The sequence below is a fragment of the Scatophagus argus genome, chromosome 20 (assembly GCF_020382885.2).
Source record: "Scatophagus argus isolate fScaArg1 chromosome 20, fScaArg1.pri, whole genome shotgun sequence".
NCBI lineage: Eukaryota > Metazoa > Chordata > Actinopteri > Scatophagidae > Scatophagus > Scatophagus argus.
Window position 1 is genome coordinate 19023861 of NC_058512.1, and position 288358 is coordinate 19312218.

Below are 288358 nucleotides of genomic sequence, written 5' to 3' on the forward strand. Positions count from 1 at the left end.
CCTTGTAATTATCGTAATCACCTTGTCCTGAATTTCTTTTTGTCATCTTAATCCTTCTTCGACATTAGCTTGTTCTTATTTGATCTGTTTAAAAACATTGACCATGCAGCCTGGACCACTGTAACCATTATAATGCACCCTGTTCATTGTACCTGCAACAGAAGGATCATATTGTTTTGACTGACATTTTGCTAAAGGTAACACATAATAATAATAATCAGTTTGTGGTTTAAGTAACTATGTTTTATTGACATTACTAAACATGGGAAAAATGCCTTAAACAGTTCTCTGCTACAAATACAACTATTGAGCTACTCAAGAAAATGCACATTTATTTTTAGTTTAAATGATATTGCTTTTGCTTATAAAAGCCTCTTCTGCAGCAAGTCCTTCACACTATCAAATTAGTCAAATAGTCACAGTGATGAAAAAAAACAAAGTAAAAAGTAAAGAGCAGTTTAAGATGAACACTTCTGAATGTTTGCCCTAAGAAAACATAGTGTCTGTAGTAACACAGGTCACTTTTTAAAAACAATAAATTAAAAAGGTCTAGAAATGAGGATGGGCTCAGCAGCTGTACAATGGGTCTGAGGTGTTTCAACAAGAGCAACTATGACAACAGTTTATTTCCCAGTTCCAGAGATGTGAAGAGGAAACCAGTCTCTCTAAAGGCAACCATGAGATCATAATGTTGTTATAATTAAAGAAAAATATATATCACCTTATTTGAGTGTGTATTATTGGCAGCTACCACTCAGTTTAAACTTTATATTTAGTTTATATTTGCTTCAGTGGGATACACAAGATCAAAATTAAACCATTTAACATTTTTACCGATAATATATGAGGAAAAGATCTGTTTTTCACTGGGGATAGAAGAGGATGTTTTTTCCTTTATGACAGAACAGTGAGTGTGGTGCAAAGAGGCTGCAGCTCTGGGAAACTCTTTGTTTCTCAAGATGCTGTAGACCTGAAAGGGATATTACTCCCACAAATTTCTTAGAATATTTTGCGTATAAATACATTTGGGTTGGAATCTCCACAGGAGGAGGCAGAACTGGCGTTTGTCATCAGAGGAAGTAAGGGGTGGTTGTGCGGGGAGGTATGACACGCTCTGAGTCAGGGACGGCACGGAACAGCTTGGGCTCTCGTCTGTTGACGTCCTTGAAGACCATGATGGATGCAATGTTTCCACAGCGGTAGCAGTAGTTGGGCGCTGACCACACGGTCACTAGCTTCTCGTCAAACATGAACTTGTAGCCTTCATGAACCAGCTGATGTGCACGGCAGATGAGCTTCAAGTTGTTTATGTGAACAAACTGAAACAAAATATGAACGTTAATTTCAAACAACTGATGCTATGGGTCAAAGCATCCCCCTCCTCAATTTTCCACTGATCAGTCGACGACAAAACATACCTCATTTGTAACCTTGGAGCCGAACAGCCAGCCTGCACCTCGTGGACTGATAGCCCAGGTATCCACATCCTCTGGATCTGACCACACAAGATCACAGAAGGCCCCCTTGTGAGGAATCTCCTGGTTTCGCTCAATGGTGCGGATCTGGTCCAAAGTCTTTATGTCGGGTGAAAGACCACCATGGACACACAGGACCTGCTCATCTATCAACTGGGATTAGAGGATAGGAGTAGGATAGATAAGTTTGTTGTCTGTATAAAAATTGGTCAATGATCAGTTTGAAATACGGCAGAGAGTAACGGAATAATAAGGAGCAGCCGCAGTGAGCTGTTAGATAAAGAGCTGCAGACTGTTTGATTTCTTTATAAAAACAAGTTTGTTTTAATGACCTGTAGTATTTAACCAAATTTGCTGTTAGAACCAACCAATGTTGAATTACAACTTTAATGCTAGCTATTTAAATTGACCTTTTTGTTGTTCTCCATTAAAATAATGCTATCCTCTGCCTTGTTTATCATTTTGCCTGAGGAGAAACTGCTGCACTGGTGCTGTGATGGAGGTCCTGTCAGTGTTGAAGTTGCTCATCCTCAAACAGGAAAAAGGGGGACAACCCTTTGTTGAATTCAGTGGAGGTGACAGCTCCCTGGAGTCATGTAACTGAGAATTCATGACATTTCATAAAATTCTGAAGCAGTGGCAGCACTAATTTTGCGGCAGCAGGCTGCCACTGCAAAATAGGTAAAATGAATCTACAAATCCGCAATCTTTGGGAGAGAACTTATTCATGTTTACATATTGTACCTATGGATATATTCATGTTATTAAAAAAGCACAGCATGCAAATGCCATCATGTAAGGAACACGAAAGAACCATGAATGAACTCACAGCTGCCACAGTCAGCATGTCAAACACTTTTGTGCAATACCGCCAGGCATTTGCATTTCCATATTTTGTTTGGCACTCATCTAAAAATAAACAGAACATACATGGCTATGAGATTTGATGAGCTGGTAAAACATTTGCACAAACAGTAACAGTAAAGCACATGTACCTACCATAAAAGCCGTACACTTGTGTTATTTGTCTGCTTTCATGGTTTCCACGTAGAAGTGTGATACGATCCGGCCACTTTGCTTTTAAAGCTAGCAGGTGTGTGAATGTCTCCAAGCTATAATATCCTCTGTCTACAAAATCTCCCTAAAGGAGGAAAAAGAAGACATCATGAGAGACTGACATGAGAGACTCCAAAATGTTTCACAGCCTCCAGAAGTCCAAAAGACAGCTCATTTGTCTTCAGGACACAGTGCATCTCCACATCTGAACAACCTGGGTATAGAATAATTTTAGTAACTTTCTACTTGTTTCCTACAAAGGAACGCTTTGTATACATAGGACTGTCTATACTTTTAGTGTGTCGTGGATGCGTACAGGCATTCTTGAAAAACTCTGTGAGAAGGAATCAGTACTTTGTAGAACTTGTTGAAGGATCCTGGATATTGGTCTTTTGATGGCATTTAATGATGTGTGTAAGTTAGAGCACATCAGTTATAAAGGCTACAGCTCACGCAAACCTTTCGTGCTATGAGTCAAGAATCTTCTAATTATTACTGCTTTCTACGTGTAGACCTACTTAGCTTTTCTTTTGGTTTGTATGTGTGTTACCTGAAAATGCATAAGTATATATTTGATATTTAGCAATAATCCCATTTGGGTAAGCCAAATGTTTGGCATAACAAAAAAAACAAACAAAAAAACCTTATCAGCAATATACACAGATTCATTGCAGTGTCACAGTGTTGATAGCAGGATTGGTAATTACAGGTTAATTTAATATGCAATGCAATAATGATTTTATGATTTTTTTATGTTTACTTATAACCATTATGCAGAAGTCATAATATACAGATATACAGTAGTACAGCAGTATAAGAGAGAGAGCATGACTAACAGTCTCTGCATTATTGCGGCAACTTAGAGAAAAATAGAAAACTTACCATGAAAATGTAATTTGTGTCTGGAACTTGGCCTCCAGTTCTGAAGAGCTCACAAAGATCATAAAACTAGACAAGAACATTAAAAAGAAGTTGTTTTATAAGAAGACGAAATTCAAGTGTTCAAAAGTGCCATAAATGTCCTAAATTTTAAATCGGCTGATGCAATATGGGCACATGTTTTATAGCATAAAAGTTCAGAAAAACTGAAGCCATTTGCTAGTAAAATTTGCTTAGGCTGGCAAAAAGTAGGACTGATTGATCATTATGTTGTGAAAGTCATAGTTATAATAACTTATATTTTTCCAGACTAATATGTACAAATCTGTGAATGTCATTAATAAATGCAAACAAATACAATGTTTTAAAACAGACACTACTTAAGTATGTACAGTTTTAAATTTAGGAAACAACAAAAAGAAATGACTATATTTCAGTAATCTCAGGCTCAAGGATGTCATTTTTACAGGATAAACTTTCGAAATTTAACAACAAATGAGGTTAATCTATCATTCCTGAAGGGTTGGACAAAGAAATCAGTTAGGCCTACCTGACCATGAATATCTCCACAAACAGTAACTGGAGTAGAGACTGGCTGAACATTTGATTCTTCCAGTAGTAAATCACAAACATAATCACATAATCTCTGAAAAATAAACATAACAACATTTAGGTGTCTCAGTCATCCTCTAAAAGTAGGCGTCATAACATCATAACAACAGAACACAGAAAGTTCCCTCGAGAACTATTTTAACCCATGATAATAAAGTAATTTTCACGGTAAAAATTACTATTAGGTCAGGAAAAACTGCCAAACCGAAGTCAAGGAGCTACCAACAATTTACACACCATTCCCCACCAGTTAGTGATGGTTTTCAGTGAGTAACAGAATATTATAACAGAATCTCAAGATTTTATTGGTGAGTACTTGTTTGCCAGATGTTAGCAAAGGATGAAGAAGTTAAACATCAGATTTAGCTCTGTGGCTTTTCTGTATCAGATTCCGGTTTCAAACTTAACAGTATTGCTTCTCTGAAAGCTTAAATGTTTTAGCTGATATCTGAACGCTAAATATTGCAAAATGAGTATTAAACCATATCGGGTAGACTTGCTTAACTGTTAGCTAGTAGCATTAAGCATTATAGCTTCCTCTTTGACTTTTCTGTCCACAATAAGGTTCCCAGTCTATTAGCCGGTGATCGCTACCGTCGGTGACGTTAGCATGATATGCATACACGAAAAATAATTTCTGCTACCTCTGAGCAATAATTAACCCTAGCAGTTTACGTTATTAGCCACGCATGTTGAACAAACTTCCTAACCCGCTGCCGTCACTAATGTGAACAAAAGCGTAGCGCTATGTTCATTTCAGCTTGTTAAACTCACCTTTAGGTCATTTTCCGGCAGGTATTTGCAGTGTCTTGCTATTTCAACGTACTTATCGAGGTCTAAAGGCGCCATTATCAAAACGCTAAAATCAGGGGAGTGCTAAAGCAGTTAACCAGCTAGCAAATTCTTCTTCTTCTTCGCCGTCTTCTTCCTCTTCTTCGTCTGCTTCCTCTTCCTCTTCATGGTTTTTAGAGGTAGATTGCATCCAAAAATTTTTACATTACCGCCCACTACTGGATCGAAAATAAGTCTAAAATAAAATAGAATAAACTAAACTAAACTAAAATAAAATCCCCCATTCACCCCATTCTTTGATAAATGATCTCTCCTACTCACTCTAGGCTCTGAGACTTCCCAGTAAAAAGCCTTACTGGGAGCTTGTGTGATCTACAAACTGTCAGACAGGGTTTCTGAATCAAAATGCAATATAACAAATAGTTTCTCATCTACTGTTACATTATAGCAGTGGAGGGCAAGAAACAGCCAAGGACCTGATTTATCCACTGGGGGGCACCAAATATTATTATTATTAGTAGTAGTATCATTATTGTTGTTGGTAGCAGTAGTAGCAATAGTAGTATTAAACAAATAAAAACATCACCCTGGTATTGGTGCTACAGGAAACTGATGTATAATGTGAACCACACAGCTTCCACCCCAACTGTTTGCACAATTTCAACACAAGACTTTTCCACCACTTTCCAACAGTGGCAACAAAAGACGTGCATCCCTGAAATGTGTTGCTGTCACCAAATTCAGAATAAGCAGATATTAAATAAATGAAGCTGATTAGGTTTAGCATTACAAATACTGTCCTTGTGCTGTTTGTGTTGAGTATTTAAGAAGAAAAATTGGCAAATTATCATATTCTGTTTTTATTTATGTTTTACACAGCATCCCAGCCTTTCAGGAATCTCAGTTGCTTTCAGCGTGAGTCCTGTGTAAATTTGTAAAGCCACGATGTAGCTGGTGCCAACTGAACCTGTCATCAAGCTCCAACGCCACCCACTTATTAGACAGTGTTCTTACTCTGTCTGAGGAGTTTCCGAGCTCAGACATCAAACTGTCAGCTCATGAAGCAATGCATGATAAATTATCTCAGTTATCCAACATGAATCTGTAGCAGCAAGCCACAAATTTCCAACCCTGACAATCTGAAGTCGTCTGACGCAAAGAACCTGAAGTGTGTTTGCCCTTCCACACAGCAGAGCAGCTGGTGCGATTGTACTCGCCTCGCGAACATACGAGAAACGAACTGCACACACAAACAAGCAGACATGTTAGAGACAGATGAGCATTTTTGTTTGAGAGTAAACACATGTAAACAACATCATTTGTCCCAGCGGTTAATCTGTGGAGCAAAATCACAGAGCTGATGTTTGTTGCAGGGAGAATTCAGCGTGATCAGGGAATGCCTCTGTGGTTGAGGAGCACATATGTTTTGACTAAAGTGCTGTGTCATTTGTGGAATTTTTGTTTTTATTTGAAAAAGTTGAGCTGTAGAGAACCGAGACCTCCACCTGTGTTTACAAAGAATCCATTTAATAACCGTTGACAGCAGTTATGTTTGAATGCAATAAAACTGAATCACCTTTTCCGTATCAGCCGTAATCCGAGCTGTGATGGTCTCAGAATAAGGTCAGAGGTTCCACAAAGACACGCCCTGCTATGATACATGTCATCTTTATAGTTAAACGGAACTCATTTTCAGCGACTGTTCGAGCCAAATACATACAGGTAATCAGCATAACATTATCAATTTAACTTACACTTTTTAAGTTTTTCCAAAACACCTTCACTTTAAGTTTATCTGACTTTGAAGTCTCCAATATACTTTTCACACTCCACTTTGAGTCTGTTAAAACGGGAAACCCATATTCTAGCCAATAGCCAGTGTGTAATAAATGACAAATTATTAATTTGAGGTGTAAGCTCAGGGCGATGTAACTATAATTTGCTACAGTGGGATATAAAATTGGCGCTTTATAAGACAAATGTAACTCATTTATTTGGGAGAAACACCAATTGATTGATTTAGTTTTGACTCTTTACTCTCACACATTTTTATCTTAGAACAGATAATAAGACACAAAATGAAATTTAGCACGTAAGAACAAATTCTGCAGTGACAGTCAACATCTTGACAACCACTGCAGCCCTTAAGGTCCCTCGGCCTCCCACCTTGTGACACGACAATCAAAATGAAAGAAAACTAATTAAAATAAATAAATAAGCATGGAAACAAATGCAATGCAAGGGAAATAACACTTAGCAACAGCAATAGCAACATGAGTAGAACCGAAAACTATAATAATGTCACACATCACATCTTTCATACAATAACTGTTTGCCACGCATACATGGCAGCCAGACAAAATTACTCCCCAAATTTGTTAAGTGACTTAATGATAAATGACTGGCAGGCTTTGTAAAATGTACTGACTGCCTTGGGTTGAAACTAACCTTCCCTTCCAGATCCCTTATCCAAAGAGAATGGGTTGGTAACGGCTCATCTTTCCACTCAAAAAGAGGGAAGGTGTTCCAGGGGGTCCATGGGGAAAACAGGAACGATTTATTCACACCATAATTCACAAATAACATGTTTCATACAGTTTCTGTTACGCAGATCTAAAAATGGGGGTCAGTTTAGGAGTCCTTGATGCGAAAAATACCTTAATGCAATGGAAACCAGGCACTTAAACCATCTGGCTGGCATTATGGGAGAAATAGCAGTGTCTTGTGCATGTACCAAGAGCTGCTATATGGCCTAATGGATTCATAACACATTACTAACAAAACCTTCACTGAGGCTCGAGTGCCTGGGTTGAGGTCTGACCACGGACCTCATTCTCTGTCCCCTCATCCTATAAGTAACACCACAATCAGCTGAAGGCTCGTGCCAAGGAGGAAATATTGATATAAAAAGTAGTGCATCATGTTAAGTGACTTGTTAGTGACACGTGCAGATTATTGGCCACCCGTGTAATCACAGAAATGACGTTGCCTGCAGGTGTTTTTCTGTTGTTAAACAACAAATGCAAACATTATGAAATGATTAAACCCACACTTCAGCAGGAGCTTCTTTTATGGCACTCAGTCCCTCCTCTTGGCTATTTCAGATTTATCTTCAGTTGTGTGTGTGTGTGTGTGTGTGTGTGAGGGGGGGGGGGGGGGGGGGGGGGGTTAGTACATTTGGAGAGAAAGGGGTTAAGTCACGTGTGTAGTGCAGTTGAGCACTTGAAAACTCGTAAAAAGTGTCATTTCAAGAGGACAAAGAAATCCCGCGCCGGGCTACAAGTTCACCCTGCTGAGCCTCCTCCTCACTCCTCTTCCTCCCTCCTCTTCCTCTGTCTGCTGTGCCCTCGCTGTTCCTCTATCAGTCCGTGTCTGCACAAGAAGAGCATGCGGGCTGTCGGGTTTTGCGGCAGCATCTTTTCTTTGCACCTTATCCTCTGCGTTCATTCTCTGCCGGTACACGACCGGAGGACTGCCAGCAGGTACAAGCAGCAGGTGAGTCCGAGATGGGTAGAGAGAAGTGTGGTCACGATTAAATAAAAGGTTGGGATCTCACAATGCTAAGGCGATTAGGGACAAAGGTGATACAAAAGACCTGCACGTGGGAATGTATTTAATGTAATGTACAGCCTGGAAAGTCCTGGAAAGCAGCAGTATAGTTCATGACACACTTCCTCTAAAGCTCCTTAAACATTCAGAAGACGCATTGAACTTCTTTAACGCAGTCTTGATGAATGTATGTTATGAAGGATATGAAGTTTGCTCACTGGAAGCTTCAAGTGGTTGATTTACAGGTCAGATAACATGAAACAGCTGGAAATCATCATTAACCCTGGGAAACTCCGTGTTCCAAATGCATTTTCAGTTCATTAGTGGTAGTTATGCACAAGATGTTTATTTATTTATTAATGGGAAAGAATCAAATATTTAATTTTTTGCAGGACAGAAAAACAAAACAAATGCATGCGTCTTGCATATGAAGATATTGTACTTTATGCCCAAATGGGACCCATTTCAGTCAAACTTTTTTTTTTTTTTTTTTTTGCAGCTTGATGGATGTCAGGCCTGCTTTCCGGTGTAGTTATTAACAGCGTGAGAGGGAGTCAGATTAAGCATGCAGAGGCAAGTCATCTGGCAGCTGGAGGAGGTTAAAAACTTGGCGTGTTTGCTGAGTCAGGAGAAAAGGAGAAAACAGCAGATAGCTATAGAGAGAGAGAGACATCAGGCAAACAGATACTCAGCTGAGAAACCCCAGCAAGCCTTTTATTTGTGCATCTTACTGAGCGTCTGCAGAAGATAACCGGCCCTGCCAATGACGCTTGCAACAGTATCAAACATTTGTTTTCATTATATGATCCTTTAGTTGCCAAAAAAAAAAAAAAACGTGTTGACAGATTAATCTCCCAAGAATGCAGTCAAGCCATGACAGCGTGTTGTGTGTGGGCATTAAAACACTTCTTGACTGACAGGGAATGATTTTTGTTTGGTAGACATCAATTTGTTTATCGGCATATAGCAAACCACTTGTGGAAGATAAGCAGATTTACTCAAGTAATGCAGTTCTGCTTCATTTGGGTATTTCCCTCTAAACTCTACTGGAGTAATAGAAAATGGAAATGTTTTACATAAAATTCGATACGCTCTTAACCCAGGCAAGCTGACTGTACTTGAAGACTTGAAGGTAACCGACTGCCTTAGAGGACTGGTGTGTCGGGTTTCATTAATGTATAATCACCTAAGACTAAGAATCGTTGTGTTTTCTTTACCTTGGAATGAGCCTTTTATATCTATAGTCGGAGCAAGTCCTTTTCCATGCAGTTTTCCATGTTCTTCCACAATGTTTCTGCAGTGGTCCAGAACAGTTAAATCAAACAATGGCTCTGGAGAGGGGGTGTATTGTGGCTTTTTAGCGGACTCCATGGGGGATGGTAAGATGAAGGGTGTTCAGTTGGTTCACCACTAAATGTCATTAAAGCCTACCTTTTTCCAAGTGACCAATAACAGAGAAACAAATTTGTCTGAGTGAAACTGACGCCTCAGTTCAGCATTTCTAGTTACAAGGGATAGATTTTCATTTTTAATTTTGAGATCTTTAGCATTCATTTAAGTTGAATATTTAAACTGAGAAAACTGTTGAATAAAGTTAAAATGTTTTGATGCGCCTTGGCTACTTCAGGTGCTTCTTGTCTGGATTCATTTGTCCAGACACATTGTCTCAGGTGTGTTTTTCAGTGGTTTTGGACCACATCTTCTTGAAGGCAGAGGACTCCAACAGGAACTTCTTTGAAGAAATTCTTATCGTTATCCATATTCCTAATAGAGTGTGAGTAACTGGAAAGAAAGGCCATTAGGCTTTTTATACATGCTTAGGCCTTAGTATACATGCTCAGTCAACAGTATGGAATGTTGTTATGCATCTGCATGGTCTACAAAAGTTCAAATTTGTTGAACTTTGCGGGCACAGCCATCGATACTGATCACAAACTACTTTGTCTTCTTCAAGCCTTCTGAATTTCCAGAGCTGTAAATAACAAATTGGGTATACAAAAAAGACTAAACACTAGGAGAAATATCAGTATGGAGAGGTAGTTACCAGGTTTGTTACGAAAACGCCGTTTGACTGAAATTTATTCATCTACTGCTAGCAAGATTAGCATTATAGCCAAGGTGGCGCTGCACTACAGTGTCACTGGAAGTTTTGGAGTGGTAAATATTGCATGTATTTGCACTGTGTATTAATATTGTAACATGAATACCCTTTTAGAGACCAGTTGGTGAACATAGTGGAACATCTAGCAGTTCAAGAGCCAAATATTTCGGTCAGTTTCTGTATATATTAGACTTAAATTCTTCACATGGACAGGAACATAACTGCAGGATGTGTAAATATGCAACTGTTTTCACTACGTTAACTTAACAGGCCGTGGAAAATATTCACAAGTAATAAATCAGTGTTTTGTTTAACTTGTAGTTGTTGTCCCAAAATAGAAGAAAAAAAATTCTTTAGGGTTTAAGTAGGATTTTGAGTATAAGACTTAACTTGAAAGAAGAAATATTTTTAGATGAGTATTATGTATTATGATTTAGGATGTGAAAACTTCTTTGACCGTTGTCGGCAGTAGCTCTTACATGTGTGTTTCATGTGGAAATGTTATGACAGAGCTTCTTAACACTTAGTGAGAGATGTTTATAGTGGAAGCTTAGTTTCTCATTTCCATTCATACAAATCTTGTTTATCCTGCAAACATTTCCTTCACTTGGCATAGTCAGCCAGTTTGTATACCAAACAGCAAATGTCTGCTGATATCTGGGACTTTTAGCCGTTAAATATTTACCCGTGAGTGATTTCTTCCACATTCCACAATGCACACCATTTATCTCAGTTTTGCACTGCTTTTCTTTGCCAAAGGATATCTGTGAGAATCTTATCACATTTGGAGTGTGGTGGTTTCGGGAGTCAGATCAGATTCTGCTCTCATTTTGTTATTGCAAGTGGTAACGTTAGTCATTCTTGTCAGATCAGCATTACACACCCCCTATGTTATACTGCAGACAACCTGATGTCATGACTAAACAGGGAATTTCCAGACATCTGCTCACTGTGCGTGATGTAGCTTTGTGGAGGTCTGAAGAATGGATTTGTGTTTCGGTGTGTGTTTCGGTGTGCATGTACATACCCGCATGCTCACATTTTATTTGCAAGTTTGAGTGACACCAACAAAGACTCCTCAATGTAACAGATGCCACCTATAAGATAAAACAACAATGCTCCCCTTTGTAGACGGGCTCAGCGCTTAATTTGGGTTGAAGATCAGGCATGCCAATTTGGGCGAGATGCTGCAACCACAGAATCCTGTGGTGACATGTTAGCTCCATCTCCAGGATTGCCCCAGCATACACAAAGCTTTGTTTCAATGGCATGTGTGACTTTATTTTTAAAATGAAAACTTGCTTTTTGCCCACACACTTGCCTTAGTTCTGTCACTCACCTTAAATTGAGCTGCATGTCAGCTTAGCTAAGCCTCTGCTTTCAGTTTTCTTGGAGAGGTTAATACGTCTTCAACCCTGGGAGAGCTACCACTGGTTCCATTATTCTGTGTGTTGTGCAACTGTTGTTCAACCACCATGAGTTCGTTTTAGATTGCAGTGAAGATCCCAATCTGAGATGACGATGAAACAATTAGTCAGTTAATCTTTGCAGTCATCTTTCAAGCAAAAATGCCAAAAAACTTCTCAGAGTATATTTGCTGCTTTTCTTTGTCAGAAAAAAATAAGAAATTTGAATATGGGAAGTTATAATTTTTCCTTTTTTTCTGGAAGATGATTCCATAGAAAGGGAGATTGATAACTAAAAGGCTCTGGTTCCCGCTCTTCTTTTGGTGACTCTAGGAACCATAAGTAACTCTGCATCCTATTAGTATTAGTTGCATAATAAGGTACTATGAGCTCTTGATAGTAGCAGTATTAATAATAATAATATCACGAATGAGGAGCACATATAAGGTGAATAATATTGGTCCGAGCACAGAACCTGGGGGACTCCGCAACTAACTTATGTGTGTATGGAGGATTCATCATTAACATGAATGAGCTGAGTTCAATCTGATCAGTAAGACCGAAACCGGCTTAATGCATTTCCTTTAATGTCAATTAAGTGTTCCAAACTATCTAATAAAATATAATGGTCTGTGGTATCAAATGCAGCACTAAGGTCTAACAATATGAGTACAGAGATGAGACTTTTGTTTTATGCAAGTAGAAAGTCATTTGTGGCTGTAACCAGTGCTATCTCTGTGATGTGATGAGCTCCAAAACCAGACTGGAAATCCACAAATAAACTATTATTATTATGTAGAAAGTCGCATAGCTGATTACCGACTGCTTTCTCAATGATCTCGAGAGAAAGGGAGGGTTGGATATCGGTATATAGTTGCCCCAAACCTCTGGATCAAGAGTGTGCTTTTTAAGGAGTGGTTTGATGACAGCTACTTTAAAGGACTGTGGCACATAGCTTGTTATTAGAGACAGATTTATCATATCTAGAAAGGAAGAAGGGACAGAACTTCTTTGACCAGCTTAGTTGAGATGGGCTCTAAGAGACATGTTGTTGATTTAGATGAAGAGATCTTCATCTGATTTTCCCCCTCATTTCAAACTTCACATCCCAAGCTTAGATATGGATGGATGAATATATGTTTGGACTTTTATAAGACATTAGTCGCTGTGGGGATTTTACCAGTCCTTAAGCAGTAAACAACTCTTGTCTATTCTTGACAGTACAAAGAGCAGCTGGACTTGGCCCAGATGGCATACCAAAGAGTTCATTTCAAAGAGTTTGTTATTTTTTTAGGCTGACTCAGGGCCACTGAGGCTTTTGATTGTCAAGTATTTGAACAAATATTACACCATAATTCCTTTACATTACAGCTTTGCTCAAGCATGCAGTTTTTCTCATTGATTGTCTCATTTGCATTAATAAATAAGGCTTTATTTGCACTCTATACTGGGTGGAGGGGACTTACTTGTGTGGTTGAGGTTACATGACTTAAAGCTTAAAGTAACCTTTTGTCAGTAAAGTCAGTTTAATCCTATTTGTTTCACCGTTAGCTTCACAGGACAAAGCAGAAATATTTGAGAGGCTAGTGGTTATTCAGCCTTTTCTAGTCTACATTCATATCTCATAAGTTAATTCTGGGCTCTCTAAGCTCTTTAATACAGTAGCTCAAAGCATTGAAACAGTAGGCAGTCTGACATCACATGAAAACAGTACAAACATGTTGTAAAGAATTCCAACAGAAACGAAAGTCTTCAATTTTCAAACAGTTTATGAATTTGGTTGCCTAATTATTTGTTTCTGTTGACTTTGATGATTACAGACATTTATGTTAATAATGTGAGTTGTAATGCAAGGCAAGGATGTACCAGCCCCATGAAAGTTCTCAGCGAATAATTTCCACCCTCTTTCTAGATCTCAGCCAACAGTAGTGTTTATATTGGTCCAACTTGTTGTCTGCTCAGCCCACTCAGCAACTCTGAAGCTAAGCAGTACCAACAATTATAGGCTAACGGGACAGCTGACCTGGTTAGCTTCAAACAGTCAAATCAGCAAGTGTACAAGGCACCATATGACATACATAAGGTATGTTGTCAGATGCTGACATTCTGAACTGTCGGTCAGCCAAACAAGCAATTTAGAGATGTCATGTTGGGCTAGGAGTGTGCACATCCCTAGTTCTCCCTTGGTGAGTTTGCAGTCTCCTATAATCATTCTGTAGGTGTTACACTTTTTCCAGTCAGCATTTAAATTAAAAAATTCAGTTGTGGAAACAAACCAAATGCTGTTAACTTTGTTAGTGTTCTTTAGTTTTGTAATCATTTTAGAGTAAAGTAAGTAAGTAAAGTTCTAATACAGTACACATGTCTCAGATCACCACATGATCTTTGCTTAAATTACATTACAAACAATGTAAACCAGGATGAAGACAAGTGTCCACTTGAACAACTCCCCCACTCTTGTTTTCAACACATATCCTTTGGGCACTGCAGCCTCCCCTGTCCATTGTGACTTTTACTCACACCTGAACCCTCTTCAGTGCTTTCACCCTCAGCCTCCTTTGCTACATCTTTGCCCTCTGCCCCCACATTTGACCTTTTCTGTGCAAAGGGCAGACCTGCAAGCAGTAAAGCCTGCAGTAATGAATCAAATGGTGATACAGTGTTTTGTAAGACCATCTGTTGTTTAGCCAAATTCCTTCTAGTTATGATGCTGTATTATAACAATTACATTCAACTGAAATCATGATTGCGATCAAAACATCAAAGCTTTGTGCTCTTAGTTGAAAAGCTTGAAATAAATAAGAGAGATCTGGAGGTTGTCCAAAGCAGGCTGTAACCTGGAGAGGACGTGGTCTTTGGTAGAGTTGAATTCATACTAAATGGTATCATCTGTATAAAAGTGGACATTGCAATTTCCATTTGAAAAATCGTTACTAATTATTATTATGCTTTTCTTTGCAGGGATGGCCTCATAACAGCGATAATGTTGGTCTGAAAAGGAGGGGAAAACATGAACAGGACACGCTAAATAATAAGTATCATTTGAAGTCTGTACTAGCATCCAGAAATGACACCACGTTCTGGAAACGTCCTCGATGTGGTGTCCCAGACTATCCCACCTTAATGCAGGTCAGCCTGCCATACTACAACCTGAAGAAGAAGGGGGGCCTGAGTAGACAGCAGCGCAAGAAGCGCTTTGCACTGTTTGGAGGCCGCTGGGAGAAGACTGACCTCACTTACAAGTAAGAGGGAGAGGCACAAATAGGGATTTATACAGCTATTCAGCTGTTTGCCACTACATTTGTCACTGTCTTTGAATCCAGAATACACAGCACTAATTACATTACTAATTTACTTTACATTACTAATTACTAATTGTACATTTATGAAGTAATATAGGGTGTATATATAGAAATATAAGAGCAACTTCTGTTCAAAAGAGATTCTTACGTCACTTATGGCTTATGTTATTTATATTATTTGTAGCTTTGTTAAATGAAAATAAATATTGTTTTGAAGTAAAACTCCCAGCAAAACAGTCAACATGTTAATAGTAAACATGACCAAAACACAGAGAGTATATCTTCATAAACTGAATTATTAATATTGTATTTTATTGTATTTTAGTCAAATTTACACCTACAGTTGTAGTCAAAACCTGGGAGAAGACATTCAGAAGCAACTATTCATGGAATCTTGGTTATAATGTAATAATATTTTTTTCCTTCATTGCATTTCCATTTATGCAGGATTGGTGATAGATTTCCTTAGCTTCTTACTTTTATTCATTTTGGGGATGTTATTTAAAGCATTTTTTCCCTGGGACTATGGCTGAAGATACTGATACATAAAATCAATAGAGGTTATGTATTTAGAAAATGGTCTCTGCTAGAACTAGACCAATTAGTTAAAAAAGTACACTCTGATATATCAGCTGTTATTAGTCTATTTCAAGATGATTTTTCAATTGTTAAATGTCTCAGTATATAATTTAACAAAAGGAAATGTGATCAGTGTCATAATATTTGTCACAAGCCACAAGGCACCTAGTAAACTGTGGAATCATCCTGTAATCATAAGTTTAACTGCTTAATAATTATTATTGTTCTAATTATTGTAGAGACGCTGTTATTCATACTGCAATACTCTTTGTGTGGGTGCCTGTGTGCTTGTGTTAACAGTGTACACAAACTGTTGCTTCATTATAGAGTCTCTTGTGCTGTTAGTTGCTGTAGTTTTACCAGCTGAACATGTAGGCTATCAGAGAGCAGCACAAAGTAGGCAGTAAAAATTCAGGGTTTTTATACTTAATACTGCGGTTTTTATTTGCCTGTGCCAAGTAAGGAAGCACTGATCTCAAGATTAACTATATGAAACTGCGGTTACACTCAAAGCATAAGGTAGAATAAAGTATAGGCACAGCCACTCTCTGTGTCCCTGATGTATTCAGCTCATGGCTTATACAGCTTATACGACACAAGCCAAACACAAGCTTGTCAGAAGTACAAGGACCAATCACAGCTTCCTATTTTCCTTTGACAACCAACAATAGGACAGATGTAGAGTACTAGACCCTAAACACAAATTGTGCTGTGTATTGTGTGAGCAGAGCTTTTTGAGTTCATAAGCAAATTAATAAGCCTTAAACACCTCATCATCTGTACCAGTGTATTCTTTTCCATGTACTGGCGAGCAGCCGTAGCCTAAAGGTTAGTGTGGTTAGTCTGATTGAAAAAAGTGAAACAGCAGTGCTTGACCCTCCATCCTTGTCATCACCGAGGAACCCTTGAGCAAGGCCCTTTACTCCAGCGCAGTGGAGCTGCTCAGTGGCCGGCAGATAAGACTGCTTGTACTGGGCAGCTTCCAGGTGTGAATGTGTGGTAACTGTGTGTGTAACTGTGAGAGTATGATCAGGGTGGTCAGAACACTGCTCTCAGTGAAACTTTGCTGAATAAATAAAGGTTAAAGAAAATATATCCACAAGCATCAGTTTAAATTATGCAGGGGTTATTTTGACTGTGTAGACCTTAATCTTCCTTTCACAGCAGCACGTGCATGCAGTTTGCTGTCTGTGAGGAGTGAGGGGAGTCCTTTCACATTATCACTGATGCTTGCCAGATGTAAAGAGGTTCAGTTTACATTCTGTCTGTTGTGTCTGAGCATGTCCACACAGCTGAACAAAAAGAAAGAGCCCACTCTCAACCCAGGGTCTGTAGCCACAACTTACGCTGAGTGGAGTGACTGCCACTTACGTGGACATCACCTTGTTTTGAAGTCAAGCGCACCTTTTCTACAGCTGAAACACGCTAATGTTTGATGAACTTTCATAAGCTTATTTGAATTGAATGTCCAGCCATTTCATACCCCAAATTATCCAGCATGTATATACAGTATCTACTGCTTCTCTGGTTTTGCAGAGTCTTGGAGTATAAGGAAATAAATACCTTGTTGCTGTTCCTTGGCATTCTCAATCTATCAAGAAAATATATTATTTGCTAGTTTGATTGCTACAAAAACACATGAAGAAAACCCCCACATTTTTTTGTTTCATCCCTTAATCTCCCAGATATATTTAGTTTAAGGGTGATGGCGTAGGATTTTGGCCCAGTTTGGTGGTTTGTTTGTCTGCAGGATTAGGGAAAATCTACTGGCGTGATTTTCATGAAACTTGGCGTGTAACATGGGCTGAGAAGAACCAATTAAATATTTGAGAGTATCTGAATCATGGGGTGGATACTCAAATTATGATTCACTTTACCAGACTGAGCATAGGATTAATTTGTGGTTTGCCCCTTCCACCGTGGCTCGATGAGAGCTAGACAGTGAATGAAGAGATAGAGTGGAGTTAGCGGCAACAAAACAGTGAATCAGAGATATTTAAAAAGCTATTTTCCGATTGTTTCATGGCGGTTGCGTTCTAAAGCACAGATAAACATGCACACACCTCCACACAACCCTGCGGGCATTGCATTGCTTTACGTTTTGTGAATCCACGCAAAGCGACCTGCAGCTTCTTATACATCAACATGTTGCTGAATTATACCTTGCTACTATTTGTTAATGGATTAATAAAATTAATATATATTTTATCACAAAAAAAGTTTCCAGCATGCACTAAAGACCCACACTTACTGTAATTTATATTATTGTAATTAACAATTACAATACCTGCCCCAAGTAAATAGTTTTTTGGAGGGAGTCTGTTTTGCTGCATTTCATTAGTAGTTCCGCTTCCCCTCAGTCACTTATCCTTAGCCCTACATAACAGCATACATTGCGTGTAGGCCACATGGAGAGCAGTTCCATAAACACTTCATTTTTTCAGACAAATTGAACACTTGTGGTGGCGACGGCATTCCTCTGAGAGGGGAAGTCAATGAGGGCAAGCTGAATGACAAATGAAAAGCAGCCCTGGAATGTTAAGGAAATTGAAGTGGTATATTCCAGCAAAATCTAGATAATATACTTAGATCAAAACACTAGAAATGTTGATGGTCTGTAAAACAAGTTGCATAGTGTGATTAGATTTTCACTGTAGCAGAACTTTTACAGTTTGGTTCATATGGACAGCTGTAGTGAGCAACAGAACATTCATCCCTCTACTAAAAAAAGAAATAATGTTATTTCAAACTATAATATCTATGCTACAACTTAGAGTTGGGAGTAGCACACGTAGCTTTTCTACGTTCTCGTTCTGTTTTAAATACTTGAAAGACGTTCTCCTTGCACACCTACTGTTGTGTCTTAACGTGCCGTAAGTTTATGCTTTCAACCACATGCTTTTTCTTCAGGTTCCTTTCTTTCTTGGTGATTAGTCTCATGTGTTAGAAGTTTGTGGAGCAGCTATGTGTCGTCTGTGTAAGAGGTGCAAAGTTTAACAGTACTGATCCACGCGCAGGACTGGGATTTACTCGGTGAACGCTACATGATTAGCTGCATCCATGGTAACAATGTGACAGCAAGTTTGACTACATGCAGGGTTTATTTTTGGCAATACCTCATGTGAATATTTTTGTGTATATGTGTATGTTTTTGTTTTTTTCACTGAAAATATTGTATGACATGATATTGGAAAGTTAACAGTGCATTATGGGAATTCTTAGAAAAGATCTGAATCCTCTGCAGGTATTTAACTTGGTTATAGGATACACTGTTTTTTCATGAATGCTCTCTTTGTGTATGTACATGTGTCCAATAGGATTGTGCGTTTCCCCTGGCAGATGAGTGAGGACAAAGTGCGAGCAGTCCTCCAGGAGGCATTAGGAGTGTGGAGTGCAGTGACTCCTCTGAGGTTCAGAGAGGTCACCGCTGAGAAAGCTGACATCATTATTGACTTCAACAGGTAAGAAAGGATCACCAGTGAGAAGCACAGCACACAGTTTAATATCTCCAGGAGCTATGAACAGTTAAAATCAACAAGTTCTATACTAATGTTGTATAAATAAGACTGCTGTTGGTTTGTTGCTTAAAAGATGGATTATGTGTTATTTTTACAGGTACAATGCGCATTAATCGGTGTCTTTAAGTAAAAAGGCTAGATGTTAGATTAACCATTATCATGTGTGTTTGGTAATAATTTCAAAGAAAAAAAAGGCTAAAACTGCTCGATTCTGAATTAAAGATTTTGTTTCAGATTACATAGAGCTCACCGTGGCCAATAACGTTTTGTACAGCTATCTAGCTATCAGCTAGAAGCTGTGTGTTCACCTTTGTCTATGTACTGCAGTCATCTGAACGCCAGAAAAGCTTCAACTTTAGCTTTTATTCTTAAGTTTGTAAATTTAAATGTGATTTAAAGGATATATCCTGATCAAAGATAACCTGATTTTTTATGGTAGTGCAGGAGGCCAAGAGTTGTTTCCAGAGTTGCTATATCATTAGATAATTCCTTTCTAAGATGCTTAGGACCCAGCACAATAGCTTCAGTTTTGTCTGAGTTTAGAAGCAGAAAGTTGCAACTCATGCCTGAAGTTTAGTTTCATTGATAAGCACAACTGCATGTCATCTGCATAACAATGAAAAATTAAATTATTAGGATTTTTTTTTTCCTGATAATATTAGCCATAGGAAGCCCATCCAAGGTGAATAATATTAGTCCAAGCACAGAACCTTGTGGAATTCTGTGACAAATTTTGGTGTATACAAATTGAGATTGAAATTACTTAATGTAGTACCTTTAATGCCAAAGTGGTAAGTGCCAAGTGTTTCAGTCTGTTTTAATAACACGCGACAGTCAAAGGTGTCAAATTCAGCACTAAAGGCATAACAATACGAGTATGGTGACAAGTCCCTCTTCTTATGGAATTAGGAGGTTATTTGTAACCTTGATGCACTCTAAAACTTGTCTGGAACTCTTCACATGAACCATTGCTGTTTAGAAAGTCACATAGCTGATTGGTGACTGTTTTCACAAGGATATTAGAAATAGAAAAGAAACCCAGGCTTTGGTCAGGTTCCTCTATTAATGTTCTGGAACAGGCTGCTTTGGCATTGTGCAGGGCTCTCCTACATGATTTAGGTATCTTGCTAGCCCAAACCAGAATCCAGTGTGGTGGGAAACTTTTTTCTTTCATGTTTTTGTGATGTATCCTTTAATTTGGGGATTTGAGTGTTACACAGTGGAACTAATCTCTTTTGCTTTGTAGTCTTATTTTTTTAGGGGGGCAACAGAGTCAAGATCAACAAGAAGGAACAAAAGTTCTCTGTTGAGAGAAATAGCATTTCAGTATATTTTCTTTGAAGGTGCTGTTATTTCAATTTATTATATTACTAAAATGATTCAATATACAATATTCTCCAGTAGGCTGTAGTTTCATAAACTCATGTCGTTCCTGAAATATAATACAAAACTATGCATATTCTCTATACAACAAGTTCTCATTGACAGAACAATATACCCACACACAGGAAACGACTGTTCCGTCCCTGCAATCTTCTGTAGATATTCAGATATCCCGCATTCATTGTGTCTAGGAGGAACATCTGATCTGTCTTCTCATGAGGAAAACAGTTTCTGTAACTCTGTATCTGACTGGATCTATGTGCACAGAGAAAAACTCGGAAACATTTACCTGTTTAGACAGATGGCATGAAATTGGCAAGAATAATCACGGACAGCAAAAATGGGAATCAGCTGTGGTTGGTCTTTTTTTTTTTTTTTTCAAATGCAGCAGAATGTAGTTTGTAGAATGTGTTTTTTAACTATTATGTGAATGTGAAAAATTGAATCTATAGACAGTCTAAGTGAGATAAAATGTTAAAGACATGATTATTGCATACATATTGTATCAAAAAAAGAATATCCCAAGTCCTACTTGGCTGTTGTTTTGACTGTGAGGAATTTTGAAACTCAGTATTGAGGAATATGTGTGACCAATTAAAAAAAAACAACTTTAAATATAGACCCTAAGTTGGCACCAGTCTGTGTTTTCCAGATGATCTCTGTAATCAGACCCAGACATAAATGTCTTAGATCCTTTTGTCAGAATGACCCAGGAAAAACTAAACCAGATGTATCCCAGCCAAGCTCAAGTGCAGATTACAAACATAAATGAAGGCAACACAGGCAGGGTTTTTAAAAGTGTGCCTCCAGCTACATTTTTGTCAGCTTAGAGCATTTGGTTTACAACATGTCCATGTCATAACAACTCTCTTGTCTCACTGCATTACATTACAGTTTCATAACTACTCTGCTAAGCTCTTTTTTAGCTTGACTCTCGACTTACTTTCATCGTTCATTTTGTAATGTAACTGGTTTTTGAGACTGAATCTCATATGATTTGACCAAAAAAAAATCAAGATGGGGTGTCCACTTCACTGTGAAATATAATATCCCAAAATATCTCGAAATACTATATTCATGAAAAACCTTGACCTTCTAGTGGCAATAAAGGAAATAACTGGGGATCACCTAAATCAGTAGGATTCGTTCTCTGGGGTTCATGAAGGTGTTAGCATAGCTAAAAATTAAGGAGAAATTAAATCAGTTGTTGACTACCTCATGTTGAGGTAATCAAAATGAACAAATTATATAATGGCAGATTTGCACTATGACAGGGGTGTTAGCAGTTGATATGGCCAACAACCTGTAGACTATAACCAAACTTGAAATAGCTCATGAAATTTCCCCATATGCAGCATTTAAGCAAAATATTGCATTAAAGGCAGTTCAGACAAATACAAAGATGAAGTAAGAAGACATTAAATATCGCAGTCTCTATGATTTGCCTGAAAAGTAGATAACACTTTAAAAAACATGTTATTAAAAAGCTACCATAAAGGCATGCATAGTAAATAGAGGATTTGAATATATTTAAATTCCAGTAAAAGAACTCATTAAAAACGGAGAAATCCTCATTCATGCCTCTGAGAAATAAAACTTCTGAGGATAGAAAATGTGATGCTTCATATCATCCATTTCCTATTCATGCAACAACCAGCATGTTAGCTCTTGTTCATGTAATTTTCAACAAGTATCAAAGATAAGTTTTGCTCTCCTGACTGGAATAATGCCAGCTTAAGAATTCATCATTCACACTTAAAAGAAAGGAAGAAAGTACAGCTGTAACATAGCTCTAGGATGAGAGTAATGTGAACATTATGCAGCTTATCTGATACAATTTTTTATTTATATATTTATAAAGTTATATATAAATACTTAAATATTTATATTGTTTAATTCTCCCACCTGGATTCCCAACATGCTAAGCATACAGAAATAACTTCAAAAGTATGATACTACATTATAGATTGTTGGCATACAATAATGGAAGTGCTTGTGTAGGTACTGGCATGGTGACAACTTACCGTTTGATGGTCCTGGAGGAATCCTTGCCCATGCCTTTTTTCCAAGGACACACAGGGAGGGAGAAGTCCACTTTGACTATGATGAGAATTGGACAGTGGGCAACAATGTGGGTGAGTACATTTGAAATACAGTGGAGGAGTCTTAAATGGTTAAATGGAGTTTTAAATGGCAACACAAAACTGCACCTCATTTGTAACACATTCAAGATCTAATGTTAGTGTTACTTTCCCCTTTATCCTTTGCTGTCCTGTTTAGGCACAGATCTCCTACAAGTGGCAGCTCATGAGTTTGGTCATGTCCTGGGCCTGCAGCATTCTCTGGAGCCTGATGCTGTGATGTGTCCCTTCTACAGTGATTCCTACCCTCTACAGTTGAGCGAGGATGACAAGAGGGGCATCCAGTACCTGTATGGGCCCCCTTTGCATGCACCCCCTGAAATGACCAATGAGATAGATGTTGCAATGGTGAGACAATAGTACTGTAAAAAATATATAATGCAAAATTCAATATTTCTCATGTCATACTGTATATTTTGGGAACTTTGCATCATTAGTCCACAGACAAAAATGTCCCCACTATGTATGTTGTTGTACCTCAGCCGGACGCCTGCAGAACAAACTTTGATGCTGTATCTATGATCAGGGGAGAGCTGTTCTTCTTTAAGTCCCGATATGTTTGGCGTATCCGCGATTGGCAGCTACAGCCTGGCTATCCAGCTTTGGCATCGCGCCACTGGACAGGCATTCCTGATCACATTGATGCTGCATATGAAGACAAATCTGGTAACATCTGGTTCTTCCGAGGTGGGTCATAATTCGCTTTTATTCCATCCATATTCTGCGAAGACATTATTCCGGTTCAGAGCCGATCCCAGCTGCCAGCTGTGGCAGTTTTTAGAGCCACATGTATTAAAAATGAAAATGCATAAAGTTATGAAAAATAAAATTTGTCAGTGCTGAGTTTTTCATTTGGTTTCATCTTGGCTATATTTAAACATTCGTTCAAAGCACCCAAACATTTACGTGTTGCATAGCAGTGAACCAAGGCTGATGCATGCTCCTTGTCTCATCAACAACTCTCTCCCTCTCTGTGACTGTTTTATCTGTCTGGGAACCGGAATTGTTGCACTTGTTGTGACTGACTCGCATGCCAGTCAGCTTGTTTTACTAATGTTAGCACATGTTGTTAACAGGGCACGTCCTGCCTGCATGCTGAACAGGCACAAATCAGGCACAAATACGCAAACGATTACAGCCCTATAAGTTGCCACTCCAATTGGTCCAAAAAAGTAATTGTTAATTAAAATAATATTATCATAAAGTATTACCGTGGAGCTAGGCCAGTTGTAAATGTTTTGTCCTCAATTAGAGCATGGGGAAAAAAATATTGACAGTAGTCCCTGACATGAGGATAAAATTTTGGGTTTTATTTTTGTCTTTTTTATCATGACAGGTGACAGTTACTGGGTGTTTGATGCTGAGAGAAAGATTACAGGACCGGATTCAGTTCGGCAGCTGGGTCTTCCTGTAACAGATATCCAAGCAGCTTTGAAGTGGGAAGAGGACCGCGTTGAGAAAGTCTACCTATTCAAGTCTGCTTCTTACTGGCCCTTCAATGCTCAGAAGAATCGAGTTGATGATGTACACCCTCGTAGCATGCATGAATGGGAAGGAGTGCCCAGCCATATTGATGCAGCCTTTCGGGACAGATATGGTGAGGATTGTGATCTAGAGGTCTTCATGGGTCCAAAATTTCTTGCCCCAGCCCAAAAATATGTAGAAATGTACTATCTGAACCTGAACCTTCTATTATTTGAAAGCAGGAACCTGGAACCATACAGAAGTGAGAAATACCACACCAGAACCAGGCCAAGAAACAGATCCGATCTGCAAAGATTTTTCAGTTGATTGTTATTAAGAAGTTAACGTTGTTGGCTGGGCTGTACTTAGCCCAGGGTTAAAAGCATTCTTACATCTTAAGCTAAGGAACTCGTCACCTATGCATTCTTAGTCCAGGGCTTAGCGTTGGAGAAAGTTGGCTATCCCCAACTTTGGCGTAGACATTATTGGTGCTGTTATAGGGCTAAAAGGCATCAGTGTGGAACTGGGATTCAACAACCAACAGCAGTCACATACCAGTCTTGAATGTAAAGATTAATTGTGTGTTCCAACAGGCATTTAACCCAGGAATAGTAGAAGTGCAGTATGAATTGTAACTTTATTAACTTAGTTTTACCTTGGGTTCACAATGTGTGTTAAAAGGTTTAAGTTATCCCAAGTTCAGCTTTTAGCCCAGGGCTAAGGATAGAATATGCAGTGTGAAAAGCCCTTTTGTTTCTTACTTAATATTTAATTAACATTAGGAGTCTTCTGCACATAATCCTCCTCACCAAGAAAGTTGGTAAAACACATCCAGATTTCCTATCACTGCTCTCTTGCTGATTGTGACACCATGATGTCGAATCCACTAGTTCAACTAGTAACAGTCCAATTGCTGTCATGGTGATGGATGATAAACCCAACCTGTATAGAATCAACTTTACAGTTTTGTTACATCTAACATAATATAGATAGCAATAGGGCAGTCTTGGATCAGCGGTTAGGGTGTCGGACCACCACTGCTCCCCGGGCGCTGCACGCGGTCGCCCACTGCCCCGGGTTTGCTGTGTGTGTGTGCACGTCACTTGGGTGGGTTAAATGCAGAGAACAAATTTCATTGGAGTGAGTTCCCTCCAATGACAAAATATGTCACTTTCATCTTTCATTCTTTAATTAGTTGTCACCTGTGCTCTCCAAGACAAGTCTGATCTCTGCTCTCAGGGTTTCCAAGGGCACAGATCCAAGTGATCAGTGCTGTCTGATCATGGCCAGATCCTCTCAGGTCCCATGGGGGTATTACACATAGTGTTAAACAGATCCTGGACCCACCGTATAGAACGGGACATAATCTGGACTGGACCGATTGTATAAAACATGGATCCGATCCTCTATGGGTCCCATGTTGGGTCCTAGGATGGACCTGTGAAGACCTCTACTGCAATCAGGACAAAGCTACATATTGTCTTTTATCATAGTTTTCTTTGGCTCTTGCTTTGTAGCTGTGAAAAGTCCTGCTGACTGTTGTCTTCTCTCACCCTCTCACAGGCTATGCCAATTTCTTGATTGGGCCACACTACTGGAAGTTTGACCCTGTGGAAATGAAGGTGTTAGAAGGCTACCCCCGTAGCATTGGCATGGATTTCTTTGGCTGCGCTGCCTTTCTGTCACCATAACTTCATACATAACCATCTGTTAACCTTGGGGAGAGTATTTTGTTCATTATTCAGCTTCATTCACCACATTGCGGCTATTTTGGCAATATACTTAAAGCTGATGTATTCCGTTAATATGTCAACAAACTCTTGCCAAAGTCATTGCCTGATACAACCAAATTATTTTTAAAAAAACAATAGATTTGCTTTTGAGTATACATATAAATGGTTTCTAGATTATATGCTGTGAGTCTTAGAATATCTGTTTACTTGCCAGAAATTATTTTAGATGAGAATGCACAACTGGGAGAAGATGGCTGATTAAAATTGTGAAATTTAGTCCTGACAAAGCACCACCCCCAGGGTTTGGTCCTAAAACTCAGCCAAGTTGTTTGAATTTGTCCATGTTTAAAGAGCAACTCCACACTAGCTTTTGGACAAACAGAACTGCTGCACTGACCTCTGTGGATTGAAAGGTTTAAGACTCTAGTGACGCCCTGTAGAACAATGTGAAGTACTGTATTGCAATGGTTGTGTTTTGGAAAGACCCACCAGAAATTGGCAGTAAAAGACAGGATTACCAGCCTGGGTGCAAGTACTTTTTAATATCTGGAGTTAGGAAAAACAAACAAACAAATTAAACAACAACTTTCTTAATAGCAAAGCTAGGTCAACATATTTGAGATTTTGGGGGGGCTACATGCAAATGTGATTATATGACCACACCCAAACTAGATCAAAAAGGCTGGCTTCTCCTATGCATTTCGGGCTGAATACTGAGGATTGACATTGTGATATATTTCAGAAATATCTATTTAGTTTCTATTTCTAATCTATTAAAAAAAAATCTGTTCCTCTTTCTTGGAAAAAATGCCTACACCAGCCTAGGACTGGTGGCTAGTGTTGATGTTTGTTTGTGTATCTGAACACACGGGGCAAACCCCAAAGACTGCACCCGGCACAGAGGTTATGTCCTCAGTCAAGGTGTGTGGCTCACACATCTCCAAGTGGACAAAACCAACTGTCTGTATACTTTCTAGTGGTTAGCAAGCACACACAACATAAAAATAAGGTGACTAGTATTAGTATAGTATAGACATATTGCTTCTCTTTTGGTGACTGGTCTGACCACTGAATGCACAGAGACCATCTGATATCAACCCTGATGCCAACTCCTGTTAAGACAGCGAAACAGGTTGACCTTCAAAATGTCAAAATTTTAGAGTACTGTTCAGCAGTGTTGGGCAGTAATACCTTACAAAAGTTTCCTTTTGAAATGTAATAGGTTTCAAATCACTAGTAATGTAACTTTTCTAATGTAATTTAACTTCTTACATTTGATTACTTATCATTACTCATAAATTAAATTGTTACAAACTAGTCCTTGTAAGCAATGCTACCCTTGAAGCTTTTGCAGATTTGTCCCAGCTGCTATGGTGATCTACACTGTCTGGGAAGATGAAAAAAAGAAGGTAATCTTGCATAGCAAAAAGATGCGTAGTAACAAAATGAATGATGTATTGTAATCGACAGCATTTTTATTAATAACTGTAATTTAATTACATTTTTTGTTCTCAGTAAACGGATTACATTTATTTTGTAATTTAATTACCTAACACTGTTACATGTAGTTTCTTGACAAACATGCCTTCACTAAACCTCCTAACTGCTATCTCAGAAGTGTCACGGAGAGTAAAATTAGAGTAATATACAATTATTTTTCACTGGATATCTGCATGGTATAATAGTTGTGCCTGTTGGCATTTCTGCAACCTACGCTTCAACCTATGGATACACTTAACATCAGTCTCTGTGTAGGTTTTTGTATTTTTTACAGAAGCAATATTCCAGTTGCCTCAGTGCTACCTTGGCACTCACTTCAGCCTGCTTCTTCACTTTTCTTTGATTTTTAGTCACTAGGTTCTCATTCTTGCATGCGCCGGCTCCCACCGCAACAAAGAACCATTTAGCTCTACAGACAGTCTGCACACAAAAAGGGACTGAATTTTGGGAGGCAACAAGAAATTCAGACCAGTCAGGAAATAACTCATTGTTACTGATCCAGGGCAGCATTGTAATATTGTAATTATTCACGGAAACCTTCCAGTTATCTTGGCACCGACTGTGGAAAAGAGTTCTGTTGCTTTTGATTTTTTTGTGCTGTTGGTGACAGGTTTATGTCATAAATGTGACAGAAGAATGACAAGTCAGTATTGAAAATCAACTTTGGTTCAATGTGGTTATACTGATTTCTCTAAATTCATCGCAGCACGTTCAGAATAAATGAAGCAGTGTGTTGCATCTTTGTATATGTAAGGTGCTATTTAATGTTCAGTAGGCAAGGTAAACCAGTACCTCATATATTACACAAATTTAAAAAAAATCTGTTCTTTTCACTATTCAGTGTTCTTTTGTTGGTGCATTTTTATGGAGCCATACAGTAATCTTCATTATCTGTTGAAAAGCTTTGTTTCCTGTCTCTGAATGCCATTATGCTGTCATCCAAAAACACTGAGAGTATCATTCACAGAAATTTGGAGAAATCGGAGAAATAGGACAGAGTTTCATTGTTGTTTGACTTACTGTATATTTTTATGGACATTTGTTCATTTGTATTCAAGGTGTTACTGTTTCTAATCAGTGCAGGACACTGATTATTGCATCAAGACTTGTAAAAATACACTGTGGTTTGTCTACAAACAATAGCAGTCCAACAGAGATTGGACACTGCCAGGTGTTATTTTAAACAGTGTAAGCATATCCTAACAACAATGTTTTATCTATTTTGATGTACTATCAACATATGCTGATCTGTTTGCCTTTATATTAACTTGTTTCAATCAGAATATGTATTCGTGTGAATAAATCTGTATTTTTTTATTGCCAAATATTTTCTTTTCCTGCAAGTTATGTTTCATGGTAGTAATTTTCATTTGAAGCAATGTTGTATTTTTAACACGCAGCCCTGCACTTTTGGCTTCTCACCAACACAGTAAGCAGGTTGTGTCAACAGTAAAACTCCCTCTCACAGGCACACAGTCTTACATACTTCTGTTCACCTCCACAAATCCCTTGAACATACAGTACTGTGCAAAAGTTTTATCAATTTACAAAATTCAAAGTGAGTGAACAAAAGAAAAATCTAAATCAAATCAATATTTAGTGTTACTACCCATCCATCCATTTTCTATACAGCCTATCTGTCAAGGTCATGGGGGGGGGGGGTGGAAGGCGGGGTTCACCCTGGACTGGTCGCCAGTCAATCGCAGGGCCAACACACAAAGACAGACAACCACACACTCTCACACTCACACCTAGGGGCAATTTAGAGTAGCCAATTAACCTAGTTAACCTAATGGGACTGTGGGAGGAAGTTGGAGTACCCAGAGAAAACACACGCAGGCACAGGGAGAACATGCAAACTCCACACAGAAGGGCCCAGACCGGGATTCGAACCTGGAACCCTCTTGCTATGAGGCAACAGTGCTAACCACTGCACCTTTATCTTCAAATCAGCATCAATTCTTATAGGTACACTTGCACAAAGTCAGGGATTTTGTGGGATTATAGTCATCAACCAAGTATACCAAACAGGTGCTAATGATCATTAATTTCACATGTAAGTTGAAACACAGTCATTAACTGAAACAGAAACAGCTGTGTAGGAGGCTTAAAACTGGGTGAGGAACAGCCAAACTCTGCTGCCAAGGTGAGGTTGTGGAAGACTTCATGTCACAGGACATACACCATGACAAGACTGAGCACAGCAACAAGACACAAGGGAGTTATACTCCATTAGGAAGGTCTCTCCCACACAACGATTTCAAAGCAGACTGGGGTTTCAAGATGTGCTGTCCAAGCTCTTTTGAAGAAGCAAAAGCAACGTTGAGGACTGCAGATGCTGTGGTCAGCAGTTTGTTCGCTAGAGAGCAGTACAGTAATGAGTGTCTGCAGGCAACAGTGCAGCATGGTGGAGGTTCCTTGCAAGTCTGGTGTCTCGGTGGTAAGAAATACAGGCAGATACTTATCCATCATGCAATACCATCAGGGAGGTGTATGACTGGCACCAAAATTATTCTGCAGCAGGACAATGACCCCAAACATACAGCCAATGTCATTAAGAACTATCTTCAGCACAAAGAAGTCCTGGAAGTGATAGTATGGTCCCCACAGAGCCCTGATCTAAACACCATCGTGTCTGTCTGGGATTACATGAAGAGACAGAAGGATTTGAGGAAGCCTACATCCACAGAAGATCTGTGGTCAGTTCTCCATGATGTTTGGGACAACCTACCAGCTGAGTTCCTTCAAAAACTTGGTGCAAGTGTGTCTAGAAGAATTGATGCTCTTTAGAAGGCACAGGGTGGTCACACCAAATACTGATTTGATTTTAAATTTCTCTTCTGTTCATTCATTGCATTTGTTAATAGATGAAAATAAACTATGAACGCTTCCATTTTTGAAAGCATTTTTAGTTTACAGAATTTTTTCACACCTGCCTAAAACTTTTGCACAGCGCTGTAGATGCTGTTATTTGCAGCTTGTGGTGAGAACTGTTCAGGATAAATGCCCCGTCTGAACTCTCCCTGACAGGCAGCAGGACTACACGTTTACCCCAAACTGCATTATGTCAAAGTCTTTCATTTTTGGCACCATAAGTCTGACCCTGTGTGTCAGCAGGTTCAACTGCACTTTTGAAAGAAATCAAAATATTCAAATTAAAACACACACACAGCTTGGCAAAGGCATATTTCCAACAAGTTTTCTTTATTGTTATTTTTCATATAAAAAAAAAACAAAAAACAAAAAAAACAAGTCCACTATAAAGGTAAAGCAATTTTACAAAAGAAGAGAACAAAAAGCAACAGTACATACAATAAGATCATTCTCTGGAGTATGTTCAAGTTGAAAATCATTACGTAAAAGATATCATTGGTTCTTGTCAGCTTGTTTTTTTCCCCTCTTGACTACCCAACAACTCTCAGTAAAATAGAGGCTCCAGTCCGCTGACACAAATTCAATGTGAGGCACGGTGCAAACAGAAGTTAACAGTGGGAACAATTATTCCCTCATGCACAGAGAACAGTATGAACTACTTATGTTTGAGCATGCACATGAACACTGGTGCACGTTACTGGTAAGAACTGGTAATCGAGATCAGAATGCGGAGTACGGGCTAAAAATCAAACTTCCTGACTGATCTGGGCCACCGTCTGAAGGGCTGTCTGGACAGCAGTAACATTATCAAGGGGTTGCTGTAGTTTGATTTTACACACGCGCACTGCTTGTTTCAGTCAGGTAAAAAAACCACTAACATCACAGTATGAAGTAGTGTAAATAAACATTTTTTAAAAAGTGACTATGTAAGGTTTATTAAAGCCTCAGCCACCTAAGTCGAAATGTTCAAACCCTACACACAGGGGCTCACTCTGGTCACTCACTGGGGTATTATCCACTAATTAAGATCTGATGACCAAGGCCAGTTTGAATTGTATAGTTAATAAAATATTCAAATTAAACCAAAAAAATGGAAAAATGCCTATGACAACTTCCCAGAGCCCATTTTGACGAGTTCAAATGTCTTGTTTTGTCACATCAAGTCTGAAACACAAATATATTTAGCTTACAATGTTATATGACAAAGAAGAGCAGCAAATCCTCTCATCTGAGAAGCTGGAACAAAAATTTTGTTTGACTTATTTTTTTTTACTATTTTTACTAGCAAGAAAAAAAACAAAAAAACAACAACAGACACTTAGACCAAATTTACACTGAGTCACTTCATGCTACTCTAAATGCACCCAAGAGGCATTTCAGAAGTTGGAATGGTGGTAAATGCATCCATCTCACCAAGCCACTTAATTTATATTTACCCCTCCCACAGTGCAACTCTGTCAGTGTCGGTCTGTGGAAACTCTTAACACATCTACGGTCTGTCTCTTCTGTCCTCATGACAACAGCAGCTAAATCACAGACCTGTGATCTGACCAACAGAAACACATATGTGTGGCTGAGTTTCAATGAAATGTCTTTCATTTCATCTGGATTTAATCCAGATACAAGACACTTGAAATGACAAGTGGAAATGGGGCTTTGACTTGTCATAGTGAGGGAAAAAAAACACAAGTGTCATTAATATTCCTAATATTCCTTCATTCCTTGTCGCTCTGTCTGTCAGGCACTGTTAATGTCATAATGTCATCACCTGCGCTTCTCCATCGCTTTCCAATGTTTTCAGAATGTCTGCTGTGAAAGACAACTAGTGATGTTGATTAAGACTGATATATAAAATTTACAATCATCATATCATGCACATTTGCATATCAACTGTTTTAGATTTAACCATATTAGTGTTATTATAAAAACTATTTCTAGTTTATATCAAGTTTCATGTCTGTCAGGACATAATACTCTGTTAAATTGCAATAAAGCATTTGTGGAACCGAAACAAATCCTGTTCATTACTTTACTGATAATAATAATTGTGTAAGACATATATGATATTTTCTGAGACAACTATCATGCTGTCAAAACCTCAAACTGTTGCAACAATGATCAGAACATTATCTAACCTAGCCTGCTCAATCACAGCTAGTCATTCCAACAGAAATGCCGACCGCGGCAGACAGAGAAAACCTTCTGCAGATGTGATAATGATGTAAAGATTTTCAAATGATTGGTGTAAGAGCTGCCCTGATGATGTTACACTACTGTCCAGATCAGTTTAACAGTGCAAACGCATGGTGTCCATTCACTAACCATTCACATAGATACATCAATCTCAAGTCACTGCCAAGTGTCCTGGCCTGTGTGTGTGTGTAGCAGACATGAGCTAAACCTCCTTCAGTGACAAACGCTAGCTAACAGTGATGCTGGGTTGCCATGACTGCTGTGTTAAAGGCAGAGTGAAACATGATGACCTGTGTTGCAGAGGAATGCCTGGATGTGTGTGTGTTGTGTTGAGTTGGTGAGGTGCCCATGGAGACTGACCATACGTCTGTGAGTGCATCCATGCTCATGGGAAAATGTCCAGATCCTTCATCAATGCTTTAAGGATGACCTGTGTGTGTGTTTAGCTGATCATATCAGAGTAACAGGAGTCTCCAGAGGACACGTCATCTGACGCAGCTTCACGTCTCTTTCTACCAGGAAGGAGCGGTGTTGGCCAGTCGTCTCATACGCCTAGAAACACACGTTTTACTCACATTACTTCAAGAATTCTGTGGAAACTTGGAATGATCTGAGCACTGCTACTGTCAGCATAAACAAGACTAATATAGTTAAACAAGTCAAATAATATATGTAGAGAATGATAGAAAGCTTTGTCCCAATCACCTGGAGCTCAAAGTCATTAAAACTAATGAGCTTGTGGTGGACTACAACGCTTCAAACATGGAGGTTGCTGAAGATGTTTCACACACATCTTCAACCAAGCAGCACAGAAGATAGTCAGCACAATTTCAAGGGTGGACATGCAAAATTAGTGTCACCAGTTCATTATCTGACCAAATGTAAATTATGGTCCCAATCTGCCCTTCTGTTCCTGAGTTATGAAAAACATATTTATAAAAAACATTATGATGTCACAGTGAAGTTGACTTAATCACATAATCTCAACGCATAATTTTATCCTTGTGTGAAATGTTTAGGTTTAGAATTACCATAAGAATTCTTGACTTACAGCTAAAACATGTTTTATGAGGTCACAGTGATCTGTGATCACCAAAATATAATCAGTTCATCTTTTACTCCAACTGGATATTTGTGCCAAATTTGAAGAGGTGTTCCTCATATATATATATATATATATATATATATATATATATATATATATATATACATATATATATAATATAATAAATATAAAAACAACCACCAAAATCCATGTTCTCCTAGCAACGACGTAGCAACACTTAAATGAGAGTGTCTGTATTGTTTAAGATACCCTAAAAATGTGAACCTATCCTTTAATATACTGAGATTTGACCTCTGGTCATCTGTACTGGAACCAAAAGCTCTGTATCTCTGGATTTCTCACCTCACCAGCTTTCAGCAACATGCTTCTCATTTGACTACTATGCCATTTAGCTACAAGAATATCTTATTAATAATCAGGAAATCTGCAGCAGCAGACCAGTATTATGTTTTTCCATGGACATTATGTTTAAAAAAGACTATCCCTCACCAACCAGCAAGATATTGTAACGTCTTTTAAGTGTAATTTTAGCCACAGTTCTATTAAGTGTTGGCCCAACAAACCACAGGCAGCAACAGGTAGCACATACAGTAGATGGATGTTAAATCAATCCGTCCTTTATATATCTAACTGTCTCACCTTGTGTTCCTGTCTTGGTCTCGGATCTTCTTCTCCATTTCAGCATCTGTGAGGGTCTCCAGCAGGGGGCACCACTGGTCTGCATCGCCTGTGTTGCGGATGGCAATCTCTACAGTGGGGAGTGGGTTCTCACTGAGGGCAAATTACAACACCAACAGCCATCAGCCATAAAGCCTTAAATATAGACAGTTAGGGATAAGATGAATCCAGGTCAGACAGTTACCTGAAGGCATAGGTCCTCTGGTGCCAGCTGAGCTGACCACGAATGCTGTAAGCAATAGTGGTGACAAACTCCCCCCCCAAACCCAGCTCAGAGCACAGCTTCAGTGCAAAGGACTCCGGTGAGTTCTCCCTCTCTGACATGTCCCACTCAAACTGGTCCACCAGAGAAATGTTCCCCACGTGGATGTTTAGCTGAGGAATAAGACAAAGATTATATACATTCTCCGTGTTTTTTTTTTTTAGGAACTAGATACTACGATACCTTTGTGCGCGCAACACTACACTTTTCGACAAGACGACAAAGACCTTTGTAAAAAGCACAGTCTAAATGGGCTGGAGACTGCATATCTAACTCTAAAGCTAGATGTAAGGAAATTTTAAAATGTTTCTGTAATTCTTGTAAGAGAATTACAGAAACAAAACCTGTTCTAGTATTTCCCTATAAAGCTACCTGTAAGGAATTCCTTTGGTTCTTCACCCACCTTAATGATGACTCTCTGGTCTGCCTGCTCTTCTAGTATGCTGTCAGTTGGGTAGGACTCAATCTGCTGACGAATGGCTGAGGCAATTGCGGGAACAAAGGCCAGAGGATTCAGATCCAGGTCATCACATAAAATTTCTGCAAACATCTCTGGGGTCATCAGTTTTTCTGAGAGGAGGCAGATTGAGCAGGTTAGACAAAAATATAACATGAAATATCACTGCAGAAAAATTAGACAGGAGACAATGCTGTATATTGTAGATGTTGGCATGCTACCTAGTGCATATATTTACCATTCATGTTCCAAGTGAAGGCATCTCGCAGTTTCTGTCCATCTATCTCCATGTCTAGACGAATGGGAACCAATGCCTCTACCTGTGCTGCATTCTCATGAATCACTGCAGGGTCATGGTCATCAAAGCTGAGCGAGACACAAGGTGCAACAAAGCTCCATGTTGGATATTTATTGCTCACCCAAGCAATCCTTAATTCTCTTCTAGTGTGTTCTATAACACTCTTATTTTTGCTGATGGAAAATCATATTATTATCTACGGTATCTATCTATGCAAGGTGGCATAGTTGGGGGGCTGTTGTTAAGTGGGTGGCACCGGGAGGAGTGAGGGCTCAACTGCACTGAATCAGTTTGGGGGGGGGGGGGGGGGTAACCCCTGTGTTACAGGATGGTGTAAAGTAAGGTTGGAGTTGGAGAAGTCTGGCAGTCCTAGCTGAATTATATTGGACGTGATTTTTTTGCATTATTTACAACAAGACTCCTGTAATCTGTAACACATGTAGGCTGTTTCCTGTTACCTCCTGTATGAGTTTCAATTTCAATTTATTTATATAGCACCTTATACAATCAAAATTGCCTCTAGATGCTTTACAGAGACCCAGAGCCTGAACCCCCGAGCAAGCAGACAGTGGCAAGGAAAAACTCCCTTTTAACAGGAAGAAACCTTGAGCAGGACCCGACTCACAAGGGAGAACTATCATGGGCAGATGTTGATAGAGTTTGTTGATTTGAGCCGTCTTTGATTTTTTTTAAGTTTTATGTTGCTGTCGTTTAGATATGTTTTATTGTCATTGTTCTTATGGAAAATAAGAACATCCAATAACTAAAGTGTAAAGTGTAGGCAACAAATGTACAACAGAAACAGTCACAACAAACTATAATATTCATTCAAATTCATTGCAGGGTTGCTATATTTCATTAAATCTATTTGATATGAGGGCAGGATGCAGAACTTGTGCCATACTGATGCACTTTTTGCTTTCCTTGTAAAAAACAAATGGCTTCCTCACCACAGGGGGAACGTTCTTTTCTTGTCGCGGCCCATTCGGTTGCGGTTGATGGTGGTGGAGCAAGGCACAGCATCCAGATGGTGAGAGCTGTTGGGCAGCGTGGGAACCCACTGACTGCTTCTCTTTGCCTTCTGCTCCCTGTGCAGGAAGGAGAAAAAAACACAAGGTTAAGATGGGTATGGAAGCTACTGAGTGCTGCACTTTCGTTAGGGGATTCCAACAAAAAGATCAAGATAAAGTTCCTATATGGGTTAAGCTACAAAAACACCAGATCCTACATTTCTCATTTCTGTTGCAGTAAAGAAAAAAAAACAACCACAAAAACATCAGCATCTGAAATTACCTGAGGTAAGCTGGGGGCTCTGTGCTGATGGACACCGCCTTGTATTTCTCATCATTACCCTCGAAGATCTCTTCACATTCCGATGCCTTCAGGAGAGTAACACTAGTGGCTACAGATGGGCAATGGGCGAGAAAACAAAGACCCGTATCAGCTTGAGCGGTAAAGCGCATGTGGGCTAATAGTTGTAACTGCTGTTGTCTTATCTCTGCTGCTGGAGGGCTCTCAAATTAGGGATGAATCAATGAAACCAATGAAAACAAAAGATGTGATCTAATGAGTGAAGTAGGAGCACGTCGTGAAGCTGAGTGGGATCACGGGAGTTGTCATCGTCGATGTCGACAACCACCATTACTGATGAAAATTTATCTGTGGTTTCTGAGCTACATCGTTCTTATATGAGTTGATGAGAATACATGAGTTTTAGTCACAGTTCAGTTACGTTCAGTCACATTCGCCGACTTCCTTCCTCACCCTCTGACTCTGCTGGATGTTATAGCCAAAGGCGACATAATGAAATGCACTGAGCTTGAATGAAAAAAAAACTCAACAAAATAAAGAGTTGGGTGGCTTTTAGACATTTTAAGGTGGAAATATTACACATTATATCCTGATTATAACACAAGACGTTACAGTTGTTTTAAAGCCTATTTAATTGTATAAATTTTACTTGAGATAACAATAGGCACACCACTCACCATGTGATGATGCTACAATTTTCTTCCTCTCCTCCACTGAGGCCAGCCTCCTCCATAAAGATGGATATCTTTTATACAGAGAGCCTCTGAACATACGCAAATAGTTTCCAACCTGGAGAGCAGAATGCAGAGCTTTGTGGAAAGAGAAAACTTTTCGTGATCTTTTGGTGTTAGCATTTTATTCGTTAGCGCTAACAGAGAGAGAAAATCATGAAAGCCCCTCTTTCTCATGCAGCAAGGGTCCTCAGCCTTGATTGTTACCACCTGGCAATCTGTCTTACAGAACAATGAAAGCTGGCTACACTGAATTACTATGTGCAGTGTTTTGAAAGATGTAGAATTGCAGTACAATTCTGAAAAATGAAATAACTTAGTGCTGAAGTCTTTTCTGTAGCAGCAACTTTCCTTCTCTTATCCTTGCATGCTTTGCACCCTCTATATCCTGTTTGCTGCTGTAACATTGTAATTTTCCAGTTAAGGGACTAATAAAGGATTATCTTATCTTAACTTTGACAGCAGGTACAAACTTGATTTTAAGTAGACAGGCCAGTTTTACACATGTGGACACTAAGATTGCTCTCTCTCTCCGTCTTCCTAAAACTACTCAAGCTCTGGTAAGATTCAAGAGGAGGGTTCATGAGGATTGTTGTGTTGCTGGAACTGAAATCTTCTCCTGAGGTGAAGTTCTCTTGCAGACTTCATTGAATCTGGATTTTCCTGTATTTTTTTGACATTACATAACCCTTCATTTAGCAGACGCTTTTATCCTAAGCAAGAATAAGTAACAAGAAGTTTCAGTACAATAGAATTAGACTAAAGCAATAAGAGCTAAATTATAATAATAATTAAAGGTCCTTAAGTGGAAAAGCAAGAGTAGAAAGCAGGAGAACATGAGAGAGTGGAGGGGTGTTAGAGGGTTAGGGTTGTTAGGAGAGAAGGTGCAGTTGGAACAGATGAGTTTTCATTCATTTCGCTGCAAAAACCAGACCCTGTCCCTAGACAACCCTCCCAGAGCCTGCTGCACGGAAGCTTCACCACACTTCATGGTACTTTGGTGTATGTCAGACATAGCAAATGAGTTTTAAGGGTCAAAAAACTAAACTTTGGTCTCGACAAACCAAAGAAACTCTTGTTCCCCAGTCTCTTACATGCAATCTGGTCTAGAGAGTCACAAAACGAACACTCACGCAAGCAGTTAGGGATTTACATAAATACTTTACAGTTCACATTGCATGAATAACAAAAGCCCCATGTCCTGGTACTTTACTTTGTCTGGTCTTTGTAAAACAGCCAATTAACTACTTAGTCATAAGTTAAACAGTTAACTAATGGCTGTAGTCATTTTTACTTTTTTTCAAAATAAGACAAAACGTAAAATTGACATGTTAAATTATCAGACGACTGAGGGTGACATTTAACTCGCATATTAAGCACACATTTAAACACAGTATATAATAAGCATATAAGGTCTCTTAATGCTTCAGCACAACTAACGTTATCCTCTAAAAAAAAGTTAGAAGAAAACAGCAAAAGCTGTAGGGTGGGCTGTTATTTCTTTGATATGCAACAGCATATACTGTATATGACTTGTGGGTTGTTGGCCCGACTTTATCCTGTCATATCCCGTTCTGCGATTTTAGTGATTTCTTTGTTTATGAATCCATAAATTGGGCTCGTTAGCATGCTAGCATCAACTAGGCAGAAGAATGGGCAACTGAGGCTATCTTTAGGCAGCATAGCACTGAATGTTACCAAATAAATTGTCACATACCTCTGACCCAACCATGTAAAAGTCCCCATCTTGTTCTAACTGAAATTTCACTGGCTTCTGGCCAAACGTTTTACTCAAAGCCAATTGCATCTTTACGCAGTCGCTAACTAGCTAACTACAAGCAGCCCTCTCTGCTTCAGATGTATTCGCGACCCACGATAAAGATCGGAGATCAGTCGCAAATCGGAATCGGAAACCAGTGTACTGTTAATTAAAACGTTCACATAAGGCTTTTGAATTTAAAAACACTGATCTGAGCATGTCTGCTCCATAGGTTTAAACAAAATAAAGAGAAGACGAAATTAAATGGAAACTAGAACCATTGCTCTCCACGTCCACCTTTGGAAATTACATTGAAGAACAATGCGTGTTTCTTCCCGAATACAGTGAACGTTCCATTGCAAGAATGAGGAAGCCACTCTTCATCCCTCCTCATTCGTTTCTAGGTAGAGGAACAATTTCCAAAGCCCATTATCGCCCCCTCCTGATTGAACGTGAAAGATATGATAGATTTTTTCTTTGTCTGCCAAGATTTTCCAGTATTGCCACCTCAGTGAGAATTAGTCAAAATTTCTTGTAAATTTCAAGCTCTGTATTACAATAACATGTACTGTTTATTTGGATCAAAACACTTGAAAATTTGGGGCTTTAAATTCATTAAACATAGTGCTTACTTTGTTTTCAAAACTGGAGGTAAAACAGCACCCCACCTCACTTATATTAATAGTTTTAGTGGCATATGTGTGCAATAAAAGTCTAGTGTGTGTTGTTAAATCTAGAGACAGCAGTGGTGCATTAAATATATACGTTACCATGTAACGTGCCACATAAAATAATTATGTATTGTCCAAAAAGCGTAGACATAAAATATTCTTGCTAACACAAATTTTTGAGGATATTCATTAAATCTGCCTCTTCATTTTATTAGATCATTACTTTGTATCACAAGGAAAAGTTCTCAGGAATTAGATGTATGAATGTCAACATGATCTTGAAATACAGCCCATTATGTTGATTACAGCTGGGCTTGTTTAACATCACTTCTAAGGGCGTGTGAAAATTAATTTCTATCTGTAACAGTGAAATCCAACTCCATTTGTATAGCACTTAAGATAATTTAAAAAATGTAAAACAGTAGAACACAATACAAAAAAACATCTTTGTTACAGTTCATTACTCATCTCAGCCCACACAACATTTACAGATTATTAGAAGTTCAATTTAATGCCCAAGAAGGGTTTGCTTTGATCCAATGCAAGCATCAATCAACAAATCTTTTCAATCCTTCTCTCAATTTAACATGTGCTGCCACAACTCCAAACTTATTATCTCATCTTATCAGTGAATGTAGGCCAGACATTATTGCCAATTTAAAATCTGTCCCGCAAATGCTGCTAGGCTAGTAAGCCAGTTGACACGATAACATAAAAAATAAATTAAAAAAAAGTATAAATGTGTTCAAAATCAGCCAAATGTATTGTTATGCAAAATAATATGCAACACCTGCAACTGCCTTTTTTTGACAAGTAAATTGTGTGCTGTGATTGTGTATTACCTTGGAATAATGTGATATAAGGCTGTTTATATCAAAAAACTTAAAACTTAACCCAGCTGAACATGGATGAAAAACTGGACTACGAAGGGAAAAAAATGGTAGAGATCTTGATATCTGTATGTTGCAATGCCCTGTTGTGTAAAGGGATGAATTAACAACATCCTGTCAACATACAAATGTTAATATTATGAATCACTTCCTCTAATCATTTTTGGTTTCATGAAGTACTACAGTTCAAAGAGATGAAACCAAAGCATCATTTGCCACACACATTTATTTTTTAAAAAAGTGAAATGAAAAAAAAAATGCACTTGCCATCTGAATAAATTCATTTTGATAATATTTTACTGTTATCATTTTTTTCCTCTCTCTCTCATACAAGAGTTATTGTATGTCAACATTTTTCTCTGAGATGAAGACAAACAGCCTAAAGGCTCACCATCCAAAGTTCCATCCGAAGCTTGCGTTCTGTCAAATAGTCTTAGAGCGACGATCTGGCATCAAGAAGAGTTTCTGAGGATGATTTAAGCCCATATACAAAGACAACAGACGGTTATCTCCAAACCAGTTCTGGTTGTTTGGCATTTTTTCCATCCAGAACCAAACAAACATGTCAAAAACTAAGACCATGTTTGTCCCCTTCATCTCTCTTAGGGAAAGTCATTTGGAAGTGATCTGATCTGGGGCATATTTAACCTCCAAGGCGCTGCCCCTCTCCCCAGGCAAAGCCTCCTGGGCGCTCCTCAGGCAGGGGGTTGTAGTTGGCATCTTCCTCTGCAGTGTCAAACAGCATCTTTCTGCGAGAGAGACGCCGGGAAGGAGGATGAGGGGAATTTCTCATAATAAACACACAGACACACACCAACATGTCTTTATCGTGAATGTTCTTTACCGTGAGTGAAGACGCAATGCTCGCAAAGGCCAAAGAAAACTGTGGGGCACTACCGCAAAAATGTTCGGAACAACAAACCTAACACTTAAAACACCATCACCCAACTGAACGTGCCCAGTTTGAAGAAACTAGCTACAGCTAAAGCTAGCCAGAGCTCGGTGCCAGACACAAGCCAGCAGCTTCTCCTATCTTTCCTGGGTATGAACGGTGGAAAGACCAAAGTAATTATGATGAAAATGATGGAATTCATTTCATGCTCCTGGATGAACGGGGGGGGGGGGGGTGTTAAAGGGGCAACTTATCAACGCAATCAGCAGTAGTAACAGTAGTAATTGCTAACGGTAAGTTTGGCATATTTTCAATGGACCCAATTCGCCTAGCAAATACATGAGAATAATCTATATTATTCTCAATTAATCTAAGAGGCAGGCTAATGTGGAGCTGAAACTCTCACACCCCAAAGTTTAAGTCTACTCTCCCCTACAGGTAAACCATTCATTCCTACTCTTTGGTGTGGTGCATGTCAGTCTTGTTGTATTCCACATAGCTGTCAGAGGACACTAGAGACTCACATGATAGATGGGGTCTTCAGCCACCTTCCACCACCTGGCTGGTTCGGGAAAACGTCCTCCAGAAAGAAGTACACATGACCAACAGCAATACCTCAAAAAAAGGGGGAGGGGGGAACCATTATAACACATGTACTATTGATTCATTCACTCATTCATGTGCTGCAATGAACACATTACCCCCCGTTGGCTAAATACTAAATAATGACTGCAGATGATAGCAGTAGGTAGGTACCTAAAAGATCCACAATGATGGAGTTGCCCAGCAGAAGTGAGAATCCCATCAGCACCCAGGGCAGGAAGGGAGCCTGGAAATTCAGAAGGCCAAAGAAGTTCATGCGAACGTTTGGGTTTCGCCGACTCCACACGTACACCAGCATGATAGTGAAGGCTTGGCCCAGAAAAACCAGGCTCACAAAAGTGCCAAATATCTGAATTCTCGGTTAAGAACATGGCCAATAAATGAAGTCCACTGACTCTGGATACAAGGGACAAACCGGTTAGCGCGCGAACTGAGCGATGCTGCTGCCAAAACTGCTGCTCTTTAATAGGTTCTCACAAACATGCAATTTTTTACTCAGCGGTGGAAAGTAACTAAGTATATTTAGTCAAGTAGAGTACTTTAAGAATGTACTTAACTTGTGTATTTCTTTGATTCAACTTTATACTTTCACTCACTACTCCTCTACAATTATTTGCCAGCTTTGGTTATTAGTTGTTTTTCAGATTACGATTTTACACAATTGATAATATAGCAAGCTTTTAAGATACGCAAGATTAAACAAGTGATTCTCAACCTTTTTGGCCTCCGAGTCTTACAAAAAAAAAAAAGCATTGTATGATCATTGTCACATGATTTCATTTAATTAAATGTGGCAATACTTTCATATTTTAAATATATTTTGCTACTAATATATAGGTTGTATTTTTTATGCATATGCATAACTTATACTTGGAATGCAACATTTTTACATTACCCAATTGAAACTTTTACTGAAGTAAGGAATCTGAATACTTCTTGCATTAGTGGTCTTAGGCCAGTTACATTGTGCTGTTGACAGTAATGAGACTGAAAAGTGGCTGATGGTTGCTGGTCTTGTTCAAGTGGTATATGCTGATTCTGAATTGTAATAATACTATTACAATACTACTGTCCAGTGACATGTACTGACATATAATATGTCACTGCTAAAATGATACTACAGTGTGTGACATGCTGACATATGATGATTCTTACTGACAAACACTGCTGCTGTGGTAACAATCTATGTAAGAAATGGTAAATGGTATACCACTACATTAAATAACGTAGCTAACGCGTTATTGGTCAAACCTTTTTGAGGAATACGTTCACTTTGCTGGGCATACAGGGTTAATATGTAGCCTCAGCTCAGCTCATCTTGCGGCTAAGCTTTGCTGAAGTCTGAAGTTCAATGAAGAAATAAAAAAATATATCAGTAAAATACTAAATTCCTTTGAATATGCTATAAAAGAATGAACATTTTATCTGTATTTAATATTATGGTAAAACCAAAAGGTTGTTAAGCAGAAATTTTTCATTACCTGCTTGTGAAAACGGTCAGAATTTGTGTGGTATTTGTTATTCAGAGGTTTTCCTTGACAAATAATTGAAACACTGTGTATTAGCATGCATACAAAGACACAAATACACAATGTAGCACCCCGTAACTCTCTCACTCAGCTGACTTCACTCAGATAAGCCTCTCCAGAAAAAAAACCAAAACAAAAAAAAACCAAACAAAAACAATTGTGGAAGTCAAATTATTTAAAAAAAAAGATTCACTGTTGACTAAACTGAATCTGGTACAGCAAATTAGCAACTGGTCACTGGTTAATTACCTGTAAGTTAGAATGATTTTTTTTAATGGCACATTCATAAGAAGGATACAGTCATCAGAAGCCCACCAAAGAGGAACATGAAGACGAAGTCAGCCGTGCGTCCCCTGAAAGAGCCCTCCTCTAGCATGCGACAGTATCTGTACCTGAAAGCAAACGGTTAAGAAAGTACACACAGAAATTCTGGACCGTGGACCATTTCACAGATCTTATCACCAACAACTAAATACTACCAAGTCATACGTGGCAATCGTTTACAGTATCTTACAGAACCATTTTAGTGTAAAGTTTCATCCCATCTCTGAAACCACATACAGGTTCCCTTGTGAAAGTGAAAGTATGCAAAATCACTTCACATGCTGGATGAAGCGAGACTTGGAACCGAGAAGGATACAGAAAAATCATATTGAACAGGAAATTGAAGCCAACTGGGCCGAAAAACAGGAAGTTGGTTATTAGTCGCCATACCTAAGGAGAAAAAACACACAGAGAGAGGGAGAGAGAGAGTAGGATAAATAAATCCAGGTAATTTCCTTGATTAAAAAGCAAGCTGCATGCTACCAGTGACTAGAAGTTTTTTTTGTTTTTTTTTCAGTGGTTCAGTGTCAATCCAGCCTGGTGATGTGAGGAAGACCACATTACATATGGATGAATCAGGCTCAGAAAAGTCTATATCAGAAACCTGATTCACTGTGTGAAGAAAAATAAAAACATATGAGAACTTCATCTACTTGATGTTAACCATGATAGAAAAACCTGGTCTGCTATGTTCAGGTGGGTGGTGTATGTCAAAGAACATCCATGATTGCCAGAACCCAAGGTTTCTCCGCAGAACATTGCATTGTAAACCTTTAATACAATTAAACAATTAATTTTATTCAATTCACCTGTCAGTGGTTTTAATGTTGCAGCTGACTGGAGTGTGTATGCTGTAGCAGACCAAAAAAAAATATATATTACAGCTGGATGTTCTGGTTAACTAAATTGGTAACCAAGAATGAAGGTGAGCAGTGGGTCAGATTACCCACCTGGTAATTCCTTAGAATCAAATCCGGATTGAAGTATAGCTGAAATGGTGTGATGATTTCCAGTTGCTGTGAGAGAAAACACAACAAAGATTACACAGATCTTAAAGATGCCAATGATAATAAACATCACAAAATGATCCAGCATTGACAAGCAGAGCATTTTTTTTCACTTTATTTAAACTAGTCATTCTTGGATGATAAATTCCATATATGGAAACAGTTTATCCCACAGCGTACATATGTGGTGTTTTATTTTGAGGCTTGCAAATAAAGTGATTTATCCCACACACACACATAAACAAAGAATATGGCATTTACTTGACACAACAATAACAGTGTATTTGAATGTAAAACTGCATTTATTGTGTTGTTAATTAAGATACATATAACATGCCTATGCATTGTCTTTCAGGCTGTATTTAACTGTCAATAATAATGCAATGCATAATCCTTCCAGGGGCGTTAAAGACTTTGGCTGTATCCTGGGCTGTACCAGGATCTACCTCGTCATACCTTCTTCGCTTCCATGACTGCTGGGAAATAAAGACATGTGTCGTTCATTCATTTGGCCACCTCAGCCAAACCCCTTGGCTGACTGATGATGCATATGTAATAAAAATAATCAAATTGGTTAAAACACGCCGGTTTATCATGGTAGCGACATTATGTTAAATTTTATGAAACAAGTCTGGATTAGTCGGTCTTTGAGAGGACTTTAGCATTCCCTCTACACACAACAGTCTATGGTTAGCTGTTATGTGACAGCAGCAGCAAGACAATCCAGCTGTGTCTTGTCAGCTAACTGCAAACGAAACCAAGTGTGCGCTTACAGCTTTGGCTCCACGGTTAAAATTAAGCCAAGGCATCAGCCACACGTAGCTACGCTTTAAGGTTTTCAGTGACTTGGACAAGTGAATTAAAATTCGGGGTAACCAGGTTGAGACACGTATCCCTCTCACAGGTGCTGTAGCTAAACCATCGACGAGTTGACGGCGTTATGCTATTTAACGTTTTATTAAGCGGCACCAAGCCGTATCCTAGCCAAAACAGTGATTATCTGAGTTTGTCTTACCACTGCAGCAGTTGTGAGGACACAAGCGGTTGTATATGCCCTGGTAACAACAGGAATCTGGAAGTACTCCTGTTGTAGTGTCTGGTAAGCCATTTTGGACAGACTGAAAGCTTCCGGCACTTTCTTGACACGTCATTCCCCAAAGTGGAAAATGTTGCGTTCATGCGCGTAGGACAAATCTGTGTTCACCGCTATTCCTTTAAATCGACATACAGACTTGTTCGGGCATTTCCTGCATTTCAGGGAGAGCTTACGTAGTTGGTTATTTTATTCTTCTTGAATGGAGGTGTTAAAAACATGCCTCTGAAAACACCACAATAAACTATACGTTTATTTTTTGTATCCCAAACGTTTGCCATAATCAACTCAGCTAGGGCTGATTACAAAGATACAAACTAATGTTGAAAAGCGAAATTAAAAAATTAAGTAGACTGACAAATCTTTTCATATTCAGATTACCATGCAAACTGTTAACCAAGTCTGCATATAAAAACACACACTGTCTTTTTGCATAGTGATTCATAGCGATTCTTTGCATAGTGATTGCATAATGTCATGCAAATTGAATATATGCATTAATCTAGTTGTGGTGATTTCCTGGGGAAAAAAGTACAAAATTCTAATAAGTCAAGCTTTATGGATGACTTGTAAGTCTTAGCTAATATCTTTATTACTGATACATTTTTTTTTACTAATGGCCAGTTAAACCATTAATATTACCTTTGGAGTTTCTAGGTTAAGATGTGGTTTATCCTCCAGCAGAACACATTTCTTTTCCTCTCAACTCAGGAAACAGGCATCACTGTAGGCTCAACTTCAGAAAATAATTCAGTGTGCTAACCCTGTAATACTAAAACATGTACATACCTCACTCTGTTTATACATATCATCCATCCATCTTGCTTATAGCCCCCCAGCTCAGCCGCCATGTGTTGTAGTTCTCTCCAGTGAACGAGAGGGTCGTTTCCCTGCACCTTCGGGTTGGGGATAGGTCTCTCACTGTTGTCTAGGCCTATGGGCCAAACAACAGTGCAGGGTACCCGGCTTTCTTAGAGTCCCTGGAAGGTGCTCCGACACCATAGTCCTACTGGGACTTCAATGCCCACGTGGGCGACACCAGTAACACCTGGAGGGGCGTGATTGGGAGGAACGGCCTCCCTGATCTGAACCTGAGCGGTGCTCTGTTGGTCGGACTTCTGTGCTAGTCACGGTTTGTCCGTAACAAACACCATGTCCAGGCATAAGGGTGTCCATCAGTGCACATGGCACCAGGACACCCTAGGCCAGAGGTCAATGATCGACTTTGTGGTTGTGTCATCTGACCTTCGGCTGTATGTTTTGGACTGTAAGGTGAAGAGAGGGGCTGAGCTGTCAACCGATCACCACCTGGTAGGGAGTTGGATCCGCTGGGAGACGAGGAAACCAGACAGACTTGGCAGACAAAAACGTACTGTGAGGGTCTGCTGGGAACGTGAAAGCAGTGCCTGACTAATACTGTTTACAGCTGCTGACTTCGACTGGGGACACTGTCGGACGGTGGAAGGAATACTTCGAGGGTCTCCTCAGTCCTGCATGACATGCCTTCCATCATGGAAGCAGAGGCTGGGGACCCAGAGGCTGATCCATTCATCACCCAAGCTGAAGTCACCGAGACAGTTGGGAAACTCCTCTGTTGCAAAGCACCAGGGGTGGATGAGATCCAAATTCCTTGTATGTGTATGTGTTCAGATTAAAATGTACTAAGCACTCTTAAAATGAATGAAGCTTCTTTCAGCTTCTTGAATGCAAGGATGAATGAATGAAGGATTCTGTTGAATTATTTCATTTTATTTTTAATAATCTAGTCCCAAAAACTTGATTAATAATAATCAGATAAAGCCATAATGAAAATAACCAATAAGTGTAGTGCTATACAAAGTACACACCTTACACACCTTTTCAATGTGGGACCTTTGCTTGTAACAGAATATTTTTACAGTGCGGTATTAGTACGTCTATTTACATAAAAAGCTCTGGGTACTTTCTCCTCCAATATTTCCAAAGAAAATGAAACATAAAACCAAAGCAGGGGACTGTAGCCAGATCACAGCAGATGAAAAATAGGCACAGCAGTGGTATCTTCCAGGAATGATTAAATAACTTTGAGATTACATTAACTTTAGTGGTTATATACTATATATATAATTCCACAAACAACTTTCCTTTATTTTTACTAAAGCACATCCGAAAGGAAGTTATCTACAAAATTAAAACTGGAAATCATGTAGAGCTGTTCATGTTCATAAATAATTTCACAGTCCTGGCATTACAAAAGGACAAAAACAATATCCTGTGTGTCAGCTAAACTAATTCATTTGTAAAATAAAATAAAGACTTTCTTTAAATGTTAGAAAATGGAACTAAAATATATTGCCCTTCCTTTATTCATTTGGCCTTCTTGCTTTCCAGGTGGAAACTGTGTAACATGAAGATGGATGTTCCATCTTTTGCACTCAATGCCAAAATACATAACATTGTGTATCAGAAAAACAGTGAAGTCCTTATATGAAAAAAAATGCCAACAGAAAACCTTGTTTCTGAAGTTAAGGAAATTCAAGAAATTACAAGAGGAATGATTAAAAGAAAGTAAATCTGAAGAAAAAAAATAATTAAAAAAGAATTAAAGATTTACATTTTCTAGAGACCATTTGGACAGCCTGGTTAGGAACCAGTAGCCTAAACGGCAGTCCAGCTCCAGCAGCTACAAGACTGAAATGTTGTTGACACACTGGTGCATCACTATTGATAACCTAATAAGGTCAGGTAGAAAAATCAATAATCAATCTCAGGGGTCAATTTGTAGAACAAATACTTTTATTCCTGATACTTTTAAGGATATGTTGTATACTTGTACATTGTTGAATTTCTAAAGAGACCTCCATTAACACTGAAGCATGAAGCCACTTTGGGAAACCATTTCTCTACATTCTTGTGGCGAATTATTGCGATATACAGTACTGTGAAAAAGTCTTAAGCCACCATTAGATTTGCTGTTTTACCAAAGCTTTTCTGACCATCTGTATTTATTTTTTGGTCTCTTTATTAAGATATAAACAGAAAATACAGGAAATATGTACACAAAATTTTAAAAATAACTGTCTGTGTTTTATCAGCTATTTTTCTTTCCAAATACAATTTTGCTGCATTGTGTGCATGGGATTGTTGTCATGCTGAAAAATAAAATCATTCTTATTCAGCCACTTTGCAGAAGGAATGACATGATGAATTAAATCCAGTCTATGCTTTTCAGCATTCATGATCCCATCAATTTGGACAATCTCGCCAACACTACTGGCAGATATGCTCCACAATGTTTCACTGAAGGCAGCAAGCACTCATTCCTCTATCCCTCTCCAACTCTTTCACATTTTCTCAACCATTTGACCCAAAAATTTCAAACTTGGATTCATCATTCCATAATACTGTTTACCACGGATCTTCATTCCAATCTTTGTGAACTTTAGCATATCTTAGCCTTTTCACTCTGTTCCCCTTCTGAAAAGGTGGTTTCTTGGCCGCTCCCCTGCCACAAAGACAATTCCTGATCAAGCTTCTGCAGACTGCAGGAGGGTCAACTTGGCATCCCGATGAAACTGCCAGATGTTGAGCCGGGTCCTTGCTGGACTTCTTCTGGTCTCTCAATGAAGAAACTCTGAGAAACTTCTCATCAGAATTTGAAAGTTTTCTTGGCCTTCCGGTCCATTTTTTTGTCCTTGACCTCTCCTGATTATAGGATAGATTATATTATTATATTTCTTTAGAGCGGATTGCATACCACATCTTGAGTATCCAGTTTGTTTCCTGATTTCACTTTGAGAGTTGTCTTGATGATGCAAAATTATGATTTTATGTCTGTCAAATTCTGTGATCTTTGGCATTTTAAATGGAATGATGAGATTGAAAGTTGGTCTTATACATATTGGCAAGCTTCTAGTGAGTTAAACTCATACAACAGGAATGTGTAATGCTTGAGCATGTCTTGGACAAACTGTAATAGACCTTTTTCACAGCAGTCATTTTGACATGAATTAGCCCGACAAATGCAGGTGTAAGCAATGACTTTAATTAGGGCAACAACAAATCTAATGGTGGCCTAAGACTATTACACAGTGCTGTATAGTTGAATAACAAAATAAATAATACAAATGACTTGATTAGTATCTTTAATAGCTTTAAATAAGATAAGATAAAATGAACTTTATTGATCCCGCAGTGGGCAAATTTACTTGTCGTGGCAGCTCAAAAAAACAGAAAAAGAGTGCAAAAAGCAAAAAGTGTGCAAAAACAGTTACAAAAAAAGGTATAGAGGTCATAAATTAACAAATTAACAATTTACAAGTACAGTAAACACAGTGCAATATACAGCTATATACAAGTCCTCATAAGGGAGGAAAAGAGGACTAGACCTGATAGCACAAAGAAGGAATACAACCTTGTCTCTCTGACACAAGTTTTATGATATACCTTGTTGTACACGCTGATGTAAGTTTAATAAATAAACTTTTTTATATGTGTCACTAAACATTATAGAGGCTATAGCTTTTTGTAATAGAGGAACTGCTCAGTTGGCAGAGTAATGAAGATGCGCCACAGGGAATGACAGGATGGAGATTCTCGCGATAGCATCACGCGCTCAGTCCACTATGTCAGAGAATTTCTAATGGGAGAGTGCGGCTTCTGTAAAGATGGCGGTCAGCAGCATCCGAGGCCGCCCGACACGGAGCAGTCGGATGCGAGGTGAGACAGATTTCCGCTCACACTGCTTGACCGCACTCTCAGTAAGACTTCAAACATTGAATTAGCGCCAACAGTGAGGTTGTGCGGAGCCGGTCACCAACTGACCTCATTTGATAACTTTGTGTCCGTGCCGACAGGTCGGAATGACAGCGGGGAGGAAAACGTCCCCCTGGATCTTTCTAAAGGTATGTTCGCTGACACATTTAGGACAGCATCAGCACTCAGCAGCACTATGACTGACTTTCTGCTTGGTGTTTTCGGTGCGGCTACATATTATCTGTGGGTGGTGTCATGCTCAAATTAAGTGTAAAATGTTTGACTTAAACTGTCCCCGCATGTTTTGCCTGCGTGTTTACCCAACTCAGTCATCACTGTCAAGTTAGAAAGACTTAGACGTAGTAGCTACTTTCGGTCCAGTCAAAGCTTCATGCCGGCTCATAGACATGTCATGATGTTGGTTTGGTTTGATAGTTGTTTGTTAGTAAGATTAAGAATCACTTTATTGACAGTATATATATTTTTACATACACACACTGAATTCGTCTTCTGCATTTGACCCATCCTTAGTTGAACACACACATGCAACAACCGTCAAATTACATGCAGTGAAACACACACAGGAGCAGTGGGCAGCATCAAGCGCCCGGGGAGCATATTGGGGGTTAAGTGCCTTGCTCAAGGGCACACCAGCCCTTGTTTTTCGCATTAATCACTCCACCACACCCAAATTTTTGTCCTGTCCAGTGGGGGAATCGAACCGGTGACCCTCCGATCATGAGCCGCTTCTCCAGCCTTAAGGCCACGGCCCCCTAGTAAAGAGTAAAGGCTGATACAGATTTAGATTTATGTTAGCTGCAAACAAGAATTTTTTTTTATCATAAAGTGTGCTTCAGTAGTAGGTCTGTTCATAGCTCATGTACATGTGTTAAGGAAATTTGTATTGGATATCATGAATCCAACAGTGGATTTAGAATCAAATAAAATTCAATTAAAATTATTATATATATACACTTATATATACACTACACACTACGTACATGTATACTTACATGAACAGAAAGTAATAATTACATGGTGTATTTTTTTTAGTGCATTTGTTGTGAGCATTGACATGTGTAATGATGGACAGTGCTTCTCCACTTCCTCACACTGTACAAAAGTAAAGCCATGACATTTTACCATCTATTTTTTGCTTCAAATAACTAATTAAAACCGAACTAGTAAGAAAAAAGCGGCCGTACTGCTTTAGCGTGTCGTAGCCCTGCCTCGTCTTACTGATGAGGCCAGCACATGTAGAGATGCCCTGCTCAGAACACATAGAAAAACCTTCTAAACATCAGAGGCAGGTAACTCACACTGATGGCATTAAGTAGCCAAAATATCCTGGATACTAGTGCTGCTGTCATACACTGCTGACTCTCAGCTGAAGTTCAATGCAAACAGAGAGTTAGTTGTTAGAAGGGGACAACAAAGAATCCACCTGATGCGGAAGCTGAACTTTTGTAGTGTTTCCACAAGTATTTTATGTAATTTTTTTTTAAACCATTCTTTTATTTAGAGCTTTTGAACATTTTCCTGTATATGTTAGTTCAATGGACTGTCTGTAAAGAAGAGCTCACTTTGGAATAAACATGTGGTTAAAAATGCATCATTAGTCACCCTGACAATGTTTTCGCCAGAGAATTTACTTCAGTGCCTTCAGGTCGGTGCTTTTACGCACCCCTGAGCAAAACAAATCGCTACTCAAATTCCTTCATTCCTTCTTCTATTAGGCTGCTAAATGCAGGAAGCAAAGAGTAGTAGTTGTTTCTGCCTTTTCTTCTGACCTGTGTATATTTGTATATGGGTATACATGTATATATGTATTGATATATATGTGTATTCGCTGTTTGAGGGCCAGCGTCGAACACTTGTTGTTCAGTGGCTATGTATGAGTTATTTATTTTGATTTTTAAGGTCTTACCACTGTCAAACAGAATTTCCTATTGTGGGATAAATAAGGTTTCTGAATAAAGTTTTCTGAATTTATTTTAATTACACTTAAAATTGCGTGCTGGATAAATCATGAAAGATGTTGCAGTGTTTTATCCAAACATCTAAATTCAGTGAGCCCAGTAACAGATGTGACAGTGTCCTTACTACAGAGACAGTGTCCTTACTATTAAATAAGTAGTAATCTCATCAACAACACTTCACTCTGTGCTGGAAAATTTCACTCAGGCCTGGAATAGAATGGCAAAAATGGAAAGAGAAATGGTGAAGAGTTCAGTGCAAGAGATTGACTTACTTTATTGCTATATTATTGTTATTTTTTACTTACTTGTTCACATCTTCAAATTCAAATCATGGATTAGTCACTGGTATAAGAACAGAAGTTCACAAGAGAAAGTGAGCTGTGGGCTTGTATATGTCAGACAAAAGGAAATAGTCCCTTTGCTGTGGGTACCAGTATTTACCCTTGCTGTGTTTGATGTGGTCATTGTTTCTGTTTGACACCTTTCATTATGGTAATATTTGTTCGAAAAGAATATTTTTCTGTTCACATGAAGAGGTAGTGTTACTGTGGTCTGCGTGTAAAGACCATGTTGCCCTTAACTGATTTCAGATCCTGCCGAGAACCTACGTGAAATTCTTCAAAATGTTGCGGGACAGCAAGGGGTCTCCAACGTGCGCAAACTTGGCCATCTTAACAACTTTGTAAAGGTTTGTAAAAACATGAAAACCAGTACTTCTAAATCACGTGTGGCGTCAATGAAAAGACCATGAGGTCATTGCATTTTAAAGGGTACGTACCCTTGTGAGATTGAATGTGACCAGCCTGCTACATCATATGATATCTTGGATTTTGACTTGATAGTGGAGCTATTGGAATGCTCTTGTATTGTCCAAAGTGGAAAGGTGTCTTCCTGTGGGGAGTAGGAATGTTTTCAGCAAAGTTCATGGAAATCCATTATTTTTCAATAAATTGTTATTGCCAAAGTGTTGCTGAAGGGGAAATGCTGGGCAAAATTCAATCTGGCCAGTTGTTGTTCAGATGCAGTAGTAATAGTGGTATTCTTTGTTTTCTTTAGTACTTAAGTACTGTACTTAAGTACCATAATTGAGTAAGTGTACTATGCTTTGTTAATTTCTGCCACTATACCATATATATTAATTTGGACCAATCAGCAGGTGATCCATCTGACTTTTACACGTGTAGACCATGGTGATGAGTCATATAATCAGTGACTTCACATAGGTAAACATATCTTCATGGCCTGTCCAGAAGTTGTAACCTCATTCTCAGTGGTATTTTTTTCCTCACAGCTTCTCTGCAATGTTGGCCACTCAGAGGAGAAGCTTGGCTTTACATATGAGGAGATAATTATTTGGTGAGCATTTGGACGTGTTGGCTACTGCTTATTCAGTATCTTCTGTTGCAATGATCTTGATGATGAGTCTTCCCCGATTTTCCTCTCCCAAGTCTTCGGTTAGCGTTGTTGAATGATGCCAAGGAAGTACGTGCAGCTGGATTACGGGCTCTGCGTTACCTTATCAGGGACAGCTGTGTACTTGAGAAGATGCTCCGGCTACAGGTGGACTACTTGATTGCGAGGTGAGTAAGGATGACCTGATGTATAGAAGCTATGAGTTTTTCAGTAGTTTTCATGTAATGTACAGTTGCTAAGTGAAAGGATGGCCACGTTATTTTTTTTTAATTGAATTTCACAATTTACATAAATTGCAAGAATACCATCCCCACCCCGTAGTGAACATACCCTACCCCCTGCTGTCACTTAATATTTATACTTGCTCCATTTTGTAGAGGAATGTAATCCATTACATGAATGTCTTTGTGTAATGGATGTATATCAAAGTGTACATAACAAAATCTCTAAATCATATCTAGGTGTGTGTACAGCGCTGAAACTTTCACTTTTTAATTCATGTACATGTGTGGAGGGTTTGTCTGAGAATTACGTTTTTTCATGACCCCCGCAGATAATTGTATCCCTTCCGGAATAATTGGGAAGGGATGACTGAATGCCTCTTGACTAGAAAGGCACATGTTGGTTCTGTTAAAAAAATTCTGAATTGTAGATTCTGGAGATTCTGAGTGAGTGAGTGAATACAGAGTTAACATTGAACATGTTCAGTGATAAATGAATTGGTGTGCTGAAAAGAGCTGGTAAGGAAACAGAGGCACAGAGATGGGTCTCCCTTCTTAACCAGGTAGGACAGTTTTTATCTAAATAGTAATGCGTCCAGTATGACACACAGTGCAAATTAGCTGCACAGTAATAAAATCTGAAAATCAGAAAGGCCATACCTTGATCATATTTTGTTCTTTGCCGATAGTCTTTGTACAAATGGTTCTGTTTTTATTATTTTCAATAAATGAGCTCTCCTAGTCCTTGTGTCTGCTGTCTACTGCATCTGGGTCCGAATGTCATCATTTTGACAAAGGGTTTTGTTGGTCAAGACAAAGAGAAGAGCAGTGGCATTCTGCTTAACAAACCTGTCCTCTTGATTCTCTCCTAGGTGCATAGATATCCAGCAAAGTAACGAAGTTGAAAGAACTCAGGCTCTCAGACTTGCACGCAAGGTGAGATGTGCTTCCAACAAGTACTCTGACCATCTGAAACAAAGCAGGTGCATGAATGCAGTGTATCAAGATTGACTAATACTGTATTTATCACTCTGTTTGTGAAAGTCAAGATTAGAGATCATTATAGAATGTATAGAATGAGCAAATTCCCGTTATAGTTTTGGTTCAGCGCTACCACCACAACTGCTTTTCTGTTATTTAAAAGCAGCATTATTCAGATAGTGAGATGCTTCTACATAGGCAGAGTTACAACGCATGTGTGTGCAGGGATGTGCAGTAGCACTCCTCCTCAGTTTAATGAATCTGAATCAGTGAAACTGATTAAGTGAAGTCGAATAGATTTCTTGCAGTCAACAGATTTGGGGACAGATTTGGTCCATGAGCAGATCCGTTTCCTCAGCAGGAAACAATTTATTTCTTCAACTTGCCGAATTGGCCATTTAAACAGCAATGGGCCATTTGCAGGTGCACCTGAATTTTAAAAGGAATGACAGATGACACTCTGATTTTAATTCATTTAATTCTTGTTAGATCCAAAACACGTCTCTGATTAATTGACACTAAATGCAATGTCTTTGTGCCTTGGCCATTGCTTTGCAGTCGGATTATGTACCTTTTAACTTAGCACTTGAGCACTTTAAATAGGACAGTGTATCTTTGTACTGTAATCGGCTGAATATGACTTGTAAAGGATTTGCAAATTAGGTGACATCGTGGTGCAGTCGGTAGCAATGTCACCTCCCAGCGACAAGGTTCTTGGATCGTACCCTGGCCAAATCCAGGTCTAAGTGGAAACATGTTTTAGCATAACTAAATGATAAAGTGATGACAGTTTATATCCAAAAGGTCAAAGGTCAACATCACTGTGATATCATAATGTTCTGCAAAAACTCTTTTCTGGCCATTGTTTGACATCATGACTTGAACTTGTCTGGTGTTTAGAGGCATACAACCACAAGGCCAAGGCAATAGTTATTTAAGTTTTACGTGGCATCCCAAATCTTTTTGGAATCAGGGTTGTAAATAGTTAAATAAAATAATCTCACACAGTGTTTACAGTTTTCCATTCTGCAGAAGAAGTAGTCTCTGAAAAATCAGCCATGTACTTTGTGGAAACCAACCCACCCATAGTCAACCTCCCAGCCTCATTCGACAAGGGCTGCCCCTCCTCACGAATCCCAGTTTATACCCCAGTTTTACAGACTTCATACATCTCCTTCTGGAGCCATAATTTTATTGTGGTGCCAGAGGAAATGTCAGTGAATCAAAAGGGTTATTAGGATTTATCCCTGGGCACCATGGATATTTATCCCACATGACAGTCCTCAATGGTGTTGTGATATTTCAGTCTCAGGCAAAGTGGTTGCTCGATCAGCCAACATCCCGAGAGCCTCGCCGTTAGCGTGGTGAAAAACTGACTGCGCTGTGTGTTTGTGCTGTTGGTTCATACAGATGATCACTGTGAATGCACTGCTTTTCCCCTCCTCCGTCACCAACTCCCTCATTGCCGTGGGCAACGACGGGCTGCATGAACGAGATCGTATGGTGCGGGCCTGCATTGCCATAGTCTGTGAGCTCAGTGAGTTAAAGCAGCCTGCACACACACACACACACGTACACACTCACACTCTGACGTCAGCAGTGTAACAGTGTTGGCCGAACTCTGTGTGGCTCCTTTATTCTGCAGCCTTGAAGAATCCTGTTGTGGTAGCACAGCGGGGCGGTCTCAGCACCATTCTGAAGAGTGTGACTGACTGTCAGCTGAGTCGCATCAATGAAGCTCTCATCACCACCATCCTGCACCTCCTCAACCACCCTCACACCAGGCAGTACATCCGCTCTGACATTGAACTTGAGGTACTGACACATCTCAAACTGAACGTGTATTGAATTTCCCTCAGGATCAGTAAAGTATCTATCTATCTATCTATCTTTTCCATACAGTACAACAACTCCTGTAGTCTAGTATGTTTGGTGTTATTAATAAAACAAATCGATCTTTCTCAGCAAATCCTGGCCCCTTACACAGATTTTCACTACAAACACACTGGTGACAGAGCAGAGGGGCAGCTCAAGTGAGTTCCACAAAGTCTGTTGAAGCATTTAACATAAACTTGTAGGAATTTTTTTTTCTTTTTTTGTCATTGTTAAATATTTTTTATTTGTTGTCTTCAGGGAGGATAGGGAGGCTCGGTTCATGGCCAGTAAAATGTCTATAGTTGCCTCTTTTCGTTCCTGGTCAGGTAAATAGTGTTATTTATGGTCGTTTTTGTTTAGCCAAAATATCTACACAACAAAGTCTTGTCGAATTATGTGGCACTTAGAAAACATTGTTCTTTCATCTCTAAATTAACCTTCCCATTAAGCTTTTGTTTATAACACGGCAGAATATTTGACTGTGCTGTAAATCTCTGCAGAGTTATGGAGAACGTGTGTGGTGTTTCTCTCGCTAACTCTTGTCCCCTTCATTTTGCAGGCATCATTAACCTCTGCAAGTCAGGCAACTCTGGAATCCAGTCTCTTATTGGCTTACTTTGTATACCAAATATGGAAGTGCGGGTAGGTAATCAGTTTTAACGGTCATATTTTGCGAAAGGACAAGACCTTCATCCACCAGCTAAAGGAGTTCATGCTTCTTTGTAAAAACAGACATTATTGTATAAATCTGTATATGAAACATGAAATGCCTCTTATATCCCTTGAAATTCTTGAATTAAAATTATCATTTCCACCCCAGGAGTTCCAATTGCAAACATTTCAGAGGATTCTCAGGCTTCCCACAGACACCAAATATGTTGATGTCTTTGGAGTTGAATTCTTGCAAAGTTGTATAAAACCAAACCAAGGACAAGACAGAGTATTTCATTTAGTTGTATTTACGGAGCCATAAAAAACGTAGAATCTTAGGCCACATCGTATAGCAGTGTCAAGTGTTCAGGCCACATCATACATACATTTTATTTCATTTTTTGTACACCTGTGTCATGTCTGACCATGCTGAACTCGTCTTTCCCCCACAGAAAGGTTTGCTGGAGGTGTTTTATGATATCTTCCAGCTTGTCATACCTGTAGCAACTGCAGACTTCAATGAAGCACTTAGTAGTGTAGGTGGGTATAGTTGCATCACTCTTTACATGCGTTTGTCTGATATTATAGAAGCTGAACTGAAACTATTACCTGTTTAGACCCCAGCAGGTTTCAGGACAGCTGGAGGTTATCTGATGGATTTGTGGCTTCTGAGGCAAAAACAGTACTCCCATATCGATCATGCTCGAGGTAAATACTGTATCTATTCATTTATAGTATATCATTATGTGTGCTGAAAGATAAGATTTTGTTGAGATTTGAATTGGAATTCTTGTTCTGTTCTAGGCCAGACTTGATGGATAATTACCTTGCTTTGGTCCTTTCTGCCTTCATCAAGAGTGGACTCCTAGAGGTATAACCATTTCATGCATAGAATTCCTTTGTGGTTATATCATCCTGTCAGTATTCACACTGTGTCTGACCTCCACAGGGTCTTGTCGAGGTGATCACAAGCAGCGACGATGCCATGTCCGTACGAGCTACCATCTTGTTGGGAGAACTTCTCCATATGGTACCTCCTTCCTGTACTCCTATTCGTTGATTAGAACACGAGGGTCGTTAGAGTGCTTTTGTGTGTAAATCAGATTTTTCTCACACAGGCCAACACCATTCTCCCTCACAGCCACAGCCACCATCTACACTGCTTGCCCACCCTTATGAACATGGCAGCCTCCTTTGATATTGGTCCAGAGAAGAGACTGTGAGTACCTCAACACAGGCATGCTACAGGTGGGACTGTTTTAGTAAAGGGGATGTAATTTATGCAAAACTAGTGTCTGCCGTTTAAACAATTGCCACTGAAATAGATGCTTTTTGCAGACGAGCAAGTGCTGCAGTTAACTACCTGAAGTGTTTTCATGAGAAGAAGAAGCATGGAGCTAAACCGTACAGTCTCTACTTGGACCACATCCTCCGCACCTCAGGAGCATCGCACTGCTGCCGAGACCAGCACTTTAAACCTCAGAGAGACATTTTCAATGTCAAGGTACACTCATAAACGTCATTTATTCCTGTGGTGTATATTTAGCTGTTTCACTACTCAAACAGGGCTCAGTGTTTTCTACTTAATGGAACTCATGTAAGTAATCAAGAAACCTTCATTTGGGGTTTTTAAGTATGGCATTAGCTACTAAGAATAAATAATGCCAACTGTATTTGTCCTTTAGGAAACTGAGGATACTCTAATGACCTACATGAGAGACAGCCACATCTTCAACCACAAGGAGAACTTAGACTGGAACTGGTCCCTCATTGAAACCATTTTGAAGGTAAAGGTATAAATGATTTGTTTCCATCGTTTACCTGTACCAGAATCAACCCTGCCTAGCTAGGACGATAATTTCTCACTGTTTGGGCTTATCTGCAGTTGCTCCACTTGTATTACTGTGGAATGCAATCTAAGGTGCTTTTAATTGATCTTATCCTTATTAAATCTTACTTATGTTTTTTCCTTGTTCCTAGGGGGCAAATGTTAGTTTACGTAGCAGCAAGGATGAACAAATGCACAAGTAAGTGTTTCTGCCCTCATATGTACTCTCACTTGATTTTCAGCACACTGATAAGGAGCATGTCATGTGCTTTGTTTGCATGCTTGTGTGTTTTTTTTTTCTGTACAGATTTGTGCAAAGGCTGCTTTTCTTCTACAAGCCCAGCAGTAAATTGTATGGAAGCATGGAGCTGGAGCATCCACAGGCCAGACAGCTCACTGTGGTTGGCTGTCAGTTTATAGAGTTCCTCCTGGCATCTGAAGAGGTGAGGGCAAACAGTAACTAGTTACACTGCTTTACATTTATTTGTGTTAGTTTGTGTAGGTGTTTGTTGGATTGTCTTGATGGTATTTATTGCATTGTGGGATGTGTTGGATTCAGTGTTTCTTACCCATGCGGTTTTTGTGGCTTTAGAGATGGAAAATCTGTCTCTACCACTTTGGTCCAGTTTGAAATGGCTCAACAGTGACTTGATGGATTAAAATAAAATTTTGTTTAGACATTAATGGTCCCCAGAGAATCAATCTAACTGACTTAAGTGGTCATCTTATGACTTTTTCTATAGCACTATTATTAGTTTGACATTTTTGGTTCATTGTACGAGGTCTTGACAATTATTGTACAGATTACCATGAAATGTGCCGCAGACATTCATAGTTTCGGGATGAAGTCTAATTTGGTTATCATCAGTTCAAAATAAATTTGTTCAGTACATTGGTGTATAATCAAATACCTGCAAAACTAAGGGCATTCCCATCAGCCTCAGCTGGTCTTTATCTTTAGTGCTTATTACTAAGTCTCACCATGCTAACATGCTAAAGTATGGTGACGAATGGTCAATAATTACGTCTGCTAAACATCAGCATGTTAGCATTGATGTTAAAGTACAGCTGTCCTTAACTTCAGTCAAAGAGAGCTGCTAGCATAGCTCTATGCTAAGGTGGGTGAGGATCAGTGAACAGGGCCCAAAAGCATGACAGTGAACCAGGACTTCTATCTTACTCAAGAACTTTAATATATCAAAAGGAGCAGGAGTCCAAAAACCCACGTAATCAAAACACACTGGGGATGTCTGGTACAAAGCAATGCAACAGGTGACAATATAACAATAATAATGAAAGGAAACAGAGAGTAAGGCTAGACCAGGGGTCGGCAACCCAAAATGTTCAAAGAGCCATATTGAACAAAAAAAACAAAAAACAAATCTGTCTGGAGCCGCAAATAATTAAAAGCCTTATATGAAGGGAACACAGGCTGTAAGTGTATATTAGCTTACCAAAATGACCAATTTGATGAATGAATCCTTCATGTACTCACCATCTGTGAACGGTTTTCCACGCGTTATTACGTTGCAACAAAACTAGCAGCAGAAGTGGAGTTTGGAGATGCAATCCACTTCTTAAATCTATCTTTGCGCTCCTCTAATTTCTCCAAAAGTAAAGCAATCGCACTTTTTCTCTCTCACTCCCAACTGGGTGTTCTGCTGCAAATTTAGCATGCCTTCCCTGGAAATGTCTTTCCAAATTACTCTTTTTGTTATTTGACAACTTCTCATTACAAAGCAAACATGCAGGCAATCGGCAATGAAAGCAGATGATTCGGTCCATTCTTCCTTGAATCCTCTGTTCTCATCAGCTATCTTTCGCTTTTCCCCTTTGGGATCCATGGCCCATGACACACCCGCCGGTTTGTTTACAACAGCCACCTGCGTGGCACCGCGCCACACTGAAACGTGTGTCGCAGGCTGTGACGCACATCGTCGTTGACAGAAATGTTGAAATTTAATATTTATTATAAACATTTTTACAGCATTGGAAAACGTTAAGAATGTTTGTGTCATGTTTGTCCTCCTACAGAAACCATATTAAAACAAAATATATATCCCCCCCTATTTTTTTCCATTTTCATACATTTTTGAAAAAGCTCCAGGGAGCCACTAGGGAGGCGCTGAAGAGCCGCATGCGGCTCCAGAGCCGCGGGTTGCCGACCCCTGGGCTAGACAGTCCTACTGAGGAGTGTGACACTTTAAACTCTTACTCTTGGGATGTACTCAAAAATAACTAGTCTGAATATGAGTTGTCCAACCTAACTGGAAGGCAGAGGTGTACATTCAGTGGGATAAAGTGGCCCCTTTAGGCCTTTGCTGCTTTGATTTTTCACCTCCTGTTTTTTAATGTCTCTTGCGTGTATACACTACTAAATCACTGGAGTAATGTTTTTATATTTTGCAAACTTGAGCAATAAATTAACATGATGACCTGACGTTACTCTTTTTGTCATTATGTTTCACTTTTCAGTTGGGTGTCTGAGAGTCTTTCTAAACTGCTGTCCTTTCCTGTGCGTCTATATCAGAGTTGACTTCTTTACAGTGTTAATCAATCAAATTCAGCACTTACTGTTTGGGTTTGGTTTGATTTTAGTGATTTTAGTTTATAACTGAGATAAAAGTGAAACAGTATTACATACTTGATTTCCATTTACCTGAACATAAAGAAGTTGTCACCTATCTCTCCCCATCCACTTGACTTTGTCTATTAGGAAGGCCAGGCGTACCTGGAAGACCTGGTGAGGGACATTGTCCAGAGTTTGTTTTCTTCTCCTGGACTCAAACCTGACCGCAGTCTGCAGGGCAGTGGGCTGCTAACCACACTCAGCCAGCATTATTTTCTCTTCCTGGGCACAGTGTCAGCCCACCAACATGGTGTGAAGATGCTTGAGAAGTGCAGCTTTTTTCAGTGGTGAGAAGCTATTGGAAAAGTACTTTTTTAGATATGTGTTTTTATGTGCTTATTTCAGGCAGTATGCAGTGTAAATAATATTACTATTATTATTAGTATTATTATCTGGTTGTACCTGTGCATGTAGAGTAGCACCTTGCTAGGACAGATAACTCTTAGATAGACTAAAATTTAATACGGGCATGTGGTACTTTGTGGTATTGAGAGGATGAATCCTGATGACTTTGGTCATTCCCAAACTGTTGTGCTACCACTGTCTGCAGGTTCACTTATTCTAGCAAATATGTATATATAACTTGACTCATTGTAGTCAGGCTCTTAAAACATTCCCATTAACCTCAGCAGGCGAATGGCAGCATTCAAACATGCTAAATTAAGATGATGAGGATTATAGCTGTGAATATTAGCATGCCAATTTTAGCTTTTAGGTGTGGACTCTTGAACTAGACACATTTGGGTCTTATAGCCCACCGCTACAACTTAGATGAATAATCAATGAATAATGAATAATTTCCTTTAATCAGCTGCTCGCTCATGTCTGTTCTGTCAGTTTGTTGAACGTATGTAGTTTGAAGAATCAGGAGCACCTGCTGAAGCTGACGGTCTCCACGCTGGACTACAGTCGAGATGGTTTGGCTCGGGTCATTCTGTCCAAAATCCTCACTGCTGCCACTGATGTAAGAGTCAACACAGCTCTCTTTGGCAGCTTCACCACAGCACCTTCTTGTGTAATCAGAGACGAGCTGATTGATTAGTATTTGTCTGGTGTATGCAGCTATTCCAGTTTTCAACAAACAGTGTTAACCACCACCATGCATTCTTTGCGATATCAACTTTTTGTCAGCTGAGTTAAAAATGTCTTTATAAAAGTACTGGTAAGATGATAAATGAATGTGTATGCTATGCTATGCACAGTAAATAAACACCTTTTGAAGGCCCAGGTATTTGATTTCTTATAATGCTCAGTCTAACAAAGAGCTGGGCTCTTAAAATGTGTTTATTTGTCATGGTATAAAATGCACAGATAAGGAAGATTATTCACTTCTTGCATTGATTTATAATAAGAAAGCATACGCCAATATAATTTAGTGTGTGTATATCTATATTTCTCTCCAGATATATATCTATTTAGTTACCTATCTTATCTTTTTTTGTTTTTATTTAATGATTTATGCACGGGACGACCCTTAACATGCAGGGTTATTAGTCAGGTGAGTAAGGGCCAGCTTTCTTATTCCTAAGTCCTGACAGTTGTGGTGCTATGATACAGTTGATGATTGTGGGTGAGACTTGAGCAGTTGATTAGCGCATACTTTTGCAGATTAGCATTCATGATGGGTTGCGTGGCAGCCCTTTGTCTCTACGCCACCTTTTTCATTTCTACTTGCACACCATTGAATCAGTACGGAATGGAGACTTTTCAATCTGACTTAATACACTAAAGTGTATTAATATAACAAGAGGTAACTCATGTAAAGATGGTTTAAAAAGAGTGAAGTTGTATCAGTAACTTTTCTTTTTTATCTAATAATTTCCTGTCTTGTATGGGTTGAACGTAGACCTGCAGGTTGTACGCCACTAAGCACCTGCGGGTCCTACTGCGCGCCAGCGTGGAGTTCTTCAGTAACTGGGGCATCGAGCTCCTGGTCACTCAACTTCATGACCGCAATAAGAATATTTCCATGGAGGCGCTGGACATCCTAGATGAAGCCTGTGAAGACATGGTGAGAGAGCATACACCACAAACTGATTGAATCATGACCTGTGGGTTTTTAAACCACTGGCACTTAATCAGCCCCCTGCCCTATGTGCTATTCTTCAGACCAACCTACATGCACTGACAGAGATGAAACCTGCTCTCACACACCTGGGGGACAAGGGTGTGCTACTGCTGCTGAGGTAAAATAACTATCTGGCTTTAGCTCCATTTGGACTCAATTTATTTCTCTGGGGCAGGTGGGATGACTTTAACATAACCGACGATGGTCAGTAGTTGTAATCCCATCTGGCGTGTTTATGTGGAAAATGTTTCCTCCTCAGTAATAATTGCAGGCATAATTGCCTGCTGTTTTTTTCCTGTGAACTAGCTGGTCCTCCTGTAATTTAAATTCTGTGTGCAGTGATGCACTTGTGTTTTATAGTGTAAATCTCAGTTGTTTTTTTTTACGACACCATTAAAAGTGTGCTAAAATTAGCTATTAGAAATCCCTATTTTCAACATGGACGTACAGACACTTTGATACTGTTGAAAACTTAAAAATGTGGTGATTCTCTGATAAGTATATTATAATTAAGAACAAGAAAGATTTAAATATTGATCTCACTAAATGACTAAGGTCCCATAGAGGTGAACTGAAATAATTTTTGGCCAAAGAAGAACATTTAAAAAAATCAGTCACCAACTTTCAAAACCCCAAACCAAAACCAAACCGGAAACCTGGACTCGTGGAGACAATTTTAGCATTCATGTTAGCACAGTTACAAACTCAGCCTGCTATCACGTTAAGAACATACATGTATGAAAAGACTTGTGTGTTAGCCTCCACATTTTAGAATTTCTAGCTTCAGCACATTGGTTTTGAGCTTCAGTTGACTGCTGTTGTGCTGTGTGATACCGCTCTGGATCAGTCCTCTGTGCTCCTCTGTGAACAGAGTCTACGTGACGACGGCTTGCTTTGGACTGGACAATATTCACTGCAACCTTACACGTTGATATAGTGGTAACTTTATGAGATAACGAGTTATGAGATATGGATGTAAGCAGCTTGACTGGTTGGCAGAGGCACACAGCTGCCAGTAGTTTTTTTTTGTCTTAATGTAAAGCACTTTGAATTGTTGTTGTTGTAAGGTGCTATACTAATAAACCTTCTCATGTCTGTTTTCACCAGGTTTTTATCTATTCCAAAGGGTTTCTCTTATCTCAGTGAGAGAGGATATATCACTAAGGAAATGGAGAAATGGCAGAAGGTAAGTTTCACCCCCGGTACATCCTTCATTCTGGTTTTTGTTTTTGACATGAACAAACCTTGTTGATGTTCCGTGCTCCTGTGTGTTCCTTCAGGAGTATAACTTGAAGTACGTGGACATGATAGAAGAGCAACTTAATGAGGCCCTCACCACATACCGCAAGCCTGTTAATGGGGACAATTATGTACGCCGCAGCAACCAAAGGTGACTCATCCCGCACTGTTTACTGTATTTAGAACACAGATACAAATATAAAACACAACACGAATATAATGGAGGCACATCACTGACATACAGTATGCTTTGATGCTCCAGTAGCTCCAGTCCTACTCTTTCACCACCATAATAAGGGCTATTATTACGGTTGTTGCTCCTCCGCTCAAGTGACAGTTGTAGCTAGAGGCATCATGTTGTGTGGTTGCCCATCTGTGTGTTTGTAATCCATCCATACAGCCGTCCCATTCTTGTGTTGACTCTTGTTTGAATGTACACAAAAAGACACACGGTGTTAGTTCACCACAAGGTCACGGTTTTGATGATACTGAGCTACAGGTCACTGGTGTTACACCGTGTGATGAACAGTCCAGCAGCATGTTTCTCGCTGGAAAATGTTCACTGGAAAACATTCAGACATGGATGTAAACTGCAAATTTACTAGCTGGCAGAGGCATACAACCGGGAGGTGGTAATTCTTGTTAATTCTAATTGCTGCATTCCGTTTGTCACTTCCGGCTTCGGAAGTTGGAAAACAACTCGGGATATGACTTACAAGTACAAATTGAATGCAGAACCGTGTGATATGGCCACACTGGTCCAGATTGAAATATCCCAGCATCTACTGGAAAGAAGGGGCACTGAATTTTATGCTCCTCAGACGATGACTTCAATGATCCAATGACTGCTCATCTTAAGATAAGATAAGATAAGATAATCCTTTATTAGTCCCAAAATGGGCGGCACGGTGGTGCAGTGGTTAGCACTGTTGCCTCATAGCAAGAGGGTTCTGGGCCCTTCTATGTGGAGTTTGCATGTTCTTCCTGTGCCTGTGTGGGTTTTCTCCGGGTACTCCGGCTTCCTCCCACAATACCAAAAACATGCACATAGTCCCATAACTGGGAAATTACAGTATTACAGCAGCAAACAGGATATAGAGGGTGCAAAGCATGCAAGGATAACTGAAGGATGTGCACTCAAAAAGAATAAATACACAGGAAACCAGTACCTGCAGCTGTACACAGTACAGAAAAGAAAAAGACTATTTACACTAGAGTCCCTCAAGTTATGATTAGTGGATAGATTGATTATCATACAGATTTGTTTCAGGGACTAAGTATGTAAGTACTGATCCTTGTCCTTGTAGTAGTGTTACATCTTGTGCCATCATCTGGTCTAAATGTTACATGCGAGACAAATTTCCATATAGAGTAAAAATCAAAGCATGGCTGAAACTTAATATAACTCATTACCTAATCATTTGTGTGTGTTATGGCAGGTTACAGAGGCCAAATGTTTACCTCCCTGTACACTTGTATGGTCAACTGGTTCATGATAAGACCGGCTGCCAGTTACTTCAAGCCCAAGTAAGTTCATCCGTCTGTTTCACTTCAGCTACAAACTGGAGTTTGACATCCTGGGACATGCGGTTCATAGCTGTGTGCCTTACAGCTGAATATCTGACCCATTAAACATTTGACTCAGCAGGTGACAGCCATTCATTCATGCACACTGCTTGAAGCAGGAATGTGAATTCAAATTATTTATAAATCTGGCAGGAGTCTTGCTGGACCCCTTCAGCAAGACAAGGTGTCATGTCTTTGGGTAAGAGATGAGATGGCAGTGACACCTAAACGCTAATGAAGTGTGACATTATGAAAAATGTGTCTTTGTGAAAGATTTGTGAAATGTTTTTGAAGAAAATGCCATTACAAAATAAAAATTTAAAAGATATTCAATAAAACTATTCATACAGTTAGAATAATAATTAAAAATAACCAGTTGAGTTAATTAAATATTTCTTCAGTTATTTATTTGCTGGGTCATGTGCATAATTTATACATATTTTAATCTAGTTTATTCAACAGAGTGGTGGTTGCTTCTTTCCTTATACTTCTTTCCTGTTCCTTCTGCAGAATGTGGTTCGTGATTTAAGCCACAGTGTTCGATCAGCTGCGCTGGAGAAATGGGAGGGCATCAAAAAGCTGAAAGCAGCACTCTGGGCTTTGGTCAGCATTTGTATTTCTGTAATTATTCAACTGCTGTATTTGGAAAAACATATGCCATTTTAAGAAAATCCATAGCTGATGTTCACTAGTTGTCTTTTCTGCCAGGGAAACATAGGCTCATCAAACTGGGGTCTGAACTTGCTGCTGGAGGACGGGGTGATCACTGATATAGTGTCTCTGGCCCACCACTGTGAGGTTCTGTCCATCAGAGGGTAGGACTAACCTCAGCTCACTTTACAAAACAAAGATGGATTGGACACTCAGACAGCCTTTATTTTGATATAATATTGTTCTAAACACATAGCAAAACACAAATACAGTCTGAGCAGCCACCATAACTACTGTAACAGTAAGATGACCAGCTGATCTCAGAGCAGTGCAGGAGAACTGATGAATTAATGCTATTCAAATTAAAAAAAGGTTTGTGTTTATACGACTGCTGATGAAGAAAGTCTCTCATCTTCCTCAAGCCCCATCAGTCTTTTACACGGTATGGTTATGCCTCCAAAGAGCTGATTACATCTTCTGTGCAGTTGTATTTGGGATATTTTTGTTTTACTTTTATGCAGTGGGAGGAAATGGAGATGCATTGTCCATCTTTTAGTGCATGTCAGTGGTCTGGACAAACATGGATAGAAACTGCAGCTTGACTGGTGCACAGAGGCAAACAATCAAGAGGCGGTGATTCTAGTTCGTTACAAAACTACTCAGATATTTGCCAAAATGCTAGTGCATACAGATATTTGCTTACACAATGTGACACCTTCGCACTTCCAATGCGGAGAAGTAGTAAAAAGACAACATTACACAGAGCAGTCTCCTGTATTTAAAACCACATGAAGTGTATACTTCCTTGTTAAGTCCTGAAATGTCATCAGTGTGAGACATCCGCCTCTGGTGTCTCTGTGGCTTCTCTGCAGGGCGTGTCTGTATGTGCTTGGCCTCATCAGTAAGACAAGGCAGGGCTGCGACACATTGAAGCAGCAGGGCTGGGATGCTGTAAGACATAGCCGCAGTATGCTGTGGCCTGTCGTCCCAGAGGAGTTGGAGACGCAGCCCAGGCTGTCCTCTGTCCACAGTACACTCACACTCACAGAGTCCACGGGCTCCAGGCACACCAGTGAGAGTGACTCTGTACAAATCGGTAAGCCCAAACTCTCCGATAAAGTAAAGGAATGTTTTGATTACTCTTACAACTGCAATGGCTGCTGCTGTGTTATTTACAGGTGGATATATGCTTGATGATGAAAGGGTAGAGGGCGGTGACTTCTCAGAGGAGTCTTCTTTGTACTTTTGCCCCAGAGTGATGAAAGACCGAAGCCCTTTCACCGTGTTGGCCTCTAGCCGCTTCCGCAACCGCCTTCTCAACTCCCTGTCTCTGCCTGGGAAGAGTCTTTCCCACACCCTTTACTCTAAAGGTAGCAATCAAAGTAAAGAAGAAGGGCTGGATGGAAAACAGGGACTTAAATACTCGTTTGTAGCAGCAGATGTGTTCCCTCTTTATAATGGCCACCTGTCTAAAAGCCTTTCTGGTTGTAGAGAGACCTCTTTTGCGGGGGATAAAGCCATAGAGAATGGTGGGAGCATCCCCAGCAGTGGGGAGGGGGAAACGGATGCAGGGTTCAGGACAGTTGAGAACCAGCGGGAACAGTGCAGCTGTGAGCGTTTGGCTGAAGATGGGCGTCCTGGAGGCAGTGGCGCCCAATTTAAAAGCCGCAGCCAGAGCTTTAATACCGACACCACCACCAGCGGCATCAGCTCCATGAGCTCCAGCCCCTCCAGGGAGACCCTGCCCTCCTGCGTAGACACCGACTGTGTCAGCCTGAACACTGTGATAAGTACCCAGACCATACAGAACTTAGTGACACCGAAACACCGCTCTACACCGCTCTCAATTCCCAAGTCCTGCTCTACCTCGCTTGTACCCCCTGGCTCCTCCCACACCTTGCCTCGCCGAGCCCAGTCCCTCAGGTCTCCCTCAGTGACCACCCTGAGCAGCTTAGCTGACTGCCGCCTGTACTCTAGCTCCAGAGATGCTTTGGGATATGCTACCACACTGAAGTGCTCAAGCTCCCACAACGGCTACACAAGTCCTCGTGACGCTCTGGGCTACACCACCCTAAGAAGGCTGCAACACCAACGCATCCAGCCGTCTCTGTCGCACAGTGAGGCCCTGGCCTCCCCAGCCAAGGACATACTCTTTACTGATGCCATCACCATGAATACAGGGAGTCTGGATTCCAGACTCACCTCACAAAGGTACCTGTCATGCGCAAGATGTTGTTCTCTGTACTCTTCTGTAAAAATTTTCCAAGAGAGGTTGGCTACACAAGCTAGATACACACAGACAGGAAGTGCGACTACCCAATAAAACAAGACACTCAAAACACAACAGACAAACACAAACAAAACATGACTAACTTAACTTGTCTGGAGAGACACGTCTGTAAACTGCAACACCACGAGGCTATAATTTTAGTTTAGTTTAAACGGACTGCATATGAAAGGTGGAACATTTTTGGCAAATTATGGCACGACAGGAGGAATGAAAACACACTTTATGTGCCTTTTCCCTGTTGTCTATATGTCTTTAAGATTTCTGAACGCATTGAGCTTTGCATCTCTGGATAAGGACGACTTGCTGAGCCCAATCAACCAAACTACGCTGCAGCGCTCCTCCTCTGTACGCTCCATAGTGTCCAGTGCTACTTGTGGCTCCTCTGATGACTACATGGGCTTGGCTTTGCCTGTCAATATCAACAACATGTTCCAGGTAGGGCTAATCATCTATAAGAATGTGTTTTGTTAACTAAACACCACATCACTATTTTGATTCTCCTCTGAGATATCCTGTAACCTGAATTTAGTGGGACGGGACTCTTGTTGTTGGATTTCCTCAGATTAAAGAAACACCGTATTTCCAAAAGAGGCTGAGCCCGCCTTCTGAGGACTGCTCTGCTAAATTCTTCTCTGGAGACTCTGATGGTGAGATTTTAGAAGGAACAGGGCACGGCATTGTCATATTAACAGCTCATGGTATGTTTGTCAATTGCAGCAGCCACAAATATTATTTAACTTAAATATAGTTTTGATCTCTGTATCTTACGCAGTACAATTCTTACACAGTTTCACATTTTCACACGTGAAGACTGTAACCCTTTTTACATTTGAGCTTTTATGGTCATAGTGCAGATTTTTCATTCACGTTCACATTCATTCACATTAGAATGGCACTGATCTGAATTGATTCACAAATTGATTTTTGTCAATAATAATTACGGTGATGAAAAAAAGAAATACAGGCACATTGCAGCACTGGGACGGTTTACAGCAGTAAAGTAATCTTGGGTGTATGATTGATTTGATGACTAAATACTTGGCTTTGGAAGATGAAAGTGAATGCTTTGTACCTCATCAACTCCAACTCCATATTTGTACTCCAGCACTAACAAACAGGCCAACACACTCTGCAGCAATTCACAAAACTGCAAGAAAATAATTTGGTCCAGAGTCTGTTGGAATTGTGGGTGACAATGAGTTTCGCTGGTAGAAGTGTTGCAGCAAATGGGCAGCATGTGCTGTGTGTGTCCTCAGGTCCCAGTGATGGATGTCGGCCAGCAACGCTTCGTTCTCAGCTCAGTATCACAGAGCTGATGGCAGTGAGCCGGGCAGAACAGCAGCAGATGCTGGGCTCCGAAGAGACGGGTCTTCAAGAACACAGCAATAACAACTGCCTGTACTGTGCTGGACTGTCTGCGCTTGGCGACAACTCTCAAAACAACAACCCAGGTGGGATCTGGTTAAAACTCAACAGTCCAACACACATTGCCATAACATATTTATTTGATGAGCTACCTGCTATTTGATACCATCAAAGGTTTTCTATTGAGTATAGTAGAACTCATTTTCATTCATTTTCCTCTTCAGATCTAACAGAAGTGCCCTCATTATCAGAGTGGTACAGTTTGCCTCCAGGAAACCATGTGGAGGTCATGGTCCAAGCCAAGCTGTCAGGGGTGTCTGGATGCAGTGACACTGTGTCCCAGGGATCTGGGGGTAGTGCTCACAGCACAGAGCTTGTTTTGGGTAGGTGCTCGACAGAGTTGTAATTCACCTTTTACGCTTGAAATTTGTAGCTTGTACTTTATGCTGTCAGCTCATAAATAAGAAAATTAAGGTGGAAATAGATTTTTTTTTTTTACCTTAAACGTATTATTATGAAGTAATATTAGTTCTGTGTTAGTCTTATTTTGCTTTTCTGTCTGCCAGTAGGTAGGATAATAGAAATTCTAGAAAGAAGGCTCAATTTACGGCACAGTGAAAGCATGTCTGTTATTGCACAAACAAAAGAGGAACGGGATTTGTTTTCCCTGGTAGCTGTTCCCAGGTAGAACAGAGTATCTGTGGAAACTCTACCCCTGCAGAAGAAAAAGAACAAGTTGACAGAGGAGGCATAGAAGGCAAAGAGGGGCAGTGGTAGAAACTGAGGTAAAACAAGAATAAATAATAATGGAGTGTTTCCTTGAGAGGGTTCAGAACCGACACTGGGTCAGCATTCTTTCCGCTGGATCAGTATCTAGACGAGTTTCTAGTTCAAATTAAGATTCTTATAGTTGATTCCTGCTCTGGACAGTAGTCACTCTGCTAGTAGTAGCCATAGTTCTGCTAGCTGATATTACCAGCCAGAAACCAGGAGCTGCAACAAAGCCTGAAACAGAAGAAACGGACGTTGATTTAGGGATCTGCCCACCTGTGTACCGAATCTCTGCCTTCCCATGAAAGACCATGAGTGACTTTCGAGCCCTGTTTCTGAGTCGTGCCTTTGGGTCCTATGTTCCTGTGCCTTACCGTGCATAACACCACCTGGCTAAGAAAGGTCATGTTTCCGTCATCTTTTTCCACTGTCAAAGCTTTGACTGGAGGTTTTTAAATGACATCATCTCATTGTATCCTCTTCCTCTACAAGAGTTTAATTGCACCAGCAAGAGCGGTAGCACGAAGAACTGTTTATCTAAATAAGCTTATTCAATTAAATTTAATTATCTTAAAGTGTCACTATCCCTCAACCCTACTGATGATCAAAAATGTTAACATTTTTTTAAAGAAAATGAATATCGATATATTTGATCAGACATACCAATGTATCTGATATATTAATCCAATATATCATCGTCAGATTTTTATAACTCTCAGTTATTAGTATCATTATGGTCCTTAAAAACCCACCATCAAGTTATCATTCTGATTATTTGTTTCTGTAACAAAACCCAGTATTCAGTATGGGGGAAATTATGAAACACCTGTTTAACAAGCACAATTACTGAATCATCAACAGCTGGGATGTTTCTGTAGCCATACGGAGCTCATTGTTATAAATGAGTTGAAAAAATAAAAATCACAAATAGGCTGGGCAATCTGTGTATTTAGCCAGTTATTTCAAAATCAGCTGGGACCCTCTAGTGTATCTTCTCTTCTGGTGGTGTATCTCTTCACCACAGCAGCAGAGGAGAGGATGAATAACAGGACTGTTAAACGGTTATAGCACATATACCAAATACCCAAACTCTCTCTAAGAGGCTCTCTAAGCATTGTAGTTGTATAAGAAAAATAAACTTGTCAATTTAAAAATATATAGGCTATTGATTGTATGTTGTACAACTGGAACCACAGGCAAGTGGAGTTGCATGACTCAGATACAGGAACTTACTCAAAAAGTGTCTTTACTTACCCAAGGAAATCAGTCAAAGATCAGGAAAACATAATCTAGCCAAGGCAAAAGCTAGGCACAGATATTAACATTATTACAAACGTGTTTGTATGTGTTCAGTAACTTTTTCTGTACCAGCACTGTGTTCCAAAAAAGACAAAATCATCTGATTTTATGTGCCCAGGAATTTTAGACAGGTAAGGTACAGGAAGTAAACCAAGCCTCATGAGAACAGACAATATAAAACAGGAAATAACTCAACTAAAACCCCATCCCATGACTTTTTGGCCCAGCCCTGAACTTCCACATCAGCGTATATCTAGTTTCAGATCATTATGTTTTCCTTTTGTACCTTGGCAGGGGTGAAGTCCATCCCGGAGGGTGCACCGGCTGGCAGGGTACTACTGAGGAAGGAGGTGCTTCGTTTGGTCATCAATCTCAGCTCCTCTGTGGGGACCAAAAACCATGAGACCAGCTTGTTAACGTGAGGCTGATCCTGTTAAAGTTAGAGTTCAGTTTTGGCTTTTTTTTCCAGCCTATTCTAATGTGTCAGGTGAATGTGTTTTCTTGGTAGGATCAAGGAGAAGTTTCCCTATGCATTTGATGACATCTGTCTGTATTCAGAGGTGTCCTACCTGTTGGCTCACTGCATGTTCCGCCTCCCCTCACGCCGCTTCATTCAGGAGCTCTTCCAAGATGTGCCATTTATACCAGTAAGGAGAAAATTACTGTGAAGATCCAAAAGATTTCTTGAGCTAATCATGACCCCGATTACCAGAAATCTGAGCAGAGGTTAGCACTGGGGAAAGTGATGTGAAACTGCAGGAAAGACATTTTAGTGGCCTCTGAGGTCTAAAGGTCAGCAGATACAGGTGACATCCTTTACATGATACAATTTCAATTTATTTATATAGCATCTTATACAATCAAAATTGTCTCTAGGTGCTTTACAGAGACCCAGAGCTTGAACCCTCAAGCAAGCAGACAGTGGCAAAGAAAAACTCCCTTTTAACAGGAAGAAACCTTGAGCAGGACCCGGCTCACAAGGGAGAACTATCATGCTGATAGTCCGCCGGGTGAAGGAGGGAAGAAGAGGTAGACAGGACAGAGAGGATGAAAGAGAGAGAGAGAGAAACATACATGCAATAAACATTATACATTACAAAGGACAGACATGACAGGTTGTTATAATTGGAATTCTGAAGACTATGTATTGTATGTATTTGTTTTTAGCTGATATGTTGTTTAAGTTAGTTATATTAGCACTACATAGAAGAACAACATGGGCAGATGTTGACAGTAGACATTGGGTTTGTCAGAGGATGATACGTTTATTGCTCTTTCCTGCTTTTAAATTTAATGACATTGTTTTCTGAATACATAGACAGCTTTGCAGCAGTAACAGCTTCCACTCTTCTGTGAAGGCTTTCCACAAGATTTTGAACTGTTTCTATGGGAATTTTTTGTCCATTCATGCAGATTATCACTGCACTTGTGAGGTCGGGCACTGATGTTGAACGAAAAGAACTGGCTACCAGTTCTGGTTCATCCCAAAGTTGTTCGATGGGGTTGAGGTCTGTGCGGGTCCGTTAAGTTCTTCAACATCAAAGTCATCCAACCATGTCTTTATAGACCTTAGAAAAGGACCTTCCCCAAACTGTTGCCACAAAGTTGGAAGCATAGCATTGTCCAAAATGTCTTGGTATGCTGAAGCATTAAGATTTAACTTCACTGAAAGGAAAAGGCCAAGGCCAACCTCTGAAACACAGCCCCATAAAGACATGAAAAAAACCCAAATAAAAATAATAGTGAAATGACTTTTATTACCTGTTGTCAAGCTGGTCTTATAACATTTAATAATATCTTCATGAGTCCAAATTGTACCACTTTAATTTAAATCAGTAAAACTGTTCATGGTGACACGTCCAAATCCAAGTCCAAATTGTACCACTGTACTGGAGGTCATCGCACAATGATAATGGTCTCATCTCGATTTCAAAACCAGCCCCACACGACAATTTAAGGCCACATCAATCCATAAAGCAAAAGTTTCTTAAAGTATTATGATTAGGCCTGTTGTGACATATTTATGACAGATTATGTTGTCTTGGTTAATGTCAGGGGTAATAACAAAGACACCTCTGTCAACGTCAGCTTTGCATCGCAAGTGACAGCAGTTGAACCTCATCATGAGCTCCAAATGCAGTGACAGATGGCCTTATTCTGGCTCTTCTGATTACTACAGTTGCACTGGGTTATTTAAAGTTCTGTAATTCCAAAAACTTAACTTTAAGTATCTTTTTAGAATTCAGAAATTCAGATAGAATTAAGTGCCCGGTATTGATAAAAACAAAAAAACAAAACTATATTGAAGTTTATTGAATTCAATTTTGGATCTAAAAATCTAAGGCTATTTACAAAAAAGTGGTTGCTGAAATTTGATTGTTGAAATTCAGAGAGCGCACTGTTTTTACACATAAGATTCTGACTTTTATGTGCAAAATTGGTGAAGTCCCCCTTCAAGGGAAACGACTAATTTGTTTATTTATTTTATTTATTTTGTTTCTACTTAATGCTCAGTGGTCAGGGGTGAATTATTTTCTCAACAGCTGACAGCAGAACATTTAAGCAGCTCGAAGTACGAACGTGAAGTCATGACACCTTTGTAGTAGCCAGAGATTTGTCACATGCGGTTTTTCCTAGTACTGATGCAAAGTATCCAATTGACTTGGAAAGATGTGCACTACAGCAAATGTACCCACATGTGGTGACTGACTGCCTTTGTGTTTCTCAGATGTATGAAGAGGCAGAGAGCATCCTATCCGTGTCGCCACACAAGGGTTCAGCTTCACGCTCTGACGCTTGATTCGCCTTATACTCAGCTCTGCGTGTGTGTCAAGTCCCAGCCCATTCACGAACAGTCACTGACGTCTTCGCACACTCGCCTGTTATGATATCCTCTCCGACTGCTGTGTGTGCTCTCCTCACTGACAACCCAGCACAAACGAGTAACAACTTTCAGAATGATCACATTGCAACATTACTCAGAATGATACACCTACATTTGAAGCCGCTGAAGCTATTGTCGGCTTTTCTCTCTCTGCTTTTATATAGCAGTGCTGCTTAAAAGTTTGTGACCTCTTTAGAATTTTCTATATTTCTGCATAAAAATGACTCTAAACGTCAGCGCATATTCGCACGAGTCCCGAAAGCAGAGGAAGAGAACCCCATCAAACGAGACAGAAATATTATACTTGTTTGTTCATTTATTCAAGAAAATTCTGCCACTCGCCGCTCTTTTTAGTCGTTTTTGGTCGTTCATGTGAATCTGGCGGTGAGTCTGATAAACAAAGGAGGGGTGGGGAGCTTGAGTTTGCTGAAAGTCAGGTTTGATTACCTGTAGCCTGAGCACATTAAGTGCTGCACGGTCACCACTGCCATACAGAAGAGTGCAGCGTAAATAATGTTGCAAACTGTTTAATGGTTCCTTTGTGTGATAATGTAATGTCAGGTGAACTAGTTAGCATTAGCTTGCTTAATGGTGTTTCTCAACTCCATTAATAGTGGTGGAACGCACCTCAGTATTGTGCTGAAGTACAAATTTGAGGTAATTTAGTTGAGTTAATCTATTTTCTGTTACTTTTTACATTTCTATTTATCTGACTACTTTAGTTACTGCTTAATTTGCAGATTTCGATTGACGATATGAAAATAAAATCATGAATTCATTTACGATATTATATCAATAAGGCTTTGTTGGTACACAATGAGAAATTCATAAGCCACCTATCAGAATGTACAGCTCATTTACCAGCTACAAAATTAAAGTGGTGAACAAATTAATGGCTCAGTAATTATAATTCCAAGAATATACTCTCTGAAATAGGCTATTCTTTATAATACCTTTACATTTTGGTACTATATATATATATTTTGATGCTAATACTGGTACCTCTACATAAGTAACATTTTCATTGTTGGATTTTTACTAGGAACAGAGTAATACTACTTGGTGCATGCAAAATGCTTATACAGGCGAAGACACTTGTATTAAAGTATGCTAAAACTTATTTGTATATTAAGGCAAGGTGATGTTTTCTTGTTTTATTCTAACCTCAAAGTTCTCCCAAAGGCTTCATTTGGGTATTAAAATCCCTAGAATTCTCTTCTGGTGTATGAACCCCAACTATGCACCATTGTTGCCTTTTTCACTACTGTAGCATTTGCAAGTCTGCATTTGATATAACCTTAAATGTCTCATCATTGTGAGGAAGGACTCTTTTGTGGATGTTGATCGGTCTGACACTTGCACATGATTGGAGGAGCACATGGAGTGAAGTCAGACCATTGTCAGATTTCAACGTCTCTCTCTCTCTGTTTTTTAAAATTCAAGTTATTTTAGCAATCTTTAGCACTTACACTGAAACAAGTCTTTGAGAACTCAGTGCTCTGGTGACCGCTTTTCAAACAAACAGTGAGGAATGAGTTCTCTTGAGAAGGTAGCAGGCACTGTACTCATTCGAGTTTGGCTTTACGTGATAAATATCTGAATGAACTTTCGACATTTATGAACTGAATGTCATTAAAATATATCAAGTAGAACTTTTTAGCGCCAGTACAGGTGTTGTTGTATTGGCAGTAAAAAGGTGCCCCCCCATCATTCGGACACATTTCCTTTCGTCCTGGTTTGTGATGGGCCAGTCACAAGGCTTTCTCTAATATGGATCGGGGTTTGATATGATAATGTTGTTGCGCTGATTGGTTGTAGGTCTAACCAATTGTGTCCAAAGGCATTATGGTCTGTGGCTGCTGATAATGCTGTGCCAGTGTTTATTCATTTCAATTTTTGTCTTCAGTGCCAAACTTTAATCTCACTGTTCTGGGACCATAGATTGGGAGCTGCAAGGATACAGTGAATGGCCTTCATACTATTCCCATTAATCCACAGTATCCTGTGAAATAGTCAGTGTGGACGCTCCTGGTTTTCCCCCCAGAGGCCGCTAGAGGGCATGCAGGAGTAGATATGAACCAGCACAAGGAAACTAGAGCAGAGCGGATTCTACAATACGCAAAAAGCGTGAACCCTGAATTTTTTTTTCTTCAGATCATCTAGGAATGGTCAATACATCAATCAGATAAAAAGTAAGAGTGCAATAAGGTACAATAAAGACAATGTTATAGTTTTCCTTTTATACTGCTTGTGGAGGGAGGTAACTGTCTGACTGCAATAAAATCTGGAGTATTTAAATTAATTGGAGGTGTCAAAAGTCACTAAGAGAGTTAATGTTAACTACACTAATACTACACAATGTTCCCATTTTTCCTTAAGTGCTGCAGAAGCAATAGCTTTCAGCCTGCTGTTAAACCTGAGGTGTTGCTGCTTTCACTGCTACTTTTGCCACTGTGGAAAAATAAAACACGAGTGCATATTCATGGGTGCAAGAATGCCTCAGTACTAATAAGACTTCATGTTTTTGCCATAGTAAGTATAGATTATTTTGCATTGTTATTTTTACTAAGTTCATTCCATGTTGATAAGACAGGTGAACTCCCCCCAAATCCCCCAAATGGGAAAATAAATCACTTTTAACACTGTGTGTCTACCACTGTCACATTTGTGTATAATAACAGTAAGTCATATGGACTACATCTAAGCAAGAAGTACTGTTATTGCACAGTTAATTTTTTTTTCTTTCCTTACTGTAACAACAATGACATTATGATGACCATTTGTGGGCATGTTGCGCCAATATTTATGAAAGAAGCACAACATTGTCATGCACTATATAATTATTGACAATAAAAATGGTAATTGTCCAAACAGAACAACTCTTGTTTTAATTTTAACATCTGCAGTGTATATAATCACAAGGTAATATCATTCACCTTTTTTGTAATGAAGGCCTTATAGATCATACCCTTTTAACGTTTTAATATTTTTAAGACGTAGGGTTAGCTGTGTAATTATGTGGAAAATACGTTTGTTTGTTTCTGTTGTCGTTGTAAATGTTTGTTCTCTACACTCAGTCTTTTTCCTTGAGGAAATTTCAGGAATGTACTGTGAAGAGAATGTGATATACGAGCCGTGAGACAGCTCGTGGAGGCGTCATAGATGCACCTGCGTCTAAAGGACGCTGGCTTAAAGCCGCTCTCTGATTGGCCTTGTTGTTATCAGAGGCGGGAGCACTCTGTGGAGCCAAGCGAACGATTAGGCAATACACCTGGCTGTCAAGATAAGTGTGCCTACCTGTCACTTCCTGCTGTCGATATTTATTCATTTTCACTTCTTTTTTCGACTACAGATAATTTGGCACGTCACTGTCATGTTTGTATGATTTCGTCTAATGTGTCCCGCGCGGTTTGTGGACCCTGCGGATCAAACGTTACGACCTTGGCTTCATGTTCGACTCAAAGGAGGAGTTAACCCCCCTGGACCCTGCTGGCAAAAAACAATTGGGTTTAATTAACCACCGCGTCTGGACACGTTTTAATGTGAACTCCTGTTGTCGTGTTTATTAATACAGCCGCAGCAACAGCAGCGAGGGAATCTGCCTGGTTGAAAGGTAGGCACCATAGAGACGTTAGCTTGATGTTGTGCAGCACTGATACAAACAGCAGCAGCAGCAGCAGCAGCAGCAGGCCTGGCTGGAGATTCAGATGGGCTACAAACACCGTGTCATACGTAGCTGCTGTCGTTACAGGACAGTGCATGCAGACTGATGCCATGATTTAAAGACATGTTCGTTGCTGTGTTTACAGCTTTTTTTTTTGTTCTAGCGCGCTGATGCGTGTATGCTGCAGTTGACGAGAATCTCAGCTGTCAAAACGTGTTTGTGTATTGTATGGTGCAGGGCCGGCTCCAGCATTTATTGGGCCTGAAGCAGAATGTGACCCTCCACCCAAAAGCCCTCAGTAAAGCCTTTTGCAGTATCACAAATAGAAAAATGGAAAAGACAACCACAAAATGATGCCATACAATGTTCTACACTATTATAGCTCACCTTGAAAGATCAAATTAATTATAGATAGTGCAGCAAAAATGATTATAGCTCCCCCATGCACACACACAATAATGTCACCATCCATCACAGTGTTTTACTGTTTCACTGTGGACATTGTCATATGGCAACCCCCGTCCACAACCCAGTAGGCATGTTGTAATATACCAACAGTGACGATAATCGTAATTAGAGAATGAAATGTTGATATTGTGCTAATTGTACACATATTATAATATTGATAATAATAATCCAGCACAGATTTTAGGCCACGTGGATCTTTTCTTTATCTTTTCATTTGGTAACCTTTTCACTGTTACGTGTGATTGTTTTTGTTTTCTTGTCTGCGTTTTTGTATGATTTTTGTTGACTGTTGAGCTGATTGGTGGGGATTACATGAGAGGAAAGAGAAGCACATGTGCTCGTCTTTTGTTTCAGAACTCCACTGGAATTTATTTTAAACATTGTAATTGTAATTCATTCATTAATTCATCAATAAGTCAATCAAAGGAATTACCTTTACCTTGCTGACTATTTCTTCATCACCCATAGCTGAGACTATATAGACAGCAGAGGGAAGTATTAATTCCTCGGCTGCACTGAGCAGCTCCGTAGGCTACTTTACATGAGACGGTTGAGGATTTGAAGGTAGAGATGCAGCTGTAGGAAAAACAACTCTTGTGTACAACAGTTTCTTTTCTGGAGAAATAAGCTGACTTATTTTTGTGCTCCGGATGTGTTGTCTTCAAAGGGCGTCTCAAGGTGATTGGTTTCAAGCCGTTAGAAGCTAGCATTTTCATAATACTCCGCACACTGTGGTCTCTCAAGACAAGAGCGATACATGTGTCAGCAAATTTTCTGGTTGTTGGAAGTTGTGCTTTGACTTGGTGAAGACTCATCCTCTGCTGTACGTCCTCTCTCAAATTTGTCCATGTTATGCTAACGGTGCTCAAGCATGCCTTCATTTGCCTTTCTGCGCTCCCACTGCAATAGCTCCCTGCCTCCCCTAGGGGGTGTGTGAACCCCAGCTGGGGAACCACTGGACTACAGTTGGCCAGGTAACTGGATGGACTGCTAACATCTCCATCTTTAGGCCATGCTGCTAACAGGACAAGAAAAAAGTTAAGTTTAACATTTGATTAACTTTGATCTGAGGGTTAAAACCCGAAAGATTGTCAAGGTGAACTCAGTCTTATCTTGATCTTGTTTCATTTCTGTATTGGAGAATGAAACTAAAAAAGTTACATGGGCCCCTCAAGGGGTTCTACAGTGTTTCATTTGGCAAAAAAAAAAGTCTTGATCACCATGGCATCCTAAGAAAAGGATCTGCCAGGGGGAACTAGTGGGAAGCACCATCTGTTGTTCGCTCATCCATGTGTCAGGCACCACTTATCCACTTTCCTGCAAACTAGCTTGCAAGACTGACATGGGGCTTCAGTATTTTCATATGGTTTAATGTTATTGTCAATTTATTTATTATTTATTAGATGTATCGTAAATGACTGCATGGAATACGTCCAAGTTACAGACTTAGTGTGTGATTTAATTACTCCATCCAAGGTTGCACAAGTCTATTGTTCCTCATGTTTTGTTTGTTACTGTCTACACAAGTAAAAACAAGGGAGACAGCTTAATGTCCAGGACTAAATGCTGCACTCCAACATTTGAAAAAGCTGTCTGAGTGCTTGTCACTGATTCTTGGTTTATTGCTTAGCTTTCTGTAGGAGAAAACCCTTTACGCTTTTAAACGTGAGCTGAGCCACATACAGCACCACAGTGATTTGGAATCTCCGTGGAACTCCTACATGTGGTGTGGGCTGGTATGCACAGAGACGGTATCAGTAGGCTAAAAGTAGAACGTAATTGGAAGCAGTGTTTTGTGGCAAACTGTCTTGACGAACTGTTCATTCGCGTTAAGAGAAGTGTCGTTAAATTTCAAAATGGCCAATATCCAAACCAAAGGAGCTGCAATTTAACGATGAAGGAAAAATGTGTCACAGCATGTGTTTATAAATGAAGCACTGTGGTGCTAAAGAGATACCACAGCCTACAAATGATATTCTCCAGACGTAAATGAACATGCTTGTTTGGTACAGATCATCATCATCGTCTTTATATTTTCTTCAATGAAAAATGAAATGCAAAAATTACCTTTCACACTAAAATTGTTTCTCATATTGAAATTGCAATAAGCAAAACCTGATTGTCTTTGTAATCAAAGTTACCAGAGAAGACAAGGAGGACAAGTTATACAGTGTACACTATGTAGAGTGTATTAGGACACCTGAACGTTACACCATCATCTCCGGGGTGTTTGAGGGGGTTGAGTCGTGGCTTTTTGCGGGCCAGTTGGATTGTTCCGTTCCGGACTTATCCGGCCATGTCTTGATGGACTTTGCTTTGTGCACTGGGGCACAGTCATGTTGGAATAGAAAAAGACCTTCCCCAAACTGTTGCCACAAAGTTGGAAGCATAGTATTGTCCAAAGCGTCTTGGTAAACTGAAACATTAAGATTTCCTTTCACTGATGGTTAAGAGGCCGAGCCCAGCCCCTGAAAAATGGCCTCATACCACACTTATTCAGTAATAAAGGGTGTCTAATAGCATATATGGGAGTTCATAATTGTTAACGTTCACAACCAGCATCTTTTCTTAATTTTTCTTAGACCGAGGTAGCAAAGGCTGGACAGCACATGTGGCACGTGATGTAGGTAGTGTGTGTACCTTTTACAGTGTCATGCACTTAACTGAAAGAATCAGAATTTGGTAAGCAAAAATATTCAAAGGGATTTGACGCTAAGATAGATGAAACAAGACTATGAATAACAAAAGCTATGACAAATGACAGTGATTATTTTGGCGCAGGAATAAACATAAACAAAACGTGCACATTTCACACTCCTGAGTGATTATTGACCCAGTGAACAGACCCCAAAAAGTGGGTCACATTTGTCCAGTGCAGTAATACAATTTGATATTGATTTGAAGTGACTGGGTCACATGACATGGAAGCTATAGGAAAAAAATTTCATTTTCTGTTTAAATATTTCTGTCAAATTAATTAATTACACATCAGCAATCGGTGTGCTACATGAAACCAATTTAGTACCATCATTTTCATTAATACGGGCCAGTCAGTATAAACCAGTGCATCAGGGTGTACTCATGTTTACACACCTACATGGTTCTTGTTCCTTTTAACTTTGCACTATGTCCTTTTTTTTCACTTTCACTTTGAGTCAAGGTTTTAGGTGGCCATCTGTGCGAGATATGATCCCTGAAAATATAAATGCATTTTTAAATATACGTGTGCACTTGTAAAACAGTGCGTTAAACCGTGTATAAAGTAGTGGGTCAAAGTGTCAAATGATGAGCTCAAGAAAGCAACAGTTCAAGAGTTGAACAGTGTTATATGGCCTGAGGTGTGTCTTTGAGTCTGGTCAGGCAGAAGGCAGAACATCCTGTGGGCCTTCTGACTATTGTGTCATCAGCAAACTTTCTGGTGTTGGAGCTGTGTGTGGCCAGTGCTTCAGTGTTGAGAGCAGAGTTTCGGTTATCTGGTAATTAGTGTGTTATTTCTAAAACAATCTGTTGAATTTGGACATATTCACATGTCTGGGGCGAATAATTTCCTTGGGTTCACACCAAACATGAAGCAAGATTTTAGCACAGCCTGTTATTTTGTTTTTTTGTGTTGACACGTCATGAAGGCATGTATTTGATAATGAAATACTATGCTGTCAGTACACAGCAGGCAGTACAAGTCTTCCCAGCTTATTGCTGAGGGTAGAAGGGCAAGATATAATATGCATAAACAGTTCACTACAACCTCCTGCTGTGTCCCAATTCCATAATACATACTAATCGTGTACCAATTGTATACAGTGTACATTAATATTTAAAGTATTCTGTAGAGGTGCACTGATCGGCTGGCCAGGGACTGGAATCAGCCCATTTTCAGCGTGCTTGGCCCAGAGCAGAGCCTTGTTTTTTTTTTTTCTTTATTATTTTCTTTTTATCCATCCATTTTCTATACCTCTTATCCCTCAGGGTCGCAGGGGGCTGGAACCCATCCAAGCTTACTTTGTACAACCTGGACTGGTCACAGGGCTGACACAGTAAGACAGACAGTCACACACACTCTCACACCTAGGGCCATGTCGAGTGTAGCCAGTTAACCTAATGTGCATGTTTTTGGGATTGTGGGAGGAAGTCGGAGTACCCGGAGAAAACCCACGCAGGCACAGGGAGAACATGAAAACTCAGTTGGGTTCATTACAGCTGTGAGTATCTCTTTTAGTTCTTCCTGCATCCCATTATGGGAGAAGAGTATGCAACAAAAGCACGCTCAAAAATCAAGTTTTTAATCAAGTAAAGTCCTACATGCTGACTGTTGATAGTTTTGAGGGTATTTAATTTTGTCACATTTTGATTAGGGACTGATGGAGCTAATCTAAATTTGTTGTAAAAAATAAAAATCTTAGTGTCATAACTTAGATATATAGTGATAGAAGTAGATAAGTACATCTACTCAATTTTACTGCACTTAAGTACAATTTAAATTGATTTGTGTGTCTTTATGCTTAGTCTTTATACACTACATTTTAGGATCAAGTACTGTACTTCACTACATTTATTTGATAACTTTAGTTTGTAGTTACATTGCAGATTATTCATTAATAGGCTTTTTGTCTTACTTGTCATGTGCAACCAATCAGATAGTCTTGTTGGCGGGATATTGAGTGAGACTACAGACAGAAGCTGCCTTTCAAAGTGAAAGATGCTACGTGGTAAATGATTAAATTATGACTACTTGAGAAGAGGTAGGATGGATTCTTCCAAGTCAGATCCCACAGGCTAGGCTGCCTTTTTTTGGAACAGGATAGTCAGTGTGGATCATTGCATCACTGCAACGGTTTTGCCTTAATGCATATTGTGCCATCTGTGTTGCTGTTTGTTTGCTCTTGTCTGGCATTTTTAAAAGAAGAGGAAAATGCGCACTAAGGATTGTGAGTACTTTAGGTGTCCCAAAGATACTCAGAGCCATCCTTGAAAAATGTGAGCACCCGAAGAGAGGATGCCATATCAGACTAGACAATTTTAAAACTAATTTATTTTATCAGCATCTTAACAAAAAAAGAACTATACCTATCCCTAATATCTATCCGTGTTTTCAACACATTGCATGCTCAAATTTATGTAACGAACTGAGGCGATGAATGGGGATAGCTGGTGCAGCTTTTATATTTATTGAATTTTACAATTTCTATCCCCTCACATATACACGCATGTTCAAACATTGTACATTTTTCATAATAATCCAACATAAACATAAACATCCCTCCATTTCCACTAGCCACACCTACAAACCGTGATTCCTGTGTATTATTTCTAGAGTAATATAGGGAACTGCTGGAAGTCAAGTATTGAGTTGAGAGATAAGTAAATTATAAAAAAATAAAGTAAGTAAGTAAACAAGAAAGGCCAAATAGATAAATAAATAGAGGTAAGTGAGTAGAAGGAACCAAGTTAAGACATTCGACGATACAGACTGTAACTGACAGAAACGGACGGAAGAGCAAAACAAAACAAAGATGCAGATACCTCAATTTGCCTTAAGGTTCTCAAAGTATTTTAGGTCCCCACACCTTATAGAACTTCTTGCTTGAGTCGCACACTGAATAGCGGATCTTTTCAAGGTCTAGACAGGACATGAGGTGCCTTAACCACTGAGCGTGTGTGGACTGGGCAGCATCCCTCCACCTTAATAGTATCGCACGCCTAGCCAAAAGCGAGGCAAAAGACAGTGTGCGGCTTTTGATTGGAGTGAGGCGTGTGTCATCCTCACCAGTGGTGCCGAAAAGGGCAATCAGAGGATTAGGTGCAACTCAAGATTGAGAATAAGTGACAAAGTTTGAAAAACATCTCTCCAGTATCTTTCCAGGCTTGGACAAGTCCAAAACGTGAAGAAGCAAGGCCTCATCTTTCTTACATTTGTCACATAAAGGATCAGTGTCTGGGTACATATGAGATAATTTGACTTTAGATATATGAACCCTGTGCACCACCTTAAACTGTAACAGAGAGTGATGTGCACAGAGTGATGCTGAATTCACCAGTCTGAGAATGGAGTCCCATACTTTGTTTGACAGTTGAAAGTTTAAATCCTGCTCCCAAGCAGTTTTAATTTTGTCCAGAGGAGCCTGTTTTATGCCCATCAATTTGTCATAAATGACTGACATCAACCCCCTTGTGCGATGGATGCAAACCAAGTTTTCTTAAAGGAGACACTTATGTTTCCTAGTAACTGTAACACCAAGGTAGACAAATTTATTTTGCACAATCTTAAATGGGAGGCTGGTATATTTTAAAGCCAGTGCCTCCGTATTCACAGGAAAAAGTTCGCTCTTGTGTAAGTTTAGTTTGTATCCTGACACCTGGCCAAATTGAGTGAGTAAGGATAGCATTACAGGTAGAGAGGTGTCTGGATTTGATATAAAAAGTAAAAGTTCATCCGCATACAAAGACACTTATGTTCAGTTCCTTTTCTCAAAATCCATGAAATATCCTTGCAGCTACGAAATGCACCTGCTAGAGTCTCTATTGTCAGGTCGAAAGGTAAAGGGCTTAAAGGTCACCCTTGACGGGTTCCCCTATGAAGATTTAAAGGTTGAGAGCGCTGAGAATTGGTAAGGAGCTTTAGACAGGTTTTCATCTTACTTGTCAAATGGTAGCTTCTGTGTTTCTGTGAATAACTACATCTTCATTGTCTCCTGTTAAGTATGCTTAGCCTCAGGGGTCAGTTTTGAGTTGTTTTATTTTCTTTATACATGCCTCTCCCAGGGCACATTATTCATATGCATTGTGTTTCTTCTCATTTTTATGCTGATGATACGCAGATGTACCTGCCTGTTAGATCCACAGACCTTGGAATGCTTAGCCCACTGAACAAATGCCTTTGCCTTGTAAAAACTGGATGTCAAGCAATTTTCTTTAGCTGAACAAAACAGAAATCATTTTCATTGTGTCCTGTCACATGGCAGAACAAATTCTGCCATCTGCTGGTTATTATTTGAATAACATCAAGTCTGTTTGGCATCTGGTTTGATGACAGCTTAAGTTTTGAGCGGCACACCACAAAGCTTGTGCAGTGTTTTATTTAATGATTTTATTAATACTTAAAAATAAGATCGATCTTAATTTCCAAAGACACAGGCACCCTTTTTTGATCTCATCACACTGGGATTATTTCATCATCCTTTTTACTTGCCTGAACTGAAAATCTATAAATTGATTGCAGACTGCACAGGACTCAACTGCCAGGCTTTTAACCAGAACCAAGAGACAGGATTGCATTACTCCTATTTTAGCTTCTTTACGCTGGCTCACAGTATGTTTTAGAATAGAACAGATGAATAGAATAGATGTTTAAGAAGACTTCAGTGATCACTCTTCTTGGCCTTTCTCCCTGTTATATGTCTGACCTCTAAGTACCATAAGTGTCGGTAAAGATTCTTGAGCAGAGGTCTTTTGTCTGTTCTAGGCCTGGCTGAAAGCTAAATGGGAGAGGGTGTTTGCAGTCAGGGCCTCGAGGCACTGGAATGATCTGCTCGAGGAAATCAGGTCAGCTGAGTCAGTGATCTTTTTTAAATCCCTTTATTCCCTTTCACTATATATATCATTATTATTATTATTATTATTATTATTATTATAAAACTTCCCTGGAATTAGTGTGCATAGTATAAAAATGTAGTACAGTGGTGGTTTGTCCCATTCCATACTACATATGAATTTTATGCAGTATGTACTACACTAATCATCTTGGTATTCTGTTTTAATAGTAGCAAAACTGTTTTGTATGAACAGGAAATTATACAATACCTGCAGAATATTTCCAGTATTCTGATGTGTTCCTGGAGCTTTTTTTTCCAACATCCATGATTAGTTTCAATTATTTCCAGCTGTGAGCAGCCCCTGTTTTTTTTGTGCATTACATCATGGGGCATTGCGTCTGTCAGCAGCACTCTCGAGTGTACGAGTAGTTTACATAGTGATTGGTGTGTATAGTTACATTTGTCTCTCTTCCAGTGTGAGCACACTGTAAACTGAAAACCTGTTAAGAGTGAAGTGGTGCTAAACACGGTGTTGGTCTCCTGCTGTGGCTGGAAGTTTAATATTGGAGTATATTGCCATCTTCTGGTAACATGCATGTGTTAGTATTTAGGCAAATCAGTTCTTAATGGATTATTGATGCATTATTATTGCTTATGTAATAAAATCCAACTTTTTAGAGTAAAAACCAACAATGCTGTCATGTGGGGGTGATCATGGAAATGGTAATGGTTAAATTACTCACAGAAAATTGCCTAAGAACATTTTAAGTTCAGTCAAAGCTACTATGTCTGCACTATGTGTGCGTGTGTGTGTGTGGCCAGGTCTAGCCTTGGTGCAGGGCACCACCCAGTGGTGGTGAAACATATAAAGACAAATAGCAGTAAAATAACAGTGCAGCTGACAGTCTCTGTTGAGGCAGAGTAGATTTCAGGTATTAATCCACCAACATCTTCATAATCAAAAACTGAAACTTTAAGTATTCTTGGGTTACAGTTATCTCTCACAGTGAGCATCTGTAGTGTACATATTGAAATATAGTGAATATAGTGAATATCTCGAATATATCAAATACATTAAATTTCATATTCAAGTACCACTACACCACTGTTGATTATTGCCAGCAATACTGTGATGATATTTGAGCTGATGTTTAATGCTTTTTATGAGCCTCTTATCTGTAGTCCTCTGTGGTTCAGTATTTTTAGTAATTTTTTTCTGCTCCCTAGTTTGCTGTTCTCTTTCCAAATGTATTAATCATGTGTAAAACGAAGCACATCTGGAATATTCCTAATTGATAGAATGGTGCAATAAAGTGGAAGTAATAAACTGTTCACAGTAAATGTCAAATAGAGTGGAAAACTTTGAAGTTAATTAAAGGAAAATATGAAAAAAAATAACCCAAAACAAATCAGAGTTAAAGACTTGTGCCCTCTGTTTCCAGGCATGGATGAGAGGTTATGTGTGTCCCCCAGCTGAAGGCCTCTGTCGCCCTGACCTGTGCATCCCACCAGTCCCTCTGTGAGCATGTATCGCAAGAACGGACTCTCGGATGGCACCAGCATCAATTCAGTCACTTCAGAGGTAAGGAGAAGCTCTTGTAGTGCCCAGTGCTTCTTTGCAGTTATGCTGGGCCTTGTGGATGAAGAAATTAGATGTGCTTGTCAGTAGCTGCTGCTAAACCATGGCTCTTACAACCATAAAGCGAGAGACACGCCATTTAAGGATTAACAAAGTAATGTATGGAACGAAAGTAAATGAAATGTGGCAGAAGAGAAGGATACAGAGCACAGAGGGTGTGCATGTAGGGTGAGAATAGTGTGTGATAAGGTAAGATAATCCTTTATTAATTCCTTAATGGGAAAGTTTTCAGTGTTACAGAGGCAAGGAGGATTGTATGACAGCAAAAATCAAACAACAAGCAAATGAACATAAGAATACCAACAACTGAACTGTAAACAGTGGGCAAAGAGATGGTTAAATGTTAAGCACTTACACACTAGACAACAATTGGGAATTTCATACTAGTTTGCATTGAAAATGGTTGTATTACACAACTTGAATGCAACATAATGCAAGAAATGAAATAGGACTCTAGGGGAGAGACTAACACTGCCACATAGACAAAGAGGGTGCCAGAAAGGGAAGAGGGTCATGCCATTTTACACCAAAATTAGAATATTTCTGCAGGTTTTTAGACACGGGTTAACCTGCTAAAAATAGGAAAATGACTCCTTTCCCATTGCCAGTAGACACGTTTGTCTTTCTGTACTACTTCTGCACTCTTTCTTTCAAACACGGCACGGGCTGAACAATGTTTGAGCGCTGCTTGAAGGGAGACAGATGGAAAGGTATTTATATCTGAGTAACAGAGCTTAGGTTATATAGGCTGGTAAAAACAGGCCCAGGTATTACCAGAAGGCGCTGATGACCATACCATCCAACACTTAACTACCAGATATGGTAACAGAGACTGCTGAATAACAGCAGGGGTCTTCACACTGCAAAGATGAACAAAAGTCCTTCCAAAAGGTCCTTTTTTGGCCATCATACAATTCTGTACAAGTTTAGTATGAACGTATTAAACACATAACAGGGTTTAACAGCTCATGTAAAGGGAAAATTCTGCTGCACATTCTAACCATATCTGTTACAACCACTTTGGAAAGAAGCAGATCTGCACAAATCAGACATTGGGCTATGTATATCGTGATATATTGCAATACTGTAAGCAAGGTATATAATACATACATACATATATATATATATATATATATATACCGTATTTTCACGACTATAAGGCGCATATAAACGTCTTAGATTTTTTTCAAAATGTGCAGCGCGCCCTATCGTCCAGAGCGCCCTATCTGTGTGTGGACGTAGTTGAGAACCATGATGCTGCGGACGTGATAGAGGGGTACGAAAAGGCTTCGTTTACCGTTGTGCTCGGCTGCCATGCTAACGGACAGAAACTGCCGCCGATGGTGATTTTTAAGAGAAAGACTTTGCCTAAAGAGACGTTTCCAGCAGGCGTCATTATTAAGGCAAACGAAAAGGGCTGGATGGACGAGGAAATGATGAAGGATTGGCTGAGGCAGGTGTATGTACGGAGACCGGGTGGTTTTTTCCACACATCACAATCGCTGCTGGTTTGTGATTCCATGCGTGCCCATCTCACCGCCGACGTCAAAAAGCAAGTAAAGCAGATGAACGCTACGCTTGCTGTGATTCCGGGAGGTCTGACGAAGGAACTCCAACCACTGGACATCGGCGTGAACCGGCCGTTCAAAGTGAGGCTGCGAGCGGCGTGGGAGCGGTGGATGACCGAAGGAGACCACAGTTTCACAAAGACTGGAAGGCAGCGCCGGGCGAGTTACGCCACAGTTTGTGACTGGATTGTAGCTGCTTGGGCTAACGTGTCTGCTGGCACTGTTGTTCGAGCTTTTGCTAAAGTCGGCATCATTTCTGGGGAGCCGCACGGCACGGACTCTGACTCTGACAGTGAGGAACGTGAACCTGCCATGTGTGATTTAGCGCAGCTGTTCAATTCCGACACAGAGGATGAGGACTTCAATGGGTTTGAGTGACTGTTACCGGTAATGTGCTTGTTTTAGTGTTGTTGTAATTAATACTTAAATAAAGCACAACCAAACTCAGTTTTGCTCCCGATCTATTTTTAAATATGCACGTGTGTGTTGTCAGGCGGGCGTACGTAGTATATGAATACACACAGGGGCGGACGTGTATATAAAACGTGTATATAAAACCCGCGCCCTATCTTCAGATGCGCCTTATCTGTGTGTTAAATACAATAATTGCACACATAACTGAGACTGCGCCTTTTCGTACGGTGCGCCTTTTCGTCGTGAAAATACGGTACCTATATATATTGACATTGCCATTAACCATACATCCACTGAGATTTTTTTAAAAATGAGTCCCTGGGTCAGTTCATGTCCTCACTCCTCATCCTGTCTCACAGTAAATCTTGCTCCCTCTCAGTTCACCATCACCATCTACAGTAGACTTGATGTGATGACTGTGAACGCATAGTAACACATGGCAGCTCATAGCCAAATGTACACAGGGGTGGTTTGGATATGTGTGTGTTGGTCTCTCTGTGACCCTCTGCAAGGTAAAGTTACCCATAACTCCCCTTCAGTAAAGCTCCGTGGAGACATTTGTCTGGAGGTTGCCCATGTGGACTGGGCCAAACTTCCATGAGTTGCATCTTCTTACTAACATTTAAACATCCTTTTTGCTTAACATTAGGCTTTGTAATTGCCAAATTTAACAAGTCCAGCATTGTATCATATTCAGGAGCAAAATTAGGCTAAAGAACAGCAGGCCAGCACTGCCATAAGTGACAAGAGCAGAAGCCATCAACACCAACTTGTTGCTCAAGTTCTGGTTGTATTGCCATTAGAGGGGCTGCTGTGCTCTTTATCCCCTGTGTTTAAAGTAGCAGCGTAAATAGCCATTCATTTCCTAAGGACTGCACTACAGCTGTGTATCTTAACAGCTAAAGCACTTTACAGTCTGCTTCTTTCACACATTCACACAACACCCTCCCCATGCCAGGTGCTTCTGGAGCAACTTTGGGTTCAGTGTCTTGCCCAAGGACACTTGCAACCTGCTTTACCTCCTAAGCTACAGTGCCCCATAAATGCCTATTGTTCTCTTTTTCCAAATAATGTTTCATAAAAAACTCCTTTCTATTTGGTTTTGTTGATTAAATGCCAGAGCTGAACTTTATTAACCCAACAAGGACAAAAAAAAATAAAAATCAAACATTCAAAACAGATTGAATCAAAGCTAAGTAATCAGGCGAGGGAAAACATCAGAGGTATTTATAACGTATTATGTTAATTTGAAAAGTGCACGGAACAAAAGAACAAAGTGTCTGTTTATACTTCGTGGAATCCTTGATTCACCATAATAATACATGAATCACGTTATGCAAGCCATTTTATTTTTGTTTGATCTTGTATACCCTATTTTAAAATATCTTCACTTCTTACACTGTCTATCATACAGTCGCCTGTATTTATGTAAGTTATTAAAGGTGTGATGTAGATTATTTACATTCAGTGTTTCTTGCCAAAACACATTGTTTGTCTTCTTTGAGGTGTAACAAATATGTTGAATGCATTTCTTTCCTTAAAACATTTGCATAGCTGGTTTTTCTTATCCATATGAATAGTGTGCTTCTTTATCTGTTACCGCCACCTGATTACCACAGGAATAGTGTGAAACAGTTGGCTGGGATGTGTATTGTGACACCCTAAATGCACCTGTGCCTTTGTGTGTCTCTGTGCATGAGAAAAAACAAAATAGGGAACCACAAACTAAAACTCCATAGTGCTAAATGTGGTCAAAAAGGAAACTTTGAATAGACCTAGATTTATTATACACACACAGGCCAGATGAGAGATATTATCCTTCATTGTGTCCTGGGTCGTCTGCCCCAGGGGTCTCCTCCCGGATGGACATGCCCAAAACAACTCCCCATGGAGACGTCCAGGAGGCATCCTAACCAGGTGCCCGATCCGCCTCAGCAGGCTGCTCTCAATGCGAAGGAGTAGCGGCTCTACTGTGAGCCCCTCCCACGTGTTGACCCTATTTTCACTACAATTCTACATCTTTCACTTTCTTATTAGTTGCTTCCCCTGTGACTGATGAAAATTATCAGGTGGGGAGCACAAACTTTTTACAGCTTTTGAAGGACCATGACCTGCTTCGCTAGGTAAAAGAGACTCCTGTAGGTCACATAAATCACTAGGAATTATTCTGTGTTGGTCACAAAGCAACAGTCCATCATTAAGGCCAGGTGGCAACAGTGTAAAAAGACATTTACTGTCTCAATTTTCAATTCAGTTCAGTTTATTTATATAGCGCCAATTCACAACAGAAGTAATCTCATGACACTTTCCAATTAGAGCAGGTCTAGAACAAACTCTTTAATTAAATTGTAATACAGAGAGCCCAACATTCCCCCTTGAGCAAGCACTTGGCGAAAATGGTGAGGAAAAACTGCCTTTTAGAAGGCAGAAACCTTGGAGCAGAACCTGGCTCTAGATGGGCGGCCATCTGCCTTGACCGACTGTCTGTTTACTGTTTTTTTGTTTTTTTGTTTTTTTAGAACAAAGTTTCCACAACTTTAACTTGTGTGTCTCTTCAGGCCAGCAGCAGCTCAGAGTCTCTGGATGGACCTTGCATGGACTACGCCAAGAGCTATGATGCAGTTGTCTTTGATGTGCTGAAGGTGACACCTGAGGAGTTTGCTGTGAGTATGCTTCAAATTTCATTCAGGATTTATGCCGCCTGCAAGCGGGGTGAAGTCTTACCTGAGAGATCCAAGAATACTTCAGTATCAGACCATACACCTGGCAAAGCTTTTACAAATGTTAAATGGAAGGTTAACTGTTGGCTGTCTGAGCCATCAGCATCCTTTTTGAAGAAACTTTATCAGAACAATTATAAGCTACTGTTAGTATTAATACCACACTGTTAAAATACTCCACCACAATCCCTGTGTTCAAAAAAAGGTTATAAGTATTATGAGCTACATTTGCTTACATTTAGAAAATACTCCTTGTGCATTAAAATGTCAGTATTTTCTTGTTATATCTGATGTTTATGAGTACCTTTGAATTTGTACTTAAATACAGCACTTGAGTCTAATGTGCTTTGTTAACTACCAGTACTGGTTGTTGAAAACAGCTACAGTATGACTACTACTATGGGTCTCTAAGGGGAAATTTTAAAAGGTTTACTGCTTGCAGCCCTTCACACTCACTGCTCTCAAATTCAAAACAATAAGATATTTGTGAGTTATATCAACATTTTAGATTCTTGATTCTTTATACTAATCCATAACACTAACAATCCACTGCGCCAATCATATGAATGGTGAATCAAACAGCTCTGATGTGCAGGGAGTATTATGCAGATGACAAATGCACACAGTTTTGCACACTTCTAATGTCAAGTTTAACTGGCCAGTCCGATGTGTGTAAATGTGTGTGTGGTTATTTGTTTTTTTTTAGTGATTTGGTGTCATATTTAGGTGATTTAATAATGAATGAGTATTTCTTACAGTATCTGTTGTCCGCAGCTACTTTATACTGTATGAAAAGCTTCTTACACAGTTCATTAAATCCTATAAAAAAACCACACATGATTTAATAATAATTCATTAATTCATGACAAAATCACCAAAATGGTAGCAGTGATTGTACTGTGTGCTCTGTCTTTGTCTACTGTTTCATAACCTACTGCATATTGAAACAAAATGTGAATTTCCTTCTTGTTATTTCAGAGCCAGATCACCCTGATGGATGCACCAGTCTTCAAAGCGATACAGCCAGAGGTAAAAGAGATTCATGTTGTCAAGTAGTTGGCCTCTCATTTCTACTTAAAAGTTTCCAGCTGCGGTGTAACCCTTTGAACGGCTATTTGGTGGATGAGGTAGTTCATCTTATCTCTTTCTAATATTTTTGTAATGCTGGTGTTTATATATTCTCACCAGGCAGCAGCAGATCTTAGTCAGGACCAGCAATAATCTGCTATTATTAACCAATCTAACACAGCTTGTTATTTATTTATATCTGGTTAGAGGTGCAGTGATCTCTAAGGAAATCAGGAGTGCTTTACAGGGAACCCCTTCTCATGGAATAATTCAATTGCCTTTTTGTTTGAAATACTTCTATTGCTGCCATGATGGCCTTCACAGCTGTTGCCACTCAGCTGAATTCAGACCGACGTTAGAAGATGAACTATCTGCTGGAAACCTTGCTTACCCTGTTAGTCAGTGAAATTGCAGTCAGTGCTCTGCCCTGAAGGATTTCCTTCACACCGCTGGCTTTATGCAATCTAAAATCTTTACAAAAGGGAAGAGAACCAGGCAGAGATGGTAGAGACATTAGGGACTGAGAATTAGAAATTAACTCAAGTAGAAGCCCCCTCAAGCACATGGTGTACATTTCAGTTCACTCATCCAACATGGTCCCCTGAGGTTTGTTCCAAGTATCTACAATTGCAGTTGAGCAGCCATGAACTTTATTTCTCTTGTTTCATTTCTAAGAATGTCAGTGGTGAGTATTCAGTTTATTGCGCCCAACAGTACAAGTTATCTCAACACGTGATGAGAACCTCAGTCAGTAATGTTAATTCCAGCTAGTTCCAGTTTCTTCTTACCGCTGTAGTCATTTTACAAATCAGTGCTAAGCTGCATGTTTTAAGTAACAGACAGTTGCATGGCATACACATTGTTTTATTCACAGTTTGTTTAAGCTCCTAACCCTTTCAGCACAGCCTGAGATTTTCAGCATTTTGGGTCCTATCTTATCTTATTATCCATAGATCTAATAGGTGAGGGTTTAGCTTAACCTTGGTAATTTAAATTTGTTGGCCTCTTTGTGTGTTGTAGTGGCACTGCTCAAATCCCCAGGAGCATAATAAACTGGATATTCTATTTTATAAAAATATAATAATTTTCACATTAGCAAAAGCGCTTTTTATTTCATTTTATTTTCATTTTTATATTGATAACCTAACACTAATTTTGTTGCCCAAACCTGACCAAACTACACCTGCAAACTAACAATTGTTTAAAAAAAAATGCAAAAAAAAAAAAAAAAAATCTAAGTCTATTAACACAACTACACCTGTAAACCTTTCCCAGCTGCCAGCCTGCACTAATGCTTATAGCTCAGTCGGATAGGACTTCCGGTCACAGCTAGCATCCAGTCACAATCGTGTGTTGAGTCAGTGAGTACTAGCCAATTGCAACACAATAGTACACAACTGTACTGTGTACTACTAAGTGCAATTCAACACTCAGTAGTATATAGTAAAACCTTGAAACTTGACAAGGCAACAGCTCTGAGGTGTGTAATGATTTTTTTCATGAATATGTTCTAATCTGTGAATAGGCACCAGTATATATAACAACATGAATACCACCAAGGTGATGACTGTCACAAAATCCTTCTTTTTGACCTTGTTGCTGTTGTCCGTTGGACATAGACACGAACCGCAATGAAATGTGACACCTGATCTGCTGTAAATTATAATGTGTTACACCACACCAGCACACAGTTCTGAGGGACGAGTATTTATATATACATTGTCCACAATATGAATATATGTTCATGTGTACATTAGCTCAGTTGGACATTAGTAATACAAGCAAAAAATACACACACATATGTAATGCTATAACTTGGTCATCATCATCATCATCATCATCATGCATTGCTTACGCTGTATACCCAAGGGTGCAATTTTGTTTGTGTGTTCGTTTATCTATTTATGTGACTAGCGTGCATGAATCATATTGGCACAAATGATCTACGGCCATTAGCTCTAGTCCAAAAAATGTGGTTGTTATTAGTTTGGTAAAAGTCCATAAATCTCCTGTTCTTTAAATTGTAGCTTGAGTCACCACTTGTGGCACTGGTAATTGATATTGATCCCCTAAATCTGTTGGGTTAATGTGATTTTCTGATTGGCAGGAGCTGGCCAGCTGTGGATGGAATGGGAAGGAGAAGCACAGTTTGGCCCCCAATGTGGTCGCATTCACACGCAGGTTCAACCAGGTGTGTATTACAAAATTACTGAAGCAAATATTTCATTGTTTAACCATCTGTTTTGCTTTCAGACACCATGTTATTAGCTGTCTGGGCTGAATGCACATTGTTAGTGTATATCATGATTATGATTAGCTGACCCTTGGAGTGAGAAGGTGGTTCGAATCAGTGTGGCTTCCAAGTGACAGTTTCACCAGCTTTAAAGATCTTACAACCTTTCTAGGTGATAATTATTAGTATAATGATGAGCTTTGTGTCCCTCTTTATTCCACACTGATAAATTGTATTTAGTGCCTTAAATAGGTAAAGCACAATCCATAATAGGTGGATTGTGGTCCAGACCCTGGTGCGTCTTATCCAGACCTGACCTAACTGATAAATTATTGAGAATTATTACATTTTGACGGAGCGTTTCCACTTGAACCAGCGCAGCTTTTGTTAGTCTTTACAGCACTATCGGCCAAGGAAAATCCCAGACCAACCGCATGCTTACAAATCACCTTACATGATGCTACTGAGCCAATCAAATCTGTGCACTTTGATAAGCGTTGTAACTTGTGTCAGTGCGTGAGCTAATCAAACACACGGGAGAGTAGAGACGAGAGACCAAAGTTGGAGAAGTAAGTGAATCAGAGATGACTGATCTCACACAGTGTGCTTTTAAGAGAGAAAACCAGAAGCAGTATGAAACTTTTAATCAAGAACGGACTCTTGCATGTTCATTATTCCAACTGGCAGTTCAAAACCAGTATGTCTCATGTGTTCCAAAGCTGTGGCAATTATCAAGCACTTTATTTTAAGGCTTAAAATGGTCTATCTGTCTGTTAGTCTGCTCAGCTTGTTTTATAATGTTCCACACTGGGACAAGTAAGCATATCTCAGCCTCTACTGCTTCGCTTTTGGACATTCTTTGTGACTGTGACATGTATGTGTGAGAGTTGGGATAGATATTTTGTATATGTATATGAATGTTGTTATGTTTCAGGTGAGCTTTTGGCTGGTGAGAGAAATCTTAACTGCGCAGACTCTGAAAATTCGAGCAGAAATACTGAGCCATTTTGTCAAAATAGCAAAGGTGAGTTCAAATTACTGAATAAATGCTAAGGTGTTATGAACACAATTAGAAATATTGATATACTGAGTGATAAATGTGTGTGTAACACAAGAAATTATTATTTATGCAGAGCTTTGTAGTTGAGTTCTAGATAGGTAGATGCTATTTTATGCTTATTTTTATATTTCTTATATTTTTTATTCTTATTATCTTAAATATTTCTGATCCTGTAACTTTTACTCCAGTACTGTTCTTGTACCTGTGCTGTTGTAACGCTGCAGTTTCCCCTTTGTGGGACACATGAAGGTTTTCTTATCTTATTTTATCTAAATATGTGCTATCCTAACTAATTTTTCATTTTGTAGTAAAATTGTATGTGATTGAAGATGAAAGTAATATATGTGATTTTGTGCATGTTAAACGATGTTTTGAATATAAGCTTGTTGAGTACGGTGGTTACAAATGTCCTTCTTGTTCTATATTAATAATATTAAGGCTCGTTGGATGTTTCAGGGAGTTCTTCAGTGTTTGAAGAAGTGGCAAAATGTTGTTGAAATATTTTGTTGCTATTCTAAAACTGAAACGTATGTTTTCACTGGATAATAATCTTCACACACTATATTCGTGAATTCGGGCTCCTACGGTAATAGATATCAGACATATACTTCAAGTTCTGGCATATACAGTAAGGAAAAAAGAAGATATATTACTTATTGGGAAATAGACCTTGAATTAAGTTTCTATTAATGAAATCCATTCCCGAGTTTATTTTTTGTGAGATTAAAAAGATAAGTGTTCTTTATTGTAGTTTATAACTCATTTTCTCAGGTTTAGCTGTTATAATAATATTGTACAACCACAATCCAATATTTTGGACGCTGTCTGAAATGTAAATATAATAGAATGCAATAATTTGCATCATCCTTTTTGTCATATAGTTGACAAGTATATTTCTGAGATCTGGGTTGGGCAGATGGATAGAAACAACAGCACAAGCTAATTTGTGGGAGAAACTGAAAAATGTCACAAACATCCATCACAGTTTACGGAGCGTCTGTAAGTTGTGCGCAGGACAACTTTTTTTTTTTTTTTTTCACTGGCACAGGTAATTACCGTGAATTAATCTATTCAACCTATGGTACTGCACTAAATAGTGAAGTACTGTCTGTTCATTAAATCTGGTGGTGGTGTTTGTTTCCAGAAACTGTTGGAGTTAAACAACCTTCATTCTCTGGTGTCAGTGGTGTCCGCTTTGCAGAGCGCCCCCATCTTCAGACTCAGCAAAACCTGGGCGGTAAGACGCCAGCTTCATGCACTAATTGAAGTGGGAAAGCGAGTGGGCAAGCAATACTAGTACTAATATATATGAACAAAAATATAAAATGCTTGTAACACCCTTGACCATACATACAACACAATAAAGTCATGTTTGTCCTTTGTAATGTATGATGTTTACTGCATGTATGTTTCTCTCTCTCTCTCAAAATCACCGTAATACCTTCTGTATACTTCATTGTCATTATCATTATCTACATTTCCGATACTTCTGGTATTATTACTGCTGCTATGCATCTCTGCTTGTGTGCTCCTTCTCTCACACCCCACCCCCTCTGCCTCTCTCCCTTGCTCTCTCTCTCTCTCTCTCTCTCTCCTCTGCTCTCTCTCTCTCTCTCTCTCTCTCTCTCTCTCTCTCTCTCTCTCTTTCATCCTCTCTGTCCTGTCTACCTCTTCTTCCCCCCCCTTCACCCAGCCGACTATCAGCAGGATAGTTCTCCCTTGTGAGTCGGGTCCTGCTCAAGGTTTCTTCCTGTTAAAAGGGAGTTTTTCCTTGCCACTGTCTGCTTGCTTGAGGGTTCAAGCTCTGTAAAGCATCTAGAGACAATTTTGATTGTATAAGATGCTATATAAATAAATTGAAATTCTAAAATTTACTGTAAATCCATACTATAAAGCTGATATTTAAAAAATAATCTTGCCAGGGGTGCATGCCCCCAGACTGCCTCGAGGGGGTTCACATCACCTCTATCACCCCTGATTAATCTGTTCCCCAGCTAATAAATGACATTTGAAATTTGCTAAACCTGAACCTGAATTGCATGTATTTTGTGCTCCAGTCAGGTAACAGATGTTAAACCACAGACCCATGCCCTACTTGACTTCTCTGGAAGCAAATTTTAGTTTTCTCTCTATCTTTACTCTCTTCGCTGTTGGGTTTCACATAATATTTTACCAGATTGACCAGAAAAGATTTTAGGCAGGCATTTCTTTGGGGCTTTGGCTGTCCTCTCCTTAGGGAAAATCAAGATGATGTGCTTGGCTGTCCATACCAAATTATTTTTCGTTACCTTAATGAAGTGTGACAGACTTTTTTTTCCAAAGCGGGTGTTTGAATGATTAGTTCCACATCACAGACAGCTGTTTGTTCAGTTTGAGTTCATGTAAGGCTTTTCTTCTCCAGACCACGAAAGTGCCCTGTTTTCAATTAATGTTTTATTAAATATTTAAAGTTGACTTCTGATTTTACTCTACTGGTTACAGTATAAGACCATGAAAAGTTGATGCACAGTAGCAAGACACATGGAGAAATACTCTGTTTAGCAGGAAGGCTGCCTTCAGTACAGAGGATGTTTACTGTATCAGTCAAGAGCAGGAGAACTTTAAAAAACACTCATGTTGTATTACAGATGCAACATAAATCAGTTATGTGGAGATCTGTAGAATACTGTTGTCAGAGGCCACTGACACTTTATTTTTCATCAGCTACATGATACAAATACTAAAAGGTCCTGATTCAAAACTATGAAGTTGATCAGTTTCCGTTACTGATCTGGCAAAAATTAAAGTTGAATTGTATTCTAACAACCAGCAATTCTTCTTCCTATTAGCTTATTTCTTTAGTTTTTGTTAAGTAAAACAATTGCCAGGGAAAAAAAGGAAATTAAATGAAAATGCATAATGCCTGACAGGATTTTTCATGACTCGAGATGACGACTCCATTATGAGCAGTTCAAAACTGAAAAATACGGTATTCTGTTTATTAGTTTTTAAGGCAAGTAGAGCTATAGAATTCTGCAAGGTCCCATTAATTTAATAAAAGTTTTCACGTAAATGTTTTTGAGATTGTCTGTTCCATATACAACATAATGGACATACATTTAGACAGTATGCAAACTGTACCTCGTAAACAGAGTGTTTTTAAGCATCATGAATTTGAATACTTAAATATTAATAGCTTTGTGACATTTACTTTTACTGTGTAGAATATATTCAGATTGCGAGATAGATACTGAAAGCAGATGTCTCCTGCCAAACATAAGGAAATTTAGCAATTTTTTGTTTGTTTCTGGACAGAGAGTGCATTTCACCCTCCATCACCTTTTTTAGTGTTTCGTTTTATACAGTTGATGGAAACCAGTACCACTCAAATACCTTCAAAGTCACTTTCTTTGTGCCTGAGGAAACATATTGGGTGACATATTGGCAACAAAGAAAACAGAGTTTGCCAAATTTGTCTGACTCACTCAGGATGATGCACTGCATACCTTCTTTAACTTACCATGCATGATCAGTGCTTAATTATTTGGCTATTGCAGTCCACAGCAGATGTGAAGGGGGAAAATCCACAGAGATATGTTTGCTTGAAATGACTGTTGAGTGCATTCCATGAGAAATAATCCTCTAGCTCCAACAGATTTTTTTAACAGTCTGTTGTGGATTTTGGAACACAACTAAACTTAAATTTGGTTCATGTAAAGTATTGGTAATGAGGTAGAGGTAATAATGTTTGCCATAGTTCCCACTCATGTAATAGGCCCTGAGTGAGATGAAGATCGAACATGTAATTATTCTTCTCTGTTGTTGTAGTTGATCAGTCGGAAAGACAAGGCTACATTTGAGAAGCTAAACTATCTGACATCCAAGGAAGAGAACTACACCCGGATGAGAGAATACATCCGCTCCCTGAAGATGGTGCCCTGTATTCCCTACCTTGGTAAGTCCTTTATCTGTTCAGTATTATTACAACACATTCCGTTCTGTCCCTTTAAAACCATTTTCAAACCCCTCAACATCTTACATGACTCGTCTGAATTCTAGTCTGCATTTTCAAGCCTTGCACTGTAAACAGTGTTCAGCTGTATGGTCCATCATATACTGTAAAAGGAGGTGCTGGTGATTAGGCTTGGGCGATTTTTCGATTTCGATTTTAATCGCGATTTATAATTAATACGATTAGAAATTAAGACACATTCGATAACATTCGATAGCGCACGCCTTCACAAAAAAAATCTCCAACGTTTTCACGGGCACGCGAGTAGCCAATCATAACTAAAAATTGACGCACGTAGCCCATCAGTTTTTGAAGAGAGCCACCAGGTTGTGTGTACAAACATACACACACGGCCCGCTGTGGTGGCTAACAGAACAGAAGCATCTCATCAAAGTTTGCGGCAAAGATTCTATAGCGTAGTGGTTGCAGCCACTACGGCGTGTCTCCAACCAAACAGGCAAGACTGTATAAAAATGAGCGAAAACTCGGCTGGGCAGAGTTCTGCACAGCATTTAAGCCTCAGTTCTTCCCAGGAGGAAATCGTTGAGAAGAAGGGTCAGAAGGGCTCGGCTGTCTGGAGGTACTTTGGCTATTTGAAATCGGATAAACAACAGAGCAAAGTCCTGTGTAAAATGTGTAGAAGTCACGTCCCTACTAAAACAGGAAACACCCGCAACTTATTTCAGCATTTAAAACAATATCACCCATTAGAGCACACAGAGTGCTGCCAGGTCGGTAAAGCCCCCTCGACCAGCAATAAGAGGAAGGCTGATCAACAAACCATACAGTCCGCTCTTTCCAGCGCCATGGTGTATGAAAAAACATCGAAACGACACAAAGACATCACACATGCCATCACACAATTCATCGCAAAAGGCATGCAGCCAATTTGCACTGTCGAAACAGCCGGGTTTAAAAATCTAATGAAAGTGATCGATCCTCGTTATCAACTCCCAGGCCGCAAGCACTTCTCGCAGACAGCAATCCGATTAAAAAAGAATGAAAAAATAGTGATTTCATGTATATCGTTTTATATATCGTTATCGAACATTTTGAACAAAAAAAATCGTATGATCATTTTTTCTAATATCGCCCAGCCCTACTGGTGATTGCCAAATGCATATGCAAAGCACACAACTAGACCTTGTTAAAGATATCACAGCTACAATGAAAAATGAATAAAGGTTTTGTAATTTGCAGCTTTCTTTTCACAGGACTTAAAGGCAGGAGGTGGTCTTTCAGAAACTGTAGTCAGTCGTGTCAGGGCTAGGAGGAAGCAAAGCTTTTGCTAATGGCTTCAGTAGCTGTCTTGAAGTGTAAAATAAAGTTTATAAATGCCTAATGGAAAGCATGGCACAACATATTTAGTTCAGTTGTTCTTCTATCAGACTCAATGGACATCTGGATATTGATACTGACTTCTAGGTGTACCACGCCCATGGTGGTCAACAGTCAGTGAACTCCAGTGAAAATACTTCAAAAGAAAATCCAAGCATATGTCGTGTAGGGCTTCTTTTATTAGGATAGGTTAGGATAACTAATTGCTTAAAAAGAGTGCATTACCTGCCCATTCAGTTGGTCATGTAACAACACAAAGCCAGAAATTTACATTAGTTAGTACTGGTTTCAAGACAATATTTTCAGCGGTTATATTAGTTCTAGTCTAATTGTTGTGTACAAGAGAGACAGAGGGACAGATTGTTGCAAATTAGGACTATCATAATTGAGTTGTGACATAGCCCACTCATCTCCTATTGGACTTATATTTATACCAAAATAAAATGAATCTGGAAATGGCAATGACATCAAAGAATATTTTTTAATTATTTAAATTTCTGGACTATTGAGCACACCTGAATATAAGCCGCACCCACTAAATTAAAAAAAAACAAAACAAACTTGTACATATATTGGCCGCAATCGTCTATAAGCCGCAGCTGTCCACGTTGTCAGTCTCTCTTTCATTGTCGCTCTCAGTGTCACTTTTGTCTCGAGGCAAAATCCATAAATTAGTCACATCATTGTTTAAGCCGCAGGGTTCAAATCATGTGAAAATGTAGCCTCTTATGGTCCATAAATTATGGTAATAACTGTATTTTAGCATCAGCATTAGTCTGCAGTTTTCTAGAAAATGCACAGATCAAGTTACTTTGTAGACATTTCATGGAGACATACTTTCATCACTTTATTTTTCTTTTCATATTTTATGTTAAGAGTGTATTGTGACTACAGATTGCGATTGTTGTCATATTTAATCAGTCACTCTCCAGTTCCCCTCAGCAGATACTGTAGGCTGTCAACTTGAAGGTTAGAAAGGGTGGCCACTACAGCATTAATATTACTGGTTGACTGGAAAACTAATGAACTATACTATAGAATCTGTGTATTTATTACTGTTTGCCAGCGTAACCGATACTGCTTTTTCACTCACACTGATAGAATTATGCTTTACTCTGATTGAATCTGTGAGTGTAGTCTAGATGATTGAAATGCAACAGGGCTTTGATTTTGGGTGGTTGGAATGATGGCAAATTTGCTTACTTTGTAAGGAATGAAGAGGTTGGAGGAGTTTGGTGTCTCAGGTATGAAATTGAATTTGAGTGGAGTTTAGTGAAATGAGATCACTGGAAGCACAAACAGGGCTGGACATGGTTTATTGCAAGATTGATAACATAAAGACTATAAATAATCTTAACAAAACAGCATATATATACACAGAGTACCTGGTACGTACTGTATATGCACACTAATACAGTGACTGATCAACAGGCCCGGAAACCTTTGGAAAGCAGAGGGAATAACTGAGTTGACTCCTCTTTCTGTACTGTTTTATTGCTTCACTGTTAAATGTTTTTGTAAATTCTGTCTTTGTCACCTGTCATTTGAAGGTTTTGATTTAAATCACAGTGTCCCTATTATACAGATGTGGTAGATTACTTTGAGTAACTGATAATTCTAAAGAATAACACAAAAAATACTGAACTGGAGTCAGGAAGTTCTTAGTCTAACTTGGCATAAAGATTAGAAATGAGTAGAAAGAGTTGGCCCGCCTCAGTCCGAGGTTTATGAATACACCTACCAGCACCTCTAAAGCTCGCTGAAGCCTTTTTTACACTGAGATCTTGCAATACCACTATAAAGAAGACCTTTCTCTTAACTGCCTTTGTTTTTTTTTTTTCCACACTGAAAGCATTGTCTCCTCTATTTGCAGACACTTTCACTTGCTGTTCTTCTTTGAATTAGAGCCTTTCAAAATCTCCCGTAACACATCAACTAAACGTCCAACCTCAGTCCTATCCTGCTGGCTTGTGGCTCACTGTTTTTCCACGGACGTAAATTCAGAAGCTGTTTCTACCTCCTTCCTGGCTTCAAAGGTGGAACAACAATGACGTCCCATTCCATCTTCATAGCTTTTTTACAGAATGGTGAGGCGCAATAAAGCCTTTTGATAAATTTGAGGTATCCGTAGAATTGTAAAAACATAATATTTATGGTTTTTTGGAGGAAATACTAGGCTCAAAAACCATTCTGTGCCTCTGTGCCCTGGCTATAGCTTGGGTTGCAAGAAGCAGTCAGTGATCACAGGTTTTTTTCTGTACAGGCACAGTGGTACCAAACCTGGTGACCTCACTATCATTAAAACACTTTATGATGCAACACAAAGTTCCTACACTCCAGTGTTGATTGCCAAGAAATGGTTTCGACAGGTTTTTCCCGCTAAAACTACAAACTGCAAATTTACAATTATATTTATGTGCACTACAAAAAGATACATGTTAATGTATGAGCTTCATACAGAAGGCTTTATAGGTGCTGGTAGGTGTGTTTCTCAACTTTGGACAGAGTCATTCTTGTTTAAACTTCTTTACGCAAAACTAGGGTAGCTATGTCTCAACTCCAGCTTACTAATCAAAGGTAATCATATAAGAGCAAAATTGTAAACTTGAAACAAATATTATCTAATAAAATGCCAGGAAGATAAAGGTCCTTTTGAAACCTGGATGCCTTTGAAATCTTAGAAAGGTTAAATGTAAAGTCAGTGAGTTGTAGTGCACTCCAGTCATCATTCTTCAGAAATTTCATAACTGTCATTTAAGATAATATAATGGTAGTCACATCAACTGTTGATGACCATGTAATGAGGATTGTCTCAAATGGGCTGTTTCTGCACCATTAGTGGAAGCAAAGACAGGCTTCATAGACAAAACAAAGATTATAGATTTATTACATTCCACATATGCAGTTTAGTTCAAGGATCATTCATAGTGTACTCAGTTACACAGTAATGCAGCGTTCTGTATGCAGTTCCTGCAACTTCCTGTTGAGCTTTTTTTGGATTTTGAACTATTTTGTTCACATACTGTGTGTTCTGAAGGCCTTTAACCGATTTTCTTCAGCCTATTTCAAATCAAAATATTAAGAGGCAAGAGACTTGGAAAGGAAATCATCCTGAAAAATTGCAGGTTTACTGAAACCTATAGTAGAAATATGTATCAAAATAAATAGCCAGATTTCTCTCATGTATAATTGCTCCCAATATTCGTTATACATACGTAAACTATGGGGTTAGAACAGTGCCAGTGAGTTTTGGCACTGAAAATAAAATTAAACATTGGAAACAAGACATGAACTAAAAAAAGAATTGAATAAAAACATTAAGCTTGTCCAACAAACTTGGGAGTTTCAGGTGAAATTATGAAATCTGTATATGAGATTGCCCTCAAAACTCATCAAAATATTATTAGAAAATATATTAGAATAAAATGAAATAATTTTCAGTGTCTTAATTTTACTTTTCATTTGAATTTTTTTGTATTATTATATCAGTGCCAGTGCAACCTTTTCAGATACTAGTGTTTCAATGCCAGTGTTTGCATTTTCAGTTCATGTTTTGTTTTCAATGTCCAATTTTATTTTCTGCGCCAAAATTCCTTGTCATTGTTCTAGCTCCAATTCAAACAAGATATGCATAAAAGGTACCAGTAGGAGGAGATTCTGCTTGGATTCTGCTGTGTCACTGCATGAGTCTTGCATTATGAATATATAGTAAAGAAAAAACAGAACAAGTGAAGTATAAAATTCCGATCAAATATGCCTGTTGTTGTGATATAGAAATGAAAGCCCGTAGGTGGAATTTATTGTCCACTAAAATCTGTTCAGTTTTGATTGAATGTGGTGTTAATGTAAGGTGTTTGCACTGGGTCGTATCATCATAGTCACTTTCTTCAGAGAATAAGCTCCTCCTCTGAACTCCGCCCAGTAGACCCCATCCTGGTAACGACTGCGGTAATGCCCACCACGGTACCATACACCGTTTAGGTTGGAGTGAGCACAGGCATTGTACCACCATCCTCCCTTCTGGTAGTGCGCACAGTTTCCTAGAGACACAAGGAATCAGTTCAATTCAAATTCAATTTTATTTACATTGCACCTTTTACAGTCAAAATTGTCTCTATGTGCTTTACATAAACCCAGAGCCTGAACCTCCAAGCAAGCAAACAGTGGCAAGGAAAAACTCCCTTTTAACAGGAAGAAACCTTGAGCAGGACCCGACTCACAAGGATGAACCATCGTGCTAATAGTAGGACGGATAAAAGAGGAGAAGAAGAGGTAGAAAGAGAGAGAGAAACATACATGCAATACGCAACTCAGACTCGGACAGAATCAAATCAGACCAACTCAGCAATCTGGTTTTTAATCTAATTATTAAATGGTCAAGCAGGCTTTGTGAGAGTCTAGGCAAGTAAAGGAGGTGTCCTTATGTAACCAACCAGTTTCAACCAATAATATCCTGACATCCACCCATCAATCAATCTTCAACTTTTAGCAGGACAGAGCTAACGCTAAAATTTCATGTGAGAAGGATGCAGCCGGAGCACCGTGATTGCAGGGGCTGGACTGACCGATTACTGTACACACATCAAGGGCTAACGGGACTATGAACACTAATGAATATGTGCGAGAAGTTCCTCCCTGCCTGATCGTTTTTATAGGAAACACTGTATCATGGAGAGATTAATGAGTACGTGCTTGCACAAGTCATAATGTTGTCCATCTGTGAGTCACCATTGCTGTATAACACTGTAGTGGGTGTGGTGGGCATATCTACAGCAGCACATTGGAGGACTGCTGGAGAACAAGAAAACAGGAAAAGTCAGATATGAGTGTTTTGTTTTGTTTTTTTAACTTCTGGCTGTTTTGTTGCCATTGCATAGACTGTATGTTAGTTTCTACTTGTAGGCTTGTTCTTGTATTCTTGAATAAATTGGTTATCAGATTAACGGTGTGTCTTGAAAAGAGGTGGAAAAAGAAGTGATTGATTTCAAACGTCTAGAGACATGCAACAGATCCCTTGTGCCAGTCCCGATTATATGGTTGCAGAGGTTTGTGGGTGTACATACACATTTGTGGAGTTCAGTGTAAGAACTTTGCAATGGACCTTACATCATTAATGCAATACTTCTGTAATACTATTCCCATTGCAGAGCTGAACTTAGTACTGTAACAGTTTTGTTTTCTATAACCTTGCATCAGCGCTGGCAGGAAGCTAACCCCCTTCTGCTCAGGATTGTCCTTTTGTGCATGCGTTCTAAACTACAATACATTTGTTGTGTTAAGTAGAGGTTTAGTATTGCTGTTTTAATTATTTTTGTTCATACAAAATTAATAATACTGGGGCATTTGCAAAATTGCTGACTTTAGCCAGCCAGTTGTATTTAAGTAAGTCAAAGAACAGACATAATCCAAATCAGATATGCATGTTTGCTTAGTTGATTAATTGGCAAACCATTTAGATCATTAAAATCAGCCAGACATTATCGGGATGACTTGCTTGCCAAATCTAAATTTCTGATTGCATCCAAATGTTTATTTTCTGTGTGCTTGTCTTCAGAGCAGATGCAGAATACAGGCTTTTGGACTTTGGTTTTGAATGAACAGACATCGACCATTTGTGAGCTGGTTTATTGTCATATTCAGTGTGCGCAGTGCTTTTTCTAAAATGAGTGTAGAATGCCAATGTTTTCCTCACAATCAACAACAATGTCATGGAATTTGCCATTCACTCGGTCAGTAGTCTCCTCTCTCAGCCTAGTCTGTTATACAACAAGTGCATGCTTTACATTTAATATCTACCTTTAAGGGAAATGCAAGAACTCAGAACTCCAAGATCAGATAAAGTCAGAATAGATGGTATGTAGACAGTAGCCAGTTGTCCCTGACAGGGAGCTTCAGTGTGGCAGAGGGATATGAGGAATATGACATTTGTAAGTAATGTATAAATTAAATCTAAAGTAATTTAACGTTTAATGTGGATTATGCCCATAATTCAAGACTTTTAGACACCATTTTCAGAAAGATACTCTCAGAATCTGGATGACATTGTGCTGTTTGCTTTGGGTTTATTGATAGTTATATTCAACATGTTCCATTGGTTAACCAAGCACAATTAAATAAATAACTTCTACAGTAAGACTTTATTTGGTCTTCTGAAGTTTTCTTTGCTTTGGCTCAGAGAAATTCCGCATCAGTTGTCATTGTCAATAGGATCCCAAAAAACTGATAAAGGTGAATGTAATTTTTTAAAAGTTTTTGATTTTGCCTTACCATGTCTGTGTTTGATAGGATCCTAACAGAGATTGTATAATTTTTGTGGTATTTGGCTTTTAAACATCCAAGACTTGGAAGGTCAGAATCAGCGTTTGCAACTCCTGACTGACTTTGAATCAGAATTGATAAGATGAAGGTAAAGAAAGAGAAAACTCTCAGTGAGTAAGGAATTGGATTTTGCTCTTGTGCAAAGTAAATGTAATTTTAATGTTATGTTAAAAATCAAAACTTGTTATCAGTGAGTGGAATGTGGAGTCATAAAAGAAGCCACAGCAGAGTGTTTGTGAGTGTTTGTTTGAGTCAAAAACTAGTAAGGACAGTTACACTTTGCTATGCACAATTTTCTGCTGGGCATAAGAGCCCCTGGTCTTCTTCTCAGGCTGTATACTCCTGAGTCTGTCTGAACTCTGCATGAAGAATAGGGTGTTCTTGCATTTCCGATAGCTAGAGATCAAATGTTCACTTTGGTAACATGCACTTGTATTCCAAGCTTAGACTGAGAACAGTACAGATTGGGTGAATGAAAAATTCCACCACAAATATCAATATTATTTTTCGAAATCTGCTGAAGATACAAAGAAACTAGAGTATACATGTGCTTTTGTGTGTAATTATATGTTCAAAATGATAAAAATTCCAGGTAGAACAGTTGTGACTGTAACAGATACAGATAGTTTCTCTGAACTTCAGTCAGCTTCTGGCTGTAGTGTATGTCACATCAGTAGTGTGCCTTCTGACCTTGGACTAAGTTAGAACTCTTGTTTTCTACTGAGCTGAGGCTGAAGCATCTTGTCTTGTGAGCAGTATAGCTTCTATATGCTGTCTAAACAATGCTTCTGTGTCATTTACGCAATAATGATGCCTCTGATCTAATTCAGGGTAAATTCAGGCTTGCTCATTAAATATAAGGGTTAGCTGACTGATATGGCTTTTAAAACTTATTTTCTGTGTATTTATTTATTTTAGTTTATTGTTTCATGAATCTTTTGTTTTGCCATAAGTAGAAGCAGTCTTTATTTCAGATGACTTTGCCCTTGTCTGTTAGAAAACACTGTAGAAAACATTTGAATATTGTGTAACTCAAGACATCTGTATTTTGGGAAATCTTACTGTAGAGCTGTAATCTCAAGGTTCATCATGGTACAATTTTGTATCTATTTTTTTGGACAACAGTACAGTATTTCCTGATCTCACAAAGTCTATCACAACCCGATTTCATTTCAGTTCAGGGGCCTGAGATAGTATCATATTTAACACAACCGTTTACATGATGGCTGAGTGTAATAATAACAGTAACAAAACTCTAGTCTTGAATGCTGCTTTTAGTCAGAGGTACTCATTTAGGCAGCAGCAACACACTGGCCACTTGATCTCATATCAGTAAAAACAGCTGAGTATATGGGGGAAAACAGAATCCCTGCAGCAAAAATGTTGTTTCTGCAAAGAAAATCTGCTCTGCTTAATCGTCTGAAGTGTTGTTGCTACTTCATGAAAAGCTGAGATGGACACGGTGACAGATAACAGTCATTTTACTGCATAATATACTTTTTGAATGTAGAGGAAGGAGGTAAGTATGGATGCATCTATGGAATTTCCAAATAAATGTGTATCTGAAAGATGATACGGAGCGATGTTTTCACTTGGGATTGTTGATATTGGATTGTTGATCCAGATTGATTTGTTGCAACACCCCTATCCTATCGCTAGCCTGAAACTAGAATGGCGATGTGACCAGTTTTTGTATTCACCCATACGCATACGTGTACCTGTACAGGGTGGCCAGAGGATATCCCAGGAGGAGGCAGCACATACCCTTACACCAGTACAGTACACAGAGTAGTATCAGCTCATCACTGTGGGTACACAACTGAAACCTGAATACACCTAGTTATGATTTATTCACCCTCATTCAATGAGAGTACATGGCACTATTGAGACTATGTAATACATTGAATCTGATAGCATAAGGTTAGTAGTTTTTGCAAGCAAAAGCGCATCATGGGTTATGATTGGCTTCACTTGCACTGCATTCCACTCACCTGCGTAGACATCATGATCTCTGTCCAGTGTGGTAAACTGCTTGCCGTTGTGCCAAGTTAGAGAGTCTCCAGCATTGCCGTGGTATCTGCCCACTCGTAGCCTGTAGGAGTCGGCCTCAGACTCAATGCGGAAACTGGCATACTCTGCAAAGGTCTTGCGACCGGTCCAGTCTTCCAGGGTCACCAACAGCTTGTAGTTGCCCTGGTTGGTCAGCCAGTAGATGTTCTCTAGTCCTAACCAGTATTCACCATCAATGTTTCCAAATCCTTGCTGTAAGGGTAGAAGTACATTGAATTAGTACAGAGTAGTCCATTCCTACTGTTCTTAAAGTATGATTTAATAGGAAATGACATAGCACTTCTCTTAATTTAAAATTTACAAGAAATAAGATGCTTTTCCATCCCCTGGATACAGCTGTGGGCTTTTAACAACAAACCACCCATGTTTTCCAAGTATCTGTGAAAAACTGCTATGATGTCAGAGCGAGGGGCCAAGAGCAGTGGCATAATGGCAAGACGCGTTAAAGATCCTCTCCAACAGAACTCACTGTTTGTCTGAATCTCTGGCTTCAATTACATGACACATGGATTCAGTCAGCATGGAGTCTTCATCCCTGCCAAATATGAGCATATAATTGGCTTAAACTGCCTTGTTGACTCATTGAGTGTGGATTGGGAAATGATTGGGGTTTGGGGACAACTTGGAGCTCCACTGTGCTTCGGTCTTGAGTTAAGAGTATGGAGAAGATTACGCAGATTGGGATGTCTTCACTTTAGGCCTCAGGATGTTAATCTTTGGCAACTAAATGTTTGACCTTGTGCACCCGTATTTACAGTATGTACTGTCGGGTTCCACTGGTAGTAACTGGGGAACACAGCGTGCTTAGATCTCTACACTGGCAGCAACACTGAGATTATGTTTAGTTTATTTGAATTGATTACTGCTGTGCTATTGTGATCTCATAGATTTTGTTCATTTTTCTTGAGATTACACACATATTACACAATGAGATGGACTGGTCAGTTTGTTTTGTTTAAGATAGACTTCAGCTGTGGGGACTAAATGGTAGTTTAATTATTTCACCACAGATGCACCTTTTATCTGGTCTTTTTATATCACCACAGTTTTCAAAGTCCTGTTTTTGCAAACTAGTGACACTAGTATTCACAATGTCACTGTTAAAAAGGGACTCCCTAAAAACATTTGTCACCTAGATGGGCATTATTTTACAAGATGAAGCAGTGACAGTCTCAGCCTGGGCACATTGTACATGTTGTACTTTTATTTGTGCATTTACACCTATATACATGGAAAGTGATAGCCTTGCAAGACCATTTGTGTGGTTATGAAAAGCTTGCCTTCAGAAATTAGGTGACATCATGTATAAATAGACACATTACACAGAAGCATGATGCCCATTTAGCTGATAATATGAATGAAGTAAATGCAACAAATGCAAATAGAGCAAGGGATAATCTAGAAGAGGAGTGTACCTTTGCTACAACCATCTATCACTAGCCTCCAGTGTTCAAACCATTCTAATCATATCATTCTTTGAACCACATAAGCATTCTTTCTTCATGCTTTAAATGAGCTAAATGTCCTGTGTTATTTGCAGTATGATTGCCTTTGTAATATCTGTCCATTTCTTGCTACTCTTGTTGTAAGATACAGCAACAGTAAAGAATGCCTTTAGCGATGGCTGGGTGACTTGGACATGTGCTTCCCTGGCGCTGCTGGTCCCACATCCGCATAATGTTGTTGCTTACTCTGTGTCAGATGATTTTAAACCGAAACAGTTCCAAATAACTGAGGCTGGCTTTCCCCTCTTCTTGGAAGAAGTCTCCCATATGAGTTCGGTCTCCCTGTCTGGTGCTGACAGTCCATTCATCTCTTTTCAGACAACAGGCTACAGGCCTGATCTTTCTTCATAACATGTTTTCACCAGTTGTCTCTTTCATTGCCTAATTGTAATTTAACAGCTACTTGCTTTTTATACAGCCAACATTATGTATTGAATATGTTTTACTTTTTTATTTGCAACCAGATAAATACCATATAAGAACAGAATTATTATTGATTTATTGATATTGATGATTATTGATTTATTTATTATTGGGATTATGGTATTATAATGTCACTGTAGTGCCACAATAACACACTGGTGATTACTATGACACTGGTATACCACCCATCCCTAGTTTAGAGTCAAATGTCAACACTTGTTGGGTGGATGTATAGGACATTTATTTTAGATATTCATGCTACCTTTCCTGTACTGAGGGAATGCCATTTTAATATTGGAATGTTAGTCTTGTCTAGTTGCATGTCAGGACAGTAGCATCAGTGTGCCTAAATACAGCCTCCTCTCCATTTAATGCAATGGATGCATCGTGACAATTCAATATCACAGACCAATCAAAAAACTTTTGAACCTTATGATTCTAAGCTCAAATCCTCATTATTACCTTGTACGTCTCCCAGTTCCTAAAGAAGTTGACAGAGCCATCCTGACGTCTCTGAATGACAGTCCATCCACCAGGGTCATGCCTCTGGTCACACCAAACCTGCATGAGGCGGTTGCTGTTGTCAGGTTTCAGGAGGTACATGTTGCTGTTGGTGTATCCGCCCTCCAGAGCCTCTAGACAGTCTTTGAAAGGGCCTGCAGGATCTACAAAGGCGTTCATGAATGGCATTCATTTTCACCAAAATGCGGTAATCACTGTTATTATAATTCTAAAAACCTGTGCAAGTAACAGACACTGCAACATCACATAAAATATTAAAACATATGGACGGAGGGCTCCTGGAAAAATGAAGTCACTGTTGACCATGTGTTATGTGTGCCAGATATGACAAATGTTTTCCAGTTTCCATGATGCTGGCAGCAGTAAATATTACCGTAAGCAAAACTGGACTTTATTTCTTGGTCACCACATGGAAACACAAAGGAGGACTATACAAACGTGTATTGCATTACAGCCCCTGTCCTCAGTGTGTAGGCGCAAATGATCACCATAGGAGTTGTCTAATGTAGACAACTCACAACTTATTTTTTTTTTTTTTCACACTCTGGGAACATCACCAGACTCCTGTTGTACAACTTTAGTAGTCTAGCTACCATGTTTCAAAAAATCACTGTGCTATGATTATTAATCTATTATTGATATGATTACTGATTAATCAGACAGTTTCTCTAATTAGTTAAGTACTTGTTCAGGAAATCAGTGAAAAACCACAAATCAGTTTTACAGTGACATTTTTCCTTAAGCTGAATATTTTGTTTGACCAACAGTCCAATAACTAAACGTATTCTGTTAACTTGCATACATTTTCTTGAAAAAAGACTAATTGCAGATTCATTTTCTGTTGACTGACTGATTTAACAGACCGACCATTTCAGCTCTTTATCATGTACTGAAACCATTCTTCGTTTTAAGAAACTTAAAACATGACACAAAGGATCTGGCTTACATGTTTCACTTGCATCATATATTCTGTGATATCTGCAACAAAAGACCATTTGATAGGTGGACAATGACTCAGCTGACTGGAGATTAAGTCTGTCAATCTGCAGCAAACTGTTATACTGTTTCAGAAATGAATAAATCTACGTCAGCTGTCTGGGTCAACACTTTTCAGATTCCCATACTGTCATAATTCTTATATTACGTTGGTTTTTATTGTTATTTCCCTATGATTTCCATGTCTATTACTGTTCAGTGTTTATTAATATTTCTGCTCCTCTGTTGTGCAAGGGTTTGAATACATCACAGATAAGAAATGAGCTTTTCAGCACCCATTTTATTCATTGACTGCCTGATCTATAGGCATGTATTATTAAGTCATCATAATGTTAGGTGCAGCTTAGGGGGCTATTCCTAACTTGCACCACCAGACTTATAAAGATATTTAAGGGGCTTTGACATTGGTTGCAACTGCAGCAATTTATCAGAGGTTTCTATGGTCTTCTGTATGCTTGTTTTTAGTGAGGTATAGAAGTATTTTACAATATGTCCACTACAATGACAGACCAAAGGATGATGAGAAAGTATCACTGTGGACATTCACTTACCAGAGGGCTTGTTTGTGAAGCTATATGTAGCACTTGGCATTGTGGCCAGTGGAGGTGGTAATGCTTTGGAGTTTTGGTCACTCTGTATCTCATTAGTCATGGGGTTGCTGGTGTGACGGGTGTAGGTAGGTGGATGGAAGGGTCTGTAGCCTCCGGGAGACAATACAGGCCTTTGCAGAGACGGCGGGGGGATCACTGGACGCTGTGGATAGACAGGACGACTCCTTTCCTGCACCACACTGTACGAGTATCCTCCCCGCTTACAGTGTTCCTCCAGCTGCACGAGGAGAGCACTCTGGTTGCTTGCAAGGGCTGACAGATGCTGGTACTTATGTTCTAAGTCACGGTAGCGTACAATTAGCCTCCCCATCTCATTAGTGTGGTTGAGCACACGAGTCTCCAGCTGCGATACTTCTAAAGCATTGTCTCGTTTGCGGATAATCTCGTGCAGCAGCTGCATGTAGAGCTGTGTGACTCTGGAATTCATATTGCGACTCTCTTTGCGCAGTAGTTTGACTTCATTGACCACACCTCCATCTACCTCTACCAACTGCTGCAATGCTTCAATCTGCCGTCGTTGCTTCTGCAGCTCACTGTTAAGCAGCTCCAGCTCCTGCTTATTAACCCGATTCTCCAGCAGGGCCTCGGGCTCTTTGGAGTTCACACAGATGGCCCCGTTGTTTTTCTGCTGAGGGACAATGAAGGTATAGGAGCATTTGTCTGTTTGGGTAGCACTGTGGTCGACCACAGCACGTTTCTGCCGTTTGGGTGCATAGATAAACTCTCTCTCTAGTATGTCATCACCGTTCCCAAATTCCTGAGTGTCTCCCTGGAGAGAGGGTCCAGAGAGCAACAGGAGCAACAGCAAAGCCACCACAGGGACGATCATAGCACAGTCCTGCTGCACCTGAACCAAGATGATATCTGGAACAGAGGGGGAAGTTATCAAAATGTTTGCTAAAGTGATACTGGCATATTGCATAACTGTGTTACTGGGTTGTCAGCCTAAATATTTCATTTTGCATAGTGCTTGCCCAATGTGCCTACTCACAATCTTGACTTGCTTTAAGATAAGATAAGATAATCCTTTATTAGTTCCATTACAGTTTTACAGCAGGATATAGAGGGTGGGATAAAAGGAAGATTTATTGATAAAAGGAAAAGGAAGGATGTGCATTCAAAATAATAAATACACAGGAAACAAGTACCTGCATTCAAAAAGAATAAGTGTGCATTCAGAAAGAATAAATACACAGGAAACAAGTACCTGCAGCTGTACACAGTACAGAAAAGAAAAAGACTATTTACACTAGAGTCCGTCAGTTATGATTAGTGGATGGATTGATTATTGTACAGATTTGTTTCAGAGACTAGGTATGTAGGTAATGATCCTTGTAGTAGTGTTACATGAGTAAGGATTATATTAAAGCTGCAGAAATGTTATTTTTCTATTCTAAATTCTATTTTTCTTTCTATTTATTCATGGCAACTTGGGGGCAGCAGAACAAGCTGAAAACACAAAGTTGTCTTGGCAAACACATCCAGCAGTTTCTTGTGGCGCTGGTTTTGGTCTTTCTGCTGATGGAAATACTCGGCTTTGTAGCTACGTGCTTCACTGTTTTCTTTAACATTGTCTGCTGTTTGGTGCTGAGAAGGTAGTGTACAGTGGCTCTATGAGGCTGATGAAAACACACATTGTGGGCCTTAAAGCCAAAACAAGTAACTAAGATTATATGCTATATAGCTGAGGAGAGAATGTGATAATTGTCTCTTTTTTCATTCTTGATACAAATATTTTTACTCTTTTTGTAAAATCAAGTGCAAGAGACAAGATGTTTTTCTTATTCCTACAGTTGAGTATTTGAACATTTGTGCATTATGATGTATGTGCAGCGTCTGAGACTATGTTTTTTTTGTTTTTTTTTTTTACATTCATCACAAATTGTAAATTTTCTCGCTGCCCAATGAAAATCTGATTTTAAGTGGTGGTCCTCTGAGCAGCCTACTTTGGAAGCCTTTATTAGTCTTCAAGTCAATCTTCACAAGTCCAGACGCCTTGCTTTAACTCTTTGAGTCAAGTCTTTCTTGATTACACTCTGAAATCTGAACAGCACAAAACTGCTTGCTCTGTATTACTGTTTGGAAATTATTAGAGATTGTACAACAGGCACCCTTAAAGTAAAAGCAGTGCTTGAAGGGGTAACTTGTGTAATATGGTCGGAATTTGACTGTAGCTCCAAAAATATGCACCTGCCAACTGCTGCTGACTGTACTGTTGCTGTCGTTGTCTGTGACTGGAGCTATAGCTGCCATTAGCTCAGTACAGTGCAGCTAGTGGACATATAGCTTGAATGGATTGCTCCTGGACTGTCACTTCAGATCACAACATGGCACTTTGAGAGGAACAAAGTGATATTATGAGACAGGACAAGCCTGAGCTAGCTGGCTAGCTGTGAACTTCAGTAGATATCTCTGAATCACAATACAGAAGAAGAGAAGAAGAAGAAGAAGAAGAATCAACTTTTATTGGCAGTATATATATTTTTACATACACACACTGAATTCGTCTTCTGCATTTGACCCATCCTTAGTTGAACACACACATGCAACACCCGGCAAATTACATGCAGTGAAACACACACAGGAGCAGTGGGCAGCATCAGGCGCCCGGGGAGCATATTGGGGGGTTAAGTGCCTTGCTCAAGGGCACATCAGCCGGCTAATAGAGGGGGGGAGTATTTTTCGCATTAATCACTCCACCACACCCAAATTTTTCCTGCCCGTCCAGTGGGGGAATCGAACCGGTGACCCTCCGATCACAAGCCGCTTCTCCAACCTCTAGGCCACGGCTGCCCCCGTACACAGACTTCTTTAACCTACTGTAGACATTGTTCTTTCTTCACGGTCTGTTGTTATTGTTAATTTTTCCAGTGTTTTAAACTAAGATTCCATACTTTACAAATTGTACCTTTTAAAGTGGCTCTAATTTAATCCCACACAAAATATGGAAGTTAGTATTCTTGCTCAAGCAAAATTTTTTCCCTGTTTCTTCTCTTGAGTTGTATAATGGCACGTGTGTTTTGATGTTGATTCTCCAGGTCTGGGGCCAGCTCTCACAGCATTGGAATGTTCAATAACACAAAACACAAAGGGGAATCTCCCCCTGCCAATGTCAGTTTGGTTGTTGGCGTTTGTAGTTACTACATCATAATGTGTTCTGCCAGCTCCTGCCTCAGCCAGGCCAGATATATCACTGTTAATGGACTTCATCCATTTTCCCATAACACAACAGGATCTATAAATGTCTAGCTGAGGGGTTTTTCGAGTTGAAAGACTGTAAGTCAAATTTGTTACTCACACAAGTGGACCATAAGTGAGTTCAACATGAGCCGTAATACATTTGGTGAGCTCATATTTCTGTCATAAGGAAATATAGTTTTTGCTTTTGGTCCATGATTGGTGGATGACTGGTTGAAAAGTTGATCAAATCTAGTGAGAAAGTCTCTTAGTTTGCAACACTGCCTAACCTTGTGCAAGACTCTGGTATTACACAATGCTGGCAATAGGCTGTGTGAACAGGAGAGGTACCTGGTTGACATAGGCCAGTCAATAAATTTATATTTATTTTTGTCGGAAGCTTTGATTTATGTGTTTTCTTTTTTGATTTTGGGATGTTAAGAGATTTAGAGTAGTACACAAGAGAGAATGAATTACTGAAATAACAAAGATTATGCATTTAGCAATAACGTTCACTATGTTGTTGAAATATTGCTTCATTACAGCCTCAGTCTCAAATGAAATGAGCCTCAGACGCAACTCCCACTGGTTATTTGTTCGTAGGCACTCGTTTTTCAGTTTCAGCTTTTCATATGCAAACAGAGTGATTGCAAATTCGTCATAAAGTTTGAAAATTTCACCAAACAAAGGTGATAAAATCATAGTGTTTCACAAGTGGTGATGCTAGGTGGCATGTCTGGAAACATGTCTTGATGTAAGAACAGGTGTTTAAGGACGTGTCAAACCCTGCTGGTTTGTGTTGTCCCTTAGAGATCAATGGACAGACACAGAGCTTGTTTTGAGCTTGGCTTGAAAATAATGGCGTTTCTAATCTGGTTGGCCAGCATCCCCATCCTATTAGCATTAGCAGATTATTTTGTCAGCATTCATTTTAAAATTGATATTTTACTTCGTTTAGGAACCCACGTATTGTCTTCCCTTCATTCCACACACTAGACACACAGCCTGCCATGCACTCCCTGTTATACTGATAAATAAATTGTGCAAAAATACACATATGCATATATGAACACAAACTGTCAGTTGCAGCCAGTAGAAAGTTTATTTACCTGGATGGCCATAAACACAGAGCGATGCTCACACTGACAGTGTTGCTGTCTGGCTTGGTGCACTAGACTTTGACTCCTTGTTTTGCACTGTTTGCAGGATTATTGCAATCATGTTTTAGCATTTGTTGCCAGACGACATGTCATTCTGGTATCATCACTGATACTGACCTTATTAAACAGATCATTGGGTTTGTAAAAGGTTGCTGTTGTCATCTGGTGCTTTTACCAACAATCTGAAATGAATAGGTTTCTACTTTGCAGTACAGAGTCCACCAGCCTAAGGCCTTTTCAGACACAATGTGACAGCGGCACAACTGTTGGTTGATATATGATGAGCAGTTACAATACATAACTTCACCAATGCAAATGTTATTTATGTTACTTGATTACAAAGACAAAAAAATAGTGACCATTAATTGATATTATGTCTCTGGTATCTGTGCTGCATTCAGTTTGACCGATTGCATTGTCTGAAGGACCCCAGTAAACCAGTAACAGGCACACCTACAATTGTGATTTCATTTATTTACCAGGCAGTAAAAGGTGTTGTTCCATGTATGTATTTACTACCTCCAACACCAGTGTGCCACAAAAAAAAGACTTTAGATGAATTATTAAATGTTGTTTTGAGTGCAGTGATTTGAAGAGCTCTTGCAGTATTTTGTCTGCCACTGTTGTCTAATGAGGATGAATTGCTCATTTCCTGCTCTCTGCTGAACATGACAAAGTAATTCCGCCTGGCCCCAGAGCAACTGGGAATAGGAAGACTTCATTTTTTTCCATCTTCATTTTATTTTAATATCTTACAAATACTGAGAGTTAACTTGTCAGTGAAGCGCACATGAGAATATTTACCGTTGTTCAGTGGCAAATGTTAAATGTAGCAACGGCAGTGTGTGTGTGTGTGCATATGTTACATCTCAGCAGCCAACAAACCTCACTGACTGCATGCTGCGCACGCACACGCACACACACACACACACACACACATTTTTTCACAATGCTGGAATCTGTAGAAATGGTGAAGCCTATCCAATGCTACAGTGTGTCAGGGCATCTGTCAGATCTCTGGTCACTGAGAAATGCAGCACGGACCCCCATAAAATCAGTCCAGACACAGATCACCATCTGTCAGGCAAACTTATAAAAGGTGTGAGCAGACACACGTACGACCACACAGAGAACAAACGCAGCCCTCTGTGGTACATGTCAAAATAATTCAGCAGCTTCTGTAGTGATAAATGAATTTGTCACGCATGCTTTATCCTTCCTCGTCTCCCACTTCTCTCTTTCTATCTTTGTCACTGCGTCTGTTTCTGGCACTCATTCATTCTCAGCCACACACACATGTACACACAGCAGGAACAGTTGCTAGTGCCTGCGACTCGTCTGTGCCACAAACGCATGTCGGCGTCTGGACACAAAGGCTTGACAGGCCTGTGGAGCTCTTTAAACCCCAGGGGGAGACGGGGCGGAGGGTGGAGGGGAGGACACCCGGCTCTTCTCATTCAGCAGATCTGGTAGTGTTGTCTAAATAATGAACCACTTGAATGAGTGAAAACAACTCCTCAGAATATTGCACTGCAGTTTTCAGTCCCTGTGTCTCATTGAAGGTGAATGGGTTCTAGTGTGAGAGCCTTGCCTCTCTGACTAATATCTTCCTGTTCTGTCTCAACATGCTGCTTGATGGTTCAGTAGTTGCTGAAAAAGGTTGATTCAGTATTTGATTTGCGGTTTTGTTGCACTTCAGCCAGAAGTCATAACATCGACATGTTCCTGACTGTAACACAGTTTGATTTTATACGCAGTTGCCAGTTTACACTGTCAGCTAACTGGCCTCATTAATAGAAAAATCTGTGTTTATTTTCAGAAAATGGAGCTCAGCCCATCATGCCAAAATATGAGTGGTGTGAGTTTTTAGTTCAGGAAATAGTTATGTCTTCCTATCAACTCTACATAAACAAATGAAGGAGTATCAAAGCTTCCCTGTGGAGTTTTGACATGTCGTAGTACCAAGGGGCAGTTATTCTTTACAGGTAGGTCCCAGTTTTGTGTGTCCCATGAACATACACAAGGATACTCATGCACACACACACAGACACACACACTCACACACACACAGACAGATTATGCAATATGCAACACGGTTCTGCAAATAGTTTCACATTACACAGCAGTGCGCCAGCAAATGCAGAGAAGCAGAACACTTCAATCAAGTGAAAGACACAGGTTTTAGATTAGTAAAAAGTCATCTTTGAAAATGTTTTCTGAGAGAGGAAATGCATTTGATATGTTCGTCTGACACATTGAGTAACGCTGTTAATGTAAACACAACTTGTGTAACTTATGTATGTTTGCACTGAGCCATGTAATATCATTATTGTGAACGTGTTTGTAGACATTCTCTATTTCCACATCCAGTACTGAAGTGGGGTGAGAGGTGCTAAAACACTCCTTTAAGCTAAGGGGTTAGTGCAGATTTAAAGAATTGTGACTATGTATGTATATATGTAGTTAGCAGGACATTTTACATTTTAAAAATAAACTTATCAGTGCTCTCTGCTGAACAAACTGTGTAATGGACACACTGTTTCTCAGACATATCTTTGCATTTCTGTGGTGACATTTCTTGTTACTTCTCAACTGACAACTGACAAATACATGCCTATATTGATATATCTATGACAAAATAATGATGTATCGATTGAGCCTTAGTCTTATTTTATTTATTTATTTATTTATTTTTGACTGAAAGGTCAGTCCAACTTGGATATTTCCATGTTTTTCATATCCCTCAATAAAAAGAGGTGGGGCAGTTGTATAATCCATCATTTTTCACAATTATGAAATGTTCCCAAATACCAAGAGTCAACAAGAAGCAGACATTCTCTGAACATATTCAAATATGTCACAGATGCATTGGCATTACCTTTGTGATAGCGACAATAAGAGTACACTGTATGTGTCAGCAAAACACTGACCAGATTACCCTCCAAATCAACTAAACTTATTTCAGTTACTTAAATAAATAATTTCTTGTTAATTTCCCAGTCAAGCCATCAAGTCTGCTTAATAGTTATTCTATACACTGCCAGTAGCATCATTCCAAACAGGATCAGTGGTAATATATATTAACAGAGCATATATCATCATGAAATCATAAGAAAAGAGTCAGAGTGAGTCATTGAAGTGGACTGCACTGGTAATGGAACATATGATTAATAAACACAGAACAAGCCTCATGTCTTCAAATGAGAAAAAAGAAGGTTTTTAACTTGAAGTATAATGCATGCTTTGAAGTATAACAAAAGAACTGCCCTGCCTGTTGAGCTCCCTGTTCCATACCAGCATAACAACTGGCTGCACACAAACATGTGATGTACCTTTATTAAACATATGTATTTAAGTGAAGTCTCTCTACTCTTAACTATAAATAAGACGACTAGTAAAAGAGTCATTGATATCAGGACACTGAAGATGAACCCATGAAGACCCACTAGCACACTGGTAGGTCAGTCACCACAAAACCATGCTTTGCAGCAAAGCTTTGTTCAAACCCACAAAACTTAGCAGAACAGGCATCTAGACCAGCAGTTTAAAAAGGGGGTCTGGTGACCCCCTCCCCCCCAGGGGTCCTTGAGGGAGGTCCAGGGAGTCCCCAGGAAAACACCTAAGAAGCAAAGTTGTTCTGTATGGGGGACCATGGGACAAAGTATAAGCCAACCACTAATCTATAATAAGTCAACATAGTATGAAAAGACCTGGGTTTGAATATTTTACTCAGTGTAGTTATTTTATAGCTTAGTCGGAATAAAGAGTTTACACTTTCATGGTCAATTTTGTGTATTTTAGCATCCTTAAAGCTAATTAAAGGGCAGCAAAGGGAAGTAAAATTGTGTGTTGGGGGTAAAAGTTGAGTTGTGAATGGTGGTACAGTGGGCTTAGACAGCAGTGTGTTGCATAAATGAAAATATCAGATTGTCCCACTCACCACTTGTCTCTGTGTCCTTATATCCCTTTGCTTCCTGGCAAGTTTGACTCCCAAGTCCTCACCAGTCAGTCAGTCCGCATTTCTTCTATTTGTCCTTACTTCTATCAGTGGAACTCCTTCATACTATTCACTTTACCTGCTGTCAGGATCAATTTGCTGTAAAGACCAAAAAGAAAATGTTCCAGCTGCAATGATGTCTCTGCAAGGAAGGATTTATTTTAACAGTCCCCAGGTGTGCAATCAAGTAGCAGCAACAAATAATCAAAGCCTTCCCTTCGTAAACTTCTTTTATCTGCAGCAGAAGATTTTTCCACCTTTGTAAAGTCATGAATCCTGAACCAACAGCTCAGTCCTGTCCCTCAGATAGAATCTGTTTCTCTTCCTTCCAGAGACTTAGCCTCCTTCTGCCATTACAAATAGGACAGCGATTGTTGCCTGAAGTAATTAAGCTGTGAGCTACAATGACGCCCCTTTCCCCTCCCTTTCACAGAAGAGGGATCATGGAGGCTCCCAGTCCACCCCCCCTCCACCCCAACCCTTGTCCCCTGCAGCCCTCTCAACCCACTCCACCCCCCACCCACATCTCTAGGACCCACAGCCCTTATTTTTTCCACTGCTCTCCTTCAGCCAGCCCAGTACTCCCTCTCTGGAGGAGACTGGGAGAGCTGACCAGCCGCACATGTCAGCTGCATGTGTAGCAGTAAGGTCACAGGTTTGGAGCATGTGGTTCATGACCTGTGCTTATTGAGAGAAGCTGCGGAAAAGGGAGAGATTTACATAAGTTTTTTTTTTTCTGTTTGTTTTTCCTCTGGTTCAGCAAAGACTAAAAAATGAATAAAAAGGGTGTCTATAATATTCCTGGCCAATTTCCGACTGCTGGATTTTAATAGGAACAGAAAGACATAGTTCTCCAGCCAGTAATATGGTTCTTAATTAGACTCTTTAAGCTGAGACGTCTAACAGGACAGAGACTGTCCATTTAAATAATTTGCCAAAAGCAGAGGTGGAAGAGTCTGGATACAGTTTGTTATGTTGTCATAGTAATTACTGGTTATATAACACCTGACAAACATTTTCAACAAGTGTTCAATGACTCATTGTATTTGTTTTTAATTGTACACGATGCTCACAAACTCAAAATTTATGATAGGCTTATATCTAAGGATTAAAAAAAACGCCTGCCCTTTGTCTCAGAGAGATTAGAAGAGTTAGAGGGTCCTTTGAGACATTTGGACAAACTCCACTCTGTGGGAAGGGAAGCTCAAGTTGATTTGTGTCGTTATTTTTAGTTACAAAAACTCTCACAGGGAAATTCTGATGTAACATTTCTCATGTAGCTCGATTTGATTTGATAAAAACATCAAAGAAACTAAGAAGCTCTGCAGCGCAGTAACAGTCACTAATATTGCCAATTCAAACCCCACTAAAGGAAATATTATGATGCTCACTGTCGAAGTCCCATCATGCAAAGTTGAAACATGCCCCAGAGCACATTCAGATGCAGCGGAGTGTAAAACAGGAACTGTAATTCTTCTTTTCTTTGTTATGAGTCTTCCTGCGTGTTTGTTATCAAAGAGAAATTCTTGGGACTTGTTGTAATGACTTGAATACGTCATGCGATCCCGTGTCTTTTCCTTTCTGTGCTTCATAAAGGAGGACCAGCCCTAGCATGTGACTACTCTCCAGCTTCTGTCTTCTTGTTCATGGAGCTGCAACTGCTAGGAAGCAGGTAGTCTGGAAGAAGCAGTGGGCTGTGAACTGTCTTTCCTCTTGCAACCAACAGAGTTAACTCTCTGTTGCTGGCTACTAAATCATCAACTGATTCAAATTATCATTAGTTCATAAAGGATTTTTAGTCTACTTCTCTAAACAGCAGACATTTGTTTAATCTCTAAAGAGAAGAATGTTTTGCTATACAGGAACTAATGCATTTTGCATTTCTGCAGGATTAGTATGAGTGGAGATGCCACCATGACAGAACATATGGAAGACAAACCATCACCAGATTATCCAATCAGAGCGCTGAATGCACTTTTTGAACGATATGTGTTCATTAAAAAACTGCAAGTAATTGGTAGGCGTATAAATAACTATTTAAATATCAAGTAAGTATACAGGAGTTTATATAATACAATAGGCAGTGAAAAGCTGTTGGTAAATCATGTTTGATAATTCAGGATGACGATGTCAGAAGTTATCTAGTGAAATCTGTTGGCTGCTCTCAGTCGCAGGAGATGAACTGATGTTAGTTAATGTTATAATTACACAAACTCACAGGGCATGTTAAGTTATTTCAATTTTAATGCAATGTACTTAAAGGGACAGTTAACTCAAAAATGAAAACTCGGTTGTTACTACTCACCACCATGCCAATGGAAAGTCAGGTGCAGTTTCTAAGTCCACAGAACATTTGTGGAGCATCACACCAAAACACATTTAAAGGTTAAAAACAGCACAAATGGCTCTTTACAGCCCATCTGGCATAATCCAAGTCAATATAAGTGCCCATGCACCCATTTCAGATGGGATAGGTTTTACACTAATATCCAGCAATGCTCAGTGGACTAAGAATCTTCATCTGACTTTTCATCGTCACAGGGGTAAGTAGCTAAGTGAATTACCAAATTTCCTTTTTTGGATACACTGCTCCTTTGAAGTATAATTAAGAGATTCCACCTATTATTGTTTTTATTTGTTACCTTTCAGTCAGTAGCTATAGCTTGCCAGGCAGAATTATGGTAGCTAACGCTAGATCATTTACTAGCTGAACACCTAGAAGATGCTACCCTTGCAAACTTTTTCAAAATTGTCTCATTTCACTCCCTTAAAACATCTTTGGCAGTCCATATGGACTCTTTCATGTGATGCACATTCATCACATCACATCCATCTGCAAAAGTGAGAAACTGGGGCCTCTTTTATAAACCAGAATTTTAAATTTAAGTATTACTTAAAACCAAATGCACTTACTGCATTGAGGAACTTATCTCAAAGCGTAGACTTGATGTAAGGGGTTTTCCTGTTGGTTGTATATATATCTTGCTGTTTGGGACGCGTCCAAACCTGTGGTGAGCTTTGCATGAGCTTTACAAACAACGCATAGCCGCAACAAACCCCCAAGCTCCATGTTTGGCTTTGTTTGTTAATCTACTACTGGCCTCAGTCTCCGTGATCTTGTCTTTCAACAAGTTTGATTTTCTCTTTTGGTCCATGGCCTTTCATAACTAAACCCTCATTTGTGCTGATGTTATATAAGGCACAAGGAAGAAGCCATCAGTTTAAGAGGATTTGAGCTTTATAGATCACATGTGTGCAAGTCACGAATGGGACTCATAATACCTGTTTAAGCGAAGTTGTCTGTGCTCAGCATTTTTTGTAAATCAGATGTAAGCACGACATTGGAAATGATCTCAAGACACAGGCCAGTGATTTTAGGGGGAACGTTGTCCCCATGGCACACCCTGGCTCAAATGTTAAGTAGACAGCTGATCAGTTTTATATACAGTGGGACTGAATGTGCCTGCACAGACTTAATGAATTATCTTGCTTATAATAACTCTTAACCTGTAATTGTTATCATCTTGAAATGATAACATTTACAGGTTGATCTATGGGCAGTACTTACTGAATACAGTGGCAAATGATGTCAGTGGGATTGAACTGAAAAGACCAAACAGCTCATTAAATATGCAAATTTTATAAAATCACGGTGAGTTGCATAAAATTAAGCGTGCATCGACAAATGGGTGATACATTATATGTCGAAAAAACAATTTTTGTGTAATAAGTACAAGTGTAACTGCTGTGTGGCAGCAGCTCCATCCCGTAACAGATTTCCCAGGTTATCACATCAAGAGACAATATATATTTATTTTTTTGTTAAAGGAGCATCATGTATTGTGAGCACCAGCCCAGTGTGAATGGTGTAATAAGTGGCAGACACTTTGTGACTGGCCTTTGCTATGCGTCAGAAAATTAGGAAGACAGAGTCCTCAGAGTCTGCAGGCTGAGCACAGCTGAAACACATTACACCTCACACTCGTGTCTGACACAATGACATCATAGGCAAATATTTGTTAAACATTTTGTGTTGTGTTATGCTCATGTAATATTTAGGCTGAAGCTGCCAGCACAGCTGATATCATGGACAGCCAGTATATCTCAGTGGAATTTGGGTGTAGCTTGGACAAAAATGCAGTACACAGGGGAAGGGTTGTCAAACTGGAGCTGGGAAAGGATTTGTAGTTTCTGTAATAAGCAGCACGTTGTCTTCTTTTATCAGTGAAAGCACAATTTTATTGGCTTTTCATTTGTTTTCTAGACGTCTTTGACAGAATTACAATTGTTCTGTCCTGTCAGCAACATGTCGTAACAACTAGAGATATAACATGCCACCATTTCAGTAGTTTTTATGCCATTCAGCACGTGATATTATGAGATGTATAATGAACTTTGCAGTCATACGTCAGCCAGTAGGGAGGTTTCAGACTTGTAGTGTTGTTTATTTCATCATTAGAAATGCAGCTTTGGAGAACTGCCGGAGGTGCTGCCCAGTATTTCCACAACTGGTTTCCATCTTATCCTCATCAGTTGAGCCTTTTCAGTTTTATATGGTGGCAATAAGGCAGTCTGCACACATCTCGTAAACTTGGTGTGTAATCATTAATAATGAAGCCTCCTCCAGCTTTGTTTCCTGCTTCCTTTCAACTTCAGTTCTTTAAATATTTAAATCAGAATTTTCCACATGGCATTGGTGAGATTTAATTTTTTCTTATGTCTATTTTGGACATTGTTTCATGTTAACAGCTATATAGCTAGATGACTGAAAATGTCCTCAAACTATGGGCATCTGTGCAGATTTTGCAATATGAAAGTAACTTCACGCTGACTGTCCTGAAACAGAGATCCTTAGTGTATAACACAGTTTAGAAGCATTTTTATAAATGAACTACATAGAAAGACTTTACAGTTATCATATAGAATTATCATATTTCAGAGAAGACTATACAGCCAAAACTGAATCTTGCATGATTTAACCCTCTAAACACTATAACCAAACGTGACCTACGGTTTCAGAAGCAGTTTTCCATGCTGACTGGGAAACATCACAACTGAGACTCTGACTGATCTCGGAACACACACCTCGGAGTGGAGATATCCCTGCTTTAATTTTCACATACATAAGTAAAATTGTCCATTTCAATTTACCAAAGCCGCTGAATCAGTTTCAGATTCCTGTTTGGCCAACATTCCAAAACCCAAAGACACTGGTAGGAAGCCGAAAATAAATCCTCATACCATATTTTAAATTCAGTTTATTTATATAGCGCCAATTCACAACAAAAGTTATCTCATGACACTTTCCAATTAGAGCAGGTCTAGACCAAACTCTTTAATTAAACTGTAATACAGAGAGCCCAACACTCCCCTTTAAGCAAGCACTTGGAGACAGTGGCGAGGAAAAACTGCCTTTTAGAAGGCAGAAACCTCGGAGCAGACCCCGACTCAAGATGGGCGGCCATCTGCCTTGACCGGTTAGGTTGAGAGAGAGAGAAAAACCATAGAAAATTTGGAGTTTGACACTGATTATGGGCATTTTTATTTGAACAAAGATTATTTTTTCTGACTCATTTTCTGCTCTACTTAATGTCTTTTTGCTACATGTCATTCATCAATGTCAACACCTTAGTCTTATGTGATCACATCGGTTACAGATTTCAGCTTTAAAACAAATGTTATATTAAAAGTCAACATTAACTAAAGCAAGTAAATGAAGAATCACTACAACTACTTAACTGTTGTAAAGCTCCTGAACCTGACACGTTTAGACTTCTCTAAATGACAGCAGCTCTGTGTAGCTGTGAGGTGATGTAGTCTCCAGCCTGATCAGAGCTGAACAGAAAAAATCAGCCCTGCAGCAGTGACTTTTAACCCTGAAGAGAAAACATGTAACAACTTCACATGTCTTCCTAAAGTCAAGTAAAGACAAAGCACAAGACAAACACTGGTGGCCACTGTTTAGGCCTGGCTGCCTGTGCTTAAGCTCTTTGTTGTAATACAGCTCTTGTGTAGACACTGTCTGCTAGTTGAAAAGGTTTGGCCTTTTCCAGTTCAGCAGTAACAGCATTGTTTGGCCTCTGAAGAGGCAGCCGGACCACACACTGAGCAGTATGGCAAAAGTTGACGTTCAACACACTGCAGCAAGCTGACGTGGAAAATAACACACATTTAGAAGATGAGATCTCACTGATTCCTGCTAGTTGATCTGAGTCTGAGAGTGAAGCAGAGCTGAGGAGCAGGACAGTGACAGGTAAATCGCTATGTGTTTGCGTCCCAGTTGCTCATGTATCACTGTTTCAATGTGGGTGCAGCATGTCAGGCTTCCCCTGACCTCTGCTCCATGACCTCTGACTTCTCCGATGCCAGACCCCCTGTGGGGCATGTCTCCTTTGTGCTACTGAAGATGTGTGTCACCACAATGCTCAAGAAATCCAACACTAGAGTAAAACAAATTAGAGCACACAGGGTACATGCATTTCTTTGTTATTTTTCACTTACAATATATCAGAATGTGATGCTAAAATAATACAGCAGAGTGAAATGTCGCACCCCTTATTTCTTTCCTGTTAATTAACTGAAAAAAAATGTGAGGATTTTGGGATAAAAAAGTCTTTATTACAAACTAAAATGTTTTTTTTCACGTCGTTATTTTAAAGTTTATTTTAAGTAAGCATTTTTAAAAAAGCACTTTGCTAAATATAAGCTGTCAAATGGCTGGACATTTGTAATTAACTGAAATAAGATGTGATGATCAAATGGTTACATGTATCCATAGCAACAAGATTTAAGGGGTTTACCACAATGTGGCCTTGAACCAAGAAGCCCTCTGACCTAAACAACAAAATAAAAGCACTATAGCAGTCTAAATACAGCTATTTAAAATGGGTCATTTGTCTTTGCCTCCTGGAATGGCCTGTACAGACACATTCTGATCTGCCACCTCTGTATTCAAAGGGTATATTTTTCACATTAATCACCCCACCACACCCAAATTTTTCCTGCCCGTCCGGTGGGGGAATCGAACCGGTGACCCTCTGATCACAAGCCGCTTCTCCAACCTCTAGGCCACGGCTGCCCCCATGAACACACGCAACCCATAGGAAGTTCTGTAAAAACTCACCTTCCCTGCATCTTCTGCTTTGTCCATCTGCATTTTGTTGAATGTACTGAGCCTGCCTTCTCCGTATGTAGTGAGATGGCACGACGACAGACATAAAGCTGTGTAACTGTTTATGAAGTTACATTACATTAATGTTAGGTAATGTCAGCTTTGACATAAACACTGCTCTCACTTATGTGAGAGGCAACCTGACCCTTCATATGTTTACAATGCAGTGTTCAGCCGGGAAACCCTGGGCTCTGACAAACACACACACACGCACACACGCACACACACACACACACACACACACACACACACACACACACACACACACACACTCACACACACAGAGACACAGACACACACACCTGCATGGCAACATTTCTTTCCATAGCAGCCTCCCCCCAGCTTGACAATGCACCCTGTCACATTTTGAAAACAGCTCAGGAATTTCTCAGGGACCACAAGAGCCTGCAGACTCCTCAGATCCCAACCAGATCGAGAATCTGTGGGATGCACCTGAATAAGCCAAATCCACCCCCCACATTCAACGCCAGTGACAGTAAATCTTGGGCCAGTGAAATACACTGATGTATTTAAAAATTTCACTAAACAGGCACAGTCTGCACAGGTGTAGTATGGGTGTGCTCCTCAGTTTATTGGAGTCCTGTAACTTTTATGAAAGCACATTCCCCAGAATTTCCATCTGTGCTTCTAGTCTTTTCCAAAGCCCTATAAAATACTATGTTAGTCCCCATGTTCCACATTTTATATCAGCTATATCAGCTTTTAATTAGTTCTTTAATGTTATAAAAAACAGGGAGAAATGTCACGATTGACAGTTGAGCATTGCTCGCAGTTGATTCAGGCAGGTGTAGTATGGGTGGGAATTCCATCACATGGCTCTACTACCTGATTACTACTGTGCAGTCGTTGGCTTTGTGCAAGATGTTATCACTTGTCACTGGAATATTATGACTTCACTTTTTTATAGAGAGAAGAAATGGAAACATGTCATCCATCTTAATATACGCCCATGCTGTTGATGAACAAGCAAGACTGGGCCCAAGTTTGGATATCACTGCAAGCACAAATGACTGTTTGCACCCTGTCTTTTTCACACAGTTTTTATCAGTTATTTATCATCCCAATATATTGTGCATCTCTACTCCCTAACTAACTTTAAAGTCACAGGAGTGAAGAAGAAAATACCAGCGAGAAAATATTGTGACAGAGAAAGAGTAGGACAAGGTAAAAAAAAAAAAAAAACTAACTAAAATGAGGGGGAAAAAAACACAAACCACAAAATAAATAAATAAGACACAGCATTGGTTTAAGTTACCAGTCTCCACTTGAATATGCAGAAATATACTCTACTAGTCCCAGTTTGACACATCAGTAATGTTGTTGAAGTAAATCAGAAAAGGCAGTTGACGCAATAGGTGCCTTATTAGCTCTCAAAGTGAATTTGATCATCCTCAGCTTAAGGTGAAACATAATGTCCCTGATCCACCTGACATGGGATGGGGGCTTAGAGTTCTTCTAATTTAATAGTATTTGGCGACACGCAAATAAGGTAGTAAAGGCCACGACATTGTACATATTTGGTGGCCAGTCACAGTTATCAAAGGGTGTAGATCAATAATCATATGAAAAACCTCAATCAAGGAGGTAAATATTGCTATCCAGAGTGTGTGAAGAGAAGGACGTGTCCAAAACATATGCAATAAGGTCGCCGGTGCAGGTTTGCACCGGTCACATGTTGGATCGGTATTGAGGTAAATTTTGGCCTTGGTTAAGTGGACACGATGAACAATGTTAAATTGTATAACGCCATATCTACTACATGAGGAGGATGAGTGTACTCACTCTAAAACTGACTTCCACAGATCATTAGAGAGGGATGTGGCAATGTGTCATAGATCCTAGTGATGGCACCCTTATGACTTGGCTTTGTGGCTAGGAGAGTATCTAGGGGTGTCTCAGGTGGTAGCTCAGGAAAAGGTGGTAACCATTTCTGACATAGTCCCTATTCTGAAAATAGTGGAAGTGATATGACTGGGGTAGGCCAAATTTCCCTGACAGTTGAGCGAATGATGCAGAAACCCCCTCAATATACAGATCTTTAACAACTCTTATTCCGTTCTCATGCCATGCGCGAAAAGAGGTGGTTTGACGCATTAGGTGCCATTAAGGAGGCTTTTGGCAGGCCGAAATGCTTCCTAAACTGTGACCAAATTTTATATGTGTGGGCAAGTCTTAATGACATCTTAATGGTTTAATGAGCAATTAGCTCACCAACCAACAAAAGCTAATGGTGATTGACATGCAGTTGGTATATGCAGTGGCGTCTCTGGTGCAGAAAGCCTGGTGGCGCACAAAAGCTGAAGTGCAAAGTACTTGCTCGGTGAATCCAAATCCAAATGCACCTCATTGATTAAATCACAAGCATGCATTAATGTAACATGGGGCAGGAGTAAGCAGAGGTGGAGACAGAATATGAGTGGTATTTTTCAATAACATGAGTTTACAGATTACGTTGTTGTACAGCATCAAATTACAAATCTAAACTTATTAAGCAATAAACTGTCACTGTTATAAGACATCCAAAGCAACATTTTCAGAACATTTTACTACCCTGCTAGTGGTAGCTGACATAACAGCTAGCTGCTGGTTGAAGAAACCATTGACAAAGTCCTGACATATGTCACATTGATTAGTGTTACCTTCTAACAGCATGGGGCGATCCTGATCAGGCCCTACATCTCATAATTGTAAGCACGTTTAACATGTACAGTTTTCAGCTGTTAACTTGCGCACAAAAGGAAGACTGTTAGGAGCTGTCCTGACTTTGATTCAACAAATATAGCGAGATATTTGGAATGCATTACAGTTCAATTTTTTCAATTCAGTTTATTTATATAGTGCCAATTCACAACAAAAGTTATCTCATGACACTTTCCAATTTGAGCAGGTCTAGACCAAACTCTTTAATTAAATTGTAAATAGAGAGAGCCCAACATTCCCCCTTGAGCAAGCACTTGGCGACAGTGGCGAGGAAAAACTGCCTTTTAGAAAGCAGAAACCTCGGAGCAGACCCCGGCTCAAGATGGGCGGCCATCTGCCTTGACCGGTTGGGTTGAGAGAGAGGGAGAGAGAGAGAGAGTGCAAGGGAGAGAGGCAGAGGGGGTGGGGTGTGAGAGAAGGAGCACACAAGCAGAGATGCATAGCAGCACTAATAATACCAGAAGTATCGGAAATGTAGATAATGATAATGACAATGAAGTATACAGAAGGTATTATGGTGATTTTGATAACAATAGTAGTAACAATAATGGTAGTAGCTGTATTGAGTCGTGACAGAATTAAATCAGATTATGACTAAATAGTAGTAATCGCAGTAGGTTTTGAGCAGGACGACGGCAGGACCGCAGCAGGAGGTCCAGTCATGATCGACAGGAATCTGCAGGACAGTTCTGCCATTATCGTTTCTAATTAATGTACATAATATGTACATAATGTTCATGTCATGCAGTAGTCGACAGCGACATCTGGTGAGGCCTGGCTCCAGCAGCCCCTAATGTAAAGACACCACAGGTTATGTGCATAGACTAAAATGTTAAGTACAAGATGCACTAAAATCATCTTATTTGTATGTAAGATGCTTCAGTCCATGGTAACCACCACATAAGACATGCAGCAGCCTTAAGGAAGAACTGAGGTAATGGCTATTTCAGAGAAGCTCTGTGATCTCGAGCCCATACATGCTGACATGTTAAGATTTCAACATCTCTTTCCTCCTGTTAAATGTTCATTAAAACTTACTGCAGGTTATAGTAGCCTTGTGCATAATAAAATCCTTGGTAAATCTTAGAAGGACCCTTGTAGGTCTGGTTTTATTAAGCCTGGAGAGGCCTGCATGTAGTACCCACTTGTGGTACCAGTGTACAAAAGTGAGCTTCAGCTTCATGTCTTGGTGGTCTTGCTGCTTGTTGCATTGCCTTAAACATTATCTACAAGTGTAGTGTTTCTGTTTGCTGTGCTGGAGATGTGACTCTGTACAGCCTCCACATCTGCTCTTCGTTGATCAAACTGCAACAACATCAAACAAGACGAGATTTCCACAGAGTAACAGATGGGGGATTGGTTGATTTAGTGATCAGTAGCACCAAATCAATATTTGACTTAAGTGACATCAAGTAAAGCATATTATGGATCTGTCAGTAACAATGTGTCTGTGATGTGATTTAAGTAGGAGTAAGAATTGCTGGTTTACAACTTTTACTATTGATTAAATATATGTTTTAGGGAAAACTCCATTGGAGTTCGGTGTTTTTTGTTTGTGTGTTTTTTTTTTTTTACAGATGGTACCTCTGTTAAAGATAATAGAATATAGCCAACAACTTTGTCACTTTAATGTAACATCAATCAGGGGAGATGTACATTTACATTCTACAAAAAATGATTACATGGATGGAATCTGTTCCTGTATACTAATTAGTCTAGTGACTAACCTAAGCTGTGTCTCCAGTTGCAGCTGTTAGTCATTAGTTCAGGGTTTTCAGTGTAGTCCTTAAAGCCTAACTGGGCTGAACAATCACTGTTTATGAGATACAGTAAGTTGCATACTTCTTCGCTACTACCAGAGCCCTTGAATGCCTCTCAGAGCCCTCAGAGTGTTAGCACAGTTTAGTGATGCTGAGATGGACTCCTGTAACTCATTTATTGCCTTTGGGTGTCCTTTTGTGGCATTAAAATGACATGTGTGGGATGTGCCCCATTAGTTTACTGAACTTAGCTATCCTCACTAGTCAGCACCAGAAATACTATTTTGTTTTATAGTTACATTTAAATTATGAATTGACATTTCATTTTCACTGAAAAGTCACATCTTCCTAGTCAAATGGTGCTTTGTGGCTAAGATGTTACCCATCCGTCTGCCATGTGGGTGCTAGCATTTACAATACAGTTACACAATGTGATTACGACTTTCAAACTGCTCAATTTTGACTGCTTGCTTTGGTTTTTTTTTTCGATTAGTTAACTCGTTTAAACTTCTGTTTAAACGTCAGAGAAAGTTAGTTGTTAGAAAAATTCCAAGACCACAGCGACTTGTGCTTCCATTTGTGAAATCTGTCTCGATATAACCCATGGTCCTATATCATCTGAAATCCATGTCATGTCATTTGCAAACACAACAATCAGGGCATGTTTTTTTTCCCATTATCATCTCCTCTTCAATATTGCATTCAAAGTGAAAAAAATTTATAGATTGCTGGTATTTATGTCTGAAATACAAATGTCATCAATAAACATGAGCATGCATGTTTTTAATGCAGTGCATGTGTAGTATTGCTAAATATGTGAGCATGTTTTCTCCATCTGTTTGAGCATTGCCATCTTGTACTGTGGTAGGCTTTCTCAGCCATCGCGAGCAGTACTAAACAAATGTTATATAACCTCACCATTTATTATAAATGGTTGTTAAAGTCACGAGGAAACCAAAATTATCAGTTATTCATCTATCTTGGTTTTACAGTTTTTTGTTTAGGATTCAAGGAAAAAATGCTGTTGGCTTTTTTGTGTGACCACAAGTTTATGTCTTCAACATCAGAGGGTAGATTTGTTACTTGTAAACAAAGCTGCCAGCATTGTGATGGTATGAATATGAAATGAGGGCAAAACCTTCATTGGGTACTCACTGTTGACTCACAAAGCACTGTTATAAGTTGAAGAGAATGGAAATGAACCAGCCAGTAAACATTAAACACCACTGAGCACTGATTTAAATGATCTATAGTTGCATGGTTTGGAGTGTATGGGTGCGTTTTGGGTGTCTCCAGTTCTCGTTTTGAAGTTATACGGTAATCGGCATAATCTGGGCATCTGGCCTTCGTCTTCAAGCGTCTTTGCCCCTCCCAACTGTAACTTTGTCCATAAGCAGGTCTCTGATCAGATGCAGACAGGGATGTCACTGATATGAGGTAACCATCTTAAACCACCATGCCATATTATGTAAATGAATTGCTTAATGAAAGCTTATTATCTCACAGAGTTCTGACTCTTGCCACTGACTGTGGTGGGCCACCCTTCTCCTATGCAGCCAACCCTATTAGAACCATTTGGATTGGTGTGGTTTTCAGTGGAAAAGATGGTGTCCATCAATGGTCCCTGAAAGTTTTGACATTTGTTTAGTTTGGAAAGCTGCATGTTGAGGTTAGTTGCAACGGCTTCATCAGTTATTAGATTTGATGTAGAAATACTGTTGTTGCTGGCATTTCAACTCACATATCAGTCAGATTTTTGTTTGTCCTTGTTTGTAAGATCTTTCTCAGTTGCTGATTTGATTTTTAAACAACTAAACTAATTCCTGGTTGAAACAGTAATATGTTGGAGATTTTGCAATTTAATGTGCAACATCTATAAAGAGAATCTGTCTGTCGTGTTCATATACTGTATATTTACTGTATATTTTTCAAAAAGTACAATACATCAATTAAAGGAGTGCAGTATTAAGGCTTAGGGTGAGTTTCTAGTCTGATGTTTTAGTACAGAGTAATTAAGACAAACTGTAGGAAGGTGGTGATTCAACAGATGTTTGTACCCTGTGTTTTTTCTTCATATCCTTGGTAATAGATACCAGAAATCAGACATTTAACCCTTTCACAATATCACAGCATTTCTCTCTATATTTACACTATTTCTCACAGTCTCTGTGTACATATACGGCACACACACACACACACACACACAAAGGTCTTGGGGCAATATTAGGCCACCTGACCATTACACCAACAGGGACTTTAGTGGCACTGCATTCTAAATACATAGACAACTTTGCAGCTGTAACAGCTTCCTACTCTTCTACAGTGTGTTTCTGTGGGAATTCCTTCCCATTCATGCAGTAGAGCAATAGTGAGGTTAGGCACTGATGTTTGATGAAAAGGCCTGGCTTGCAGTCTTCGTCCTAGTTCATCCCAAAGGTCTTTGATGTGGTTGAGATTAGGGGTCTGAGCAAGACAGTCAATGTCTTTCACACCAAACTCATCCAACCATGTCTTTATGGGCTTTGTGCACTGAGGTACAGTCATGCTGGAATAGAAAAGGGCCTTCCCCAAACTGTTGCCTCAAAGTTGGAAGCATAACATTGTCCAAAATGTGTTAGCACGCGGAAATAGTGTGACCCCCCCCAACACACACACACTCTCCATAAAGAGTTGTTTCTGGATACTTTAATCTATGTATTCTAAAATGAAAAATGAATTGATGTGTTTTTGATTTGAATTCACTTAGTGAATATCTATGTGCTGTCTCCCCCAGGTATCTACTTGTTGGACATGATCTACATTGACTCAGCCTATCCTGCATCGGACAGTATCATAGAGACAGAGCAGCGGACCAATCAGATGAACAACCTTTTGAGGGTCATCTCCGACCTGCAGATGTCATGTAACTATGGTAAGAGAGAAGTAACAACATCTGTCATCATCTATTTGCTAATGTTATATATATATATATTACATTATATTTGGTTTGCTGTTTTTAGATCAAACCGTCAAACATCTTTTTAACTGCCCAAAGTGAAAGCTATAGGAAACATACAGCATGTGTTATTCTCCCCTTTTCTGAACACAGAAAGTGCAAATTAAAAATTTTGATTTTGATGTTTAAATGCTCATTTTTGTACTTGCTGGTTTTGAGTTTTGTTGTTTTAACTTAATTTGACTAAAAAATACAATATATATGGCATATCATATGGAGTGCTTTTGTTAAGTGACTTCTCCCAATCTTTATTTTCTTCAGATTACTTGGTAACCCTGCCACATGTCCAGAAGTATCTGTTGTCAGTTCGCTACATAGAAGAACTCCAGAAATTCGTAGAGGATGACAACTTCAAGTAAGTTTAATCTCAATAACTTTTTATGTCAATGCCTTTGCCTATTCCACTCCTGTGGATGAACGGTCTCTGTCGTTGACCATCCTCAACTTTCCTGTAGCCCTCTAAAGGCCAAATTAAGAAGACGTTCACTGAAAACTCTTACAACATGAGCTTTTGTCTAGCACATGGAAACACGTAGGTGGGCGTGAAATTGACGGGGTCAATGCACAGGAAGCAGGATGGAAAACGACAGGCAGCTGGTTTTATCTTTCTCCCCGGGGAGTTCCTTCATCCAGCAGACACTGATGACTTTCTCAGGCAGCGTCTTAGGTCTTCTGCTCAGAAATAGTTTTGGCTGCCACAGCTTGTCACAGTTTGGATTTGGCACTTTATTTTGGGGAGTGGGACATCATCATCAGGTCTCTGGTTATACTATACTCTCACTTCTTCAGGCTGCAGTTTTGGGTGGGATGTAAAGTATGCATAAATAAATCATAGTTTGAGTTGTAATTATTACGTTTTTAGCAATGTATTCATGAAATCACTGGGTCTGTATTGGCCGACTCAAAGTAAAGTTGTGTAACTTTTGAAAGAAGAAATGATACATTCTTTTTCTCTCAAATTGAAAAGACACCCATACTTGCTTCAGTATTCAATATTGGTAGTTTTATTGCTACACCCTCACTTGGCTACAGACTACTATTTCATAGTAGCTAAAGTTAGCTGATTATCTTTCCACATGTTGTACTGGTAAACTTTGTTAAACGGGGGCAACACCCTGCTTGTGTGAATATATGAATGTTTTAGTCAATTGTCGTACCCCTGAAGGTGGCCAGGCCACATGGAATTACAAGACTCTACTTACATCGTCTACAGAAGCAAGAGAAAACAAAAGGAAAGCAAGATAAGTAATGGTGCTGCACAGATATGTTTCAGACACACTGTGTCAAATATAACCTTGACAAGCTGCAGTAGTTCCCAACCTTTTGGATTTAACTCCCACAAGTAAGTTCTGTTTACCTGTTTCCTGCATTAAAGGTTCACCTTATTGGTAACACGACTTAAGCCAAAACATAATTTTTTGCTCTTAGGTTGTTTAATTTATTTACTCAAAGGCCTCTATACAGGCCTTTAAAATTCACAAAACTCAACAAGATAATACATACAAACAGCACAAGACACAAATATCCCCCATTTTTATTGGCACTCGTTTGTATTTAACTCAAAGACCTGAAAGTATCCTAAAACTTACATGAAAATAAAACAAAACATATAAGAAGAATTGTAAAATATATAAAAAAAAGAAAAAGTAGTCTTTTTTTTTTTTAACAATTTGTTTATTTTTTGGCATTTTAGAATATTATTGTTGGACACCCTGATTAAGGCTGTGGAAGATGAAACAGTATAACACAGAGAGATACAGGAAGAGGTATTATGATGACATTGGCTATGCTACACAGACTACCTCGGAACTGTTTTTTGTACAAGCCTGTAAGCCTTTTTGCACTCTATTCTGTTCTTGATCAATAACGTGCATTTTATCTTATCTTAAACGTGTTTAACTCTGTTGTTGGACATTTTAATATGTGAGTCTATGGAGATAACTTCAGTTTAGGCTTCAGGTTCATCTCTGGAGGTTGTTGTTTAATATCTTTTTAGATTATTGATGAACAGATAAAGTAATATTTGGTTGTCTGTGAGGGGAGCTGAAACATTCATTTGTATCCACCTGATGAATCTATGACCAATATTCACTCTCCATGTAGCTCGCTCCTGAAAGGAATATCTCTATGTTCCCAGGCAGTTGCTAAATGTGTCAAACAGATCCAAAATTCAGGTTTAATTATTATATCTGGAAATAGATTATTGTTGGTTTTGAAATAGTCTTTAATCTCTTATTGTGGCTGTCATTGTAAGAATAATTTTAGGAAGAATTTTGAGGGTGCAAATCAGTCATCTGACTCATATCTCATATCTGAGTCTGTTAATTTTCACCTTGTTAAAATGTCTGATCTAAATGGTTGCTACAGCAGTCTAAAATGTGCAAGTGGAGAAAAGACAGAGAAAGACAAACAGCCCATGGGGAGCTTTAGGATGACCAGAGCATTTCAGAGGGCACCATTAACCTACACACACTGACATCACTCAGAGAGGAAATACACTTTCCAGACCTGTGTGTTTGAAAGTAAGTTGAAATGCGACAGAAGCTCTTCTGCAGAAAGTGTGTGTGTGGGCAGGTCCTGAGAGCTTGTCATCAGTTTTGTCAGTCAATAATCTGTTAAATCAAGAGTGACTCTGAGGTGAGTTGACATCCAAAATGATGAAGGCACCAACAACAAATCATGATGTCATGATGTGTTTCACCATTTTCTATTGTTAGACACGATGAAATTTTTTTTAAAAAATGGGATGACTTTCAGGTAACTTTTTACAACTTTAACTTTACCGGCAAGGAGGGTCTTTCACTTAATTTTATGATAAATCCAGAAAAGATTATGAATGTCTTGCCATGTCAAGGCAAGTCATCCATTAGTTATTGAAACATATCTCTTAAAGCTCGAGTCGAGTTAAGGTCAGAGAATTGCCAAAGTTATTTTGTCATTATTCATCCTCTGAGCAGCATATGTCAAAAAAGAGTAGCAAATTATCACATTCTGTTTGACCCAACATCTCCAATTTTGGAATCTGGATTTAATTAGTTCCTTTAGTCTTCAATACATGTTTGTCTGGATAGTCTGGATAGACATGGGTATAAGCTGCAGTATGATTGGTGAGCGGACTGTGATTAGGTAATTCTAGCTGTTAAATTATCTTGAGTAATACATCACAGCAGTATTTCTGTCCAGGCAGAAGTAAGTATCAGCTAATCATAGAGCAGCAGTGGGCTAGTGTGTCTTATGGAAGCCATGTGTGTTTCAGACTGTCTCTGAAGATTGAACCTGGCAACAGTTCTCCTCGCATCGCTTCTTCTAAAGAAGACTTGGCAGGTAAGACACATTTGTTAAAGCACTCATTCATTAGTTTGCCATGGTGGTTTGGCCTTTATTTCACACCAGGTGTTTATTTAAGTTACTTTTTTCTTTGTTTTCAGTAGGCTCATTAGACGAAATTGTATTATTTTTATTGAAATGTAATAACATCAAATTGATGTTTTCAATAAATCTTCAAGTAACTTTACACCTATTAACATATACTTAGAGTTACCCATGAATTGTTGCATACAACAGAAAACATAAGAAGATGTTAGAAGATAACGATGGCAAACCACTCATGGCTTTCATAATAAGTAACCTATATATACTCTTCTCATTAGAGCTAGAGGATCTTGCCACTAATAAAATTAGAAAATCGCAACCTGTTGTGTTGTTCAACATTGTGTTCATCTTAGGTGCTTTAAACTTTTTGAGTGGTATGTCTGTTCCATCAATACCATTTCAAATGACAGCGAAATATAATATGGATGCTCACACTGAGCTGGAATGAATGGAGCGCACATAAACAAATAACCCTTAGAATTGGCTTGCAGGGAAAGTGACCACTACAGGCTTTAGCCACATTGACTAAACAGTGCGACATCATGAAATACAGAGACAGAATCATGTTACATGAATATTACAGTGGTAATATTACAATTTACATTGACAGTGACTTGAAAATAACAATTCTAAAATAAAGGTGTCTGAACTTGAAGAATTCACAACATGCCATAAATAAATTAATTTGTAACTTTTGGGTTGGGTTTGCACTGATGATATGGACTGACTATAGTTAGTAGACAATAGCAGAATAATGATTGATTACTCAATCAATTGATTTTCTGCAGTTTGAGTTAATTACACCAAGTTTGTATTAACAGTTGATTGATTATATTTTGATTGAGTTGGAAAATAAAACAGAGCGCTAGTTGGTTTAATTTCCATCATTTTCTGATTATATTCCAACTGCCTTCACCTCTCTGTGTTCTCTGAAGTCATCGTGGAGGTGAGGAGGCTGTACATACTGTGAACACACAAGTTGCAGAGAAACAAATGACTTTCCTGCTGCATTTGTACTTCAGTTTGCAGACATGCCAGTGCAGTGGGAGCGAAAAGTTCCATGAAGACATGTAGCTGAGGGCCAGCCAGCTTACTTAATTTTCTTTATTCTGTTGTGTCAGGATTTGGAGTGGTGCATTTGGAACGGTCTGAGATGAAGTAATGCAGCATGATCAAGCCAAGAGCTGGATGTGGGTCTGGATAATAAAGAGGGATGAACCTAGAACCATATCAAAGAGAACACAGTGCTCTTCGGCTGTCTCCATATGTCATTTATCATTTTCATGACCATGATAACTTAAAGTTCTGATAATGTCAAAAAATTCATCCCTTTCTTAATATAATTAGGGGAATAGCTAACAGACATAAATAAATAATAAGAATATCACAGCAATTTATTCAGTTGCTAATAGTAATTAGTTATTTATCGGTTCAATATGTTTTGTTTTTTTTCACTGAAGGGAAGAGTTGAAACATTAAATAACAACAGTAACTATTAATGATCTGACCTGATCCTACGATTGGTATTAAGGGCGATTTAAGAATATTTTAATGAATTTGTATCAGCTGAACTAAAGCTGATCAAAAACCAATTGTTTGTTTTCTCTGCTTTGTTTTGTTCACCTCAGCCTGGCAGTATTGCAGCAAAACAAAAAACAGATTTGAAAGAAATACTAAATGGTGGAAAAACTGTTTAGTGCAGACGGACATGGCTTATATGGATAAATTCATCTAGATACACAGAACTGAGGGGGAAAAAAGGCATTTTGTTTCTGAGACTGTTTGTTCAGAATTTATAGGCCAAAATGCATCATTTTTAATAGCCCTGCTATTGGGTCAGTATCAGAAGCAGCAACAATAGGCTTCCAGAAGCAGAACAAGATGCAATAGGGTTTTATAGTTGTATTTATAGTATTTTTAGTCTTATATGTAGAATAATGAATTCTTCTCAATGTGTCATGCAGTCATCCTTGTGGTTTCAAGATATAGAGATATAGTGCCCAAGATTCCTTCAACAGTTACTAGCCAGAGCTCCCGCTATTTCTTATAATACTAGCTTTTACTTAATTTAATATTAACCAAATGGCAATCACTTGCTGGTGAAAATTAAAATACAGAAATATAGAAGTCATATCACAGTATTGGGCGGCACGGTGGTGCAGTGTCGCCTCATAGCAAGAGGGTTCCAGGTTCGAATCCCGGTCTGGGCCCTTCTATGTGGAGTTTGCATGTTCTCCCTGTGCCTGCGTGGGTTTTCTCTGGGTACTCCGGCTTCCTCCCACAATACCAAAAACATGCACATTAGGTTAATTGGCTACTCTACATTGCCCCTAGGTGTGAGTGTGAGAGTGTGTGGTTGTTTGTCTTTGTGTGTTGGCCCTGCGATTGGCTGGCGACCAGTCCAGGGTGTACCCCGCCTCTCGCCCGTAGTCAGCTGGGATAGGCTCCAGCTCCCCCGCGACCCTGACGGATAAGCGGTATAGAAAATGGATGGATATCACAGTATTTGTTGTAAAATATTATATCAAATGATCCACACTATGTTCAGCATGTCTGTGGCTTGGTGGATGTGTGATTTATCTTCTTTCTGTTTTGCGTATCACTGTTTTAAGGTCTCTTCCCATATTTTTTTTAAACTTAAATTGATGTTTATCATTAATGGTCAATCTTTGATTATAAAGCCAAAATAATTCTTATTTTACTTTCCTTGTGTTGCTTATGATTTGGACCACACCATTCATTTGATGTGGGATTGGTTTCCCTCTGTTGCAGGTTTGTGTAGAATCCACGTGTCCAGAAATCATATTCGTATCTCAGAAATTCTCCAACAAATTCTCTAGGTTTCCTTTTTGAAGGACACACCAACATCCCCTTCACTCCAAACATTACATATAAATATTACTTCAGCTGTGGGAGAACTTTGCCTCTCTCTGAGTAGCCAGAGCTTTTTTATCTGACACACTGCTTTTCTTCAATTAAAATTGAATGCATCTGGGAATTTGACTCAAACAAAGTAAGCAGTTTGTTTGTCCTGTGTGGACTGAAATGTGTATCACCTCCATGTGCTTCTCATCCACGTGATGGCACAGCACATGGATGAGGACATGATATAAACCATACAGAGCTCATTAAAGCATTGCTCTGTAGCCCCACTAGTGCTCAGAACTCTATAAGGTACCATTTTTGCTTCAAGACAACCACTATCATCCCTGTACCTAAAAAGTCTGTAGTATCTAGTGGAAACACTTAATGCGTTGTCAGTCAGGCCCTGTCATGATGAAGTGCTTTAAAAAACTGGTTCTAGGAAAAAAAAAAAACTACATCCCAGCCAGCTCACAAGGTAGCATTCAGAAAGGCTTAATTCCTGGGAATGTCACTGATAGCGTTTTACCAAGCATCAGTGACATTGGTAGCGTGAGGCGCCTGTGCAGAGCTCTAAGGAACTTACACCTGAGTCACAGCCACTGGCAAGAGATACGGGAGTATCTGCTGTCATACCAGCATGACTGCAGAACAGCTTTTATTCCTTAGGCTCTGAGACTCCTGAACTCATCCTCCGCACTCCACCACAAAAAAATGTTTTTTCTTGAGTAGCATAAAGGAACTGCACCTTGAATTTCATTGTACAATCCTTTGTTGTGGAATGACAAATTTACAAACCTTAAGCTTCAATCAAAAAACAAAACAATAATAATCAGTCAGTAATCAGTAATGAGCTATTACATCCTAGTACCTGATAATTTCTCTGATAAAGAAACCAGACTGCTATTCAACCTTTTTTTTATCTATCAACCTTATCAGTTTGCCAATCAGTGTGCTTTCCGTAAACTGCTCATTCACCGAAAGCACCTGGTTGCACAACTAAATTTGTTGATGGCTTATGAGGGTGATAACATTATAGTTGTGTTTTTATTTAGTTTTCTTTGCTTTACAAGGATTTATCAGAAGAAGGCACAGAGGAAACCCAATAAATACAATAGTCTTTTTGTGTTAGACTTTGGAAATGCTGTAATTTGTGGTAGATGTTGGAAATGCTGTAATTTCATAATACAGTGCACCTCATAATGAGGGAAATCAGCTAACTGGAGCTACAGTACATTAGCTTTTTTTTTTAGACACATTAACTCATGCAAGTTAATTCTTTACTTGAGCTCAAACTCATATAGACCTAACTGCTGACTAAAATGTCCCATGAGCAAGTTAACGATGCAGCTAATAGCAGTCTAACAGCAGCAACATGTCAGCCATTCCACAGCAGTGTCCTCAGGGACTGAAGACATTGATCTTTTTCCATAGTCTCATGTCTCGCGGGCTGGCCAACCACATGATGGAATTTGTTTGTAGTGGTTACCATAGTGACTGCTATTCTCTGTTTCTCTCTCTCTTTGTTTCTTTCTAATTCTTGTAACACAATTGTGCATAATTCCCACCCTTTGTTGGAATTAATCTTTCTAGAGGGACCTTAAGTGCTTGTCACTGGACTGACTGGACACGATTGATTGTACTGCAGTCACTTTAATACACAGGACATCAGTGCATCATTTAGGATGGAAGCACAAGTCTGAAATGTTTGGTTGGAAACAGCAAGTCGCCTCAGGGTGCATTTTTATGAAGACATATTTTTCTCATTATGACACACCAGCTTATATTTCACTAAAATGTATCACTATGATAAATTAGAATGAGTTCTCTCGGGCCATTCAGCTGGGGCCGAGACCCATTGTTCTGAATGAGCTTCTATGTTCTGACCTGAGTGTCCTAATAAGCGCCGATGGCGTCCTCTTCGTGCTGGCTGGATGATCATTTGGAGTTATATAACATGGCACCAAAAGGCTGTTTTGCCTGTGTCGTCTAGCTTTTTGGCTCATTCGGCATGAACTAATGTCATGCACTACACACTACTCTCCATGTAAATGTGTTGCACATAATATTACCTCTGAGGATATTACTGCATCTAAACGATTATCTTCCATAAATCATTTATTTTGGGAAGCTTGTGACTGAGCTTGTCATGACTGAATTTTCAAACCACAAACTGGCTAATTTATTCATGCTGTCATGTCTTAGCGGCAGTTCAATTAGCTGAGTAAGCACACATGTGTTTAGAAATGATCTAAGAGCTCATATCAATCACCCGGACATGTCCAGCATCTGCTGTGAGGTCACAGCATTTTTGTTTTTCTTTTGTATGTGGAGTTTTTGTCTTTTTAATGCCCAAGTGAGGTCCGGCTATTTTATTTAACTGGATTCAAAATGGAACGTGTTACAACCCCACTGCTTATCTGTGATGAAACTGTACAGACAAGACAACTTGACAAGACAACTTTATTTGTATAGCCCATTTTTACAAGCAGTTTGTCTCAAAGGGCTTAACATAACATCAGCAACATCCTCTGCCCTTCGACCCTCACATCGACTAAGGAAAAACTCCCAGAAAAACCTTTAACAGGAAAAAATGGAAGAAACCTCAGGGTAAGCAACAGAGGAGGGATCCCTCACCCAGGACGGGCAGACGTGCAATGGATGTTGTACAGGCAGGAAAACAGGATAGTTATTCTCATTTCCCGCATGGTGTCTTTTTCCTTAAACAACCTTAAGCTCAACACACAGCTCAGTTTTTATGTTCGAGCATTTCTGTCACCACAGAATGATTTTGTTCCACCACTTGAATTTATGAGTTAGGGGAAAAAATCCCAAGAAATGATGCCAGTCTTACACTCCCGAGTTCAAGGTTACGTGTTTTAATTTCGTCATCTCTTTTTCCAGAATTTATTGTAAGTTGTGTTTGCACCTCTTACTTGCAATCTTATTTGCAAAACAAAATATAATAAATAACTAACATGTAAAAAGAAAATATGTAAACTAACGTGTGAAATATAAATTAAGCTTTTTAAACAGAGATATTAGACCTCAAATTATTACCTAAATTGGTTTCTTACGATGCAGAAAAGGACAGTAACCCTTGTATACTTTAAGTGAACACTCCCTGCACCCTGTTTTGTCATTTTTGTTCTACTTGTGCTGTTCTACAGAAAGCAAGGAGCAGCAGCCCAGACGAGTGTTTCTTTACAAGCTAATAGTAGAAGCACATTAAGGAAACCTCTGTCCCAGAGGGACCGTATTATCCTGCTATATTTCGTTCTTTTACTTCTAACTTAACCACATAAGTTTTCGTGATTACAAAATTACAGATGAGTAAACATTTTCCTCTCGTTTTTAGGAAAGTTTCTAATTATAACAAATTCTGTTTCACATCATCAGGCTCAATCACATACAGCTGCCTCTATGTTCTTTGCAGGGTTTGAACTTTTAATGCAGTAGTTCCTACTTTTCACGAGGTTCATAGTGCTTGGTACCAAAAAAAATAACTTCATGCAAGTCTGAAGTATTCCAAGCTGAAGATTCTGAACAGAGACTGTTCTGCTGAGTCCAAAGTGGTCACATCTAGCTGACTTAATGGCCCCATTTGGTTTCCAGTGAGAGGGAAGAGGGAGTGACTCAGAGGTTCCTCTGGCACATTATGCACATGATAACACTGCATGAATTCACCAATCCGACACAGTCCTGCCAGGAGGCTGAGCAGTGGTGGGACTGATGGTACACACTAACCCAACTGCTCTACAAGGAATATGTAGATGGAAGAACTACAGTACTTATGGGAAACGGTTCCTTAAGAAAATAATCATTTTATGTTGAGGTTCATTTTGTGCCCGCTGACTCCATCTAGTGGATTTGCTGTATGACCTTTTTAAAGAAGAGCTGGTCCACATAGTGCTGCTTAAAATCTGCTATATTTTCTTTATATTTCTCTTTATCACTGACAAGAAGCTTGATCACCCAGCATGCAAAATAACATAGCGTAATAAATCTTGAAATGTTTTGTAAACCTCTGTATTGATAAAGTATTAATTCAGTTTTCAATTCAGTTTATTTATATAGCGCCAATTCACAGCAAAAGTTATCTCATGACACTTTCCAATTAGAGCAGGTCTAGACCAAACTCTTTAATTAAACTGTAATACAGAGAGCCCAACATTCCCCCTTGAGCAAGCAAAACTGCCTTTTAGAAGGCAGAAACCTCGGAGCAGACCCCGACTCAAGATGGGCGGCCATCTGCCTTGACTGGTTATTAAGCCTTCTTATAATCATTCTTATAATCATTTTTTGCTTACTTTTTAAAGCTTTCTGATAGGTGGTGTAATATTCCCTTGTTAAAGAAATAGCAGTGGGCTTTATTGACTTATCTTATAGCATGAAGTCAAATCAAATCAAAATGAAACAATAAAAGTGAGGGGAAAAAATAGGATTTTGTAAAGAACATGTCACTCCGTGAGATGCTTTTAATCAACAGATCAGTAATAAGTCATCTCAGATTTACATACACGTGCAAGCTAAAACAAGACTGCAGTGTTGTGGTAAAAGGCAGTGATGATTTGTTTTCTTTGTTTCAGGTTTGTCTGAGGTATCGGCCTCTCTGAGGTATAACCGCCGGCCTACCTGTCCTGACGCCTCAGTGGGGGTTCATATCCCCACCCCTCCTCCCTCTCACCACAGGAAGAGCCACAGCCTGGGAAACAAGTGAGTGTTCCCAAAGTGAGATTTTATTCATTGAATGAATCAAATCCCTGTTTAGGAGCTCTGCCTCATCTTTCTGTTGGTTTTGTTGTACTGGTTAGGGCGGCACAAATTATTCCATTTTCATTCTTTTTGACACATAGAGTTGGTGATATCAAAACTCAGCATACACCTGAGTGTGAGTCTGATCATCTTTAAGAAGCAGTCATATAAAGTTGCATGAAATAGAAGTACATTAATACAAATTTGAGAGAGTTGTACTTAAGCACGGTTTGTGAGTAAATTCACTTCACAGTCCACCACCACTGAACACATTTTCAGAGGAGTTCCACTTGCCTTGTTCCTATATTTGCTTGTGTTTTGGCCATCATTCCTAATGTATGATGAATAGCAGTGTGCATACAGCCCTAAAATACGGTAGGCACTTCCACATAAGTGATACTTTGGTTGAACTTTTACTTCTCAGCCATTACATCATTGTGTAATATGATACGGAAACTGAGAGGAAAAGAAACATAAATCAGGTTTGGGAAAAAAATGATTCTGAACTTTAATGAAAACTTTCCCATGTGTATAAAATGCACCATAACATCTTTAAAACCACATCTGTATGTTTTTCCTGATTTCCTGTCTAATGCTTAGCCTCTGTCCACAGTATGATGTGTCAGTATGGCATGTCGGAGAGCAGGAGTGCCACGTTTCCCATAGAGAAAGCACGACACCTGCTGGATGACAGCTTCTTAGAGTCTCAGAGTCCAGCCAGAAATGATCCACATAGTACATCTGTTTCCAATGGCCTGTCATTAGGTATGTGTATAGTGTATGATGCAGGCATCAATCTTTTTAGATTTGTAACATTCAGTAATAGTCTATTCATGACAAGTATAATCCAAATAACCAGTGTCTAGTGATACTAGCTAAGCTGATGAAGATACTGGTTAAGATAAGAAAAGTTAATGTAACTGTCTCATTAGCTTTTCTCATAAAATTGACACCAAAGAATAAACCTGGATTTTATTGATGTTTTGTTCCTAACAGGCAGCAGTGAAAGCTCTTTTGGGGAGGAGCTGTCACCTGGAATGGAAAGGTGAAACACATACTGTATAATCTACATTACTAACATTTAATCATTTAACCCTTAAAGATTTTAATCACTGTGAGAAATAAAAAGTACTGCTTACAGCTATAAAACTATAAGATAACAGGGTAAGGACACAAAAATGCATCCTCTCACTTTTATCCTATTTAAACAACTTCAAAGTGATATTAAATGTCGAATAAGGTGGTTAAAAATGAGCCTGACAGTAGTTTTTTTTTTTCTCACAGTCAACAAATCACATGAAAGGACCTGGGGTCAATTAATCCACATTTGGTATTTTAGTCAGTATCTTCCAAAATTCTTAAGGTGTTTATGCTTACTAGAGGTGATTTCTGCCTTTTTGAAGAGCTGATGCACTTAATGGGAGATGGAGACACCTTTGCTGAATAAGTTCAAACATTAACTCACGTGACTGATTAGCTATTTCTGCTCTGAGAGAAGAAGCAGCTGTGTGTGCTGTCAGCATCTTCCCTTATGTTATCATAAGATTCCTATTCTTTCATTTATTGCCACTTTTCCTTGTATATGGCTTACATGTGCTTTTGTTTCCAGTTTGTAATGTCTACTTCTGGTTCACTTCAAATTTCCTTGACAATTAGATGGAAAAATATCTAAAGTGTGTGTTCATGGCAATGAAAGAATTTGTCCCCAAATGTGTCATAAGTGCAACTTTAGGGTTCAGTGTTTAATGCTTTTTGGACCACAATAGAACTCTGTGACACAGATGAGTAAGAAATATCAGGATTTGACATACACACACAATATTACTAAGTAGGATCCAGTCCTTATTGGTTTGGCTGTGCACATGAGATTTGTTGACAGTAAGAAAAATGTAGAATATCAACAGATGAATTATTTAAACTTAATTTGAATTTTCCTAGACATGTACTTCTGTGCCACCACTTTGTATTTGTGCCTGCAGCATTTTCATTATGCATATAATATGAGTGTATTTGTTGTGAACATCCAACGTCAAGTTAATCATGCTGTATATTTATGTCTGTCCCAGAACAAATAGAGAAAAATATCTCATTGATTTCTATGAGTGACAGATAAACAAGTGACTGTGGTTGATCAGTAGGATCATGTTTGGTCTCAGAGTGATCTGTGTCTTAGTAAACAGTTTTAATTGGCTTTGGTGTGCACTCTGGGGCCTCCTGGTCACCTGAGAAACACTGAACAGTTCTGCTCACCAAAAGGCCAATCCCATGAGCCCCTCAGACTGACTGTGACAATGTGTGACAAACAGGGGCCGCATGTACGCTACACTGGGCCCCAACTGGAGGGTCCCGCTTCGCAACTCTCCTCGGAGCCACAGCTATGTTTACAGGTACAGTGAAGTGGGAGAACAACAAGTCAGTATCACTTTAAATAAGAATAAACTCGTCTTTGAAGGGTAGTGGAACTTAGACTCACTCTGATGTGTTTTAGCTTACCTCATCCTCTCACTGCATGCTGGTGGAAGTCAGGTATCATTTTGAAGTCAGCTTTGAGAAATGAAATGGCTGTGGGCTGTACACTCCCATTAACTACAGGCACATTGGCTGAATGTGAAATACAGCAGTTACTCTTAAGGGCTAATTCACAAAATTCCAAAATACTGTAATATATATAGACACCTTTGCTGTATATATATGACTGACAACAACAATTTGATTAGATGAGGTCATGACTTTGGCCTTCTTTTCTTCACTGTTACACTGCACAGGTGGTGTACTTTATGTTTGTCTCGTCTCTGTCTTACTCATTTAACTATGAAAAGCTAACTTTGAGAAGCATAATGTCAGCGTCTCTACAATATCTATATATTTCTCTATAAAAAGGTCATTCACTGTTATTGGTGTGTGTGAATATGCACTTTATAGACAAAAGCGTCCAGACACACCTCTTTATGGGACTTTTTTCCAGGGGTTGGGTTAGGCCCTTTGCTTTCAGTGAAAGGAAATCTTAAGGCTTCAGCATACCAACATATTTTGGACTTTGTGGCAACAGTTTGCCTTTATATTCCAGCATGACTGTGCTCCAGTGCACAAAGCAAGGTCCATAAAGACATGATTGGATGAATTTGGTGTGGAATAACTTGACTGGCCACAGAGAGCCCTGACCTCAACCCCATCAAACACTGTTGGGATGAACTGGAACTGAGATTGCAAGCCAGGCCCTTTAATCCAACATCAGTACCTGATCTCACAAATGCTCTACTGCATGAAGGAAAAATTTCAAAATCTTATGGAAAGCTTTCCCAAAAGAGTGGAAGCTGTTACTGCTGCAAAGCTGTCTATGTATTTAGAATGCAGTGTCAGTAAAGTCCCTGTTGGTGTAATGGTCAGGTGGCCCAATACTTTTGTCTATATAGTGTACTTATAATGTATGCATTCCACCTTACTCATGTTGCATTTATTCCAGCAAAGCTATATGGATATCAACTGAATGCATCTTACAGCGGAGAAATTAGAAATAGTCTGTGCTGTACAGGGCACCACAGTATAATCTGTTTGGCATGTTATCGGCACAGATAAGTAAAATATTCACCAGCGGCCCAGAAATACGCTGCACTTTGTCAGTTACTGCTTTTTATGTATTAAATCAGCATAGAGTGCATTTTTTTTTTAATTAAACGGGACACTTTACCCTTCTCATAAGTGAAATCAGTTTTGTTCAAATAAAAACCTGACATAGTGTAGAGATCACCATCCTAACAGAGCATCACACAATGTCTGACAGCGACTTGCACATGCTGAACTAACCAGAGGAGCAGTTTCATTTGCTTTTAATGTTTTGTGTTTGGATCCACTTTTGCAATCCTTTCTCCACTTCCCAACATGCTTAGCTCCTCTGCTGCCAACTCCTGCTATGGATGCAGCGAGGCCGGCAGTGTAATCATTGAAGGACCCCTGCGAAGGAAAACACTGCTGAAGGAGGGACGGAAGCCCAGGGTAAGGTGATGTTTGATTCCACTGTGTTTTAAGCTACTCAGAAGTGGCTTACCATGGTTTAAGAGTGAGACGTTGTCAGCAGATTCCGTTTATTTGCTGTGTTGCAGTTGTCTTCGTGGACCAGATTTTGGATCACCCTGTCTGGATCAACGCTGACATTCTATGGGGCGAAAGCATTGAGGGCCTCTGAGAGGAAACATGTAAGTTTGATGCTTTAAAAAAAAAAAAAAAACAGAAGGAAAATGAAACTGTTCAGACTGTTCTACTGTTTGACCTGCGATATCTAAGGCAGGTCTCCTGGTGTTATAAACACATTGTCTTGGCATCTGAAATGGCATCAGTTCACACTTTTGTTGTATTATGCCTCTGCAGTGGCATCATCCATGACTTGGAGTCATTGTGTGCATGAGTTGTTCATGTGTCCTGTGAACACATCTTAAAAACACCTTTGGCTCAAATTTCCACTTAGACTCAAGGATGAACTTATTAGATTTTGGTGGTCAAAGGTCACTGTGACCTCACAGAATGTGTTTTTGGCCAAGAATTCATGCACTAATTATGATGAAATTTCATTTTAGGCAAAAATTATGAAGTGACGGCATTTTATAACCAAAATTCAATTCAATTCAATTCAGTTTATTTATATAGCGCCAATTCACAACAAAAGTTATCTCATGACACTTTCCAATTAGAGCAGGTCTAGACCAAACTCTTTAATTAAACTGTAAATACAGAGAGCCCAACATTCCCCCTTGAGCAAGCACTTGGCGACAGTGGCGAGGAAAAACTGCCTTTTAGAAGGCAGAAACCTCGGAGCAGACCCCGGCTCAAGATGGGCGGCCATCTGCCTTGACCGGTTGGGTTGAGAGAGAGAGAGAGAGAGTGCAAGGGAGAGAGGCAGAGGGGGTGGGGTGTGAGAGAAGGAGCACACAAGCAGAGATGCATAGCAGCAGTAATAATACCAGAAGTATCTGAATGTAGATAATGATAATGACAATGAAGTATACAGAAGGTATTATGGTGATTTTGATAACAATAGTAGTAACAATAATAATGGTCGTAGCTGTACTGAGTCGTAACAGAATTAAATCAGATTATGACTAAACAGTAGTAATTGCAGTAGGTTTTGATCAGGACGACAGCAGGACCGCAGCAGGAGGTCCAGCCATGATCGATAGGAATCTGCGGGACAAGAAAGCACAGGGACTCCAGGGAAGAAGTTGAGTTAGTAATATGCATTAATGGGACATGAATGTGTGCAGAAGGAGAGGGAGAGGAAGAAAGAGCTCAGTGCGCCATGGGAGGGCCCCCGGCAGTCTAAGTCTATAGCAGCATAATTAGGGGCCGGCCGAGGCCAGCCCTAACTATAAGCTTTATCAAACAAGAAAGTTTTTAGTCTACTCTTAAATATAGAGAGGGTGTCCGCCTCCCGGACCGAAACCGGAAGATGGTTCCAAAAGGTTTATGATGTTTACTGCATGTATGTTTCTCTCTCTCTTTCACCCTCTCTGTCCTGTCTACCTCTTCTTTCCCCCCTTCACCCAGCTGACTATCAGCAGGATGGTTCTCCCTTGTGAGCCGGGTCCTGTTCAAGGTTTCTTCCTGTTAAAAGGGAGTTTTTCCTTGCCACTGTCTGCTTGCTCGGGGGTTCAGGCTCTGGGTCTCTGTAAAGCATCTAGAGACAATTTTGATTGAAGGTGCTATATAAATAAATTGAAAAAGGTCAAAGGTCAACTTCACTGTGACATCATGATGTTTTCTGTCCATCATTCAACAGCATAACACAGGAACAGAAGGGCAGATTGGAACTGCATTTCACTTACTGAATTAGTGAAACTAATCTTTGGTGTCCACCTTAAAACTGATCGCATAGATCTTCTGTGTTCCTAGACTGAAGGTGTGCATGAAGCATACACTGAAATCTGTACATGTCAGTATAGTGATAACTAACTATAACCATTCTACACTTTTAAATTTAAATTCCTTCACAGTCTTGACTATATGCAGTATATGAGTCTGGACAAGCATGGTTATAAATCAGAATCAGAAGCCTTTACTGTCATTGTACAAGGAATACAACGAAATTGTAACAGCCTTGTAGTGGTGTTGTTCCAAATCTACATTTAAGTATGTAAAAGACAAGACAAGACAAGACGACTTAGACAAGACAAGACAACTTCCCATTTTTACATGCAAAGGGCTTTACATTACATCATAGAAACATCCTCAGCCCTTAGACACTCACATCAACTAAGGAAAGAAGAAACCTTTAACAGGAAAAAAAAAAAAACGGGAGAAACCTCAGGGTTTTAAACTGAAACTTGAGAAGTTCCAGTTCCACACGACTGCCAGGCAGTCATTCTACTTGTGGTTATGACAGATGAATGTGCTAAGTTTTCCGCATCTTTGCTGTCAGTCTGATCCATTGTAATCCGCTGTCTCTAAAGTACAAGTCCAGCCCCTGTAAGAAGGTGTGTGTTACTGGGTGGATGGTGGTGCTGCCAGATGACCCTGCCAGACCCAACATCTTCCAGCTCAATGACCCCGACAAAGGTCAGCCTCACACAGTCAGCGGAGCGCCTGCTGTTCTTTTTTTTTTTTTCATTTAAATTCATAGAATTATACACAGCACTTTGTGCCGTTTTACAGGTAATGTTTACAAGTTCCAGACAGGATCCAGATTTTCAGCGATCATCTGGCACAAAAACCTGGAAGAGGCTTGTAGAAGCAGCAGACCTCAGGTATGTTCAGCACTCACACTCATCTGTTTGAACTAGGGGCCAATTTCAGTCAAATAAAATAACTCCCTGAAGAGTAAGATGAACTGACATGGAAATATGTACTGTAGGATAAATGGTCAGCAAGTTCTAAACATAAATAACTTTTGCCTGAACTACTGTTTGTGTAAATATCTGTTCTGTTCTCTTGACAGATACCAGCAAACCTCATGTCATTTGAATGAGTGTAGACTTTGCTCAGAAGGACATTTTTGTGCCAAAAATGATTTGTTTGGGATGTACAGACTAAATGATGGAACATGGCGGAATTTGATGGCATATACTGAAAAGAGGAATCAAGGTGCATTCGACACGTAGGAGAAGCTCTGTGATACTGGATGTATGACTTCATATGTCAACTCACATCCTGTCTTCATCGGGACTAAGTGTATTGTAAACTGTGGAGAAATGCAGTCAATGGAATACTTTGGTGAAGTTGTCGCTCGTTTCCTTCTCTAAGCTTCCTTGTTCACTGTCATTTGTTATGCTGCTAAAAACATGTGAGCAAGCACTTAGGTTTTTTGTTTTTTTGGCCCATGTTGGGTTTCTGCTCGAGTGAAAGGATGTGTCAGTGCCCAAATATGGACAACAGTGTTAAATGACTGATGATGATTTTTCAATTTTGCGGATCAGTGTTATACCTTCAAATGGAGCTCAGGTTTTAAACAGGGCTGAAACTGAAAAAGACATTAAAACATCATACTGAGGAGGAAGAGTAGGTAACCGTTTCCATGCACTTAATTTGGATCAGAAAAGCCTGCAGCTGTGAGCATGGAAAACTTGACCCCATTTGAAGGTCTCATTACTACCATTAAAGATCAGCACTGCAGCAGAAAGGACAGATAATGAGACTCACCTGAGAATCACCTTCAGCACTGTAACATAAAGCTGGACTAAGTTCATTCCAAAATAAGACAATTCACAGTCATACAAAAAACAAATGAAGAAGCAGCCTTGGATCAATTCACCTGTTCAGCTGTCGCTACCTCAGTTGGTAGTCCTCGTGTAAAAAGTGTTTGCTGATGTATATAACAAGGTTTACAAATAACAATATTTTGTACAGAACGAATCAAAATCTGTCAGATACTGTGGAAACGGCACTAAAAAAAAAGAAGTGAAAATTACAATCATTGATGCAGAGGACAGCCAGCTGTTGTCTACGCCAGTACGCAAAGGCAGCTGATGGAGTGAATTTAAAGCAATTTACGATGAAGTACAAAGCTTTCAACAATCATTTGTGTGTGTAAATACTGTATTTATTTGTAAAAGAGTTTATTTTTTGACAGTAGGCCATCAAAAGGGAAACGGTACGAAGAATTATCTTTGATTGACCGGTTGCCGCAGGAAGCTGCTCCTCAAAGAGACTCTTGGTGGAAAGTCACCCTAAAACTTGATTGTTTACTCTCCAACTGAGAGTTGCCGGAATACAGAAAGGCTTCGGTAGCATTGTACTGTTTAATAATCATGCTTTAAAAGCAAAATGTTATGTTCTTCTTTTTCATAGGTTTGGCTATCATTACGGTCAGTAAAAATAGCATTGTTCTACAAGGTAATTACCGAGATCTGGGAACACAGCAAATTAAGTTGAAATATCTCGTGATCTTGTTTACTTAAGAGGATAAGGTGAAGCATAAGACAGGTGGTTAGATGCCATCCCTGCCGTAATGTGGGTCTTACCACAGTGTTGAAGTGAGCCTGAAGTCAAGGCTAAAAAATAGCTAATTTATACATTGTTACTCAGCCATGTCTAAAGGTAAAAAGTGTTCATGTAGGACTCAATGTTTTACTAGAAACTGTTAAATTTAGCTTTCACTTGTTCAGACACAGAATCACTTGACCAGATAAAATAATAATTAATAATTTACTAGTTTCAGTTTGGGCCCTGCGATTGACTGGCGACCAGTCCAGGGTGTACCCAGCCTCTCGCCCGTAGTCAGCTGGGATAGGCTCCAGCTCCCCCGCGACCCTGACGGATAAGCGGTATAGAAAATGGATGGATGGATGGATGGATAGTTTCAGTTTGTTGGAGACTGCAGAATTCGGACAAAGAAACAGTTGCCTCCAATCAACATCTAAACTATGTCAACATGTAAATATTAAAGTGGATATAAAAATTTCACCTTAACAAATCATTTTCATACTCATTCAGATTGTATATAACATATATATATTTTGTATCATACGGCATATATCATATTCTACTGAAGTAAAAGTAAAATTTGCAGTGTAAAATTGCTCTCAGATAAAGGAAAGAAGGAGGTCAGTCAAAATATACATTTTTTTTTTTTAAAAAAGGAACCAATTGATAATGATAATGTTACTATTAAATTAAAGAACACATTTAAGCTATGAAATAAAATTCCTCAGTGTATGAAACAACATGCACCTTAGGACCATGATGTCTAAAACAACAATACTAACAACAATAAATTCGTTTTGTGTAGATGAGCACTTGCAACCAATGCATACAACTGATTATCATTCATAAACATACAGTTGCCTTTATCATTAAATCAATTTTCAATTTTGAACAGAAAACAGGTGTAATCTAGACCTTTAAATTCTTTCTGTCCACGCAGCTCCTTCAGTCATCATAGCATCCAGGTTACTATGGGGTGAAGAGGTGACATACATTGTTGGGCAGGCCCTACACAGTGATTAGGTCAGAAGGGTTTTTGGAATGTTAACATAGGCACAGGTGGGTGGGCATGATAATAATGTTAACTCACATCTCCTCTCACCATAATGATTCAAAAATTATGTCAAAGTTGGTTAAGAATGCATTACCTGGTGCACTTACAAACAGGTGGATCAGGTATTGGTAACAGCGGGGTTGATCAAGTTTACATCTATGTGCGCATACTATGTAATGCATCATTCAAAACACAGTAGCAAAGTACAGTTTGAATCAAGAAATGTAACCTCAAAACCCAAAGCCCAGGTCTGGTACTGGGAGTAAAACTGTTAAGTCCATTCCCCACTCTAACCTGGCTGATGGTCCCAGATCTCTTTAGCTATGGTGTTATCATAACTGATGGAAACAATGGCCAAAACTATGACAATAAGATCGAAGTTGTAATAAACTGGGAATTACCCTTTCATTGTAGAATTTAAATGAAGTTAAACATTTACTAATGTGTGTTATATTTCTAATGTTTCCACCATATTAAATCATGTCATCTATGATATCAGTCTTAACAGTGGCAAATATATATATATATATATATATATATATATATATATATATATATATATATATATATATATATATATAGAAAAACAGGAATAAAATCATCACTCATCAAGCGTAGTCACATTTAATCTTATAAATTTAGTGTTCTTTATGTTGTTCAGAAATGTATTGTCCTTTACTAAAATTTTTAGTGCATTTTTTTTTCTCCAGTATTGTTTTAATTGTTATTCAGATGAATGCAGTCATGACGACGTCACGTTCCTGTGGTTCAGAACTTGGAATTTACTATTTTACTGTTTCAGACTTTCAGCGGATTCCAGTAATCTCTGTAGGGTAGGAAAACCAATTGGCAAACTTTTGCTTGAGTCTTGTAATCTATAACAGTGAGGATTAGAGTAAACTAGACCAATATTGCCCAAGATATATATATATATATATATTCAGATATATTGGTTTTGGAATATACTGTACTGTATGTCAGTCAGTAGATCAATACGGTATGGTCAGTAAAGAAAAGTCAAGGATATGAGGTGATTTAGACACATTTCATCGTTAGTCCACCAGAGAGTAGTTTTTCTGTTGAAGATGAATTTTCATGAAAATTTATTCCAGACATTCATGTTCTCCTCATGACAAAGTAATTTATTCAGTACTTTGATTTATGACCAAATACCTGCAAAACTTTCTATCATCCTAAGATGTACTAGTTTAGTACTACTTAGCACATTAGTGTGTTAACACGCTAAGCTAAGGTGGTGAATATGGTCAGCTTATACCTGCTAAACATCAGCATTACTTCAAAGCATTGCTTGTATGATAGTATGGCTGTAGACTCTTACACTGTAAAATGTCTCACTCACTCCATATCTTCTTCTTTAAAACAAACCTTTGCAAAACCATTTCCTTATCTTTTGCATTTAAAAAAATAAAAAACACTCAGCTGATTGCAATAGGATTTTTTTTTTAAAACTTTCTAAATATCAGTATTGTTTTTTTCAAGTCAAGTCAATGTATTCATAAAGCCACATGTTTTTAATGTTGATCAATGCGCTTTACAGAGCATTACATTAGAGTCGAATAAAAACACACATAATTATGAAGATCAATAAGTAATTAATTAAAAGCATAAGAATGAAGAATCAGACCTAGGTGTGACTTTAAAAATCGGCTAAGCCCTACATTAAGTCTGTATTAATTCTTGTGATTGTTACATTATTGTTATGATCTAATGTACTGTAGAGTTTTCACGAGTGCAGATTTCATGTAATGGGATACACACCCTGGAAAAGCTTCAGCGGTCTGCTAATAGACTCGCTTTCAGAATCAATGGGAACCAATGTTTGCCTGGGATCATTTAAAACTATAATTTTCCTCTGATCACTTGGGTAGATTAGGCAGTCCTCATAAATATACCATAAATTGTCCATTCTTACCTCTTGTGACCTGTGAATGACTGAGCCTGTTTTTTTTTATATATATATATATATACTTTCTATTGTACTTCTTTGGTATTGTAGTTGAGTTAAATAAGGTGTTGCTCATTGACTAACGTAACACACATTTTTAATTCTAAATGAAGCCGCTTTTGATTATTATTATTTTGATGTCACTTTGCTGTTGGTGTTCCATATATTCAACATTGTTATTCTTTGCTATTTGAAGAGTAAACCTTAAATACATCAAATTTAAGAAACAGTTGAACATGTCCAGGTAACAGCATACGCTTGTTTAATATCTTGGCCAGAGTCAGGCGTAAAAATCGATATTTATTTCATACAGCTGTATTCCACCCCAGCAGTTTAATAAAGATGAAACCTTTTTTTGTTTCAATCATAGCAGATGCAGAGAAGGTGTCAGGGCTGAAAAAGTACTGTTTGGCTCAGTAACCTGGTTAAAGTCCTTGGTTACACCGTCTGCTGTAAGTCTCTCATCAGACTGGTGAATTGTACCAAAGTTGGGGGCAGTGTCGGTAAAAGTCCAGCCTAGGCTAGCCTAGCTTTGTCATCTGTGCCTTCAAGCAGCATCAGAGCTGCCCCATTTACATGTCACAAGGCAGTCTACAAGGTAGGCCTAGTATCACTGGGGTTACATTCAAAGTTACCAGAGTTCAAACCCGACAGTCCCACACAGAGGACAGGGACTTCTAGATGCTGTGTGGAGGACTGCGTCGTCTCAAACATAAATACTTTTTTTTTTTTTTTTTTAGTTTCGACCAAAATGTGTTGGCGTTGAAAAAAAGGTAAAAGTGGCGCTGAGTGTCTGGTTGCGTTGTAATCTTGTTTACTTGTACTTGTTATTAGATATTTTCTGGTTCGATCAAGATTGTGTGTATATTTTATTTAGGCAAAATGTTTGTGTTGCTGCTTGTGCTTTTTTTTTTTTTTTTTTTTTTTACATTTATTTTAACAAAAAATATTGCATCTCCAAAAGAAAGCTATCAGAAAGTATTGTTTTGGTATTGAGTAGCTGCATGATCTTAACTGTGCCCAGCTGAGGAACCACGATGTCTCGCTTTCTGTTTCTACATGAGCTGAATAAAGACGGTGTGAGAGGGCTGGGAGGTTATCATGTGATGTAGCAAGCCCAGCTGTTTCCCCTTGCTTCTAGTCTTAGCACTCTAGTTTGGCTAAACACCCAACCTGGGTAGTGTAGACAATATTTGCCATGTTAATATTTTACCAACATTCACTGTGCATTTACCAGCAGTAGGATCACAGAAATGGAACTGCATCATCATTTTGTACATAGAACCTTTCGCATTTTGATATAGTACATATTCTCAACAATTGTTCATGGATAAAATAAGCAGACAGGAATAGAGTTTTCACCATCGTAGTCACAATGGTCAGTGCTCCCACAGGCGGAAGCTCCACAAGTGTAAATGGTATGATGAAATCTCACACAGTTGACATATCATCTTGTTTATTTCTTATTTATTGTTCATAATAAGTAATCAAAGTCAAAACATCCAACCCTAACAAAGGGTATTAAAAAGTGTATATGCCACAGGGCAGATCAGGGCTGCTCTCACTACATTCTGCCATATATTGCTAATGCTAAGGTCATGGCAGGAAAAGGCAACTAGCTCTCTTAATTTCTCTTCTAATCTTTCTATCATTCTTGTGGTTTGTTCAGTCACTGCTGATTTTACTTAATATCACAGTATCTGACATACGGTTCATGTGTTCAGTGGCATCCTGCTTGTCGACACGTGTTAGATAACACTAAAGGAATGCAGCATATAGCACACACAAACAGTTTTACACGTAAGATCCAGTAAATCATGAGCCAAAGAATCAAAATATTGTGTGAAGAACTACAGCCATGATTTAGCTTGATTTGACTTATCAGTTTGATGCCAAGTACGTGCTGCCACACTTTTCATTTACTTACCTCTATAAAATAACTTGTTATAGTAAATGTGATGTTTTTTTATGGCCAGTTTTGATGGATCTTTGAATGATCAAAACAGTACGCAGACTAAAATGAAATGCTGCTTTTTTCAATTGTATCAGATAAGTGAGTTTAAAATGTGCATTTTCTATTATTTATTCCCCAAATAATTAAAAACATCCCACAACCATGTCAGCAGTTTTCCAAACATGGCTTGACCAAACATTTATCTTACAAATTACTCATTTAGAAAAGTGACAGTTTTTTTTTTTTGTTTTTTTTTAAATAACTGATTATCCAAGTACATTTGATGCTAATGTAGTGTATGTTGGCATCAATGTGTTCATGATAACATATATCATTTTAGTATTACTTTTCAGTTTGTTTCCATCAAGTGTTTAAGAAATTTCATGAAACTGTTTTGATACTTGTATATGTCAAATCTAAACATGTTTCTTTTTTAATCCCATGCTCTGAGCAACAGGTTGTGTTCTATGGGACATTGCATGTTGTTTTTTTTGTGTGCAAAGTTTCCAGTGTTGTATATGTGAAAAAAGATAACCACTGGCTCGTGATTATCAGTCTGTTTTGCTTTTTGTTTTTTTGTTTTTTTTTAACCTTGGCATTGCTATATGTTGCTGTATTTTTCAGCTTCCAACACTGAATTGGGAATAAAATTTATGTACAGAAAGTTTTTGACTTTGTGTCATTTATATGTTACTGTCTTAAAGCCCCCACTCAACAACATCCCCATCACCAGTGGTAAATTTCACACTTCTAACACATTTTCAATCACATTTGGTACTCAAGTCTGTGAATCATCCATCCATTTTCTATACCGCTTATCCATCAGGGTCGTGGGGGAGCTGGAGCCTATCCCAACTGACTACGGGCGAGAGGCGGGGTTCACCCTGGACTGGTCGCCAATCAATGGCAGGGCCAACACACAAAGACAGACAACCACACACTCTCACACTCACACCTAGAGGCAATTTAGAGTAGCCAATTAACCTAATGTGCATGTTTTTGGTATTGTGGGAGGAAGCCGGAGAACCCGGAGAAAACCCACGCAGGCACAGGGAGAACATGCAAACTCCACATAGAAGGGCCCAGACCGGGATTCAAACCTGGAACCCTCTTGCTATGAGGTGACAGTCAGTATCTTTTTTTACTACCATCACTATCATTTTATCTTTCCACTACATTACTATTACAGTTGCTACAAATCTATGTCTGTGTGCCTCCCCTCCCTCTTATTCCGGCGCTGTGGCTTAGTTGGTTAAAGCGCCTGTCTAGTAAACAGGAGATCCTGGGTTCAAATCCCAGCAGTGCCTTTGACTGTTGAACACCAACTGACTAACATGCTGCCTTGCACCTTAGCAATTGATTTTGCTCATTCACTGTCCACCTGCTGTACATTTGCACTGTCTACCTCACCCACTTGCACTATACTCCACCCTGCACTACCTTACTTTTGAACTACCTCCAGAAAAATATTTATTTCACTTATGTCACTTATTTTATTTTGTGTTACCTTATTCTATTTTATTTTTATTTTTTATTTTATTCTTCAATTATATGTTACTGTTATGTTCTATGTATGCACCAATCACCAAGACAAATTCCTAGTTCACTTACATGGCAATAAAGTCTTTTCTGATTCTGATTCTGATTCTCATTCTCTTCTCTCTCTCTCACCCAACCCAACCGGTCAAGGCAGATGGCCACCCACATAGAGCTGGGGTCTGCTCAGAGGTTTCTGCTTTCTAAAAGCAAGTTTTTCACTGTCACCAAGTGCTTGCTCATGGGGGTTTTGTTGGGTCTCTCAGTACTAAAAACTAAATTAAAGAGTTTTGTCTAGACCTGCTGTAATTGGAAAGTAGCGTAAGACAACTTTTCTGTGATTTGGTGCTATAATAAATAAATCGAATTGAAAATTTGACTTTAACAGGGCGGCACGGTGGTGCAGTGGTTAGCACTGTCACCTCATAGCAAGAGGGTTCCAGGTTCCTTCTATGTGGAGTTTGCATGTTCTCCCTGTGCCTGCGTGGGTTTTCTCCGGTTTTACTCCGTCTTCCTCCCACAATACCAAAAACATGTACATTAGGTTAATTGGCTACTCTAAATTGCCCCTAGGTGTGAGTGTGAGAGTGTGTGGTTGTCTGTCTTTGTGTGTTGGCCCTGCGATTGACTGGAGACCAGTCCAGGGTGAACCCCGCCTCTCGCCCGTAGTCAGCTGGGATAGGCTCCAGCTCCCCCGCGACCCAGACGGATAAGCGGTATAGAAAATGGATGGATGGATGGACTTGAACAGTCTACTAGAGGTTAACATGCTCCCTATTAGGAGTCAGTTATAAGGAAGTCAAGTCCATGTAAAGGAACTCTGACTGCTGCGATGAAGTAATAGTATAAGAGCATTTAAACTGTGACCAATAAGGATGCTGTCATACTTCTGCACAATCCTGATGCATAAATTTCCACAGGATAAAACCAGCATATTATCATACTAATGACCTTTTCAGACACTGTTGTGAAAAATTAGCTACTGTAATAGTGGACAAAATACCATTTTAATGCTAACAAGTCACACTTTGGCTTTTTTAAAAATGAGACTAGGGGCTCTGTAACGCTGCCCTGTAGCATGCTAGCAATTGCAGATTAGCACTATTACAAAATGTACAGCTAAAGCAATGTTAGTAGTTCTGCTAGTGTGGCTAAAAACATGTATGAACGAGGTGATCGCTGACTAAATACACAGACAACTAGCTAACTAGTTGTATTCGCTATTTTTATTCATTTGAAAGACTGCAATATTGAAGCTGATTGTAGACTGATGCAAGTGACCAAAGAGCTAAGACAGTGTAACAGGCGATTCTGTGAAGTTATAACAATGTGCACAGATTGAATGCAATGGCAATTGACTCTTACCATCAACAAAAACTTCAATGACCATTTGACATTTCTGCTGGCCAATTTCAATGTATTACTTTATATACAAATAATATTACCGTATTTTCAATTTTTACTGAGTGCTGGGAGGATATAATGTGGTGCAATGGTTAGACAGAAGTACAGAATACATTATATTGGTGGTGTTTTCATTAGATTTGAAAAAGCTAGACTAAGAACAGTGTGTACATCTGCTGTATACAATTATCCATATCAGAGACAGGTTTCCGGCTGTGTATGCAATAAAAAAACTGATCTATCATAACTGTGGTTTGGTGCAGATGGATAAATTTCAATCTATGCTGAACTGTGGCCTGCCGAGTGTAAGGGAAGACATCAATGATAATTCAGGAGAAAGCACTCATTTATGGTTTTGAAGACTCAGTGCTGAAGAAGTAGAAAACCAAGCTGAGACATGATGTTAAAACCGACGCACAGAATGAGGTGCAATTTCACATAGTTTCTCTGGTTATACCAGGAAAACACCAATTCATATTTTCTTTAAAGTCTAAAATAGTAATTACATGTCCAACCGACCCCTTGCCAAGTCACTCCCTCAGCTGTGCAATGCACTGAGGCCTTTAGAAAAATAAACCTGATGTTTTACACAGTCAATGATTCATAAAAGCAATTCACTGAGAAAGTCATGTCAGGTAGATAACTATAAAATTACAGACATCTTATACTGCTAGAGCACAGTTAATTTGAAAAATCCAACGTAAAAGTAAGATTTACAATGCAGTCATCACATTACCGCAATGTGCCGAAGTTATCAAGGGTTTCTAGTCTGTAACATCAAATGAACTGAAAAGGCACATCACATTTCTCAAGCTGACATTTAAACCAGACATCCCTTAGAAAAGCATATTCAGTGAAATACATGAAATCTCACAATGTTTTACATGGTACAGGACAATGTACCAAATCACTTTTTAACAACCAAGACAGTATACAGCTTCCTTGGGGATGGTCTGTAAAAACCTCAAAGAATACCTCCCTTGATGTCACAACCTGACATTAAAAGGAGATGTTATCCATTATTTACAACTGCGTTTAAGGCAATCTCACTTTTCGACAAGGAAATCATGGTTTTGGCAAATAAGATCGATGACCATCTTGGCATTGGACATGTCCTAGCTACAGCACATTTGACATAGTCTTATCCTGATAGGTAAGTGGGCAAAGTTGGAATAATTAAAAAGACTAGATAAAAGACTGACTACAAATATGACAGCACAATGCCAAAGTGATCGAAGAGCTAATCTGACAAAAACATCAACACGTCCATGCTGAAGTCTATTACAAGGGACTTTCTATATTGTTTTGATTTTGGAATCTTTGAAACTAGTTTTTGTATTCATAGTTTTTGGCTTTCACAAAGTCCGTTTCCGACTTTGTCCAAGATAAAAAAGAAAAAAACAATGAGAGGCTTACAGGTTTCTGCAGAGGAAATCAGGAGCAAGTGCTCATCTAACACTGAGTGCAGCACGTCAGCAATCGTTACATTAGTTCTCTTAGTTTGCCTTCCATTTCCATCTGTGAATGTTTATGTTTAGGGGAGGACTGTATGCTGAGGAAGAAACAGATAAAAATAAAATGCTTTGGTCCATGCATGATTTATCTTGGCTGTTCATGTTCATATATTCCAGAGTACATTTTACTGTGGCTCGCAAGCAGTGTGAGAAGTGGAGTTCTTGTTTGCTTCTATCCATTCTCTTTCCACAGTACTAAGTGAATGCTATGGTCAGGCATGCTGGTGGCAAACACCAGTCCAGAGTCATTGCCCCCGTCCAGGCCGTTAAGCCAGGAAGTCACACCGGCTAGGAAGCTGGATCCTCGTTTGGATTTTCTGTATGCTGGTAGAGGCCAGCGGCCCGAGATATCCTCTGTCCTCAGGTCCATCACATAAAGGAAGTTGTTGTCGAAAAGAAGCGCAAACACCTCGCCAAAGCTAAGCAGGGACAGGTTAGCTGGGTCCTGCGTTTTTATCACCCTGGGAACATAAAAACATGCTAGATTAAGAGAGCTGGAAGTAGTACAGTCGTACTGTCTGACAATTAGAGGTGCACTGATTGCAGTTTTCTTGGTGGATTAGAATTTCCGATTTTTCCTGATTCCAATTTTCTTTCCAAGAACTATAATTGACAGCATATATAAACAAAAATCAACTTTACTTCAATGCAAAATTTTACTTTCATAATAAAAGAAATTATTAAATTTTTTAATTAAAAAAAAACAAAACAAATAATTAACTGAAAATGAGCCATACACCCAACTTTATCTGACATATTTTACTTTACCAAACAAAAGCAGGTGCAACAGATTTATAGAACAAGACAACCATCAGTTACTTATATCATTTTACAGTATGCTTAGAAATTCACCAGGGCTGAGGTAATTTGTAAGATTTCTCAACTATGGAGATCATCCAGGCCTATGAATTCTCCTCATAACTGCTGTGGTCTTCTCACTGTTTGTACCAAAGACTGAGGCTCTCTTGGCACAACCCAAAACTCCAACCACAGTGTGACAAAAAATGAGTGGAATTTTTTGTTTTACAGGTAGAGTTTTGCGTGATGCCATGCTTACACAGTCCTCTTTCAGTCCGAGTGACCACTAAAGGTGCTTTACAACACAAGCCAGCATTCACCCGCTCGCACGAACATTCATACACTGGCTGCAGAGGATGTCACTTCAAGGTGCCACCTGCTCATCGTGACCATTCAAACCAATAATCGCACACCAATGGAGGAGCCACTGGGAGCAATTCGGAGTTCAATTCATTTCAATTCAATTTATTTATATAGCACCTTATACAGTCAGAATTGTCTCTATGTGCTTTACAGATACCCAGAGCCTGAACCCCCGAGCAAGCAGACAGTGGCAAGGAAAAACTCCCTTTTAACAGGAAGAAACCTTGAGCAGGACCTGGCGAACCCAAGGGGTTCAGTCTTGCCCAAGGACAGTTCTACAGATCGATTCATCCACCTACCTTCCATATGGTGGACTGCTGCTCTATGTCCTGAGCTACAGCTGCTCTTCCTCAAGTTTTTCTCATACAAAATTGTGTAAACTGTGATATAGTTTATTTTTCACAACCAAAGAGGAAAATCTGGCCTTTTAGTTCTAGTAATTTTTGTGTGTGGGTTATTCATAATTTTAGACATCTCTTAAAACTACAGCGTGTGTATATGACTAACTGATGATGACGGTAACACCGCTAACCTACCCCCGAATAAACTGAGCTTCTACATGATACTTAAAGAACAACTTATCGTGCAAACCAGTTACCTGAGAATCTCAAAACTGGCAAAGTCCCACTGATAAACTCCGAGGTCAGAGCTGCAGACGATGTAGCGTCCGTCAAACTGCAGGCGAGGCTGAAGGCTGATGCTGCGATCCTCTGACACCGACAGCGTTTTCAAACATTTACAGTTGATTTCTCTCCCTAAAGGCCACACCTGCACAGGGAAAACAGTGTTTGCTCCATATGTTGTGGACTCAGGTATGGCAGCTCACACATGTAGAACAACACCAAGAACAACGATAAAAACTTTAAATGATTTATATTGTTTACTCTTGAAAAGTGAAGATTGAACAAACTGCTGGAGAAAAGAGCGTTACCTTAATTTCATACTTATCAGCACTTAGGAGGATATAATCACCGGGACTATGCACCATAGATTCTACTTCACTTTTCTGTAGTATGACCTGATGGGAAATAACAACACAAGACAGGTTTCATTAGCAATTCATGGTTGAACTCTGATCACGTCAGATGAGTAAAATTTAAATTCTCCAACACTTTACTCATGCAGTTAAGAAGTTATAAGAAAGACAAACGGATCACATGACGAGGATCAAATGACTTGACCAGCTTACCTTGGTGACCCACTCAGTGTGGCCGGTCAGAGTGTTGAGACAGGCACCAGCAGACAGAGCCCAGACCTTCACAGTGAAGTCTGCAGAGCCGCTGACCAGCAAGTCCAGCTCATCATTGTAGTCCACACTGAAGACTGAGCAGACACAAAATGTTTGCGGACTCAGATTTCTTAAAAAATCATCATTTGCAAAAAACAAAACAAAAAACAAAGTTTATTCAAAGGTCATGAATGTCAAATGAATTCGTGGAAGTCAAACACTGGAAAATGGCTCTATAGAAATAACAATCACACATTTGGAAGTTGCATCATACACCAACACATTTTGTTGCTTTTCAAGTTTACAAATGAGACATTTTAACCGTATTTTCTGCCTAAATACATTTAGTTGGAGTGTATGGCCCTGCTGAAACACTTGAATTTTTTGATTTGGACAATACGTATACATATTTTTATATACACTTATAGTTGAACACTATAACTTGCCTGGAATAAAAGGAGCTGTTTGCTTTAAAATATTATTCTAAATGACCCAGAAGAAATATCTGCTGCATATTTAAACCAACCTGCTCCTGTGTGGCCACGGAACTGCTGGATTTTAGCTCCTGTGCTCCACTCCCAGCATGCAATGGTGTTGTCAAAGGACCCAGTCACTAGCTTCTGTTCATCAAATTTCACGGTGGCACAGGTGTGTGTCTGAATTCCATAAATGCATTGCCCAGTGCGTACATCCCATAATTTGGCAGACAGGTCATCAGATCCTGAAAAACAAGAGAAGAGCCATGTTAATGTTCCAACTCTGACACAACTCCATTATGCCTTATCCAGACTGACACAGTGACATGGGGCAACCTGCGTCAGTCCTCTATCTAAAGGACTCAATGTCCTTTAGTTGAAAGTCTGCTGTAATTATCTTTGGCTGTAGCTATAGCTATTGTTAGCTACTGAGCTAAGAAGAATCACTTTATTGACAGTATATATATTTTTACATACACACACTGAATTCATCCTCTGCATTTGACCCATCCTTAGTTGAACACACACATGCAACACCCGGCAAATTACATACAGTGAAACACACACAGGAGCAGTGGGCAGCATCAAGCGCCCGGGGAGCATACTGGGGGTCAAGTGCCTTGCTCAAGGGCACATCAACCAGCTAATGGGGGGGGGGTAGCATTTGTTGCATTAATCACTCCACCACACCCAAGTTTTTCCTGCCCGTCCGGTGGGGGAATCAAACCAGTGACCCTCCAACCACAAGCCGCTTCTCCAACCTCTAGGCCACGGCTACTGAGCTAACAGTAGCTATAGCTAACAGTAGCTAGCTAGGACTCAGTAGCCGTCCAGTGAACACCGCTGGACACCGGACTGGGACACAGCCTCAGAGACTGGTGGTGGGAGGTTTGAAAGTACAGTTGGAGTACAGACATGGCAGGCGGGGACAGGTTAGAGGTGAAGCAGCAGAGGACAAAAACAATGTATATGCATTTAAACTCAGTTCAGCTACAGAGAGAGACTTGAACTGAGGAGGCGTATGACTGTACTTTTCTGTTCAAGCGGGAAAATAGGTGTAAGAATACTTCTTTGATTTAATGTGTTGTTTCCTTACAGACTTAACACTAAGAGAGTCTGTGAAACTTTGTGAACTCAACGCTCATCTACATCCCCCTGCGGGAAGTACAGGGGACTATTGGACGTTCACCTCTACAAGTATAAAGCATTATTACGAGACAGGATGGGCCAGGACTAGCTGATTAGCATGCTAACTTAAGTACAGACACCCCTGCTACACAAACACACAGATGTTTTTGACAAAACATCAAGACTGTTGGTTTTTTTTTTACATTCTGTTGCTAATGCTAGCTTGGTTTTTTTTCAGTGTTTTCAACAGCCACGCTGCCCATATGTTAAACATTGCAACTTCAAAACTTTGTGGTAAAGGCAGTAGTATATACCCATACCTCAGATCAGGCATGTTTCTGAGTAGATATTTTTTAAATACGTTCACAGACGTTAAGTGACAAAATTTAGCATCCTCCATACAGTCCTTATACATACTTTAGTATGCCACTGATGCTCACCTTTGCCCCAAAACACAATGCACAAACAGAATTCAGAGGGTGCTCACAGCCACAGACTGTTAGGATGTACACTGGAAATGGGACAAAGCATATGACTTCTTTTGCGGTGCCCAAATTTGAACAGCCCTGTACTCAACAGCAGTACTGAATATACAGTGCTGATGACTAGTCAACAAGGTCGCGTCCTTCCCCGTCAATGTGGAAAAGTCACGGCTTTCAAGAAAGCTTAAGTGCCATTTTACAAACCCGCAGGTGTTTTCACTTATTCTGCTCTGGCTGAATCAAGAGAGTATTTGTGATCATTTTCAGTTTGGTATTTTCCCAGTTTGAGTTGTGTTTGTGATATTTTGGTGTCCTCTCTGCACAGGTGAGAGGGGGGAGGTTCTCACCCCCTCCACAATGTGCTGATCAGCTACAGGAGCTCGTTCAGCAACAGACTCTTACTCCCACGATGCACCACAGAGCGACACAGGAAATCATTCCTGCCTGTCGCCATCAAACTGCTAAACTCTGCACTGACAGACACAATTACTTTTATATACAATGTATATGTAGTTTCACACATGTAAATACCAGTATCTTTAGATTTATACTTATCTTGTTTTTGTTTATCCTATTTTTATACCTTTCACTTTTCTTTCTTGGTAGGGAAAACTGCAAGTGCAATGTCTGTACGAAAAAGAATTTCCCTTCGGGAATAAATAAAGGAATTCTGATTCACTGAAGTGTGGAAGTCTAAAAAGAATTATTGGTGTTTTAGGGGAAAAATGTGGTTTGTCTCATGACCAGGTCTGTTTCTAGAGAAAAGAAAAGTCCCTTGGATGTACAGAGATTAACCCTTAAATGTTAATAAACTATTTCAAGTTAACACTCCACTCTGTAGATGCACATAAATCAGCTTAGAAAACAGTTTCATATAAAAGCAGTAACATTCTCTAAATGAATATGAGTCATTCTGACGATATCTGTTGTCCACAGCTGCTTCATGCTGTATGAAAAGCTGCTCCTACAGTTCACACACACATATTGTTACACAGCAATACTGTAAGCAAGGCAGTGAATTGTTTCATAGGCCTGTATATTTACAATAGTGATACGTGCTTACTTCTTCCTGTCTCAGCTCATGTTATTTTGGAGTGAAAGAATCACATGGCTATCCGGCAGTCAGGTGTTACACTCATGTTGTTTAACAGACTGTAAACTCCACTCCCATCATTCTTGTGTCCAGGAGCAGCAGGCAAATGTTTTCATTGAGAGCACTGTCTGCTCAGCATCAGACAGACACATTCAGAGATGAGCTTGTGAACATAGTGGAGCACTTAGCAGCTAAAGAGACAGATATTTTGGTCCGTACTTTAGTTGCTCTGTGCCTGCTAATAAAACTTGAAATGAATAGAAAATGCAATAACTCAACAAAATGGTTCAGTATAATATAAAGCAATACAGTGAGCCTATACATGTGAAACTGATCATGTTCAGGCTGAAGCTGTGACAGGAAGGTGTTGACTCAAACCTACAATCAAATCTTCCAAGAGAGATTTTCAACATCTATTTATATAACTTAAGCCTGATTTCATCCTTTTACGCAGTAAAAACGAACCAGAGCTACGTCGTACCTGTGCAGAGGAGGCCATCTTTATAATAGAGGGCGTATACTCGAGCACTGTGGCCAATGAGGGATGACGTCTCAAAGGCCTCCTGATCCTTCAGCTGCATCATACGCAGTTTAGCCTTCAGGTACACCCCCTTCCAGTGTGATGCATCTTGAATGGACTCATCAATCCTCCAGCCCAGCTCCCGACAAACACCCTGCCACACCTCCGTGCACGAGCTTATCACCTGCAAGAAGAAGGATGCCTGTTGGAATGTACTTGAGTACTAGAAAGGGTGACATGACATGCAGCACCAGTATTATTTCTGGGTTTACCTATAATATCATATCAGGCAGCTTTGTAAAAAATGTATTTATGATGTATTATTATTGAATGTATTTTCATTCTTTGTTCTTGTATACAACACATGTATATATATTTAAAAATGCATTCATTTATTTTTTGCAAATTTGCAACAATTAGCATAAAAACATCAATTTTTGATACTAGGGCCAACATCATACCAGAGTGGTATCTTATTTTGAGAGATATAAGTACATTTTTCTACAGAAGCCTTGCTTCATTTAGCAAAGAGGTCAAAGACTTCCAATGGCTTTGCCTAAATGACACAGTGTAAACTGCCAAAATGTGACTGTAAACCAGGAGATTAATTTCAGTACTTTGTGCTATGGCTGCATTTTGGCCAGTATCAAAAACGTGAATTCAAGTCAGCCAGGATAATTAGCCCATAAAAATACGGACATGAATGCAGCCTGTATGAGTTAAAAAGTGTGAAAACTGAAATCACATATAGTGACAGCCAACTGATAAACAACAATATTTATCATCCTATATATTAAATATTGCTGCCAGTTTGAGGAGCATCCTGACTATGATTGAAGCCTGAAGAAACCAGAGGTTTAACTGTGTAAATTGCTTCAGAGGTGCTGGATCACGAAATGCCCACAATGCACTGCATGTCCCTTAACAACCACTCTGCACAGTATGTCTTCTGTGTTTGCACTTTATGTTGAACTCTGTATCTTTTGCTTTATGATGTGTATTTTTATGTAGCATCCTGGAGGAACGTTGTTTCATTCACTCTATGTACTGCAGGGATACTCGTGGTTATAATGACAAAAAAAGTTCCTTGACCTCGCGCTAACAGCTCCCAGCAATTACCCTGCGACTATAACTGAGCAAAGTTTTGATGAGATTTGAGCTGAACCAAACAGTTCGGAATGTTAACATTCAAATTCTAAACTAACACTGGAACTGCACAGCTTGCTTTTTCTCCTTTGCACACATTAATTCTGTTTAAACCTTGTATTTCTGCAATGTTGCAGACTAAGTTCAGGATATTAATGTTGTTATTAATAAACAATTTGTGGATTACACTGATTTGTGGAATCCAAACATTTCCAATAACTTGCAAAGTCCAAAAGTCAAAATTTATTGAAAAAGGATAAATGTTTTCACTTCCAAAATTTATAGCATGTTTTTATTTCACTTCAATCCACATTTGTTGTTTAAAAACAGTGTTTTAATAGCACTCAAAGGGAGACATGCACTCGTGTTAAAGGAACAGTCGAGCAGCAATCTAAAAGCACGGCACAATTAGATTGATATACTCATAATAACAAAAATCTATTTCAATCGCCAGTCTTTCCCGCTTAGTTTCCAGACCAAAGTTGGTGAGCAGAGGAAACGTTTGTTTTCCACCCAGGCAAAGTCGATTCCTGCATCGGGATTAAAACCCCTTCACCTTTCCAGCAGCTGGGAGACGACACACAAGAACTTCACTTTGACTTTCACTTCAATTTACTGCTACATGGACAACTTACTGCATTAAAAAAAAAAAAGAAAAATCCCAACCTGGTAACTGCCTGAAAACCTCTTTAATACAGGTCTGCATTTGTGAGTGCTATAAATTACCAGCAACAAATCACTGGCAGCAGCTTGTCGCACATTCCACAATTCCCTTACCTTTAGAGGATAACGGGAGTTCACTTTCAGCCCGGCCCTGGCTGACAGTATTCTGATTTCCAGGAATAATTCATAAACTGTTTGTGTGCCGCACACTGGCAGGATATCGAACTGTGCAGCCTTCGTCAGAAATGGACCTCACCTGACATTTCCTCACCATTCACATCTTATATGAAAGGGACTGAGGCAAGTGAGGTAAAACAAAGATTTAAGACAAATGAGAAGCCTCCCTGTTGACCGGCAGTGTAGTAGTCTACCACTCAACAGGAATCACAATCTTTACCTTATTCCACTGTTTGCAGACCAGGCAGCAGGTAAGCAGGGTCTGGGGATCCAGCCAGCGCAGCAGGTAGAAGGCCAACTCCAGAGGAAGGAGGCGCAGGAAGTCGCGCTTGAGCAGCGTTTCCAGTCCATTAGACAGATGACGGAGCTGGACGGCACCACTTAAAGATATGAGGTGGTCCAGAGACTGGTTGCGCTGCTGGTCGTTTAAAGTAAGGAAAGCGGCGGAGACTGACTCCAGCCACCCCTCAAAGGCCGCCTTCTCCATGGGCACATGAGAGCAACCTGCAACACCTACGAGAACAATGCAGAGTTGGACTTCAGACATTCATTCAAGATAACACTAATGGCAAGAGCAGCCACAGAATAAGAACACGCTTGGGACAAGTAAAGCGTTCCAGGACATGTCAAAAACCCAAAGGACATTCAGTTTGCAATTTAAAAAAAAACAAAAACAAAAACAGAAATAATATCCAATTTTGAGAAGCTATAACAAACGTACAACCGTTTGACTTTAATCCACTGGTGATGAATTAATTCACAGTTCAGTTCTGACTGAGACTGAAGCAGAAAACAAAACAGAGAGGTGTTTAGTAAAACTGATTTCCAGCTAAACGTGTTTACCTGAAAATATTACATTAAAGTGGATAACACAGATTCACTCATAAATCTCTCAATAAGGACATGTAGAAGTCAGCAATATTACAAGCCCGATATGTCACATAACTACGGCCATACATCAATAACTGGGCAATTTGAACCAGGTCAACAAGTTCAACCTGTTAAAAATGGACACAAAAATGCCTGAAAGCTTTAACGTCAGGCTTCAGACAGCTGAACGGTACCTAGCTACACCTAAGCGAAAAATCATGAAACAGCGCTGGCCTGTTAGGTCACCCATGTGTGTATCTGATACGCTTAATTTACTGGATTTAAACTGCAATTACTTTTACAAGCAACTGTGTATGCTTATTGAGTCCACGCAAGCTACCTGGCTAGTTAGCAACTTCTGTAGCAAACGTTAGCGAAGTATCACTACTAGAATTTAATGGCAAGTGATCTACGACTGATTTCAACCACGCAATCAATGATCAGTATCTACTAGTTAAAAAAAATGAATTGAAATATAAGCACAAAATATCCACCAACCAGAGAGTTGCAGGGAGTTTTCTTTATCGCCACTTTCCGGGCTCAGTTCACATAGCGAAGTTAGCTGTCGTAAGCTAACCTGTCAGCAAGCAAGTTGAAGGGATTGTCCAAGCAACCTAGCTTCGTAGCTAATGTTAGCTAACGACCATGATAAGAGTATCTGATTCTGTTTATTGTGAATTACATCATGTTTCTAAGGGAGTGGTCTTCTACTCATTTCCCAAGCAAGGGGTTTTAGGTAGTGGGATTGCAGGATGGCCGGTTCTGACAGCATAAAAACCAAAAGATAATGGAAACGCTCTCCTTGGATTGTTGGTGTTCCCCCTCAGTATAGTCTTACAGGAGGCGCCTTTGGACTATTTGCAAACTCTTCCCTCAAAACAGAGGCGTGACGTTGACATGTTCTGAAATGAAAGTTATTTCACCCTACATTCATTGCATATGTATCTAATACAGAGAGGTAATCATTTCATTTCGCTTTACAGTTGCCCTTTCATTTTGTCTTCCTAAAATCTGATTTGCCTGTAAGACAGAGCTGTGAGACCTGTATTCAGGTACACTTCCGGTGTCGCGCACAATGTGGAACGGTGTGAAATATATGACCGGGGCTCCAGTGGGGTTTTTTTTCCCCAGGATGACGAAGTCATGACCCGCTTTACTCTGCCTCTGATTGGCTAGTACAAGTTACCTTCGTTGGCTGAGTTGATAAGGATTATGTATGATGAATAAGATCGGTTATGGTTAGGCGCAGACGGCTCTGGACGTTAAGGCAGGACCCTGAAACAGAGATCTGTGATCCCCTTTCTCTCCAGACCTTTTTTCAACAGCAGTAGCAGATCATGGAATCCCCCCCACCCAAAAAAATAAATAAATAAAAAATTAGGAGATTTAGAAAACTTTAACAGTTAACAGATCAGACAGGATGAAGTTAGCAATACATAATGTTAACCAGCCTGTTAATTGTAAATTTTATTCTCCTAATGCCGTCTCTTCTAAAGTTGTGGATTTATTGAAAAGATTTTTTGTGAGTTGGGTTAAATTTCACATTGGGGCAAGCGATATGGTGTAGACTGGAGGCAATCTTGGCTATCTTCACGGATTTATTTATTTTTAGAACTTGTCTGCGATACTGCCAATGAAAGTGTTCGATGAGCTTTGACAAAATCCAAAAGCCTAATATTTTTCCCTTTCTAAAATGAATAGACGAGACTGACTAAAACTAAAAGCTGAGTAATTTGTCATTCCTGTTATATCAGAAAGTATTCCGTTTCACATGAGTCTCCTGATGCTTGCATGCTGGAGAGGCTCAGTTTAGGTTAGGTATTCTTTGAACTAAATCTTTTGTTTCCCCAAGAATTCAAATTTCTGGGCTTGTGTCCAAATCTAACTGCCAATACAGGAATTTCGGTGACTCTAGCACCCCTCTAACACCTCTTTGTTTCTGCCAAGTCAAGGAACTACAACCTGGTGAAGAATTTCAACAATTTTCACTTTCTCATTAGGCCTCAGTAGGTGTTTGCTTGGGATAAAAGTCATTCCGGTAAAAGCTGTACTTTATTACGGCTGATTGACAGTTACTAATGATACACATTAATGTGAACCCTTCCTTTAGTAGTCAGATTAAATTGAATCAAGGCCCTGGCAAATGTGCACTGCTGTGCATAAATAACTGCATGATTCATGACTGAACTGTGGATATATGGAAGATGCTCCTGTCAGGGTTTCTACTGAAATAAGAAAAAACACTTGGTAAGCTTGTTAACATAACATCTGTGCTGTTCTGCACATGACCTGCCCTGATCAGCTCTTCATGGTAAACAGGAAACTGGTCTGTAATGCTGACACCAAAACAAGTAGACCGATCTGGGCTGAATAACACACGACCTCAAAGATGCAAGTCGCGCTGTCTTTCAGATGACTCAATGGATGACTAATAGATGTGTTAGAAACGTTTGCCATTTTTGTCACTTACTCCTTGTGTGGTTTATTAAGCCAAGCTTATCTATTTGTGATTAGGAAGGAACCTCAGAAGGACAGAACAACAGAACTGCTGCGGTTGTCTCGTCTCTCTGTGGGCTTTAGCGTCTGTTATGCTGTATTTTAGCACAGCTTGCATTCGTGTTACTTTACGTACTGGAAAAAAAAACAGCCTGTGTGATGCCATGTGTAACCCAACAGCCGCTCAGTTTGAGTTTGCCTGCTTGTTTGCTGGATTTTAGAAAGTATCAGTGTGCAGGATTATAGTTATAGAGTCATAATTATTTTTAAAAAAGAGGCAAACCCCTCATTTTTCCTTCATCCATGCCATCATCATCTTGAGGCAAAGTGCGATTGGTCATTGTGGGGTATGCAAATAAAACTGACCTGACCTGACAATCTGAAGGTCACGTTGCTATTTCAGTTTATTCAAATTTAAATTTATTGAGCGCTTTTATACTTCCAGACAGTGCACCATGCCAATATGTAGCATTTACTGTCCTCTGGTGCTAACCACCAAATTGTTGATTTTGCACCAAAATAGTTCATTTATACTTCTAACAACTAATTTGATTTTGACATACGTATGTGTGTGTGTTTGTGGCTTTGTTTCATAAGGTTTATATTAGTCACATTCCTAGCACTTCACACATTTCTTGATTATTGAAACAAAGAATAAAATTATTGTTTGAAACTTTCCAGATGTGTATTACTATAAACTAATGTGCAATGTCTTGGTGTCTGATAAACCTTCAGAATCATGAATCCACAGCATTACGCACACTGAACTTTTTAAAATGTATTTCATGAAGCAACATGCCGAGTCCCATGCAGTTCTATAACCCAGTGCTACTTTCAAACTAATCGAGCGTCTAGAAAGTCTTGACATTATTCAGCATACCCAACATGCACAACGCATAATATCCTACTGGTGTGCCAGTTACTGTACACAACACGGAATTCATGGGTGCAAATCCGTTGCAAGCCACAGCCGTTGTTTGGAGGGTGTGTGTGTGTGTGTGTGTGTGTGTGTGTGTGTGGTGGAAAGGGGGGGTAACAAGTCTCTAACAGGCTAAGTGATGGATGTCAGACTGCTAAGCTCCATGTTACAAAGGAGCCACTAAAGCAGCTGAAGACATTAATGAGCCAGTGACTAAAACCTGGCCTGGACTCACTGGACTGCACCAATGCCAGAGACTAACTGGTTCACCTAAGGACATTCACAGCACATATGGTTCCTACAACAGGGTCAGTATGCCTCCAGTTAGTAATAAGCAGCAAGTAATAAGTGGGAATATTCTCCATGTTTTTGGAAAAATGTGTGGAAGACTGTTTTTGTTTTTATAAAAGTCAAGGAAGCTTGGCAGATGAGATATCTTTTTATTTCAAAATCCAAGTTTGCTTCGCTTTTCTAATACTATTTTTTTTTCTCCAATCTGAAAATTCAAAAATCTGATATGAGGATTGTTTTAGTAAAATATTACATGAACATCTCCACCTTTTTTAGATTCCTCTGTGCACTTGCAGGATAACAGGCGAAGGTGGAGGGTGATGGGTGTGACACTTGGCTCTTGTCCTCTTGCTTTCTTTCCGATGATCGCTTTTCAGCAGCAGTTCAGAAAAGGAGGATGGGCGTTAGCAGGTGCTAATCCAGCTCGTGTTTTCCTCTCGTCTCTTAGCTCTCATGGCTGATTACACTCAGTGAGTCCGGGGCAGGGAGGGCTGTCTGTTTGAGTCCAGTGCAGCACTCATTAGTAGCTAAGCATGGGCAACTTGTAGCATGCCAGCCTCTAAACACAGGGCAACAGCAACACAGTGACAATCTTGTCCACCACAAAGCATGTCAGGACTCTAGGACCTCTCTCTTCCTTTTTTCCACACATTACCTAGTGGTCCTGTACAGGGCCAAGTCAGTAGTTTTACCATGGATGTGGGAAAAATCCACCTGAATCTAAAGACAGTCCTTCTGACCATGATGATGTTCAAATGGGGTAAGTAACAGTTGTGTTCTATTTTCTTTTGTCCACAGTTAAAGGCCGATTATTTCTGTTTGTAACTGTAATTGAGTACTGAAGAGAATCTCAAGGTGTAAATCGTGATGTTTGTTTAAAGTTGGCGCTTAATCCTTTCTTCCTGTGAAAGCTACAGATTAAATAGGAAAAGTTATTACAAGGACATAAATACCCACAAGAGCTCTTTTACATCATGTACTTACTTACTGTATGCTTACCGACTCACAAAATATTTCTGCTAGCGTTTTATAATTTCTTAAATCGTCTCTGAGGATTCTCACTTTCCTTGATTTAACAGTTAAGCAGAGCAGGTCTCAGGAATGTCATCAGCACTCTCAGAGATGCTGCTCCATGAATGGTGCACAAGTGCCTTTCGGGAGGTGCTTATTGGACTAGTTTGTGCTCCCACTGTGTTAAGAGACTCAGAAAGACAAGATCTGGATGGTTTGTCCATTGTCACTTACACCAGTGATGAGGGGATTGGCTTGTATATTCACAACACTGGGAAACCATGAGCATAACCATGAGGATAATTCATTTTTATTATGAAGGTTAGGTAGAAAAAGATATTTTCTAGATTCTTAAACATAAGTAGCTGGTGTATGATCTGACCATCAGTGGTATTTTTGCCCTCATTTAAGATTTATTTCTGTTTTTTTACTAACCCTTTCTATTACATTTGACACATGACCGGTTCAGAAATAGAGGCAGCGCTCATCAGTCATGCATACTCAAACGGAGTAAAAGTGGGGCGAGATCGGCAGAGAGGGGCTCATTCAGAACTGTTCAGAACGAGGAGATCATATCGCATCCAGAAAGTTGCAGTTTAGCCTTATAAATTAATGTTTGCATTAGGCAGCGAACTTTGGCCTTACAACTCAGCAATGAAGTCTCTGAATTGTATCAAAGCATAGCATTCTCATTCTGTTTAATGTCAGGTTAACCACATCATATTCAAATGCTTGCAACACATTGTATTTATTGTATTTTGCAGGTAGTGACATCATCTAAGTGCAATTTATTAGATTTTTTTGCCATAAAAAGTTCTTTAGTTGGTAAAATGGCACACACCACCGCTTCTGGTATGATGTGTGTCTTCTCCAAGCTTGGGTCCTCCACCAGAGGTCTGGGAGTTTAGGTTCTGTGCAGTATCTTAGCTGTTCCTAGGACTGTGCTCTTCTGGATGGAGACCACCGATGTTGGATCTGGGATCTGCTGGAGCCATTCTTCCAGTTTGGTTGCCGCTGCCCTCCACGACCCGATTACCACTGGCTCCACTGTTGCTTTTACTCACTGCGTCTTTTCTAGCTCCTCTTTCAGACCTTGGTATTTTTGGCCATTTTCTTGGCCACTTTGTTATGGTGTTACATGTACGCTGGTCCTACCGTCATCTTACCCTGCTGTTATGTGCTGAATTGTCTCAGGGGCATCTTTGCACAGCCTGAACAGGGGGGGTCCTGTTGTGGTTAGACCCCAGCCACCACTGACCTTTCTGACCTGTTCTTGCGATGTCATGATTAGCCCCTTTGTGCTGTCCTTGTGTACATGCCATGCAAGGGCTTGTCTCTCCATGATGATTTGTCCTCTTCCTCCTCATCATTGCCAGGTTTCTCCTGCCTGAGGTGTTCGCTTAGCAGTTCATCTCTAGGGGGACATCCTTCCTGATGTATTCCTGGATCTTTGTGGTTTCATCCTGGACAGTGGCTCTGACACTAGTCATCGACCTCCTGCGTTCCGTTTAGTATACGGTCTGGGCTTAAGGTGAAACCCTCTGTGCCTCCTGAGGAGCTTCCTTGTCTCCTTGTCACTCTGATGACTGGCAGGACAGTGTGTGTGTGCAATACAGTGAACCATGCTGAATTAAGTAGAGCACTTTTCTAGAACATAAAACCCATGGTATCATGGGACATTTTGGTTTATCAACATACGGTGCTTGTGAGTGCTTATAGCGTATGCTATAATATTTCTTTATTGCCTCAGTCTTTTACTATATTGCTATTTCTGTTGTTTGAATGAACACCCAGTAGCTACAGTGGTGAATATTACAAAATAGTCACCTCAAAATCATGTTTGGGGTGAGGACAGGTATAAAAAATAATGGAAAAAGTTATTCATTAGGAAAGCACAGACACATTGTATCTCTGGATTGTTTCATGTTTAATTCAATTTTCAATTCAGTTTCAATTCAGTTTATTTATATAGCGCCAATTCACAACAAAAGTTATCTCATGACACTTTCCAATTAGAGCAGGTCTAGACCAAACTCTTTAATTAAATTGTAAAATAGAGAGAGCCCAACATTGTTTAAATGAACAAGTTCGACGGTGTTGGGGTTCATATGTGACAATCAAAACAATTTGCTGCATATTAACATCTTGGATGATGTACGATGGAGAACAGGGATCTGACAGGGTCGGGGATCAACGGGGACAAAAGAGATAGAGGACCAAATGTGAGGCAAGGTTAATGCAGACAAAGTACCGTCCAAAACTTACAGGACGACTTCTCTATGTTCACCCCAAAGAGCTCTCTGCCAGCCACCTGTAAAAGTTCCTCCTCAAATAATGTGTTCAGTTCATAGTGTCAAATCTAAATAGTAACAAACAAATATTATACAAATGATGTCTCTTTGCATTTCTTTGCCATTTATTAAAAAAACATCAATGCATCTTGTGCTTAAGATTGTGAGTACTTTTGGAGTACCAACAATTTCTGTGTGAAGGATTCTGCCCTTTGAAGAATTTCAGGGATCAGGGACACTTGAACAGTCCTACAGAAAATAAAAAAATAGATCACCTGCTAATGTATCTGAGAGGTCACAGATTAAGGGAAACAGATTAAGGGATAATATCACTGAGAGTGGGAATGTGTCTGACAGAAGAATGCTCTGTTTGGATCTGTGTGTGAAAGGCAGTTCTGTGAGTGTGTCCACGTGGTGGAGTGTGTGTGGCAGCTGAGCGTCATTGTACAGTTGATGGCAGACAGTAACTCTGTCACAAAAGCCAAACTTTTAAACTTTGATACTAAAGCGTAAAGCGTAATGTACTTTTGACAACCCTAATAGAGAGGAAGACAGGAAGGAGGAGAGGGGGACATGTATGACATGCATCCTTAAAACTCTCCTGTCAGGGTGCTTGGGCTGGTGCTTTACTACCTGGAGCTGCATCGAGCCAATGAGACGCCTGTGCCCCCGGCTGTCATTGTCTGATCTGTCTCCTCTGCGTCTGATACGTCCAGGTGTCTGAACGGTCAGGGTCAACCTCGTGTGTATTCTGTGGATTACCATTCAGAATGTTCAGGTGTTGTGTGTGTCTGCCTGAGGTCATGCTCCAGTTAAAATCTGGATCAAACAGAAGTACAAATGAAGAAAAATATGCATCACATCTGCAGTAGAACTATTTTTTCCCCCTCTACATGTTGATAATGTATTGATGTTGATAACTGTTCATTACAGTTACAGTTTCCAGATTATTAATATAAAATATAACCAGATAAGACTGTTGAAATTCACAAGCCACCATGCACTATTATTTCCACCTTTAGCAGCTGCAACATCAAAGTGATGCACACAATCCAGTCATATAATGCAATACATTAGTATGAAATGAGTCATTTTGTATAATAAGTGCTTTTAGTACTTTAAGTATATTTCAGTGTTACTACTTTTTTACTTTTCCTGGAGTAAAATTTTGTACACTGAGGTACTTCTTCCACCACTGTAAGAGTTTAAGGACTCTCTTTATGTCAAACAGTGGATAACAATATTGTAAGAATGTCTTGTGTATAATACCCAGTTCAGCAATGGGAAATATGACTGGGATATGAAGATGGAGTCAAGAAGAGGTTCGACTAGCTTAGCATAAAACATGAAAAGCAGAGCCAAACAGCGAACACAATAACACAAGGTAAATATTGATGCCAATTAGCATCACAAATTGTTTATTACTTTAATACTGTTTGGACTTGCACTGGTTATTAGTACAATGATAAAGCAAGGTGGAGATTAAGTTCTGCTGGCCAAAGTCATTATATTTATATCCATATTTGTACTACATCAGTTGCCTTAAATGAACTTTTCTGTGTGAACTGTTCTAACAGTTTAACTGTTTTTGTTAAAATGACAGAAGATGAAGAGTCTGTGAGAGAGAATATGGTGACAGAATAGACCCATGCAAGAAGCCGAAGCTTGAAGATGTAATCTGTGCAGGTATCCTGCCACCAGGAGATTAGAGGAGCAAGGGGATTGGCCCAAAGAGGCCAGAGGGATTACACCATGGAAAGGCTCTGGAGGTCAGGGAGGCCATCAAACCTGCTTGGGTAAAAGAGGGGAAGGAAAAGTAGGATGAAGAGTAGAAGTGGGGGGTGGATGAGGAGGTGCTGGAGATGGTGATTAAAAAAAGGTGGCTGTGCACAGTGAAAACCAATACAGAGAGAGAAGGAAAGAATGAAAAGTCACCAGCAAGATTACACATCTACATACAAAGCCAGAAAACATTACACTGATATCACAGAAAATTAATATTAAGGAAGTAACAAAACAAATAACAAAGATTTTATTTTTTTATTCAGAATGAATTGGAAAGATGGAACCTCATGTTAAAAATTCAGATATGGTTGAAACATGCTAACACTGCAGATTTAATATCTTGAAGGAGCAGATGGTGCAGTTCAGGTATTTGCACCAAATAATATTCAAGTCAGTTTCTGCTGTGCCATAATTAGGTTGGATAAAATTTTGAAATGTTCCTCCTTTTATTGCAGTAAGTGATAAAAAAGGTAAAAAGTGATATTTTTGGTTACATTAAATAATGAAAGAAGTCACACCAGAAAACAATGCAGTGAAATGAAATGAAATACAGTAAAATGGAATCTCACAAGCGCAATAAAACATGCACATGAACAAATACATTATCTCACATGAACAGATCCTATTTAGATCCTACCTATTTATAACCATACCTACAAAAGAAGTCCTTGTACACAGATTTAAACAAAACATAGCAGTGTAGGCAGCTGGAAGACATAGGAAGGAGGCAAAGAATGGGAAAAAGGCCCAAAAGCTGCCACCACACACAGTGGAGTTTCAGCTTGGCAACCATTAGAGGAGATCCATGCTCTCTCACAGCAACTCTGCTCTCAAAACTGAATTCTGTTCACTACAACTGACCTCACTTTTGACAATTCGGGGGTACAAACCAAGAGAGACACTGGTACAAGTTTTGCCTGAAACTGAAAGATGTTGTGTTTTCAATACCTTAGGATGAGACCTTTACATCTACAGAGGAAGTGGTTCCTCCTTCACAGAGACTACCATGTTCTACTGCCATGTTTCTGCAGTAGCCCAGAAAGAACCAGAGGGGAGGGTGAGGCGAGGGACGTTCAGTTCGTTGCAATCTGTAACCAGATAGGTGGATGCTTCTGAACCCTTCACACTGGACCTGTAAACGGTGAATTCCGTTACCATGTGTAGACATGTTTGTAGGAGAAAGGACCAAGAGCTCACCCTTAAAGCACACTACATCAGAAAATATGTGTTGGCAATGATGAAACATATGACCTTCTAAATGAACCTCTGTGTTTTTGGAGGGGTTTTTTGTTGTTGTTGTTGTTGTTGCTGTTGTTGTTCAGCTAGCCTAACCCAGTGAATACATAAAGATGGGTGACACCCAAGCTTGCCGTGAAGATGGCCGTGCTGATATCCAGGATGTTTTCACCTCACTTTCGTACAGTATGAGGAAGCGGAGACGCATCATCCATCTTAATATATGTCAACGGTATATTGAGAGCTTCAGCCTCCTGACAGTGGTTTGGCTTTACTGCTGCTAGCATCCTGTATTCTTGATAGCTTGTGGTAGCAGCTGATGTCTCTGTGGACATCACTTGACCAAGTAATGTAATTAATCAAACACAGGGGTAAATCAATGAAATCACAAAATATGGTTGGAATAAAGTCCTGAATACACTTGTCTCTTCATAGCACATGATTGGACGTTTCTCTTTCCTTGTTTGACCCAACAGCACTTAAGTTTCTTATTAAGCAAGCAAAGGATCACCTTCTCACTACATTAACATGTTTATCCTGGTTTCCTTATTACATTAAGGGGACTTGAACTTAATCTTGAAACCTGCGACAGCCAACTGGGACTCCTCTAGCCTACAGGTGGCTAAAAACTCTCCTGCAGGCCGCTATAATCTGTAAAGTTCAAACACAGTTAGTGTCCACAGTTCAAAGTGAGGGGAGGACACACCTCAACCAAAAGTGGAGATGACAGCAACCTTCTGCTTCTAATGGGTGGAGCCAAGCCAAACTTTATAGTTACATTTACCTGGCAGATCTGAGACCAGCTGCCAAAAAGCGTACACATAATGTTAAATCATGGGGTTATGGGTTACGTCAATGAGGTGCTAGGATGACTTTTGATGCTCGTTGCCTGTGGTACTTTTGTGAATTAATATACTTACATCATACGTGGTACATTTTAAACCGCAATAATTTTATATTTGCTACTTGAATTTGCCCCTATTGGATTAACAGTTTAGTTGAGCTCCTTTAGACATGCTTTAGTGCCATAATCAATCTACTCATTCAGGTTCCAATCAGCTTTTATTATAATCCATAATCTCCACAAAGTTATGGAGACTATTTGATACGCCTTTATTAGTTTCACAGTGGGCAAATTCTCAGGTGATCATGACAGTGTAAGTAAGGAGAACAGGATATCACAGACGCTGATGGCTAACAGTGTTAGGGAGTAACTAGTTACATGTAATCATGCGGTTGTATGGTGTAGGACAATGTAACTAGTTACATATAATTAGTTACTCCCACATTTCTGGACAACACAGGTCAAAAAAAACATTGGGACAAACACCATCAAGAGAAGGGTGGCGTTTAGACGACAACTTTGTGTAAGTGGTCAGATTTTGAGCTTTTTTGAGTTTTTGATTGTTCGTCTTCTTTATAGATGGAATAGAGCACATTGTGTTGTTTAAACTATATATAGAGATTTAGTATCACAGGATTATTGAAACTATATAACTGATTTAATTGTTTGTCATGGCCTGTGGAAAGCCTGTTCTTGTGTCTGGCTGTAAGTATCGCAGCCTGGTTCTTTTTTCTAGTTTTCTTAGACAGGTTGACAGTTGTCTTAGTATTAGTATTAGAGACATCAGGATGGTGTGTGCAGGACTGAGTCAGTGTCACCAAGCACAATAGTGAAGCTCATTAACAAATTTTCATCAAAGTTTTGGGACAACAATGGAGCTTGTGACAGAGGAAGACGACACAGCAGGCCCATATCATGCTTTGGACAAACACAAAATTGAGAAAAAAAACGGTTTCCAAGGGCATTCAGGACCAAATGGATTTTCCTGAATGTTCTATAGTGTACAAAATATTTGAATCTTTTAAGTTCAATCATGGAAAAAAAAAATACAGATGCTCTGATGTTGTCCTGAGTTAGAGTTGGCTATGCTTGGTCTTAAACTTCACTACACCCCTGTAAAAAGAAATAGGAGTTTAAATTCAGTGTGATTAAGGTTTGCATTTTTTTTCTATCTCTTCACTCATGTTCTAACCTCCTCTGCTCAGAATTACAGGAAGATAGTTGTGTGAAACAAATTTATGGCTTTCTGAAAGGGTCAGAAAGGAAAATAAAAAGTCTTATCTTTTGTGTTTATCTCTGTCTCGTTCTTGAAAGTTCAGCGATAGCCAACCTTTACAAAAATAACAAAAATAACTGTCTTTCTCTCTACTATTGTAGCTCATTAATTATACTTTCTCTCTCTCTCTCTCTCTGCCTCCCCCTTTTCCCTTCCATAACCCCCTTCACTGTTAATATCTTCCACTTCAGTGAGACTTTGGAAACAGGACACTGATCAAAGTGTTGGGGGCTGGGAGACTGGGAGTGGTGGATGGGGTCTTTTGGCCAGCGAGTTTAGATTGGCCTAATAAAAGGAATTTGGACTGATTCCACAGAGACCTCATAGCATTGGCTGGCGAGGGGAGACAAAATATGTATTGTAAATCCTCACTAAACTACCCACCCCACCCCCCCCTTGAGAATTTCACATCCACTTTGTGAAAAGACATATAGAACGGCCCTATAAGAAAGAGAGAGTGGCTATTCATGGGGAATAATGCACAATAGTTATTATTTGCACTGACTACAAGATAAGTGAGAAAAGGAAAACTTATCTAATAAAAAAGAAATGACTTATCCAACAGAAGTATCAGCTTTGCGGGCTGACCCAGCATTTTTTAAAAGTGGAACTTGTGTCTCATGTGACTTTTTAAAACAGAGCTGAAATCCCAGACAGATTGTAAGACAGTGGGCCCAAGGCCACACACTATAGATAACAGAGCTTTCACTCTAATGTTCTGTTGTTGGGTCCATCCATCCATTTTCTATGCCTGCTTTATCCATCAGGGTCGTGGGGGAGGGAGTGTGGGGGTGGAGCCTAACCCACCTGACAACGGGCGAGAAATGGGGTACAACCGGTTCACCCAGCCGACTATCAGCATGATGGTTCTCCCTTGTGAGCCAGGTCCTGCTCAAGGTTTCTTCCTGTTAAAAGGGAGTTTTTCCTTGCCACTGTCTGCTTGCTCGGGGGTTCAGGCTCTGGGTCTCTGTAAAGCATCTAGAGACAATTTTGATTGTATAAGGTGCTATATAAATAAATAAATTGAAAATTGAATTGAATTGAACCTATACTGATCCCCATTCAATTGCACTCCACAGATATTATCAAAATATTACCAAAATTGTTAAATGAGACCTGTATTCCTGAATGTTAAGACGCAGGCTTACCGTTACTGAAGACTAGATGGATTAGAATAAAGTGATAATTAAATGAGCTGGTTGAGATTGAAACCAACAGATAAGAATCTCACCCAGCCATAATAATTGATCTTTCACCCAGAGACTTAAAATAATAAATAAAGAGGTCTTCATGGGAGAAAAAAAATAAATGCAATGAATAAAAATTAAAAAATAGCCTTTAAATATATACCCAGAACATCTATTTTTGTATTACATTTATATTCGACATTACAATATTAAACATATTTCAAATTATATGTATAGTAAAACAAGTGCAAGTGGCCTGAAGCTCACCTCATGTAAAGACTGCATTTTCATTCCTATTCCTAACACTTGTGCCTCTGAACATCAGTGCCAGGCTCTCCACAGACTCTCCGTCTTTGTAAACGAAGTGAGAGCAGATTAGTGGGAATGTCAGAATGAATAAGTGGAACGGGTTTAAAAGCAGGTGGCCTATTTTAGTTGCACTTGGTCATTACAGTTCACATCCGTGTGCCGCTGATAAATGGAAACAGGTACACATGTCCAGTGCTTCACGTCAAGTCTCATCTGTGGTTCCACAACAGCCCAAGCTACCTGTAGGTCACAATTCAGGACAGTAAATTAGCAAGGTTACATATCTACATATCTATACAAGTCATATAGGTTAATTATAATCTCTGTCAATATTTCCCACCGTTACAATCAAATGAATTTATCCACTACAGAATCTGTGCTGCAATATAAAAACAAAAATATCGGTGATTGTCAAATAGTTTGATTTGGATATGATTTATGTTAACTATTCTAAGTTTTTTTAAGAGTTTAGAAGGGAGTTCTAAATGCATTGCTCAGAAATCCTGATACCTTTTGAAAGATTTTTAATCTATTTGTCTAAGGAAGTATGATATTTTCCGCTTTGCAAACAAACTTCCCTGCATGCTGTGTGATTCCACACAGGGTCATCAGCTCAGCACTGATAGGATCTTGTTTAAAGTTATGATCCTTGAGGTTTCATTCTTGGTAACGTGTGGCTACTCCTGGTAACATGTAATAGTCAGACCACTTGACATGTTGCAGGTGTTCTGACAAACAATAGGAGAAAGAGCCTCCTGTTAATTGCTATCGCAATCCACTTGGACTTTAAATAGCCAGACAAAATAGTCTGGCTTAAAATTCTTTTTTTGACACAAGGTTGGAGGAGTGGCTTATGATTGGATGGTCGCCGGTTCGATTCAAAATTCAAAAATTTGGGTGTGGTGGAGAGATTAATGGGAAAAATGCATGTGTGTGTTTCAATCAGTGCAGAGAAGTAATTTCCCAGTTTGGGATTAATAAAGTATGTGTGTATATATATATATAATTCATCCGATTAGCATAGTATCTAGTTGACCACAGTACCCTTATAGTCAATGAAGATAAGTTTGGAATAACAAAATGGAGTTTGAGTGAATGAAATGAAAGCATTTATTTATTTTATAGTATTTTCATAGCATTTCATATTTTGAGCCTGGTTCCCGAGTGTACATGAATTTTATTGCATGTTTTGCACAATGACATAAATAAGAGGACATTAAAAACCACAGTTTTTATGATTCGTGTGCAAAGTAGATTGACACTGAAACACTAACATTGCCAACCCATAGTGTAGACCTCTCTCACCATAACATTTCATCTGTTTTTCAGGAATCCTCTGCACAGCCACATCCGACAAATGCTTGTCTGCACCCTGCCAGAATGGAGCTTCTTGTGTGGATACCATGGATGACTATGCCTGTATCTGTGCCAGAGAGGGGGTCCGATACATGGGCAAAAACTGTGATCAGCTCTATGATGCCTGCTCCTTTGCTCCATGTGAGAACTGCACTAGCATCCCTGGAACCACAGAATACCACTGCATCTGCCTCGAGGGACTAACAGGTGATAACTGCACAGAGGAGGTGGATGAGTGTCAGAGCAACCCATGCTCTGAGCCCCGATCTCTTTGTGTGGACCAACTGAACGGATACTTCTGCAGATGTCCGGCAGGGTACGGAGGACGGGACTGCAGGACGCATGTAACTGACTGCATCGATGAACCCTGCAGGAACAATGGGACTTGTGTATTACAACCAGAGGGCTTTGAATGTCGCTGTGCACCAGGTTTTGAGGGAAAGACCTGTGAGGAAAATGTGAATGAATGTTCATCAGAGCCCTGTCAGAATGGAGCTATCTGTATAGATGGAGTGGCAGAGTTCCACTGTTTCTGTGTGCCGGGTTTTCAGGGATATAACTGTGAAATTGACATTAACGAGTGTGCTTCACGACCCTGTGAGAACAATGCAACCTGCATCAATGAAAAGGACCACTATGAGTGCGACTGCTTGATGGGCTTTGCAGGTAAATTCAAAACATACACACACACGCTACCATACCCTACTTTTGAGAGGACTTGAACTGGACATAGTACTGTGCACGGTGGTGCAGTGGTTAGCGCTGTCGCTTCACAGCCCTTCTGTGTGGAGTTTGCATGTTCTCCCTGCCTGCGTGAGTTTTCTCTGGGTACAATCCCAAAAACATGCACATTAGGTTAATTGGCTACTCTACATTGCCCCTAGGTGTGAGTGTGAGAGTGTGTGGTTGTCTGTCTTTGTGTGTTGGCCCTGCGATTGACTGACGACCAGTCCAGGGTGTACCCCGCCTCTCGCCCGTAGTCAGCTGGGATAGGCTCCAGCTCCCCCGCAATCCTGACGGATAAGCGGTATAGAAAATGGATGGATGGATGGATGGATAGTACTGTGCAGAAGAAAGCATGGGGAGGGGAGGGTTGTACTTGTGACAATGTAAACAATAAAACCAATGATGGTGTTCTCCTCAACTGAGGAGGATATGTTAGCTACCTTAGTTAGATAGCTTTTTGGCCATAAAAATAGTTCCCACATAACCAGGAATAACCAGGTCATCACTTCTGGAGGGAGGCACTGCTGATGAGTTTTCAAATGTATTTCAAGAAGACATGGATTAAAAATACAAAGATTCTGCCATGTGCACTGTTCCTGGTGTATATTGAAACACAATACACCTACACAAAGCAAAAACAGTTGGAGAAAAGGGGGTCAGTGGGGGCCCACAGCTTTCTCAATCTTTTTATCTGGGCCCCATAGCTGATTATTTCAGCTCTGGGTTATTGCCCCAAAGTACATGCTCAGATTATGTAATATCCTATTCAATCATCATCAAAAGCAAAAAGTGTCAGTAATACTGTCCCTAGTCAGAAGTTTGCAACAATGAACTTTTTCAGCATATAATATTTATTCATGCACTGGAACTTATATGTTGATTTTCTAAACATGTAATGATACAGTTTAACATGATCTACGGTGTTTCAAGTACCAAGAAATCAAGGGAAAACATGTAGTGAAATACAGTAATATTACCTCGCAGTGTTTCAGAGATAGAAACTCACTCTGCAATGTGTGTTTGTTTTTGTTGAAAGCTGTGAATCCAAAGTGTTTAATACTAATACATATGTCATCATTAATCATCTCCTCAAAGAACACATCAGCAGCGGCAGAAAGACTTTCTGCTCCCTGTCAGCGTCGACTCGTTCCTGTTCCTTCTTCTCGTTCCTCACCGCCATTTGTTAATTCCGAAGTGTTTTGTTTGTTCCTGATAAACAGGGCACGCGGAGTATTTTAAGTGCACAGTAAGATGTTTTTAGTCAGGAATCTTATCTACAGCTCAGATAAAGTGTCATGCAGAGTGAGAGAAAACACTCCATTCTTGTTTTTTCTTACGCTCCTTTCTTTCTCGGTGAGCCTGCTCTGAGTCAGAGGAGCTTCGTGTTATCTGCGAGTGGTCTGGTCAGATCAGCGCCGCTACATTCCCCTGTCACTCTGTCAGTTCAGAGAATGTTAAGAAAGGCTTTTATCGTCATGGGTATCTAGAGACCAGAATAGACACACTGATACAGACATTTGGACAGTTTAGCGTGGTTGGTATGTTGATTTATAAAAATGTCACTGATCACATGACTACAGTAGCTACATTTAATTCAATTTTCAATTCAATTCAGTTTATTTATATAGCGCCAATTCACAACACAAGTTATCTCATGACACTTTCCAATTAGAGCAGGTCTAGACCAAACTCTTTAATTGAATTGTAAATACAGAGAGCCCAACATTCCCCCTTGAGCAAGCACTTGGCGACAGTGGCGAGGAAAAACTGCCTTTTAGAAGGCAGAAACCTCAGAGCAGACCCCGGCTCAAGATGGGCGGCCATCTGCCTTGACCGGTTGGGTTGAGAGAGGGAGAGAGAGAGAGAGAGAGAGAGAGAGATACCTGATATGGAAACATTTCATTATTATCATCATCATCATCATTGTCATCACTGCTTTAATATTTATCTCCCAGTACTTTCTAGTGTAACATCCTAACTTTCCTGTTCTCCACCAGGAGTCAACTGTGAAACTGAAATAGATGAGTGCGAGTCCAGTCCCTGCCGTAACGGAGCTACCTGCCACGATCTGATTGGCGTGTATTCCTGTGAGTGCCTGCCTGGGTTTGACGGCATCGAATGTGAGCTTGATGTCGATGAGTGTGCCAGTCAGCCCTGCCAGAATGGAGCTGTCTGTCATGACATGGTGAACAGGTAGGCCAGTCCCTCACTCACCTCTGGGGTGGTGTGTGTGTGTGTGTGTGTGTGTGTGTGTGTGTGTGTGTGGCTAACATCTTTGTTTTGAGTCACTATTGGCTAGAGGACTTTTTAAGGATTCTAGAAATACCTTCAGCAGAAAGAACGATTAAGCTACCTTCTTCACATGACAAAAATGATGGGGTATTCATTTTTTGGAAAAACTTCTGCTGAGCCATGTGACTCCAAAGTAATGCTAAAATAAGAGAGGAATAAGCTGAGGTTCTTTTATACCATTATTTAAGTTACAGTCTCTGATAGGAGAGTAGAGTCAAAGTTAAAATCTAAAATAGAGTAAATTAAATCTAGGCTGAGAATTTGGCCTCTGCTGGTCATTAAGAGTAGCTTTCTCAAAATAATCAGCAACCTTGTTTTGAGAAAACTTATCATTGTGAGAGACTAACTCTTTGTTTTTGTTTTTTTTTTTTTTGTTTTTTTTGAGATACTAAGTCAGTATTTCAAGAAAGGATCTTTCACACTGGCAATGCAGAAAGGGGCCTATCCTGTTTCCTGCTAATACTGCTAATACTATGCTAATACTATATATATTTTATTAACAACATCCTCCTGCAACAATCAAACATGCCCAAAAATATTTCACCTCACTGCCTCCTTAAAGATATAAAGATTGCTTAAAATCACCAGACACCCATCAGAAGTGAACGATGACTATTCCAATGACATGACAGGTAGCCACTTTTCATTAGCTTCAGCTTTCAGCCATTGTGGTGGTCACTTGGTTCAAACAAATTTAATTCTATCCAATCCAAGTCTCATTAGGGCTGTGAGGAAACTCTTAAAGCAGTTACTGCTCATTGTCGGAATTCAGATATCCTGCTGTATAAAAACTCAATTGTGTCTTTTAAAGCTATGAATGCGACTGCAGCGATACAGGATTTGAGGGCGATCATTGTGAAGTGGACATCCCTGAGTGTGCCTCTGATCCCTGTCAGCATGGTGCCACATGTTTGGAGGGAGTGAACGGATACTCCTGCCTCTGCTGGCCAGGTACTGAACTACACGCAGCACACCAAATATTTCTGTGCTTGAACACAAGCACATGCGAGTTGGTAAATGAGCTGACTGGGCTGCTCTCCATGTGCCTAAGAACACCTTAAGAACAGCATTTTTAAGGTATAAAATTGAAACTTAAAGAAAAGAAGGTTCCAGCATATCCATGGTTTGCAGGAAATGTGCAATGCCAACATTAATCGTGGTGACGCTGCATTCACCAGAACCGTGCAAAAGTGAGTTGGAGTACTAAGTATTGTTTTAGTATTGAAAATGCAAAATAACAAGTTTCTAAAGCAGACATGTTGATGTTGGACAGGTAATATTTATCATGTTAACCATCTAAGTTTAACATTTTAACATGCAAACATTTGCTACTCAGCAATAAACACAGTAGGACAGCTGATTGAAATGGCCTTTGTGTGGCAGGTACAAACAGACAAAAGTATCCAGACATGCCTCTTTATGGGGATGTTTTTCAGCAGCAGGGCTGGGCCCCTTTCTTCCAGTGAAGGGAATTCTTAATGCTTCAGCATACCAAGACATTTTGGACAATGCTATGCTTCCAACTTTGTTGAAGGCCCTTTTCTATTCCAGCATGACTGTGTGAATGCCATAATCGCTTTAGACTTTTTGGTGTGGGCACAAAGTGGTGGACCCACTGACCTGTTCAGTATGCCAGCATGGCTTTAAACAAAACGATCACAGTTTAACACCAGTATAATCAGAGTTGTACAGTCCCACAGATTTGTCCCTCTAATGGAGTGTGATGATGGACCACTGTCACAAATGCTCTGCCATGAAGAAAGAAATGCATCAACCAAAGATTGTGCCTCCTACTATGACACAGATAAGCCTACATTTTCTGTTTTGCTTTCTCCAGGTTATGAAGGACCAAACTGTGAGACTGATATAGACGAGTGTGCTGAACAACCCTGTGAGAACGGTGGGGAGTGTTTTGAGCGTTCAGATCCGTCTCACTGGGAGCTGGACTGGGAACTCAGCTTTGCAGATGCAGCTGGATATATCTGCCAGTGTCAGCCAGGGTTTGCAGGTCAGCCACACTAAAGAAACCACTCTGCAAATCACAGTTGTTTTGCTTCTTTTTAAATCTTCTGACAATCATCTAATTTATTTTCCATTATAGGAGAGAACTGCTCTGTTAATATTGATGAGTGTGAGTCTGAACCCTGCCAGAATGGAGGTTCTTGTAAGGATAAGATCAATGGCTATGCCTGTACATGCTCTGATGGGTTTCTAGGTGAGTCTTGCTCCTTGTAATAAGCATTGAAGCATGTTATATTCAAGAACATTTGAACAAAATATGTGTTTTTTTCAGTGGCAGTGCTTGCTGTCTCAGTATAAGGGATTTTAAATTTTCTGCTATTATCAGGTCATCAAATGTACAAACAAGGCCCAAAAAATAAAAAGAAACCAACAAAATATTTAGAGTTAATGAACTAACATAACATAAGATAAGATAACTAACATCAGCAACATCAACACACTTGACACTTAACACAGAAAACAAAATCAAAATATTTTTTTCAATAATCTCCAATCTTTTAAATATAATATTGTAGCGTCCCTGCAAGAATGTTCCATGGTGTTAATGTTGATAGAGTTGATGTTAATGTTAGAGTCAGATCAGTTAGAGTTGAGAGCTAGGAGTTTTATGGTTTCCTACGGTCTGTGAATGCATGTGTGGTTGGATGTGAGAGCGAGGGGGCGGGCTAGCTGAGGAGAGAGAGAGAGTGTGCTGGTGAGTGAAAGGGGGAATAAAAAAAGAGAATGAGGAGAGAGACAGACGGTTGTTTTGTGGGACCCCTTTTTTTGTTTTTTTTGGTGTGGTTACGGCCGACGGTAACCGACTTGTTCTTCAATAAATGAAGGTTTGCTGAACAACTTCTCATCACTCTTTACATGTCCGGCCGGACGTTACAATGTTATTATATGTTATAATATTATAATAAGAAGAATAGTTTATAATAAGAATTTTGAAAAGAAAAAACAAATAAACAGGACAGATCACAAAAAAAATCCTCAGTTACAATGTATGATTTTTAATTGAAAAAACTGATTTTAATTACAACTAAAGAAATCATAAATTACAAAAAAGGAAACCCTCTATTTTTTTTATTATTATTATTTTTGACACTACCCACATCAACACTTGGTTTTTGTTTTTAAAAGGCAAGGCTGATGATTAGTCACACAGTTGCCATGAATACACAAGCTGTTTGTTTTTTACTCAGTCCCACGTAAACCATAAACCATGAGTGCTTCCTTAATGTTTTCTTGTCTCCAGCCATGTTTAAAATAAAAGTTTTACATTTAAAATAATGATACAGTGTTGAAATCTTTTTACCAACATAAAAATACTACCCACTGCTCCTCACAGTAATGAAAAGCACAACCACCTCATCATATGCACTCTGTCAGTTCTATACATATTTTAGCTTTGCGTATGGTTTTTGTGCAACAATGGGGCTTAATCTCTGCAAATTTAAAAAGTTCCAACTAAGGATTTAGGTATTTAGTGGGAACCAGTGGGGCTAGAGCTGAGTCACAGAGTAGGGAAGCACAGAAAGGTGGATTAATACATGGTGGTTACTGGTGTTTTCATCAGATTCACTGACAGTAAGAGAAAGAAGAAAGGAGAGAGAGATAAAACAATGCTGACATTTTTTTCTTCTTCAAAAATTTGTCAGCCCCCATATCTAAACCTTAGTGTTGTTTCCCTGCAGGTGATCTGTGTGAAGTGAACATAGATGAATGTGAGAGCCAGCCTTGTCAAAATGGAGGCTGGTGTGAAGATGGCAGGGCGTCCTACACCTGTCACTGTCCAGAAGCAGAGCCAGGTGAACTCCCTTGGGGAGGTGATGTCTGTGATGTGAAACTCTATGGCTGTGTGGACCATGAATGCCAGAATGGAGCCACCTGCCATCCGTGGCTGGAGGGTGGAGAACATGGTCATACATGCTTGTGCCCTCATGGTTTCTATGATGAGCATTGTTCCACGAGAACAACATTCTCCTTCTCCACTCCTGGATTTGTTCACATCCAGGTTGTTCTAGAAGAAAGGACACGGAGGGAAGTTGAGCACCATGTTCACCGTGGTTTTGGGGTACAGCTACGTTTCCGGACAACTATACCCAATATACTGCTCTTCTTTAGGGGAGATGTGGACAATCACCTCCTCCTGGAGATTGTGAACGGTGGTCTTCATGCAAAAGCCTTTTCTGAGGAGTCTGAAATGGATGTAACATTTCCCGGTCTGGTTAGTGATGGAGACTGGCGAGATGCTCATGTATTTATATATAATGAAGGTCTGGTATTGATTCTGAAAGGGCCTGGCTGTGACAGGGACGGATGCAGAGTTGTAGATGGCGGTGCTGATGAACCACCTTTTGAGCCCTCTGAAGCTTTCACTCAAGTTTATGTAGGTGGAGCACCAGAGGAGCTTTTAGACTATTCTCTAAGTGGTGCAGGCTTCATTGGATGCATGGAAGACCTGATGATTGACTCCAAACCTATCCTACCCCAAACACTACCTGAGGACCAAGGCCATGAGCTGGGATGCAGTAAGACTGAATGGTGTAAGCCTGACCCCTGTTATGGACATGGACGCTGTGTGGACCTGTGGACTAGCTACCAGTGTGACTGCTACCGTCCCTTCCATGGTGAAAGCTGCGCTGATGGTAAGCACTTTTACAACACAGGTTTGAGCACAACATCACAGCAAGAGGATTTCAGATTCGTGTCTGGCTCTGCGCCCTTCTGTGTGGAGTTTGCATGTTAAAAATATGTCAATACAAGGGAAATGGGTGGAGACATGGGGGGATGGTGAGGCATACACTGATCTGCCATATCTTCTTCACCCTTGTGTTGCTTTTGGTGTGTAGTTCATCTGTTGGGGTGGGACAGCTTAGCCTTTTATCATTCTCTCAAAAGTGCATGAAGTCTGGTGATATCATGTAAAACCCAGCATAGCTTCACCCAGAATACCCCTGACTATAACTCAAACCACTCAGAGAAATTCAAAAACTCAAATGTGCAGGTGCAGCAGAGTTTGTTCATGGGAAACCAGAGAGGAATCATGTCAGAGGAAATATGCTAAATTCCAGCTGCTTCTCTCATTAATATGGAATTAATTCAATTCAATTCAATTTTATTTAAAGTGCCAATTCATAACACAGTAATCTCAAGAAAAAACAAACAAACAAAAAAAAGAGAATCAGAGAGAAACAGGTCCCAGGGCAAAACCCCACACTGAGTAAGCATATGGTGACAGTGGTGAGGAAAAACTTCCTTTTAACAGGCAGAAACCTCAAGCAGAACCAGACTCAGTGTAGACGGCCTTCTGTTGTGACCGCCTGGGAGGGAGAGGGGGGAGAGGAGAGACAGGGAGATGGAGAGAGACAGGAGAGGGGGAGATAGAAAGAAAATGGAGAGGGAGAGAGGACAGACAGGGAGGATAGAGAGAACAGTGCAGAGCAGGAGCAGCAGGGTCCGGGCAGGGCCATGGAGAAGGTTCTGGATCCAGCAGCACTATCAGTGCAGTAGGCAGGGCCATAGAGGGCTCAGGATCCAGCAGCGGTACCAGGCCTCAGGAGGGCGGGGTAGGAGAAATAGAGCAGGTCTAGACCAAACTCTTTATTTCAGTCTTTAATACAGAGACCCAACAGTTAGCCAGCAGTACTTTCAGCAATATTTTTTCTTTGTTATTTAACACCTGCAGAAAAAGTTTTGCTTTCCCCAAGTTTGGAAGAAAATTGAAAATACAGAAGTCCTAGTTTTCATATGATTAATCCAAACTTCCTGTCTCCTCTGACAGAATTCCCTTCATGGACATACAGCCACGAGGACACAGCGAGTTTTAGTGCTTATGATGTAGGTAAGGGCCACGGAAGCAACTTCAATGTCTCCTTCTTCCTGAGGTCATTAAGGCCAGATGGGCTCCTGTTCCAGCTGAGGAGGCCTACAGAGGAAGAGGGGGGAGAAGTCTACTTCTCAGTCTACCTGGGGATGGGGAGGGTGTTTGTCAGCTCTCTACCCAACAGTGCCTCACTGACAGCTCCCATATTTGTGACCACCGGTGAGAAGCAGCTTCTGCAGGTGGAAGTCCAACATAGACAGGTGATCTTTGAGCATGCAGGCCTTCGCTATGGAATAGGTGAAATCCCTGAAGTGAATATTAACAGTGGGGATCAGGCCTATGTAGGAGGTCTTCCTGGAGACTTGAACTCTGATCTGTGGGGGGGGCATTACAAAGGTTGCCTGCAGGACCTTCGCTTAGACTCAGTGCATCTAGATGTGGATGCTTGGAACAGCTTGGATAAGGAGGAAGTGTATTTACCAGGGGATGCTGAAAATGTGAAGAAGGGCTGCATCAGTGATGATACTTGCAAGGTAGGAAATAATTCATTAGTCTACTTTGTTCCCAACAGTTGTACTGTCACAACAAGTCTTCTATTAGGTCATATGACGAAAATGTCAGTTTTGAGAACAGGACATGAATATCTGTACAACACATTTTACTTGACTGCAGCCCTAGTTTCTGTTGTGATGCAAAACAAAATAATTAAACAAAGTGATTAAATCCATTTATGGTCAAAAGTTAGCTCTGCATTTTTTCTAAATCAAAGTGAGAGTCCAAAGAAAATGTTCATGGCTGGGACAGGGGTCTATGCACCTGTCCTCACCATGATAAATCATCATCACAAAAGTTATCAAGATTTTCTCAAGATTAAACTCAGTTGGCACTCACTTGGCCAAAAGACTGAATTTAATTCTCAACCAACTTTTGTCAAATGAAATAATAACATATTTATACATTATTTATCTGCTTCGATTGACTATTTAAAAGCAAACTCCTCTACAGATTTAGCAGAGAAGGTTCTGCTCATCGTGGTAGCTCTCAAAGACCCTGAGCAGCAACAATAATTCTCTTGAATAACAAATGCAGTGAGTGTATCAACAGAAAAATAATGAGAAGTGTCAGGATATACATCATATCTGTGCTCCACCCTCTATGAAGAGGACTGGATGCCACAGCTGCTAACCACACAGCTCATGAACGAGCCATTCAGTGAACGCATGTCTGGTTTCAGTGCTGTGACCAACCAACACTGTGCTAAAAAATATCTCATTTAGACATAATTCTTATTGATCTCGTGTAACAGCAAGTCTAGCAGTGGGTGTAACCACCGTAGAAGTTCTTGAAAATAACTGAAAGTTCTTTCACTGTACTGCTGTGGTATACATGCTGTAATGGTGCCTACAAACGTGTTTCCTAAGAAGGACTAGATTTGCCACAGTGTAAGACGTGTTCCTCACAGTGACCAAAACACATACAGAAACCACAGCCTGTAATAGGACTTCTTGGCCATATTTAGAGCAGCCTCTCTGACCATGTCAGGTTGTTGTCAAGCATTCACTGGTTTTGAATACCTGTAAATAGGCACCATAGTTGACACTTTAAAACTTTAAAGCTTTACAACAGTTGTGCAGATTGTTTCCTGTTTGAGTTCTTTGGGGTTAGATGATATAAAATCTCAATGCTTCCCTCGGCAGATGCAGCCTTGTCAAAATGGAGGAGAGTGCACCATCACGTTCAACGACTTTACATGTTCTTGTCTGGAGGAATACACTGGGAAGACCTGTGAAACACGTGTGTGGTGTGTCAGCGATCCTTGTGTCAATGGTGGCCATTGTGTTGACCTTCCTGATGGATATGAATGTAAGAACATCTGCATAATTTTGCAACTGTGGCTAGAAAGAACTTAGTCATACAACTATTCTTTGTGCAAAAATAATGCCCTCATCTATACACTATATCCAATTAGTTGTCTTGAGTGACTGAAATACTTTGTCTAAAGATCTTATTACTTCTGATAAACCTTTTATGCATTTAAGCAGCATGCAAATAATAATAATGTTTAGCAGGCCTAGTAATGATTTAAAAATGATCACATCCTAGGAATATACAGTATATCACTAAAACTTGGAGTTGCACTGACAGTTGCATTGATAAACTCTGGAGAAAACTAATTTGTTCGATCCGCCCAAACCCAAATCAAGGTCACAGAATTACACAAAACAAAGACATGATAAATTCAGCTATTTTCGCAGGTGAAGGGAGTTCATTTTGGTGAAAGTTCCTGGTAAATGCCAGAACTCAGGCAAGAGTGAGTTGTACAGATCTGGTAACAGATCGCTACTTTGGGTGAGCAGATACCCTGAGTTAACCTAGTTAAATGGCGATTAGTTCTGCAACAGAGTAATGCAAATCAATTTCTTAATGTTGTTCCTAGGTGTGCACAATGCCACATTTGAGAACAACCCTGTGCACTACAGTGCTGGAGGTTCCCTGTCTGAACCTATCTCTAACATATACATGGAACTGAGGACTCGTTCAGAGAATGCTGTGCTCCTGAGAGCCTCTTGGGGCACTGACCTTCTGATGGTGGGTCTGCTGGACTCTTCAGTCCGGGTAGAGATCCACATTGGCAACAGTGTTGAGACACTGATATTTACAGGAGTTCGTCGAGTGGCCGATGGGAGTTGGCATCGTGTAAACATCTCAATGGCTGAGAAGGAACGCAAAACCTCTGCCTGGGTCATCACTGTGGATGGAATCACAGACACCAACAGCATGCCAGAGCACACCGGAAGCCTTCATTTTCTTAATGAGAAGGGGGCCACGTTGGCCATTGGAGAGAGCTTCGCTGGCTGCTTGGGTGCAGTAAGGGTTGGAGGAGTCTACCTGCCTTTTGTGGATGACTACAAAGCCCCACAGCCATCTCAGTTCCATTTAGATGGAAAAGCAACGATTCGTTTAGGTTGTACCGGTGACCCTGTTTGTGATTCAGATCCTTGTCTGAATGGAGCCACATGTGAAGACCTCTTTAATAAGTATGGCTGTACCTGTGACTTGGGTTGGGAAGGAGAACAGTGTGAAACGGACACTGATGACTGTGCGTCTCAGCCCTGTGTTCATGGAAACTGCAAGGACTACTTAGCTGGTTTTGAGTGCCATTGCCAACCCGGATATGCTGGCACGCTTTGTGATGAGGATATTGATGAATGTGAGCATCACGCCTGTGAACATGGAGGCACCTGTCAGGACGGCCCCAACATGTACACCTGTATATGTCCCAAGGACTACAGAGGGCCTCTCTGCCAGTGAGTATTCATTCATCCAACTGTTTACTGGTATTTGTGACTTCAGCATACACCATCCACAAAAGCAACACAAAATAAATAATAATAAATAAGTTTAATACCTTTTCCACCAAGGTGGGACTATCCTCCAATGCAATGTGGTGAAGATGTCCAGTGTGCAAATGAGGGTATCTGCAGTGATGGGCTATGGGGAGCTAACTGTACATGCATGCCAGGTTTTACAGGCAGCAGGTGAGCTCACTTTTAAAATATTTAACTCTTTTTTTTATGTAAATTCCCAAACCTTGTGTATTAGAATGCAGTGAATAAATGCACAGTATTTCTGTCATTAGATGACTTTCAATCAAAACAGTGAAAACAAAGGAAGTAGTCTGATGACATAGTGAAGGCTGTCTTCACAGTTAAACAACCACTATTGCTGATGAACATCTATCTGACAGAGCTGGGACATAAACGTTGCTGTTGAAAATTTTAAATGTAATTTTGCTTTGCTTTAAGCTGCACAAACCTCCAATGTGTTGTGGTAGAGGTGAACATTTCTGAAGCAGATGTATAAAAAAAACCCCCAAAAGTTATCTGCAATATTAACTGTAGTACAATAAAAGTAATACTTTTGAGTGTCAAAATGTCTATCTAAATTGTTGCACAGTATATTTCTTATGTGACTTGTATTTTCTGTCTTGTCAGATGTGAAATGGAGATAAATGAGTGTGAATCTAACCCCTGTCGAAATGGTGGTTCCTGTTTGGATCGATTCAACATGTTTGTGTGTGAATGCCCACCTGGCTACAGTGGTCCAATCTGTGACATGAATGTATGTTTGCTACACTTTTCCTCTTTAGTGTTATCATATGGGTCAAGAGTTGTATGTCTTACACTGGTTGCAAAAACAACATCAAGCAAACATCTAAGCACACATCCAATAAACTAAATAAAAGATAACTGGACCATGACAATTTAAAACATACTGAAACTACAAATTCAAAAACCAGAATACCTTCTTGACATTTTGGTCCAATCTCTGCCCTTTGTTTCTTTGCAGAAACAAGCCCATCGACAGGGAATCCCCTGGCTGATGGTTGCCATCCCACTACTGTGCTTCTGTGTGCTGATAATGATCATTGGTTTGACCTTCATGGTGCTCACAGCGAGGAAGAAGCGGCAGTCGGAGGGCGCATACAGTCCCAGTGCTCAGGAGCTGGCTGGGGCTCGGCTGGAGATGGACAGCATGCTCAAAGTCCCGCCAGAGGAAAGACTCATCTGACATAAAGGCTGAGAAATTAAAGGTGTTGGACAGGATCTGAGCACTGCAGGCAGGTGCGCTGGACTCAATATAAAGCTTTTAGATGCTCAATACCTGAGCTGAACTGAAGCATTGTTGTAGGATACAGCCCTCTTGTGGTGGTGACCACATACTGACCCAGTGCTGCTCTGTCACCTCACTAACAGAAATGTGTTAATAATGTAGGTGCTGTGTTTATGACAAAGGGTGTGTGAGTAAACAGCCCTGAGACCTTTGCATCTCAGAAACTCATTGACATGAGTGAGGGAACAAGGAAGCACAATTGTGCTATACAATATGTATCGTATATACACTGTATAAACAAAAGTACTGAGACACACCTCTTTATGGGGCTGTTTTAAGGGGTTGGACTTGGCCCCTTACATCCAGGGAAGGGAAATCTTAATGCTTTAGCACACCAAGACATTTTGGACAATGCTATGCTTCTAACTTTGTGGCAACAGTCTGGGGAAGGTCCTTTTTTCTATTCCAGCATGACTTTTGCCCAGTGAACAAACAAGGTCCATAAAGACATGGTTGGATGAGTTTGGTGTGGAAGGACCTGACTGGTCAGTGCCTGACCTCACAAATGTTTTAGTGTATGAGTGAGCAAATTTTCCCACAGAAACAATCCAAAATCTTGTGGAAAGTCTTCCCAGAAGAGTGGAAGCTGCAAGGGTGGCCCAATACTTTTGTCTATATAGTGTAGTCTTAGACATTATTAGATATCAAGGTCTCAAACAGCACCCAGCATAGTCAAGACAATACACAGGGGTATAAAGCTGCAGTTCCTCTGAAGGCCACTAGGTGCTGGCTCTCAGAAAACTGAGTTTGTTGAGTGATTGGAAAAAAGCTCCAACCTTTCTAACAGAAAGGCCAGCACAATTTATTTTTCAAATGACTTATCATGTGGATTTTATTTAAGTCATAACAACTTAAACAGAGGTACAGCGGATAGTTTGTTTAATTAACTGTTAACCTGGTTTCACATGGTTCTAAATTCCTATAAAAATTGATTGAAGACACTGGAGATGAATTTATTGAATAAATGATGAGCTACATAAAGAATGTGACTTAAACATCTCTTGTCAGACAGTTGAAATTATCAGCTGTGTGGAGCAATAAGGAGACTGTGACTTTTCTCATATTATTAATACATGTAACAAACAGAGAAGTGATATTTCAAGCATGTGACTTTTAATGACTTAATCACTTTGTTGTGTTCTTCTCTTCTGCAATTGTTTAATAGCACAGACTGGCTGGTGAATTGGTTTTATGAAAGTGTTTATCTCCATGAACCAACTACTAATGTTCACGTAACAGCAATGTTTCTTCTTCTTGTTACAGTCTGTGATATGTTGGAGCTTGCAAGGCCACAATACAGCAGTTAGGATCAGAACATACTCTACGAAACAACTAACCAGGATAACGCAGACTGCATCAGAATATCGGTTTGAGAGTGCAGTTTCACAACCGTGAAACTTCAGATGGGCAAACTGACTTCTGGCTCCAGTCACTGCTGGAATTAGAAACACATCCTGCTTAACCTTCAGTTTAGTTGAACTTTGTAAAACTGGTCAAAGATTGAAAATAATGGCCTTGCTCTTTGCAAGTATGTATTTGTACATTTGGTGTGAAAGCAGGGTGAGGTTCCAGCACTTTCAGTTCAATTCAATTCAGTTTATTTATATAGCGCCAATTCACAACAAAAGTTATCCCATGACACTTTGCAATTAGAGCAGGTCTGGACCAAACTCTTTAATTAAATTGTAATACAGCACTTGGAGGTCAATCCAATCCAATCCAATCTTCTCAGGGTGACATCATAGAGACAGACATCATTTATTGAATCAATAAGTTCCTCCCCCTTTAAAGGCAGTGTGCAGTGTATTATGGCACTACAGTTTGGAGCAGGTTTGACAGGAAAACTCATCTATGAGGAAAACTACAGCACCTTAAAAAGTCACTGAAAAAAAAAAAGATAAATTATCTTATGCAAGGGATGCCACCCCTGCTTACCATGAAATGCAAAGAGGAAAGAGTAAGCCACTCAGTGGTATTAGATGGGACTCGTGGGGCAGCTTGGCTACTGAAATCGAACATGCATGAACTGGTCCTTGATGACTGGATAAGTCGTGGCCACCTCAGTGTTTCTCACTCTGGATTCTATGGTGTGATGAATTCCAGTCAGTCTCAGCACCGCTGTGTTGAAGTGGATCATATTTTATTGACAGTGCAGATGAACAGAAATTAAAAGGAAGTTCTGGAATTTGTTAACCTGGACGGTGTTCTCACATTTTTCTCAGTTATTTCTGTCGGTCCCTTTTCTATAACATTTTACTCACCTGTGTTTCAGAGATTTTCTCCAATGAGACCAATGTTGTTCGAGCGTGAGCTTTATACAGCTTTCCAAAATGACCTGAGTGAACTGTAAAGTGGATTCGCTCAGGCACATAATCAAGCCAGTCAGCAGGTGGTTCGGCCATGCTGATGAGAACAGTCCAATCACTAGAGGGATGTGTTCGGAATCAAAGACAAGCATTAAAGTTGAAGGTTTCTGCAAAGCTGCGGGAGGCTTTCAGAGTTGTTCTTGCTGGATTTGTGGCCTGATTAACTTGTTAGGGGACCCTGGGGGCAAAAGTTTGACCTTCCACCTGTTGCCCTCCATGTATTGGATATGTGTCCTGCACACATAGCAGGCATGGCGACCTTTTTTATGCACTCAGAAAGAGCAACCCCTACTGCTCCACTGAAACTACCTGGTCCCATGATTTCTGGGAGTCAGACATTGATCTGTGGCAGTTTGATTAAAGATAAGAAATTCATTTAGGAATCTGCACAATACAATTGTAGAAGAAAACACAAGTGTGTGTTAAAAAAAAGAAAAAAGAACCAAAAAAAAAAAGAATCTCCACAAGTCAAAGGAACGCACAGCAGATGTTACAATTTAAGGCTGTGGAAACCCATTACAAAAACACACAAAACATGGAATGCATATTTTGAAAAGATATAATTTTATTTTAAGTTTAAGAGCCTTTTAATATTGTTTTGTTAACAGCATCAGAGTCTAATTTTCCATGTTAGGAATCCAGCAGGTTGTACAGTTTACTCCACAAGTTTTTCTTAGCTGTTTCTCCTTGAGGAGGCAAACTTTAAATACTGCAACAAAATAAACAATGAACTCATTAAGAAGACCTACTCTGAAGTGTAAATTTGAGAGGAAAAAAAAACAAAAACAACATGGCATATCCTGTAACACCATGACATGAAAAATGTGATGTACAGTTTTAGTTTTTTTTTTTTATTTCTTAAACAAACATGATCATTTAGTTAGAATGTAGTTCTTGGTTGCATAGTATGTCACTGTTTTCTTTATGTTTTGTTTTCTCATGTGCAAAATCTATGATATTTTATTAATATTGCGTTATAAATATGTAATAAAGTGAAACGGCTTCTGAAGTATCGTACCTTCTCATTATTCATCTATTATCTACAACTAACGCTGTTCAGAGTCACGGGGGGCTGGATCCTACAGGCCGTCAGTCTATAACACATATAACACCTATAACACATAGACAGCTGAACACATTCAGACTTAAAATGGCAATTCACTGAGCTGACGTGTTTTGACTCTAAGAACAATCAGTGGGAAGAACCCATATGATCCATCCATCCATTTTCTATACCACTTATCCGTCACGGTCGCGGGGGAGCTGGAGCCTATCCCAGCTGACTACGGGCGAGAGGCGGGGTTCACCCTGGACTGGTCGCCAGTCAATTGCAGGGCTGACACACAAAGACAGACAACCTAATGTGCATGTTTTTGGTATTGTGGAAGGAAGCCGGAGTACCTGGAGAAAACCCACGCAGGCACAGGGAGAACATGCAAACTCCACATAGAAGGGCCCAGACCGGGATTCGAACCTGGAACCCTCTTGCGACAGTGCTAACCACTGCACCACAGTGCTGCCCCCCATGATCCTTCATGTTTAATATTTATTATTAAGTGCAGTGAGCAATTTTTTTTATTCCCATTTTGATTTTTACTCTATTTTATTGTTATTTAGAAAAATAATTTAGTTTTCCAGAGGGTGTGTGTATGTGGTGTGGTGTGTGTATGTGTGAAATCTAACATTATATAATATGTAACAAGTTATAACTAACTGTGTGGCGGATAATTCACAATACCAACAAGAACCTGCAAGTACGGTCTTTGCAACCCTGGGTTTGAGAAAGACCCCATTTCAAGTCACTTGCCCTTGGATGTTCAGCTTACTTTCCACTTTGCCAAGATATGCTATGCTGTGATGTTAGCTATGGCAGCAGGAGAGTTGTAAGTATCACTGTCCGGAGGAGGTGTTCTGGCTTTGGGGAACTGTCTCTGCATGTCCAGAATTGATGACCCCACCATTTTATTTGTTGATTTCATCTTGAACCCTAACTTAACCAGTAACTTAAGTTCTCAAATAAATTTAGTAAAAAGTAAAAACTTCAATATATTCAACAGAAAATTAAAATACTAGTAATGCAATACTATAGTATATAATGTAATACTATAGCAATACGTAATGTAAGTAAAATACTAGTAATGCACAATTACCTCAAAATTGCAGTACTTGAGTAAATGTACATAGCTACTTTTCATCACTGCGGATACCTGTCACACCTGGCTTTAAATGTGACCTGTATCTAGATGTGTTACCTGGATATCAAGGCAGGACACATTAGCATCAGAATTGTGAAACTGCTTATCTTGACTCTAACTTAAACAACATATCAGCTAAAAAACAAATACATACAATACATAGTCTTCAGAATTCCAATTATAACAACCCGTAATGTTTGTCCTTTGTAATTTATGTTTATTGCATGTATGTTTCTCTTTCTCTCTCTCTCTCTCTATCTTTCATCCTCTCTGTCCTGTCTACCTCTTCTCCCCCTCCTTCACCCAGCCGACTATCAGCAGGATAGTTCTCCCTTGCCGGGTCCTGCTCATGGTTTCTTCCTGTTAAAAGGGAGTTTTTCCTTGCCACTGTCTACTTGCTCGGGGGTTCAGGCTCTGGGTCTCTGTAAAGCATCTAGAGACAATTTGTATAAGGTGTGATATAAATAAAGTGAAATTAAATTGAATTGAAAGTGACTGATGTTGGTTTAAAAAAAAACTGTTGAGTTGGATGAAGAAGTGGTAGAATGTGTAGAATTACGCTTTTATTTTGTTCTCCTTTCAGTGGTCAAGCTAGGCAAGGCTTTTGACAGATGAAATTGGTATCGGTCCCCTTATTTGACTCCTGAAGAGATGGGCTGCTAGAGTAGTGTAGCTGTTGTGCAGTGTGCACTGCATTGTGAAAAGGAAAGGTAATGAATGTGTCCTACATAGCTTAACACAATACAGAATCAGTTGCAGAACTTTAATCAAATGAAGATAATGTTATGATGAAATTGTTGGTTTTTAAGCAACCAATCTTTAATCAGTCTTAAAACAAATATGGTGTCATCTGCACGCACACACACACACACACACACACACACACACACACACAAAAACAGCAAATAGACCTGTAAAGCACCTTGAAGCTATTTGGATGCTATGAGGAAATGTCAGGAGAGTTGAAAAGCAAACGGGTGGCAAAATTGTCAGTTTGTCAATCAGAATGTATAAGCAGCCAAACACTGTCATCAAACACAAAGTGACACTAGAAGGCAAAAACTGACGGAGGGAGATTAATAGACTGCATATATAATTGGCAAAAGAAACCTTTAAAACAACAATTATATAATAAAGTTTTTCAAAATCCCCATACGTTTAATTAGACAAAATGTTTATAAATCATTTTGCGGACATTACAGTCTATTGAGGCTTGCAGGATTTCTTAAATTTCTTTTTTTTTTTTTTACATATAAAAAGAAAAAATAAGCAGTAGGAGGCAGCACATTTCCACAGGTCAGTAAGAGAAGCCAAAGAATGGATTCACCATCAATGCCAAAAAAACAAAAAACAAACAAAAAAATGAATACAAAAGCACGTGAAATTACTAAGAACATCAACACTAAATGCATGATTGAAATGCAGTTAGCATGATCAACTACAGCAGACTAACTACTGGTAATAATACAACCTACTGTATGCTGTAGTGAGTGTGACATATATCCTCTTTCATAAAATAATGTGTGCTGTTTTTAAAGTCACAAATCTATACTGAGCAATACGCTATTGTGGTGACACTGAAGACAGATGACACAAGAGGCTGCTGTACAAACTACTGTGTCTTCAATTTGTTTGTGAGCGGCAACGGAGTGAGAACTGTTGGCATCCCAACATCTTGAAGTAAGGCCTGCTTTGTGTGTGATTTCCGGCGTAGAATGGCAAGACAATGTCAAAATATGAACAAAATATCAGAATTCAGTCCTAATTCACAATCCTACGACATGAACAAGTGACTCAACTGTGGGCTGATGAGACAGTGAACAATATCCATTTCAGTTCACCAGACACACTGTTTTTTGTCATAGGTCAGCAACACAACTGATGGAAAGGGGGAGAGAACCTGTGTGTCAAAACATGAACATTCCTATCAAATGGATCAGGACCTTCTGTGGTAGTAAAGGATACATCTCTGATGCATGCACGGAATTATACCTCATATGCACATAACACATAAGTCGTTATAGTTTCAAACAAAAACTGTCAATCACAGTACAATTAATAAAAAATAAATAAAAATATTTCATCATACATGAACATACCACTTACAAATTATGGTTAACCTATGATCTTCAAGATTCCAGTCATGTTTGATTTGAGGTTATTAGTGGCGATGGGAAATGAAATGACAACTGTATCAACCACTGGAGCAGTAAAAATACCTTGAGCAGCTACCATGTCAGAAATGCCACAGAGGCAGAACTGGTATGTGTTTACAGTGCACGTTACACAAAACTGTACTGATGATCCAGTGTTGCCTAGTGCTTCATGTCCAGCATGCGCATGCGTAGTTTCCTGTGAATCCCTTTTTTTTTTTTTTTGTTGGATACACAATTTGAATCCTGCACTGGACAGACAGGCTCTCCCAATAACAACAAAAACGACTATACAGAGAGGTAGTTACAGAATGCAAATACAACGCAGCTTAAAAATATCTGAGCATCAAAAATGGGTTATGATATCATGAAAACTGTATGAGCTCTAGTTTTGGACATTAACCTAGCTTATGAATATGAGTTGATACACTTTCAGATGATAAAAGGTTATCACTGCATCTACCACCCAGCAAGTTACGTATTTCAAATGGGTTGAAGCATGGCACGTCCCTGCCGCTGCAACTAGTGGCTACATCTGAAAACACGAACAACCTGTACCGTATACTACACAATGCTAATATTCATCTACTACACTGTCATCAAATAATGAAAAAGAGCAGGTTGTAGCTTAAAGAAGCAACTTGTAAAATATGGCCAGAAGTGTAAAATTAGGCACATCCTGAGGAAGATGGAGAAAAATAAGTTCATGTATTAGTTCCTTCCAACCAGGATTATTGCAGCTCCCTCCAGAAAGCTGCTGCACACATACTCACAAGAACTAATTTAAGAGATCATATTTCTCCCATATTGGCTACCTGTAAAATCCATAACAGAACTTAAAATTAGTCTCCTTACATACAAAGCCCTCAGTGGTCATAGTACTCATAGTACTCTATTGTGTGACTAGAACTCGCATGCTGGATGCAGGATTACTTGTGGTTGCTAGGGTCTCCAAAAGTAGAATGGGAACCATTCCCTTTAGTTATCAAGCTCCTGTCCAGGAGGCAAACACCTTCTGAACGTTGAACAGTAGACTTAAAGCTTGTGCTGCTAAAGGCTTAGACTGCCATACACTGAGCTTTTCTCTTCTTCTTTCTCTCTCCTGTACACACTCGTGTCCCATTAGTTCATGTTAATAATGTGGCTTCTTCCCCAGATTCTTTGTGCTTTCCTGTTGTTTCCAAGTATTGTGCTTGGACCTCCTGTTGTGGTTCTGCTTGACACCAACTGCTATCATCATTATTTCTTTCTTTATTATTATCATGATCATTGTTATTATTATAGCGGTTACTGTATAATCATCATCCTTATTAATGATTTTAATAATTATATAATTAATCATTAATGATGATAATAATCCTTCTCTGTCTCTTGCACACCCAATCCAACCAGTCAGGACACGATTTTGGACCATGACCTCGGATCAGTGGGCGAGTGAAGGTGGGCAAAAGGGGGTCAGTTCCACTAGGGTCCCAGTGAACATTGCCAGACATTAGACAGGGACTGGACACAGCCTCTGAGATCAGCAAAGGCCAGGTTGATGATAGAGGATATAGTACACAAAAATGGTGGGATTAGCAAGAACCACTATTCTATCTTGAGGGTTTCTGGGTCAAGAAAGAAACTTCTAAATTTTCTGAACATTTGTTGATAATGTGTCATTATTTTTAAGCAAGGAGCTGATCTTCTCATGTGGAAGTAAATTAAGCATATCTTTGTACGACACAGTAACAGTATGAGGGGTGTCTTCGGCCCATTGCAACAGAATATATTTTGAACACAATCAACAGTTTCTTGCCAGTCATCCTGTGTGTGTGTTTTCAAATTCCTTTCCGATTACGCAGAACAAATTTAGGAGAGAGTAGAATGAAGGGATAAAATGCGAAAAGGTCTTTCGTTCCAAAAGAAAATATACTAGGTAGATGAAACCGGGAATATTAAGTGAACGGAAAGTATGCATGTTAATAAAGTGACAAATCACCCAAAAAAGGTTCTATTTACCCATATCATACCTTGGCTGAAGTACAACCCAGAAAGAACATCAGAGTACCTTCCTGAAGGAGGTCTTCAAAAAAGTTGATTTCTACATATTAAAGATTAAGGCACTGCTACCCAGAATGAGTTCATGATTCCCACATTCATGTCAGGACAGAGACTAAATCCTTTCTTCCAGAAAACTGAATTATATCCCCTCAGCACATTATAAAAATGTATGCTGGACAAGCCAGGAACATTTTAGTTGACATTTGCTGAATCTTAACCCTCTCTCTATGCTTTTTAGCATACTGGATAGATTTAGCAAGCATCTTTTCAATACCTGAAGCCACTTTCTTGGACACCCATCTGTAAGTAGGCAGGGGAGGAGATTCATTTTCATTTAGCTGATCCATCCGATGACGTTCTGGGGAAGATCCGAAAAGCGTTGCAAAACGTTTCTGACAGCAGATACAATTGGAGAGATCGGTCAAAATGGGGAACTCCTTAAATCCCAGATAAGTAATACCTGATCTGGACAACTTAACAAGGAAATCATCTACAAAATCTGGTCTGTCCATCAAGAGTAGAGATATATTGACTAGTTTGCGAAACTGGGGCAACTGGCTCATGTCAAAAGAGTGCCAGAACATATCTGTAAAATTACTGAATGTCTTAAAAAAGTCTGAGTTGAACCCATCAGGCCTTAGGACGTTCCCTCTCTTAAAGTAATGTTAATGTCCTCCGAAATTCAGCTTGTGTAATCAGCCTGTCTAACCCTTCCTTCCTCAGTGAGGCAAGACAACTCCAGTTTATCCAAAAGGCATCCCTCACTATATCAGAAAGAGGTTCACCAAGATGAGTGTAGGTTTGAGTAAAATTCCCTCATAATCCTGTTAATATCTTGCTATCCTTAAGTGAGGAAATATTGTTGGTTTCCACGCAACCCTTTCTAGGTATTTGATCTTTTCCTCAAGCTCAAACTTGAAAGTGTGCAATAATATGTGTGCAATAACAAGTCCTCTTAGATGAAATGTGTGACATAGCAAGACCTCTTAGATAACACTTTTAACACCATTTACCATAAACCTGAGGAGTTGGTCTCTGGTGTTTTACTGACTTTCAGAAAGAATTCACTTCCACTTATTCTTTAAAAGCACCTGACCTACCCAGCTCCTAAATAGTTTACGTTCAAGAGCTGACAGGTGAGTCTGTTGAAGGAAACATATTTCACAACTTTCCTTCTTAAGGAAGGAGAGCAATTTCTGATGCTTAACCATGTAGTTTATCCCTTTAATGTTAAGGCTGACATTTATTATGCTGCTCATGATAAACAGAATGTCAAAGTCACAGGCCAAGGGGCAATTGCTAGCTCCATAATACAGTGTACAGGTATCCAGGTATACGCAACTAGGCACATAATTGCATCAGCAAAGAGAACATATAATGTAAATTGTAAAAATGAGCCATTTCCTCCAAAACTGATGTTGAAAAATAGAAAACTGATAAGGAAGAGAAATACACTCCCCCTCAACAAAATCTCCATTTCTGTTTATAATTGTTCCATTTTCGGAGACATATTCCATTTATGTTTACAAACAGAACAATTGTAAACTGTTCCGAACTAAAATTCTCTTTGATAATCCCACCCCATGAGACAAAATCTAGAAAGAAAAAATGTCATCTATGCCGTCTTTGATCCAGAGGACCAGCAGCCTAGGTAACCAGGAGAATTCTAGGAACTGTGTGACTTGTCTGACCTCGACATCTTCTTTCATTCTGACACTATGTAAGTTGTCTCCCCGAGCTGACCTCCAGCATTAACAAATCTAACCCAACTACATGTCTCTTAGACCCCATCCCAACTAAGCTCCTCAAGGACGTCTTTCCCTTGATTAGCGTTTCCCTCTTAGATCAGATAAACTTATCCTTAACAACAGGTTATGTACCACAGGCGTTTAAAACCGCTGTTATTAGACCTTTACTTAAAAAACCTTCACTTGACCCAGACATCTTAGCAAACTATAGGCCGATATCCAACCTCCCGTTCTTATCTAAAATACTCGAAAGAGTGGTTGCAAATCAGTTGATTGATCACCTACACAGGTACAGTCTCTTTGAGATGTTTCAGTCCGGTTTCAGAGCCCATCACAGCACAGAAACAGCACTGGTTAAAGTCACAAATGACCTCCTCATGGCATCAGACCGGGGGCTTGTCTCCATACTTGTTTTGCTAGATCTCAGTGCTGCTTTCGACACTGTAGATCACAGCATTTTATTACACAGATTAGAACATGAGACTAGGATCACAGGGACTGCGCTATGCTGGTTCAAATCATATTTAACAGATAGATTTCACTTTGCTCAAGTTAATAATGTTTCCTCTTCATATATAAGGGTTAGCCTCGGTGTTCCACAAGGTTCAGTGCTTGGGCCGATCCTGTTCACCTTATACATGCTCCCTCTAGGAAATATTATTCAGAAACATGACATAAACTTTCATTGTTATGCTGATGACACTCAGCTGTACTTATCCTTAAAGCCTGAAGAAACAGAGCCGTTAGCCAGACTCCAGGCATGTCTTAAGGACATAAAGGACTGGATGACCTCCAATTTTTTATTATTAAACTCAGACAAAACTGAGATCATTATTCTAGGCCCCAAACACCTTAGAAATAGAATAGCTGATAATATACTCTCTCTGGACGGCATTACTTTGGCCTCCAGTACGACTGCAAGGAACCTCGGCGTTATCTTTGATCAAGACGTGTCATTTATTCATCACATTAAACAGACCTCTAAGACCGCCTTCTTTCACCTCCGTAATATCGCTAAGATTAGGAGCGTCCTCTCTCAGAGTGATGCTGAAAAACTTGTCCATGCTTTTGTTACTTCTAGGCTGGACTACTGCAACTCACTATTGTCAGGATGTCCAAATTATTCTATTAATAACCTGCAGCTGATCCAAAATGCAGCAGCCAGAGTTTTAACAGGAATCAGTAAAAGGGATCATATCTCCCCCATCTTAGCTTCTCTTCACTGGCTTCCGGTAAAATTCAGAATAGACTTTAAAATTCTCCTACTTACATATAAGGCCCTAAATGGACTAGCCCCATCATACCTGCAGGATCTAATAGTCCCATATACTCCCAATAGATCACTCAGATCACAGAGTGCAGGTTTACTTACAGTTCCCAGAATTTATAAAAGTAGAACGGGAGGACGAGCCTTTAGCTATCAGGCACCCCTGCTGTGGAACCAGTTGCCAATCTGGGTTCGACAGGCAGACACCACCTCCACTTTTAAGACTAAACTTAAAACCTTTCTGTTTAGTAAAGCATATAGTTAGCACCAAATAAAGTGTGTAGGGCTGGTAGGCATAGTTTCACTCACCTCATGATATATAGCCACAGGTAGAATAGGTCTGACTAACTGTTAATCTTTAAATCTCTATCATAGCTAAGCTGCTATAGGCCTATGCTGCCGGGGGACACAAACATGATCCACCAAGCAGTTTCCCCTCCTCCTTCTCCTCTTCTATCCTCTCCCCTCGTCAGATTAACATGCAGTTCATTATTTTATGTCACTAACTGTGTGTCCCAGTGCTCCTCGTAGTCTTGTGTCTCTCCCTCCCTTTCTCTCTCTCTCTCTCTGTATCTTTCTGCAGGTATCTCTCCATCCAGATCTTCAAGCTGAACTGTAGCCGGCTCTATGACCAACCCAATGTGTATTGTTGACATCTGCCTGTCATTCCTCTATGTACCGACTATGGGCGGGGTGGTTCTCCCTACGGGCCGAAATCGAACTGATAGGATAGTGATTCTCAACATCACATAAAAAAAGAATACATGAATGTTACAGCAGTTCATTATAATTTTCATTACTATAATTTTCTTATAACTTGTGAAATGTTAAAATCATATTGAGGTGGTAGCAAAAGTGAAACTAAACAGTTGAGATTTTGTTTTGCTTATCTTTTTAGTAATGTCATTTCTCATGTTGTTAATTGCTTTCCTGCCTGTACAACATCCATTGCACGTCTGCCCGTCCTGGGTGAGGGATCCCTCCTCTGTTGCTCACCCTGAGGTTTCTTCCATTTTTTCCTGTTAAAGGTTTTTCTGGGAGTTTTTCCTTAGTCGATGTGAGGGTCGAAGGGCAGAGGATGTTGCTGATGTTATGTTAAGCCCTTTGAGACAAACTGCTTGTAAAAATGGGCTATACAAATAAAGTTGACTTGACTTGACTTGTCTCACATGCTGCGGTTTTCAAGGTCTTCAGTTCGTTCTTCCAAAGGAGTCACTGACTGCAGTAGGGAAGTTACGCTGTGTCACCTCATCATTTTTAATTAAATAAATAAATAAATAGTTGTTTCCAGATCTACAATCTTTATGTCCACCAGTATGCTAATTTTGTCATTTGCCACCTGGATAAAATTGATGAGCTAATTGTTACTTGCGCCATTTTTAAATACCATGTCAACTCCCTGGCTAACAGACTGTAGTTTACTGGTTCACTCCAAGTTCTCCATACTCTATAACTTAGTGCCTCAAGGGGCAAGTGGTTAGCAAGACTGCTCAGCTAGAAGGCATCAAATTCTGGCCATACAGTATCTTTCAAATTGCATCTTTAAAGTAGAGGAAAGGGCTGACAGTATACATAACAGTTAACAAAGCAATGTTTGTTCTGACTATTTGTTTGCTGCTGATGGAAGAGGTGTATGATTCAGGGAACTCCTAGAAAATGAGCTGCTGCACTCCTCCCACCATTATGTGGCTTCCATGGTTGCCATGGCAACAAGATGAGGTTACAGTAGCAAGCAGATAGAACGTAGCAAATAGTAGAGGCTACAGTGGAAAGCAGATTGAACAGCTCCAGACAGCTTCTCTCTCCTTGCAACTGGTGCTTATTTCAGTTGCTGACAAGACAAACAACGAAGGTGGCAGCAGCAACTGGTTACGTCTAAAAAGCCCCTTTAACATTATAATGTAAGCTCAATAAGTTAATGTTTCCTAATTTTAAGCAAGCTGGCTGACAATACCAAGTACTCACAGTCTGTGAGTACTATTAAAAATTTTGATTCAAGTACATAAGTTGTGACATAACGTTAAAAAACTTGCAGAGCCACCAGATATTGTAATCAACTCTTTTTCATTCCTCAACATTGTTTTAAAATACATACAATTCCAAATCATCATTTTGGGATAGGCGATTACGACAATTCTCTCTCAAGTTGCATTCTTAGAAAGTCTTTAATATGTTAATAGCTGAAACACTATTGATTACTCTTCTACGACTGTGAGCTGCATGAACTGAGTAAAGTGATACTGCAACAGAAGGTCCTGATACAGTAGTGGGAAAGTGTGGGTAGCAACAAAGAGGGGCACTTCAGTACATAGTCACAGGTTTTAGTCAAATGTTTCCCATCTCCTGCGAAGGTCCTCCACCTTCTTTTTTTGGGGTGTAGCTGGCTTGGCCATTGTTAGCAGATCCCCAAAAGGATCCTGAGTTGTCTGACTGTTTCCCTCAACATGAAATGGTTTTGCCAGTTTGGTCATGGTTGCACTGGAGACAGATGTCGAGTCTGCCAGACTAGAGAGAGTTTGATTGCTGGCAGAGGAGTTAGGGAGGGAGGTGACTGAGGAGGGGATGGCTGACTGGAGCCTTCCATAGCTGGGTGGCAAAGTTGAACTGCCTGGTGAATGCTGTCTGTAGAGTCCTGGAAGTGTAGAAAAGGGCTGGGACTGGGGTGTAGTGTGTAAGTAAGAGCCTAGTGCAGGCCCATAGACTGAACTGAAGGGATTCCCACTCACGGTCGGTGAATAATGCATCTGAGGGGATGTGTGAGGCAGAGACTGGGCAAAAGGGTTGAGTGATATATGAGGATGCAGTGGGAAAGGAGGCAATCCCTGTGGGTAAGACCTGAGTGGTGGTGTTGGTTTGCAGGTAGATGACACACCAATATCTACTCCGTCACTCAGTGAAGTGGAACCGGCTGGTGCTGAGGTTTTCAGGGGGTCTAGAAGGCTTATCAGATCTATATTGTCCTCAACGGCCTTGGTGGGTTTAAGCAGGTCTCCATCTATGTTCATGCTCAGGGCTTGCCTAAACTCATGTGCCCCTGATGTAGTCCCTCCTTCACCAGCTCCTGCTGGCTTAGGACGCGACTGGGCCCCAGGGGGTGCTAGGACGCTACCAAGCTCAGGCGTCTTCCTTCCATGGGGACGTGGAATGGTGATGTTGCTCGGTGTAGAAGGTTCCAAAGGGTCTGAGCCCAGGCCGGAGCTTTCATGGTTTGGAGAGTGGGTTTCAGTCTGCACAGGAAGTTGGACAGACGGTGGTCGGTCACATGCGGGAGGCACACAAATGGGCAAGGCTGTTTCATCCTGCCCTATACTCCACAGTTTATTGTAAGGGGTGGAGAGCTTGAGGCCTGGAAGCGTTCGTGAGTGTTCACCAACACTCAGGTCCATTCGCTGCAAACACCAGAGATAATTTAGACTTCAGAACCATTCCAGCGGTTTCTCACAATCAACTGAGTAAATAAGTTGTGCTTACAACTTACATTACTGACATACAATTCATGCAAGAGCCAAGTGGTTTTAGTTCATCATTCATTTTAGGACACTGAAAAACAACTCACGGTGACTTGAAAATGTCCTTCACAATAAAGGTGTCCCATCATTTTAGTCATTCTAATTTTTAAAAGTTTTTGCATGAAGCAGAAAAATCAGGAAATGCTGAGTCCTTACCGACAGTCACTTAACTTGACCATGGCTAAGAGAGGACGAGCATATTTTGGGGAAAAAATTATGTAAATAAATAATGGACACTTAACTTAATTTGATTTCATTCTATTTATTCAGGTTTTTTTTCGGTGTAATAGTTATTTCTTTGGGGATTGAGGTGCTCTTGTGACATTAGCGTAAAACTTGTTTTTTAACTTTTGTTTCAAGTTTAATATATTTTTAAGCTTTTAATAATTTAAAGCATTATTATCGCATATGCGTTAACGCGATAATTTTAATATTATTGTATTTGAAATGTCTGTGCCAGTAACTTTCTATTAAGGCAGTGTTCTACAAGATTTGGCAGTGGAATATCTGGACCTCTGACCTGGTAGGTGAACTTTGCCTGTAGATCCTCAGTGTCTTTGGGCGTCCTCAGGTCCTCTAGACTTTTGGCTAAGGTCACTGGTTGGCTGTCAGGCTCATCCTGGCAGCCGAAAATATCGCCCAGGAGGTTGACATTGGAGAACTTCTCATTAACTGGGCTGGGAGGGGCAGTGTGACTTTCTGCCCCAAAACCAGGATCATCTCCTTCTATCAACTCAACCTCCTTCAGGGAGCGGTACGGCTGTGGCCTGCAGGAAAAGAGTTTGACCGATGGTAATTCATTTCTCTCACACTTTAGAGGTCTAAACACTATACCCAACCTGTGAATGCTACTTTGTACTTATGGCTGATATTGTGCTTTAAATCAGTTGCATATTAATTGGCTAATAAGATGCAGTAATCACTGTTCACAAAACCACTTGGGTAGGGGTCGACAATGTTGATAAAATCTTCTGTCGGGATATAAGGACTTTAATACCATCAGTGATATATAAACATGACACAGCAAACTTCTTGAAAATCAGTTAAGTAACCATTTACACTTAAAATAACATGGTAGGAATGTCTGTTTTAAACAAATCCTATCTGATAAATCAGGAAAAGCAGTCCTTGTCATTGATTTACAACATGGCTCATGATGGCTCAACAGCTAGAGGTGTTCTTATCCCAATATATATTTACAATGACCATAAAGTCCTCCATGTGAAGCTTTAAAACAGATGTACACACACATGCACATAATTAATTACAAAGAAAACAGACAAGTTAGGAAAAGCTTATCAAATTAATCACTAGTGCAAAGCCAATCAGAGAGATGCATACAGAGGCGACCACTCAAAAGGGACGGAGAAGAGAAAGCTGTCAGGAAACCCAGAAATGGAGTCATCGTCATACTGTAGCTCATCTCCAGATGAATCCTCAGAGAGAAACACTGTGTAGTGACGAGTAGGACGGATAGAGCTACAGTGATGAAGGGAGGAAGGAAGACAACAGGAAAGTCACAGCTCATTACACACATGTTAATTAATTAATAAAGAACAGGAAAGAAGAACACAATTAAGAAAAGAAAGGTTAGAGATTAGTAATCTTAGGAGTATGCATTTGTGTTTTTATTTACATACAGTGTATTAGGATCATTATGTTAGTGTACTTAGATAAGTTGCATTTCTGTTCTTTTTAGGTTCTCAACAAACAAATCCTTACTCACTTAAATGGAGAGACTCAAAATGTTTCTAGAAAATGCAGTCAGGCTGCCTTAGTTAAAAAAACAAAACAAAACTCTTCTCCATAGAATATTTTGCCTTTATGGTAGATTGAGATTTTCCTAGTTTTACACCAAAATTCAGTGGATTTAATATACCACAGTGAATACAAATACAGTGTCAACTAGTTCCAGTAGGGACTGTAATGAGAACAGCCCTAGTTCCAGAGAAGTAACCATTCACTTCAAATGAGAGAAAATAACATTTTCAAAGATTTATAAAGTTTACATGTTTATATATATGGTTACATTTCATGGATCACTTTAATCAGATCAGGAAGGTAAGCATTATTACAATCAAAGTTCGTACCATTTACCTCGCTCTTCACGGTCTTTGGAATAGACAACTTGCTGGTCTAGTTCTACAGGTAAACCTATTTCTGCTTGGTAACAGGGGTTACTGACATCCATTTTTTTGCTCCTTAAATTTTAGGTACGGCTTAAAGTGTTTTCTTTGTTGTGTATACTAGTACTTTATCACATATATTGAGTAATCATCATGATATATTTCTAACATTTATGTACTCACTTTAATAGCGCAGGGGTGTGACCAAGTCATGGACTTTCCAGTCACAAGAGATACACAAATCATAATGTACTTTTCATCAAATGCAAGGCAACGTGTTGCCATGACTTACTGTTCTTTGTGCAACTTCATATATTAAATGAAATTGAAAGTTGTTGCATCTCTGTAATTTTTGACCCAAGTTTTACATACTGCAATCAATTTTTTTATTGAAGTGGTTTGACTAACCCAACCAGTCAAGGCAGATGGCCGCCCATCTTGAGCCGGGGTCTGCTCCGAGGTTTCTGCCTTCTAAAAGGCAGTTTTTCCTCTCCACTGTCGCCAAGTGCTTGCTCAAGGGGGAATGTTGGGTTCTCTGTATTACAACTTAATTAAAGAGTTTAATCTAAACCTGCTCTAATTGGAAAGTGTCATGAGATAACTTTTGTTGTGAATTGGCGCTATATAAATAAACTGAATTGAATTAAACTGAGGTTTACTTGAATACATGTTGAAGCCCCTGTTGATGCGCACAAACTGTGCCATACAAAGCAATGTGGACTTCAGAGTCATGAGGTGCACCTGAATGAAGTCCCTATCCCTGCACGTGTATCAGACTCACAGACACAGACAGCAGAGGACAGAAGCAGTGCCTGTAAATGAAGTTTTTTTTTACATGACTGTTTTGGTACAAACATTTACCCACCGGTGCAGGCGACAAATTGATTTACTTATTAAACAGAGAACCTACCCATATTTGGTGCTTGGCAGCCGCTAATTTTCAGACCCACGGAGTTAATGTAAGCCAATTGAGGGTTGGATAGGAAATCACTGATTCGCAGCACACTTTTTAAATAACATCTTAACATATGAGGACACTATCAAGTATTTTCAATTCAAAAGGTTCAAGTCCAAGTTAAATCAAAAGTTATGGGTGTCTAAGTCATTGTCATTGTCATTATTTACATTTCGATACTTCTGGTATTATTACTGCTGCTATGCATCTCTGCTTGTGTGCTCCTTCTCTCACACCCCACCCCCTCTGCCTCTCTCCCTTGCTCTCTCTCTCTCTCTCTCTCTCTCTCTCTCTCTCAACCCAACCGGTCAAGGCAGATGGCCGCCCATCTTGAGCCGGGGTCTGCTCCGAGGTTTCTGCCTTCTAAAAGGCAGTTTTTCCTCGCCACTGTCGCCAAGTGCTTGCTCAAGGGGGAATGTTGGGCTCTCTCTATTTCACAATTTAATTAAAGAGTTTGGTCTAGACCTGCTCTAATTGGAAAGTGTCATGAGATAACTTTTGTTGTGAATTGGCGCTATATAAATAAACTGAATTAATTAATTAAACTAAGTCCAAGTCAAGTAGCAAGTCAGGTAGCAATGAGTGCTTCAAACATCAAAAAAATCTAATTAAGTCAAATGCATGGTATGAAACTAGTAAGCACCTCTGAATGGCTTTTACTGTGAAGCAGCTGCAGGACATGTTAACATCAGTGGTGCAAGTTAGGGAAATTGAATAGTAAAGTAAGAATAGTAACTCCAGAGTGAAACAAAGACAGTCCATACTGAAAATTATTCACTAGTTGACAAGCTCCATTATGTTTGGAAGGCTAATATGGGCTTGCACTGTTCTCAAAGTTCAACTAAGAGTGACCTATAAGTGGATTTTACAGCTGTACCTCAAAGCTCATGCACTGGCTATCTGGCTATGTAAATGTACATATGCACATTTATACAAGAGAGGCAGGCTTACTGGTCAAGGCTGCTTTCCAGGCTGACATTACTGCTTGGTCTCTTCAACAGCATTGGTGGCCGAGCCTGTGGAAGTGGAAAGATAATAATCAAGAAAAGGGAACACAACTTAGGAATACAGTACTATAATAATGTTTTCAGAAATTTTATGGGAACAGGAAAATAAAACTGTAAAAAAGTTGCAGTTGACAAAGTGAAATAGCTGTCACCTTGCAATGAATGAAAACAGGAAAAGGTATAAGTATCATGCTATTTTGTACCTAATCCAGTAAATTAAAAAGGATGACAAATCAAGGTGCATTATCACACTGATGTAAAAAACATAAATAGAGCCAAAAGGAGACAGGAGAGTTCAAAGGGGGGCAGGGGGAGGATGGCATAGCAGCCATGGGAGGGAGGCACACTGGCATTTTGAAAACAACTAAAAGCTAGTTATTATAAGTTAGTCGTCTTTGTATCATGACCGCCAGTTTGAACAGCAGTGCATCTGAGACACATCTCATAGCGGATACTGAGGTATTAAAAACACTCAAATGTCACAAGTTGCATCAAAAGTCTCACTACTTTTTCACAGAATCTTAACTTAGTCATCACTGAACGCACAGATATGTGACATGACTTTTATATTTTCATTCACTATGATTTGCACTTTAGAAAACATAGAAAAATGCCACAATAACTTATAACTCCAGACCTGTCATGAAAACATTTGCCACAGTGTAAACAAATACAAACTAAAAAGGTGGGGTTCAAGTTTTAGTTCCAACAGTAGTAGGTAACTGCAGTTCCAAAAAAATATTGTAAATTGTATGGAATATATTATATTATTTTATGAAATTACATTGGTTTCAATCACCCAACTGTTGTTACAGTCCTTTGTTGAAACTTGTTGAAATCCCGTGTGAACTCTTTCTCTTTGCATTTCCTTCTCACCACATCCCCACCCCACCTCATTTCTGCCCACCTGTCCAAAGTGCACAGTGATTGGCCTGTGGTTGTCCAAGGTTCGCAGTGGCCCCTCCCTCCTGGCTGCACCAGTAGAGGAGGTAAAGCCTGCTGTGTTGTCGTCATCGATGACTGATGATCCTGCTGTGGAGAAGCCATTTTCTGCCTGCTCCTGCAAAAAAGGGACACAGGGAGGTGGAGGTTGACCTGGGCTAAAAGAATAATGGCACAGCTGGGGAAGGGGGTCGGGGAGGGAGGCTGCATGCCGCAACTGTGGATGTGAGATTTAGTTGATGTAGTTTAGATAAGTCAGGGTAGTGTTTACAGTATTTTTATATGCGAGGGAGACTAAGAACTGTCACCACTTTTGTTGTTGGAGCTCAAGATTCAAACTCTCAAATTTACACACCAGCATAGCAGCAAACAATGATCCACAACAGTCAGGAGCGTATATATTCATACCTTCTGCTTAAGTCGGCTCTTCACTTCTTTGATACGCATTTTTGCATGGTCCTTTGCCTATAAAATAAAGAGAAACATTGCCATTCACACTTCTAAAGGTTCCTTTTCTTATATCTGAAGCCAACAGAAGTTGGACAGGTACTCACAAACTTGTAAACGGTCTTCATGGCTGGGTTCGCCTTAGTCTTCACTGTGTTAAAGATTGCTCCACCCCCTTTCTGTCAAAAACATTTCCACAAAATCTGTTAGTGAGACTATCTGTATGCACCAACAAGTGGTTTAAACATTACTACACTCTCTAGTCGACACCAGAAACACAAGTCGATTATTATCATTATTATTATTGTTCCATTAATGTACATGTAGGAGCAATTTTTTGAGCTAACCGTAGGCAGGACACTATGTTGGTCCAGTAGGTGTCACCTTTGTGCTTTGGCTCACTTACAATACAAGTAGGAACCTTCACTCAGGGGACAGGTGTTGCTGGATGGAGAAGCACAAACAGTGCACAAATACAGCACTAAGCTGGCCAAATGCTGCGTTGTAGTACTGGTGAAATGTTTGGCTGTATGGAGACTTATGGACAATGGTTATGGATTCTTTCACTTACCGTGTTGATTAACATTAATGAGAAAATTGGATGTAGTAAACTACTTTTGACATGTTACTCTAGCTTAGCTACATTACTCTGGGGGTAGCCTCAGTGTAGTGAAGCTTCATTCAAGGTAGAGTAACTAGTATACTTTGCAACTACTGACTTGAATGAATTTGATCTTAAGTAGTTAGTTTCACCTCAAAAGGTGCAACGTGCCCTGATGGTGATGTTGGAAGGAAGACACTGTAAATGCAAAATTAAAAGGTTTTAATGCCAACACAAACCATAAAAAAATAGAATTACAGACATGTGATTGACTATATAGACAAAAGTATTCAGACAGACCTCTGTATTATTGAATTAAGGTGTGGTATGAGGCTGTCTTTCAGGGGTTGGCTCAGCCCCTTACATCCAGGGAAGGGAAATTTTAATGGTTCAGCAGCTACTCCACACAAATGTCCATGTATTTAGAATGCAATGTTACCAGAGTAACGTTGGTGTAATAGTCAGTTGTCCCACTACTTTTGTTTATATAGTGTGCGTCTCTGCACACCAGTTGCAGCTTACATCTAGTGTAGACTTTGAAGGAATTTCATAAAATGTAATTAGGGTAGTTATTGGCTATATGGAAGATACCACTATATTGGCATGGATGAAGATATACAATCAGCACATCTATATAATCAGCACAGATTCAAGATGGACACCCAAAATAAGTTCCACCAATTCAGAATCTGACCAAATGTGAAATATGGTCACAATCTGCCCTTTCATTGCTCAGTTACAGTGCTGACTAATGGCCAGAAAAGTGTTTTTGCAGAACATTATAATGCCAAAGTGAAATAAACCTTTGACCTTATACACATAAAATGTGTATGCATCCATGTCCACAGTTAGGTTTGGTGGCAGTCTGGCCAGTAGTTTTTGAATAACTTGTGTTGGATAGACAGTCTGAGTAAAATACTATATACACTAACAAGACTTTTCCCTGCTGTCAACAGGGCAAAAACAAAAATGTAGCCAGTTATTTTTTTCTAGCATTCAGACTAACTCACCTTCACAGTGAACAGCCATTGGTGGTAGGTCTTGTCACTACCTGTGGGAGGTCACAATAATAAAAGGTCAACAACATCAAGTCATGGGTACAAGGAAATCTAGTCTGGCCGACAAGTTAAACATCAGAGTGATTCACCATAGAAACATCAGTTTTGACACACAGTAAGCACGGTTAACACCCAACAGAACAATCTTTTAAACTTCACATTACAGGACTTCCTCATACTGTGCCCTGCAAAAGTATTCACCCCTTGGTGTTCTTGTTTTGTTTCATTACAACCTGGAATTAAAATGGATTGTCATTTGGATTTCATGTAATAGGCCCAATAAAATAGTCCAAATTGTTGAAGTGGAATGAAGAAAATACCTTGTTTAAAAAATAAATAAAAACCGAAAAGTTCTAAGTGCATATGTATTCAACCCTTTCGCTATGAAATAAGATCTTGTCCAACCTATTAACTTCACAAGTCACATAATTAATTGACCGAGGTCCACTTGTGTGCAATCAAAGTGTCACATGATCTTTCATATGATATCAGTATAAATACACTGGTTCTGAAAGCCCCCTGAGTCTGCAATTGCACTAAGCAAGCAACATGAAGACCAAAGCTTTCCAAACCAGTCAGAGACAAAGTTGTGGAGGCGTACAGGCTAGGGTTGGGTTATGAAAGAAATATCCCTGTAAACATAACACGGAGCACCATTAAATCCATGATAACAAAATGTAAAGGTATGGCATCTCTACAAACCTAGTAAGAACAGGCTACCCACCAAAACTCACAGACAGGGAATTAATCAGCAATTCAACAAAGACACTGTATTCACACCAAAGTGTGTTTTTCTGTTTTAATTACTGTTTGTGTCACACACACAAAAAAAAATAAAAAAATTTGCAACTGCAAAGTGGCAGGCCTATTGTGTAAATTAAATGGTACAAACCTCCCAAAAGTCCATTTTAATTCCAGGTTGTAACGCAACAAAACAGGAAAACACCAAGGGGGTGTATACTTTCTCAAAGTTCTACACAAAATACCCCGTGATGACAAAGGGAAACAAGTTTGCTTGAATCTTATGCAAATTTATTAAAAATAAAAAACAAAAAATGTAACCTGTACATAAGTATTCACACCCTTTGCCATGACACTCCAAATTGAGCTCAGATGTATCCTGTTTCCATTGATCATCCTTCAGAGGTTTCTACAACTTGAGTTGAGTCCACTTGTTCATGTCAGAACACAAACCAAGCCATGAAGTCAAAGGAATTGTCTGTAGACCTCCGAGACAGGATTGTGTCGAGGCACAGATCTGGAGAAAGGTAGAGAGCTAGAGCTGGCTCCTAGAGCTGGCTGCCCAACTAAACTGAGTGATCGGGGTAGAAGGACCTTAGACAGGGAGGTGACCAAGAACTCAATGGTCACTTTGACAGAGCTCCAGTGCTGCTCTGTGGAGTGGGGAGAACCTTCAAGAAGGACAACCATTTCTGCAGCACTCCACCAATCAGGCCTGTATGGTAAAGTGGCCAGACAGAAGCCACTCCTCAGTAAATTGCATATGAAAGCCCCTTTGGAGTTTGCCTAAAGGCACCTGAAGGACTCTCAGACCGCAAGAAACAAAATTCTCTGGTCTGATGAAACAAAGACTGAACTCTTTGGCAAGAATGACAAGCGTCATGTCTGGAAACCAGGCACTGCTCATCACCCGGCCAATACCATTCCTCCTGTGAAGCATGGTGGTGATAGCATCATGCTGTGGGGATGTTCTGCGGCAGCAGGAACTGGGAGACCAGTAAGGGTCGAGGGAAAGATGACTGCAGCAATGTACAGAGACATCCTGCTGACAACCTGCAACAACCCTAAGCATACAGCCAACATCACAAAGGAGGGGCTTCAGGACAACACTGTGAATGCTGAGTGGCCCAGCCAGAGCCCAGACTTGAACCCTATTGAGCATCTCTGGAGAGATCTGAAATGGCTATGCACCAACGCTCCCCATCCAACCTGATGGAGCTGAGGTTCTGCATTGAAGAAAGCTGTGCCAAGCTTATAGGATCATACTCAAAAGGACTTGAGGCCGCAGTGTGAATACTTTCCGGGCGCACTGTAGGTGCACTCTGTCCATGAACCTGATTGAAAAGCAACCCACAGACACCTTACTGCTTACTCACCTGCATATTCACTCATGTCAATCTCTTCCTCAAATACGTCACTGAAACCTTCTCCTGAATTCAGCAGGTCCAAACGACCATCAATAAACTGCAGGTGGAACCACAAAATGTATTAGGCTTGAGTGTAAGAGGATGGGCAAAATGTGTGTGTTTGTGTACCTGTTTGAAGAGCTGCAGCTGGATGGCATTCTGGAGGAACTGTCTCATGGCACTGGAACGATGGTTCACAAAGGCTTCCTCGTTAAATGTTATGGGCTCACCCTAAAAAAGCAGGAAAGCACAAGTGTCACATGGCGTACAATGCTAACACAGTAAACATTTTATAATCACTTCTGAGTTGTCCTGTCCTTTAATCTTGTTACATGGACAACCACAGTCCATATGTAAGGATGTGGACATATCCATGTGACTCTGTATGCCATCTTACCAAAACTCACAATAAAGGAACAATATCAAGACCATTTTTTATTGGTCTACAGTGTGTACTGACCGACTCGATCTGCAGAGCGTTTCTGTAGCAGCCGAATAAGGCCGCCTGACTCTTGAGGAAGGCTCGAGCCACACCATCCCCAGTTGTAGTTGAAACCTTCTTCAAACGACTTTTTAAAGATGAAACCTGATGGACACAAAGTCACATTAATTAGAACACAAGTGTATCTGTGAATGTTCACATCCATAATAAAAACTGGATTGATTCTCTAAAATATGCTGTGAAGTGTATAATAGTTTCTCACCACATCATTGGGCAGGCTTTGGAGATCATCATAAGGGGTTTCCAGGGTGTTTGTGTCCACATTCAGAACCACAACATCGTCCAGAGCCAACCCTCGAACTTTCTACATGCAACAGAAAGAGCATACTTGCCATTATTCACCACTGAACCACTGATCAGCATTCTAATTTCTATGCATTAACATTAATGATGTGCTTTAATTTTACCATTGATGGTTCAATGTGGATGCGTAAAGAGCAGGATATGAAGCTGATCCATGCAGACAACTGTATATATGTTCATTTCCTCATTTGGATGTATGTAAAACACTTAGTATGGATTCTCTGCAGAGTTTTTTATAAATGAGGCCCCTTATCTCCTCAGTTATAGACACCTACCTCCATCTGGCTGGAATGTACTCCGATAAGGTAAGGCATTGGGGCACTGAAAAGAAAAGCCAGTTTCATAGTTAGTTGATAATAGTTGGGTTAACTGAGCTGGAACTTAAAGGGATAAATACAGTCAATTGATGCAACTGAAGCAACTCAGTGTGTGCTGTACTGACTGAGAAAGTTCTCCTGCTGGTGGAGCTATGTACCAAGATGCATTGCGTGTGACCTTTTGAAGCCCACGACCACTTAGCAAGCTGTCTGTGTGCCTGTTGTGTTAATGCTAATGAAAATACGGAAAGTTTATGATCAAAACTACTCCTTTATGGTGTGCATTTATCTAGTGATGGATAATAGCCAGTACACTCACCAGCAGTAGTCTAAAAGATGCTGAGGCAGGACAGGAATGTAAACATGTTGCCAGTGCATTGGATATAACATGGCTGCAGACCCATGGACGCAAGCTGTTAACTGTGGACAAAGACAAACATGAGACACATGATGCCACATTGTGCTCTTCTAACTGACTGAAGTAGCCACAACAACCCGTAAGCAGGTATCAGACGCTATGCTACACTGACAGTGAGTGTTACTAGCAAGCTTGCACCTGTGTTTTGCTATTGAGGTGCCTACAAACACTGACTTCATAAATTCATATTAATGTTGTTGGATTATTGCATCTATTCCATTTTCTTATCCTTTTTCTCACTGCATAGAGTTAAAAAAAAAAAGAAAGAAATCTTAATGATGCCATACTGACATTATTCCAGCAGTCCTGGTCAGACACAATCACAAAATGTTGCCCTCAGAGGAGCCTCCCCTTACCCTCAAACTTTGCTCTTCTCGTCGATGATATTAATTATATTCATTCATTTTCAAAAGCTGAAGGGGGATGAATACTGGAAAAAATGTCTATGTTACTACCAGCAACTGCACAAGCAAATTTCTGGTATGTTTTTGCTATCTGAATTCTTTGTGCATCATGAACAGTATCTACGCTCTTCCTTTTACTGATTGTGCAGTTACATACTGATCTCATCTGTTCTAAGTTCAGACAAAACTGAAAAAACATAAGCGTATAAAGCACAGAGTCAGAGTACAGACTAATTTGGTTAGCTAGGCTACATATGTCAGGCTGTGGGAACTGATCAGTATAAGGAGACGCTTTTAACTTCTGTTCACTATGGTCAACAATAGAAACAGAAATTAAGAGACAAAACAGAAAAACGTAACCAATAAAAAAAAAGGCTGGCCACATAAGGTCAAGCACTGGCACTGATTTACTGATATCCAGATAGGTTGCTATAAACTCAGTCAAACAATTTCCAACTCAGAGTTAATCCATATTCCATATTTAAGGTCAGAGAACTTCAAAAACAACAACATTTAATTCTAAAGACTCCAAATGACATTTTTAAGAAAGCATTTTCTAAACTGTTTTCAGAAACGTGAAGTCCCGTAAACTATAAAATCCAACAGAGCTGTTCATTACTAAAAGAAAAAGGGACCAAAATGAGTAGATATGAAGAAAAGAAAACAAAGAGAAAGTAGACTCTACTTACAGTGCTTAGTTTGCTACAGCAGATGAGGATTCGGCGTTCAAAAAGCATACTAGCGTACAGATGAAGCATGTTATTGACATCTACTGCTACAAAGTACTCTGTTAGGTTTCTCTGCAAAGGTCAGACACAATAAGAGAAAAACATGAGAGACAATTGTGAACATACAGACCATGATTCTGTATGAATAATACAATCTGTGGTTCAACTCATAAAGTTCAATATTGCAAAGAAAGTATGCAGTAGCTATTTCAACTGACAAGTACTAAGCAGCAATGTACTAACTATGTATTATTTGTAATCTGGACCAGTAAAGGCTGCAACATAAGAAATAAATCAAAAAAATCTAATGACAGTTCTCATACCTCTCATACCGCAATCAGAGCATACCAGGCCAAAAGCATGAGCTGGGATTTTATTATTACCATTCATTAATTTAAATGTTAAAGTGTTTTGTTTTATTTTTTAAATACCAGTTGCTAGATTCACTAGCCCGAGGTGCCTTTTTACTTGCCCGGGCAGGAGGGTAATCCACGTTACTGAGCCCCGCAAACATTCAGACAGTTCATTTGACGTTACACACGGTGAGCCTTTGACTGATCCGAAAACATAATGTACATGAACCACATGTGGAGCTGCTGCAACGTTACATTTCCACTATCTGTGATCAGTGAAACCAGCTACATCCAGCGTTAGAGCAACATGTAAATGTTACTTAAAGTGTGCTTGGCTCTTATACACAGAAATAGGTCATTAAATGCAACACTGTATTTAAATTATTTAAACATTTAAAAAAAAATAAGCCAAAAAAGTTTTCTAGGTTTCTAATTTACTTCCAGGTTATGCAGACCACTGAAAAAATGTTGGTGTTATATTTTGAGCTGAGATTTACAATGTTTAAGTTATAGAATTTGGGGCATACACTACATCTTAAGGGTTGTTTCATTTGATAGTCAGAAAACTGTGGGACCTGAATCAGTTTTCACTCTAAACGGCGAGCCATCTTCAGGATCTACCTTTAAGAAGGTTACAGTATTTACTGGTTCACTTTTAATCAAACGTCCTCATGCCTTAATGGCTTACACTGGTCATGCTCACGGTAACAAATCAACTGTATGAACTGTGAGCCTCTCCTTGATTAAAAGCGAGGGAGGTTAGAGAAGATCTGACTGGGATGAGGGAAGTGACAACACTCACATTCTCAGGTATGGTGGGGAGTTCCCCTGTGTCAGGCACAGTGAAGAAGGAATGCTGGAGAAAACACGAAACAAGAGCTTAAGTACAGTACTCTGATGGCAGCTGAAGAGTTAAAATGTTAAACATCGGTGACATTGTTTTCCTTTGTGAAAACACGTTCTTGTAGTGTTTCCAGTTTAAACCAAGCTGGGTGTGATGTGATGAAGTCGGACTCACCACACCGAGATGAACAGGGACTCCGGGCTCAGGGATAGGAAGCGTGTGGAGTGACACCAGGAGCTCTTGCCACTGACTTTCCTGAAACATTCAGCAGTTGAAAAATAATCCATTCTTTAATTTCCCTCGGGATCAATAAAGTATCTATCTGTCTATCTATCTATCTATCCATCCATCCATCCATCATGTAATGGCCATTTAAAGAGCGAGTCCACTATTTTTTGTGTACTTCTAAAAACTTTTTTCCATGTGACATGTGTGACATGTGACAGTCCTCACAGAATTATTGTTGCAAAGTCAAACAAGAAATTGACACTTGATATTGCCCTGTCACGTTTTCACAACTGTGTGACTGATTATACTGCTCTGTCAGTTTATTATTGCTCAGTTATATAGCTTGTTGTGAAAAAGCATAATCAAGAGGAATTCATATACTGCTACAATCTACTACAGATGCATTTGAAAACTGTTTAAAAGTACACCAATGTGTCAGTGTTATAGTTCAATTGATTTTTACAGAAGTAGTAGTCTGTTCCTGTTGCCATTTCTTCTAGTTCTGCATTATGAAAAGCCAATCAGCTGCTTCAGGAGTCCCAGGTATTAAACCTAGATGGTAGACCCGCCCAGCCAACATGTGACTGCAAGGGGGTCGTTGTCTCACACAACCATCATGTGACTCATTAGTCTTATGTGTCCAGGTGTGAATTACTTCCCCCCCAACCCCCCCGCCCCCTTCTACAGGCAGAAACATGGCTGAAATCTGATACAATGTAATGACCCCACAAGACGAGTCACGTGTCCATGTCCTTACCTGGCCTTTGACGGTATAATCTGCGAGGATATTCAGTAGCTTGTAGAAAACTTCAAACCAGGGCAGGTAGCTGAGACAATAAAAAAAAATGTTATATTTTTACAAAGCTAAGACTGCTAAGACACTGTTTAAGAGTTGAAGAGAATGTGGGGTTAAAAGCACATTGTAGGATTGTTTCATAACTGTGGGACTCAAACCAGTTTTCACTCCTCAGCCATGTCCAGGATCTACCTTTAACAAGCTTACTTTACTTACTATTTCACTTGTAATCAAATTTCCTTGTGCCTAAATGGCTACATTTTTGCTCAATACAGTTTACACTCTGTACTATCAATACCTTAAATTAAGTCCCACCAAGTCATAAACACTGAGACTACAAAATGTCAGCAGTTAATTTTAAAATTCTTTTTCTTTTTTACTTATTTGATTGACCTGTTCCTGATATTTAAAAAATATAACAATGGAATGGCAGCTAGGGGGCAAACACTGACTGCACACAGCCACAGACACACACAGACTCACCTAAGAATGCAGTAGCAAGTGTGGGCACCAGAGGACAGGCGACAGAAGCCGAACCTCTGTTTGCTCTCAATGTCAGTCAACACAAATGTGAAGTGTTGGCCGACCTGGTTCACTGTCAGGCTGCAGGATGAGAGAGGTTCAGAAGGCAGACGGAAAGAGAGAGGGAGAGAGAGAGAGAGAAAGGGGGGAGAGAGGATGAAGGATGCAGAGCACAAAACAAATTGCTCATGACAGCGCTGCAGGCTACAGGCTCTGACCTGTGTGTGGAGGACAGCCAGGAGCTCTTGGAGAACATATACTCATTTTACTGGCACCAGTGATAAACTCACTAATGCACAGTATTATGGGTGAATTGTAAAGTAAAACATAAATACTGAACCAACAGAGATAGTGGTTGATATACTGCTGAAACAGTGGGGGTCTCCCACTTCACAGTATGTGTCCATATTTACTCTGCCGTCACTCAGATAATTTTAGTAAAACCAGTGTAGTGTATTTGACGCTGTTGCTTTGTAGGACTGCAAAGAAGACTACAATGAAAAGAAATGGATATATTATGATTTGTCTGTGATTCTGGGCTGGACAACTAGAAACAAAATGGTATTGTTCTGAGGTACACCGAGACTTATCTGCCTGTATCACTGGGGGGTGTACCTCAGGGTCAGGGAAGAGATGTGTGTGCGTGTGTGTGTGTGTGCATGTGTGTACCTGTCCATGATGAAAGGGAAACAGAACTTGGGCACAGTTTGAAGAGTTTCCTGTGGTACACACATGAAGAATAACAGAATACAAATGTGTGTAGTTAACATGAGTTATCATCAATATCTAAGTAAAAAAATGATGTGGCATAGCATCATTGAGTAAAGTGAAAAACTTTCCAGGGGCTGTAATATGAAGGAACTGACTGAAGGATGATGAGAAATATGTGAGAAAAACAAAAGAGAAAGAGCAAAGCATAAACAAACAAAAAATGGTATCACTTGAATTTCCAGGCTGCCCATGTTTTGTTTTTTTATTGGAACACAAACATGACCACAGTACACAACAGTGGTTAGTTAAGACAAGAGTTACTGCAATGGCATGGGAAAAACCCAACAGCCATTAGGAGGGTGAGAGAGGAAAAAAACAAAAGGAAATAAAGTGTATTATGTTTTTCAAACCTGGTCTGTATAGTCTTCTGGGAACTGCCTCCGCACCTCTGGCCCTGTTAAATATGTACAAAAGTAAAATGACTGTGGAGAAGTAAACTAATAGAGCACATTCACTTTGGCTTAAGACGATGAGTCATTCATAGTCGGGCAGGTTTATGAAAAAGCTTTTATTGGCTTATAAGTGAAGTTCTAGCCAGTAAATCAGTCTGTGAGGTTCTGAGCATTCTAGGAGCTTGTATTTACTGATATTAGAAGCATACACACCAACAGAATATTAACCTGGGTCTGTGTTCTGATCTGGGCCACTTCATTCAAATTAAGGCGACACCATAGGGGATTTTTTTTTTGTATTTATTGGCACTTCTGGCACTCTGATTTGCACAGCACGACAAACTGTGCCTCCCAACAGGCTGTGCTGACACGTTTCCGACTGCAACCAACCCACGAAAGCCCCGCTTCTCCCCCTCAAACAAGCACGCGTTGCCAGACTTAACTCACGTCCACGTCTCTGCCTGTTCAGCTGTCAGTACATGTGCAGCTTCCAAACGAACCTTTGCGGTTTTGAAGTTTAGTTTCATCGAGGAAATGATGACAGGCACGAAACTCAAACAGGACAAAATTCTTAGAAATATAGCCTCTCCTCAGTACACAGGAAATTTAGTCACGTACTGCAGATTAAAAAAGCCTCAGAGAAACGAGACACACCAGCTTTTTATAGAACCGCCGTCATTCATCATTTAGCTAAGACAGAGCTCTCTGGAAGTGAAAGCTGCTGGTCAAAGATCTGACTACTCACTCAAGAAATCCAGTTGGCTACTTTATTATATTCATTTTTGATTCAAATAATTTTGATGTAGAAGTTCTGATTTGCTATGTGCATTAATGAACCGCCAGCTTCATCCATACAAGAAGGCACGATGACAGAAAAACGTGTCTATCTGTCTTCATCCCACGCGCTGTGCATATGTGGGTGTGCACATTAAAGCTGAGAGGTGGCGTCCTGCTGAGTAGGGAGCCGTCTTCAATATTTGATAAACGCTGGCCAAATAACCGATAAGAAAACACATTAAGAACTGCACTGATTGCACACAGCGGGGACGTCCTCATTAGATGGGCTATTTCAGGAAACACTGGTGGCAGCAGCTTGATGACTGTGCAGTGAGCGCTAAAAAGTCCACTGCTTTTTTCCATATATGCCACAGAGACATTTATGGGTGTAATGAATCAATAAATTGCGCTTTGTGCTTTTTTACAGCAGAGCAATCAAAAGCATTGTAAACACACACTGACCAAATGTCCCAAATGGTGTTTTAACTAGGGTCACCACCCTGTAGCTGTTTGCCTCTGCACACCAATCACATTGCAGTCTATGTCCATGTCTGTCCAGACTCACATGATAAACACAGTGACCGACAGAGAGCTTCAGGACAACGATCACCTGTAGCTCAGTATCGTCAAAACTAATGAGCTTTTGGTGAACTACAATGCTTCAAATATGACTGCCGGTTGCAAATTAGTTACAAATTCTAAAATGTGGATGCTTCACACACATCTTCAACCTGGCAGCACAGAAGATCAATACAATTAGCACAGTTTCAAGGTGGGCACCCAAGAGTACTGTGACTAGTTCAGTGTGTGACCACGGTGAAATATGGCCCCAGTCCGCCCTTCTGTTCCTGAGGTGCTCATGGCTATCGCCGGTGAGGAGACATAAAAATAAAACTGGCTTAACAGAACTTGGTTCAGTATATATTTTTACACATTATACATTTTATCCATGGTTTATATTTTTAGCTGTCCCGTCATTGAGTAACATTCTTCTGCTTTTCTGTGTGTGTGTGTGTGTGTGTGTGTGTGCCCGCGTGGGGGGGTGGGGTGGGGGTAAAAGTATTGAAGTATCAGCACTCTTTTGATACCACACCTTTAAGGCAACATGATATTCCAAAGTACTGGAGTTATACAGAGTCATGGCCTGTCAGTATCTCCCCATTGTGTTCTCTTCTGGTTTCTGGTCTGTTTTGTCTGGACTCTTTGGTGAAACCAATTTAGATTTTTTTTTTTGCCAATGTAAATAAGAGACTTGTGTATTTAAGATAGTTAAATTTATTTTATTGAGTCTGTGTGTTTGTGTTCTGGATCCTATTCAGTTAGTTTAAGACTAAAACTAAACAATATATTAAAAAAACAGATCTACTATCAGACAACCAAGTCTGCCCATTATCACAAATGTGTTGGTATCAGCACTGTGTGCAGTGGACAAAAAGGATTCCGTCTTGTCTGTAAAACAACCAACACACTTGATTCACCAGCAGCTTTCCATTGCCCCCAGACTTATGCCCAATAACAAATCACCAGGACCTGATGACTTTCCTGCTGAGCTCCATAAACACTTTTGGCCCATCCTAACTCTTATCTTGAACAGACTGACAACGATAAAAAGAAAATTCAATATTTCAGCAAACATGAAAGCAAATACACTTTCATTCTGCCTTAAAACGAAACAAAGTTTTAACCTTACCATCGAGTTACCGCCTCATTTCTCTCCTCAACATGATACAGACATCTTCACTAAGGTACTAGCTTACAGAACAGAAGAAGTAACTTCATCCACGATTCCTCCAGGTGAAACGGGCTTTGTTCAAAGGTAGACATTCATCCAATAACACACTCAGACTTTTTCATTTCATCATTACGATGAACAGGTCCTACCAGAGCCACCTTGGATGCAGAAAAAGCCTTTGAGTAAAGCGGTCATTTCTCCAAACCACACTGTAAAGACTCAGCTTGAGTAATCATTAGTTAGATTTTTTTGTAAGTATTGTCAAATAACGCAAATACTGAAATTACTTAAAATACCTCTATATGCATATTGCATACATACATACATACATACACACAAGAAAGAAAAATGAGAACAGTTAAGAAGGATTTAGTGCAGGATTAGCTGTATCTCAGCCTTGAGGCACTTACCAGAGCTCTGTGTGCCTGGATGGGTTACCTCCAGATATACCTCAAAAGTGGACTCAGGGCTCTCCCTACAACAGAGGATAAAAACTTAGAATTATGTTCTTTCTGTGTTATGGACAAATTTCAGACAAGAAAGCATATTCATAATGCAGGGGACCCTTGCAACACTTCAACACTTTCATTTTGATTTACCATAATTCTCTTCACATAATGACAGAACAGTGTTCAACATGTAATTAATTTGATGGGCAATTTAAAGTTCTGATTGTGTTTGACGTAATATTGTGTTTGTTCTTAGACTGTTGAATAAGACTAATGAATGAAGCACGAATGAAAGAAATAATCAATTCATAATATGTACAGTGGCGCTATGCAACATTCTGGTGGTTTTACCATGTTCCAACTTCCTAGGCCTCTTAGTCTGCGGAGCATGTTAGTTATGAACTGTATTCCACTTAATTAAGGCCAACTTTCTTGTGAATTAGGTCAGTATATTCACAATGTTCAAAGCACAACATTAGATTACGTAAATTTTAACTAAAATTGAACATATTAGTTCAATTAACATGATGTCACAAGATATAGTAGCTACCACCCAGTCCAAAGCCTGTTGTGATCCAAGATTTGGAGATGTTTCCTTAACTTAATAGCTATGGGTTGGGGTTGATCCTTAGAAGCATAGCGATTCACGCTTGAAAGCTTATGCCTCAGTGGAGAAATGTCAGTAACTGGAAATTTAAAACCAAATTTTTAACACTACAATCAGCTGTAAGAATTTTGCAAGTACTGGGCTGGATGGTGAAACATAACATACATACATGCATGTTGTGTTTACGTTCTTAAGGGTTGTGCCCAATAAGGTGTTACCTTATTCACGGTATTTCTACTTATTATTTTTTTTATGTATATTTGCACAAAACTGGCCTGCCACTGTCCTTTCACCTCTGCTCAGCTGTTTCTTAACAGACAGCTGTGGGATAAAGCATCAACACCAGACTGACTGCTACAGACAGGTGTAGTTAAGCAGGTGTGACTGCTGGTTTCACAAGAATACTGCTAATCACCATAACAAATTATTCTGTTTCCAAAAAAATAAAAAAATAAAAATATATGCTCATATTATATTTAGATTTGTCTGAATATTTTTCGTCTGAAAATTTAAAACTTACAAAGAAATTTACAAGGTGACATTTGCACGCTTAGATCAATAAAAAGACACTGGCTAGATTTAGCAACAACATAACAGGTTTACTGAAACGTGTATTTAGCATTGATTGTCCCAAACAAGACTGGATCCAGCTATAGCAGGGCTCCATAGCAGCCACGACTTAGTGACAGACTCGTCGCAGCCCTACAATGTTTACAACGTTATCGGAGCCGTGACATTGGGCTACGGGAAAGCTCGGCGTTCCTGTTCTGCTGTTATGTCCAGAAAACTAGCATCCGCTTTAGGAATAAACACCGACACAGTTACCATGTTTACACTAGCTGCACATAGAGAAGCATGTTCCTAATTCACAGCTAGTCACCCCTGACTCAGCTTCTGCACGACAGGCTTCTTACTGTTTTCAGCTTGTGAATGACTAGCAGACCTCTAGCCATAAGACACATTTAAAATGCTTTGTTTTTCTTGTCCAGTAAGGGGTGTACCAACAGTGTTTTTAGCCTGTGTCGCAACAAGTCAGGGCCTTGTACTGTACTGTATCTTCCCCAATGACTTACTGTAACAAAGCTAACAGAGAAGCAGGCTGCTAACAGTCTTAACCCAGCGGATAAACATTCTTACTTGATTCGGGACCCCATCCTTATATCTGACCCCGCCGTCGCTGTCGGCAGCGGTTTTCAGTGCGCAGACGCGTCTGTCCGGAGATGTTTTTCGGATGCTAACCTGTCACACAGCGTACAACGCCATGGTCTGTCTACACGCGTAGATCACGCTCCGGTTCGCGCTGAACTCTGGGAATTGTATTTCTATTGTGGAAGACAGGTAAGTCAATGATAGGGAGCAGTCTCGTGCCTGAAACTACAGCTTCCATAAGACGTGTCGCTGACGACAATCGGGTCCCGTGATAAGATAAATTGGCCGATTTGGCAGAGTTGCCATTATTTACTTTGACTAAAACCTAAGGAAGTTATGCATACGTTGCATGCGTTAAGTTTTGTAAAAAATAAAATAAACAATAATAATAAAATGGAGAATATGGGGAGAAGTAAACTAGCGCACATTTATTTTAACTTAAGATGATGAGTTTTATGTCTGGTTTGGATAGAATGAGGTTTAAGGCTATGCTATTTATTATTAGGAAAAACATTTTTACATGAAAGGTCTTATTTCTTTAAGGTAAATGTTAGAAAAATATCCTCAGGGAAGCAAAGAAAGCAGGGTCCCTTGAGCCAATACTGATGATGAAGTGTTACATCCCGATTCCAAAGCTGGGAATCTGTGTAAAATGTAAATAAAAATGGAATACAATGAGTTCTTTTCAATCTATATATTTAATTGAATACAATACAAATAGAATTTATTTAAGGTTAAGGAAACAAAATGTATTTATTTATTTCTTTTTGTAAATATACACTGAATTTGAAACCTGCAACATGTTCCACGTGCTCTGTGCACCTTTTCTCTTAACAACTTTCAGTGAGTGTCAGTGAACCGAGGACACTAACTGCTGAAGTTTGAAAGTGAAATTCTTTCCCATTCTTACTCAATATACAACTTCAGTCAGTCAACAGTCCAGGGTCACATTGTCAGTGGGAGACAGGTTTTGACTGCAGCAGATGTGGCTTCATTGATTTGCTGGAACAGGGGAGTCTTTGAAAGAAAACGAAAGAACAAAACAAACATGTATAGAGTCATACAAAAAAATAATCCCTCTGAGTCATCACACGATCCATGAGAAGTGTGCAGTAGTAGTAATAATAATAATAATGATGATGATGATGCAGTATATATATCTATATATATATATATAATTCAATATATTTGCCGAATGGAATTCTGTTAGAAGTTGATGTTGAATGCTTTTCTTACACTTTCTTGCCACGCGTGTAAATAGCCTCATATCATATGTCATTAAACAATGGCCCCATCCCACATGCAGGGGGGCTGAGTGAGGAAACAGAGAGCTGTGACGTTTGACCTACTTTTCACTTGTCTCAACCTCTCCGCCGCTTTACTATACAGAAGTTGGAGTCTTTGAAGTGTCTCTCGTGTCTTTCAGCAAGTCGCCTGTAGACTCCGTTGAGCAGCCTGCGTGGCAGCAAACCACAGAGACAGAGAGACAGGGGTACAGATAGAGAGAGAGAGAGACAGGCAGAGACTCGGAGGAGGCGCGGGGGGGTAGTGGTGGCGGTGGCGGGGGGGTCTGTCCGTCCGTCGGTGTGAGGAGTTGCACAACAGCACGGACCGATGTAACTTGTAAGAAAGTGTTCAAAGCTTTCAAGCAGGACGTTACTTACTTCATCTTCAGGTAAGCAGTGAATCGCGCATTATGAACGACTGCCTGCCACCTCTACTCGTCGGTTACGCGTTTGCAGCGTGCAGCGTTTGTGCACGAGCCAGCTCGGTTGACATTTACTTGTGTAGTCGTATCGCGTTAAACGCCTCACCGACCAGGGCACAGTCTGTTTACTCATGTTGGGAAGCTGCAAAACCTACTTAGCGCATACCTAGCTAGCAACAACGTTGGCCTGCTGCTCTCGGCCATATGGAAATGATATTTACCCGCTGTCTCGGATGGAAACGAGGCTGTATTGATTCCTGCTATCTTGTTTAAACATGTTTTTGTTGTTGTTGTTGTTGTTTGCAGTTTTAAACAAAGCACTGTACTGTATAGCATGTGTTGTGTCTGGCCAGGGCAGAAATCTAATAGACATGTAATTAAATTAAGCTTGTAACAAGAAAAGATTGAGACTGAAAGTCAGTTCCAGTTAGTCACATTTTTCATTTCTATGTGGCCATTTCCGAGTCACTTTCATGCTCTGTCGCCTGTCAGTGTAGCGAAATGAAGTTTATCACAAAATAGTCGAGCTATTGAGATATTTATTTCCTCTTTGCAATTTGTTCTTTCATAACAGGAAACCACTGCAATCCATTGCTAACCTCTTTGTTATTTTATTCAACATGGTATCTTTTTTTCAGTGTTTTTGAATAAAACAAATTTGGAACAACACTAAAATTGAATTACAATAATGCAATCTGGTCATGTTTGCAGTTCCTGTTAAGTTACTTAATAAGGTAGTGAGTATGGCTTCTGGCCTAAACATGATAATATACAGTGTAAAGTAATGATTTAAGTCTTGCTAATGCTGACTTCTTGAGCCAATGTGACACAGACACAGACTCACACACCTCCAGGGAGGGAAAACCGCATGTTCATATGATACATTTTACGTGTGTGTAGTGTGAAAGCAGAACCTTGTTGTCTGTGGTGTGCGGGTATAAATGAACATTGAATGAAATAATAGCAGCAGGGGTGAATACTGGCTGCAGGGCGGGGTGTCAGCTGGGCGGTGCTGAAGCGGTGGCTGCTGCTGCTGCTGCTGCTGCTTATGAGGATGCCTGGGCACCCAAGGTCAAATAGCTGGCTAAAATTAGTCACGTGTCAGCTGTGACATGGAGCCAGTGTCCTGTGTGACTGCCATGGCTGGTTACTATCCACCTAGCAGGAAGCCATGTCTTTACACATCCTCACTGAATATCTTTACACGCTGCTCTACTGACGGTTGATGATCTGAGGGTTGGAAGAAGCTTCTCTAAAGTCTGCAAAAAGCCGAATGCAGTTATATTTGACTGCATGGTTATGAACGTTAGAATTTGGATGGATGGTTTTAGTCCATGGGTTGTTATTCTGATGCATCATTAAGTCAACAACTGTCAGTCATGCTTGCTGGTAGGAGGGATTTGGCTTCCATTTGACGACAGGAAGAGGAACAGGGCATTGGAGTTTTAATGAAGGGATATGTAAAATGTAAGGTTGCGATGAAGCCAGAATTTTAAACTTTGACATAATGCTGGTATAAAAGAACAACACAATATTTGATATCACGGCAAAACAAAAAAAAAATTTGGGATGAAGTTTTTTAAGAGCCACTGAACACAGTTTCTACACATTTGGAATGTTGTTTATATCTGTGTGCACTTAGGTTGAAAATTTGATCGGAGATCTGTTGATATCTGTTGAAAAGTAGATAATGTATTGTTTTAAACAAGTGGCAATGAAAAAGTATTGGTACTTCAATGCTATTGACATATAGTATAATAGAATGTTTTTGTTTTTATTTCATCAATGTGTTTGGTGTTATGTTCCATAATTTAGCCCACAGCACATCATCTGCTATGTACGTTGGCCATGATATGTACTTTAACATTTTTAGAAAGAAGAATTTGTGTCGTTGTGACTGATGTAAAATGAATTCGAGTCCAGGCAATGCACAGCCATAGCCAATATTACCAATTGATTTTAAATTATCAGCGATTTACAGATCACTGATTATGTCACGTGGTACAAACGTATTCCCGTTTCATAGTTCATTCACAAGAGAGCACTCACAAGTTTACTTTTACACTGTAAAATGTCCAAATCTGAAAAAGAATATTTCACTTGTTCTTTGAATTAAACTTTTATCAAAAATGTTTGAGAAAATTATGTGTAAAAAAAAACAAACAAAAAAAAAAAACAATTAATGCGTTGATATTAAAACTGGCTGTTAAAACTGGCTTCACACATGCTAAAACTGGCTTCTTTATTTAAATGTTTAGTTTTATATTCTATTTGTATTTAGCTTATATTTCTATTTTATTCAACTTTTCATTTCATATTTTTATATTCTACTTATTGCTCCTGGGACCTGAGTCCTAATGTCGTACCATAAACATGTAAATGTGAGCTGGTATGACAATAAAAGTTCCTTGAATCCTTGAATCCTTAAGATCTTTCAAAACTCGGAAATATCAACGTTATGTTATTAATAAGTAGTTTGCCTTCTAGGCCAGGTCTAATATAAAGTGTCAAACAGGTTTGATATTAAACTGTACTGGACCAGTCATACCAATAATTTTACCACCAGCAAATGAAGAAGATTGTAGCTGCCCCACAGTCCATCAGGACACGTAATTTTTACTTCTGACAACCATTCAAGTTAGCTTTTTTCTTCTCAAGTTTACCGTCCAAATGATAAATAACCTGATCTACTTTTGAACCAGACAGTGGTACAGCCTCCACTGCTGTCCGCTATGATTGACCCTTTGGCTCATGGCGCTGTCAGAGGCCTGGCAGGAGAAACACTGTGTGGTACACTGGGATTTCAGAACTGAGCAGGTCACACATGTTTACTTTCTCTGACGATGTGACGGTGTGATGTTTTCACATCACCGATGTCGACGAAATGCATTAAAATATGTCTTACAACTACACACAGGACTCGTGAGCTGATAATGATTGACAGATCAGATCTGTATGAAAAAAAGTATCAGTATAAGGGAATAGTTGAATAGTCGAATTTTTTACATTATATAGCCATTTATTTCAGTCCAGCTGATTTAGTTGAACATAGTTGAACTTAATGTTTCTTATCATTGTGCTGGCTGGCAGTTCTCCCTAGGATGCATGTATTACTCCATGTAAACAACCCTGCAAAGAAACACCTGGGAACTCTTTGCATTGGCAAGTTCTTTTGACTTTCTGGAATGTTGTTTAAAGGGTTTTAGCTCTCTAATTTCTCTAACTACATTGGACTTGTGACTAACCATACATTGCAGAGGGCTGAAGTGTATCCCAGTACGCTCTGGACAGGATCCAGGGGATAGCCTGCATCAGTGTTTACATCCATATACACATATGGAACAACATATTCGTACTAACAGCCACTCCTGTGGGCAAAAGATTTTTTTTAAAGAGATGCACAAATCGACTGGAGTTGGCTGGTTTTCAGTGTGCTCAACCCAGACCCAAGACCAGCTGATTTGAAGCTGGTCAGTTTTATGCAGCCACATGCTAACTTCCATGAACTTCCATGCTAAAGATATTTTAGCATGGAAGTTTATCACTGTGAGTAAAGAAAAAAGCACAAAGATCGCAATTTGTAATACATGCAAGGCCAAAATAAACTGTGGGGGACTAGCACGAAAACATTCAGAACAACAAACCCAATCAGACACTTAAAACACCATCACTTAGCTGAACATGCCCAGTTCGAAGAACTGTTTTGTTTTGTTTTGTTATATAAAGCTGTTGCACCTGCTTTTGTTTGGTAAAATAAAAAGTGAAATATGTCACATGAAATTGGGTGTATAGCTCATTTTCAGTTAATAGTTATTTGTAGCTCTTTCCGATAGCACTTTATTTTGAGAGGAAATTGTGTTGTTGAGCCCTGGCGATGATGTTTGTTCGTCCAATCGTAGCATAAACAAATGTTCTTGACATTGAACCAAGAAGGTTAGGGTTAATGTAAGGGTCTGGCCTGGGTTCTAAAAGGCTCTCTATCAATCAAGATTCTGCTAGTACATTGCCTATTTCTTACCTCAGATGTTTCAGGAACATACTTTAGTGCAGTATCTAGCTGTAATATGGCAAAGTGACCAGACAATGGCCATTGTTTCCTGTATGAAAATGGATGACTCAAAACCAGCCACTCCTCAGTTCATAGTGCATCACCACCAGCCAAAGTATTCATTGATCTGGTGTGGCACCAAAATCAAAAATGTTTCTTTCTGCCGCATAGACAGTCGTTTTATGAAAAAACTACCCTTTTCAGTGGTAAAATATATTTCTAAATATATCTCTAATAGAGCTGTTTTTCATTGTGACAGAGGAATTAGATACAGCTGTGTGGGTTTGAATTGACACTGTATCTCAAATTAGGGCACAGACTCAAGACGTGGGTTTTCTCTGGGTACTCCGGCTTCCTCCCACAATACCAAAAACATGCACATTAGGTTAACTGGCTACTCTAAATTGCCCCTAGGTGAGAGTGTGTGGTTGTCTGTCTTTGTGTGTTGGCCCTGCGATTGATTGGCAACCAGTCCAGGGTGTACCCCGCCTCTCGCCCGTAGTCAGCTGGGATAGGCTCCAGCTCCCCTGCGACCCTGACGGATAAGCGGTATAGAAAATGGATGGATGGATGGATGGACATTATACGGACACCCATGATAATGTGACAAAAAAATTTTATCAGGATAGTTACAGTGATGTGCACTGTGTGCTCATGTGTTGGTTGTTGTCATGGCTACATACAGCATCATCACACGGAGCTGAAAATGAATGGAACATTGCTATTGGTAGCTGGGGATGAGTCAGTTTTAAAAAAAATTTATGTGTAACTCAACTAGTAACTCCTAGGAAACAAGTTGCATCGAGATGTAATTATGCTTAAGTGACAGTGGTTGATCAATCATGACACTGTACTGTTCAGATTTAAGCAGTAGGCTGCCTAATTGCCAGATTAGACCGGTCAGAGTTATTTTAATTCAGAGCACAGAGTCACAGCCTCCATCTGCCTCTCCAAAACATCTCGTAGGTCCGCCATCTGTCACATGGATTGAATTCAGGACTGCTGTTTACATCTGAATACACCAGATGGAATTACATAATTACAATTATCTTGTAATAATATTTATATTGTAGTTCTGTAGACAATATTGTATTGCAAAAATATACTGCAATATAATGATAATATTTTGGAGCCTTATCTCCCACAACATACTGCCTACTTTCACACCTCCACAGACATGTAAATTATAGAAAGTGTATTCATAGGTTTCAGACACTTCTCCAAACAAGTACTTTGTTTGGAGAATAGTGAGGTCTTAATTGCACCTGCAATTGGTTTACACATCAGGAACATTTTCAAGGAATCAGGAAATAGGAACTTTGCCTGTATTTGGATCACTGACGGATGGACAAGGTGTCTTTATTTCCCCCCACTGTAAAAAATTAAGAAAAAGTATTGAGCTTAAGAAATTGCCTGAAATGTCCCTGGCTGGCTGTTCCACCACTTTGGTCCTGACTAGAAAACTCAACTATTGCATTGCATGCCTTCAAGCAAACGTTAATGGTCCCCAGGGGATGAGTCCTGCTGATTTTGGTCATGCTGACATTTCTTCTAGTGTCATCATGAGGTTGACATTTGTGGTTTTACCATCACAATTAATGACATTCCTGTTTGTCTCTGTGGACTTTATGTTTATTGCTGAATATCAAGTTTTCTAAGATTGTGAAGATGCTATAAACATTGTAGCTGCTTAGCAAAAACCTGTTAGCATGGTCAACATGAGCATTTTAGCATGCTGACGTAAGCATTTACCTTCAAGCACAGCCTCACAGTGCTGCTAGCGTGGCTGTAGACCCTTATTCACATTCAGATTGACAGTAGTTAGTAGCATGAATGGGGTCTTTGTCAAAAAAAAAAGAAAGCAGCATCCGGTGAAAAAGCTGAACCAAGCTCAGCTTTTACTGCAGTGCAATACAGTGTCATCTGGCAAGAGGCTGTGCTGACCACATATATACAAGTATACATTCTTGGCATATTACTTTGTCGCTACAACACTCTATTTCTGCTGTTTACGTCTCAATAGTTGCCATGGAGGACAAAATAACCAGAGATGTCGGTATAAACCATTGTGCAAGGTATTGTGGAATTCATATCTTGCTCTGAAACTACCGTTAAACTGGACTAAATGGATTATATTACATGTCTCATCAGCACCTTAAACGACATGACCCCAACAGTGATGACTGATAAAGCTCAAGTCTTCATGGTACAAAATCTGAAGCTACAAAGAATAATGAGCTTTGTTAGGAGTCCAACAGACCGTCCTTTGTTAGACCGGGCCATCGTGTGGTATTGGTTGAATATCCTCTGACTGTTTTAAGTATGATGTGGATCCTCGGATCCTTGGATCATCCTCCTACTTCTGCATGCACATATATGTTTCTTTAGCGTTCTCCATCTTGATTTTTAAGGCAAGGGCAACTTGCTAAGGCAACTTTTAAAATTCAGTAATGTGCACAGGGTGTGATTGAAACAGAACAGAACCTGTTCTATAATACATTTTACAGTTTTCTGGAGTAAAACATAGTGTAAGATCCACACATGCCATGAAAATAGCGAGGCTTATGGGCCCATGAATCACTGGATTAGAAAAATTCATAAATTCATTTGTTCAGGAGAGTTTATTCCTTTTGTGGAGTTATTTTGTCAGCAGTAGTCCTCCACCCAGCCTCAGTGTTTCAGTGTCTTTTAGTGGTAAACTGGAGGCCCATGAGGCCAGGGAACATACCGTAGACCTGTTGAACTGTCTGACAGGTCTTTGTTGATAGATTTTGTAGCCTTGAAAGCCAACAACAGCACAGTCCTCATTTCCACAATTATGAGCAGCCTGGCATATAGCACAGATCTGTCCCTGTGTTGCAGCTTCAGACATGGCATGAAGCCCACTTGGCATTACTAACATTTTAATGGTTAGTAGGGCTGAGTAAGTTAAGGTGAGCACAAGTTATCACATGCTGTATGCATGTATGCTGACTCATCAGCAGAATAATTCTTATAATGTTTTGGAATAGGGGATATGTTTTAACATGAGCAAGCTTAGACTTTTTTACAGCTACACTATATCTATTTATGTGTGTGTGTGTGTAAAATATATATATAATATAATATGTGTATATATATATATATATCTAACAATGTCTTTATGGACCTTGCTTTGTATACTGGGGCACAGTCATGCTGGAACTGAAAAGGGCCTTCCCCAAACTGTTGTCACAAAGAAGAAGCACAGTATTGCCCAAAATGTCTTGGTATGCTGAAGCATTAAGGTTTCCCTTCACTGGAAGTCAGGGGCCGAGCCCAAACCCTGAACAACAGCCCCATCCCAATACTTTTGTCTATGTAGTGTATATATAGTCCAAACAGTCATTGATTAGTCCGTGCTTGGCAAAGGTAACTCCAAACTCCAAAGAATCACAGCTGTTAGTGAGGCTGTTCCTTCCAAAAAAAAAAAAAGGGTTGTTTGGGAGAAGAGGCACAAGATCACACACAGATGACTCAGCTAGTCACAAGAAAAGCCAAGAGGACTCAATAATGTGGGTACTCACTAGCTCACACTGTGACTGCTTGGAAATGACTATTATTTCCTGTTAAAACTGGAACAAGGTCCTCTGCCATCATGAGTCATCAGCAGAGCCCCCAGCAAGCTTTAGCTCCACTTCCCTGCTAGAAGTCTAGTATTGATATATTGTTTGAATGTATCATTTCTTTTCTGTTTATTTCTGTATGTGTATTTTCATCAAAACCTTGCTGTTATGGGTATACTGTATTTTGATCGCAGAACGTCGTTGCAAAACAGACTGTAGAATTATTAAATTCAAAGGGGGCTCGTCTTCTGGTGAATGTGAAGGTGCTTAGCAGAGTCGTCCGGGGTTTTGCCACAATATTCCATGGATATGTCCCAAGCACATTCCACACATGTGAATGTGAGGCTAAGGTTGTAGGTAATAAGCGTTATTTCTGGGGGCCTGAGACCTGATTTCTGTACAAAACTACAACTTAACAACATTCAGTGATTCAGTGATTTTGTTGAAACTGGACTGTATTTTATGGAGAAAATAATTGCTCTACAGTTTACTGATGGACAGATAGTTTTACTTGTTGCTAAAGTAACCTCTAACTGCTGTTAGTTTTGGAATGACTCTGGGTCTGAACTTATGATTGGCCACTTCTGATGCAATCACACCCTCTTGGAATATTAATTAACAGCTTCTGTAAATCGTAGAACAATAAGGCGGAGCAGCTCGAGGGCGTCAGAGGGAAAACGGAAAATATTTTCTCCATAAAATATGACCCAGTCTTGCCAAGATCAGTGATTTAAGTTGCTTTTGTCTTAATCAGTGAGGTCCAGCCTCCAGAGTCATTGTTGCAATGCATGCTTTCTTGTTCTGTGCAGCCAGGTGTCGTTTTTTGTCTCCTCCTTATGTTTTGTTTCTTGCTTTCCGACACAACTACAACTCTCGCTTGTTGAATTTGTGTGTGACACACACAGAGTTTCCATGTGCATAGTCATTATGAAAGTTTGTCCTGGGCTGTTCACTTCTCATGTCAGATAAAGTTGTTAAAGTTAACAAGAACTTTGCACAGGAATTTATCCCTTCCCCTTTCCTTAAGAAGTACAGTTTTAAATAGTTAAATTTTGATATTTTCTTCTTTGTTACAGTAGTTGGTGGGTGTGATGCCACCATGGAGGCGCAGAACAACAACCAGCCCACCTTAGACAACCACAACAATCTCTACAAGATACCTGGTCAAGAGGATCAGGTAGAATGTTGTATTAGTTTGCTATTAGACACATTCAAAGTACTTCTAAGAAAGAAAAAGCTAAATGTTGCATGTTCTTCAACACGGCGTGTATCATATTATCTTAAACCTTTTAATGCATTTTCTTTTACAGAAAAATGTGCCAAGCTGTAAGTACTGCTGCACCCTTGCAAACTTCCGCATTGAAAAGAAGATTGGTCGGGGCCAATTCAGCGAGGTCTACAAAGCCACATACTTGCTGGAGGGACAGCTGGTTGCACTCAAGAAAGTTCAGGTACCATAAAGAGCATGTCTGATACGGCTTCAAAGTTCAGGTTCAGGTTACTCAATGTGAGTAACTCAATGAATGGACTTTCTGTAGGTTTAGGGTTCAAAGTGCAGTGAGTGAGTCATTTCATGCTGTTCAGGAGGCATCTTTCTGCAGCCTGAACTCATGCTTATGGAGATGTGTAGAGTCCTTGAATATTCTGACCTTGTTATAATTCAATTCAATTCAATTCTATTCAATTTATTTATATAGCACCTTATACAATCAAAATTGTCCCTAGATGCTTTACAGAGACTCAGAGCCTGAACCCCCGAGCAAGCAGACAGTGGCAAGGAAAAACTCCCTTTTAACAGGAAGAAACCTTGAGCAGGACCCGGCTTGCATACGCATACAGAATCTGTCGAGATGATTGTCTCAGTGCATGGCTTTTTATCAGTTCAGCGGTGCAAATATTCTGTGTTAATCAATAGTACAGTATTATCATTTTATTTTCTTTTGCTTTTTTTGACATCTGTTGATATTTTTGGAAACACTGTCAACATGACATGGTTTGTCTATCAGAGACTGTAAAATGTCCCACTCATCACATATGTTGGTCACAATTTTTATTAAAATTTTGTGGATACTTTTTAACTTTCTCTAACTTACTTTTTTTTTTTTTTACAATGTTAAAAGTAATTAGTGAACACATGATTTTCAGATTATTTAAACACTATAATGATATTTGCCTCAAAATCCAATATCAGGCTCTAGTAAAATTCTTGGAATTCAGGTTAGAGGCTGACCAGTAATTGAGTTATGAGAGCAATATCAGCTTTTTAAAAAAATCTGAAAAACATAACGGCTGATACATTACTTTTTTTATTTACATAAAGAAGGGATGAAGGTCCCTTTAAAGGCATAATATACAGCAGTTTCCTCCCAAAAATTATTAATGCATACAAACGTAATATCTCTCAATCATGAGCCTCATAAGCATCTGGAAGTGTGTGGTGGTGTCTGTATGTGTAGCCTCCAGCCAATAACAGCAGGAGGTCAGGACTGTAGAAAATTCTAGCTACCAAGTCCCTGTCTCTGTTTATTCATACTAACTTAAATGTTTGTCGCTGCAGATCTTTGAGATGATGGATGCAAAGGCTCGTCAGGACTGCGTCAAGGAGATAGATCTTCTAAAGGTGAAGTTAATGAACCACAGCCTTTGTGTTCAGTGGGTCAGTGAAGAAAAAGAAACCAATGAGTTCCTGCAGTGTTATAGAGGACAAGCTCTGACAGTGTTTTAATGCTTTGTTGAAACTTATTTAAACCTTATACAGATTCACAGCTACAGACTATTTGGTACATTTGCTGCATAATCACTTTAGCTCAGCTGTACTTTTTGATTGTTGGAAGCTGTCGCATTCTATGTAACATGAGATTTTTCAAATTTGCCGAAACAACAGTTTTTTTTTTTTTTTGCCTCCTGTTTGTCCTTTGCAGCAGCTGAATCACCCTAATGTAATCAAATACCTAGACTCCTTTATTGAAGACAATGAGCTCAACATTGTTCTGGAGCTGGCAGATGCTGGAGATCTGTCCCAGATGATAAAGGTCAGGAATTACACAAAGTCCTCAGACTCACAGGTTTACCCCACATTAAACAAGTACACAGATACTATATGCAGATAAGTAACCTAAACGCAACAGAAGCGAGCAAGCAATAAGTATATAAGCTGATTACTGGTGTGTAAACAGGTTGAATACCAGAAACTAAGATCCCAGTACTACCCAAGAATTGTCTACAAAATGTATTCCCTTTTACCAAGATCCATACGTTAAATATTAATCCTGTTAATGTGAGATAAGAGCAGTTTTATGTCTTCACCTACTTCTTGATCCAGTTCTCCAGAGTTCTAAAAGCACTGAATTTTATTTAAATATGTTACATGTAGCACCTTTCAGATAAGCACTGTAACCCTGGATGGATTAGTAATGCTTCCTTCTATCTGTTTAGTACTTCAAGAAGAAGAGGCGACTCATTCCAGAGAGGACTATATGGAAATATTTTGTGCAGCTTTGCAGTGCCCTGGAACACATGCATTCACGCAGAGTAATGCACCGTGGTAAACAACTACAGATTTACTCACCCTCCTCTCAATCCCCACAAAGTGCACACTATGCACACTTTATCATCTCTGTATTTGTTAACACTCATATATGCAATCCACTCTCTTACTTTTCTTGTGATTCTACTGTCAAAATCAGATCAATCTTCCAAACATTTCAGGTTTACAAAAACACAACATGATTACATCAAAAAAGGGTGTGGCTCTTCCCAGGTTAAAGTGTGTGTGTGTGTGTGTGTGTGCATGAACCAGATATCAAGCCAGCGAATGTATTCATAACAGCCACAGGGGAGGTAAAGCTGGGTGATCTGGGATTAGGTCGCTTCTTCAGCTCTAAAACGACGGCAGCTCACTCCTTAGGTAAAACAAGTCACACACACATATACCATACATACATATACATATTGTGTATGAATGCATAGCACATATTTTTCTCTTGTTTTTCTCTTACATCATAAAAACTGAGAATTATAACGTTTACTTAAGAAATGAAAAACCCATTTACAATGTAAAATCTGATTAAATACATCAGATGTTCATTTGTTGAACCTGTAAGAGTTGATGTAGTGACTGCTTATATGTACTTCTTTGCTACAGTAAGGAAGAACACTCATGTTTGAGTATTTTTTTTTACTTTGTACAAAACCATCACTTTATCAATCTGTGGCTCTCTCTGTCCCAGTGGGAACACCTTATTACATGTCACCAGAGAGGATCCATGAGAATGGATACAATTTTAAGTCAGATATCTGGTCCCTGGGATGTCTTCTCTATGAGGTAAGCTCACATACACTTTGACCTTTATTGACATTTTTTATTTCATTTAAATGTTTATTTGATAGAGACAAATATATTATACTTGGAAATTGTCACAACAGCTATCCAATGCAATGTATATCAGCATTTATAGCTATTTCTGATTTCTAATGTCCATCCCTAGAATGCCCTTTAAAGGAACAATTTACTCCAAAATCCTTAATACATATTTTTCATCTTACCTATGGTGCTATATAGACATCATCACCAAGACGATCCAACTATTTTCTTTCCATATGACCATTTAGAAGAAAATGTGCATCTACTCATGGATGAGAGGTTAGCTAACTAAGCACATCACAGCTCAGCTGAGGAGGATACCCCCAAGCAAGCAGACAGTGGCAAGGAAAAACTCCCTTTTAACAGGAAGAAACCTTGAGCAGGACCCGACTCACAAGGGAGAACTATCCTGCTGATAGTCGGCTGGGTGAAGGGGGGGAAGAAGAGGTAGACAGGACAGAGAGGATGAAAGAGAGAGAGAAACATACATGCAATAAACATCATAATCACATGCCTCCTCCAAGAGTAGATGTATGTTTCCTTCTGCACGACGATACAGTGTAGTTTGGTAGAAAGTTAAAAGATCTTGTACAAATGATCATCTGGCTCATCTCCAAATCTCTACAGGTGATATCTCCAACATTCAGCAGTCACACCAAAGCAATGTAGATGGAAGTAGAAAGTAACAGAAACAAAACACGATATATAAGTCAGTCTCATATTACCTCAGATACACTTTATATGCTTTGAACGTATCCTAACTCAGATCGAGGACTGTGAATTTTGTCCCTCATTGCTCTCACTGAAAAGAACACTAAAGAAGGATCTCGTCATGGCCAGCAAGACCAGTATGAATCGGAGAAATAATTAGCCTGAAAAACCTTTTACTTTAAGACAGAATTACACTACATGGACAAAAGTATGGGGGCTGATTTTCAGGGGTTGATCTCTGCCCCTTGTTTCCAGTAAAGGGAAATCTTAATGCTTCAGCATACCAAGACATTTTGGACAATGCTATGCTTCCAACTTTGTGGCAACAGTTTGTTGAAGGCCCTTTTCAGTTCCAGTATGACTGTGCCCCAGTGCACAAAGCAAAGCTCCATAAAGACATGGTTGGATGAGTTTGGTGTGGAAGAACTTGTACATATACATCAGCTGTAATAAAGACTTGCCATTAGAACCATTACATGTGTCAGCTACCCAGTATCATCACAGTGAAGTAACCGCAGTGGCACATTAACTGTATCAATGTTTTCGATGTCTTTATTTTGTAATTCTGTCAGATTGCTTGTGTGTTTTGGTGGTGCAGTGGTTAGCACTGTCGCCTCATAGCTAGAGGGTTCCAGGTTCGAATCCCGGTCTGGGCCCTTCTATGTGGAGTTTGCATGTTCTCCCTGTGCCTGCGTTGGTTTTCTCCGGGTACTCCGGCTTCCTCCCACAATACCAAAAACATGCACATTAGGTTAATTGGCTACTCTACATTGGCCCTAGGTGTGAGTGTGAGAGTGTGTGGTTGTTTGTCTCTGTGTGTTGGCCCTGCGATTGACTGGCGACCAGTCCAGGGTGAACCCCGCCTCTCGCCTGTAGTCAGCTGGGATAGGTTCCAGCTCCCCGTGACCCTGACGGATAAGCGGTATAGAAAATGGATGCATGGAAGTTAAGTATCTAAATTCTTATTCCTGCTATTGTAACTGGAGTGGTCAGAATACATATTGGCTGTTATTAGGGGCTATCAACAGGTCTTATCCTTGTAGCTGGTATTTAAAACACATAGATAAAGAAAATGAGCAGGGGACATCCGTTTAAAAATGTCCACCTGAACACTGACTTCGAAGTCCAAATGAAGTCAAATGTAAGCAGGTGTAGCAGCTGGAGGGACTGGTCTGGTCCATCTCGGTTTGATTGACAGCAGCTGAAGGGACATGTCCCTGTCTGTGTTGGATTGACAGCAGCTGGAGGGGCGGGTCCATGTCTCTTTGATTGACAGGAGCTGAAGGGGCGTGTCTGTGTTTGATTGACAATGGCTGAAGGGGCATATGCAGTGTTGTATTCCACGTTCAGCTAAGTATTGAAATACACCAGCCTGACTATAAACTATAAACTGAATATAAAGTAACATTTTCAGGTAGCATACAAGCCGGAACCAATAAATCAGATTATATCAGCTGATTGCAGATAAATTGGTATCTCTAAATTTTGTCAGACAAAAAGAAACAATACATGTTTTAATTAAAGAGTCTGGTCTAGACCTGCTCAAATTGGAAAGTGTCATGAGATAACTTTTGTTGTGAATTGGCGCTATATAAATAAACTGAATTGAATTGAATTGAAATTGAATGTACAGAAACTATGTTGAAGGTAATCTAGAAACAGTGTGAATAACAAGTTTATTTTTATCTGTGCATGTTAAAGGCGTTAGTATTGTGCAATAAATGGTGAAAACCTCTGTGTTTCAAACTTAAGGATCAGTCAAGCTATACTGCATGCTGATGAGGAGATAAGGCAAAGTGTGAGTCTGTGGCTCTTGTGTAGCAGTCTGCTGTCTGATGCAGTGTGTCTGTCTCGTCTCCCTGCGATTGAATGTTGTATTTATGTAATTAAGCCATTTGATTGGCTGTGTGGCATTTTGATAAATTTGTGCTAGGGGCTACCATCATGTTTGTATTCTATTTTTTTTTCCTTTTTTGAGAAGAAATGTGGGATGTAGCAGACAGAAAATATCAGTTCAGTCAGTCAGTTGGCTACCACTGTGAACATAATAAACCCTATTCTTAAATCGCATTTCCTTGTGTTTCATTGGAATGCTGAGCCATTGTCAAGGCAGTCATCTCCACACACAATGGCTTCATAGTCCCCTGTGCTCTGGAGATTCTCTGTGCATGTAAAGGGCTGATGGAGCAGGATTAAGTGGGTCTCATTTTTGTCAGTGTCTCGTATCTCATGACAGATGTAGTGAAGAGGAGAAGGTGGGATAAGTGACGTTTTCCGCAGTCTCGCCCTTGCTTTCTTTGCTCCTGATATCTGTCCCATGTTTTGAACTTTGTTTCTGTCTTTTAGGTAAGCTGTTGATCTATTTCTGATAACCTCTTTCCTCCTTTGTTTTTTGTTGTGCGACTTCATATAATATTACTGATAATAGCAATAGAATAATAGCACTGAATCTGAAACATCCCTCATGTCACTGAAAGCTACATACACCATATAGACAAAAGTATTGGGACACCTAACCATAACCCCAAGAGGAATTGTCATTATTCATTATGTACACTCACGCTAGTACTTTTTTTCTCAACCTGAGAATTTCTTTCTCACCCAGACTGTCTTCCTCTTTCTCCAGATGGCAGCACTGCAGAGTCCATTTTATGGGGACAAGATGAACCTCCTCTCCCTCTGCCAAAAGATTGAGCAGTGCGATTACCCACCTCTCCCCCCTGACCATTACTCTGAGAAGGTAGGACACAAAACCCAACTGTTGGGCCTCAGTCATATTGAACCCCCTCTTTAATTTACATAATTCTAATAATAATAATAATAATAATAATAATAATTCTAAAAATGTACTGTGGATGCATATACTTTATTTTGTCAACAAATCTCATGTGCAGAGCCAAACCAGCAGTGGATGTATTCACTGACAATTGTTGTGTTTATCTGTTTTAGGAAATTACTGAGGCTTTTTAAAAAGATGAGACCGCACTTTTGTGAGGTTTTGGTTACCAAGTATTGGCTTGTGGCTTAGTGCAACAAGTTGGAAATCAGCAACTGAGTGACACATTGCTGGTTTTGGTATTGGGATTTATTGAGAGAATGAATTAGGATTTGCAAGCCGGGTCCTGCTCAAGGTTTCTTCCTGTTAAAAGGGAGTTTTTCCTTGCCACTGTCTGCTTGCTCGGGGGTTCAGGCTCTGGGTCTCTGTAAAGCATCTAGAGACAATTTTGATTGTATAAGGTGCTATATAAATAAATTGAAATTGAAATTGGATAACACCATTGTCATTCTTTAAGCTAATTAAGCCTACTTTCACAGCTGAGGGACCTGGTTAGCATGTGCATCAGCCCGGACCCAGACCAGCGGCCGGACATTGTCTTTGTGCTGCAGATTGCCAAACAGATGCACATGTGGACTTCCAGCACCTGAGCACAGTATCTGCTCTGAGCCCTCTCTCTGCTATGCCTGAGGATCTCAAACCATGCTCTGCTTGTCCTGCAGAAAAGTGTTTGCCTTGCCCTCATTTCGACAGGAGGAAACCATGGAAAGACTTGAACAAGTGGACTGTGATGTTTGGACATCTAAACACCCGCTTGTTTTTTTTTTTTTTTTTCGTCATGGAGGATGTGAAGAGGTGCATTTGTGGTGTAGTGCTCATGGAAAGTGGAATGAAACCACATTTATTCATGTGGGAGGCGCATTTATCTTGTTTCGCTAAACACAGAGAGCTGTGTTTCACTACTATCACAGATATCTCGAAGCTTTTTTCTTTTTTTAACTCCACAGGGGTTGCATTCCAATCTCATACACTTTGTGACAGTTAAAGTGTGTGCAGTAGAACCGAGCAATGAGAATATTTATCATCTGTCGTCTATCGTTGTTATCATATACATTTTTTAAAATGAACTTTTTAAACAGACTCAATTTAAGTGCATCATTTAGCAGTCTAAATGGACAGTAAACAGTAAACACTTATTAGCAAGTAAAAAGTCATATTGGTTCCAGATTGATTTCTGAAAGAGTGCAGCTTGGAACTGTTAGCTTGCAATGCGTCTACTTGTTTTGGAGATCAGCTAGAATCAGGTGCAAGCCAGAGTGACTGTGGTGGTTTCTAGCTTCTCAAGGTCAAGACAATCATTTCATCATTTCATTGATTTTCTGACCACATGGGGGTAGCACAACACGCTGTAAACACATAACATGTTTATAATAAAGTTGCTCTTGTGAACATGTTAGAAAACAGCATCCTATTTACATGTATAAGAGACACGGAGGAGCGTTACGATTGGAGCGATTTGAGTCGCATTTATGGAAGAGAACACAAATACAAGAAAATAAAAGTGAAATGCCATGCACTGTGGAGACAAAAGGACACCTTTATGAATGAGAGCGTACAGAAGAAGAGCTTTGCACATGGAGACTGAACAGGCCAAAAGAAACTGAGGAGAAACACCTGTGGAAACTGCATTTCTTTACTGGTTGTTTGGTAAGTCGTTTTATTTAGTATGTGCATTTGTGTTTGAAAAAGCACAACAATTGTGTCCTCTTGGATTCCTCTGTGGGAGATAAAACGTGATTAAGTGCCCTCCAGGGTGCCTTTCCAGTGGAGAAAACATGGTTAAGTAGATCAGCGGTGCAGCATTACAGTCGCTATCAGATGGCTGTGAAACAACAGTAAACAGAGGGATTAAATGGAGTTATCTAGATGATGAGGTGATGAGAAATGATATTTATTATTGGTTTCCGTCTGACTCATTTTTAGAGAAGGATTTCTCAAAGTTAATGGAAAAAGAACATGATATTTAGAGTGGTTTTTACACAGCCTGTCTACTCGTTATATTTAGTATTACTCAGCTTGTGAGAGTAGTTCGATGTGCAACATTATAATGCGGCTTGGGAGAAGCTTTATCAAATCTGAGCAAATAGCCCTGAGTGAAGCCTTGCAGCTGTGAGTCATTGTGATGTCAGAAGCACTCTGTCCTACATTTCACAAAATGCAGGACGGATTGCTTCTGGAGCTTGACCCATACTTACAAGTCCAGGTATTTCAGGCTCTGCTGCTTCAGTTTTCACCATCCAACATTTCAAATATATTTTGCAAGTCCACCAACATTATAGGAGTACAATAACCATTTGAGGAATGATCACACTGTTACCTCTCTATTGCAAGACTTGATTGTCTGTGATATTTAGATATAAAGAATTCATAATCATCACCTACCACAGCTACTTGGCTTTTGTTTGTCTGGATGTGTGAAAAGGGCTGGACTTCAGTGTTCAGTGTTGCCAAAGAGTGTGTGAACTAAACAACTGTCCTTGCTCCTAAATGCAATACACACAAACTGTGCCAACCTCTGACTCCTATAACCTCGGTTATAGCTGCAGAGCTGCCTTTGTATTTATGCAATGTCATTAAAGTCCCCATTGGTGTAATGTTCAGGTGCCCTAATACTTTTGTCCACATAGTGTAAATGAGAAAGGGTTGCTGGGTCCTGGTAGCACCACTGACAAGCTGACATATGTTTAATTGGATCCAACTACTTCAAATACATTTGGAGGTTGTGTGGCAGTTTCCATATCTGAGATCCTTTCACCATGGCTGTCATCCCATTATGACTTAAGATACTCCAAAAAAGGTTGAGGCCACTGACAGTAAAACATACATCTGAAATACAGAGTTGTGATCAATAGGACCCTAGTGAATACCGTCCTGTTTTTTTCTGGAGGTACCTGGGAAAAAAAATGACAAAGTGTGTGAAAGACTGGACTACAGCTGGAATGCTGTGTCCAAAAGTGAGCTCATAAATAGTGGGTTATTGGCAAGCGCCGTTCAGTAGAATCCTTGTGTTAGCCCAAAGAAATCCTACACTGTGCCCAGATTCTTAGGGAGCCTTAATAACAGAGTTTTCTGCATCTCTCAAATTGATAACTAACAGATCACAAACTAAGGATATAAAAAGATTGCAGGGTCATTAATGCTCTTTTCCATGTTTGCCCGCTTCAGACTGCCAGTGAGCTATCTTTTGTGAATTTGCTGCCCTGAAAGGAGCGTACCTTATAACAGTTACTTAACATTATTTTATCCACTTGTTAATGGCAACTTGTATTCTCTGTATATCTTGTGTCTTCATTTTCTAGCTACTGTATTTGTGCCTTTCCACTCAAAGCATTGTGCCGTTATGTTTGTACCAAGTGTACTTTTCTCTGCTACATGACATTAAATTTAGCTCTGTGTGGAAGCACTGCCAAATGCTCGTTCTTTTGCATTTGTGGAAAATGGTTTTTAACATCAAACACGCAGAAGCCCCAATTACAGCAACCGAGATGTTTAGTTGTACAATTCAAAGTAAACGCAACACATATCTAAATGATCTCTGTGTTGTCTACCTCTTCTTTCCCCTCCTTCACTCAGCCGACTATCAGCAGGATAGTTCTCCCTTGTGAGTCGGGACCTGCTCAAGGTTTCTTCCTGTTAAAAGGGAGTTTTTCCTTGCCACTGTCTGCTTGCTCGGGGGTTCAGGCTCTGGGTCTCTGTAAAGCATCTAGACACAATTTTGATTGTATAAGGTGCTATATAAATAAATTGAAATTGTGTTTCAGACACAGCAACATGTGGCTGGCAAAGAAACCAAACCTGCTGAGAGAAGACGGTCTGCAAAGCTCCGCAGCCCCATCACATAGGTGACATTTCAGTAAAAGGCCTCTTCATGTTGATGATGAGGAATATATTCAGCCTCCGTCATGTGGACGTGCTACACCCCCTGGAGGCTACATGCAATATTTTATATTCATGACTGTATGCTATAATGGAAAAAACCTGAAGAAGTGAATGGAGAATACTTAACCAGTATTTCACACATATTTGCATAATCAGATTCTGTATTTTTAATGACGGAGAAAGAGTAGAGTAAGGTTAAGGAGGTTAACAAGGTAAAGATTTTTGTGGGGAAAACATACTGGAAACACATTAGATTTTTAACATGGGTGCATGACTATTGTATTAAGACAGATTTGGAAAAATTGCAAACCTATCCTTTAAAGACTAAAACTAGGTTTTAACTGACTGAGGCTTCATAAACAGTCTGACTGCACTATTTCCTTCAACTGAAATAAAGCACCATGATGAAAAGCAAAGCTGGAGAATCTCCTATGAACACTCACTGATATTTTTCAGATTTGTATCAAGTCACAAAGGTCTTTTGTACATTTTATTTTCATGCTGGTGTTTTGAAATAATTTTCTTCCTGGACTCAAACTGGTGACCTAATGGTTAAAATGCACTACAATCATAGCAAACGTCCCTGGTTTGCTGCTTTCCTGTCTGCAGCTGCACGGTCAGCCTATACACAGCACAGGCAACACACCCAAACATGACCGTAAACTGCTTTTTGTTGAACAGCAGTATAAACCAACTCATAAGCTCACTCTTTAGTGAACCCGCTTTCTGCTACACAACAGGGACCTCACACATTTACAGTTCAGACAGCAAGCAGCCTTTACAGCCGACTCAGCAGTTTTATTTGTAACTCAACAACTTCAGAATAGTCAGGAATGAAATATGAATAGCCTAAAACAAAAAAAAGTTTTATTGTAAATCATAGAAAAAAAAACAAAACATGCCAATTGTTTCATGAATTTTGAAACTCATAGTGCAATATTTTAGGAGGTATCCATAGTCTGTACAGTTTCCTCCACAACATCCAGGGCCAATGGGATCACCGCCTTCGTCAGCACGCCAGTGGTTCCTCTTTTGTACTTGTAGTCACCAGTTCTACATCGGAAGAAAATAAAACCACATGAATTACTAAGTTTCAATGAAACTTAGGGCTGTATAGTTACATTAAACAAGTCTTTGTTGGGGCTTGTTTAATGTGGTTCCACACTAACAAATGTCATCTTCATTAGCACAGCATGCCACTCTACAACTGACAACTAATTGACAACTATCCAGGAGACACAGACATGCAAATTAGGTGAAGTCAAACTGAGCAGCCCAAGCAGATAAATTAAAAAAAAAAAACATCGGTTAGTAGCCAGTGCAAGACCAACTGGTTGTTAAATCTGCACTCCACATCACTTTCCACCTGTACTCACAGCGGCAAGGCTTCACTCTCTCTTACTCTTCAAGCAGAACAAGCAATAAGACAACAAGTCAGCCGCCAGTTCATGGAGTCGACGATTTAATGATCATGACCCGCAATGTCTCAACATGCTCTGTAGTGATGTGCGAGATGGCACGATGCATTCCGTTTGTCAGAGGTGGAGGACGCGACGGCATTTCCTCCTGAACTGTACAAGCGGTCACTTGTAAACAGCAGCTAATCATCACGGATTTGGAATGTCACAAAGTGAAAATATATTCTAAGCAAGGACAAGTATTTTAAAGACTGAAGGTGCTGATGGTTCACTAGCTTGAACTCGTGCGATCAGTGTGGAATGTGTGATTGGAGGGAGCCGTTCCAAAAGCAGGTTTAGCAAGGTGATTCTAAGACCAGGAAGCCAGAAATCCAGGAGTTTCACTTTAGTGGGTTGAAATCATCTCTGCATGTGTTCACTCTGAGTTAAGTGAAGAAGAATTCCCACTAGCCAGCAAGTAAGGTTCACCGACTTATCAGAATACACTGACCTTGATCTTTGAATCTGGAACCAAAGTTAAAATAAAAATGTTTTCCCTAAACCTGCTTTCTGGAACATACTGTTTAACATGTCAGGAATCAAAGGAAAACAAAGTGAATGAACAGATTCCGGATGAAAACTCAGCATCACTGGTACAATTCTCACCTGATACCCTTCTTGTTGGCCTCATCATGGGGCCGGATGTAGTCCACTTTGCCCTTGGTGATAACACACAAGTCGATGTTGCTGCCAGAGCCCAGGTCGTTAAAGACACCTGCAGCGATTGCATCTCGCACAAGCTGCTTGGCCTCTTCCTCCTTTTAAGAAACAACATTGGTGCTCGAATGAAAGCCAGCTAATGCTAATGCGGAAGTCAGATGCCAAACTCTTTACAGGATCGTGTGTTGTGTCGCTATGAATTAAGTGCAAGTGGTGCTCTCACCTCCATGTCAGGCTTGTAGCGATCCTCAAACACTGCCATGGCAGCCAGGGATCCAGAGCCTTTTGAGAAGAAAACACAAGCTGCTGAAGACACTGACCTAACAGCATCCATGTTTTCAGCTTAACACCATGGATGGTGTCTCAAAAACTGTGTGTCCTTCTTGAGTTTAACAAGTGAGGGTGTTGCTTTGGTTTGTTAACGAGTGGGGGTACGGGTCACAGGGAAATCTGATGTCTTTTAACCAAAAACAGTATTGGGGAAATAAAATGTCATGTAAATCTTTCAACTGCTAATTCAATAACCCTACGCTACTACTAAAATTATGTGTAATTTCCTTGACAGAATTCAGATGGATACATAGGGTAGATAGAACATAGAATATTCTTTATCCTAAAAGATACAGAGGATGTCGCAGTGACTCCACACCTCCTCTCAGGCTGCACAGGACCCAACAAATACCCATGAGGTACACTATATAGACAAAAGTGTTGGGGCGCCTGACCATTATCTGAATTTCCCTCAGGATCAATAAAGTATCTATCTATCTATTACACCAACTGAGACTTTAATGACATCATATTCTAAATACACAGACAGCTTTACAGCTGTAACTGCTTTCACTTTTCTGGGAAGGCTTTCTACAACATTCGCCGTTTCTGTGAGAATTTTTGCCCATTCACGCAGCAGAGCAATAGTGAGGTCAGGCACTGGCTCGCAATCATCGTTCCGATTCAAAGGCGTTTGATGGGTTTTGAGATCAGGGCTCTGTGTGGACCAGTCAAATTTGTCACAAAGTTGGAGACATAGCATTGTCCAAAATGTCTTGGTATGCTGAAGTATTAAGATTTCCCTTCACTGGATGTAAGGGGCCGAGCCCAACCCCTGGAACACAGCCCCATAACGAGGTCAGGATACTTTTCTTTATACGTCATATATTCTACACACTGCATGTAGCCTAAGGTGAGACTGTAAGCTACTCAATACGGCTCTTTAACAAACTCACGTAAGGTTTTCAATGTTTTGTTCAGATCCTCAATTCTCCTCTACATGGTGGCAGCCAGAGGACACGGTTTAGAGAACTTTCAGTCAAACAATATAAAGAAAGAATGTGTGTGATATGTTATGTATGTTTGAGACAGACCCATGGTGACGTAGGGCAGCTTGTCAGTGGACCCATGAGGATAGATGCTGTAGAGGTGAGGACCATTACAATCCACTCCGCCGAGGACCAGAGCCGCCCCAATGTAGCCCTGATACCTGGGATAAACACATACAGCAACACATTGACTCATCTGCCCATATCACACTTTTTCATACTACTACATTCTGAGTTGTTTTTCCAAAAAATGTACTATAACCTGCTATACAGTTACCATTTTGAGGAACATACCTAAAGAGCATTTGTTTGAGCATGCGGTTGGCGGTGGCCACACGTGGCAGCCTTCCTGTGGACAGAGAGTGCAGCTCCAGGTTGGAGGAGATGATCTGAGTGGTCATCTCCGTGTCTGCAGCTGTTCCTGCGCCGCAGCAGCTACGGAACAACACAGTCGTTAAGAAGAAAATGGATGTTAAGAAGAAAATGGATGAATGGTTGCGTCAGAAATGCATACATGATGTGTCACAGTGGTCCCAACGGATGGTAGTGCCACCACGCTTCAATTTCTGGGCTCAAGTTATGACACCTTGCAGAAAAATTTTGTGTATCTGTCAAGTCTAGTGTTTGACTTCATATCAGCCCGGTTTAAAAATATTTGCACTGGCCCAACCCTACCCCCTCTCTCCACCAAAATGCTCCCAGACATGATGGAGATGTGCACTGTTCTCAGTGCTCTCTCCTGGTTTCATCTTTGTTTATTTTAATACACAGAGGCTGCATGCCAAACAATGTAAAGACAACATTAGAAAAGAACTCCAAAGCAGTCAGATTTGAAACCAACAGTGAATTCAAAACCTGAACTCCTGTCACTTACTAAATGTTGGGGGAGATGTAGTGGATCTTGGAGCAGTTCTTGTCTGCCACTACCATGCCCTCAGTGGCTCTGGTGTCAGCTCCGAGGACAATGCCATCCTGTACGGGGAAACGCAAAACATCACTCAGTAAAGCCAGAAATTCTTACTCGCTTGGGTGTTGGGTGGTTTTTTTGTAGTTTTGGTACAGCATCATAAATAGAAATAATATTAACTTCATAAGCTAATAAATTTTAAGACTTGTCAAATTCATATTTAACAATAATAACTTTATTTATATAGCACCTTTCAAAACCCAGGTTTCCAAAGTGCTCTTTAAAAACAAAACTGACAAATTGTACACTGAATACAAGGCAATAGACAAATGGTGAAGGTTTAACATTTAAATAAAAAAAAAGACATTCTAAGACCTAAAGATTGAGATTAATGCATATTTGACTTTTTCTAGACACACAGAGACAATGTTGTTTGGAAGTCGAGACGGATGGAGACGGATCTCCATTTCTCATGCTCCTGTGTTGGAAAGACACGTCACCAGCATGTGTAGTTAGTGATGCCTTCATTGCGACCACCAAAACCAATGCATGTAGGTTGGTCATACCAGGAAACACTATCTGCTCAATTGCAAATAACAGTGTGGACAGGCTGTCTTAAAAAATCTCATTTGAGAAACCGTTCTGATTTACCTGCTGCCTGGGGAGTCGCATATGTATGTACATATTGGGTCTCAAGATGTATCTTACGTACTGCCTGCTTTTTGTCACTCACCTTGAAGACCAGACCACAGATGGTAGTTCCTGTTTTCCTAGCCGTAGGCAAGCTGCATCTTACTTTGTTAGCTTCACTTTCCAAAACTGCATTTCTGAAAATAGTTATTTAAAAAAAAAAATTAATACAGTACTTGTAAAAATGCATGGTTGATGCACTGTAAAACAAACGCTAACTAGCCTAATAAACATAAAACTCTGTTAATAATCCCTATTTTTGTAACTCCATTATAACCTGCAGTTTTGTACAAAACAAAGTCTTATGCTGTTGGACTGTAAAACAGCTGTTCTCCCTCATTAGTCTGGCACTTTTCCTACAGGCTCTGACCACAACAAGACCAAATCATCACTAAATTCAGTTCATATTAAATCTGAGTATACGGTCATTCAAACTCTATTAAGCTTTTGAACATCCTTATCATTTGACCACCTGGGTTCACAAGCAGAATAATCTACATTTAATCTTTTAAAAATAATTTCAACATGTGTCATAATGGTACACTGGGTTAGGGTTAAGATACGTTTAATATCTGGTTACATTACATTTCATTTTTACGCAAGAAAAACTTTAAACCGAACATGGAGCGTCACATTACGTCTGCCACAAAACAACTACTAAGCCATAGAATTAATTTAACATGAAGAGTAACTCTCTAATGTTCACACAATGTTACCAGTATGTACTTTCTACATCTGCATTTTACGCTTGTTTTTTGTATTGTTTTAACATCACTGGCCCACTGAACTACCCTAAATATCAAGAAAAGAAACGTTTCATACAAATATTTTCCTTGTAAAAATACATTTATGAAATATACTACCGTACTTTGTTGATATAATACAAATTATATTAACTGTTTAAAACCACGAAATATATATTATGTTTACATTTAGAATATAAATGAACCTTAACGTTAATACTTAGGTGGGGAAATGCCTGAGTCATTGTATGGACGCCAAACTACCATGAGCTAGCATCGCTAGAAAAACCGCTTCAAACCACGTCTATTCTAAACAAGGTCTACATACAACAGCTAAAAGCTCAGTGATGTAGTTTTCTCATCTGTTTTTCAATAATTAAAACCCACTTACCTCTTGCAGTTTTCGAAACTGAAACCCCCGAGTGCCGCTCTGCTCACTGTCAACGTCGCCATTTTGGTGAATAAGATTTTGTATTTCCGGGAAGTAGTTTCTTCTTCTTCTTCTTTTTTTCCCCCTTCTTCTTCTTCTTCTTGACTGGAGTGCGGTGTGGTTAGATTTTAAGAAGAAAAAACGCCTATATTGTTCCTGTCACTTCTATTCCTCTATGAGCTAAATTTTTATTTTAGAATTGGTAATAAATCACCATGATAATTTGGGAGCCTGGGAGTGAATATTTATTACTTTCTGTGAATATGTTAGAGTGTATAATCACGTAATGTAAACTGAATAAATAAAATCTGTAAAGTCAGTAAAAGTCTAATTTTTTTCATATATCAAGTCATGCGTTTGGACGCCATTTCGGTTTTTGTTGTTCTTTGCTCGAACAGTGAAACCTAATATACATTTAACTCTTGAATTTATTGAATTACACTGAAGATTATAATGTGGAAGAAGATCTGAGCTGGTCTACTATCATGCTGAAGAGAAACTGGTGAAATGCTACATTAGAGCTTCCTGTTAATAACGCGCTATTTTTATTAACTGTTATCATTAACAGGACTTCTCTTTGATGTACAGTTTGCACTCAATATTATTTCATTTAATACTTAATATTCATATTTATTTGGTGCATATGATAAGTAAAAATAAGGAATACAAGCAGTATATGCACCAGAAAAAGATGATTGTTGACAAACCACAACCATAAATCATTCCCACAAATTTCAACTAGAAAAATGAAAACATCAGACGAATAAATCAAATCTACATTTCATATGAATAAACCCAAATCCAAATAACTGTATGACTGTGTTTAAATTAAGCTATTAAGCCAAATTTGTACTTTCCATATGTATGAGTGTATAAGGGTTCAATAGGGGTGCCATGATGCAAATTTCGTCATCAGAGTGTGTATACATCCCTTCTAAGAACAGCCTGTCCAGTCCCTCTTAAAACCAAAGAAACTCTAATGTTGGAAGAACTCCCACTATTTTACACTTCTGGTTATGCAGGGGGCGCTCGCGAGGTAGTCCTAAATGAATGGTTATGTTTTTGGTCTGAGTGGTAGAGACAATAGATACAGTTCCACTAGATTAAATTTTCACGACTTTTTGCTGATAAAATATCTTTCTGTATATATATATATGACTGTATATATATGACTGCAATTAACCTACGGGGGTACTTGCGAGATCCTCAATGAAAAGGAGTGAATGGAACTAAGTGGCTAAAATGATCATCTACATCAAAATGGCCAAATTTTATTTTAGTTTTTGCAAATATAGTATTGATCATATATCCGAATTGATAATTTTCTTACAGGGCAGACAGTTTTACCCATAAAGCTCTAGCATTCTGCTAATATATGCTGATTGTTCGGTTAGAGATTTACAACTAGCAGCGTTGCATTATGGTAGGCTAACTTCAATTATCATTAAGTGAACATAATCACAATAATACGGTTTCAGTTTTGTGTATTATGGTCCTTATGTATTTTCCTAATAATACCTACAGCAGACATTAGAAGCATAGTTAAAACAAAACACATAACTTAGTGCTTGACTGATGTGTGAAAATAGCAAATGCCATAAACTGGCACGTATGCCGTAGATACATAGGTACAGAAAGGTATTTCATTACATTAAAGTTGCAAAAATCTAATATTGTGGAACTATATCGATTGTCTCTACCGCTTATACTGAAAACATAAAGAAAACTCATCCATCCATTTTCTATACCGCTTATCCGTCAGGGTCACGGGGAGCTGGAGCCTATCCCAGCTGACTACGGGCGAGAGGCGGGGTTCACCCTGGACTGGTCGCCAGTCAATCGCAGGGCTGACACACAAAGACAAACAACCACACACTCTCACACTCACATCTAGGGGCAATTTAGACTAGCCAGTTAACCTAATGTGCATGTTTTTGGGATTGTGGGAGGAAGCCGGAGTACCCGGAGAAAACCTACGCAGGCACAGGGAGGGGGCCCAGACCGGGATTCGAACCGGGAACCCTCTTGCTATGAGGCGACAGTGCTAACCACTGCACCACTGTGCCACCCACATAAAGAAAATTGACAGAAAAAAATTTTACACCATAAAAGTTACATTTTGGGGCTACAGCTCCAAATACCCCCATTCATTTTGGAATACCTCACAGGCATCCCCTATATAACCGGTAGTTTAAAAGAGTGGGACTTCTTTCTATTAGAGTTTCTTTGTTGTGTATGAGTAGCTAAACTGCCCTGCGATTGACTGGCGACCAGTCCAGGGTGAACCCCGCCTCTCGCCCGTGGTCAGCTGATAGGCTTCAGCCCCCCCGTGACCCTGATGGATAAGTGGTATAGAAAATGGTTGGATGGATGGAGTGGCTAAACTCTGTGCAGACTTCTGTGTACATTCAGTTTTTTGTGAAAGCGAATACAGTGAATACTTGTCAGCATATCAGCTATGCTACAGAAAGCTAAAGAATACATCTGTATGTGCAGAAATTATTTGGTATATTTGGTTTCACAAGTGAAACTCATGCATTTAAATGTTAAGAAGTACTCGTCGAAGAGAATGGTATATTTTACAATAATGTAACCCTATATTACTGATGTATTAATGTATTCATCACTTAAATGTTGAAGCTGGTAAAGGTGGTTGAAGTACTTCACACAGTTTATCATCCAGTGTGGCTTGGGATCAATACATGTTTTATATTAATGTATAATATTAGCTTACATATTAATTTCATAATTTCTGTAAAGTTGTCAAATAAATTAAATTTAGTAAAAAGTACAATGTTCTAATTCACTAATTACCTGCAATCTGTTTCCTGCATTTACTGTATAACAAAATATTGGACTCACTAATGGTAAGCAGAATCTAAGACAAGATTAGATTTCAACAGGTTTCAATACTTAATTTCACCTTTTTTTCTTTTTTTTTTCTTACTTTAGTAGTTTAACTGTACTGGAAAATCAAATTCTGCTTAGTCCAAACAGAAGGCCTCTTCTGGGCCGATAACATTGTGTATTTAATCATGCTACCATGTTTTGTCCTTGAACAGGAAGGATGCCAACTTGATGCCAGCTGGATGTCAAGGTCGAGTAGGAAATGGGTTCCAGTGAGGGCAACAAGATCAGATAGGGCGCCTCCACACAACTAGATGAGTGCATTATGCTGATTAAGCCTTTGGTTTAAGCAGAGTGGGTAAAACAGGTGGTTCCAGGTGTAATCGGTTGGATCTCAGTACAAGATAAGGCTCAATGTGCTCTGACTTTAATCTGCAGGAAGTGTGTGTGTGTTTTCTCACCATTCACTGCCTTCATGTTCCAATATATTATTTTGGAGTCACAAGTTTCATGTATCACAATATGTTCCTAAGGGATGTGCTATGAAGATTTGCAAAGAACTAGAGCTGGTTTCCAAAGACTAAAGTTTGTGACTTCAGCATCGTTAAATGCTTGATCCCTTCTGTACTGATCAGTGGCTCCATCACAACTCATGTTTTGAGCCAGGCATCGCTTAAACCCACAAATCTTTATTTGATATTCTACTCTATATCTCAAAGGTATATTACATATGCTAGGCGGAATTTCTGAGATTATTTATTGTTATGGACAGTAAAACAGCCTGCAGACAGGTGAAGTGAATGATATATCAATGAACAGCTCTTCCTGTCAGCAGCCTTCTTCCAGCTGTGGTTCTTGAGACATTGCTGAGCTGTTTTCGAGATGTGAGGGGCTAAGAGCCATTACCACAGGGTCTGCTTGTTGTGTTATGTTTAGGTGGGTGATGTGTGTCAAATAACATCCACATGAATGCCAGATCCTGAGGTCTCACTGCAAAACGTTGCATTGTAAAGATTAAGATTTGATCATTTCACCTGTCAGTGGTTTTAATGTTGTGACTGACTGGTTTAAAGCTTGTTCCTGCTGTGACAAAGGACATGACTCAAAGAGCTGTTGTAGCAGGTTAATGGTAGAATTGGTATGGAAATGGTGAAACCATCATAATATATATAGTCATATAGTTACTTATACTGATGTCATAACTCTCCTGTCATAAGTAAAAACAACCTTTAATTTAACCTACCTGGTGTCTGAGTCTTGTTTTTTTTCTTTGTTTTGTTTTGCTTTTTTGATGGAATAGAGCATTGTGTTGCTATAAGGAGGATGGCTCTGGTACACACTGCTATACTAAAAATAAAATCTCCTTTTCGTGATGACATAAAGTAAAATGTGTGAAAAATGAAATGAAAATGTAAATAACACTGACTACTAAGGCATTTTGCTTTGGTACACCACAAGAATTATGTGTTTTCTGTGCCTAATATCAAATTCAGTTAAATACTTATGAGGTATTCACTGTCTTTCTATATCCTTAAAAGTTAATTTACTTAATAAACAATGCACAAACAAAATGTCCACACATAAATTGACACACACTTAAAAAAGGCTTTACTCAACACAAAGCAAAATAAAACACAGAATGTGTGTATCTAAAAGGAACAACTTTTCTTTTAGTTTGTATTTAAGGCATCTTTTGATAACAATATATTTTAGCAATGCTCAGTCCCAGCCGCAGATGTGACCCAGTGACACAGAGATGAATGGATTGAAAGCAACACATAAACAACACAAGTTTGCCCTGATAAGATATTCTAATAACAACAGATATGGCCTCATGACATCCATACACAGCACTTTGAGATATCCAGTTCTGCTGCTGGTTGGACAGAAATACACCATACTGCACCTTAACCATATTTTATTATTTATAACCAGACTAATAATTTCTTTTAAATGGCAGGCTAATATTTTGCAACAATTTTAAACTGTTACAGAAGTGGGACGTAGAGCGGTCGTCCACTAATCGAAAGGTCGGTCGTGCATTGTGTTTCCCAAGACACTGATATCCAAATTGCTCACGACAGCTTCCTCCATCAGTGTGTGAGTGTTCATGAATGGTTATCGCTCCTGATGAGCAGGTGGCACATTGCATGGTATCCTCTGCATGAATATGTGCATGAATGAGTGAATGCTGGCTTGTGTTTTGCGAAACCCTTTGACTGGGTCAGTCAGACCCAAAAAGCACCATATAAATACAGTCCACTTATTTATGGTTTTGGTTGTTTTTGTATGTTGGAGGATTGCAGTTTCTCCTAATTTCCAGTCTTTGTACTACACTAGATGGAACACATTTCACACCTGTCTCTGTGCGAGATGCATAAAGTTTCAATTGTTATCAGTCTTATTATTTGATTCTGGATTTGGTGGCTGACTAACATAGTCAGAGTCCTCCTTTAGGTAGAATATAGCTTCAGCGTTGAAAACACAATTTCCCATTTCTAATAATGTTTTGGTACATACGTATTATAGACAAAATTCAGAAAAAAAGGCAAAATATCAGGGATAATCTCACTCTATTAAATATTCATTACGGCTTAATGATTCCATATGCTAACATCAGAGATTCTGAGTCTTCATGGCCACCCGTGCTTGGCGTGGAGCATCTCAATGAGCAGGTTGTTGCAGGGCACCTCATTGCTCAGGTGTTTGCAGTAAAGGTAGTCTTCAGCGAGGGAACTGAGAGAGCGCAGCTCAGACAAAAACAGCAGCAGATGAGCAAAGCGTCCAAGAAGGTGAGAAGAGATGCACAGTGTGTACTCAAGCAGGGCTCCTTCAACCTGCTCCTGCACACTCTCTATGTAATGATGGTCTTCAAGCTGTTTCCCACCTGGTCAGTGGGGGAAAGAGCAAGTAACAACTGATTAATGTACATATGTACTCTTTGTTTCTCTCTCTCTTTCTCTCTCTCTCTCTCTCTCTCTTTCTCTCTCAACCCAACCGGTCAAGGCAGATGGCCGCCCATCTTGAGCCGGGGTCTGCTCCGAGGTTTCTGCTTTCTAAAAGGCAGTTTTTCCTCGCCACTGTCGCCAAGTGCTTGCTCAAGGGGGAATGTTGGGCTCTCTGCATTACAATTTAATTAAAGAGTTTGTTCTAGACCTGCTCTAATTGGAAAGTGTCATGAGATAACATTTCTTGTGAATTGACGCTATATAAATAAACTGAATTGAATTGAATATATACGTCAAAGGTTGTCAAATCTAAACAGTTATCATTCCTATTATCCTCCTCTCTCTAGCTTTACAGTTCACTGTTCAAACACCTTTATAATGACTGTGATGAGCAGATGAATGCACACCTATCCTTATGGTCGTGAAAACACTAATGTCAAATTGATATAGCAGTGCTTTTGTCTCTACTCTGTCTGCTTTAAAACTCTAACTGAGTAGTGCGTTTCTTGGTCTGTGTGTGTCTTGTCAGTTTGCTAGCCACTTCCTGTGCTGAGGTCTGTAACTATATCCCCAACAAAACTGAGGTACCATACAGAGCAGGTCTGGAGAACCAACATTCCCCTGTGAGCAAGCAGTGACAGTGGCAAGGAAAGGCATGCTTTGACATGCAGAAACACTGGATCAGACACAGGCCACAGATGAGCAGAGAGGGAGAGAGAGACATTTAGAAAAGAGAGAGATGCCTAATAGGAACAACTTTTTCCAGCAGGGAACTTCATTCAAAACTTGTCCAGATACAGGTACAATCCTGACATTTTTCCTGTGCCCATGGAAGAGCTCTTTTTTTTTCTTAAGTTACTTTATTATATACTATATATACTTCTCTGCATTTAACCCATCACTGATTGGAACACACACACATGCAACATGCAGTGAAACACACAGGAGCAGTGGGCTGCAACTAACAAGCGGCCACCTGAAGTGCCTTGCTCAAGGGCACATCAGCCGGCTAATGGGGGGGTGAGGACATTATCACTCCACCACACTCAAATTTTTCCTGCCCGTCCGGTGGGGGAATCGAACCAGTGACCTTCCGATCACAAGCCGCTGCTCCAACCTCTAGGCCACGGCTGCCCCTCTTACGTTTCATCCAACTGTACAGTTGCTTGCATCATTAGATACTGAAGGCACCTTGGCTAAAAGTACACCAGAATCCATCAAATCTGTTGGAACGTGAAATCTTTTTTTTTCCTGATATGAAGTTTTAGGGATAAAAACTATCAGTTGTCACTAACCTGGGTTAAAGAGGATGAGAAACTTGATGCATGCAAACTCTTGGCGGTCCACCTTTAGGATGTGGAGCTTCTCAACCAGCTCCTGTCCTCTTTGGACAAGGCTGGCCAAAGTAGGACCAGCATGAGAGGCTATGTCTGTCAGTTTTATCTGAACCGAAGAACACAAACACTGAAATCACTATCAGTCATGGATGTCCCCCTTTGATAATAACTGGAACAAGATAAGAAGTTGTAAAGATAATAAAATAAACTTAATGTATTTTGGACTGATAACAGAAAAAATTATATTATGAAGTGATTTGTACTGGTAGCTGGAAAAAACAGAGTAACTATAAACTGGTATAAAACAGTAGTTACAGGAATGTACACAGTAAGGGATTTATATGTGATGGAAATCAAATGTTTTCATGAGGGATTAAAGGGACGATCTGTGGATTTGGATAAATCTAAGGACATATCATAATGCTGACATATGAATAGTAAACCAAGAAATGTATGATTTGTAGTTAATTTTCTGTGGGTTGGGTTGCAAAAATATCACTTCATTGTTATAATGAAAAATTGCACAAAACAACAACAACAACAAACAAAAACAAAAGCAAAGATGACTTACCTCCTGCCCAGTGACCAGGAGCAGACTGCCCTCTTTTCCATACAGAACCTGTCTGGTGATGATGTCCAGCAGCAGCAGATCACTCCAGCAGCTGTGCAGCAGCTTCATCTGGTCGTTCACCTTGGAGCAGAGAGAAGGAGGATATTTGCTCACATGTGGCTAAATACTCAGCTCTTCTCGTGACATGTATCTTCATATCTGAGCTCGTTACCAGAGTTGAGTTGAAATGTCTCACAAGCGGGAACTTGATTGATTTCGTTTCTCGATCATGCACATGCAGACAGGAAATTCAAGTCAGGCATTTGAAAAAGTCTTCTCGTTACTCGTTACAGAAAATGTTTTCAGTGTTTTTCTTGTTGTGTTTTTCTTGAGTCAGCTAAAACTACTCTGTCTAGCTTTTGGATTGGTCACAAAACTTCCCTCAGGTGTTATCACTTGTTGTAGGACTACCACATCATATTTTGTTCATCTTAACTGGGACTCCTACAGACATTTACACACCCTGATTTCATAATTTTCCTTTTTCATTTTCTCAAGCTCTTTGAAATATGAATGTGATGTCATCTTTTTTATTTTAAAACCCCGATTTGAATAAAGTCATAGCGCTGTGTAAAATTTAAAATAAAACAAAATGCAATCATTTGCAAACAAAGTATATTTACAACAACAGATTTAGTTGTTTTCCTCAGTTCTTCATACAATCGTGTGTTTCACAAAGTGGAGAACCTTGCCATAGCATTGGCTGTGAACAAGTAAGTCTTACACACCCAACCTTTGGAGCATAACAAAGCCGCTTACTTGCTAAATGTTCCAAACATATGGTTGCTGATGGAGCTCAAAGCACTGAAACTTAAGAAAACATCTTCATCAATATGACCTGCAAACACATTTACAAAAATCAGTGAAGTTGATGAAATAAAAGATAAAATATATTGTCTTTCTACATGTTTAATGAATTAGCAAATGATCAAAATTCAAATTTATTTGCCTTTTACACAGCTTCACGACTTTTTGGGAATGAGGGCCTGTACATCCTTAGCACTGGGCAGCAGCTGTAAGGACTGGAAGTCACAGTTATATATATAATATGTATCTCCAATTGAATACCATTATATTGCCATAAATTTGGAATTACACTGTTTTTTGTTTTTTTTTGTGTGTGTGTGTGTGATTATCAACAGGTTGAAAAATATAGAATGAAAGGGAAAAAGACATGCAGAATATCAATAAAGGCATTTGTGTCATTTCAGAAAGTGTTACATGAGTGAGTCTCAGCGAATAAAGTCATGAAAGGTTTGGAGCACAAACTGAGCTTGTACTCCACACTCATTCTTGTCTCTGTGATGTGCAGTATGGGACATCCTTACTGTAACTCTATAGAAATTGAAAACAATTCAATTATTGACAAAGTTTTTACAGACATTTTATTATACTATGAAAATCATTTGTGAGTGATAGCTACTGTCTAATTTGAATATATTCTTCAGTTTAATATGCAGAGATTTAGCATTGAATTGAAACACTGGCCTTTGGCTGCAGTGATGTCTTTTAGTGCAGGGACACACTCTAAAATCAGTCAGTATTCAGTTGCTCAGTGGAATGAAATCACCCAAGTTCTGTCAGCAGAGTTTAATAACTGCTGATGGGTAGTCAGACTGCAGTTGTTTGCATGTGTGATTCATGATGTCACCATGTGCTCATCATGCTGAGCACATTACTGTTAGGAAGCACAAGGCGACCATGGAAGTGCTGTTCCAGTGTGTGAATCTATACCTCCCTGCTGTGGGCGAGTGCATTTCCGCCCAAATGTTAGTTTATATATTGTTTCACAGGCTGATGTTGATCCATACTTGTTCTGTAGACCACATAAAGCTTATTAAATTATTTATAAAATTATAAATCAAATTAAACTAGTTGTATTTGTACTTGAATAAATGTGGAAATAGGTGTAACAATCCAATTTATGTTTTTGAATTGAAAGCAGCTAAGATAGGTGATGTAGAGTTCCCCAAAACCCCTGCAGGCACAGGGAGAACCTGCAAACCCAGACTGGGATTTGAAGTTGAAATCCGCTTGCCATGAGGCCGCAGCACTATTGACTGCACCACTGTGCAGGAAAGAAAGAAACTGTTGCAACTGTTTTCCAGGGAAAGAAATGTATTCAACATATTTGGGAAACAGTGTGTCTTCTTGGTTCAGTCTGATCTCATTGTTGTTCTGGTTAATGCTAATGTCATTTCTTGTGCTTCACAACTCATATATTTGTTTTTTTTTTGTTTGTTTTGTCATTTAAAGCTACCAGCATAAAATTTTTCATGTGTCATTTTGGACACACAAAAAGTGAGAAAGACCACATATGTAAGTGGTCAGCGTGGATAGAGAGGGGTCAAACAAACAGAACTTTCAACGAGGAAACCGGGAAACCAGTGTTTGTGTCCCATGTGAAGTCAAAAGTCAACATTACTTAAACTTATGTCTATAAGTTTGCTTAAATGGCATATTCAACTTATGTCCCATAACATAAGTTCATTCATTCATTTTCTATATCGCTTATCCATCAGGGTTGCGGGGGAACTGGAGCCCATCCCAGCTGACTACAGGTGAGAGGCGGGGTACAGCCTGGACTGGTCACCAGTCAATCACAGGGCTGACAGACAATCACACACTCTCACACTCACACCTAGGGGCAATGTAGAGTAGCCAATTAACCTAATGTGCACGTTTTTGGGATTGTGGGAGAACATGCAAACTCCACATAGAAGGGCCCAGAAAGGGATTCAACCTGGAACCCTCTTGCTATGAGACAACAGTGCTAACCACTGCACCACCGTGCCACCCATAACACAAGTTAAGGTACTTATTTTAACCTAAACCTTGATCTTTCCTTGGACCTAACTAAGTAATTTTGGGGCCTAAACAAGCAAACAGCAATGTTCCCAGGTTACTGCTATTTGACGACCTGGGAATGAGACTCAAGTATCTTTCTCCCGAACTGCTCACCCCACCTTCAACTATGAACCAGTTCACTTGATAACAGACAGATGCACCAGACATGGAGGTAACCTCTGCTCAAACAGCACCCACTCATGCCACATAAACATACTATACCACATGTGCATCTAGCATGGAGCCTGATGTGACTGGAATGCCAACCCAATGTATGACACTATGCTGTATACCTTCTTCACTGAACATGCTTGGATTATGTGGACTCAAAAGAGAGAAAGGATAGAACTCTAGAATAAAGTATAGCAAAGCAAATTAAAGACGATGATGGCGGGACAACAGAAAAACAGCGTAGGAACAGACACACACGATGAACGTGTGCCTCAATCATAAAACTGATAGTGGGTGTTGTGGACTGAGCGACAGTATTTCTCGTTTTGGCTTTGAATATGTACAAACACCAAAATCAGAAGACAGGATCTTACCTTGAGTTGTTTGAAGAATATGGATGTGCGAGCCCACTCTACAATGGAGAACAGTGTCTGGTCAGCCATGAGGCACATCAGGCTGAAGGTACCAGGGTTCCCCTCTTTCTCCCATCCCATCTGTTGGAGATGAGCAGTGATCTTATTCTGCAGCTGTCGCTCATCTGGATCGCAGCGCAGAAACTCCATCACCAGGTGAGGCATCCTGGGACCTTGTGGAGAGAAACACCTTGAGAATAGCTTGTCTGTGCTGATTCCTGCAGCAGCGCCTGGTGAACTTGCACAGTTGCTGATGTGCTCTGACTTGATGTCCCAGTTTAAGAAGGAGGTGCACTGGTACTGGGTGGCACCAGGTGAGCTGGACGTCAGGAGTGAACACGCTGGTTGAGGAGAGTAGCTGATAGGATCATTCTGTGGCGTGGGTAGTGGAGTGCTGTGAAGGATGGGAACTTGGTGGAGGCCTCCAGTAAAGGTTGCATCTCTCTGGTGGGTTGAAGAAACCAGTGATGAGGTGCTCTCTATTCTGAATCCGCTAGCTTGAATCAAAGCCTTTCTCTGCTGCTTTAGGGCACGATCACGCTTGTACATGGGGCCAAACTTGTTTCTGCCTCCTCGCATTCGATCGGCACGAACAGCTGATGAGAACAGTTTGTTTGTTTAGTGATTTTTCAAACTCATTTTCACCAACACACTATACAGACAAAAGTATCTAGACATACCCCTTTATGGGCCTGTTTCTCAGGGGTTGGGCTGGACCCCTTACTTCCAGTGAAGGGAAATCTTAATGCTTCAGCATTACAACACATTTTGGACAATGCTATGCTTCCTATTTGTGGCAACAGTTTGGGAAAGGCTCTTTTATGTTGGCACAGTGCACAAAGCAAGGCCCATAAAGACATGGTTGGATGAGTTTGGTGTGAAAGAACTTGACTGGCCCACACAGAGCCCTGAAATCAATCCCATCAAACACCTTTGGGATAAACTGGAACGGAGATTGCGAGCCAGGCCTTTTTGTCCAACATAAGTGCCTGATCTCACTATTGCTCTGCGGCATGAATGGGCATAAATTGTATTTAGAATGCAATGTCATTAAAGTCCCTGTTGATGTAATGTTCAGGTACCCCAATACTTTTGCCTATATAGTGTATATGCACACTCTGTCCTAATAGACAGATAACTGTTTATGTTGTGCATTCCTTAGGGTGAGACAATATTATGACTGACATTCACCATATTCCTCATCTTACCTTTCTATCACAATACAAACTTTACATTCAATCAGCAACCTATTTTTTACTAGCCAATAGGAAAAATGTGAATAATTTGTACTCATTTGATCAAATTTTGTCTAAAATACTATTACTGCTGAGGCATAAGGGTGCACTTCTGTATGTGTGGCTTTGTTTATATGTTGAAAATTAAAATAAATTTTGGAGGAAATGTAATGTTGTTTTGGTATCCAGTGTACTGTGAAAATCATAACTAATGAGTCTAGACCGTGTTTTATGTCCTGTCATATCATGATAATAATCGAGGGGCAAAATACTTAGACACAAAATTTATTGAGGTTAATCAGACAGATCATATTATATTCTGTATTTTTTTGTTTTTACCACCATTTGAAAAAATATAAACACCTTTTTAGTCCGTGGAGTTTATTTTCCTGAGGTTTTTCCTACTTCAGTGGAGTATGACAGTGACTCCCATCATCATAATACCTGAAACTTTTGACCCAGTGTCTACAAATATATACTGATCAGCTGCAACATTAAAACCTCCTGCTTAATGTTTTGTAGGTCCACCTTGTGCTGCCAAAATGCCTCTGACCTGTCAGGAGAAGCGACACAAGACCTCTGGAGGTAATTTGTGGTCACCGGCATCAAAATGTTGGATCCTTTGAGTCCGGTACATTGAGGGTGGGTGGATGGGTGGATCTGGAACATCCCACAGATTCTCAGTCAGGTTGGGATCTGGGGAGTCTGCGGGCCGTTGTTATGGTCCTTGAAACATTCCTGAGCTGTTTTCAAAATGTGACGGGGTGCATTGTCCAGCTGGGGGGGAGGCTGCTGCTGAAGGGAAGAGCAGTTGCCATGGGGGAGGTGTGTCAAGAAACATCCAAATGATTGCTAGAACCCAAGGTTTACCCACAGAACATTGCATTGTAAACAGATAATTAATATTATTCATTTCACCTGTCAGTGGTATTAATACTGGGGCTGATCGGTGTATATTTCCACTGTGTATAATATAGTCTATATATTTTTCTTTTTGTTTCCTTTGAACTTAGTGATGATTTGAAAGAAACATTCATTGTATATTCACATTACTCACGCGTGTACTTGCTTAGATGTTTTACTCCACCAATCCTTTTTGAATAAAGAGACCTATAGTTCCTAGTCATATTGTTTTTTCCCCTCCTGTTATGTTATGGGTCAATTTGACCAGTGTTAAAGTTTGAAGATCAAGAAAAAATAGTTACAAGTATTTTTTCAGTATGAAACTTCTTCTGCTTGCCTTAATTAGAGTAATTGACATATAACATGGAAATTGTTCATCTCACATATTTGCAACCACCCCACCCCGCATGTTTATATCACATAGATACTGTTTGGGTCAGTCTGACCCAGCAGTCAAACTGGGGGTAAAAGGGTGTCAGAAGAGTGAAACTGAAAGTGGTGAAATATTAAAAAAAAACATTGAACATGTATTGTTGTTTTTTTATGAAAAACAACTGAATTATCCTAATTGAACCATTATCTGTGAGAGGTGAGGAACACCATTCCACTAAATATTGACAAAATAGTTAGTAATGGAGTTTGTAATTAAATATTAACAATGCTTATTAGGATTTTTTTTTCAGACTTCTTTTGGATAATAAAATGCGCACCGGGTCAAACACAACAGGACGGTTAAAAAAATTCCTCATTTATATCTACAGACATCACAGAACAACATAAAAGGCCATAAATGTGATATAGGGATGAAAAATGCATATACAGACCCAGAATTGCCCTAAAAACTTGTGGGTCTCTTAAACTGAAAGGCAAACTGATTCATTATGACATTACTGGCAGCACGGCCTCTAAGCACCAGGACAATGTGTCTCAAACAAATGAAGTGACTGAGGAAAAAGTTGCTGTACATACATGTACTGCAAACATATACCGTACAAAGTGTACGTGTGTACGTGTGTACGGTCACGAGTATAATATGCTATTATTATTATTATTGCATAAATTCCACATACTCAATGTACCTTTTTGTACCCTGACAGTTCTGAAAACAATCCCTTTTGAAGTGGGTTAAAATTGGACCATGTGTCGTTAAGCAAATACATTGGACAGAATGCAATGTCATCAAAGTCCCTGTTGATGTAATGTTCAGGTACCCCAATACTTTTGCCTATATAGTGTATATGCACACTCTGTCCTAATAGACAGATAACTGTTTATGTTGTGCATTCCTTAGGGTGAGACATTCACCATATTCCTCATCTTACCTTTCTATCACAATACAAACTTTACATTCAATCAGCAACCTATTTTTTACTAGCCAATAGGAAAAATGTGAATAATTTGTACTCATTTGATCAAGTTTTGTCTAAAATATTATTACTGCTGAGGCATAAGGGTGCACCTCTGTATGTGTGGCTTTGTTTATATGTTGAACATTAAAATAAATTTTGGAGGAAATGTAATGTTGTTTTGGTAAGAAAAGGTTAAGAAAAGTCACGTGAAGTGCGGCACTTTTCATTCATCCCACTAACCTGCATGTTCACACCTGCTTACCTTCCAGCCGCATGCCAACATAAAGACACTTTTGAAATCTGCAGAATGGACACCGTTTCCTCTGAGTTTTATCAATCCTGCACTCCTGGCTCTCGGCGCAGATGTACTTCTTGTTGTTTTGAACCGTTCTTTTAAAAAACCCCTGCGATTGTTAAAGAAGAGGAATGATCCACTTGAAGAAGGCACTTCTATTGTCTTGCTCTTTACAATATAATCTGCAAGTCTACCTTAAAAAACAAAAACAAAAACAAAAACAAAAACCATAGCATAACATTTTTTTCGTTCTACTGTTACCTTGCAGCTTTCACAGGTGAGCAGACCGTAGTGGTACCCTGAGACTTTATCTCCACAGACCGGACACACTTCCTCCAAACTCACATCGTGTCTGTACTCCATGCTGGAAAACGGACCTGAAAACGGCAACATTAGACTGGTCTCTTTTCCACCCGTGATCAAAAACAACACAACGCTGACAGCACATCGCGTAGATTGCAAGGTGAAACATGCACCAGCTGCTTTGCAACATCACGACCTGCGCTCGAGTGTGAAACAATCAAATCTACCAGCTCCAAGTCTGCAAAAATAAACAAATGGGGAATGGAAATCATTTAATTTAAATAATCCAGGAGTAGAATTGCACTCGATTCCCGTCCAAATTAAAGACAAACTGGACAAAAAAAAGAAAGCAAAATAGTAATTAAAGAAGTGTATTATTATATCACATCCAGAGCGTGTACCGATTGGCCTCCCAGGTGAAAACAGTGCTCGTCTTTTGTTAAATAGTGTAAGTGGGGAATGTTGAAACCAAATGTGGCTGTAAGTATTCCTTCAGCTACGTACCTGTAGATGTTAACTGTTGTGGAGTAATCAGAGCATCACTGCTCTCATGTCATCACCCTGTGGAGGAGGGACGCTCTCCATGGTCCCGATTCCGCAGCTGTCCGGGGACCTGGTCCTGTCTGAGGCTCCAGCCAATGAACTGTCTAATCACTGACTCACCTGTGTGTGTGTGTGTGTGACTGTGGACAATATATCCTCCCATATGCCGTGTGACACCAGAATATACTGCAATGTATAATCTATATAGTTGCAGCCCAGTTGTTGTTTGTTTGTAGTGCTTGTTCAGACTCATACTCCCACGATGCACCACAGAGCGACACAGGAAATCATTCCTGCCTGTCGCCATCAAACTGTTAAACTCAGCACTGTGATGGACACACTCACTGTATATATACAATGTACATATTGGCTTTTTACACATGCACATACCTGTATTTTAAATTTTTCTTAAAAATTCGAATACAGTTTTTTGTAAATACCTGTACTTTGAGATTTTAGTTTTGTTTACCCTATCTTTATTAAGTTTATCCTATTTTTTATACTCTGCACTTTTCTCCTTTCTTGGTCGGGAATACTGCATGTGCAATGTCTGTAAAAACAAGAATTTCCCTCCAGGGATTAATAAAGGAATTCTGATTCTGATTCTGATTGTGAAAATAAAACTAATCCACGCTCATTCTGCTGGCTGCAAAGTGAGGTGATGCTTTTGTAGCTTGACCTTTAGTTTATTAATTTCATGTTATAGTTTCATCATTACAATGACGATAATTATTGTGTGATTTTTGTGTGCTGTTCTCCCTCCCCGCCTCAAGGTGGTGCTGTCACCCCGTTCTGTATGTTTATTTCCTGCTCTATGAGTTGTAGGTGATGAATGTCGATTCATCACCTACAACTGATGGCACCTCCTTTAAAATGGCACCCCCCTCCAGTCTTTTCTCCTCTTTGTTGGGCAGTTAGGTAAGTTTCAAGAATTTCCCTCCAGGGATAGATAAAGGAATTCTGATTCTGATTTCATGTAGTTTGCAATATTGAAACTTTTTTGTGTCATGCTCAACCTAATGTATTTTTCTATTTTCTTCTCTGAATAAATCACAGAAGGTGATTTATACAAAGGTCAAGTAAATAATCTCTACAAAGTATTGATTTCAGTTGGTATATTGTCATGCCAAGAAAACTGTAGTGCTAAATCATCTATTTTTATTGACATTTTGTAAATACATCTTGGTATATGTGGTGTATAAGCTCATTTTGTTTGTTTTTTTCCCCACATTTTTTAACACAATTAATCTGTTTGCTTTTATATATCAATTAAAGATTTTAAATACATGTCACTATATTTTGCATTGTTTAGTTACTGCATGTACAGTGTTGATCGTTAACCACAAACAACAAAACAATGATGCACTCACTGAAACCTGTGCAGTGTTTCTGGAGCTGAGCCATACCAGGGAGTAAATATAACCTGTTTCATCTGAGGTCCTAACTTTATGGGAAACCATTACAAAATTCCAGGAGTATCATTTTAACAACATTCATCAACATCAAGTAAATCCTTATTTAAAGAACTCTGACACATTAATGTAATCAGTCTACCTCACATAATGGTGGGATAATCGCACCATTCTACAGTTACAGGATAGAAAAGATTATTTGTTTTTTTTCATTGTGGACTTCACACTCAATCCAGAGGGAAAGTAGCTGAAAAGCCTTTTTTCAAATGTTTTAGAAATAAAGTTAATACAGATGCATGGTTTTTACAGATAAGCGACAATTACCTGCTTCTCCTGACTGATATAAATAAAATAGTCAATAATTTTACATTTTTGTATTTTAAGTTCCTAACCTTTAGTTTATGCACAACTGTTAATGATGAATACACTAAATACACTAAATATACACACCTCTATATTATTGAATTCAGGGGTGTTTTTTCGATTCAGTTCAATTCAGTTTATTTATATAGCACCAAATCACAACAGAAGTTGTGTCATGACACTTTCCAATTAGAGCAGGTCTAGACCAAACTCTTTCATTTAATTTTTGGTACAGAGACACCCAACAAAATCTCATCAGCAAACACTTGGCGACAGTGGTGAGGGAAGACTTCATTTTAGAAGGCAGAAAACTGAAAAAGTGGGAGAGCAGGCATACAGATAGAGATGCATAGCAACAGCAATAATAATACTATTGGACATATAAAAAACAGTATTAGCAGTAATAATGATGTTAGTAGTAGTGGTAATAGTAGTAATAATAACAATGTGGAAATATAACAGGTGGCAATAACAGTTGTCGGTGGCAAGCAGGACCTCAGCAGGAGGTCATGACATGATCCATGGGAACCTGTGAGACGAGAAAGCACAAAGACTCCAGGGAAGAAATCAAGTTAGTGACAGGGTTTGGGCTCGACCCCGTACTTCCAGTGAAGGGAAATCTTGCTTCAGCATGCCAAGACATTTTGGACAGTGCTATGCTTCCAATTTTGTGGCAACAGTTTGGGGAAGGATCTTTTCTCTTCCAGCATGACTGTGCCCCAGTCACAGCCCTGTCCACAACCCCATTGAACGCATCTGGGATGAACTGGAATGAAGATCACAAGCCGGGCCTTTTTGTCCAACATCAATGTCTGACTCCTTTATCTTTCTGCAGCATCAGTGGCAGAAACACTCCAACATCTTGAGGAAAGCCTTCCCAGTGGAAGCTGTTCTGGCTGCAAAGCGGTCTGTGTATTTAGAATGCAACATAATTAAAGTCCCTGCTGCATTTATGAACTAATCATTATACAATGATTTAATTATTATTCTATTTGGTTGAGTAACGTGTATAAACATATTATTATGCAATTAAACTTAAGTGAGTAACATAAAAGGAAAATTTGCTTTCTTTCTGTGTGAACATAGCTTTGGTAGCTTTAGGTAGCATGGTTGCATGCTAATAAATTAAAGAAACGTGGTTGCAGCAGGATGACTTTATCAGTTTAAATCAATCAACCCCTCCGTGCTACATTAACTGCCAAGTTCCCAAAAATACTGGTAGAGGAAGAGTTTATCAGTCACATCTGCATATTAATCCTAAACCTACTGTTAAATACAACTCATTTGCAACTCTTACTCTTACCTTTTCACACCCAGTCTGGAGAGCAGATAATCCACTCTTATTTGCTGTGGTGTGGTCCCCCAGTGCCTTATTCTGAGTTCTTAAATGAATTCCCTAACTTTCTATGATACTTAGCAATAAACTCAGACAAAGTTATCATAGTGGGAGACTTTAACATTCATGTGGATGTTGAAAATGACTGACTAGCTTCTGCATTCAAATCACTGGTAGACTCATTTGGCTTTTCCCAGAGGGTAAATAAACCCACTGACCCCTTTAATCATATCCTAGACCTGGTGCATTGAGGCTGACCACCTTACAGT

At 39.6% G+C, this 288358-nt stretch overlaps 13 protein-coding genes and 1 non-coding gene across 24 annotated transcripts; 6 read left to right on the forward strand and 8 right to left on the reverse strand.

Annotated features, from left to right (window-relative positions):
- Positions 1–221: 221 nt before the first annotated feature.
- Positions 222–4974, reverse strand: ppp6c (protein phosphatase 6, catalytic subunit). Its single transcript, XM_046375701.1, has 7 exons — positions 4797–4974; positions 3961–4056; positions 3414–3479; positions 2475–2616; positions 2305–2384; positions 1419–1628; positions 222–1319 (listed from the first exon to the last, which is right to left on the reverse strand). Exons 1-7 carry the CDS (start codon positions 4869–4871, stop codon positions 1071–1073), a joined length of 918 nt encoding a protein of 305 aa, XP_046231657.1. The 5' UTR covers positions 4872–4974; the 3' UTR covers positions 222–1070.
- A 3085-nt stretch (positions 4975–8059) lies between these two features.
- LOC124051894 (stromelysin-3-like) lies at positions 8060–26673 on the forward strand. The gene is made up of 8 exons (XM_046375675.1): positions 8060–8309; positions 14832–15112; positions 19069–19212; positions 22654–22787; positions 22933–23141; positions 23276–23480; positions 24130–24390; positions 25821–26673. Exons 1-8 carry the CDS (start codon positions 8202–8204, stop codon positions 25946–25948), a joined length of 1470 nt encoding a protein of 489 aa, XP_046231631.1. The 5' UTR covers positions 8060–8201; the 3' UTR covers positions 25949–26673.
- Positions 26674–30677: 4004 nt separating this feature from the next.
- Positions 30678–39393, reverse strand: smarcb1b (SWI/SNF related, matrix associated, actin dependent regulator of chromatin, subfamily b, member 1b). The gene is made up of 9 exons (XM_046375637.1): positions 39078–39393; positions 37307–37418; positions 36612–36720; positions 36269–36406; positions 35259–35386; positions 34967–35133; positions 34486–34676; positions 34263–34394; positions 30678–33109 (listed from the first exon to the last, which is right to left on the reverse strand). Exons 1-9 carry the CDS (start codon positions 39165–39167, stop codon positions 33070–33072), a joined length of 1107 nt encoding a protein of 368 aa, XP_046231593.1. The 5' UTR covers positions 39168–39393; the 3' UTR covers positions 30678–33069.
- Positions 39394–39963: 570 nt separating this feature from the next.
- On the reverse strand, positions 39964–46208 carry derl2 (derlin 2). The gene is made up of 7 exons (XM_046375825.1): positions 46051–46208; positions 44979–45044; positions 44345–44418; positions 44003–44096; positions 42329–42524; positions 42097–42187; positions 39964–41429 (listed from the first exon to the last, which is right to left on the reverse strand). Exons 1-7 carry the CDS (start codon positions 46141–46143, stop codon positions 41324–41326), a joined length of 720 nt encoding a protein of 239 aa, XP_046231781.1. The 5' UTR covers positions 46144–46208; the 3' UTR covers positions 39964–41323.
- A 4439-nt stretch (positions 46209–50647) lies between these two features.
- LOC124051912 (rapamycin-insensitive companion of mTOR-like) lies at positions 50648–79462 on the forward strand. 2 transcript variants are annotated; one of them, XM_046375699.1, is made up of 38 exons: positions 50648–50826; positions 50964–51011; positions 53432–53529; positions 54133–54197; positions 54290–54421; positions 55348–55411; positions 56867–56993; positions 57102–57271; positions 57422–57489; positions 57590–57657; positions 57891–57973; positions 58435–58522; positions 58600–58690; positions 58787–58853; positions 58932–59012; positions 59101–59201; positions 59321–59486; positions 59668–59769; positions 59963–60009; positions 60118–60253; positions 62527–62726; positions 63277–63403; positions 64286–64450; positions 64549–64625; positions 65615–65693; positions 65788–65897; positions 67186–67273; positions 67823–67915; positions 68021–68127; positions 68836–69059; positions 69142–70174; positions 70511–70688; positions 70816–70900; positions 71510–71704; positions 71843–72001; positions 73983–74106; positions 74197–74335; positions 76417–79462. In XM_046375699.1, exons 1-38 carry the CDS (start codon positions 50775–50777, stop codon positions 76486–76488), a joined length of 5109 nt encoding a protein of 1702 aa, XP_046231655.1. In that variant the 5' UTR covers positions 50648–50774; the 3' UTR covers positions 76489–79462. The 2 variants fall into 2 exon arrangements, with proteins under 2 accessions (XP_046231655.1, XP_046231656.1); XM_046375700.1 differs by lacking the exon at positions 50648–50826 and having other exon boundaries at positions 50991–51011; positions 54113–54197.
- A 344-nt stretch (positions 79463–79806) lies between these two features.
- Positions 79807–159734, forward strand: LOC124051386 (ras-specific guanine nucleotide-releasing factor RalGPS1-like). 4 transcript variants are annotated; one of them, XM_046374702.1, is made up of 21 exons: positions 79807–80185; positions 88164–88243; positions 89676–89815; positions 94413–94517; positions 95553–95603; positions 97750–97833; positions 98810–98899; positions 100080–100172; positions 102743–102869; positions 139469–139606; positions 139952–140045; positions 142947–143014; positions 150514–150640; positions 151293–151444; positions 151676–151724; positions 152986–153066; positions 154567–154672; positions 154780–154872; positions 157120–157225; positions 157322–157413; positions 157605–159734. In XM_046374702.1, the coding sequence occupies exons 3-21, from the start codon at positions 89759–89761 to the stop codon at positions 157632–157634; spliced, it is 1743 nt and encodes a 580-aa protein (XP_046230658.1). In that variant the 5' UTR covers positions 79807–80185; positions 88164–88243; positions 89676–89758; the 3' UTR covers positions 157635–159734. The 4 variants fall into 4 exon arrangements, with proteins under 4 accessions (XP_046230658.1, XP_046230657.1, XP_046230659.1 ...); XM_046374701.1 differs by lacking the exon at positions 88164–88243; XM_046374703.1 differs by lacking the exons at positions 88164–88243; positions 152986–153066; positions 154567–154672; ... (2 more) ...; positions 157322–157413; positions 157605–159734 and adding an exon at positions 151964–152299.
- On the reverse strand, positions 105564–125399 carry LOC124051387 (angiopoietin-related protein 2-like). Of its 2 annotated transcripts, XM_046374706.1 has the most exons (5): positions 124987–125399; positions 116650–117573; positions 115043–115245; positions 112574–112844; positions 105564–108304 (listed from the first exon to the last, which is right to left on the reverse strand). In XM_046374706.1, exons 2-5 carry the CDS (start codon positions 117536–117538, stop codon positions 108105–108107), a joined length of 1563 nt encoding a protein of 520 aa, XP_046230662.1. In that variant the 5' UTR covers positions 117539–117573; positions 124987–125399; the 3' UTR covers positions 105564–108104. The 2 variants fall into 2 exon arrangements, with proteins under 2 accessions (XP_046230662.1, XP_046230661.1); XM_046374705.1 differs by lacking the exon at positions 124987–125399 and having other exon boundaries at positions 116650–117666.
- Positions 159735–165295: 5561 nt separating the features above from the next.
- trnat-agu lies at positions 165296–165369 on the forward strand. Its single transcript has one exon. It is a non-coding gene; the product is annotated as a tRNA-Thr (tRNA).
- A 1437-nt stretch (positions 165370–166806) lies between these two features.
- On the reverse strand, positions 166807–178510 carry fbxw2 (F-box and WD repeat domain containing 2). The gene is made up of 8 exons (XM_046375676.1): positions 177959–178510; positions 176811–177103; positions 174566–174788; positions 171432–171626; positions 170867–171000; positions 170609–170695; positions 170276–170445; positions 166807–168977 (listed from the first exon to the last, which is right to left on the reverse strand). The coding sequence occupies exons 2-8, from the start codon at positions 177075–177077 to the stop codon at positions 168689–168691; spliced, it is 1365 nt and encodes a 454-aa protein (XP_046231632.1). The 5' UTR covers positions 177078–177103; positions 177959–178510; the 3' UTR covers positions 166807–168688.
- Positions 178511–181592: 3082 nt separating this feature from the next.
- Positions 181593–208777, forward strand: crb2a (crumbs cell polarity complex component 2a). Of its 2 annotated transcripts, XR_006841916.1 has the most exons (14): positions 181593–181926; positions 192435–193127; positions 195185–195380; positions 196291–196430; positions 197317–197487; positions 197581–197694; positions 199181–200134; positions 201271–201845; positions 203010–203175; positions 203750–204620; positions 204735–204851; positions 205308–205434; positions 205663–205937; positions 207250–208777. XR_006841916.1 is itself a non-coding variant. In XM_046375931.1 (13 exons), the coding sequence occupies exons 1-13, from the start codon at positions 181860–181862 to the stop codon at positions 205882–205884; spliced, it is 4413 nt and encodes a 1470-aa protein (XP_046231887.1). In that variant the 5' UTR covers positions 181593–181859; the 3' UTR covers positions 205885–206295. The 2 variants fall into 2 exon arrangements, 1 of the variants encoding a protein (XP_046231887.1); XM_046375931.1 differs by lacking the exon at positions 207250–208777 and having other exon boundaries at positions 205663–206295.
- Positions 208778–219803: 11026 nt separating this feature from the next.
- dennd1a (DENN/MADD domain containing 1A) lies at positions 219804–242002 on the reverse strand. Of its 2 annotated transcripts, XM_046374393.1 has the most exons (23): positions 241831–242002; positions 240048–240112; positions 237087–237130; positions 236635–236684; positions 235927–236046; positions 235405–235474; positions 234594–234674; positions 234378–234431; positions 233184–233294; positions 231992–232092; positions 231631–231676; positions 231255–231356; positions 231011–231136; positions 230680–230781; positions 230521–230608; positions 228356–228396; positions 226852–226923; positions 226706–226762; positions 226263–226415; positions 225300–225364; positions 222609–222746; positions 221788–222034; positions 219804–221147 (listed from the first exon to the last, which is right to left on the reverse strand). In XM_046374393.1, the coding sequence occupies exons 1-23, from the start codon at positions 241845–241847 to the stop codon at positions 220080–220082; spliced, it is 3018 nt and encodes a 1005-aa protein (XP_046230349.1). In that variant the 5' UTR covers positions 241848–242002; the 3' UTR covers positions 219804–220079. The 2 variants fall into 2 exon arrangements, with proteins under 2 accessions (XP_046230349.1, XP_046230350.1); XM_046374394.1 differs by lacking the exon at positions 222609–222746 and having other exon boundaries at positions 241831–242000.
- A 1397-nt stretch (positions 242003–243399) lies between these two features.
- Positions 243400–262503, forward strand: LOC124051243 (serine/threonine-protein kinase Nek6-like). Of its 4 annotated transcripts, none has more exons than XM_046374395.1 (10): positions 243400–243517; positions 252259–252359; positions 252493–252633; positions 253740–253802; positions 254104–254214; positions 254618–254726; positions 254982–255089; positions 255412–255506; positions 258883–258996; positions 259572–262503. In XM_046374395.1, exons 2-10 carry the CDS (start codon positions 252282–252284, stop codon positions 259680–259682), a joined length of 930 nt encoding a protein of 309 aa, XP_046230351.1. In that variant the 5' UTR covers positions 243400–243517; positions 252259–252281; the 3' UTR covers positions 259683–262503. The 4 variants fall into 4 exon arrangements, with proteins under 4 accessions (XP_046230351.1, XP_046230352.1, XP_046230353.1 ...); XM_046374396.1 differs by having other exon boundaries at positions 243403–243517; positions 252262–252359; XM_046374397.1 differs by having other exon boundaries at positions 243481–243517; positions 254107–254214.
- Positions 262504–263723: 1220 nt separating this feature from the next.
- psmb7 (proteasome 20S subunit beta 7) lies at positions 263724–269274 on the reverse strand. Its single transcript, XM_046375483.1, has 8 exons — positions 269139–269274; positions 268048–268141; positions 267282–267379; positions 266702–266842; positions 266453–266568; positions 265312–265370; positions 265035–265186; positions 263724–264024 (listed from the first exon to the last, which is right to left on the reverse strand). Exons 1-8 carry the CDS (start codon positions 269198–269200, stop codon positions 263913–263915), a joined length of 834 nt encoding a protein of 277 aa, XP_046231439.1. The 5' UTR covers positions 269201–269274; the 3' UTR covers positions 263724–263912.
- A 4344-nt stretch (positions 269275–273618) lies between these two features.
- On the reverse strand, positions 273619–285140 carry LOC124051803 (nuclear receptor subfamily 5 group A member 2-like). The gene is made up of 7 exons (XM_046375482.1): positions 284940–285140; positions 284394–284509; positions 284100–284241; positions 280312–280946; positions 276881–277000; positions 276268–276415; positions 273619–274911 (listed from the first exon to the last, which is right to left on the reverse strand). Exons 2-7 carry the CDS (start codon positions 284493–284495, stop codon positions 274658–274660), a joined length of 1401 nt encoding a protein of 466 aa, XP_046231438.1. The 5' UTR covers positions 284496–284509; positions 284940–285140; the 3' UTR covers positions 273619–274657.
- Positions 285141–288358: the final 3218 nt, after the last annotated feature.

What these genes read in the sequence shown, in the direction of transcription:
- LOC124051386 (XM_046374702.1), top strand. Translation starts at nt 89,759, where the DNA reads ATGTATCGCAAGAACGGACTCTCGGATGGCACCAGCATCAATTCAGTC. An exon ending in TCAAAGCGATACAGCCAGAG is followed by an intron (nt 95,604 to 97,749) that starts GTAAAAGAGATT and finishes TCTGATTGGCAG; the next exon opens with GAGCTGGCCAGCTGTGGATG. An exon ending in AGGAGGGACGGAAGCCCAGG is followed by an intron (nt 154,673 to 154,779) that starts GTAAGGTGATGT and finishes GCTGTGTTGCAG; the next exon opens with TTGTCTTCGTGGACCAGATT.
- fbxw2 (XM_046375676.1), bottom strand. Translation starts at nt 177,077, where the DNA reads ATGGAGAAGGCGGCCTTTGAGGGGTGGCTGGAGTCAGTCTCCGCCGCT. An exon ending in TCTGCAAACAGTGGAATAAG is followed by an intron (nt 174,789 to 176,810) that starts GTAAAGATTGTG and finishes TTCTTCTTGCAG; the next exon opens with GTGATAAGCTCGTGCACGGA. An exon ending in GCCAGTTTTGAGATTCTCAG is followed by an intron (nt 168,978 to 170,275) that starts GTAACTGGTTTG and finishes TTATGTTCCCAG; the next exon opens with GGTGATAAAAACGCAGGACC.
- LOC124051243 (XM_046374395.1), top strand. Translation starts at nt 252,282, where the DNA reads ATGGAGGCGCAGAACAACAACCAGCCCACCTTAGACAACCACAACAAT. An exon ending in TACCTGGTCAAGAGGATCAG is followed by an intron (nt 252,360 to 252,492) that starts GTAGAATGTTGT and finishes TTTCTTTTACAG; the next exon opens with AAAAATGTGCCAAGCTGTAA. An exon ending in TTGCACTCAAGAAAGTTCAG is followed by an intron (nt 252,634 to 253,739) that starts GTACCATAAAGA and finishes TTGTCGCTGCAG; the next exon opens with ATCTTTGAGATGATGGATGC.
- derl2 (XM_046375825.1), bottom strand. Translation starts at nt 46,143, where the DNA reads ATGGCTTACCAGACACTACAACAGGAGTACTTCCAGATTCCTGTTGTT. An exon ending in CTGTTCAATATGATTTTTCT is followed by an intron (nt 44,097 to 44,344) that starts GTATCCTTCTCG and finishes GTTTGCTTTCAG; the next exon opens with GTACAGATACTGTCGCATGC. An exon ending in TTGGTGGGCTTCTGATGACT is followed by an intron (nt 42,525 to 44,002) that starts GTATCCTTCTTA and finishes CCGAGAATTCAG; the next exon opens with ATATTTGGCACTTTTGTGAG.
- LOC124051803 (XM_046375482.1), bottom strand. Translation starts at nt 284,495, where the DNA reads ATGGAGTACAGACACGATGTGAGTTTGGAGGAAGTGTGTCCGGTCTGT. An exon ending in TGTTGGCATGCGGCTGGAAG is followed by an intron (nt 280,947 to 284,099) that starts GTAAGCAGGTGT and finishes TGTTCTCATCAG; the next exon opens with CTGTTCGTGCCGATCGAATG. An exon ending in TCTCATCCTCTTTAACCCAG is followed by an intron (nt 274,912 to 276,267) that starts GTTAGTGACAAC and finishes CCCACTGACCAG; the next exon opens with GTGGGAAACAGCTTGAAGAC.
- crb2a (XM_046375931.1), top strand. Translation starts at nt 181,860, where the DNA reads ATGGATGTGGGAAAAATCCACCTGAATCTAAAGACAGTCCTTCTGACC. An exon ending in CATGATGATGTTCAAATGGG is followed by an intron (nt 181,927 to 192,434) that starts GTAAGTAACAGT and finishes TCTGTTTTTCAG; the next exon opens with GAATCCTCTGCACAGCCACA. An exon ending in TGTCATGACATGGTGAACAG is followed by an intron (nt 195,381 to 196,290) that starts GTAGGCCAGTCC and finishes TGTCTTTTAAAG; the next exon opens with CTATGAATGCGACTGCAGCG.
- LOC124051894 (XM_046375675.1), top strand. Translation starts at nt 8,202, where the DNA reads ATGCGGGCTGTCGGGTTTTGCGGCAGCATCTTTTCTTTGCACCTTATC. An exon ending in ATCATTATTGACTTCAACAG is followed by an intron (nt 19,213 to 22,653) that starts GTAAGAAAGGAT and finishes GTGCTTGTGTAG; the next exon opens with GTACTGGCATGGTGACAACT. An exon ending in TAACATCTGGTTCTTCCGAG is followed by an intron (nt 23,481 to 24,129) that starts GTGGGTCATAAT and finishes TTATCATGACAG; the next exon opens with GTGACAGTTACTGGGTGTTT.
- dennd1a (XM_046374393.1), bottom strand. An exon ending in TCCCTGTTCATCTCGGTGTG is followed by an intron (nt 234,432 to 234,593) that starts GTGAGTCCGACT and finishes TGTTTTCTCCAG; the next exon opens with CATTCCTTCTTCACTGTGCC. An exon ending in GCTGTAGCAAACTAAGCACT is followed by an intron (nt 232,093 to 233,183) that starts GTAAGTAGAGTC and finishes CTTTGTCCACAG; the next exon opens with TTAACAGCTTGCGTCCATGG.
- LOC124051387 (XM_046374705.1), bottom strand. Translation starts at nt 117,631, where the DNA reads ATGCAATATGCCAGTATCACTTTAGCAAACATTTTGATAACTTCCCCC. An exon ending in GGAACTGGGAGACGTACAAG is followed by an intron (nt 112,845 to 115,042) that starts GTAATAATGAGG and finishes CTACCCTTACAG; the next exon opens with CAAGGATTTGGAAACATTGA. An exon ending in AGATCATGATGTCTACGCAG is followed by an intron (nt 108,305 to 112,573) that starts GTGAGTGGAATG and finishes TTGTGTCTCTAG; the next exon opens with GAAACTGTGCGCACTACCAG.
- psmb7 (XM_046375483.1), bottom strand. Translation starts at nt 269,200, where the DNA reads ATGGCGACGTTGACAGTGAGCAGAGCGGCACTCGGGGGTTTCAGTTTC. An exon ending in CTCAAACAAATGCTCTTTAG is followed by an intron (nt 266,569 to 266,701) that starts GTATGTTCCTCA and finishes TGTTTATCCCAG; the next exon opens with GTATCAGGGCTACATTGGGG. An exon ending in GCCAACAAGAAGGGTATCAG is followed by an intron (nt 264,025 to 265,034) that starts GTGAGAATTGTA and finishes CTTCCGATGTAG; the next exon opens with AACTGGTGACTACAAGTACA.
- smarcb1b (XM_046375637.1), bottom strand. Translation starts at nt 39,167, where the DNA reads ATGCAATTGGCTTTGAGTAAAACGTTTGGCCAGAAGCCAGTGAAATTT. An exon ending in TTTACATGGTTGGGTCAGAG is followed by an intron (nt 37,419 to 39,077) that starts GTATGTGACAAT and finishes TCTGCTCTCCAG; the next exon opens with GTTGGAAACTATTTGCGTAT. An exon ending in GAGCCCCCAGCTTACCTCAG is followed by an intron (nt 36,407 to 36,611) that starts GTAATTTCAGAT and finishes CTTCCTGCACAG; the next exon opens with GGAGCAGAAGGCAAAGAGAA.
- ppp6c (XM_046375701.1), bottom strand. Translation starts at nt 4,871, where the DNA reads ATGGCGCCTTTAGACCTCGATAAGTACGTTGAAATAGCAAGACACTGC. An exon ending in ACAAGTGTACGGCTTTTATG is followed by an intron (nt 2,385 to 2,474) that starts GTAGGTACATGT and finishes GTTTATTTTTAG; the next exon opens with ATGAGTGCCAAACAAAATAT. An exon ending in ACATGCTGACTGTGGCAGCT is followed by an intron (nt 1,629 to 2,304) that starts GTGAGTTCATTC and finishes CTCTAATCCCAG; the next exon opens with TTGATAGATGAGCAGGTCCT.
- LOC124051912 (XM_046375699.1), top strand. Translation starts at nt 50,775, where the DNA reads ATGGCGGTCAGCAGCATCCGAGGCCGCCCGACACGGAGCAGTCGGATG. An exon ending in TCCTCCTGGCATCTGAAGAG is followed by an intron (nt 60,254 to 62,526) that starts GTGAGGGCAAAC and finishes TTTGTCTATTAG; the next exon opens with GAAGGCCAGGCGTACCTGGA. An exon ending in GGTGTGCTACTGCTGCTGAG is followed by an intron (nt 64,626 to 65,614) that starts GTAAAATAACTA and finishes TGTTTTCACCAG; the next exon opens with GTTTTTATCTATTCCAAAGG.